We start from the raw sequence: 262,562 nt of genomic DNA on the forward strand, positions 1-262,562 counted from the left end.
TCCCTCCCTCCCTCCCTCCCTCCCTCCCTCCCAGTGCCTATGTCCACTAACACAAAAGATCCCACTGTCTGGCTCTGAGGTTCCAAGCCCTGTTACACCTTTTCCTTCTCTTGGATGGCAAAGAGGATGGGTCTCTCTCCTCTAGAGCTGAGGACTTCCAAGTCTATCCTACCTATCTTTAGCCTCAAGTAGAACACCACCAACCCCAACCCCAACATGTTGCTATTGAAGAAGCACACTGTGCTTGCTCCAGGACTTCCAGAGCTTCCTGGCAGTGTGTCCTGGTGGCTGCTCACCCTTCTCCTGTAGGAAGCTACACCTGATGTGTAGCCTAGGTTTCTCTTTGAGTGATGCAGTTCCTTACTTATTGTGCTCTTGTGGGCATGGAGAACAGACCTTCAGAATCACAGAATCATGAAGGCTGGAGAAGGTCTCTAAAATCAAGTCCAATCCCAACCCTTCCCCACCATGCCCACTAACCATGTCCCTTAGTGCCACATCTCCATGTTCCTTGAAAACCTTCAGGCATGACGACTCCACCACTTCCCTAAAGCCTGTTCCAATGCATTACCACTCTTTCTGAGGAGATATGGTGAGAGTACCCTGTGACTTTCCTTGGTGCATGGCAAATAACAGAATTGTAGAGGTTGGAAGAGACCTCTGGAGATGATCCATGCCAACCTCCTACTAAAGCTGGTTCCCTACAGCAGGTTGTGGTGTTAGGGCTTAGTGCTGAGGTGAGCACAAGGGCAGCACCAGCTCCATCGTTACTGCGCTGCAGGTCAACCGATCCATAACTCATGCACAGCATTTCTTACAGCAGAGAAGTACAAGCCGAAGAATTCAGTTGGCCAGATTGGAATTGTCTTTTTGTCCTTTTGGAAAAATAACAGCATAGCAATTCTTTTACTTTGCCCTCTCCCGTGCTGTACCGGTAGCTGCACTGAAGCTGATTGATTAGTTTAATAACAAGCAGTTGATATGCAGCCATAAAATTATGCACTTTTACTCATCAGCCTGATTGAATTCCTCTGCTGACTGTACTGGAACAGCATGGCAGAGCTATAATAATGAGGGAAGGAGCCAAGGGAAAAGGCAGTGCGCTGCTGTTATTGTTGTTGTTGTAGAGCTGGGGAAGAAAGTGACTCCAGGGAGGAGCTTTTCCAAAATAAATACCAAAATACAGAGGGAAAATGTTAAGATGTAATTAGCCCTGGTATAAATGACACTAAATGCCAACTGGGACTGCAACTGCTCTGACATCCACCTGGTCTATGTTAGGGATGCAGGAGGTTGGAGCACAGTGGTGCTGGCCCCACTGAACCCACTGAATAGGGTGAGAGAGGCCGGGCCCTTTGCAAGGCAACCCAATCTGATGGGAAGAAATGGGAGTTTATGGCCTATTCTGGCCATGAAGGATGACATGATGGAGGTGGGTAAAACGTGCATGGGAAGCATTTGTCCCTGCCAACCCCATGCAAATGGCATATGTGGGGAGAAGACAGCGTGAACTGAAGGATCAGCAGGGGCAGGCTTGGGCTGATGGAAAGCCACGCCGCCCCATCTGTGCATGGAGACTGGCATTTAAAACTTCCCAATAAAACATTTCCCAGTGCTGCTCAGCACTCCGGCATGGCACGCTCGGTTGATGGGCTCACTGTCCTGCACACATTTATTTATACGACTAATTGGTCTGTGAATAGGTCGTCTGCTTCTTGTGCCTCTGCTGCTGTCATTGCTGCGAAATCTTTTAATTGAACCACTCACTGGCTGCATCCCCAGCATGAGAGCTGTGCACAGGGAAGCTGGCTGCCTTGGGGCCATATCCAGCCTCCATCAGAGGACCCAATCCACAATTATCAGGTTCTTCCCTTTGGAGCAGATGTCCCTGAAGGACAAAGTGGGAAAAAGGGAGGGAACAAGTGATGTTTGGCAATTATTATCTCCCAGAAGAATGTTAGGCAGATGCTTGCACAGCTTTTCTTGCCTTTCTCCCTGATTGCACCACATCCATATCATTCCTGGAAGCAATGCTTCTTATTTACTCCAGTGGGCTTTGCGTCACACCAAGCATTTCTTGTATGATGCTGCTGGAGGTTACATACAGCTGATATACCCAAAGGTGCTGCTTCTCCAGCCACCCTCTAGTTATTATGGATGCCCTTGTCTGTGGTCCTTGGGTGGGCTTTCACCCTGGGTCCCCCTATGCCTATGGTGCATGTCCAAGATATTTGGCTTCATTTTGGAGATGTCTCATGTTATCTCCATGGGTTCTTCTTCCGTCTCTTCCTAGGGAAGTGAAGAGAAGGGAAGGGAAGGGAAGGGAAGGGAAGGGAAGGGAAGGGAAGGGAAGGGAAGGGAACAGGACTTAGGAAAAATATTTACTTGTACTTTTTTAAAGACTTTTTATGGGAGGAAAGTGCAGCGAAGCAAAGCACAGGTTTCAGACGTGCTGCCTGTGTTTTCTCTCTGCAGAGGCAGCTCTCCGGCTGTGCACTGCAGGACAGTCACCGCCTGTGTTTGCTTCCAGCTCTGTGACCTCCTGCTCTCTCCAAATGTCACTGCAGCGCCGAGCCCAGCTCCCCCCGCAGCCCCTTCCGGGCAGGGACACGCTGAGCACCCACAGACTGGAAAGCCTCCAGCTTCCCCAGCTGCACTGGATCAGAGCTGGGTCTTTCCTGGGCTTTGTTTCGCCGCTGCCCTTTAGCTATCACTGCTAAACCCACAATAAGACAAATATTTACCCAGCACTGAGAGCTGTCGATAGGTAAATCGCCCTGCACGTCTCACACAGCATGGGCAGAGGTGCGTGGGCTGCAGCCAGGAAAATCCCCAACTCCTCTGACCAATTGCAGTACATGAAAGCTACCGATTACTCCCCCCAGGGAGCTCATCTTCTGATTTAGAGCTCAACTTGGCATGCGGGCAGCCTTGCTTTGTAAATATAAGGATTTATCTACCTAAACTTCAAACCAGGAGCAGCTCATGGAAGCTGGGACCTGCTTGTCCCCTCCTCCAGTAGAATGAACCAGATGGGTCACCTCAAGGTGCCTCCACAAACTGCCAAGGTGGCACGCAGGGTTTGGTGTGGGGAAAGGTACGCTGCTGCCCTTCCAGTGCATCCTAATCATTTGTCACCATCTCTGTTAAAATGGTTTTTTTTTTTTCATTCATAATCTGTTTTTTTTTTTCATTCAGATTTGCCCAAACCCCAGCTTTCCAACCCACTGCTATCATATATTTCTCCCCTAGATCAGGCAGCCCCTCATCCCCTCCCCTCAGAGGCAATTCTATGCTGTAATCAAGTCCACTCCCAATGTTAGCTGGCATTTCTCAGCCCTCTCCCTCTGATGCATCAGTTCCAGCTCCCAGTTATCTCTGTGACTCCCCATCCCCAACCATCCAGCCTCATTTTACCTCAGATTTCTCCATTCACACCCCACGTACAAGTAGCCCTACTTCTCTCACAGACTGAGCCCTCCACCTCCAAGACAAAAACTCTCCTTTCACACGAGTTCATGGGCTGCTCTTTGTGCTGATCACTCTATTTTTTCACACCATCATAGCTCTCCCCACGACCAGATGGGACTGTCCTTTCTTGGAACACCACCATCTAGTCAACACCTGTCTGAAGGCAACCATTAATTTTTCATGCAGCATTGAATTCATCCATACCCACCGCACTGATCTCCTAAACGGAGCGATTTCATTTTCAATGCATGATATTTCGTGCTCGAAAATTACCAGCTGTGTATTCAGGAGCACTAATGCTATTCTGCTACTACAGTGCAGGTTCCTCAGATTGAAAGCTCTGTCAGCCAAAGTGTTTTAATTTCTGCATATTAAAGACCGGAGCTCTTTTCCACTTGAATTCAATGGCTCATAGTGGATCCCCACCACTACCCACCCTTGGGTAATGTTAGCTCGGAGATGTGAAGGCATGAAAGATTCTCTGGCTCTGAGTTATCAATAAATCTTAAATGGAATGTGGGTTTTTTTTTTTTTTTTAATTAATTAATAGGTGTTCTTTGCTCCCTTTTCTCCTTTCTTTCTTTCTCAACTCACAGCCCTATGCTGTAGCTCTGCACTGGTGCAAATTCCTCATTTCTCACTCCCAGCTCCCCGCAGCACCATATAAGCTACTGAAAAAGCTCTCCTCCTTCTTTGTCACATCAATTCAATCTGCTCCTGTCACACAAGATCTGCTTTTGTTTCGCACTTGCTTTGCTTTACTCCTGCCCGTTTTGTTATCAGTTTGTTACCTTTCTGCTCGAATTTTACAACCTGCAGCCAAAGAGAAACCCAAAAACCTTCCTAACCAGGAGCTTTTGTTATCTGCCCATCTTTGTCTTCCACAAAACCTGAGCACATCACAGAGGAGACAGATCAACCCACTATTTTTTTTTTTCCATCTCTCAGAATAATTTCCCATCCACAACCCCTGCCAATTTATTGCCTCCTCAAACTCGTGGGGTTTCCGAAGCCTTTGCTGACCTGCGTAACTCCATGTGATGCTCCATCTGTTGTTGACTTCTATGTGTTTACTTGCTAAAGAGAAATCTGAAAAAAGATGACTTTGAGGTCTGGCCAACGTCACTGTCATTCCTCAAAAACAAGGCCTGCTATGGATAGAGCTCTGACACTGATCTGCTCCAGCCTGCTCTGATTCAACCCTGGGGATGCTGTGCAGTTTAAGATATGGGGAGCATGGGTCACTATGGTAGAAGCTGCTCTCCATGACAGCCCATAACCCCCCGGTCACAGCTTGGACCAGTCCCTGTGAACCTGCTTTAATGAGGATCAGACCTCAGTATTTTATCTTCACCAACATTCTGCATTCAGATGTAGACTGGACTGAAGGCGTGTCCCGGTTTGTACATAATTCCCTCTCTGTTCTGTCTCCATATAGGCATACAAGATGCCAACACTGGAACCGGACCTCCAGGTCAAGTATATTTATACATATGTGTATATGTGCATGGTTGGTGAGGTGTATTAAAAACAGTTCCTTTCAGAAATAGCATCATTTTTCCTGGCGGAGGAGAACAGCTTTTCTTATTTTCTGTGCCACTCATATTTTTGGTCTTAGCAAGGCAAAATGCCAGGGAATGACTGTGTTTACCTAAGAGCAGCTAAAAGAGCTGCATAGCAATCAAGGTATCAAGTGGGTTGGGCTGAAAATAGATCAGCTTGGAAGGATTTTGGTCAGAAATGTTCAGCAAGGGACTAGATGGCTGTGAGCACTGGTAACAACCTACAGAGACTTTCATTTTGGGGGAATATATCTCCACCTTGCCCAAACGAATTGCTGCAATGCTTTTGGACAGCATCTGTGGTCTGTCTTGCTGACTCATTGCATCATTTCCCTGTCAGTGAGGAGTGAATTGTGCTCTTCCATTTTCTGAGGTTTAGCTTTCTAGTTGAGGAGCATGCCTTGCACCAATGGTGAGCAAGCTTCATGCTTCTTCAGGAGGAAGAGGCCCTGAACCTTACTGTGAAATGAGAATCATTGCTGGGAGCAAGATATCTGGGGAATGGGAAACATCTTTCTGCAAAAATCTATTTTGAAATGTGTTCGTGGCCCCACTGAGACAACACTGTGTCCTTTACCTCAGTCCTTCTGGAGTAATCGCCCTTGTTTAATCCCTTGTAGCTCTCACTAAGAAGTCCCCCAACTCTTCTCAAGACCAGGTTGCATGGGGCACTGGGCATCTTGATGTAGTGGGTGTCAGCTGTGTCCATGGCACTGGGATTGGAGCTGGGTGGGATTAGAAGGTACCCTGCCAACCCAAGCCATTCAATATTCAATAATTCAATTATTCTGTGATTCTATGATGAGTTTTTGTCTTTGCCTTCCTTGATGAGCAGACAGGCTCTGCCCTGTGCCAAGCCTAACTGACCCATGTGATTATTTGCCAGTGGCTTCACATATCCCACCTTATACACTACCTTGTGCCAGCTTTCCTCTCTGGGCATTCTGTAGCACTATTGTGGCCCAGGGTCTGGCATGTCTCTTGGCACTCTGACAGTCACGACAGATTACAAGAGAAGAAAGTGTTCAGCTGGTCCAGGAAAACTTTCAGCCTGCAAAAAGAAAACATGAACACGGTGCTGTCTTCTAAGGTGTGGGTATGACACAGGTCTGGTCCCAAGCCCTGGGCTCAGGTCCAGGCAGTATGAACAACATCTCCACGTCTTTGCAGTACTGATCTCTGCGTCATAAAATCCAGGTCCTCTGATGGTCGGGGCATTCTAGCACTGTACAACTCGAATGCAATGCCACTGGCCATGCAATTCTTCTTAAAGATCTTGCAAACACTATATGAGGATCAGCATCTCGTCAGCTGACTTCTGCCCATCAGAGAGACCCACCAACAGCCACAAGTTCATGACATCTCTAAGTGAGTCCTGAGGGGCTGGTTCTTCATCCTTGGGCAGCCACGGGCTGCAGTTCTGTGGAAAACAAGTAGCAAATATATGATATATGACCTTCCATCATCAATCTGATGGTCCTTCCCAGCTGCAGGGGGGGGGAAGCGTGATGGGGTTTACCTGCCCAGAAGCAACTACAGACAGGGTTGTGTTCTCTTTCTCGATTCCTTCAGTTGGAAGGGAATGTGAAAGGAAATGTCAAGTTTGGCATGGAAACTATGCTTAGGTTTTTAGTTTATAACTGAATATTACAGATCTATGTATTGTGATGGTTGGACTAGATGATCTCGGTGGGTTTTTCCAACCTTAATGACTCTATGATAACGTCCTTTCTCTTCTCTTTCTGTGCTTGGCTATCAGAAAAGGAGGAGGTTGGAGGATTACATCCTTAGCCGTGGCACAGCTATATTGCAGTCTGGGAAAGACCTCAAGTCCCACCTACAAGGCAGGAGATCTGCATTAGTGTGGATGGATTTCAGCTGTAGGATGACTTTTAGGCCACCCCAGATGCCACCAGGCATTCAGGCTGCTCAGGCATTCAGAATGACTGCTTAAGGGATGACAATTTTGGAAACTGAGGCAGAAGCTTAGAAGACATGGTGTAACTCCTGCAGGAAGTTGGTTAGTTGCGTGGATCAGCTGATGCACCTCTGGTTATTAAATCAGTAATTTGACCTTAAGTCTAAGCCTATAGGTGCAACCACAGAACACTTCTAAATAGAGGTTATTCATTACATACACATTCTCAGTTTTGGCTTTGGAATGGACAAAAGTCATGAAACTGGAGATATAGTAGTGCTGTTTCAGCGATAAAGGTATCTGCCAAGATCACACTCCCTGTGTGTTCATAGCACCCAAATTTCACCTCCAGATGGACTATATGGACAGGCTGCTCAGCATTTTGGGTGAAGTTATTGCATGCACCACATTGACTGTGATAAGCAGACACAGCTGCAGTCCAGCCCACTGGCTGCAGAGATGCTGTAAGGATGCTTCATTTTAGCCTGCAGGGGGGACACAAATGCACTTGCTTAGGGCCCAAGAGCTTGATCCTGCTCACCAGCAAGGTTCCCAGGTGCCCAATAATCCCTGCATAAATAAGGACACGTCTACCCATCAACCCGTTCCATACTTGTTTGCATTTCAATGTGCATTTAAAAAACAAAACCATGACTGGATAACACTCTCCCAGAGACCACTTTATTTCATATCAACTCAGACTAATGCCACGTTCAGAACTCCTCTGCAAATCTAGGAGAATTATTTGCAGGGCTACTGAAATTCAAAGAAAAGCTTCAGTCAAGGACTCCTTGGGTTTTCCAGGCATAACTTGTGTAGTTACAATAGGAATCATTTTATTTCACAGGAAATAATTACCTATCCTTGGAGGTGGTCAAGCCCCTGGGCTGAAGGTACTGGGAGGTATCCCTGCCCATGCAGGGAGCTGGAACTGGATGGTCTCTGTGGTTTCTTCCAACCCAAGCCAATCTATGACAATGGACACAAGAGAATCCATACATGGACTGTTGGTTGTACATCTAGGGAAGGTCAGGACACATAGGAGAACCAACTGTTCTTCCAAGCACCAGTCCTATGGCTTCCCGAGCAGCAAGGAGATCAGTTAGTGCTCCCAGTAGCTCACTCCCTTTATAATCTCAGACTGGTAACACTTTTTTAGGAGGGTTTCAGTAGGCCTCTACATCCCTTTGCCTTCTCAGCTCCACACACTTCGCGACAGGTACCTTGCTATCTCCAGCCAAGGAAAGTGCTGATGCACCACAAATGTGTAATTTCTCTGGCATTTGGGTGACCCAGGTCTCCTCCAGCATCTCTGCAGGTCGGATGCACGTAGCAGCCATGCTCCAGCGTGGACATAACAACCACGATGCTGGGAGGCCCTGGCAATAAAGGTAAGTTTGGTGACTTCAGCTGTTTGGACAAAGCATGTGTGTGCATGTGTATGTGTTGGAAGGTTCATGAGTTGCTTCATTAACAGACCCTGTCCCTGGTACATCAGGCTTCACGCCGTGTGTTCTGCTTCCACACAGAGCAGTTCATCCATCTGGACAAGAGCAGGGTTGGCTACAAAGCCAAGCTGCAGGAGGGAGCAAGCAGTAATCTTCAACCCAAACCATTGCTGCTGTCGGATGAATCCCTAACCTGTGCTCCCAGCTGGCCAGCTGGAGCTTGCAAGGCTAATTTTATGTCTCTGGCTTCAGGTTACAGCCTGGCACCTTAAAATAAATCAGCACTGAGTTTGAGTTAACTTAAAAAAAACCCTGGGTGGTAGGTTAGGGATGGAGAAGAAAATAAATAGTGGAAAACTTAAGTGAGCGGAGAAGGAGACAGCACCTGTGCTGCTGTCAACCCAAGCATGACTCTGGCACTGGGAAGCAGCAAGGATAAAGAGCCCTTGGGCAAAGGGGCAGCTGAGAAGAGGATGGGAGCCGTGAGCAAAGCACCGTGCTGCTCTGGGTGCAAACTGTGCTCTGCAGAAGCCAATTTGAACAGTAGTTTCTCTTGTTACCACTGTTTCTTGTTACATTTGTTCCTCTTCTTTCTTGTTTTCCCTCTGCCAAAGGAGCAGTCACCCTGAAAACTAGGAATTATTGTGGGGAGGATTATTTAGGAAATAATCCCTTTTTTTCAAAATGGGAAATTGAAAGAAAAAAAAGACAATCAGGTATTTTCTGTGCTCAGGAACAGTGAGAGCAGAAAGAGGGGAGAAATCCTTGCAGGAAAGAAAAGCTTTCTCCTCGCTCTGCTGTCTGCTGCAGCAGAAGCAAACGGATGAAATGAGAAATAAGGAAAAGTGAGTTGTGAGCACTGGGTCTGAAGGCTGACTGCTGCTCATCTGCTCCCTCGGAGCAGGCAGTCTCACAGGACAGCTTCAGGTAGCATCTGACCACGTCTCCCAGCTCATCTGCGTGTGGGTTCGGGGTGTGCTGGAGCTCAGCTAAACCTGCCAGCCATTTGGAGCTGGATTCCCTGCTCACACGCTGAGGAGAGCTCGGCTGGTTGGACCGAGAATTGCAAAGCTGCTTTCTAGGAAAGAAGCTTTGCACAACAGAAGGGAAAATAGGTCGTCGTCAAGGTTTAGGGCATCTGCAGAAGAAAGTAAACAAGTGGGTGAGATGGGAGGACAGCTCGGTTGTGATCCCTGGCAAACCTTTCCATATGCACAAGGGAGGAATCGCTGCCCCGTGACACCCACAGGTGCTCTTTGGGGTACAGCTTGCACCTATGCATGGTGCACTTAGAGCAGATGCACCCCCTGGCATCACTGCTGATGTGAGCAGGAGGTTATAGGATGGTGCTGAGCAATTTGCTGGGGGGAGCAGAAGGCTCCAGGTCCACGGGTTTTACTGTGTGGGGGTTTTGGTGTCACAGTCTCTGGTTGTGCCCCAAAGGGACCCTGTGCAGACTGCAACCAGGGCACCCCAGCAGCCTCTTCCCACCACCTCTTCCTCACCACAGCCCTACAAAAATCTCCAAACCAAGATAACAAATAACAACCACCAACCCACTGCAAAAACACAAGTCCCTCAAAACACTCTCAGCAAAACCCCTCGGGGGAGCTCAGCTCCCCTCTGTGTGCTTCCCAACTCCGTTACCATTCTACCGACCCCAGCATGGGGTTGGGGCTGGGGGAGGAAGGTGGGTGAACAAGGTCGTGGGCTCGTGCACCGCCAAAGAACGCTCTGTGCTCATGGTCTGCAGGGCAGCAGGGGCTCCTCTCCCACCCCACACATCTGCCAGCCGCCTGGCCCTGCCGCCAGCCGCCCCAGTACATCTTGTTTGTGTTTTTCCGCGAGCACACTCCCAGCGGGTTATGTCAGAGGTGAGGAATGCAGGGCCACCCTGTGTCATGAGATCAGACTTACATTTTTAGGCTGAAGGCTTTTTACCGTATTTTCTGGGAAGCAGCGCGTCCACGGGGCCCCGGAGGGGTGGGAGAGTTCGTTCGCCTCCATCCCTTCTTCCCAGCCCTCGGACGGGAGGAGCGGATGGGGCCCGTCTGCTGGAACAAGCTCTCCCTCTGTTCCTTGCAAGGAAAGGCAGTGAATTAAGGGGAATGAAAAGGCAGCAGTGAAAGGCTGCCGGGCACCGCGCCAAGCACTCTGCAAAAGCTGGCGGGGAGAAGCGGCAGCGAGCAGTGAGCTGGAGGGACCAGCACTGCAAATTGCTCCATGGGGGGAACTCATCTGAGCTCCAGTGGCCACGAAACAGCATCCTTCTGGGGGCTGAAAGCACGAGGAAGAGGCATGAACCCACACAGGGCATCGGGGAGGTAGCCCAGGAGCTCCTTACGTGGAGGGTCTGACCAAAACCACTGCACGCATTCACGATTCCCCATTGCTGGTCGTGCAGCCTCACACCTAACCTTTCTAACTTCTTGCCTGTGCTGTGCAGAAGTCCTTCTGCTAAAGGAGACCTCGTGCAAAACCCAGGGCACCGCTGCTTATGGCTTGCACTGCTTCCAAGAGGAGGGGAGATGGTTGGGTCTCAGTGCCATCACATGGAGAATCCACTGAGGTGGGCAGGAGGGCTGTGGCAGTGCTGAGCCTACCTTGATGCTGGGAAAGGCTCTCTTGTTAGCTCTGTTTGTTGCAGGGGAGTTTGATAGATGACCTTTAAGGGTCCCTTCCAACTCAAACAATTCTATGATTTTTTTCTTCCCATTCTCCTGAAACAGTTGCAGTTGTAGACATTTCGAGATGGAAAAGACAAAAAGCAAAGAGAAACACTTCCACCGATCATATCCAAAATGAACACCACTGTTATTTTTGTTGTTCTTCCTTGTTGTTGTTATGTTTTGACTTATGGAGGGTTTTGACATGGTGCTGTTTTGTACTGTGTCAAAAGGAAAACAAACCCTGAAATACCAAATTCTTTCACACAATGGCCTTTCCTTTCTCTACGCGTCCCTGTGAGAAGGGCCTCTTGCAGCTCTCCTCTCTTCCCAGAACAAGAGAACAAATACCAGGAAATCTGGAGAGATGAACTGCATGGAGCTGGCTGCGGTGCAGAAGCGTGGAGCAGCCCCATCTTTCCCATAGCTCCACTGCTGGCTGGTCCCCATCTGGAGGCCAGGTAAACCTCCAGCCAGCAAGGATGCTCCCTCTGCCACTGGCAGTTTCCTGCTGAGGCCCTCAGACTCCTTCTCCGCTTGGTAGGAGTTCACATCGTCTCTCATCCTGGTTCCTCTGTTATCTACCAACCTGTTTGCTGTGCCATCTCACCCCAGGGAAGGTTCAGATTGGATATTATGAGCAGTTTCTTTTCAGAAGGAGTGGTGATGCAGTGGCACAGGCTGCCCAGGGAGGTGGTGGTGTTTACCTGGAGGTTTATAGAGCCATGGAGATGTGGCACTGAGGGATGTGGTCAGTGGGCATGGTGGGGGTGGACTAATGGTTGGACTTGGGAATCTTAGAGGTCTTTTCCAAGCTTAATGATGCTGTGATTCTGTAATTCCACATATGATCCCCAACTCTTTCAGTCATTCTATCATAGCCCCAGGAGCCTCATTAGGAAATTCCCTCTTTCATGACACAACCTAGGAAAGGGCTGATAGCTGGCTCATAGAAATTAGAAGAGAGAGGCCATTGATAATATGGGATCCTTGGGAAAAAATGAGGCTTGTTTAGTCGTTTATGATGCCATTTTGTCACTCTCTTTGTCTGCCTTGCCTTTCATGAAGTTGTGCTTTGGTAAGATTCCTGTTTTATCATTTAGAGTTGACGAAGCAGAAGTCTTGCGATGATCTGCGATTGGGTTTCAGTTTTCCTGGCCCTACATACTGAACCAGAGCCTAACGACTGCCATATAAGGGCTGGAGGAGGGGTTGAGAGTCTACCTTGGTTGTCCCAGAAGACTCCTTTTCTATAAATGACATGAAGAAAACAACTTGGCTTTTAGATATCTTTTAGAGGCCCAGTATGCTTTGAGGAGAAGAAATAATCACTAACAATGATAATATATCTTTACATTTGATATAAGTTCAGTTCAACTGTGGTGAACTCGTACGCTTTTGTTTCTTAAATTTGGGAGAAACAGACTGACATCACTCACCAGCCGTTCACTGTTCTAGCAGAGAACAGTAACTAAGGGAGGCCAAAGTCTGTATCTGTTACTCTGCCCCAGATGGTGACTTGACCTCCCAGGCGGGCAGTGGTGACCCTTAATGGCTGGGAACTTGAGGCTTATGCTCCACCCCTACCCATGGCCACCAGGGCTGACCTAGAAACTTGGAGAAGCATGTGGTGATGGATAATCTCTTTGAAAGACGCTGGAGGATATGTTGGCATCAGTGGAGAGCCCTACCACAGAGAAGTCTCCTGAGAACTGTGTTAAGACAGGTTCATCACTCCAAGAACATGGCCAGAGTTTTCCTATAACACTGCTGCATCCAGGACCACCAGGTATCCCACAGTCAAATGAACAAGTCAAACTCATAATTCATCCTCCCTGGTTCCCATGGGGCAGCAAGAGTGCCCTAGGAGTTCTTGGTGACTTTGGTTCTCCTCCACTGTGGTTCACTTCTCTAGTCCTCCTTGTTCTTACACCCTGCATGGCAAAACAGAAAAGATCTCAGTGCAGAAGCAATAGTCAGCACAGTGCTCCATCTTCCCTTACTCTTCCCCTGCGGTCTGACAGCTGGATAGCAGGAATCAGAAGGTGCTTGGGAGATGCTGAAGGGTGTTAGAGAATTGTTGCACAAGCCACTGCATAGAAAAGGTGTGGGAAGGGCTTTGGGCAGCAAAAGCATGATGATTTAATCAACTTCTGCAGGATTTTTGCCAGGCATATCCTGTCCAGCTTGCATTGCACTGGCTGGCAATGAGGCGAGTCAGTGGCAGCCAACTTCCAATGACCACGACTAGCTTCCTTTCAGCCTCAGTAGCTGATTCATGTTTTGGTCTTCTGCCCCACCCAGTCTAGAGTGAGTTCAGCACGTCTTCCTAAGCATCGCTTTCCTGCCTCAAGGCTCTCCCTCCTCTGCTGACCTTCCCACATTCACAGCTCAACCCTCTGCCACCAGTCCTCTCTGTTCTCCTGGACTGGACACCACGTAAGGCAGGAGCCAACAGCTTGTTGGCTTTGACTCACCATGATCTAGGAAAAAGGCTGGCCTATCCTGATGGCTATGCTTCCTCTTGCACCATCTGCTGTTCAGCACAGCCATCCCCAGCCCAAAGAATCCGTGTTTATCTCCATCACCCTGTCTCTTGGCAAAAGGCCACTCCTGTGGTCACTGTTCCTATATGGCACTGCTGAAGATGGCATCCGGGAAATGGAGCTGTGGAAATTGAGCACTGGCAATGGGCTGGCATCCTGGCAGTGGCTTTTTGCATTCCCTGAGACTTTTGCTGGGGCAGTGGCTCAGAAAACATCAACCTGCATAAAGCTCAAGTTTTGGTCTCAGTGATGTACCTGCCTATAGTCTGAGATAGGAATCAAAACCTGATGGTTTCCTGTGGGACCTGGACTCCTCAGTGGTGTGAGCATGTGTGGTCTGCTTCCTTAAATAACCATCACATGGGTTTTCTCTCTGACAGAAGAGCAGCTCACAGGTGCAGTCTGAGGCTGAGAAATGGAAAATCAAAAGAGATGCCTTGATGTGATCTCTTACTGTCTTGTAGAGAAAAGAAGAGGTGAAGTCTGGCTCCCCTGTTCTGCCAGGCTGTTCAGATGTTCCATCAGTACAATTTTTCTCCTCTATTCCTGTGGGTCAGGAATAGATGAGATATTACTGCAGCTTAAAGACAGGAGATGGGTAATGCCTGAAGGACTGGGAGACATCCTCTGGGACAATGAGGATCTGCTTGCATAGCAAAAGACCCAGAAGAAGTGGGGCTGTGTCCATGTAAAATAACAGAAAACAAAAGCTTTTCTTTCTCCCTAAATAAGTCAGTTCTGTGTTTCCTTTGTGGTTCGCTTTTAAAAGCTTGCTGAATTTAAGGAGGATGTGGTCACACACATTGGAAGCTCCAGATGCTAAAACATAAAAACACAAATCTGCATTAAACTCACATTTCTGATGAGTTAAATCTCATGTGCTTTCACTCTATTTTTCTTGCAGGCTGCCATAGCTATCATGTCTCTGGGAGAGCATTTGCCCACCACATCAGATAATCCTTCTTTCATTCCTCTGACAGGATCCAGTTTTCTATTATTTACTGATGTCACTGTAGCCTAGGAGAGAAATCAACACAGTAATGAATTATGGACTATGCTGGTAGGACATTTCACTCTGTTTGTTTGATTTGAGTGTGAACAAACACCAGATAATTAAAGATGAGTTCAAGCTACAACACTCACTTCTGTCTCCTGAATTGCCCTGCGTGGTGAGGAGTGTCTGGATTGAGTGCTTCATGTGCATAATTACAAAGGTGAGATCCTTAACAAAACCTGCAAGTTGAGAAAGCATAGGCAGCCACTGTTGAACTCTTCTTCAATACACCCAAACTACAGCATTCCATGTTCTGCTTGACATAGTCAAGATGCGAGTGAACTTTTGAGTGCCCTCCGAGTTTATAGCTCGTATTGTTGGTTACAAAGCTGAGAGAATTAAATATGTTGACTTTGGGTCTGAAGGACTCCTTACTCGGGTGTTTGAGCTTTAGCTCATCATTTTGAACTCCTGGCCATCACACTGGTGAATGCTTGTTTTGCTGTCGGATGAAGATCACAGCTGGCAGCCAAAGATTTGACCTGGGGAGTGAAGCCCATTACTGTGTGACTCACAAGGTAAAATCAACAAGAGCCTTATAAACACAGCCCAACTCAACTGCTTGTAAAGTGCCACTATGACAGCAGCAGCATGGAGCAGTATTCTTACCACTTGGGAGGAAAGAAGGCTTTCCTCCCAGGAAACCTTTTAGGGTGTGACATTAAACAAGCACTTGTTCCTAGAAGCTGCAGATTTGGCTTAAAGAACACTGGAACTGAGCTATGGCAATTGTTATTCAACACCTGAATTGCACTGGTGCCTGTGACTCCTCTCACAGTGTATGTATCAAGTGCTGCTGCATGGCACACATCATGGTCTGTGTGGACAACTCAGTCTCCAGGGAAGTGTCGAGCAACTGAGCAACTCCCCTGGCATTGATGAAACCCATAGGAAAGCCACTTGAGGTGGGGAGAAGCGTTTTTCTTGCTGGTTGGTTCACATTTTATGTGCAGCTGTAAAATTTAAAAGGTCATTTAGTATGCAGTCAGCAGATGGAGTAAGGCATTTTTTGCATCCGAACCGTAGCAGGCTGTATCCAGCAACTGATCATTAGCTGCGATGGGCACATGGGGACACTCCAACCTCATACAGGGACACTGCAGTCCTTTGGGGAACTTGGAAATCCTGGTGGCTGCTAGGTCCCCACCAACTTTGGTCCTACACATGGGGTGAAGGCACTGAATGGCAGTCGATGTCCTGTCCCACCAGAGTCCGGATGGAAAATATGGATTTCCTTTAAATGCTCAAGAGAGGGAGTGGACTCTCAGATACAGCTGTCCTTGTAAAACAGGGAGAGTGAGGACTGTCAGGACTCAAGCTTTCCACGTATACACTCACCCTGGTAGTCTGAGCACCAAATCAGACATTGCCCACCCTGTGCTTGTGGTAGGCTTGTCCTTCCTTGGACACAAAGGGAATTACAGAATCACAGAACCATAGTATAGAATATGGACCCACGAGGATCATCGAGTCCAACTCCTTGTTCCCCACAGCACCACCCAAAATCCAAACCCGAAAGCGTTTTCAAATGCTCCTTGAATGCTTGGTCTCCTTTTCTCTGGGCTGAACAAACCAAGGGATCTCAACCACCCCTCATACACCTTGCTCTCCAGACCATTCTCCATTTTTGCAGCTCTCCTTTGGAGCCTCTCTAGTAGTTTCATGTCCTTAATATTATATTGTGGTGCCCCAAACTGCTTGCTGTACTCAAGGTGAGGCCACACCAGCACAGAGTACAGCAGGAATGCAAAGTAAAAAAGACCCTCTGCGTGCCGTCTCAGAGGCTCCCATCATGGATCAAGAGGATAATACTGAAACAAGACTCCATAACCCACACCATCTTCTACTTCCACATACACTTCAGTGCAGACCCCTGTCTCCTATTTGGGCCAGCCCCAGTATGTCATCTCCTGCTGCTCCTCCGAAATGAAGAAGGATGCTCCCACTGGAGGATGCTTTCAAGCCCAAGGGCACTTCCAGACCCAAGCTTCAAGGCTGGGAACAAGCTGCCTGGCATTGTGCATAGAGGCAGAAGAAAACACAACTATTGAGGCATGAGGTGCTCAACTAAGACACAGCAATCATTGCCTCAGGCTTGTTTGGCTGATGTACATCCATTGGGTTGTAAGGAGGAAGATATAAGAGCATGACCAGTGCTGAAATTCCATCGTTTTCTGAGTGCTACATGGGGGCAAGCTCAAAGAAAAGGCTTCCTGGAGGACAGTCTTGAAGAACAGAGGCTCCTCTCCAGATTCCAAAGGCTGCTTTGCAATTTGGAAACCTGAAGATTCAAAAGCTGCAAACAGCTGGAAGGTAACTAACTCAACGAGGGCAAAATACAGCATGTGGTCTGTGTTTCTCTTGGCTTCACTTCTCCAGTCCCTATGTTCACTATTGCCCAGGGGCACTGCTCTTGCAGGAACGCACCTGGAAGGACACTTTGCCTTCTTTGGCTGAAGGCATTTGTCTTAACTAAAGCGTTTCAATTAAAAGTCAAGACTGAATCACTGCAAAGTGCTGGAGACAAGAGTCATTAATACTGGAATGCAAGTTTTAAATTATTTTTAATGTGCTCTGCAAGGCATCCATAAAATGTCCTTAATCAATATGCATTTGAATTCCCTGAACCAGAATTGAAATTCACGGCAGCAGAAGGGTTGGGAACCAACCAGCACTGCTGTCTGAGCTCTTGCACAGGCAAACCTGTCAGACCTCGGTGCCAGCTGTCAGGCAGATGTGACCATATGGATGACAGTTTCTTTGGTGGTCCGTGCCAATGTGAACTGCTGGTCTCACTCCCTGGAGAACGGGTACATCATTGACGTGGGGGGTCTCTGATGGAGATGGCAAACAGCCTTTTGCTTGAGCACCTCAGCCAGCAGCAAGTATTCAGTGGCACAATTGGTAATTTAAACATAATATGAGCATACCCTAGCAAGGAGAGCCCAGATGATGATGAGGGCTTAAGGTGAGGAGGGATGAAAGCAAAGAGGGGAGTGCAGGGGTCTAAATGGTTTGAAACTAAGCAGTTTAAGCTCTTGGCTGGATCAAGGCCAGTGGTGCATAAATTTCTGGCAAGGAGCAACCTCTAGGAAGAACCAAACCCTAGAGGAAGCTCAGGGTGAGGTTTGTGCTTCCTATTTCAGTCTAAAAAAAAACACACATCCCAGGAGGGGGTGAGTTTCAGCAACACCGGGTGTTGCAGACCCAATCCATTACTTCCAGGATGGGGGTGATGAAAGCAAAGCAGGAGGTTGCCCTACATTGCATCCCTCCCTGCAGGCAGCACTTGGGGACCGCAACTGGACAGGCACAGCCCTGGGGCAGAGCAGTATCACCTTCCAACAGTTCAGGAGGGATCATGAAGAGGAGCAGAGCAGCTTTACACTCAGAAATGAAAGCAATGCCTGGGAATGGGCTTACTTATCCCATGATTATTTGCACGCTCTGAACTGTGAGTTTGGACAGAACCAGTTATTTTTCTCCCCAGATTTGGCTTGGAAGGAAGCAGTAGTGGGGGCTGCACCCTAGAAGCAGGCTGGATGCAGACACCTTGCTTTGGAAGCAAAAAAAATAGACTTTAAAAGCCAGGTCAAGCACATGCATGCCTCAGGCCCTGCATAGTTTGCTGGAAGCCTAAAAATCCCCCAGTGCTGGGAAATCATTGTGAATCCTCACATGCATGTTGCTGTGGCTTGGCTTGTGTTTGGAGAGATGTATCTGGATGATTTTGTTGCCTTAAGGACTGAAATGAACTAAGGGAAGGCAACCATCCCTGGGACTGAGTGGGAGAAAAAGAGAAAGGAAGGGAAAAAAAAAAAAAAAAGGAAGAGAAAAAAAGAGGGGGAAGGGGAAAAAAGAAAGGAGAAAAAAGGGGGGAATTAGAAGGGGGGGGGGGTGGGACAAAAGAAAAAAAGGAAAATATGAACGAAGAAAAAAAGGGAAAAAGTATGAAAGAAGAAAAAAGGGGGGAAAAAGAGAAGAAAAAGGAAAAAGGAAAGAAAAAGAAAAAGGGAAGAAGGAAAATGGAGAAAAAAGAGAAAGGAGAAAAGAAGTGAAAAAATAACACGGGAAAAAAAAAAAGAAAGAAAAAAAAAGGAAAAAGGGAAAAGGGGGGAAAATGACAAATGTGAAAAGGCAAAAAAGAAAAAAAAACAAACAGAAAAAAGAAAACAGAACGCAGGAGCGGGGGCGGGAGGGGAAGGCGGGGATCCGTCCCGGAGCTCAGCGCCGTCCCCGCGCGTTGCGAAACCGCCGAGGCCCCGCTGCCCCCGGCTGCGCCGCACCCCGGCCCCGCAGGAATGCCGGAGAGCGGGGCCCGGGCCGGGGGCGGGCGGGGCGGCGGCAGGCAGCGAGCGGCCGCTGCCATCTAGCGTCAGCCGGCAGCTTGTGCGCCGAGTTTGTACTTGTTTATACGTAGATATGTACGCGTTGTTCCCTAAACGCAGTCCTCCGAGGTTTTCTCCCTTCCCTTCCGTTTGGTGGTCTCGCACACAGCCGCCGAGCCTCGTGGGGATGGTAAAAGGACGGCGGGGAGGGGACATCACCAGCTTTTGGGTCTGACTTCATCTCCGCGTTATCCCCCAGCCCCTTCTGGGGTGCTGAGAGCACTGTGTTTCTGCAGGCTGGGAGAAGTCAGGGCATAGAAAGCATTTGCCGTCTATTCATCCTCTTTGCCTCTTCCTGCAAATCCCTCATATGATAAATCATAGAATCACACAACAGCTTCGGCTGGAAGAGACCTTTAAAGCCCAACTCCACGAGCCTTCCGGCACGGCAGGAGCTCTCCAGCCCTCTGAGCATCCCCCTGCCCTCTGAGCATCCCCCTGCCCTCTGAGCATCCCCATGCCCTCCCCTGGACGCGCTCCCACAGCTCCAATCCCTCCCCCAGCATCACTCCATGCGGGGCCCCACGAAGCAGTCACAGAATCACAGAACAGAATATTTATACAGTCCCCTCCCTGTCCCCGCTGCCGCCCCTCTGCTGATGCAGCCCAGGTTGCTGTCGGCCTCCCGGGCTGCAGGCTCAGGCTGCTGGCTCGCGTGCAGCTTTGCATCCGTAAGGACCCCAAGTCCTTCTCCACAGGGCTGCTCTCAGGAAGTTCTTCTCCCAGCCTCACTAGGTTCACTTGCCCACATTCCAGGTCCCTGTGGATAACATCCCTTCTTTCTGTTGTGCTTATGATGTTGGCCCACGATGTCAGAGGCGGGTATTGGTGGGATGGCAGTGAAAACTGAACCTTCCCATCAATATCCCATTAGATCCGTGCGGCAGACGGCAGCATGACAAAATGGAAGCGCGTATGAAGCAAAGGGGTGGGAATAAATTCCTCTGTGCAGACAAAAAAAATGGCACACGTGGACGTTCACCATAATTGCCGAGCATTTATGGAGACCCAGCAGCGGATGTGAGCACAGCGAGGTGCTGCATTTCAGCAGTGGTGACAGCGATGGTCACACCTTCTGGTGCACGTATGCCCTCTTGTTCATCGCTCTCAAAAACACAGAGTGAACTACGATTGAAAAATAGCGTTTTGCATCTGAGAACTTGCTCTATCGACCGGAGTTACTGCGCTCCTCCCATCTATTGTCACTGCCGTAGAAATAAATAGGAGGCATTACTTCCGGAGCGACTTATGTGCTTTATACTCAACCCGAGATCAATCCCCCTTCCCTCAGTGTTGCCCAGGGCTGCCGTTATGCTGAGCCCCGCACAACGGCCGACCTCCACACCTTCCTCCCCCCGCTGCCATTCCGCGCTTCCCCGCGCTCCGCAGAGCGCAATCGCAACACGCCCCCAACTATGGCCCCTCTCTGCTGCGTGCGCGCATGCGCGCTTTGCGAGCGTCCATACGCCTTACCTGTGTGTTAAGGCGCCCCCTGGCGGCTGGCGCGGCGCCGTGCCGAATCTGCCGCCGCGTTGGTGGTGGTGGCGGCGGTGACGGCCGCCGCCCGTGCGGAAAGTGCGTCGTGGAGGCGGGGGCCGGCTTTACGCAGCGCGGGGATTTCATCATGCGGGGGGGGGGCAGGGCGGCTCGCCGCGCCTCTCCATGCCGCTGCTGCCGCCCCGTAGCTCTCTGCCCGCCCTACTGCGCCTCCTCAGCCGCCTCGCCGGCCCGCTCTGCCGCCAGTCCGCTCCGCCTTCCGCTCCTCTCCCGGCCGCGACCCTCATGGACGGCCCGCAAGCCGAGGCGCTGCTCGCGCCGCTGCGGCAGGCGGTGCGGCATCAGGTAACAGAACGTGAGCGGCGATCCGCTGCGAGGGACGGGCGGAGGGCAGAGCTGGGCGCGAGCCTCCGTCTGGGAGCGGCACCGTGCGGTCCCGTTGTGTCTCTGGGCCTCCGAGCAGGGTTTGCCGGGCTGCGTGCCGTGCCCCAGCACTGCGGAGCTTTGCCTCTCCGTTAAGGGTCGCGGGATGACTTCCCGTTCGAGCTGAGGTTGTGTTGGAGGTCAGTCGTGTCCTTTATCACTGCGTGCTCGCCCGATAAGAAGTCACTCGTTTGAGCATTCTGGTATCTGTTTCGTATGGGTGTTATTAACAGGCGTCTTTATTAACAAGGAGGTTGTGGATGCCCCATCTCTGCAGGCATCCACGGCCGGGCTGGATGTGGCTCTGGGCAGCCTGGTCTGCTGGTTGGCAACCCTGCATACAGCCCAAGTTGAGCACTGTGGTCCTTTTCAACCCAGGCCATTCCATGATTCTGTGTTGATTCTATGATCTTTGTTACCTTTAGCTCCATCATCACCCAAGAAGGATTTGCTTTTCATTTCATAGCTGAACCTTGGTGCCCTTGCAGTGTGAGTGGCTGTACAGCCTGCACACAAGGAATTTCCCCTTCCTCCCTGCTCTAGCAATACTGCATGTGGGTTCTCCATCAGCATCTGAATCCACTGTCTTTATGCTTAGCTGCTCACGTATCTACGTGTGTGTCCCATATGCTGGGAGATTTCTGCACGTGTTTCCCCATTAAATGGATTTACGGCCTTCTAATTATACCAGCGCTTCAGTGAGTTCTTGTTATGAATCACTGTGCAGCATAATGCCTTGGTAGGGAACTCCTTGTCAATAAAACAGTGACCCCTGGAGCCCTCCAATGTGTGGATGCTGCCATTGGGGCTGTTTAGCATCGATGTCCCCTCATTGTCTGCCGGTGGGATTGGAGCAGAGCGCCTTGCGGTGCCAAGGAGAGATGTGGGGGTAAACATGCCTAGCTTGGACCAGGACTATTGTCGCTAATGGCTTACAGTAGTGATTCACTGAGATGTTTGTGCATAGCGAAAGAAGGATTGGGGTAGCTGGAACATGATGGTGCAGCAGACCCTGTCTGCCAGCCCTCAGAGGAGTGGAGGAGCGGCTTAATTAAGCCTCAGGGACTCACAGCCTATGGAGAGGGAAGTGAGCAGCGTATCTTCCTGCAGCAGCGCCTGATGCAATAAGCTGCCGTGATCCAGGGGTGGATCCCTCTCTGCTCTATTGGTCTATGGGACAAAGCTGCAGAAAAATTTGCCACATCGAATGCTGCTGTGCACTCCTCCTCTGGGCTGGGCTCAGGCTCGTAGCTTTAATTAGATCGAGTTCTGTCAGCAAACATAATTGCTTGCTTCAGTGGTGCTGTTTTTTTTTTTCTTTCCCCTTGCATATGTCTGAATACTCTCTTACTCAGACATCAGGACAAAGAGTTGCTCTCTGCTGCTTCTAGATGCTCTGCATTGAACGGAGTGATAGCTCTGTTGAGTCAGCAGTAGCTGCCTTGCTGCTGCCTTGATGTTTTTACCACTGCCGACCCCTCAGCTCGACAAAGGCAGGTTGAACTTATTACTTTAAAGGGGAAAAAAAAATTCAGATCCCTCCCTCTGCCACGTTACCCAGGAATGGCAGTGAGTGAAACTTTCACATTTTGATAGAAGTAGTTAACAGGAAAGAAACTGCAGCTTTCTTATGTTCTTTTAGCTGACAGGGCTAAAGGAGCCCAGCAGCTTTCTTATTTATCTGTCATATGTTTGTTAACTTTAATGCTTTCTTTAGAGTCTTCCTGCTTCTGTGCTTCTATGCTCAGGGGCATGATTTAGCAGAGGGCTGTTAGGGTAACATGGTTAGCTTGTGGTTGTGGACTTGATAATCTTTAAGGACTTTCCCAACCCCAGTGATTTTATGGTTCTATTAATAACATCAGTCTTTAATCTTCCTGCTCTTTGAAGCACTTGAACTTTCTTAAATCTGATTTCTGAATGATAGTTGCGCATTCTCTTCTCTTTGGGTGATCAGTGCCTGTGGCATTAACTAATGAAAAAAGCTGGTATTGTGGAAGTGTGATTTTTTTTACTCTTTTTTTTTTTTTGTAATGGAGATGTGCAAGGCATGAGGAAAGTGCTCAACTTGGAGCATCTTAGAAGATGCTCCTTCAGATACTGATACTTCAGGTACTGATGTCTCTGTGCTTTTTCCTCCTGATGCTTTTTCTTTGTCCTCAGTAATTCAGCATAGACTTTGGTTTTGACTGAAGAAGTGTGTCTGGAAAGGAAGACTCTTAATTAATTCTGTGTTCTGTGAGATGTTATTCTAAAAAGCTGTGTGCTTATTGGCCAGTTTTGACCAGGTTTAGCAGAGGAAGAGTCTGAAGTGCTCATAAACTTAGAAGAAAAACAAAAGGGGTAGAAAGTAGGGAAGCCTTATTAGTAAGAGAGAGCCCAGAGCCTACACTGAGCACCTGAGGATCAAGTTTGTGCATCCTCAAAGACAGAAATTAGGATTTGTGGACGTATTTGTACAGTGGTGCATGGAGGAGTGTATTTGCATGCTAAGATTTAACAGGGTTGTGGGGAGGAGGAGGCAGCGTTGATTTGGCTAAGGATGCCCAGTTTTGTGAGCTCTCCAGTGCGTTTGAAACAGTTGAAGCAGACCTTTTGAGACTGAAGTGGGGAGTGAGGAGGCAGCACAAACCTTCCCTTTGGGTTGCCAGGAGAGCTGAAATACCTGGAGTTCTTGTCAGTGGTGTTTGAAGAAAGGATCACAATCTTCTCTTTTGTCACCTTCTAGGGAGAACTGGTAAGGAAGCTGAAGGAAGAGAAAGCTCCCCAGGTGGATATAGACAGAGCTGTAGCAGAGCTCAAAGCTCGGAAGAGGGTCCTAGAAGCAAAGGTGAGTCTGGAAGTTAAATGTGAGTTCTGCATTTCTGTCAGAAAAGCCCTGGAATCTCTGCTTAATACATTTTTACAGCACTGATGCTGACAGAACAATCATAGCCTGCTAGAGCATTCACTTCTGAAATAGCTGACATAGGTGGATCTTTCTGACCAGTGACAGTTTCATTTGTTGCCTGTGAGCATCAAACCTCAATATGTGAGTGAATGAGTTTGTTGTTAATGGTCGAAGTTGAAGTTAGGTGTGTGTGTGTCACCAGCCCTCATTGACTATTTAGATCTTTTCTGTGCACAGTGAGAGGAAACACTGTTCATTGAGTTTCCTTTCCACACTCCTCGTGTGGCATTTGAATTCCCAAACTGATGTTCAACATACTTGCTTAGAAATCATATCCTTTACTACAGTTTAAACAGTTTTTTGGTGATGTCACATAACTTAGGGCTTTCTTCATCCTTTGAGAGCAGGATGCCATGAAATTGTGCCCCCTTCTTAAATATGCTTATGCCCTGAAAAGTCTTTCTGCAGATGAAACAATAGAACTTCAAGTTCATTTTGTCTCTAGATCAGTAAACATATAAAAGCACAACTCTGTTCCTCAGCCATGAGGAACCTGACACAGAGAATGGTGAGTTAGGATAGGAAACTCAGTGGCCCTTTGAGCCCCACCTTTTGGTGGAGAACAGCCTGTAGGATGCAGCATAGAGGTGTGTTTGGCAGTTACACAATTTGTGTGGGCTGTATCCCTGTCAGTGCAAGAGTGGCCTTGTAAACACTCCTTGGGAATGCAGCACCTACATATAGGTGTTTTCTCTTGACAGTGTTTTCAGCAATGCACCTCAGTTGCTTACAACTTCTGCAGAAGGCAGTAGTGTGAATGCTTGTTTGCTTTAGCAGCTGCTGCTGCAGCTTACAAGCTCTGTAGTTCCTCTGTAGTTCTGCTCTCTTTAAACAGCAGAAACTGAATGTGAAGGATTAAAAAGAGCAGAGTAGTCGAGTGTTACAGATTGTTTGGCTTTATGTCCCCAGGCCATATCTTTTCTAAAGTCTGTAGATGATTATGCTCCTCCATTGGGTCTTTCACCCCCTTTCATCCAGATCAGGTGAACAGTTGCTGAGCTGTTGATTCAGGATCATAACAGTTGTTTCTTCATTGGTTGTACAGAAAGGTGCAGGCTTAGCTGCCTGAAAGTTAGACTGTATGAGTCCACCTCAAGTATCTAAAATGCTGTTTTCAGACAGTGACAGTGTTTGTCACTGAGTGCTTGAATCTCAGCATGGCCATCCTGCTCGGGAAAATGAGCAGGTGCCTTTGCTTCAAAATGTTCCTTACAGACTTTTGATTCATAATGGTAAATGGAGAGGATTTTTCCTTCTGTCAGTAATGGGAAATGTTAACTGTTTTCAGTTTGTTTGAATTACAGGAGTTGGCCTTACAGCCCAAAGATGACATCGTGGACAGAGTTAAAATGGAAGACACTCTGAAAAGGAGGTTTTTCTATGATCAAGCCTTTTCTATTTATGGAGGTACAGATTTAAAGACGTTTAAGTTGTGGTTCCTTCAGGCTGATGTTCTGGTCTCTGTAGCTGTGTGAAATGCTGGACTCTTGGGGTGTTCTCTTAATGCAACCTTAGGTTTCTTTTGTTTCCACGTTGGTTGTAAACTTTCTCCTCGAGTCTGTTAGCTTTTCCAGAAGTCTCCCTCTCCCTAAATGCAGATGAGTGGAAGTTTTAAGCATTACAGAGTAGAAGGCAGTTGCCTTGCAGAGGGGGAGGGTGTTTAGGATTTAAGGGAAGTGATCAGCTTGTTTCCTCATAACCATTTATCTGATTTTATTTTTTTTTGCAAGATAATGCCCAAAACTAACTTGAACTTTAGAACATGTTACTATAATGAACTTTATTAGGCAAGTGAACTACTGTGGCTGTTAAACCTCTTCACATAGCTGATTTGAGGCAGCTCAGTGTCAGCGCAGTGTCTGTGTGGTTAAATCCTCTTCCACCTAAGAAAGTAAAATAAATATTTTCCTCTAGTTGGTTTTATTTTTGTGCTTAAGCTGGTGATGAACAGAGACATGTCTTACTACTAAAGTAGTTTATTGCCTTGAAACGTGCTTGATTCCTCTCTTTTGTATTCAGATACCTTCTGCAGTTGGATAATATTTTGTGGGAACAATCTATTGATGAGGGGAGTGAAGCTCTTAGAGTTGTCGATTGCACATACCAACAGCTGTTTCATCTGTCATTATCTGATGCCCTGGTGCAATCTGCAGCTGAACTGTGCTGAATAGTGTAGAGTATTCCCTCCAAGTGCTTGGCAGTTCACTTCCATCGTGGTTCTCCATGTAAAAGTGCTCTGCAATGAGCCATATTCCTTATTCTGCTAGCACAGAACAGTTCATGCTCAGCAAATTACCTCAGGATTAAACTTGCTGGTGGGAATGCTGAGAATGGAAGAGTTTCCCTCCAGATATTGTAAGTTCGTACCATCTTGCACCTAACACACTTGTCCCCTTTTCTTCTTTGCAGGTGTCAGTGGCCTGTATGACTTTGGGCCTGTTGGATGTGCTTTGAAGAACAACATCATCCAGGCATGGAGACAGCACTTTATACAGGAGGAGCAAATCCTGGAGATAGACTGTACCATGCTCACACCAGAGCCAGTTTTGAAGTAAATATGAATCTTTCTTTCTACAGCATGTCATTTCTGGTCATGGTTGCTTTTTACAGTCTGCTGTAAAATTACCCATAGGGATCTTGAGGCTGGGTCACCCAATTCCACATCCTTTTGTAATGCCAAATAATTACAGACCAGTGCACAGATCGGGGTGAGAAGCTGTTGTTACATAAATGTGGGAGAGCAGTGTGACTGAACTATGTAAGAATCATGTCTTAATGTCTCCTGGCTGTCCCATTAGGTATAAAATTGTCATTATCCCTTCTTCTAACAGGTCAAGAAGACAAGAAAAAGGATTTAAATGGCCTGCCCAAAACTGGGATGCTGAAGTCATGGTTTAGAGCAGTGGCCCAATTGTTTTGCCATCCTTCCCTTGGTGGAGGGGTGGCAGCATGCAGTGCATTAACTGAGCTCTGAATGCAGATAACTTTTCTGTAGCCCAGGAATTGGAAGCCCTCTTTTTATCCATGCCTGGGTGTAGGGACAATCCTGAAGAGTAAGAATCTAGACCATTTCACCTCTGTGTCTTTCTGCTAGGATTGCCAGCAGGTTGCTAAATATGTCAGGTGCTTTTGGAATGATTCTGAGCTGAGTCAAGAGCATTGCTTTCTGTGGGTCGCACACAAATGTCGCACCGTACCCAGGGCTGTCCACTAGCAGCTTACATGTTCCTTTTCTGTATCATCTGTTCTAGGACTTCTGGCCATGTAGACAAGTTTGCTGACTTTATGGTGAAAGATGTGAAAAATGGAGAATGTTTTCGTGCTGATCATCTCTTAAAAGGTTTGTTTTTCTTACAAGGCCAGCGAGTTTGGGCATTTCTTGTAGTGGTACAAGCATAGGAAAGATGTCTTTCTCAAGGAAAGCCAGTTGGTGTATCTGGTCTTTCACAATTGTGATCATAGATCATTAATCATTACTTGCTTTTCCTTATCAGAGTTCTCTGTCTAAATGTTGTGTTTGTGTTTTAAAGGAAATGCAGGATCTCCAGCAAACACAGCCAAAATACTTTTCTCAAATGAGATTGGGAATTCTTGACTTCATTTTGTCTACTTTTGTGTTTCAGGGAGAATGCTCTGCTTATAAAGAGGAGCACAGTCTAACCCTACTGTACCAAGTCAGCGTGTGCATCTTATTGCATTGGATAAAATCAGCTTTGCTGCTTTGGCATCAGGCATTAGTTTGAATTTCAGATCTTCATAGAATGAGAATAAGGAGGAAGGGGCTTGGGTTTATAGAAATGAGTATCAGAAAGAAATAAGAGAAGGCCCTGTTTTCTCTAGTGTAGATCCTCAGCTGTAGATCATCATTGCCCTGACAGGAGTGGAATTAGCCTGATAGACCCCAGCAAGTCAACTGGTGGTGGATGTGTACTTATGCTGGAGGATCCTCCTGATTTGTCTGCCTTTAGCTTGGGGTCAGTTGTAGGGTTGCAATATAAACTCAATGTGGGATTTTCTTGCTCACAGCTCACCTGCAAAAGCTTATGTCTGACAAGAAGTGCACAGCAGAGAAAAAGGCAGAAATGGAAAATGTTCTGACACAGGTAGGTGCCTGCATGAGGAGGAGATGAATGCTTCAGGGATGTGTGTGCCTAAGGGAACTGCAGTGCACAGAAGTAATCTGTTGTGTTTCCCTAAGGATGCATAAAACTCTGCACCTCAGAGATGCATGTAGGTTTGTCTGTGTTCCGAAATACTGGAAACTTCCTGGCTAATTCCATCTCCTTTTTTTGTTTGGATAGTTACTGCTGTTGTGGCTGTCTTTTGAATGCTGTATTGGTAGGGCTGAAGCTCTATCCTTGGAGGTTGTCTGCTTTGCTGCATTCCACCTGCTGTAAAAAGCCTGTTTCTTCTGAGTCCCCCTTTGCCTTTGTCAAAACCTCACTGCGGGACTGTGATGCAAAAGAGCAGTCAGATGAGTTTTGGCAGGGTGCAGAACCACTTAGCACTGAATTGGGATGTTTTAAATTTGCTTTGACTTTGAAGCACTTCAGATTTGTTTCTCTTCTCCCACTACCCTGCAAAGATTTTCCTATCTTTTATTTTTTTTGTCTGGTGAGAAGAGTTGTTGCTCCAGTCTGACATTCCTGAGTAGCTGTGCAGGCATTTGCCTTTAGTTCTTGTTTCTTTGGGTGTTTATTTTTTTGATGTTTGTTCTGACGACTTCTAGGGTAAATGCTTTGAGAGCAGATGTTTCCTTCAAGAAGGAGCAACCCTTTCTTGTGCGCTGCATCACTGAACAGCAGCCCTTAGCTCTTTCACACTGCAGCTTTGAACCTTTGCAATCCGTTGGAGGAATCCCTCTATTAATAAACTCTTTCTTTTTCTCCTATTTTGAGGCTTCTGTAGTACATGAAGTAAGAGAAGTAAGGAAATGAATGCAGGGAAAGCACTGCAGAAGTTTCAGCTTTCTTCTCCCTTGCTGCTGTATTTTTTTTCCTTCCCAACATGCTGTTCCCAATGTTCTAGCTTCATCTGAATAGTTTCAGCTACTGGTGGGTGGTGATGCAGTCCCAGTGACTTTTCTTCTGATTTGCACCCACTCACATGCATAATACCTCCATTTCTATGTATCTGAGTTGTGGACTGACATTGCTAAAATGGGTTTGCAGATGTCCAGGGTATACTTCTTTCATTGGTTCAGACTTCAGCTTGCTTGACTATTCTAGGCATGTGCTTCAGAGCTGTGGATCATGCTCAGTAGCAGGTAAAGGGGATATAATTATCTATTATATGTGTCATTATCTATTATCTTATTTACTAATTAAAATAATTCTCTTATGTTTTGATATTAGTTGGACAACTATGGCCAGCAAGAGCTTGCAGATCTCTTTGTGAACTACAACGTGAAGTCACCTATCACTGGGAATGACCTTTCCCCTCCTGTTTCTTTCAATCTGATGTTCAAGACCTCCATTGGGCCCGGAGGAAACATGCCTGGGTTGGTACTAATCTCATGCTGCTCACTCTTCTTCATAGATGATGTGGAATTAACATTGAGGTCACAGCAGGACTGAAGTATGCAGTTTTCTCTTGAGTAACCTTCCCCTGTCTTTGAGTCCCAGCCTTCTATGGCAGTTTATCATTCCTCTTGGCAAAAAGAAGAAGGAGCTGCTGCAAAGTCACAGAAGTACTGGAAGCAGCCAGGCTGTATGGATCACAGCTGTGCCCTTGCTGGTTGGCACTGTCATTTCCAAGAAGTCAGTTAATGTTGGGTCCCCATTTGACAGTGATCTCTTGGCTATAGAGAAGCTGTTGCAGTGTGGACTTCTGACAGGATAAATTTACTTAATGGAGTGGTTCATTGGTAACATCATCTACTAGATATTTGTACTCAGTGTGATAATGCAGAGGCTTTTGTCTTCAGTTGGGAACCAGCTGCAAAACTGAAATTCCTGTTGAAAAGTGGAGAATGCTGTAGTTAGGGTTGCCCTGAGATAGGTTTCGTGATAGATGTCACGCTTTCCATGACTACATGAAGTAGTCTATGTATGAGATGTTCTCTGTGGGAATGTCTCACATTACTGTTGGGATTCAAAGGGCCTTTACCCTAAAACCTCTTCAGTTTGGGAAATAGCAGAGGTGCATTCATGGTTTGCCTGCCAAATCCACATTTGTAAGCAGTCTGGCACAGCCTAGGCTCATGTAGGGCTGGCAGGGGGGGTGCAGTCCGTCTGACCTCTATGGCTGTACTGGCCACTTGGTTTCCTCACAGCCTATTGCTTCAGTGTTTTGTGTCAAGGTTTCTATTAACCATTGTTATTTTTCTAACTACTTTCCCCACACATTTGTCTCCCTGATTTTCTCCTTTCAGCTATCTGAGGCCAGAAACAGCACAGGGAATATTCCTCAACTTCAAACGTCTTCTCGAGTTCAACCAAGGCAAGCTCCCTTTTGCTGCTGCTCAGATTGGAAACTCCTTCAGAAATGAGATCTCGCCCCGATCCGGCCTTATCAGAGTGAGGTACTGCAGATTTCCTCTTCCAGCAGCAGGGTGCCTTGGAGTGGGTGGCACCTCCCTTTTGTTTCATTGTTTGTACTGTGGCTTTCACTTCAGAAGGTTCCTGATAATGTGCCTAGTGAGTCTTAGGGTTCCTGGGCAAAGAACCCGTTCACCTGAGGTTTTAACAATAGAGTTCTGTCTAGGATCTGTGAAATAGCTGTTCCATTAGAAACACCTCGATTAAACTCAGTTTTATCACAAAAACTTAGTGGTCACCGTAAAGAAATCATATTAAAAGTAGTTGTGTTCTTTACAGGATGTACAGTTTAGTTTAATCATATCACACTGTTTATTTTCAGACTGAAATCTGGAATCAAAATGTGATTGACCTTGCAGCAGTGTTTGCTAGTCTCAATTCTGCAGATTCTGCAATTCTGAAGCTTATTACAGAGAGGAAGTGAGGAGATTACCTGACTCAAGACCTGTCTTTGTGTCCCAGCATCAGTCCAGCAGGGAGAGCTCAGGATTATTCCTGAGAATTATTTTTGAAGCTTTCTATCTCAGGGTGAAAGTGATTACTGCACTTCTTTAAGGGTAATCACTGCATCTTAACTGAATTATTCTGAGCAGATGTCTCCTCTATCTAATTGGGAATGAGAACTTTGATGTACTGTTAGTGGGATTCTGCTGTACACACAGGCAGCGTGTGTTGTAAACTCAGTAACTGATTAATATGATCTCTGAATGTCACTGAATGTCATTGACAGGCAGTGGCATCATTAGCACTAAGGGAGTGCTTTAGAATTTTCTCAGACCTCCTGTTCTCTCCTGCACATCTGGGAATGAGCAACTTCTGTCATGGAAATACATTTTCAGTCAGGTATAAATCACATGCTTGTGGCACGTTTATAGGAGCCACGTTTATAGGAGGTTATTATGCTATCCTAGGGTATTGCACTCTGATGCTTGTGATTTAAAGTTAATGATTACACAGAGGTTGTTGTTAGCAAAAACCTTAAAAAAAAAAAACCAAGCTAATTCAGTGTGATTTCAGTCAAGAAGGCTAAGAATCAGTGTGTGAGCATAGGTGTATTAAAGGCAAGTTCCTCAAACAGAATAGGTTGTACACCATTGCTGAATGTAGCAGTATAATTATTTTCAAGACATCATCACCTAACCTGGCTCCTATAGGCACCTCTCACATGAGTTAAGGTTGCTGAACTAGACAGTGGATTACTTTTCATTGACCCTATGCAATAGTCTGAAAGAACTGCAGACAGTTTTGGGAAGGATTTCCAAAGGTGGTGTTCTTTGGTTTGAATCACAGTGGTGATAAACGTGGACTAGATATTTCTAAATGACATTGTGGGATGTTTTATTGGGAATTTGGGGATTAAAGGAAAGCCAATGTCCAGGCTGGTTCCAGTCTTTCAATTGCCTTGGCTATGAATTTATTTTTATTTTTAAACCCCTGACTTTCTTGTGAGGCGCAAAAACAGAGTCATTTATTAGGAGGGTTGTGGCAGAAGTACCAAATACTTAATGTAAATGGTTGATGTCTCCATTAGGGAATTCACCATGGCAGAAATTGAGCACTTTGTGGATCCCAGTGAGAAAAATCATCCCAAGTTTCAGAGTGTGGCAGATCTCAACATCCTCCTGTATTCTTCCAAGGCCCAGCTCAGCGGGCAGTCTGCCCATTTAATGCGGCTGGGAGATGCTGTTCAACAGGTAACATTCCTTCTGTGAGCATGTAGAGCCTGCTCTTAAGACTAGTGCTCTGGAGGCTGAATTACAAACTGTGTGTTGATGCCAGTTGGGGTTTGCTCCCAGATTTAAGGCTCGGATCTCTCAGGTGCATCAGTGTGAATCAGATCTGATCATGGACTCACGTAGAGTCATTGAACAGCTTGGGTTGCAGGGGACCTTAAAGACCATCCAGTTGCAACCCCTTGCAGTGGGCAGGGATAACTTCCACCTGTATCACGTTGCTCAAAGCCTCCATCCAAGGGGCTAGAACATCTCCAGGGATGGGCTAACGGTGATAAAAGGCTGCAGGTAGTGCTAGGATAGTGGGATCTATCCCTTAGCTATTTGGAGTGAAGCAGTAAGGAGTGCTAATATTTGCCAAAAGATCAACAGTGACTGGGAATCTAATACTCAGTTGCTGACCCCCAGTGGTATTTGGCTTGCGTGTTGGGGCTTCACTGCATTGTTCTCCACACATGCAAACAATCAATGAATGGGCTTATAAAACAAAAGCCCTAAACCACAAAAAAGCCTTTTGTATTGAGACTGTAAACTGTAGAGAAGAGCTGTTGTGGAGCCCTGAACCCTGACTGGAATTCACGTGCAGTGTTGTAACACCAGTGAGTATAGTGAGGTCTCTTCAAGTAGGTGATCGTCATGGAGAATTAATAATGAGTCCTAGAGTGATAACAAATCAATGTTTTCCATCAGATGGAGCTCCTGGCAGTATTATTAGTTGAATTTGAAGAGATGTAATAGTGAGTTTCAGACAGTTTGTAGTACTTTGTCCCAGGCAGCTACAAGAACTTCTGTCTGTAACATTCTTACCACGTTATGGTAAATCCTGGCTTTACTTCCCTGGGAGTTAACATCTGTGTGTGTTGTTTTTGTTTTTTCTTTTCTTCCTGCTTTGGATTCTTTCAGGGCGTGATCAATAACTCCGTTCTTGGTTACTTCATTGGTAGAATCTACCTCTTCCTTACAAAGGTTGGTGTATCCCCTGACAAGCTGCGCTTCCGACAGCACATGGAGAATGAGATGGCTCACTATGCCTGTGACTGCTGGGATGCAGAGTCCAAAACATCGTATGTAAGTGAAAGATTGAAACAGCAAATTCTGCCTGTTAGTTCTGTTGTTGCTGTAGGAAGGTGGAAAGTCTGTTTCTGTCCAGCCCCATGTTATTCACACAGTTAGCACAGTATAATCTGAGTCACAAAGGACTTCAGGGAATAAGCCAGCTCCTTTCATGCCTCTGAGCTGTTTGTGCTCATTTGTAGGTCCATTCTTCAGACTCCTTTGCTGGAGACTGAAGTCACCTGTGGATTTTGTACCGATTGAATTTCATTCTGCAATGAGGTGAAACCAAGTCCTGGTGCTTTCCAAAAAAAAATGCAACCCCCTGTAAGAGTGGTGGCCAAGGATTTGTTTCCATGGAGGCGTTACTCCAGGATTGATTCCTTCCTGCTAGAAATGTTCCTTCCTTTCCCACTTGCAAGGCGTGAGAAATTAGTTTATACCTGCCAGCTCAGCCAGCTGGGGCTGAGTGAAAGATTTCCAAAGAGCACTTACCTTCCAGTTGAGTCACCAAGAGCTCTTCAGTTCAGGCCTCTTTGAGTGCTTTGTTTTTCTTTTATCTTGTCAATTGGATTTTGAAGAATGCCATATTTTTGTTGTTGTAGGTGAACCAGCAGTGAGCAGTTAGGGAGCAGGCTTAAATTCACTTTAAATTCTTTTGGAAAGTCTTTGGATCTTTCAGTAAGTGTAAGCCAAAGTGTATCACTTGAATAGTAATTAAACAGTATCTATAATGGGCAGTGAAATAATTCATCTCTTCTAAAGCACATCACCTATGTTTCTGACTTTGGAAGAGAAGAATTTATCTCAATATTTGCTTCTTCATATCTGGTGAAGTGTATGTTTTTCAGTTAGCCTTTCCAAAGAGTTTACAATATGTGCAGATTTTTGGAAGGTGCCTAGAAAACTCCAAGTGCTTTTATTCTAATAAAGAGCTGAAAGATGGAAAGGATTCTGCTGAGGTCTGTGGGGTTAGTCTGTGACACTGCAGTGACCATTATGTGAGTGGACCCCATGCACAGCCTCTGTCAGAATAGCCAAACTGGGGGTCATGTCTTCGTGTGCCTGTAGTGTCTGAGTGGAAGGACTGTATACTCTGGCCCCAGCCCCGAGCTGTTAGCACAGCACTGTGCTCTGCCAAGTCATGAGGAAAACCTGGCCTTGAACACAGACACTGCTTAGATAACTGATCATTTCCTCTGGAAACAAACGGAACCATTCTAATGAAGGAGCAACTAGTGAGCGATGGCTGCTTGTTGTAATAGAGCTAACTATGTAGAAAAAAGCAGTCATGGGAGAAAGGAGGGCTTAAGGGAAAACAAACATAAATTTGACAGTTAAGTGGACAGAGAAGTGTGTTAGTGAAAGCTTTCACTTCTGTTTTTTCAGGGTTGGATTGAGATTGTAGGCTGCGCTGATCGTTCCTGCTATGACCTCTCCTGCCATGCTCGTGCCACCAAAGTTCCTCTTATAGCTGAGAAGCTTCTCAAAGAACCTATATCCTTTCAGAATAAACCAGATTCTCTTGTAAAATTTGACAGTGGGGCGTCCTAGAGAATATGCAACTCTTCTTAAAGTTAAATCTGTTAATTTATCAGGGAGCAGATTTAACAGTTAGGGGTCAGCAGAGCTTTGGGAAATAACCTGCAAAGAATTGAGTGTGTGGGTGATGTCACTTGTGGGCAGAAGGGGATTTACTGTTCTGCTTGGCTTTTTTCCTTAACTACATCATACAAAACAGTCAACATTGTTCAGTTTGAGGCAAACAAGGGAGCCATTGGCAAAGCTTACAAGAAGGACGCGAAGGTGGTGATGGAATACCTTTCCATGTGTGATGAGTGCTACGTCACTGAGATGGAGCAGCTGCTGAACGACAAAGGGTGAGCTGGCTGTGTGTGTGTGTGTGTGTGTGTGTCCTACCCTTCTCTGACACTTCTGATGTGGGTTCCCAAATTGCTGTTTGATGAATTGGAGCCTCCTGAAGCCAGCTTTCTCGTGACAATAGGCTAGCTAGGTCACTTGAAATGTTTTAGTGCTGTTCCTTCCACCACGTCACTGTGGGTCATCCATCAGTGTATATCTGATGTATGCACACAGTTTTGTATTCCTGGTATTCAAATATCTGTTTATTTATATGGGAATGAGCTTCTGATTGCAATGGAGTTAACCCATAAAGAGGCACAGCTCAGTGAAATGGGTGTTCACCATCTTCCCTACTGTGATTTCAGAACTGAGCAGGGCTGGCAGATAGTTTTAAAATCAAACAAATCAAACAGTTCTGAGAGAAATGGGACTAAAGATTTAGTTAAAGGAAGAACAGAGCTGGTGTTCCCCAGCATTTAGTGATACACTAGCACTTGCTATGGTCTTTTATGCATCGAGGCACCAATTTGTGTATCTTTCCTCAACCTGTCTGCGTGCATTCCTCATGCACACAAGGAATTTAAAATATAAGAGATCTCAACAGTTGTCAAATGGACTGAAGCAGGCCAGCAGCTGTGTATGTGAAGGGTAAAATAAGAAAAAAGGCATAACTTTTTATAAGTATGCATTCGACAGGATGTACAGTCTGCAGCAAGTGCCTGTTTTTTTTGTGCCTTTGTTTTTTTTCCTTTGGTGTTTATTCTTCATTCTGAGATGCTTCCATTTCCTAATTGAGTTTGCCTCAGGCTCTTAACCACAACTAAGTTCACTGTGATTATAGAAATGGTTGCTTTTAATTTCTATGTTGTAATTTTTGTTATTAACTTGAATTTATTTGAATGGTGATGCCACACGTTTCTTCAATCTCTGGGATTTGCTCTGGCTTCTATGGTCTTCCTCTCAAAGTAAAGTGATGCAATTATGGAAATATAACCTGTTTAGTTCTTGCTGTAGCTCTTGAATGACTTTTTTTTTTTCCTTTGCAGGGAATTTACTGTTGAAACCGAAGGGAAAACTTTTACATTAACAAAGGACATGGTTACTGTGAAGAGATTTCAGAAAACGTTACATGGTAAATGTTTTGTAGTTTGATCAACAGATGTAAGAGGCAGATCAGGATATGCTTTGAATGTGGAGCTGATCAGTTGCAGGGTCCTGGTGGTGTTTGTTCCATGGCACAGGAAAAACCTCAAATGTTATTCTCTTGAAATTTGTTTAAAGCAGCTGGGAAAGCTTCACTCAGCAGTGGGATTTCACCCACAGGCCTGTTGTCTGGTCCTGTTCAGTAACCTGTTTCATAGACTTCATGCTGTATATTATATTCCTGCTGCTTTATCTGCATATTTAGGGGTTTGTAAGGGGGTGTTGGAACCAATTGCTGTAGTGATGGAGGAGCTGGGGAGGGTGCACCAACTTTGGGAGCCTCAATCTCCAAGTCCATTTCAAGTGTAACAGATGGGTTGTGGCAGTCAGGTGTTGGGGCTGTGGGCACAGTTCTCTGCTTACAGCTCCAGTTTTCACTCTGTTGCCTGCAGCCAGAAGTCTTCTGGCACCTGCCAGCTCACCAAGCTGACCAGGCTCACGATGAGTCCAGTCATATCCTCTGGCAGCTGAAAATCATACCTGTTTTGATCAGGCTGCATCTCCACAGGGCTTTGATATGGGAAATGGGGTTAGAAGGTGAATTAACAAAATATATGTGGATTTATTTCCCCAAACAAGTCTTGTCTTTCTAGCCAGCTCTGTAAGCACCTCACCTGAGGGCATTTGGGAAGTCTTTGGCATTGCTGGGGTCTGAGGGAGGTGTTTCCCCAGTTTGTAGTGTAACTAATGGCTCACCTTGCCTTTGGTTGGGAGCGTGATATGTGCTCCTAGGAAAGAGCAGAGCTCGTAGCACCTACAAGCTGTATTTGGTCTTGCAGCTGGGCCACTGAGATGTTAAGGTGCCTTTCAGTCTGCAAGTGCTGATGCTGTGCCAAGTCTTACCTCATTGTAACTTCAGAGAAGTTGCCTGCTGAACTCCCTCCTTACTTGGGAGAGTAGGGGGAAGAAGCCTCTCTAAGTGATGTGTGGCAAAGGCTGGAGAGAATTACAGATGTATCATGAAGTAGTACATCATGTCTCCTGAGAATTTTTGCAAGCATTAAATAGTTGATCTTCGTCCTTTCTCCCCTGTTGTCCCATGGACACATTGGAGAATAGGGAGTAGAACAGCAATGCAGCAGGCAGCTGAAAAACTCAGGAATGCAGAGGAAATCTTTATTGGAATTTGAGCTGGGTCTGAAACTCCATGCTTCTCTGCTCAGCCTGCTGGATACTGAAGTGGTGTTGGTAGGTGAAGCTGAAGTGGACCAGGGCTGGAGTACTACCCTGCCATCACTCAGGCTGTTTAATTGTTAGCATGTTCCCTGGCACTGTGTGAGGACATCTCCCAGTAAACAGTTTGGAGAAGACTTTGCCCCTCGGAGTGCGAAAGTTTTCATCCGCATGGATGTGCGTTGTGCTGTGCTGTTCATTCTTAGGGCCAGGGAAGGGAAGCAGACTTGTTATTTACAGCCTAAATGCATTCTATATGTGAATCAAGTCCAGATTTTTTCTCCAGCTGTGTGTATTTAGAGCGGGAATGTTTAACCTTTCTTTTTTCCATGTGCTCCACTACGTGTAATCAGAACTTCAGAGCAGAAAGGCAGCTTCAGTGAACACTTTTTTGGGGGGGGAATAAATTCTTTAATGGTGATGTCCATTTTATTTTTGTGTTCCAGTGGAAGAAATCGTCCCAAATGTAATTGAACCCTCATTTGGTATCGGGAGAATCATGTACACAGTATTTGAGCACACATTCCGCATTCGGGAAGGAGACGAGCAGAGAACGGTGAGCTTTCCTGTGTTTGGGCCTCAGCCTAAAAACACCTGCAGGCATTCACCTCTCCCTACCATGCAGGGGAAGGGCTAAAACAAGGCTGCATTAATACACAGTGGAGATGAGGAAAACCCAAGCAGGCTGTTGAATTCTTGGTTTTGCCAGTGTAGGTGTCATTTATACACGTGCACTGGGAGCACTTGGGTTGTGTGTATGAGGCTCTTAGCATATTGCTGGCAAGAGGGAAGGAAATTCTTTCTTGCTTCAAACTTGGCTGGCAGGGTCCCATCACTTAGAGAAAACACCTCTTCAGTATTTTATTTCCTCTTTTTTGCTGCTTTTCCTTGAATCACACTTCTCTGCAGCAACATAGACAATAGACTGGCCGTTTCCTCACTCCTTCCTGAGATGCAACCTGTAATTTTGGGCACCCCAGAATAACTGCATTCCTTTGTGTCTCTGATGTGCTCTGATGTGTGTGCAGAAACAAGATTCAGGAGTTCAGAATTGGGACACAGCTGACTTTCAGTCAGAAAAACTGCTCATGACATCTAGGATATTGGACTGTGACTTCTCTCCCTTTTAAGTTGCAACTTGCTTTCTGAAGAGCCTGGGCTGCTCTCTGTAATTATGTTGTGTCTGCATTCCTCCCTTTAAGGGCCTGTTGACTGTAAGAGCCAGGAAGGGACTTTTTGGTTCTTTTGGCTCTTTCTTGTTTCTAGGGGTGCCTAAGGAGGATTATGAAAACCTTTGAGCTGCATATATTCCCTGTGCATGCTAAGTTTCTATGGGAATTAAACAGATTGAGATGGATGCTGTGAGAACTCTTCCCATTAGACTGTACAGAAGATGAAATCTCCTGGAGAGAATCCTCTTACCCTTCATTTTCCTATAATTCAGATGAGAATCACTTCCTCCAGAGAGGATTCTGGTAGATTTCTCTTTGGATGAGAGGTAACATTAGCTGTTAGGAGGGAAGGGGGGAGTGGAGGACAGCTGGAGGAAGTCAGTCTTTCTCTAGCAGTGTGAGGTGTTAGTGCTGAAACCCTGAATGCTAATGGCTTACAAAAAGACAGCTACTCAGAATCCCCCTGCCCCTAAGCTCACTCAGAGCTTATTCTCTCCTCTTAAGAACCTACTCTAACTGTTAAACTTGTATTTATTTGTGCTTTTTCTTTTTTCTCCCCTTAGTTCTTCAGCTTCCCAGCTGTTGTAGCACCATTCAAGTGCTCCGTTCTTCCTCTCAGCCAGAATCAGGAATTCATGCCTTTTGTCAAGGAATTATGTAAGTGAAAAACAGCACTGTGGGCCCAGTGGTGATGTGCACTGGGGAGAGAGTTTTATTCCTTGGTGCTGGAGAGGAAAAAGTAGCATTGGGTTCATGTAGGTCTCACACGTGCAAAGGGAAAGCCATTAAACTAAAGCTTTTTATTAGCTTTGAACATCTATGAGTCTTTTCAGACTAGCCTCAAAAATAGTTGACTCTTTGGCTTTCCCTGTGTTGGTTTACAGTGCATAAGCCCAATTACTTTGTTTTCTGTCAAAATTTCCATTTGTACTGTCTAAAAGTAAATACATGAAGGATAGAAACACAGGCTACCTATCAGGCAGTGTGGTTTCTGCTGTCTGCATCAGACTTTGCTCTGGACCTTGCCTCCCCATGCCAAGCCTGCCCCTGCACACACGTTAGGCTGGCTCATTCTTGTGTTAAAGCAAAGCTGTGGGACTGCAATGACAGCTTGGAGTCAGTGACCTTCCTGTTGGTATTGCACTTTGGGTGAGGGTTGAGTGGTGCAGCGTGAGCAGCAGTGTACTTGTGGAGTGGGTTTGAACTTGGAGTCTTGGCAGGGACTGGAACATTGATTGTCCTGTCCAAATCAAAATGAGGACCTGTGGTATTGCTTGAGACTGGGGACACACAGTGCCTCATTTCAGGTAGTGCCGTGAGGGTGTAGGGAGCCTCTGCTACAGACATGTTGCTTGCTGAGTATGCAACGAGTCCTGGTGATTTATTTCCACCTTCTCTGCTTGTTGCAGCTGAAGCACTCACCAGGAATGGCATTTCTCACAAGGTGGATGATTCCTCCGGCTCCATCGGCCGACGCTACGCCAGGACTGATGAGGTTGGCGTGGCCTTTGGGATCACAATTGACTTCGACACCGTAAACCGAACGCCTCACACCGCCACGCTGAGAGACCGCGACTCGATGCGCCAGATCCGAGCTGAGGTAAAGGGCAGGCAGATGGGTTTTGCTGCAGCCAGATTGGTTTCTTACAGGGGAAGGGAGATGTTTCTGATCCACCAGTATCTCTGGTCTGCAAGGGAGTTGTCGCCAGTTCTCACAAGGAAGAGATTCAAACAGAAAATGCTGGCCTTGCTTCTGAAGTCAGGAGAGGCTTTCATTTTCCTAGGATGCAGCGTTGGTGTTCTTAGAAAGCTGTGCTTCAGCCTGATTACACTGCTTTTTAGCTTGCTTTTTTTCTGAAAACCCTGGCTTGGTTTTCAGGGCACTTCTGAATCCAAAAGCACCAAAGGCAAAAGAATTGTGCCTGCTGCATCCTGGCTGACAGAGCCCAGTTCAAGCACAGTTCTTCAAAGCTTGCTTCCCGCTGGTCTTTTCAGCAGCAGTCAAGCTGGTGAAATATTGCCCTAAAGGCATGCCTGCCTTAAGCAAACTCTGCTAAGATGGTTGAAATGCAGAGACTGCAATGGCAAATCTCCTTATAGCAGTCTCATTGCCTGTGAGCAAAACGTCTTCTGTGCCCCTTCTGCGTTCTTGGTAGGAGCCAGGCAGAGTTTGGCTCCTATAGCAGCAGGAGGCAGTGCTGAGCTCCCAGGCTGAGCTCTTCCAGCTCAGATCAGTGTAACAGGCCTAGTGAGCTCCTCAGAGCACCCCTCTGCCTCTGTATCCCCTGCATAACCCTTGCTGTCACATAGCACTGTCATCACCAATTTTCTGCCAATTTTCTGGTTTCTGTAGCTGACTCTTCCCAATATTGCCAGTGCACAGTGAGGAGCAATGACAAGGCAACCAGCAACTCCATTTGTTCTGGTCGTAGAGCAAATTGTGGCCTGGCAAATCCTTGGCTTACAGCATCTTCTGGATATGTGTATTGTTTTCTTTCCCTTACAAAGCTGTAACATAGAGTTAGGAGGGATTAATCTTGCTGTGGCCCACAACAGTGACAATTTCTTTCTCCTCATGTGTTACCCTGAGAAACTGAGCAGTCTGCTGAGATGACACAGTCTGTGATTTAAGTCGTCCTATTAGCTAATGCAGCTGCTGTGTTTTTTTCTTTTTGAATTACCCACATTCCCCAAATATCCAGCAGAACAAATAGATTCTGATAGGTTCATGTTCCATTTGTGTTTGTGATTTGTCTACAGGTCTCTGAACTTCCTGCCATAATTCGTGACCTGGCGAACGGTTATCTAACTTGGGCTGACGTGGAAGCCAAGTATCCACAGTTTGAGGGACAAGAGACTGGCAAAAAGGACACAATAGAGGAATAAAGAAAAGGAACTGAAATAATACCCCGTCACATGTCCACTTTTTACTGTTCATGTTAATATGAAATAAACTTATCGTGTATTATTCAAAGCTGCATTGTTTGTGCACACAGGGACTATTTGTTTTATTTCTTTTCCCCTCAATCGCTGCCTGAACTGAACTTTAAAGGTAACTGCAGTTGGAATAAAAGGTGTTATGAATAAAAAGGCCGTTATATATGTCTGCTTCTCTGTGTTTGTGCAGCCTTGTGCTTTCTTCAGGAATGACTTGTGGTTGGTTTATTTGCTCCTCATGCTGATTGTGGATGTCAGAGGATTATTACAGTCTCTCAAGACCGTACCCCCCTGTCATCAGCTCACATCACTTTGGATGCCCATGCAAGATGCTGCATGCTGTCTGGCCTCGTTCATGAAGGGATATTGAAGGTATCAGTCCTCATCACTTTTTGGTGCTTCTTGCAGCTATAGGAGATGTATATACCCCATAAGAGATGGGGTTTTGTGCTTTTTTTTCTGTTGCAGGTGTTCAATGATATTCTGCAGAATTAGGAGCATTTGCCTGCAGGTCAGCAAAAGGAGTGGGAAATCCAGTTCTTGTTCTTGCTTGGCACAGGTTTGCTTGATTGAGGGATTGAGGGAATTGAGGGATTGAGGGGGGCTGAGATGGCTGGGGCTGTTCAGCCTGGAGAAGAGAAGGCTGTGAGGTGACCTGATAATAGCCTTTCTGTATGTAAAGGGGGGAAACGAGAAAGAAGGGGACAGACTTTAGCAGGGTTTGTGGTGATAGGATTAGGGTTAGGTTTCAGACTGAAAGAAGGGAGATGTAGGATATAAGAAAAGAAGTCTTGTACAGGTAGGTTGGTGAGGCATTGAAACAGGTTGACCAGAGATGTGGTGGAAGCCCTGTCCCTGCAGACATTCAAGACCAGGCTGGACCAGGCTATGAGCAACCTGATGGAGCTGTGTGAGTCTGTTCATTGCAGAGGAGATAAATCAGATGACCTTGAAAGATGCCCTTCCATCTCTTAAGGATTCTGTAGTTGTGTGAATGTGGAGAGCTAGCAGGATCACTTTTTTCCATTCAATGCCTTCTGGCAATAAAGGGTGAAACCAAGGATTGCTCCAAGCAGGTGAGATGAGAGACCTGTACCCCACTTCCCATGGGCAGTAGAGGACTTGCAACCCATATGCCTCCCTGTAGATGGAGATGGCACTTCTGTGGATAGCACTAATCCGTCTGTGACCCACACCATTTAAGAGATACCAACACCTACTTGTATTTTGGTCTCTGATCATTTGTTTGTATTATTTGTAAGCCTACTTTATGTATGCTCCAGCCCATGGAAAGGGCTCTCATATTACTGTAGCACGGATTTCTGTCCTTTGGGCAGAAAACCTCTTCAGACAGTAGGGAAGGTTCCAAAGCTTCTAAAAGAATTACACTGGCACAAAGCAAATTTGGTGTTTCAATGGGAAGCGTAACTGCAGGTTGCAGTTCACCTGCCTGCCCTTGCTTCTAGCAGCTGAACATGAGAACCAATCCAAGTCTTGATGTGAAAAAAGGCATCTGCTGCTGAAGCAGCAGGACCAGGGCACTGCAGAGGGAGTGCTGCTTCCCAGCTGCTGGGGGCTGCACCCACCTGCCAGCAGGTGCCATGTAACTGCTTTGGAGGAGACACAACAAGCTCCGAAGCCTTCAGCCAGCAGCACCCACCTCCCAGAAGAGGGTGCTGTCAGGCAGAGAATGGCAAGCACCAGGAAGGTGTTGAGCTGCTGGAACTGCGGGGTTGTTGGTTAACTCTCGAGCGGCCATTGCTCTGCAGCCCTGCTCCTCCAGCACAGCACTGCTCTGGTGCTCTTTGCTAATGCGGTGGTTGAAAATGCTGCCTAGACCCAGGTATGGATGCAAGAAGAAAGCCTTAGGAATGTGGTGTGTCGTGGTTTATTTTTAGGGGAGCACATGGTGGGGGTATGAGTGAAGTTGGCACCACTTCTATCCCCATCATCTCACGGAGTGGAGGGGTTCTGCCTGATTAAAGGCAATTAATTTACAACACGGATTGCACGAGCCTCCTGGGCAGCCCCTGTAATCAGCAAAGTCTCGGGCATGAGATGTGCCTTAGTTTTTAGGCAGGAATTATGAAGGGGGATCGTAGAAGTGTCTGTTTTACTCTTCTGTGGATGGGACACTGGGGAGGGGAGTGCAGCCCACACCTTGCAAAAATCCCCCTCCAGCTCGAGCAAGCTGCAGGGGAACGGCTCATCCTGACAGAGACAGATCCTACAGCTGTACTTTGCCAATTCAGCTTAAACCTTTCTGATTCCTATCTTGGCTGTGACCTGTGGTTCACCTCCTGCACCAGATAGGCAGAGTTAAGTATTTATGAGTGGGCACTGCTGAATCTCAATCTAACTCCGCATGGCTCTGCTGCCCTCATTTCCATTTTCCTATCTGAGCCGATCAGGTAACGCTCTGCTTTCTGCTGTAATCTGCAGCTATCTCCCTTGCTAGGGGGTGGGAGAACACTGCTCATTCATTTCATGAAGCTGCAGGAGACAGAGCTCTGACAAAGCCGGCTGCTCCTCTTTAAGCTGTAATTTCATAGGATCACAGCATCATTACGGTTGGAAAAGACCTTTAAGATCCCCAAGCCCAACACAGCCCACCCCCACTGTGTCCCCAAGTGTCACATCTCCACATCCCTTGAACATGTCTGGGGACTGTGACCCCTCCACCTCAGTCAATGTACAGATGAGCAGGAGCCGCGTCCCCCCTCTGCCATCTGGAGCCCCTCAGTAATTTTCCAAATCCCACAGCCCCATCTGTAAAAATACAGTGGTGAAAAGAAAAACCCGCAATTGATTCTTCTGCCTCGTGTGGGAAATCAGATATGAAATAATAAATATATATGATATCCTTCAGGCAAAATCCTGCTAGCCACTAATGCCTGCAGATTAATTGTACTAATCCAGCATGATCAAGGGGAGATGGTTGGCTACTTGGCACTATTTTGGTCTCTTGCTTATGAAATTCCATCTACTTGTTTGAAAGAAGTCTTTACATAACCGTAATCGCTCAGATAAGGACTAAACTGTCCCAAAACATTTTATCTTCTGCACAGATGCTGCCTATGAATTTTGACATGATTAAATAACACAGCAACATAATATTTTGTTCTGAATAACAAACATCCTTCTGTAGGAGGGAAGGAGTGAGAGCGGACCAGGTTTAGGAGCAAAAAGAAATGGGGATTGATGGCAGTGATGGCTGAATGATCTGGCAGTTCAGTTACCATTTCACGGACAGAAACCTCAGTCTGTACTGAGGGACCTACTGTGGGATGAGGTTGTTGGTGCCCTGCTCCCAGGGGTACTCCTGCCCCAGGCTCCCACTTATTTGGTCATCCCATTGGGTTACGCTGTTTGTTCATCCCATTGGGTCATCCAACTGAGTCATCCCATTTGTCCAACCATTGGGCCATCCCATTTGTCCAACCATTGGGCCATCCCATTGGGCTATCCCATTTCTTCATCCCATTTGGTCATTCCATTGAATCGCCCCATTTGAGATGGAGTTGAACAGTGCTGAGCCATGGCTCTGTTTAACCCAGGTTTTCATTAGAAAAACAGGAGCAGATTGTCTGTAAATACAGAGGAAATACAGAAAAAATAAAATAAAATCAAAGGGAATGAGGTGACTAATAGCTGGAGGATCCTACATGGCAAAACTCTGCTGGTGTGTGGTTTTAAAAGGAAGGACAGTTACGAAAATGTCGTTATTTTGCTTTCTGAAAGGAGCCTAGTGTAGAGCAGTAAATAACACTGGATCATACATAATGTTTCTGTGAGTATCCACAACCACTCCTAGTTCTTTCACCTCCCACACAGTCAGCTTCTGCCTAGCAATACTTAAGAACAAAGTCTCATCCTAGAGTGGACATCTAAATAGTGCAGATAAATCCCTTTCTGTTTCTCTCCTTTGATTTTATTTACATAACCACCTGATTTACACAGCCTGGATCATCCATCTCAAGTGTGCTATAGACACCTGAATTCAGGGGATATACAGGCAGCCCCTGCAGCACACCTGCAAGCACTGGGATAATAGATAACATAAATAGTTCAAAATAGATACAGCTCCCGTATGTTTTGTGGTCTTACTTGATACTGGGAACATCTGCAGGTGAGATTAAGAATTCATCTACACTCACAACAACCAGACTTGAATATTAGGTTGGACATTAGGAACAAGTTCTTCTCAGAAAGAGTGGTTGGGCATCAGCACAGGCTGCCCAGAGAGGTGCTGGGGTCCCCATCCCTGGAGGTGCTCCAGAACTGTGGAGATGTGGCACTGAGGGATGTGGTCAGTGGGCATGGTGGGGTGGGTTGGGGTTGGACTGGGGGATCTCAGTGGTCTTTTCCAACCTTCATGATTCTATGAGCTCTCCTGGAGCCACAGCTCAACTGCTGTGTTCCAGTGCCACGGTCTGTTACTCATTGCTCATAAAGCCCCAGTTGGAAAAGCGGTCACCTCACCAGGGCAGTTCTGCCCTGGGATGTACATTGCCTCTTCCAGACCATCTCCATCTCCAATTTGTTGATATGCAATGGGATTATTAGCAAGACGTAATGTGAGTTAGAAAAAGGTCCATTCTTTCTTGCTGTTACTTCATTCTAGAGAGAAAATCCCTAAATAAGGGACACAACCAGGCTTTGGGGCTGAGCACAGCCACCACCTCCCTGCCTCATAGCTTGCAGAAATAGGGCAGAGCTGTGCAAAAACTTCTGAAGCAAGAACATCTTGCACAAAAACAAACCACCACCAACAACAAATGCAACAAAAGGAAAAACAAGCTTAAAAGGATACAAAGCTTTCAGGAAACAGCAGTCTCCCACTATGTCTGTTTTCCAGTGAATGATTTAATTCCTTGCCTTTCATGTACTAGTTTAGCATGCTATGATCATGGTCTGTTATCAGTCCTTGTATTTAGGGGTAATGAATTTACTGCCAGTGCAACAGAAATGCAAGATTAAAGGAGTTAAAATGTTGCAAGAAACCCTTCAAAATCAAACAGAAACCCAACAAAATCAATTTTCTACTAGGAAAGAGAAAAAAAATCACATACACACACGAAAAAAGAACAAAATGAAAATGGTTCTTAATTCTGTGCAGCTATCCATTATGCTCATCCAACAACCATGTGGGTTCTGCAGGCGGCTGGCCCAATTTCTGCAAGGTAAGAGCACACAGAACCTTCTTTCAGCCTGTGCCATCGTAGCATCACAGCACTTTGCCACATTAATGGTAGGATGCTAAGTTGGTGGGCAGGACAGAGAGCCACGGGGGCTGTGCTGGGGATGGCGTGCAGGGCACAAGCTGAATCCAGCAGCCAAAAGCACGAAGGAAAGGAGGAGTGGAGGGTGCTGCTCTCATCTACTTCGTGTTTCTGCAACAAGCTCTATAGTTGCTTCCAGGATGCAGAAGCAGCTGGGCACCGACTGATCACTGAGCAAACCCTTTCTTCTCCCACAAAACCACTCTCAGCAGCAAGTGGGCTGATCCCCCTCCCCATGCTTTGCTTAGCAAACAGACCAAAGAAAAGAGCTGCAAAGATGCCCAGTCCATGGCAGGGGTTGGGATTTGGTGGGCTTTAAGGTCCCTTCCAACCCAACCATTCTATGACTCTGCGATTTGCTGAGGAATTAAGCAGCAGAGTACTACTCCAGCTCCAGTTCTCTGTCCTCTGCCACACATGATGAAGGGGTCTCCATCTCCACCCAGTGAGTCCAAGAAAATTGTCGTCTTGATGTGCTGTAAGTCTTATTGCAAGCCCCCAGCTCCTGTAGAGATCATGCCAGTGGATTAGGCTATGGGCAGGACCAACAGTGATAATGGTGCAAAACTCACAGTAGGAGCTGTTTTCTGCCAGGCTGGGTCACACTGCAGGCCTTGGAGCTTTTGGAGGCTGCTGGATGTGCTCTAATTCAGGGTGATAGAAAACCTAAGCCATGTCTGCAAAACAGCTGGTGACATTCTTGGGCACCTGAGCACAACTTTCTCAACACTCATGTTTATACCTGAAACTCTTCACTCAAGCAGATCTGGGGCCAGGGATGAATCATAGAACATAGAATGGCCAGGGTTGGAAGGGACCTCGAGGATCACGAAGCTCCAATCTCCCTGCCACAGACAGGGCTACCAACCTCCCCATTTAATACCAGACCACGCTACCCAGGACCCCATCCAATCTGGCCTTGGACACCTCCAGGGAGAATGAAATTCAGCTGAGTGGATGCAAGTCAGGTTGGTGCCCTCAGGGCTGGAGAACTGCCCATGGCTTCTTTGAATTACACATTCAGATGTAGCGAGGTTGCTTTATTTTAATTATTGCTATTAAAATAACAGTACTGTAAAAAAGGAGTTCAACATGTGCTATGGCTGCATGCTTTATGTTCTGCATGTTCTCTGCTGCTGAGTGTGTGCTTGTTGATGCCATTTGGGCAACAACAAAGCAAGGTCTCCTGACATTGTTATTCAGATGAGGTGATCCCACAGCTATTTCAAAGCATGAGGTAGGGAATCAGAAGAGGATGTGGGTGTGCATCTGATGTAGGTTGCTGGTGGGATTTTGCACGGATCCAAAGCTTTGCCTTGGTTTCCTCATACCTAAAATTGGGCTGAAATGCTGAACTTCGTTACTTCTGGCACTTACAGGGTGCCAAAGATGGAGAAAATAGTTCTCCAGAGATGTTCTTTTGGAAGAAGTGCCGTAGCTCATGGGTTCTATCAGCTGAACTATCAACTATCAGCTAAAGCATCATGTCATCCTCTTTGCCCTAGCCTCTGCTTCATAGCGTTTGCAAGTTTTGTCAGTTTAAATGGTGATATATGTACATATATATATATATATATATATCTATATATATCTATCTTTTGAAGGAGAGAGTGTTTTACTCCCTTTTTCTCTCCTGATGGCTACTGTGATTGCAACCAACCATAGGAATATAACAGGCTTGATCTTATACACTGCCTAGTCACGCTGTTGCACTCTTAGGAACATGCATGTTGCTATGTCCATCAGAAGCACTTTTCCCCATATTCATCCATCCTTTTTAAATCAATTACTTAGGTGTATAATCAATGGATATCAAGATGTTACAATCACAAAATAAACAAGAGAGTTAGGCAAAGTGGACCACCATAACAAAAGAGAATAAATGGAAGGCTTACCCTTATGCTGGGCTCACCACAAAACACCAGAAGGAGGGATCTCCAGGTGAGACCCTTCCTTACTTGTAGCCAGCTCTTAAATAGGTCTAGGAGAGGTGCAACCAAGCTCCACCCCTTCCGGCAGCACAGGTGAATTGCCTTCAGCTGTGCTCCTCTGGCTGACTCATGGCTCGCCTCAGGTGATCAATCAGAGGTTCAGGCCGTGACTCAGCAGCTCCCATACATTAGGAAATCTCAGGATCCCTTTATTTAAGGCAGACATGGATGAGTACGTGGCTCCAGATGGGCGCTGGCTATGGGCAGTTCAGTTTGGTAACGTGGCCCCATATGGCAGTACCTGGCTGCACCGCTCTGCACCTGGATGGGATGAGAGGTGGCCAAGCTGCTGATGGGATGTAAATATTATAGAATCACAGAATCATTAAGGTTGGAAAAGACCACTAAGATCATATAGTCCAACCATCAACCCGTCACCACCGTGCCCACTGACCATATCCTCATGGAGCCTGTTTGCTCTGTGAACAGAGAAGGGATTTGTGGAAATGTGTGATGCTGAATGTCCTGTTGCTCACCTAGTTTTCACTCTGGTCCTTTTCCTCTCCTTCATCCCTGTTAGTGGGGACACCAGGCTTCCCTACAGCCTGAGATTCTTGAGGAAGTTCTCACGGGAACCGTCACGTCCTCAAAAGACAAGTAAACATCCCAGGATACTTATATCCAAGCAGATGTTTGCTCTGGTGCCAAAGACCCTCTCATTCCCACCACATCACAACATGCTGAGCACCAATAGGCTCTATGCGTCCCGTCAAAGCACGAAATACACACTCTCATGGAAGTGCTCTCCATCTCAGTCTGTCTCCATCTCTCTTCCAGGCAGGCTGGAGTCAAGGAGATACTGAGATGATACACACAGATAGTCAGTGAGTCACTGTAAAGTTCAAAAAGTTCTTAAATTGCTCCTAAAAACCACATTAGAAATGTACACGGATACAAAAATTGTAGCAAGTGTCTCAAGACAAGATTTCCTGTCCCACTGTGCAACACCAGAATAGTTCTTTTTATCAGAGCTTGGATCTCTCTCCATTAACACAACTGTGATCTCATTCTTCCAGCTTCAGCCTGGCCATGATGGCAAAATCAGAGCTTGTGAGGATCCTGTTCACGTGATGACTGAGACTGCTCAGTGGATAAGCACTCGCATGTGTGGCTTTCTGCATAAAATCTGTGCAGTGGAGAATGAGGCAATGATTTTAAGCAGTTTAGTATCATGATCTCTTTTAATGAGTTCAAGGAGAAAAGGATGAAGGTTATTTTGCTACCTAGATGGGAAAGGATTTGGCATTGTCCAATCCCCAGATAAATCCATTCTCCCTCAAAGAGCTTTAATTATTCCATGGTCCTGACCCAAGCACCTAACATGACAATTAGCAGCAGACAGTAGACCTGGCAATCCAAACTGTCTGTGAGCCATCTCTTTGAAAGGATCCTTTGGGGAATCTATCATGTCATGTCCCTACGGTGGGCAGATCCTGGTGGCACCCAAGGAAGTCTTTGCTTCCAGCACTGTGCATCCATAAGTGGGACACTAAGGATGGAGTTTGGATCACGATGAAAATAACCATATTTAAGGCATAAAATGTGCAGATAACTTAGAGCACTTCACACAGTTCCACACCTACATCTGGATCGCTGGCTGGAGCCCCAGATCTCCACATGGGGGTCTGAGCTCCCAGCTGGTTGGTGGAAGGATGGTCAGTATGGTCAGCATATTCATCTTCATCAATCATTTCCATCTGGCTATCACTTTTCCATCTCTTGCCCTGGCAGTTTTGCCTGTTGCATTGTGGATAGTGGTTCTCTCGATGATAGCTGATGAAATGAAAACCACAAACAGAAAACAGGTTCACTTTGTTTGCCTTTGTTCTTTACTTACTTACTTTATTGAGAAGATAATACAAACTATCAGCCCCGATTTTCCCCAGAAGTTGGAACACTGGCTATGGTGAATGGTGCAAGATCCAGGGATGTCCAGGAAGGCTACTGACATTGACTCACTTCTTTCTGTATGTCAAACAACTGGCAAACCTCCCACACCACTTCTTCTTGCTGGCAAAATCTTTACAGCATCATGCTAGACTAATAGAAAGGAAATAAATTAATTCATCTGGTGATTACTCACTGAAGAGCTCTGCTCTCCCTCTGCCCCTCAGCAGGCCCAATAGAAGCAGATTTGCTTTTCTAGCTGGCTTAGCCACATTCTTCCTGAGGAGCATAGTTTCCCAGCCCTGCACTGGAGGGTGCACCTACCCACCATAAGGCCCAGAACCATTGCCATAACAAGGGTGACCTCAGATACCCCTAAAGAACCCCGAAATCATTTTCTCTGCTATATCTGCCTTTTCTGCCCAGAAATGAACCTTCACCAAGCCAGAAGTAATTGAGGGAAAACTTGTCTACAGTTGATGATGACATGAAAGTTACTCTGTGCTTTTGGAATTTGGCAGCTGTACTCAGTGTTGGCCTTGAGTCACCACAGCATAGTGATGTCCAAGCAGTTGGGGAAGGCAAAGCTCAAACATTATTTGTCCTGTTCACTTTGCAACATCTGTGCCTCCATTTCCCTGCCTGGAGGCAGTTGCTCCAGAATAGTCAGTGCAGACGAAGAACAGTTTGGGTCTGAAGTGTCACAGCAAGTAGTTTCCCAAAGTTATGCTGATGACTTTCAGTGCCTTCAAGAGGATGCCATGTGCAATACACCCTGGGAGAAGGAGGAAGTCTGTACTTTAGGAATGGGTAATGGACTTCTCTACCTGCACAAAACCAGAGGCAGAGATACTACCTCACCATGGAACATTTTTCTATTCCCTTGGACTCTACATATTACAGCAAACAACAAACCCTAACAAGTGTTTTCAATCTGCCAGCACTCATGTGGCCAGGTACCAGGGCTGCAAAGATATCTTGGGGAGCGGCTCATGGGACTGTGGGCTCACTCTGCTTTTCCACTTCATCAAGGACTTTCCAGACACCAAGAACACTCTGGTGAGGGAATCATAGAATTATCTGAATTGGAAGGGATCTTTAAAGGTCATCTAGTCCAACTCCCCTGCAATGAACAGGGACACCTACAGCTAGGTCAGGGTGCTCAAAGCCTCCAACAAAAATCATTGGCAGTGAGCAATAAAGCCTCTTGAACTGTCCACACTTTTGAGTAGCTGCACAGTTCCCATTATATCAGGGAAAGGTAGGGAAAGCATCCCAACAGGAAAATATTTTCCAGTTTTCTAGCCCATAAAGTCTGAAGATCTGTTCAACTATTCCTGCTACTTGGTTTGAACTCCCCAAACACTGCCCTGAAAAGTCAACATCCTACCATAAGCTTTACAGTGACAGTCAGGGAAGCAGGCAGATGAGAAGCAGCTTTCTCTCAGAAGCACTGTGATATAACAGAAATAAATCCCTCCCAGCAATTCTGGCCACACATTGCCCACACAAAACATCATTGGCCTCCACCGTTTTGGCAGGCTTTAGAGGCACAAGCATCCCATTACCAAGGATGCCAGGGGCTCATCCCTTCACCTCTGAGTGCTCTGAAGAGTTGTGTTCTCCAGCCCCATCCCATAGCTGTAAGCACAGATGTAAGCTGAAGGTTGACTCAGAAAGCAGCAGGATGGGACCAGTTTCTATCCATGCTTTGCCCCCTCCAACCTCACCCACCCCACAAACATCAGTTTGCTTCCGTCCCTGTTTCTCAAAGATTTTTCCTTCAGGAATGGGAACCAGATCCTCTCAGCTCTCCTCTTCACTCATCGCAGGGTCATCTGCTCAGTGGGGTGAGACCCACCACCAGGCCTTGTGTCCTCCCCACGTTTCACATTGGAGCCAGCTCCTTCCCGCGCATGGATTTTCTGGTGCCTCCTCAGATACTTCTTCAGCCGGTAGCGTTTCCCGCAGACCCCACACTTGTAGGCCCCACCTCGGGAGTGGAGCAGCTGATGTTTAATGAGGTGACGCTTCTGGGGGAAGCATTTCCCACACTTGGTGCATTTGCAAGGCCCCATGCGGACGTGGATCGTTTGATGCTGGAAGAGATTGGCCTTCTGGTTGAAGGTCTTCTCGCACTCAGGGCACTGGTAGGGCTCCTCCTTGGTGTGAATCCTCTGATGTCGAACCAGGTTGGAGCGCTGGGTGAAGCTCTTCCCACACTCGGTGCATTTGAAAGGCTCGCTCATGTGGGCTCGCTGGTGCCGGACCAGTTTGCGGCTCATGCGGAAGCTCTCCCCGCACTCGCTGCACTTGTACGGCCCCTCGCTCGTGTGGATCTTCTGGTGTCTGGTCAGGTTTGATTTCTGATTGAAACTCTTGCCACACTCAGGACAGGAAAATATCCGTTCACCTTTGGAAGCTTGTTTTGTTGAGGGTTCTTTCTTGGATGTGGATTTCTCTGGCGTCCCCTCTTTGGTGGGCTGACTGCATTTCTTCTGCTTCCTCCGTGGGCTCTGTCTCTCCTGGTGGTCATCCTCCACACCAGTTCGTTCTTCAATCTGGATCCTTTGGGTGGCACTTGGGTTTGGCTTCTGACCACAGTGGATCTCACTGTCAGTGCTTTTCTGTGGTTCTTCCTTCACATGGAGCACCCTGTTACCAGCTACGGGACCTTTTTGGTCATGGTGCCCATCAGAATTCCTTTCCTTTTTAACCTGTCTTCCCTGTAAAGCCATCAATGAGAGTTCTGGATCGAAGAGCTTTCCACAGTCCAGGTTTTCTTGTGGTTCTTCCTTGATGTGAAGTTTCTGGCAGGCTATTGCAGTGATGTTTTCTGTGTCGCAGGCGGGTGGTCCTGGTTCCTCTTTCGTTTGGATTTTCCCATGAGGGCTTTTTGGATCACATGGGATTTTAGGTCCTTCATTAAACACACACTCCAACACATTCTCTTCTGACTTAAAGGCAGTTTCCTCTTTAATCTGTATGACCTGGAGAGGCACATCTTCAATGTGTCCCTTGAGTGGCTTTTCCTTAGCATGGTTCCTCTGGTGGACGTTGAAATACCGCTTGGTGCTCAAGCTCTTCCCACACTCGGTGCAAATGAAAGGCCCTCCACGAAGGTGAATCTTCTGGTGGGCCAACAGCATGGCACTCTGCCCAAAGCATCTGCTGCACTCAGGGCACTGGAAGGGCTTCTCCCTCTTATGGGTCTCCTTGTGGGCCGTGAGCGTTCCCTTCTTCACAAAGCTCTTCCCGCACTCGCTGCAGGCGAACGGCCTCTTCTCCGTGTGCGTCCGCATGTGGATGTTGAAGTAGATCTTTGTGCTCAGCCTCTTGCCACAGTGGGCACAGAGGTAGGGCCCACCCTTAGTGTGTGTCTTCCTGTGGGCCGCCAGGCATATCTCCAGGCGGAAGGAACGCCCGCACTCCCCGCAGCAGAAGGACCGCTCCCCGGTGTGGATGCTCTGGTGGGTCCTCAGGTGGCCCCTGGTGGTGAAACGCCGGCCACACTCCCCGCAAGCGAAGAGCTCCTCCGCCGTGTGGACGCACTGGTGTCTCTTCAGGTTGCCCTTCTTGCTGAAGGACTTGCCACACTCCTGGCACAGGTGTGCCTTCACCACGTGCTTCACCACGGCCTTCATGGCAACGGTGCTCCGAGTGATGGGGCTGCCAAAAGGCCACGATGTTACGGGGACGGACTGCCAGGGAGGATACAAAAACCATCAGGACGTACACACTGAGGTGTACTTTGATGGACGTGCTTTGTTCCCCATAAGGAAAAGGCTGACGAGGTGTGTGTGGTCTTCCTCATTTCTCAGCCTCCTTTGGCTCAGCTGCAGAAGCAATGTTTGTAACTTCATCTCCTGTCCTCTCTGATCTCTTGCGGGAGCTTCTTCGCATTCCCGGAGATTGCCAGACTGAAAAAATAAAGGGAAAATTAAGGCATTGTTTCTTCTCCACCAGCTTTGTTCAGTACATAAACACAATGGGTCACACCTCAGCTGCTCCATGGGAGACAGAACTCAGGACATTTGAAGCCACAAGATTCCAACAAAGAGATCAGGAACAAGCTGATTTCCCCTGGCAATGCAAGGATTTATGCACTCACTGCTAGAATGATGCTGAGATTTCAGCTCTATTGCTGCACCAGTGTCTTACTATCAGAATAGTTCTCCATTCTTTTACCAAGATTTAGAAGTAAATGCATTAATAATGTAATGCAGTTTGCATTATTGCAATGCAATTGTTGCAATTTCTCCCCCAAGCCCCTAAGAAAACAAAACTTGGCACTGCTTGCAGAATAAACTTTGCTGTTTTGTGCTGGCAGACCTCCATGCACAGGGGAAATGGGGTCAGTGTACATCTGGAGAAGTGGGATGCAGAAAGCTGAAGTGACTTTGTCCCCTTCAGAGAAGGGTCAGTATGCTGCAGGGTCTGGATCCTATGTGTTGCCATTAGACAAAAGGAAGGGCCAACAGATGTGAGCAGCATCTCCTCTCAAGACTGTGAATTCCAGCTGGGAAAAGATCAAGAAAGACGGAGGGGAGGAACATTATTGCTGGAGGTGACTGCCAACAAAGCCATATGGCTGGCCAAGCTTACACTGGAGGTGCTGCTGCCAAACCTACCAGTTATGGGGTGGCTGCCAACATGGACATGGGTTGCCAGTGGGACCTCCCCTGGAGCTCTGGGAGGCTGTGACTGGGAAGATGAGTCCCTGGGGAGATGGCCACCAAGGCACAAGGGATGCAGGCATGTGCCATGGATCAGGAGATTCAATGGGAGATTGGGCGCATGGACATCCCAACACAATGGTGGTGAGGAGATTGTAACTGTATGCTCCTCAAAGGAAAGGCTCAGAGAGGTAAATGAAGAGGGACAGCTATTTCAGAGGGCAGTTATAATGAGAAAAGTTATTTCAAATGTAGTCCCCTTCAGCAAACCCAGGATCCCCTCTGATGTCTGGAGATCCACCTCTGAAGCACAATGATGCTCCTGTCCAGGCAGAACTAGACAGACTGGGACAGAAGAACTGGTGGAAAAAGTAAAATATATGTAAAAAGCAACAACCTACAAGCTTTTCTAGGGTGAGAAGAGACAAAACATGCAGACTTGGAGCAGGACACAGGTAGAGATTGCCAGTGGGGGGTGGAAGCTCCCAAGGAACCAGAACCCTCCTGGGTGGGGAGCTGATATCTGACCCTACAACAGATTTTAATCCAGCAGACAAAGCCTCAGCATTGGCCAGGCTGCTAAGAGGGCTCAGAAAAGTTCCAAAGCACGCTGTTACCCAGAAAGGCCATTCACCCCCTGGGCAGGCAGCAGAGTCAGCCCCTGACCACCAATAGTTAGGAAATCTGCAGCAGCACTTCGCTGGGTTTTGTTACCCCTGGATTTTGGCAAAAAGCAACACATCCCGATTGGTGTTAAAGTAAAAATCCCTGCCTGCTTTCTTTCTTTTTATTTCCAAGCATCCAGATCCTGCCAATCCAAAGCCCGCCTTTCCTTCCAGCTCAGCAACCAAGGACAGCATCCCAGCGAGAGGCAATTTGCCTTTTCCTCAGCCTACCCGGACACATGGAGATGGGGCTGTCAGAAAAGCACCTTACCTGGATGAGCTGTCAGTCTGGGGCTGGCATCATCCCTCTGCCTGGGGGCAACCAAGGCACAGCGTACTGCTGCCTCCCCGCATCCGCAGCCCGAACGACCGAAAGGAAGTCTGCAGGCAGAGCAGCGAGAGCTGCCGGAGGAAGGGTGAACTGAACAAAGGCAGAGAGCAAAAGGCCGAGGGGATGGGGTGCCAACGGGTGGGATTCCCAAGTGTGAGTCTCACTGCTGGCTGCAGCACTGGGGGGGAAGGAGGAAAGCTGAGGGTTGGAGCTCCGCACTGCCTGCTGGGGGTTGTAGTTCTTGGGGATTGTAGTTCTTGCCCTTTTGCGGTCAGGATGCGGCTGCTTTGGAATGAAGGCATTTGCTTTGTATGAGGGAGGATGTATTTATCCAGTGGTTCTCTGTCCACAGCAGCTGGCAGCCCCCAGAATGGAAGCAGAAAGGCTCGTGCCTTGCAAGCAGCACAGCAGCCCTTGTGTTGCTCAATGAAGGCACAAAGATTGTGCAGGTTGTGCAAGGTGAACGCTGAGGCAGTGCAATCACTGCAGTGTCACCAGACAGGCTCCTGTGAGCGATATATTCTTAACTTCTAGATATAAGTTTACAATAATGGTGGTGGTGGGCTGACAGTTGGAATAGATGATCTTAAAGGTGTTTTCCAACCTTGACGATTCTATGATTCTATGATTCTATAATACTTAACGTGACAACAAATCAATATTTTGGTGGGTTGTTTGGAATCTCCCTGGGAATTAGCAATTGCTTCTCCTGCCCTGACATTTGGACTAGGACCTAAATGATTCTATGATTTAGCAGAGTGATGAGCACCACTTGGGTGAGGCTGAGGCTCAGCAAGACCTCAGAGAAATCACTCAGACCCTCCTGAATCTTCCTGGTAGAGAGGTTTCGAGACTCAGCAGAAAGCTCTGTCTTAAGGGTGGCACAAGGCTGCAAACATCCTATTCTCCTGCTCTTTGATTTAGGGAAACTGAAGCAGGGGAGGGTGAGATGCCTGCTCAGCTCACACAGTTTTGTGTTGCAAGGTCCCTGGAGTTCAGAAGCTGTCTATACCTCATATGTGTCTTGGTTAAAGCCTGCTCATGTGTTTTCTACCCCACCACAAACCACCAACATCAAGCTTGCCTTACTCAAGTCTTCTGTTTTGATGCATGAGGTTGTACCACAGAAGGTCCTAAGCAGGACAGACCAAGATGTAAAGCCACAGGTGTGTTGCAGCAAGATCCCTCATGTGCAGGACTGCTTTGGCAACATTCCCCTTTTCCCATCCTTCCCATTATCACAATACATTCACCCTAACCTCACCTTGCACTCTCTGGATGGTGCCAATCATCAGCTCCACCAACAACCTCACCCTGGCGTGCCCTAGCTTTTGTGCTATCAAAAATGGACTCAGAGACCCTCATATTCATTCCTAAAAGTGCTTCATGGCTGAAGTCACTGGGGTATGTTTAGGATCCAAAAATGCCTCTTTCTACTCCCAGTTTGGAAGTGGTGACCTCTTAGTCTGAATGAAATCTCTGCTACTCCACAGTGACCCATTTTGGAGGTGAAGCTGTACAGTTGGCTGCAGTGACTGCCTCTGCAACATGCCACTAGATGCCAGTGGAAGCTTTTCCCAGCCTGCTCCTGCCCAGGGGAATCTCACACTTCTGACAATTTGATTTGTTTCATTGTATTTTCCAGAAGCTAACTCTTCACTTTTGATTTAATAAGGCCTCCTTGCATTTGGGAATTTGGGTAGTTACATGTAAATACTATGTGTGTGCTTTCTGTATCTTCTCCCTCTCTCTTTTTCACTCTCTATATCTCCCTCTGTTTATTAAATGTATATAGATATAGCTACTATTTAGATAGGAACTCTTTCTCAATGTCTCCACAGACAAGGATTTCACCCTCGTGCTCCTTCCCTCATCCCCCTTCCTATCAAACACCCAACTCCCCAGACTCTTCACCTGCCAGCTCCTCTAGGCCATCATGGCCAATAACCTAACATGGACAGTAGAAACACAGAATCATAGAGTCATTAAGGTTGGAAAAGACCACTAAGATCATTGAATCAGTTTACCCATCACCACCATGCCCCCTAACCCGTATCCCTCGGTGCCACATCAATCCTTTATACATACAGGTGTTGGCATGGCGTGTCCAAGCCCTGTCCTGTGCTGGGAGATGTTCCCAGTAACCAGCTTGTGCAGTTTGGCATTTAGCAGGAAGATGGATGGATGGATGGATGGATGGATGGATGGATGGATGGATGGATGGATGGGTGGATGACTGGTAGATGCTATAATACCAGAATGCTATCTGCTGCTGGAACAAGACGTTAGGCTTGGTGGAGGAAAGGTCCAACCCAGTCTGGCAATTCACGTGTTGTTTTTTCAGACAAATCCAACTCTGTGTTTGACCAACCAGCTGTATCCAATGAGGCTGCACACGAGAAGTGAGAACTAAATATAAGACGAGCTGTCACATGCTCCAGTGGCTGATTAATTTTACAGTGAAATAAAAATGGAATTTGGCAAAGTAAAGGAGAAGGGGAAGAAAAATGAAATCTTTGCCCTGCTTTACAATGGAAATATTGCTGCAGGTTTTATTAAAGATGCCACAGTTAATCACATCAGGAGGCTGAAAGGAGTGAGGTTGCTGTGCTGGGTACACACAAAGCAGGAGAGCTGGACAATGCAGCGAGGGGAGATAAGGGAGGCAGGAACCCAAACTATTATTTGTTCAGACCATGATTGTTCCTGAGATTAGCGAACACGTTAGGTGCTAGCTGAGGCTCAGGACACCATAGATTGTTATTAATTTAGGAAACAGCTCTCATAATAAGGCAAATGTGACAAAGGAGAATAAAATTTTTCCCCCACTCTACCTTCTCTAATTGCTTTTGAGCATCTGATTAAGAAGAAAAGCTCTTTTGTTTTCAGCAGCTTCACTCAGGTGCTCTTACAGCTTCACTGTGCAGCCCAAGCTCACCTCTTCCCATCCTGATGCCATGAGAATCATGACAGAGTCTGTGGCTGCTTCTGTATCTGCCACGCTCAGATGATAAGGGCCTGAAATGAAAAAGTGACTTGAGCACAATAAGTGCCAGAACTGATTTCAACCCATCCAGCTCACCATTACCTGTCCATGTCTGTCTTGTGAGTACAAGCATGTCTGGGGCTGGAAGTGGGCTCTCAGTGTCTTGGTCTGGCTGTCTGGAGTTGCTCAGCACGATGGCACCAGCATGGACAGCGGTGGACTTCTTATATGTGGGCATGGTGAGAGGGATCCAATACCTCCAGATGTCCAACACGAGGAGCAAGGAGCTGGGGCTCTACAAGGACTTTGGGACCTGGCCACCCTTAATCCCTCGAGTCACATTCCCTTCACCCTGGCTACAACGTCCCTTTCTCAAAACAACATGTCCACCATCTTCTTTCAATGGCTGTTTGCTGTCATCTCTCCGAGCCTTCTGTTCCTCAGGCTCACTCTTCCTCAGTTGAAGAAGGGCAGGGACTTCATATATAAAGTCTACAAAACTAGATGATCTACAAGACAAGGGTAATAGAGACATTTTTAGGGAGTGGAAATACTCAAGTTCAAAGTGTTTTTAACTACAGAGCAGAAGGACAACGGGCTGGTGAAGGAGAGAACTCAAGCAAGACCACACATCAGCTTATCTGACTTCCTCAAATGCCTAGAGAATAGCAAACAAATTTGCCTATTCTAAGCACTGTGAAGTGCCAGTGGAATTGAAGTCTTTTGCATTGTTCTCCAAAGACTCATTCAAGGACGCTACATCCCTGGAGGCAATCAAGGCCAGGCTGAATGGATGGAGCCCTGGGCAGCCTGGCCTGGTGGCTGGCAATCCTGACCACAGCAGAGGGGATGGAACTAGATGATCTTTAAGGTCCTTTCCAACTCAAGCCATTCTATGATATTATTCATGTTTAGAGTGTGGTCCAAACTAGCAAAAAAACAGTCAAAAAAACCCAGTGGATTCAAGCCATGCTGTCTTAAAAACCAGTCTTAAAAACCTAGGAAGAAATGAGGTCTCTATAGAACATACAGTAGGATGCAGAGGAAGGCCAGTGTACAAAGAAAAATGTTTGGGAGCCTTTCTGCTCAAGGACACGTAGGACCTCCACATCTGGGGTATTTTAGAGGTGTGGCAGATGTGGCACTAAGGAATGGGAAATGGTAGTCAGGTTGTTGGTTGGACTTGTTGATCCTGAAGGTCTTTTCCAACCTAATTGATTCTCTGATTCTAATGTACAGATGCTCCTAGAGATTCAGGCACCAGAGGCATTGTTTTCTCTTCTGAGAGAAGAGAAACCCAGAGCTTTAGGCCCCACTGGGTGCCTATGGTGAGAGACCCATCAACAAAACTTTTTGACATTTAATTATGGATACTTATCATCCTGCCCAGGTTTCATGATAAAATGCCTACATAGTCACGGTGCAGCATCTTCCAGTCTGAGCTTACGGTGTCACAATGATTTGTTGGGAGCTGACTCAAGGGAGAAAAGATTTTTGACATTTCGTACTTTATTGTCTTCCTTTCTTACTCTTCTTTTGGAGGTGGAGAAAAAGCTGGAAACACACACTCACATGTTTGGTTTTTCTTTTCTCTTTTCTTTGAAATATCCTTTATATGAAGCAAAACCTTGAACAAGCACTGGTTCTCAAAATTGACAAAATAATGACATCCAACTGTGATTCTTTGCGAGCACATAATGGATGTGAAAACAGTATGAGTAGCATTGCTCTTTGGACATGTGATTTCTTTCTCTGTGCCATTAATTTGAAGCTCCTAGACTTAGCTCATTTGCTGGCATTGTTTTAGGGTAAGAGACCTGCTTCTCTGAGACAGTAAATATAAAGATATTTCTTCCACCTCAAAGCAAACAAGCCATGTTCTATAGCAGTGTTCCATCTGAGCACATGGTTGCTGTTTGGCTGTATCTTGTATCACTGGAAATCTGACACGACTGATGTGAGATGAGACTTCAGAGCAAGATTTGTTTTTATAATCATAGAATCGTAGGACTGTGTGAGTTGGAAGGGATCCTTAAGGGCCATCTGCTCCAACCCCACTGCAATGAACAGGGACACCTACAGCTCCATCAGGTGCTCAGAGCCCTGTTCAGCCTGATCTGTCTCCAAGGATGGAGATGTCTCCATGAATGGGGAAATGCAGACTTACTTTGAGTGTGTGCATATAAGACCATGGGCTGTCCTTGTTGTTATCCAACTCTCACCATGAAAACTTACTATATGGAAACATATCCAAAAGTGAAGCTCTGATTAATAGCCTGTCTCTAGAAAGACACCCAGTCTTGATTGGGTTCAACAGACAGTTCATTCCTTACTTAAAGGTATTTGACAGAGTCACAGAATGGTTGAGGTTGAAAGGGACCTCAGTTCTTCTCATACTTGAGCAAACCTGCTGGACTGTGTTCAGAAAGCTTTGAATATCCCCAATTTCCAGGATTATAAGTAAAATAAAAAGAAGTTTTTGTTGCATTCAAGAGTTGTCTCAGCTTTAAAAGCACCTGAGAATGGATGCTCTTAAGCCATGGTGAGAAGGCATGCTCTCAGGCCATGCTGTTCCGACCTCCACAGAGGACTTGTACATCTCCTTAACCAATACTAATTGCGCATTAATAAGTCCCAGTTAGTGCTAATCCAAGCACTCTGTGGACTGGGCTGAGTTAGCAACTTGTGCCACAGAACTGAAAAATGTGAGGACTCTCAACACAAGCACAATTAATTTGATGGAAGTAAACCCCCTGTTGATCCTCAAGAGCTCCATGGTACGGGGGGAGGCTGTCTGTCCCTCCCTGACAGTGTGGGGGAACTGCTGTGATTACATAAATTTGGGCCATGCCCATGGAGACATCAGGAAACTGGTGGATGGCTCCCTGTTGAAAGGAGCAGATGGTGCTTATTTGCAGGATAAGAACCACAAAAGGCACCTTTGAAGCACCAGAGCTTTGTTGTTCTGCTATTGAAGTCGATGAGAACTTTAATACTGTCTTCAGCTGGAGTGGAGCTGGGCTCTTGTCACAGATCTTGAAGCACATACTTAAGCAGAATATATTCTCTGATCTTCCAGTCCCTCAAATCTACTGCAGGGATGCCTCTGACAGGGGAATGAGAACTGAAGGTTTTTGCCACTTCGTCCAGTTTCACTGGTGGGAACGCGAAGGCTTAGGGGAGGGAAGTAATTTCTCTCCACACTGTTGAAACATGAATGCAGTGGTAGATATTGAAGCCACGTTTGCACCCACTTTTCTAGGTATGTATATGAAGAAGGACTTTTATGTAATCACAGAATCATAGGGGTTGGAAGGGAACTCTGGAGATCATCAGGTCCAACCCCCTGCCAAAGCCATTCCCTACAGTACACCGCACAGAAAAGCATCCAGGCAGGTTCTGAATCTCCCTGGGCTGTCTAACACCTGCTTAAAAACTCCCAGTGATGGAGAAACAATTTTCCTCCCCAGGCAACCCATTGCAGTGCTTCTTCCAGTAGGAAGCTTTCACAGTGCCCCTAACACAACCTCACCTGGCTGTGGGGAGGAGGCTCCTTTCATAACGAATCCCTTCTATCTGATCCTCTGGTGTTATTTACCATGCAGTGCTGCCCTTTTTCTGTGGTTGTTCCTGACCCAGCTAGGCTGTTGAAGATAAGTGGGCTGAGATATCTCCTAGAGAGCATCCTTTTTCCCTCTACTGACCAAATAGGGAACCTGGGCATCTGGCTTAGGTTAGACACATAAGGCTGTTTAAGGCAGGCCACCAGAGGGAGGTGGGATGAAGTCTGCAAAGGGTCTTGCTTACATCTGTGAGGTTGATGTAGGAAAATAGAGTAGCCTTTGCTCAGTGGATAAACCATGAACGTGTAATGTCTTTGGAGATGTTCATGTCTCAGCAGCTCCAACTTTTGCTCAAGTACAAGTCTCCAAAGGCTCTATTTCATATTTCTTTTCTTTGTGTGAAATCTGAAATGCCCTGAGGCCATTCAAATGGCAGTGAACACCCATGTTTAGATTCCTAATTTGAAACTCTGGTGTGAGTACACATGATGTGGTGCACACATATGGGGCAATTGCTTTTGTGTGCTTCCAATGTCCTCACGGCAAAGAAATTTCACTTGTGCTGTAAGTCTCTGTTGAATTCTTCCAATGGAAAAATATTATTTGGACCTTCTTACAATCAGGAACTCTCAAGAGAACTTTCTGCTCACTGCTGGAGGTACAGAGAGAATTTTTTCCTGGGGAAATTGTTGAATGAACCATGTGAAGGCATTGGATTTAGAAACAATCCAACAAGCTGTTGTTTTGGGTAACTTGTAGACTTCCACCTATCAGGAATGAAGGTACTTGTTATGAATTAGAATTTCTCTGTACATTTATGCTGATGGGGAGGTGTCAGCTGCTCCTTAGAACTGCTTGTTGAAAATACAAAGCCCAAATTAAATCTGTCTGAACTGTGCCTCATGTCCCATTGACTAAATTGACTCGATCTCTACTGGCTTCAGATCTGACGGTGACTAGCTCAGATGGAGACAGCTCCTTCCCACGTGCTCTTGACCAAATATTCCTCCCTCCATCTTCTTCAGCCATTGTGCACCTGACATTTGGCACAGAAGGCCCACATCTCTGCTTATTTGTTTTCAACTTATATTTAACTATGTTTTTAGCAACTGCCTTCTGTTTCTTGATTTAATCCACAGTAATTGCAGGATTGTGGGAGGAGAGCATGATCTTGCCAGCTCTGCTCTTCCTGCATTGTCTTGGACTGCATTCATGTACAAACACAGTGCAACAAAAGCCACGTCCAGTGGTGATGAATGCTTTTGTGAGCTGTCAGGGGGAGAAAAAGGGAAATTAGTTGGATGAAAATTCATGGGATGCACAACACTAGCCTTCTCAGAGGAGCTATTCCAGTTACTGGTGATGATCAAGAAAAGCAAAGTTTTAACCCACTCTCTTTGTGGTCTGCAAAGAGAGGCTGTGTTAAGGCTGGCTGCTAAGCTTTGAGAGTTCATGAGCCAAGCTTCAAAAGGGTGATGATTACTGCCAACATGCTCAACATAAAATTTGTCATTAGGAATAACTGCTTCACAATTAGCCTCAGCTAGCCCATACACTTGTATTTCCTGTAACACTAAGTGGGGTAATGCATTGTAAGACAACTGATAACTGGTTCTGGAGAAAGCTGGCTCCATCAGATGCGGCTGGGTTATCTGGAACAGATTAATGCAGCATGGTGCTCTACTCTAGTGAGCAAAGCCTGGGCAGCCCGAGCTGATGGCACATCCTCCCCGAGCTCATACCTAAGAACTACAGAGATTTCCCTGGAAACCTCCAAGGAAATTTCTAATTGCAGGTGAGATCGTTTCTGCAGAGAGGATGACTCTTAAGGAAAAACATGCCAAACTCCTGTAGCCTCCCTTTGTAAAGCTTGGGCAGTGAGAGAGCAAAGGCCTATTTAAGGAAACATTTGCCCATAGTAACTTCAAAAGAAGAAGAGGGGAGCTCCTGGAAGATTCAGGTTGTGCCCTTGCACTGGCTTTAGCATACTGGGTATCAGTTATCAGGTCTCCTGCCAGTGTCCTGCTTCAGGGACCTCTAGGACCCCTGGAGCCAGCTGCTTCAGCTGTGCCAGCTCTTCTAGACTGATGCCAAGAAGGTTGTGGTGCTGCAGTTTCCTTCTCAGGAGGGCGCTGCCACTGTCTGCCACACGGACAGAGAGCATTTCTTTACCTGAAGCTTTGTCTGTCTGTCAGAGGGGAAAAAGAGCCAAGAAACAGGTGAAAACCTGGCTATTGGTCTAGTAGAGAACTGCTGTACTGATCCAGAGCCATACACCAGGATACATTTGGATGTCACTGACCTGTGAGTGCCTTTTGGTCAAAAGCAAATCTAACATCTACAATCCCTGGAGCTGGGAGCATCATAGCCAGCAATATGTTCCATGCTGCAAGGAAGAAGGTATCACCAGGATATTTTTCCATGCTCGCCAGTGATTTAAGAAGATTGATGTGTTAGCTCCCAGTGATGCATTAGCTCCTATCCCTGCAGTTATTCAAGGCCAGGTTGGATGGATTCCTGGGCAGCCTGATCTGGTGCCTGATTTGGTGGCTGGCAACCAGCCCATGGCAGGGGGGTTGGAACTGGATCATCTTTGAGGTCCCTTCCAACCCAAGACATTCTACGATTATCAGTGGATGAGCACATGTTGAGACCAAGTCCTCACAAAGCATTTCATGGCAAATACAACAGGGTGCTCCAGATTCAGCAGCTGCGGTCTCTGAATTATGCACTGATGCTCTTCACTCCTTATTCATCAATGCAGGAAGGGATATTGTCTGATCTGTGTGGACAGCACAGTGTAGGCACCAGGAATCCATTATTTTCTTTGTCACTCACTGGAGATTAGCATTAATTGATGGTCATTAACTGAGAATGCTTCTAATCAGTCAGGATTTTATCAAGTTATATACCCAACCTTTCCAGAAATTGAAGGCATCCTGTCTGACTTGCAATTGAAATTGAACAAAACAGAGAAAGACACAGCCTTCAACCTCTCCCCCCAAACACCCAGGAATACATTATTAGCCACTCCTTTTCTTAGCCATCCATTTGCTCTTGTGGGCTCAGTCTCAAGGGATTAAGATTAGAAGACATTATGTAGCATGGAATTTTGCTAGGTATCTGTTTCTTACAAGAAAAGATTCAGAAAAAAAAAAAAAAGACTTATGAAGTGTTATTATAGAACTATCTATTGAAAGGGAAAGTTAAGATAATTCATGTAGGAAGACGGCAAAACATTAACCAACTTGTTTTAGGGACAGTCCCCATGCTTTGCCTTACAAGAGCATTTACATTTCAAGGAACGGATCACGGAAGACATTTCAGTGTGACTTAGGTGCTTAATTTAGTAGAAGTGGGCAGGGTTTCAGACACACTTTGCCTGTGAACCCCCGATGAGTTGTGACTTATCATGGATCTATGGGGATCCCGATGGATTCATGTCTCTGGAAGATTCTGCTGGCAGTGACTTCTCTGCGGAATGGAGAAGGACCTGAGTGTGTGCCAAACTCACCCAGTTGGGCCAATTGGCATGTGGGGATGGTGACACTTCAGGTATATGCCTAGATAGTGCTTTAGTGGTCTTTTCCAACCTTAATGATTCTATGATCCGATAATTCTAAAAGATATCAGGATAAGAATGAAACCTTTACCCAGAACACATATAAATCCCTTTGTAAGTGACTCCTTCCAAATGTTTCTGAGGCACAACTAATCTGGGCTGAAAGCAGACCTCAAGAAAAAGACACGTGCTCCACAAATGCCCTCTTACCTCAGTGGTACTGTGTAGGAAGGGCAGACATGCCGTGTAATGCTCAGACACATACTACAGAGCCCAAAGTTAGATGAGACAACTTCTTATCGGTGCTTGATAATGAAAAAAACCTTTTTCTATGCTGCTGGACTGCTCTCCTATACCAGAGGAACCAGCAACTGGGTTGGTTCACCAAACCCTTTATGAGTGATGGCTCACTGCTATGTGAGAAATGATTGGGTCTGCAGGAATGCAAAACGCAAAGCATTTGATTTTGACAGGGTGCTGTTCTGTGGGCTTTCTTTCCTTGCTCTGTTCTTTTTATTCTTACGTTAATCTGTGACAATAATAACAGCCTAAGAGAGGGAGGGGAAAAAAAAATTGTTAGCATAAAACCAGAAAAAGCTTCTTTGGAAAACAGCGGTGCATCGTTTGACATATTTTTGCATACAAATGAGATTCATTGCTATAGAATTAACCCACATGTGGGATCTGTGGTTTTAGGCAAAGTAAGGCTTTAATAAAAAACAGATATTATAAAGTGATGATGAGGGCATGAACTGGAATTGCTTGGGGATATTGTTTATCCTTTAAAGAATCTGTGAGCTCAGATGGCATGCTTCTGAGCCTTTCTAGCATGTTTTTATTACTTGTAGTGCTACAGCATTTAGTTTCTGGAGACCTCAGCAAGAGAGAGTTGGTCCTGTCACAGGAAGAACAGCTCAGATGGCAAGGAGGGAAGCAAATCAACAGAGAAGGGCTCACCAATGTAATAGTGAGAACTGCAAAAGCCAGGAGGGGACCTCCAGCCCCTGCCTGGTGGGCTCTTTTCCCTCTTACGTTGCCACTTTACAGCAGGGAGTTTGCATTTCTTGAAGTCAGTGAATGCCAAGACACTTTCCAAATCCATACATTTTGGATCAGTGAAGTGCTTTTTAAAAGGAACTTCAGCAGGTGCCCACATGCTCACAGGTTCATAGAGTTGCAGGAGAGGAGACAAAGCACGGTACAGTCACGGGCTGCATGCATTTTCAGCCCAGCTCAGTCATCTCCCAAACACTCGAGATAACATCATTTCTAAAGCATCTTTTGAATGAGGCCCCTTTTTCCATTAACTTCACCTTGTGCAGGCATCTGACTCTTGTTTGAGGCATCTTGTCCACTGATAAGCAGAGGGTACATACACAGTTCTTCAGTGACATGGGCAAAATGTTCCCAAGCATGTCATTTTATCTCAGGAAATGGCACCCGTGTGCTTCTTTTTTTTTCTTCTCCTCCTCCACCCCTCCCAGCATCCTGCCTTTGAAATCACACTGTCTTCCCAGCTCCCCTGGGCTTCCAGGCAGCTGGCCTGTCAGAAGAGGAAAGCTTAATTGCTTTGACCTTGACAAAAGTAAAAATGCACAGGAAGAAATGGAAAAACAAGGAGGCAAGCTCTTCAGTCATTAATTTCAACAGTAGTTAAAATGAACCAGTTATCATGATTACATTTAATGAGAGTTTGTTAGTTATTTTTTTAATAATAAAATAATTTCACTCAATGAAAGCCTAAAAGAATGCTTTTAAAGATGGCAGAGCAGAGAATCGTTATTTTCCTTCCCAAACAATAAGACTTCATGTGTAAAATTCTTACTGGTATGAGGTCAATTGTTTTACATCACTGCAAGCATCATTTTATGATTAAATGCTTTGTGTTTAAAAGATACAGCTTAATTGAAAAATATGTATGTATCAGGTTCCTAACTTCAGTTTCTCCTGAGAGAAAAATCTTCCACATCTCTATGAAGGGGATGGTTGTGTTAGTTTCAATTCCTACTGCACCAGAATAAGACTCCCTAGGGAAGAAATTTCAAACTCTCTTTTCTGCATTCAAAATTCAAATCAAAGTGTTTTACTCAATGGCTCCATCCTTTACCTAGTAAGTTCTCAGAAAAGATTTCCCTTCTACAGACCTTGAACTAAGGAAGCCAAGAAGGGCTGTGTCATCCTGGCACACAGCCTCTGTTAGGGGCCAGGTCAAGCACTGTGCCTGGCTGGTAAACCTGATCTCTCCCATGAGGTGACCAGGGATTACTTGGAGTTGATGCTTCCATTTACATTTAATGACAAAGCTCAAGCTCACTGCTGGAATCAAAGCAAAAGATTCTACTGTGCAGCTCGGATTCTAAGACTTTTTCTAAAACAATGTCCTTAACCAGAGCAGAGCCTTCTTACCTTGATGCAGCCTGTCCGCAGGCATGGGGTTGACAGAATGTTTTTGTTTTTGTTGGGACCCAGCCCAGCTTGGCTCTGCATACCCAGACATTTGCTTTCTCAAGAACTATCTATGTCTCCTGAAGTAGTCAGGAAAGAAAATACACAGTTTGAATTGAGGTGCTCAAGGCCAGGCTGGATGGGGCTTTGAGAAACCTGGTCTACTGGGAGGTATTGGAACTTGTTGATCACACAGGTCCCTTCCAAACCAAACCACTCTATGATTCTATGATTGATGATCTGGCATTACTGGAAATAGAGAGGGATGCACTGCTGTCCTGTGTCACTCACAAATAGCTGTGCTTAATTGACCTGTGCTTGCTGCAAACTCCAGGGAGCTGTAACATGAAGATTTGCAGAATATTTTTTCCTGATTTCCTCCCTCTGATGCATTTCTTGCTGGTGTTGTTTCTACTTATAAGATTCACAGGAGGTGTGACCAAAAATTATCCTAAAGTTCTTCACCATTTCTACAGGGAATATTTCTATTGCAGTAATTCAGTGTTTACTAGCACACTCTCAAAGGTTTGCTTCAGTCTGTTATTATCTGAACAATGTATTTCCATACAGGTTTAATTGTGACAGCAGGAGAGCAATCGCAGAGCTGACACGTCTTGTCTTCTCATCAAACCTGGGGAATTTTGGTCACAGCTTGTCTTTCCCTTTCCTCCTCTGGAGCTATGAAGTTTTCAGGGCTGTTCCTCCGCCTTCCAAATTACACCAGATTTCCTCTCCCAAGGAAGAGGAGAGGCCCCAGAGAAGAAGGCATCTGTGTTTACCTGCCCATACAAGGTCCAGTGACATCTCCTTGGCAGGCAAGCAGAAGACCAAGGGTAACATTTAATCCCTAATGCAATTCTTCAATTAATCACTCAATCTGCAATTAGACTAAAACAGGCTTATCAGCTACCTGGGTCAGGCCTTTCATTTCTACTTCCATCCACCAGTCATTATCTCAGTCAGATAGAGGGAGTGATAGGGCTTATACTGTAGTGAAGGTAACTCATTTCTGTATGGTAATTAGAGGTATCAGCATTAAAAATGCAGTTGTACTTCCTCTCACAAGCTTATTGTTTTGAGTGACTCAATTTGAGTGAGTCCAATACAACCTAATGCGCTTATTAGTCTTCATGATAATTTTTCAGAGCTGTGACTGTGCATGAAACTATTCCATCTATGAAGTGTCCCATCTGCCACTTACTCTGTGTTTATCTGTGATGCAAAAGCATGTGAGAAGAATGCACATGGCACTGGGAGTTGGACTAGATGACCTTTGAAAATGATTCTGTGATTCTATGGTAACTGCAGGACGGAAGAGGGTCGTAAGGGGTATTATGGTTTTGTGTATTCACACTGGACCTTCAAAGGATGCTGGTGTCAAACCTGTGCTGTGCTAAGCATCACAGAGGAAAACTGTTACATAGGGGAGTTCAGCTGGTGCACACCTCTCTGTGTTGGGAGGACGTGCTCTGAAGGAGAAGAGAGGAGGTCAAGGATACACCTCACCCAGGCTGCTTTCACATCAGCATAAGGCATTGATCCCTGGTGTCAAAGGGCAGGTGATTCAGAGAGGCCAGAAGATCCTGCATTTGATTGTAGAATATCTCATCCAAGATGAGGGGTGTGATGAAGTGTTCACTGTTGCTAGTTTATATGGGTTGGCCAGTGAAGGTTTGGCTCTCTGGTTTTCATATTCCTACATGTGCACACAGATAGTCTATTGCACATGTTCTGAATATACAACGTTGTGTATGCTGAACATTTATATCACATGTACTCAGTACAGCCAAATGTCAGCACAGCTCTGGCATGAGAGCCCATGGGTACCACAATTGGCACTGGCAGAGAAGGTGAGCACCTTGTCAGCAATATCACTTTCCAGCTTTGTGCCATGGACTTCTCTGAGTCATGTAGTATTCATGATGAGTCTCTTGCTCTCTGAAATGCTTTTTGCAAACGTGGGAAATTTTGGTCATAGAATCATCGAATTGTTTTATTTAGAAGGGACCTTTAAAGGTCATCTGGTCCTACTGCCCTGCAATGAACAGTGACAGCCACAGCTGGATCAGGTTGCTCCTGAACAGTGACAGCGTTAGCCTCATTCCTGCTTTTGGCATAAGAAGCTCAGATACAGAATCATAGAATCCTTAAGGTTGGAAAAGACCACTAAGATCCTCTAGTCCAACCTCCAACTTATCCCCACCATGCCCACTCAAGGAATCACAGAATCATTAGAATTAGGAAAAACCTTGAGGTCATGAAGTCCACCCACAGAGCTGTACGATCACTACTTAAAGACCCTATAGACATACATTTTCTTTGTCTTTTCTCCTTCGCTGACTTCAACACTAACTGAAGATCCTCTAAGGTAGCTGCTGAATCTAAGAGCTTCTGGGAGACTTTCCAGTGACACAAAGTTCAGTCTAAAAATGTTGGTCTGTTTTTACTGAGCTATTTCACCCACTATTTCACCTGCAGTGAACCTCCCCCAGTGTGAAGAAGGCTCTTCCTTTCAGTCCTTAGGTGCTAGGAGTGGTGAGTTTCCCAGCCCTGTGCTGGCTCAGAGATAAGAAGCCAGGGGCATCAAACTCTACATGGGACTGATGAGGCCAACAGGAATGCCAGGTTCCCTCATCACTTGCAGACACCAAATCCAATCCACCAACCCAAATTTTGTTTGTTCGCTGGTCTAAGTTCCTTTTGGCTTCCTTATGAGTCACTGCTAACCCCAGATAAAAATAAACATGAAATATTTTGCCTTCTCCCTCTCCGTCCAGCAAATCACACTCATACACATATGTACACCCCACCCTGGCAAGCATCCTGCATTTCTTATGAACTTAGGAAAACAAGGAAACCCTGTTTTTCTGCCAGATTTAGCCACTGATTATGTTCCGCATGACTTCTCAAAATCGCTTTATTTTGAAGGCCAAATAGCAGGCTGCAGAAAGGAACAGCCTGTGTACCCAACAGCTTGTCTGCTTTCTTGAGATGCACCAATTAGATTAACAAAAGATAACAAAAGATTCTACTCACCACCCTTCTCTTGCTACAAACTTTAACCACAATTTCTGTGCTAAAAGAGGTTCAGGGAACCCTTTGCATCATCTTAAGGCCAGGTGAGGGTTTGTGGGAACCTTAATGCTATCCAGGCAATGTGGCTTACATTACTTAGCACAGCACAAGCTTAAAAGATTTGTTGATGAGGAAAATCTGTTTCTTTATATCCTTACTGACTGTAGAGCACCAGTAGTTCCTGGCTTTGTGCTGAAGGAGAAGAGAAAGGACAGAGTGAGGAGATGCATGGCTTGGCTTTGAGTGATTTTGCTTAGGAACATCTTGGTCGATTGATCCTGAGAATCAGCTCTGAACCTGCTGCTGGATCAGGTTTGTGTAATGCAATGGGTATAGGAGAAGAAAAGCAGAGGCAAGTGGGAGCAGAAGCAGGTGGGATATTATTTGGTTTATTCCCTGTCATGGTGAGTACTGGTCCATTTGCACGGACAGGGTTTGCTCCTGGGCAGTCTGATCTAGTGGCTGGCAACCCTGCCCATGGTAAGGGCGTGATCTTTGAGGTCCATTCCAACCCAAGCCATTCTATAAAAGCAAATAAAACACATGGGTTACTCTGTCACCAGAGCAACTCCAAGTCACTTCTTCAGAACATTTTAGTACTGCCTGTGGAGTCAGCGTGGATCTCACACTCCTTCAGCCAAGCTCTGACAGTGTAAGGATGTGCCCTCTAGGTCTTGCACAAATGTGACACCAGAGAACGTCTTGGATAAGAGCCAGCTTTGTCAATGAGTCAGAAATGTGCTGGCATCCTTGGAGGTAAGTCACATGTTCTTCCTTCCCTCCTTGTCCTCTCCAGTGTCAGTTGCCTTCCTTGCATGATACAGACGACTCAAAGAAATTGCAAGGTCAGACATGGACTTTTCATCAGCTTCCCTTCCTTTCCCTAAATGCCATTGCTCTGCTCAAGGCACTCTACATGAAAAAGTCATGGAATCACAGAATCACTAACGCCGGAAAAGTTCAAATCCAACACGAACCCACCTCCACCACACCCACTGACCGTGTCCCTGAGTGCCACATCTACACTTTTATCCAAAACCTCCAGGAGAAGACAGACAGAATTCTCCTTTGGTCTGGAGTTACTCAACAGTACTGCTGCTGGAACAGTGCAATGGGTGAGAAAGTAATATCTGGGCAGATTATCAGCTGAATTGAGATGGGTAGGAGTGAAGCAGCACTCTGCTACCAGCACACTGAGGGGTATAGAAATGCTTCTTCATCACAGCTGACTACTCAAGCAATCATTTCATTTTAGAAGAGAAGCTGCCAGTATTTTGATCTGAAAAAAAAAAAAAAAAATTGGAGACAGTAAAAAACAGCATAAGATTCTGTACCTCTTCTGAGATGGTTTTACATTTTTAATGGAAAAATTGGCTTCTAATAGGACAAGGCATGGAAAAGCTTCTGCAGGGATAATGCACTGCACAGCTCGTATAATTCTCTGTTGATATCTGTTTTGAGTCAGGATGTAGGGAGTTCAGTTTTTGGCACCCACTTGAGCTCTCTGCAATGCAGTGAGAAAGAGCTGAAGGAATTTTTGGAGGCTGAGAACCCACTGAGCAGCTCCGACAGAATGGTGGGAATTGACCCAAAGGGACATGGCAGCACTTGTGGGCTCCTTCTTGGGAAAGCTTCAGAGAAGTGATTTACAATGTGTTTTGACATCACAGACTCCATGGAGAGCTCCTCAGGAAGCCTTAGAGGATGTGATAGAAGGAAATAGTCCACACTACAAAGGGGAAAAGATGGAGCCAGCATGACCTGCTAAGGGTCTTAGGTTAATTGAGGAAAGCTTGCAAACACAGGGGGAGATGCCAGGGCTCAGGGGTCCTGTAGGAGAGGCACTCAGCAGAGACACTGCAGCCATGTTGGAATAGCTCAGAGACAGCACACGGGGCTGGGGAGCAATGGCTGCCCCTCCCCATGACCCCATCAGTCCGGTGCAGACCTCACAGCACACTAAATCCTTCACCACCTACAAAGATTACAGGCTTGGTGATAAGGGAACAAGATGGTCTTCCCAAAGCTTTGGTGGTGTGAACCTACCCTGGGCAGGACTGGGATTCTCTCAGCTTTGTCACTTTCTTATAGCAGGATACAGACTCCCAGGAGATACAAGGAAAGGATCAGAAGGAGATTCTCCTTCTGATATAACTTCATCATTTGGGAATGGAACCAGGCTGATCTTGGAATCCAGGCTTGCCTTGCTTTGCTTTGTGTCCTTCACAGGGCCAGTAAGTGGCTCCTGAGGGCAAGGGGTCAAGGCTGTGACAGCTGAAGCTGGGAAAAGGATCCTTATGGCGAATGCCCTACTGTCACAGAGACATTTCTGATGGGACAGAGACACACTCAAGAATGCATGCTTTCTGTACCTAGCTGTAATTTGTGTTTAGCAATTTGTGGTTTTCACTTGGTGCTTAACAGTTTAATGAGTTTAATGCATTCATTTGCGTCCTTTAACCTTGATTCCTTTTAGAGGTTGTCAGACTAATTTATGTTCCATCCTGATGGTTCAGTTCAGCAGCAGACACCTAAGTGGGAAAGGGTCCATTTGTCAGTGGTGTAAACCAGAAAGGAGCCAGCCAGACGGTCCCTGTGCAACCCCTGTTGTCCCTTGGTGGTGACACATCAAACAGAACTCCATCCTAAGCATTGACATCTTCCTTTCTTGCTCTCCTGGTGTGTATGTGCTTCCCTTGGGCTTGGCTTCTGGGCATTTCTGGAGAAGCTGAGTGTGAACAGGTGTGAATATTCCTGCAAGGGGAATCCTCACCCATTTTGCTTTGCTGCTTTCAGGAAACAGCCACGTTCTTGTCGTGACTTCACAGTCAGGCTGGCTGGTGCCAAAATCAGGGCTGTTCAAAGTACTGAACAAGAACACGATGACTCCATTAGCTCATTGCCTGGTCTGTGCTTTCTGCACTGCACCTATTCATGTAGAAGGATGGCCAACATTTAGTTATGTGGGGTATTTTTAATACAGATATCAGAACAGTTTGCTCAATTAGTTAAAGCTAACTGAGAGTTACTCAAATGCCACTTTACTTTTGGGCTACCGATATTTCTGTTCTCCAAAAATGCACTGCAGTTTGGGCAGAGATGGATCACTGTGAGCCGGGGGGTGAGTTGGCTGATCTTGTACAACCCTCGTTAGAGCCACTTACGAAGCCAAAATACTGCCAGCAAACTGTTGGGATCATCCTACAAACTATAGGATTATTTGATATCAGGACTTGTGGGCGTGCATAACCGCATTAAGTTACATTTAGATCATGGAATCACAGAAGCATGGAATCATTAAGGTTGCTCCTCTGAGATCTTCCAGTCCATCCCCTCCATGCCCACTGACCACAGTGCCACATTCCCACAGTTCTGGAACGCCTCCAGGGACGGTGACCTCACCACCATCATGGACAGCCTGTGCCACTGCACCACCACTATTTCTGAGAAGGAATTTCTCTCAATATCCAACCTGATCACTTTATAAAGTCTTCTATAACACTAAATTCTGGGCTTCTGATTCCTCTTCCACATGGAAAATATTTTCAAATCTTGGCCACTGTGCTGCTGGTGGTGTCAGAAGTTGCAATTATAGCATCACAGTCTCATTAAGGTTGGAAAAGACCACTAAGATCACCTGATCCAGCCATTGACCCATCACCACCAAGCCCACTAACCCAGTGCTAACACAGACCCATAGGTCTCCTCATGCTAGGTGTTGGTAGCAAATAGCTTGTTTCAGCTGTGACATGTCTGGGAGCAGTGTGGGAGGATGGGATAGGCTCATGGTGTGGGTTTTCTTCTCCCTGTGGAACGCAAGGATTAGGCTGGTATCTTCCATCTAGCATAGATCCTAGAATAGACTCCAGCATGACAACTCCCCAGCTCCTCCATCCGCAGATGGCTGCAGACAGAAAGGCTGTCTAAGTCTGGCATTAAGGAAGCCTCTCTTGCTTTGACTCAGCTAAAAATTTTATATTAAATCCAGAGTGGCAATTTAAACATGGATCAAAGCATTATGACAGCTGCCAGCCTTTGAGACAAGGTTTTCATTGGAAAAAGTAGTGGAAGGAACGCAGCTCATGTGTTATCGGTGGATAATGGATTTTAAATTGCACATACCTTGAAAGGTTGGGATTTTTGCTGAGAGCTCTTGATGTTTTTCTACAGATTACAGTATGTTTCTGCTCCAGGAAAAATGGGTTTTCAGAACTGGTTTCAAGGCTGCACCAATGCTTTGTTAAATTGAAAATGTTTAGCAAGACCTTGAACAGACAAAAAAAGCCTATTTCCCCCCCACCCTCTACTTGTAGTCCTAAGTCAACAAAGCATTTAGACACAATGAAATTGCTGCTACTTACAGTTTTACAGCATGCCAGTTTTACATTATCCTATGTTGCTGCTGTGGTCACAGGCTTGCTCCCTGTGAGTGCCTTGAATCCTCAGCTGTGTGGAGCAGGTCTTGTGTGGGTTGTGTGCAACCACATCAAAAGCCAGACCAGTGTGATTTATCATCCTCATAAATGCCTATAGAGGAGCCAGTCCTCCTCAGCTCCCTTCACTTCCAGCAGGGAGAAAAAGACATAGCAGATGCCTAAAAATTGATTTCAGATGCCCATGTTCAGATGAGGTAACACATGCTCTGGACTCCTGATTGCCCAGACACAGGGAAATTAACTCATAAGAGATGCTTCGACACAGTGAAGTGCCATGAGCTGGTGTGACAGTGTACATCCTCACAGGATGAGCAGAATATCCAACAACAAACCTGGCTGTGATGGTTGAATCACCATCTATGGGTGCTGTGCTTATGATTTTAACCCAACCTATTTACTGACCAGCAGTGGTGCTAAACATAAAAATGAAGGCATGATGGAAGTCTCCTTTATTTTCATGGGGTAGCTTGTTTGGAATTCCCTGCCAAGATGATTTTCTATTTTTACTGCAGTCCATGGGATGGGAAACGGAAATGCTGTGCCCATGGTGCTATCCCAACGCTGAAGGGGCAAGAATTTTTGGCAAGAAGAGGAAACTATGTTTACAGAAAAGAACAGCACTCCTGCTGTCAGCTTTTGTAAAGGTGGAATGGGAAAGAGGCAGTAAATGATGAGTGGTTGGTTGGTTTTTTTTTTAGTTTCTGGGCTTTTCTTTTTTCAGCTGGAGGTTGTTTTGTCCCCACTCCTCAAGAACAGATTTATTATTTTACTTTACTTTTGCTGCGTGCTTTTGTGTGCGCAAGTAAATTCTCATTCAAGAATACAGCTGATAGCACAAAATAAATATTTCAGTGTCCCACTTCACAAAATAAATTTGTAGTGACAGACTGATTGAGGGAATGGTTTTCTCAAGAGGGATGACAACCTCATCAGTCGTTTTCTACTCTCACTTCTGCCACCCTTCGTCAAGTGCAGCTCTGTGGAAAACTGTAGGTGTGATTCATCATTACTGTACATATTGTACTAATGTAAAAATGAGATGATACATCAATTAGGTGATCCTAGTGGGCCTAAACAGGTTCAGAATATGGGCTGTTTCTGTGTTGAGGAATAAAGGATGAATTATTTGACTGCTCAATGAGAATCTTTTTATTTTTAATAGAGAAGTCAATGTCGTAGTTCATGGAGCCCCAGACACCTGAGGCAGGATCTGTAAGAGGATGAGTGCTGGAACAGGTTGCCCAAGGAGGCTGTGGATGCCCCATCCCTGCAGGCATTCAAGGCCAGGCTGGATGTGGCTCTGGGCAGCCTGGTCTGCTGGTTGGCGACCCTGCACATAGCAGGAGGATTGAAACTAGATGAGCATTGTGGTCCTTTTCAACCCAGGCCATTCTACAATTCCATGATTCTATGAGTGATCTGAGGCCACAGACTGCCCATTATTTTCCCCTGCATTGATTGAGCAGCTCAAAGGTAGATTTCCACATCATGGACATTTCACGTGACATGAGATGAATCTTTCTATCCAACAGCTCTGACATATGTAGGACAGTGATTGCTTAGAAACTGGACATGCTCTGTAGTGTTGTACACATGGACTTGGAATAGCATAGGGTGGTGAGGTGCTGGCACGGCTGCCCAGAGGGGCTGTGGTATGGGCGCCCCATCCCTGGATGTGCTCAAGACTGAAATGGATGGGGCCCTTGGCAGCCTGATCTACTGGGGGCAACCAGACCCATGGCAGGGATTGGAGCCCAATGATCTCTAGGGTCCCTTCCAACCCAAGCCATTCTATGATTCTATGATTCTGTGATTCCATGATGCTATGATCTTGAGTGCTGTGCAAGCTAAAAAGCCTGGACTTTCCCTGTAGAACTGTGAGTAGAACTGTAGAACTGTAAGTACCCACTGTGTTGATATCCACACGTGAGAAGTCTACGTGACCATTGCGGAGAATGGAGATTAAGGCAAAATCAAGTTCAGTGAATACAGGTGCTCAGAGGAGTGCCAGTCTGGATGTTGAGCTTGCTTGTCTGAACCAGAGGGAGATGATAAAAGATCTGATCATGACCTAGAGAAGAAATCAAAGAGAAAGCTTTGTGATCATATATGGCTCTCCAGCAAAGTAGATGTGAGCACAGGCAGAACTGAAGCTGGATCAGTTCAAACTAGACTAACACAGCAGTACGATGATGATAATTATGACAGTGCCATTATTTGCAGTAGTTAGAAACAATGTGGCAAATGCAGGTGAGATTAAGAATTCATCTGCACTCACCCTACAGCAATCAGACTTGGATATTTGGTTGGATATTAGGAATTATTTATTCTCAGTATGAGAGGTGATGCAGTGGCACAGGCTGCCCAGTGAGGTGGTGGGGTCACCATCTGTGGGGGTGTTCCAGAACCATGGAGATGTGGCACTGAGGGATGTGGTCAGTGGGCATAGTGGGGGTGGGTTGGGTTGGACTTGGGGATCTCAGAGGTCTTTTTCCAACCTTAATGACTCTGTGATTCTAAGAGTTTTATCATGGGGACAAGAGAGTCCTGGGTCCTTTCTGGTTGATAGCTGGGTGCTCCTTGAAGGCTCCCAGCTGGCAAGATGGCACAGACATGAGTCAGTTAAACTCACTGATGTTTCCACAGGGCTACAGACATTTGGCAGCAAGAGATGGGGAAAAATATTCATATCTGAGAAGGAAAAGGTTTTTTTAAATTTCCACGTCTGACCATCAAATACTGCTGCCTGTGCATTTACTAATTCGTATAAAAACTTGAATTTCAATTTTCTTTCAATTTTCTGCTGAGCACTAATTGAACCAACTAATTATTCTTTACTTAGAGTGAATTTGTGCTGGCAAAACACGATGTAATTACTCTTGATCCAGGCAGTGTTTGCATTATCTAATAAACCCAACAGAGAAGACCGCAGCCAAATCCTGCACTGGGCAAATTGTGAAGCCCTGCTTTGTTTACCTTCTTGCACATGATAGATGCACAGAAGTTCAGTGAAAACCACGGTCAGATGGAGATTGTCATGGCCAGTGTTTGAGATGGAAAGAGAGGGGAAGGCAGAGAGCTGGGGGTGGGGGATGCATGCACAGTTCGTTGGCTTCTGAAAGTCAGAGAGTCCTTAGGACGCAGCACTAGATCCAAACACACTATAGCTTAGTCACGCATATCTGACTGGAGTCAGTCTTTACTTATCCTCAGATGAGATCTGACGTCTAAACTTTTCTACGCAAGCAGAATCCGATATTCATTTATTCTTGCAGCCTCTACTGACCCTACAGACTGGTCTGACTTGCTCTAATACAGCTTCTAGGCTGAGGGCATCTACAGTCAGGTGCATCCCCAGTGTCTCTGGGGAGAAAGATTGCTCAGGTAGAGGTTTCTGCAGTTTAGTTGGGACGTAAGCAATTTTATTTTTTCATCCATGAGGCAAAGTGTTGAAATGCATTACCCAGGAAAAATGATGTGCATGGACTCTGCAAGTATCAGTAATCAAGTATTCATCAATAACACAAGAGATGTAATGCAGAAAGAGTATTATGTGTGCGAAGCCTCCATGAAAGTCAATAAAATATTATATTATGTTCACTGTACTTGCTGCACAGTCTGGAATTTAAATGTAGAGAATAGCAGATAATGAACATAACAGGAGGGTCAGATGTGAGGGTTGTTGCCTCCCAGTGGAAGTGCTTTCATGTTCACTTTGTTCTTCACTCTGAACTGTGAATGAGGGAATGTAATGATGCTGCTACCGAAATATTATTTGGTGGCTCCTGGGGAACAAGCACAACAGGGCAGAGACTGTCCTACATATGGGCTTCAGGCTCCTAGCAGGGAAACACAGTGAGCAGGAACGATGGGCAATAGGTAGGTGCAGGAACACTGTGGAGGACATATCTGGGAGAACATGTGAGACCTGTGGGATCTGGTCCAGCGCACCCATGTTGCTGATAATGTCAGTGGAAGTTGTGTGCAGGCTCCTGGACCCCCAAACCAGAGGGCAGCCAGGTCCCACCTGCAGCTGCTGAGCCCCTGAAGGTGATATGCTGTCGTACTGCTGGAGAAGAGGCATTCTCTTGTCTCCATCTTTGGAAATATGCCCTTCTAACTTATCTACTAAAGTAAGAAGTGGTATTTTTCATTTCTTGTTAATAACTTGGTGGTAGAAAATCTGGTGATGGTGGACTCCAGAGAGTGTCTTTTTCTGTTAGAACTGCAACCCCTTCACAGGGGTGAGAGCCCAGCATGCAACACCTGCCTGTATAACAGAAAACATGATGGTGTCACACTGTACGTTTCTTCATTACTTTGCCCCCTTCCCTGACACTGCTGTCTCATCAGATGAAGCCCAAGCCAGCACCAAGCCCACATCTGAGTTTGCATGTACTGGTCTCTTTGTGCTGCACTGTCCTGGATTAGTTGTCACAGCACGATGAGAAATAACTCTGCTGGCATTCCCTCTCCTTTCCCCAGTGCCATCCAAAGCTGTGATAAAATAACAAAATGAATAAAAGTCTTCATTTAGGACTTGACAAAGGGAGGAAAATTGGATGACTAATTCAGGGTAATCAAAGCATTTCAACTGCAGATGAAGAGCAGAAGGTACAAGAGAGCCTAAATAAATACAACATGGTTTTCTTTGGCTTGACACAAAATGATAGTGTCACATAGCACTCCTGATACAGAAAAGCCCTAAACAAGTGATTCACCTACAGGTATCTACTGCCTTTGGAGACCCACTCAGCCTCTGGTTTCCCACACTGTCAGCCCTGTGGATGTTTCAGATGCCATAGGCCACCTCAGGTGCCCTTGGCAGCTAAGTGTAGGCAAGTCAACCAGCTTCTGAGATGTAGATTGAGAGACTTATCTTTGTACATGCAGGTGTCTACAAGTCAGCCTCCAAACTCCTTGTATGGCCAGCAGGAATATCACCTCTGAATGGCCAACACCAGTATAGGGTCACCCAATGGCCAACAGCAGTATAGGGCACCCAATGGCCAACACCCACACGTGGACAGTACAAGTCTTTCACATGCTTCTGGAGAGAGATGTGATCTGGACCAAGAGTGGGATATATGGGATTCTCAAGGGGTACACAGACACTGCCTTTCCAACAAACTGCCTGTAAACAGTAAGTTGAGACAGTTTGATTGGGTTGTTATTCTGTATGGGAATAACCAATAAATAACACCATTCAAAATGGTGCTGATGAATCACTGACAGAGGAAAAACGTGTGATCCTTTCTTGCTGAAGCATGTTTCGGGAGCTTTGATGTATCTGTTTTTTAACTGCCTTTGACTGCACAAACTTTTGGTGTTATGCTGCAGATGGGACTGCTTGTAATCATTTCCCAAGGAGCCTGTCCTGTATGAATCATAAATGTCTTGTGGCTAGGAGCTAATATAATTTCAGAACGTGTGGGAAGGGCTGATTTATTGAAGGAGTCGCTTGATGAGGTTGAGGTCTGCAGAAGCTTGAGGCTTTCCTTTCAGTCCTTTGGAGTAAAGTGGGGGGAAGGGGGTGGCAGATTGAATCTGTTTCATTTCACATCTCTGCCTATGTGGATTCAGCAGGAGGGAAACTACAACCTTCCTGGAAGATCTTTGAAGTTGGAAACTTTGATAAAATGCAACATTTGCAACATTTTGTCTTTACTGCTTCGCAAGCAGCTTCCCAATATTTGTCAGTGCTGACAAAAGCAAAAATGCTTTGACAACCTCTATACACTGAGAGGGGGAAATGAATGAGGATGAGCAAGCAAGCTGCTGTTAACGAGGTGAAGTCTCGCCTGGAGGACAGCATGCTTGTGGAGATGTACTGCTAGTCAAGGATATGAAGCACTGAGCATGGAAAACATGCAAGGAGAATAATCTCAAAGGTTCTACAATGACAAAATACAAACCTGAATCACAACCTTCAAGCAACTTCATTGGTTATAGCATTAGACGTTTGTTGTCCCATGCTACTCATCCCAGGCAATGAACTTCCCTTGCACATAAGGAGCTGCCCATGACCAACACAAGAACATCACTTCCTATTCCAGCTCCAGGACTACTTTCCATGGAGTTTCCTATGCCTTCTGACCATTCAGCATTTGCCACGTACTCAAGCTAGCTAACAAAATCCAGGAGAAAAAAGTCTCGGATGCATTAAGAGTGTGCTGGGTGCCGTCTGGTAGGAGGGAGGAGGAGGAGCTCTGTAAAAAGCTAAACGTTATGCTTCTCTAGTGAAATTTGAATGCAAGACAAATAAAACCACACTGTATAGTACATGAAGAAGGAGAAATGATGTGACCAAAGCTTACTGACATTTTCCAGTGGTGCCAATATCTCTAACAAAAGACACTGTCATATGAGAGAGCTGTATAAGCCAGGCATCTGTCTGTATGTCCAAAGATGATGTGGCTTTTGGGTTCTGAAATAAATCTGTGTTTTCATAGAACCATAAAGGTTGGAAAAGACCTCTAAGACCTCTAGTCCAGCCCCAACCCACCCCCCCCCATGCCCACTTACCATGTCCATCAGTGCCACATCTACCCTCTTTTTGGAGAATGTTTTGTCACATGCTGGTTGGGCAGGAGACATAAGAGTCATGGTCACTGCAGTGCTACGCATCTCCTCTGTAGGCTGCTGACCTCCTGAAAGGAAAGCCACCACGAAGCCTCCTGTTGGGAGCAGGCAGTGCATGGCAGTCAGACTGACTGAACAACTGGTTAAACAGTTTTCATCTCTGATGTCTAAGGCAGAAAGGAAAGACCAGTTAGAATTTCCCATTTTCACAGGTCCATTTTACAAGGTGTGGGTGCAAGGATTAAGTCTGTAGACATTCATGTAAACAGAAGAAAGCACCAGATAATGAATTTCCTTCTTATTTCACATAAGTAGCTTTGAAAATCCTTTCTCTCTCCCTCTCTAAATCTTGGTCAAATTTAGAATTTTTTTTTTTAATTATTATTATTATTTTTTTTTTTTTAAATGAAAAGCCAGTGTTTATATTGACCTGTGAAATGCAGTGCTTAGTCACCAGGAAATGCATTTTGAACCACCCATTTCCCTTCAGCTTTGTGAATAGCCTCAGCTCCTGTGAAATTCTCTTTCGGGAATGAGACACGAATTTGCTAACTATTGGGAAAATGTCAAGTTGTTCTGGTTCAGCCACAAACTGATCTGGGGGATGGATCTAGATATATAATTGGTATCGCCCGCACATACCAGCTCCTGCAAAACAAAAACACTGCCTACAGAAAAATCTGAAGATAGAAAATTAAAAAAAAAAAAAAAAGCAAGTGAAAACAGGGTTTTTTTGTATTTTCATATACACCACTTTATAATCAATGGATATTAAGATGTTATAATCACAGAAAGAACAAGAGAGTGAGGCAAAGTAGACTAAGATAATAAGAGAGAATAAATGGAAGGCTTACCCATATGCTAGGCTCACCTACAAAAAACACCAGAAGAGGGGATCTCCAGACAAGATCCTTCCTCACTGGTAGCCAGCTCTTCAATAGGTCCAGGAGGGGTGCAGCCAGGCTCCACCCCTTCCGGCAGCACAGGTGAATTGCCTTCAGCTGTGCTTCTCTGGCTGACTCATGGCTCGCCTCAGGTGATCCATCAGAGGTTCAGGCCGTGACTCAGCAGTTCCCATACAACCACCATCAAAGAAATCTAAAATGACTTTGGGAAAAAGTACAGCGCTGCTCCTGTCCCTTGCTGTTTTCCCAAGCTGTAAGACTATGGGTTCAAAAGCTCAATTCATATCTTCAAAGCTCTCAGTGGGTCAGATAGAACTGATCAAAACAGAAAAGCAGTAAATCTTTGGCTGCAGTTAGTTATTTCTGTCCATGCAATGGAGCTTTGGAGCTTTCTGCCATACAGACGGCTCGGCACTCGGCTTCACGGCTGGGTTTGTCCAAAGGGACACAGCCATGTCCAGCACTGCATGCTGAGCTCCAGCAGAGCCTTTCTGTCCAGTTCATGGGACATTTCTACTTGTTGCTGAAAGATATGCACGCACCAAAGGACTGACCTTAGGAATTCTACGCTTCTACAGTACTAAATCTGATAGGTGCTCAGCTCCACCAGAAATCAATGAGAATTGATCAGGCATCTCAGCCTACGCAGAGATGTCTGAAAGTCCCATTAGGTGTCCATCTGCATGCCTAGATCCCAACACCGGTTGCTAGCTTGAAAAATTATTTATTTTCACATTATTTATGAGCAACAGTGTGTTCATCAACCGCTCCTAGCAGGGCTTGTTGTTAGCACAATGGACAAAACTCATATTTCTGCTGCCTGTGATGAGTCACCGCTCTGACCCAGAGCTGTGTGCCAGGTTTCAGATGTGCACTGAACTGTACAATTATTATATTTTTTGTATTTTGGTTTTGCACTTTGAAAAAGAGCCCATGCTGCCTTAGGTGCTGGATGTTTTACGGACATCCACCAAGGGAGGTCTGTGCCCCAGAGAACTTCTAAGTGCTCAGCTGGACAAATGGAGGAAGAAGCCAATAAAGGAAAAAAAGAAAAGAATCTTCCTTGGAGTGACACCAAAAGTCTGCAGAAGTGGAGGAGAGAGTGCACAGGGGTCCTATTCCCAATTTAGCACTTACTTGCTTTCTGAGAGTTTCTTGCTCTGTGAGTCATCCTCTAGCCACAAGACATCTTCTTAAGTAAGCAACAGGATTATAAAAATGTGTGCTTCTATATATACATGCAAACAAACTGAGGGCCAAGAAAAGGCATCATTAGCTATTCAGAGTGAACTCTAACCTTCCCTCGAGTGTTGCTATTGTGGCAACACAGTACAGGATGAGTAGTTGGTGGAGTTGTGGTTTGTTTGTTTGTTTTCATCTCCCAGAATGACGTATAATCTATCTTTTAACTGAGGAGAGGCTCTTCATGACCTGATGGCTTATCTGAAATGCATGCACACACTGATAATGGAGAAATTCCCAGCCTGGATAGCAGGCAAGGAGAAGAGAATGGCAGGGATGCCCATAACCGTGAAATCACAGCAATCTCATAAACAATTCTGGAGCCAGGCAGCACTCAGGGTGCCCCAGGGGTCCTCACTGGCTTGGTTGTGTGCTGCTGCTGAGTCGGCTAAAATGCTGCTTTCCTTGTGCTAGGGAGAAACAACCCCTGCTTCAGACCCTGAAGAGGATTAGCTAGTGATTCAGTACGGTGGATAAGGCTGTGAAGCAGTGAGTCCTGTAGCTGACCAGTGAGTGAATTCCTGAGCTGTAAGCCAGCAGTCAATGTGTATGGCCAAGGTCAAGCTGAGTCAACCCCTAAATCACAAGCAAGACATCTGAAGGATGTTCAGAAGTTTCCACCATCTACATGTGCTCTCAGGCTGGATGTGGCTGGTGAGCACTGGGATGAGCCAGGTTAGCTGTGCTCCCTGCTCAGCCTGGATCAGGCAGCTCATTAGCAGCCATGCCAAGAAAACACTACTGGATTCTGAGCAAAGCATCCCTGCAGGGTGTTGTTGCTGTTTCATATGACCTTGCCAGCAGCTTTATAATTTGCCAGTTTTCTCCCCCAGAAGACGAAATCACTCATTTGGCACACGCTGATACCCAGAGTGCAATTAATGGCTTCAGCCTCTGACATGGCCCTGTGCAGCCTGGGAGCACTGAGGAGAGATGTGTCAGAAGGGTCAGATGTTCATTTCACAGCCTTGGAGACAGCGGAGCACTGATACCTTTAATGGAAGCTGGCCTGCTCGTTAGCATCTGGGGAACTCATTAAAGTTTTATAAGTTCTTTTTTAAAGCTCTGGCTTCTCATAGTTGAAGGTCACTACAGCAGTGCTCTGTGGCAATTATACTAATCGGAAGCATTTTCCTCCTGCTACATTAATTAGCATGTGGAGAAATGTAAGAAACTGATGTAAACCTCAACGCAATAATAACTCCAATGTGCATGTTTTTTGTTTTAACCACGTATTTTGTTACCAGTCCACCATTTGTAGGTGTGCTTTGTTTTCCACAAGTTTCTCCAGAGATGCCAGCTATCTTCCAACTGTTCTGCATTAGATGAGAAAAGGAATGAAATGAACTAATCCATGAAAATCTGAAGGATTTCAGTGAAGTCTTCAGTGAAGAAGTTTGTGAACCTACAACAACCTTTTTGCATGGGTAAATGCCACTTTCTGGGTGGGCAGCTCAGAGGACTGCGATCTCCAAAGTATTGGCTGCTCTCCACGAGCTAAAAGGAAAGTCCATGGGGATTGTTTGATGAAGCAAACTTCTGTTTGCAGAACAGAACATGTGAGGCAGCATAGGGTTGTCCCAAACCTCCTCTTCTCATATCTGCTACTATTTGGATGCTGGGAGTGCTGAAGAAGTTTAACTTCTCTATATGCTGAAGAGGAGCCTTGGCACTGCTGCTGCTCAGAGCCCGTTCCCCATTCTGGGAAGACTTCTCTAGAGGACATCACCTATTTGCTGTGTTCACCCTTGAGATCTTCTCCAAGGGACACTGACTATTTGCTTGAGACCTCAACATCTTCACCTGAGCAAACAGAGTCACTCTGCAGAAAGCAGTGGTTCCTTCTTTCTTCCTCTGGTTCTTAAGCCACATTGACCTTGGTGCCCTGGAAGTACATCCTTCAATCTCCCTGCCCAGGCAGGTGGTGGAGTCACCAACCCTGGCGATGTCCAAGAGGCATCCGGATGAGGTGCTACAAGACGTGGTTTAGTAGCTTAGTGGGTAGTAATGGTGACAGGGGGATGGCTGGACTAGATGATCTTGTAGGCCCTTTCCAACTTTGTGATTCTGTGATTTCCCAGTGTACAGACATGGTCTCAGAGAATGGTTCCATGCCTCTTTCTTTTTCTCATCATCCAACAGAGTGCCCCCAGGCTTGCTGTGTCTTTCAAAATGGCAGATCTTCATTTTCTTCTTTTTTGGCATTTTGACCTTTGAAAACCACTCTGCTGTGATCTGGTGGCTAGCACAGTCCTTACGTGCTCCCGTGGAATGGCTTGTATCAGTGCTTAACGACCATCTGTTCCAGGTGCAGAGGGTTTTTACTGGTATCTCCTGGGGGCTGGAGCTCAGTCTGGAAGCAAAAGACGTCAGAGAAGGACACCATGTGCCATGCACTTCAAATGGCGTTTGCCATCTGACACAAATCTCCTCAGTATCAAACACAGTCCCTAAGCTGATAGCCTCGCATCCATGGAACCGCAGTGCAGCATTGCTGACTCCCAGAGGCCACAGTCAGGAGGACACAGGATGTCCTTTCCACTGCGAGCTGGAAAGGGGGGGTGAAAAGGCTGAAATAGCATCAGAAGAAGCAATTAGTCCAGATCCAAAGTAAGCTTACACTTGTTCTCACATGGCATTTAGCATGTGTATTATCTGCAACACTCAGCGCTGCAAGCTTTTTCCTGGAAGAGCTCTTAGGAATTCTGTTTCAAGTGCTTCAGTTCACGGATGCTCGTTTCCATAATAACTCAGTAAAACCAAGAAACCTTCTTTTCTTCCTGAACAATATGCTGTAAATCTGATGTAACTTTTCTGCTTTTGTTCATATACACAGACATACATTCACCCACCTGCAAACAGATGTGCAGGTACCGACGCATACACTGGTATGCAAAGACACACAAACAGTTTGTCACTCCATCATATCCGCAGCCATTTTCCTGGCACACTGAGAGTTCTCCTGCTGATCCAGAAGGCACATCTGAATCATCCCAAATCCACGCGTTGAGTGATTATTTTGTTGAAGGGAGATAGGAGAATGAAAGGTATTGCAGTATCAGGGAGAGAGTCTTGCCTAAAGCACATGAGACCTGATTCATCTTTGCACCCTTCCCAAGAGAAAGCAATGGAAGAAGCTTCTTTTGAAGACAGAGCATGAGCAAATTTCCAAGCTCCCCTGATGTGTACCTGAAAGAAATACAGCAGCTACAGCATGCTCATGTTCACTCCCTTGTTAACAGTAGTACAGCTTGAGAATAATTCAGGGAATGATGTTTAGAGATGGAGATGAAGCACCCTCACTGGGCAGCCATCCCACTGCTTGAAGGTGTCTCCATCTACGTGCTGATGTTAAATGCTTGGTGAGTATTTACTGTGAGTGAAAATAAGGCATCCTGGAAACAGCCCTGAGAAGATTGGTATGAGATTGGTACCCTAAGTAATTTAGCACTGATGCACTGCAGTGGTTTTACTGTAAGGTTGTGAAAGCTGAGGGGCTATTGATAGAGACATTATTTCACTTCTTCAGGTGCCAGACGTCTGGGTTTGGTCTGGACAATATGGATTTGGAGTTAGCTGTATTGATTACTGCACTCCTGCTAAAGTTTGGGCTGTTCAGCTCACAGAGTGTAAGACTTATTTCTTTAGCCACACCATGCAACTAGAAAGAAGCATGACTAAGAACATCTTGGTTCAGATCTGGCAATTCTTCAGTTGCAGTTCTGTCCCTGGACTCCCCAGATATTATCCTGAAACTGGATTTCTTTATCTTGGATACAAGAACAATCTCAAGTCTACAGTTAGTCAGGGCTCATTTTTTTTTTCCCAGATTAAAGAAAATGATGCCTGGTTTTATTGAAACCAACCCAGAGTAGTGTTTATTATTGAAAATATACAGTATTTCTGAACATCACATAAAAAGCCTAGTAGATACAACTGCTCTAGTTCAAAATGCTGAGTAGATAATCTTTGTGCAGCATAGAGCACTATCTTCAGAATGCAAACATCCTCTTCTCATGGTTGATTGTTTTTTACAGTGCTTCCCTTTTCTATTTTTTAAACCCAGAAATCATGTCCTGCTGCCCTTCCCCAGCCCAATCCTCTTAGCTAAAACCGAACACTTCCCAAAGGCTACTTACATTGTGTGGAAAACACAGGGGTGAGAGGGTTAAAGATACTTTATAGAGCTATCAAGAGATACTGCCGTCCTTTTCAACATCTTATGCATGAACAGGGCATGGTTCTTGCAAGGCAAAACACCCCATGTGTAACAGTCCAGCAATGCCCTGGACAACTCCCAGTCTATCAAAGGGAGAAACAGGGAAGGTAGATAAATTCGGATTCTTCACAGCATTTCTCAGATACTCTTTTTCTCGCAAAGAAGAAACTTCTACAAAGAACCAACAATGAGATGGGCTATCTACACACGAAATCTGTTGAAATCACTGGGATCCAATGTACAGGGTAGAGATGGGCAGAGTGTCAAAAATAGTTTTGTTCACCACACTATGGGAGGGAAAAACAAAGAAAAAAAAAAACAGAGAATGAATTTATTGTTCCTGCCACTGTGCTGTTTTAGACTGTGCCGTGGACTTCCTCAAGGTGCAGTCAGTGTTAAATCTCTTCTTTGAATCTGCTTTGCCGCCCCTTCCTCCAGGAGGCTTTTGCCTGGTTGTCTTAAAGCAGCATCATGAACGCGGGAAATGAGAGTCCACAAAAATATGACGGGCACCTCGTTGCCGAAAAAGCGCAGTGCAGAGTAAAGGAAGAGAGTCTGAAGAAAGGGGTTTGGGGAGACTGAAGAAAGAACCCTGAAGGCCACCAGGTGGTGCAGACATGTGCAGGGTGTATCACACAGCTGCGGTCTGTTTGATGCTATGGAAGCTGATCCGTGTTGGGGACGTGGGGATGGACATGGCACGTGCCACACGCACTCGGAGCGAGTGATGGTCCTGCCAGCGGTGCCATCTTTTCCTGGCAGCAGAACGGACCTGGTGAAAAAAGAAAAAGGAAAGCACGTGAACGCACGGAACAAACGGGTGTCCTCAGTGAAGGGACACCATACAGCACCGAGAAACATGATGACAGCTGTTGAGCCACTGGAACACAGGGCTTGATTCAGATTACTACATGTGTGCATCCAGTTCAGTCAGTACTCTCCTGAGCACTGCGCTCAGAGGAAAGTGGGTTTCTCAGACCTCACCTCTCATATCTGATGTCTCAAATGTGCCAGAGCATTTCAAATGGCAATACGTATCTAAGCTTAAGACAGTTAAATCAAGCCCTCAGAATGGATGGTCCTGATGGTTGTCTTACAGAGACCTGTCACAGGCAGTTGTCTCTGCTTTCCTTGTATATGATGGAGAATCCCAGACCATCTAAGTGAACACTGGCATCTACGGTGCAGACATACCTGAGCCTGTGGGCTCCCAGTACAGTCAATGGAAGCATCATCCTCCAGCAGATACTTACAACAGGCTAGATGAATCCTAAGTGTGTATTTTTTTGCATAGACCATAGAGGGAGCCCAGGGCCTCTAGCTGGAATACGCATGTATATAAGCAAGAGACAGATAGCAGGAATCCTAAAACACAATGGGTGAAAAGGCTGGAAATGCTCCTAACGCCAAATGTAACTTTTTTTCTGCCAAAACACTGACAGTCAAGACTCAAAGTTAGAGCCTGAAATAAAGTAATTAGACCAATTTCTGGATATTCCTCTTGATCTCTATTACTATAGGATCTCCTATTGAACTTACTGTTGAGTCTCAATTCAGTTCCCTAACCTAAGCAGCCAGGTAAGTCTTCAAAATTACAGTAGGTATTATACCTCAGCTATCAACCCCCAATTCTCTTCCTGACCAAGAGAGAACCACTCAATATGTCAAAAGTCCTGACTCATCTTCTCCTAAAGCAGATCTTCTCCAACCCTGGTGATTCTATGATTCTGTGATTCCTGTTTCTTTTGAAGCTTGTATCCTGTCTTCCGGTGCTGTGTGAAGCCTATTTGAAACATGAGGAACTCACACTCACCAGACCCATCTCAGACCAGCTCCAACGGGCTGTCTGTAATGGATGCTCAAATGAGTGGATGAGCTCCAGTAGAAGGGAATTCCTCACCCAAACCTGACACTGTGAGTATGAAGTGTCTCAGATGAACAGGAATGATGGATGACCCGATGGTTAAAACATACAGTCTATAAGCATGGCACAGGAAGGGAGGAACTGCACTCCATTTCTCAGCTGATTTCAATCCTATCATTTCCTGGTAGGCTTTCAGAGAATTGTACCTAAGTGCTTGTAGCACTTAGGAACACCGACCCCTCATCCCCAGCTTTGCTTGTGTATCACAGAATCATAGAATATCTCCAGTTGGAAGTGACCCATGAGGATGAAATACACCCCATTTTTTGGATGGCAAGTATCAGTCTGGAAAACAGTTTTGCAATTGCACCCTTAGATGTCTTGTCAAGGGAATCCTGAAGCTGGAAATGTGAATTTTCTACCAGAGTCCTTCTAGAAGGTGCAGATTGGGCAAAAAGGACCTGAGGATCTCTTTCTTTGGTTATTTTCTTGGTTCTGTGTGAGCTGTGCTGCTTACTCTGTTCTACCTGGAGTGGCAATGGGGTACTTCTTTCTGCTTCTGGATTTAAGGGTATGTAGTACATACCATAGGGGCCCTAATACATCATGAACATGCCAGGGGGATGCGTATCATCTGAAAGCTTCATACATAGTCCTGGTCTTGGCCAATTATTTATGCCTTCAATGCAATCAATGCAGAAAGAAAGATGTTCCCCCAAAGGAGGTGATTTAGATAGGGGGAATTAAATTAGTTCAACTTGTTCCACTGAGTGCAAAACTATCTCAGCTAGATGTTGGGCACCTAAGGCAAATGCTATTAGTAATATATAAAGTGTCACAGGGTAACTAATGTCTTGAAAGTGTCCTATGAAGAACGTCTGCAGAGCGATGGTGGCTACTGAATGCTCATTTCTCCTCATATAACACTGAGGTTTTGTTAGAAAAGGTTTTTTTCCCATTCTGTAAGTGTGAAATTCACCCCTTTACAGAGAGCCTGGGACCCACTTAACTCCTTCCAGGTGGTCCTCTGGGAGCATTTCATGGGGCCAAGGAAAGGAGGAGCGACTTCATGCGCTTTTGTGTTTCTGAGCAACTTGTGTGAACAGGTACTTACTCAGCCAGTGAAGCCAGATTAGATTTATCATTTGAGCTTCAAACCAATCAAGTCATAAAGAGACACCTGGAGATAAAGATGTGAGTCTAAACAAGCAGTTGTCTGAATGCCGTTTATGACACGGTTTGCTTATGAGCTTTGAGATAGGATAAAGAGTAGTAACAAAAGTGCTGTCTTGTGCAGTTGGAGCCATTCCTAATGGTCTGGGCATATGAAAATACACTCTGCACTTACAAGGCTGAGTGAAAGTTATTTTTTAATGGGAGAATAAGTCACTGCAATTAGGATGTGAACAAAGCAGAAGCAGAAATGGTTAAGCTTGAATTTATCTCTTAACTGAACTCAGACACAAAAAGATTGCTTAACTTCAAGTCAGAAAAGAAGAGAAAGGGCTGTGACTGCTCTAATAACATTTATTTTTAAAAAGGAAAAAAAATCTATTATACAGGGAGAGAAGTAGAGCATAAAAACATAAAGCAAAGTAGCATCTTCAAAGCCAGCAGTTAACTGTGAGAGGAACTACTCCAATTCATTAAGCATTTGTAAAGTCAGTACCAAATCCCAGAGTCAGCACTAGCTCCTCTATGACCCAAAATTAACAGCATTAGCTAGCAGCAGTCAAAAGAAGTACGTAGGTTATCATCAGTGCTTAAAGCCTATCAAGCAGCCTCGTAAATAAAATTATAAGCTTCATCCCTGTGCACCTTTAGTTGCTTGACGTGGCAAAGTTTCTCCGTGCTGTTTAGCAAACAGCTCAGCTCTGTCTGACTCTGTCATTTTTTTCCAAATAGCTGCTCCCTACTACTTTAAACTCTGCATTTTGCCTATTATGAACAATAACAGTTCCCAAATGTGTGTTCAAATCAGATTTACCATCATTCTTCTGCCTACGGAGTGTGGGCACTGTTCTCCTTGGGCTTGTTTTTGGACAGTGAAGAGAAGGAATTTGGGTGATGGGGATACAGATGTCAGAGGGTGGTGATGGCTGGATTGCAAAACTGAGGAGCTTTCAAACCTTGAGATCACATATGAAAACCACTAAAATTCACATCTGGTCTGAAAAAATTGTCAAAAAAATTTCTCAATGAAGAAGCCGTGACAGCATATAATCCCCTTGGGGTATGGAGGGGATGTAGTCAAAACGGTCTGCAAAACTCAAAGGAAACGTGGTAATAAAGCCTGTAGTTTTGCATAAAAAGGTGCAGATAGGTCCCTCAAATAGCCAACATCACACTGCTATTTTATGTACCAAAGTTTCTCTTTCTCCCTCAAAATTACCCATTTTAAGTGGTTTCCAGCTGTATTTTTCTTTTTTCCAAGAATCTTTAGCAGCATTCCTGTACATTCTAGTAACAGGGTCATACTTCTACAGCACCTGCCAGACTAAGACACTGAAGTTAATTTCCAGAGATCACAACAGTGTGATTCCCTTTTAATGTATACAACAGCTCAAGAAGACATCAAAGTTCTGACTAGCTGAAAAGATTTGTTGCACGTTTCGTGCAGGAGGTAAATGCTGCTCCCTTTTTCTGAGCCTGCTAAAAAGCAGAACCAGACACCTGAGGGGAAGGCCATGAACGCTATCAACCCAAGGCACAGCTATGTGCTTTTGTCATGGAGTGCTCTCTGACAGCAGATAAAGGAAAATAAGGTTTGGAAGGATCTTTAGATGAGTTCCTATTCTTCTATGCTTTGGCTCATTCTTCTCTGCTTTGTAGGACATCAGTCTGAGGAGACCTAATGGAGTCACAGGTGGTTTTCTGTCAAGGTGAATTTCTTCCAGAACACAATTGGGTGAGGAGATGGATACAAGGAGGAGACTGTAGTAAACTGTGGCCTTATGGTCCCAAAGGGAAGGCTTTATTCTTTCACTTGACTTTATATTGACCAGTCATCCTCGGGGACATTTAGCAGTAGTGCTCATATATATTAGTAGTACTAATTGCTGGGCCCCTTTGCTGAAAAAGCAATAATTGTGGAAGATGGAATTAAATTTTAGCCCTCAAAGTCCAGCCCTATATTCATATTTATTCAGTGCTTTAAAGGAATGTTTAATGCATGTCTTTGGGTTGGGAATGATTAATGTGAAGGCTGCTTAGATTGATGGGCTAACCATTTAGGTCATGATTCATAGCTGGCTATTATAATGAATAGCCTCCCAAGATGATCAGATCAAAGTAAGCCACTTTGAGCTTAATAGATTTTGAGAGACAGATGGTGCCTGGGTAAAGGGCCAATATATAAAAGAAATAAATAAACATATTTATCCTCGACTTGCATCTAGTTGTGAGAATAATTTACGGTGCCATATAATGAAGTAACTTCTACTCCTCTTTAGGAATAATTGCTTTCTTTCTTAAATGTTAATTTATAGTAGATCCTTGGTTTTGACCTGATAATACTAGAATTTGCTTGAGCTGAGAATTCACTCTTTGCAGGATGATTTCTGACACAGCCCTTGCTAGTTCTGCATCCTACCAGGAATGGCTGGAGATAAAGGACAACCACCTTATTACAGATATAGGATTAATGAATTGTAGAACAATTAAGTTTAGAAGGGACCTCAGAAGGCTTCAGGTTTAACACTATGATCAAAGCAAGACCAGCACAGAATTTATGTCCAGATTAAAAATTTTCTCAAGGCCTTATCCAATCATTTTGAATATATCCAAAGGTAAACGTCACAACATACCTCTTGACCTCTCTTCAAGTGCTTACCCATCCTCAGTAAGATCTTTTCCCACAATGTTTGATCAGGATTTGCCTCATTTCTGTCATTCAGTTTGATAGTGGGGACTTCTGTGTCTATCCATTCATCAAGCACTATCACTTCATAAACGAGGGTCATTTTCACATGTCACCACATCCATTCCTAAGCATCTTGCTATGGTACAGTGTTATTATCTCCTATTATGGTTGTGAGGTTTTCCAAGGATCACAGAACTTTCTCAAGAGTCAACTCCGATGGTCATTGAAAATTACATGGAGCATTCAGCAACTATTAGATATTCTCTGGAGGCAAGGATCCTTCCCCATTAATGATCTTGTTTCCACCACGCTTTTGATGAGGTAAGAGGACTGGAGTAGGGCCTATCGTGAAGTTCTCATTCTTCTGAAGGGTTACCAGAGGCTGACCAGAAATACTTCATTTCATTTTGGGAGGAAGGTGAAGCATCTGAGATCTGATCTCCTGCTTTTCAGACTGCAACCAACAGCAGCTGCAAGACCAAGGCTAACAGATTCCTACAGGCAGATATATTCGGAATACGAAATATAATAATTGAACTCTTTTACCTCTCTTTTCTCTCTCAGGAAAAGATCATTGCTGGAAAGGAGGTCTGGATACCACAGTGGAAAGAAAGCTAGAGGGAAGACCCATTTTCTTTAAAGATATTTTATCAGGAATCAATTAATAAGCTAATAGAAATGCTGCCTGTGAGCAGAAGCTACTAAAAAGCCTGGAGACAAAAGTACAAAGAACCCCCAGATGAGCAGTAAGCCTAGAGATGAACAGTGATTAAATTGCTACAGAGCATCGCTATGGCTTCCCCAGTGCTCCCCTATGCAAAGCCCATGGGCTATGAAGCCCAATTAAACTGTCCTCATTGATTAGTTGTTAGGCCTCCTAAGTGAGCTTCTTCTGGGAATGAAGTTATAACAAATATTTTTCCTGGATTTCATGTAGTGAAAAGCAAGCAACTCTAAGGATCCTCCACATATGTCTAGAACCTTCACCAAGCCTTCTTCCAATTTCAGATCTGGCTGTGACCTCGATAGGTAGTGATGTTTTCTTTCAACATTCACTCCTGAAGATTACTGTCAGAAAAATAAGAGGTGCCCTGTGAGATTCTTCCCAAGCTACACATCCCTCTAAAAAACTTCAGTTAAACACACACTATCAGTTACTGGATGAATTCACTGCAGAGGCTAAAGACACGATGTAGTGAGTTTTATAAATCTGTACGCTCATCTGTACTTACATGAAGATGAAATAACATGAAAGCACAACACTGCTTATACACTATTATATTGTTACAAGCAAAAGGATCTAGATAGAATAAATTTCAACTCAAAAATCCTAAATATTTTTCAGTGAAGTGCAGTAAGAATCGTCCAGTGTTCTGCAAAGGTGTATTCCATTCAGTACAGCTTCATGCCAACAACACCGCCTTATGTAAAGCTGAATTCAGCACTGAGATCATCAGTTTCACAGTTTGTTTTTCTCTTCAGTGATTCCACTGCAGAACTGTCAGACCAAAGCACTGCAAAATCAAGGCCAGGACCTTTTATGGTGAAGTCTTGTATTAAATATGTACCATCTTCAGTTGGACTGCTGGAGATGCCTTCTCCAACTGGAAATTAGAATTATTCAACTAATACATCTTGTGTCATGTCTCTGATCTGGGGCAAATGAGCACACAAGGAGAAACAAATTTCTGCTCTATATCATAAGGACAAGTCGGTTTAAATCTGGGGAGGCTACAAGATGTTACACAGCAAAAACTCCTTCCTGCTTTTTCTTTTGCCAAATGTAACAGGTACAACACTGACACCAAAAAAAAGACAGAAACTTTGGTGTCATCTGTGATCCATATTGTGAGTGCTACTGCTGATGGTTGCTAGCTCTACTATAGACAGTTACTAGCATCAGTGTCAAATATGAAATGGCAGAGATGCAGCTGAGATCACAGCATTATTAAAGCTTTAAATTAATGTATTTTCTATCCTTTTGCTTGTGTCATAATTAAGAGTAGGACAGGCATTGCATGGACTGAATAACCTGTTGAAGACTATTACGTGCATTCAAAGCACCCAAGTCTGCCATAACTGGAGAACTTGAAGTATTTATAAACTTCTGAGATAGCAAATCATCAGCCCATCTATCACACAGACAGGAATACTAGGTTGATTGAAGAGATGATAATTCGTCAGGGCTTCGGTGATATTTATAAAGATTTCGTGCAGTTCTACAAGGAGGAAATTTATGAAAGTTCTGCAATCATAATTCCATACGGATATTTATGCAGATTCACTTCTCCAACAAAAGTCTTCGTAGCATGGCACTCATCATGTTATGCAGTTAACTATTCAATGAGCCAAATCTGCTGTGGATTTTACTTATGGTGCTGGGAGATGGAGTGGCATTCCCTTCATCACCGCTCCTACTGGGGATGACTGTCAGAGGGCAACTGAAGTCAGGAGAATGCAAATGGTATTTTGGTGCTTCTTTTCCAATGCGATGCCACTAGCATGGACTAAGCAATACAGACACTGCATATCTGACTGAGCAATAAGTCAATATGGCATTCACTGCTGAGATATGGAAGTTAACAAGAAGGAGAAGCTCTTTTACTATGCTAACCACCAAGGCCCTCATCTGTGCCTTTGGCTGGCAATTCGAAGGCCTTTCCCTTCGCAAGGAGGTAAGACACAGCATAATGGCAAAGTTTTGCAACGGGATGTGATGTGGCCTTCAGAATGCGATGAGAGAAACATCATCTGTTCTTGGAATGCTTTATGAGTGCGTGGAGATCTGGGGAGGATAGGCACTATCACCAGGGAGAGGTTTTATAACAAAGCACTATAAGATACGATCTTTTTCTGGGCAGAGGCACTGAAAACTCAAAAGTCTCTGAAATGTAACTGAATTTTCTACTTGTTCCTAAGCTTCGCAGATCTGAAGCTAGAACTGAGCGTGTAACTCCACCCTTTCAAATCCTTATGAATTTAAAATCATACCCATAGTACCATAAGATGAGTCCACATTTCTTTTACTCTTTTGAAAGAGAAAATGCTGCAATATTTAGGAACTTAGCCTTAAGTTCTATCTCAAAAAAGCAGATATAATGGTTTAGCCAGTCAACCTGAATTTGCACAAGAGATGTAAACATGGATACAGGGAAGGTTTAGCTCACAACTTCAGCTGTTTGTAGGTGTCTGCACGGGAGCTAAATATCTAGGCAAGCATTAGAGTGAGTAGAGAGCTAGTCCATACTGTCAGTGAAGTCTAGAATTGCTTAAGTGAGCAAATCTATTGTAGACTATGCTGATGAGAAAGAGATTATACTGACCAGTTTGAAGTAGTTGCACAGAAACCCCATTGTATCCCCTTTGGTTTCCCACTGCCCACCCAGAAGATGTGGATTTCTTACAGGTCCTAAATCCCATCTGGTAGGGCCACAGGAATGACTCAAATACTTGACAGCCTCTCAAGTGACACTAGATACCCATTTCTGGGAAAATGAATCAAGACTCACATCACTCTCATTGGGTATCTTAACCTTGAAGTGACTACCAAAGAAGTGAAAAATGTAAATTGCAATGGTAGTGTGATATAACTGGGAAAATCACTGGTACAGAAATCCTTCCAGATCTGCTAGGTTGCTATCAAGGCATAGAGGAGAAACATAAATAATTCATACTGCCTTGTCTGATTATGTCTGAACTTCCTAACGTTGGAAGAGATGGGAAGTGGGCTCATGATCTTAGACAGTGATCTTCCAGATCTTCCAGAGAACTTTAACTGGACAAAGAAGATGTGTTAATGCAGATAAATCAGATGCAGGCATTGCAACCACAGAAAAAAATGTAATTTTCTGAGACTTTAGGGTGTAAGTCGAACATTAATAGGTATTAGTGAAACATTCCTTACATGAATATTAGTCCCCAAAACTAATCCAAAGTAGCACAGTGACCTTGTTCCCAACCCTTCTACAACAGGGATTGTTCATTCAGAGAGAACCTCACAGAAAAGCTCACTCACCTCAGGATGGCATCCCTTTATAAAAAATGGGTCACCCTTAGCATAGTCCTTAACAAGAGCCCAGATGAGAAGTAAGGCTTATTTATGCCCAGAAATCGTATTTGGAATTACTGAGAAAATGGAAAGAAGTCTTAAAATGAGGAAAAAAATATATAATCTGGGAATATTTCTTCTCCTCTGCCCTTGCCTCCCAGTTGGAGCAGAATGGGTTAAAGCTTTCTGAACAAAGGACACTGACTAAGAGAGCTGGGAAATTCAGATGCACGTTAACAGAAACTTCTCCAAGAACAGACTGATGGGGCTGCAGCCCCATGTGAAAACATCCCGTGTTGCACAAGCAAGCACTGAAGTAGGTTCCACCTCCTGAGAACTAATGGCACTGACAGCAGAGGACACTACTTACCTCACCGTTCAAGAAGCAGTAAAATACTGACACAAAGAAACCCTGGAAAGAACAGAAAACAGTCAATTATTCGGTATTTGAACACGCAGAACTGGGGGCTGTGTTTTATCCTGGCATCATCCTGAGCATAAACACAACCTTGCTGATGTCTTAATGATCCTCTTACAGCCAGACAAAATCTTTGCCCTACAATTTCATGAGATTCCAGGTGTCTTGCAGCAAGCTCTTAAAACACGAGAGCTACAACCCAGACACTGGTAGAGCAAATTATCCATCCAGTTGTGTTAAAGCCTCTCTCCAGCTTCCAGCTGTCTCCCCCAAAATGGCAGAGTGGCAGAGCCCTTCACAGGTCCTGGGTCATGCCTGCCAACTCAGTGCAGATGTCTTACATACCACACTGGGTGTCAAATGGCCTCAGATGCTCTTGTGGGGGCAAGTGCATCACTGGATTGCTTACATTCAAGTGAGCTGCAGTGCTCTGAGGAATCAATTGACTGCACCTCTCTAATGACTGCAAAGATTGTAATGACTGTAATATAGAATTAGGTGACAACATGATGACATTTTCATTTTTAAACCCATGAGCAGAGTCCCATTTATTCTGTTTTCAGCAATGGTCTGCAATTATTGCCACCATAAAGGAGATATTCACCATGCATCCTTTCTTATGTATGCCTTTGTAATGCTAACAATAAGACAAGCAGTGTAGCAGTTTTTGAGTAATAGAGTTAATTTTAGGGAATGAAAAACGTGAGTTGATTCACTGTAAAGGTCTGAAGTCCTTTTGTTTGTTGATTAAAACTGTCACTTTCCTTTTTGACTTTCAATTTTTGGTAGGATGCTCTGTGCTTCAAAGCTAAACATGCAGTCAGTAAATACAGTAATCCAAATCTTCTGGTTTCCAGAGCCTTAGATTTGGCTTGACAGCCTGTGTACTGTACATTTGAATTGATATTCTGGGCATCAGAGTGTTTGCTCCTGTAGATATCATAAGTAAAATATTAATAACAGCAATAATTCCACTCCTGCTGAAGAGAATCTTCAAGCAGAAACAAGGTTATAGAACACACCTAAGCAGAGGTAAATGGCTGAACATAACTTAATGATCTCAGCCACCTTGCCTTTTTCATGGTATTTTTTTTACCAGATTCAGAAAGCTGGGACAATTACCTTCCACTGTGTTTTACATGCTGGCAGAAATCCTCTAAAATTCAGTGGAAGGAGGAAATAGAGTACAGCTACTCATAGAGCTGGTTAGTCTGGTGCTGCAGGAGAGCTGGAGTGGGAGCTGGGTAATATGGAAGACATCGTTAATGTCTTAATCAAGTATCCCCAGCAGGCAGGAGCTGTTTTCCTTTGTTTTGGAAACATCTAGTTTAAATCTCAGCTCAATCTGTGAAGAGAGAGAGGCAGTTTGGAAGCATGACTCATCATCCTCTCTGAGGCAGTTCGTGATGGGATGAAACATTATCTCTGTGCTGATTTTAGATGGGGCTGTAGCTATAGAGTGAACACAGTGCTGATAAGGGAGGTGAATGAATCCCTCTGGAACACACCTGGGAGATCTCCACTCCATGAGGTATGCTGTATACATCTATTAAGTAAGCATAAATAACAAAGCTGAGTTCTTTTCAACTGTAATCGTTTGCCATGTAGTTAATTGCTGTAAGATTCGTGGTTGAAAAGCACTAAGGATCCTTTTAGCAGTAGCCAATACCCAAATATAAAATTGTCCTCCTACCTGAAAAGACTGCAGAAATGAATTGAAGTAGATGAAGACAATTTGGGAAATGTCATCTTCACCAGGGTTGACGAAGAAAAGCATGTATGTGATGCCTAGCAGAGGCAGAAGAACTAAAGTTGCTTTGACTGCCTTCCTGTTGGGAGAAAATAACCACCAGTGAACACAGGAGAGAACCATGCTTGTTACCTGACATTATACCACTCTGTAACGACACAGACCAAAAAAATCCAGTCCTTAAATGGGGAGAGGGCACAAGACACAGAGCAGTTCAGAGGGAAGTACCTACATTAGCTGGAGGGGGAACTTAGGTGCCTGCTTAAGTTATCAGCACCTCTACCTGTTGAACATGGGGTAGCTGAGAAGAAACAGAAGGATGTCCTAAGACACGGCTACTCAGATCTGTCCAATATGTACAGTCACAAGAGAAAAGAACCATTTTCAGATAGGCATTCACATGTAAAATTCTGCCCAGTGTTTAACACAGGTGTTCGGAGTTGGGGCACACAAGTACTCCCAGTAGGAAGCTCCATTTTCCACCAGAAAGAGCTGTGATGCAGTGGCCACAGGCTGCCCAGGGAGGTGGTGGAGTCACCATCCCTGGAGGTGTCGTAGAGCCATGGAGATGTGGTACTGAGGGATGTGGGCAGTGGGCACGGTGGGATGGGCTGCTATTGGACTTGGTGCTCTTAGTGGTCTTTTCCAACTTTCAGGATTCTGTGGCTCTCAGAGCATGCTGCTAGGGCATTTTCTAAGGGCAGCAGCAGAGGTCTCTATTTGCATAATGGCCAAAGAACTTGAGCATTTGCCCAGGAGGACAGCCAAGCTTTGGACACTTCTTGGCCTCCATCTACAGGAACAGGCCTGAGGTTCAAGACCTTATTGTGGGATGCAAGGTGAAGGCTCCTGGAGCCCTCAGGCAAAGGGCAACACAAGTTCAGCACAAAGGACTGGATTGAGTTTAGCAGGGAGAAGGGAAAAACCATCAGCCTTCACTTTGAAACCAGGAGTGAGCATGTGAATTGTTTCTGACCAGTGCTGGATGACCTGAAGAAGTGTTCTGGGAAAGCCTTTGTCTTTCAATCCTCTTCATCCCCTGAACAAACTGAAATCTTTTTTACACCCTTCTTTCTACTTCCTCCAGGCAGTTTCTGTCCTATCTCCATGACAATTAGGCTGAAGCCAAGTGAGTGAGCCCTTATACCTCAGGAGGATAACTGATAAATCCTGCACCTGGCCAGGACTGCCAAGCAAGACCTGCCTTATGCCCACCTTTTGATTCTGTCTGGAGTGTAAATGCTCCCTCTGCAGCATCTGTACCCTCAACACAGTGGTTTAGGGCCATCTTACAATAACAAATGTATGGTGCACATTGAAGCATAAGTTATTATTAATAGAATTATCAGAGGCTAATCTTTCTTTTTGGGGCTATAACAGTGCCTTGGGATGCTACGAGCAGAACAACCTCATTCTGTAGAATACTTTGCAAGCACAGACAACACATTTTGCTAAGTCTCTGCAGATCTCTTACAGATAGTAAGACTGTAAGAGATGGATAAAGACAGGTAGGCAAGCAGGGGAGCACAAAAACACTACCAATATCATGAGACAGCAGTGGTCTTAACAAACTACCTGCCACACTGCCACACTACTTATTACTTGCTTAACAAATGTTAAGCAAGGCTTGCTCCAGGTTCCAGGAATCCAAAAGGTTCCTATTTCGGCTGTGAAATAGAAGATTCACCAACAGAGCTTGTAGTGGGGATATCATCTGTTCAAGGACAAAGGCAGTTACTTTAGATTGCCTCCAAATCTAATATCTCTAATCCCTGCCAACTGCAGCAGGGAGTACAATATAATGAGATTTGAATTGGTGCTGGGTAGGGCTTTTTTTTTGGTGTACTTTTTTTTTTAAACGCTAACTTCAGGTTCATGGCATCAGCTTTGAGCACGAAAAAAGGATTTTTTTTTCCCCCTTTCATTTCACAGAATCACAGAATCACCTGGGTTGGAAGGGACCCCAAGGATCATGTAGTTCCAACCCCCCTGCCTAGCAGGGCCACCAAACATACACATTCAGATCAGGTTGCCCAGGACCCCGTCCAACCTGGCCTTAAACACGTCCAAGGACGGGGCATCCACAACCTCCCGTTCCAGGGCCTAACCACTCTCCTAGTAAAGAACTTCCCCCTAACATCCAACCTAAATCTTCCCTCCTTCAACTTAAAACCATTTCCCCTAGTCCTGCTGTTATCAGCCCTTTTGAAGAGTTTACTCCCCTCCTGGGTGTAGGTTCCCTTCAGGTATTGATAGGCTGCAATGAGGTCACCCCGCAGCCTTCTCTTCTCCATGCTGAACAAGCCCAACTCCCTCAGCCTGTCCTCGTAGGGGAGGTGCTCCAGCCCCCTGATCATCTTTTTCTCGTGAAATGCACAAAGAAGAATGTGAGCAAAGGAATCAGAGCACTGCATTAATTTCACATTTGTCCCCAGGCCCCAGACAGGAGTGAAAGAAAGCAACCAGGTAGAAAAACAAAATTCCATTACTGCAGAACTGCCTCTGAAGTCCAGAGCAGGCTGATTTGAGGACATCAGAATTCAAGCCTCAGTTTGATGCACTGAGATTTTGTCTAGAAATGATGTTATGGACAATATTACCCCACAAAAACGGTGCTATTTCTCAGAGTGATAACCTGTCTGTCCATAAATGATCCAAAACACTGGCCCATTTGGCAAGGCACTACAAATGGCAATAGAGGAAAGGCACTCAGCGTCTCCTTATTTCTAAGAATTTTCTTTTGGGACTGCTGGGGTCTGATCTAAGTTCACAGCACTGCCAGAGGGGCCAGGCTGCCTTCCTTCTGCTGTGTTGGGCTACACATCCCCATCCTTCTCTTTCTGACACACTGTTTGGGAGGTGGCATGGTCAGCCAGCCCCAGGAACTGCTCTGCCTAAGAAGGAATCCCATAAACTGGTAGTTGATGGTTGGTGCCCTGATGCAGCCCACTGAGTGGTTACACTAATGCTGGTGCCAGCTGAAAGAAAGAGCACTAACAGCCTTCTGTCCCACACTCAGCACTAAAAAATATAATTAAACTCTACTGCATGTGCACAGTAATCAGCAGTAATACTGCTATTGATTACAGATATGATATGAATGCTTCGCAGGCTCTGTTAGAATCTTATTATGAATGTAGATCTTAATATGCACACACATGTAATTTACTGGGAAGTCTTGATACTGCATTGTTCTGCATCTACAAAGCTGGAGCCTGGGATAGAAATCTAGAAGGGACTGAACACTTTTCCACTGATCCACCACATTAACTAAATAAATGGTCTAACCCTCACTGTCATGACGTATTTCTATAATAAATATACTTGTGGGGTGAGAAGGACACCCTCTGAGATCACAGTGGCATCTGCAAAGACAAACATGGGACGAGGACAGGATGGGCAAGGCAGTTCTTTGCTACCACACAAGGAGCAAGAAGCACCAGCTGACTTACCTGTACTGTATTGTTTCTGAAGTGGTTGAAGCTCTCAGCTTTGTCATTAAAATTCTAACTATGTTAAACAGAAATACAAAATTGATCTGGAAAAGAAGGAAGAGAGAGGAAAAAGTAAGATCAGTGAGTCAAACAGAGTCTTAAAGGATAAGATACACCTTAAAAGGCACACTTTGCAGTTCCAATCTGATCAAACCCAGCCACCTGGCTTTATCACCGACTGCAGCAGTTACCAGAAATACCAGATAATGCAGCAAATACCCAACAGTTATTAATCCCTTCAAAAGAGGAATGAACAAAATGGATGGTCCCAGCAAGCAGCTTTATTTCCACACCCCTTTACTCCTTCCGTGGGGCCGCGAGGAGGTGATGGTGGGCTTTGTTTGGCTCTTTGCACTGACTCTGGCTCAGCTCACCCAGGCTCCCTGCATGGTGTATTTGGCAGTTCTGTGGTGTGCTGACATGGCAGGCTGTAATGGCTGGGTAGGACACCCCACACCCAAAGTACAAGACTGCAGTGCAGAAATCCAAATATAAGCTAGTCACACCAGACTCCCATTAGATTCAATGGAGTCTACTCATTGCACTCTACAAGAGACATTTAAAACAGAGCAGATGAATCCCACTTACAAATATGTGGTGGGTTTTTTTTTTTTGCACTGTCTCTAAAGGTGAGACGATGGATTTATCATTTCCCTTTTTAATCTGCTGAGGCGGGTGATGATTATTTCCATTACAACATCACTGCTGAGAATTGAGATTTGCTCTAATTGCTGTTTTTGCATCTGCTAGCGAGTTTCTTACACAAGTTTCCTCCCAGTGTAAACAGGAAAGAGAAAAAAAAAAAATCTGAAAAGAAGATTCTGAATTGTAGACTGTGATATGCAGAAGAATTTGGCACCTAGAAACAAGTTGTGTGTTGCTTCCAGCACAAAGTAGGAAAGCCTGCAACATCCTGATTTGTCTCAAATTTGTTGGCGATGCACTGTGACAGGGCTGCAGGACAATTATCTCTGGATTGCTGAGGTCACAACCTAAGCTTGTGAGAAAAGATGTTTATCAACATATTTCTCTCTCATTTCCTGAGTCTTGGCATTCTGTAGTCTGTGAACAGAGCGATTCGACTGACTTCCAACTATTTATGGGCACTGCAGCAGAGGTGCTAATATAAAGGTGTTCTCAAAATATGCTCTTTATTTTCCCCAATGAAATGTGATATATTTCCATGATTACAATATCTTGGTATCCATCAAAGCATTCCCTGTGGTTTACAGTAGTATTATTTATAACAAATGGTGCAGTAAGCACTCAATGGGAGACTGGCAGTGTTGGGAATTTTGTACGTTAAATGCTTGTTAAGTGAGAGACCAAAACGTTGCTCTAAGACCACAATATTGCTCTAAGAGCCATGTGACATTTTAAGAAATGTTTTTCTTAGCAGAGCAGGGCCATAGGGAGTCCAAGAAATAAATAAAACAGTGCAGTTTGTGTACGTGTTCTTACTAGAGTTGTCTTTGTTGCATTTCAGAAATTGAAGTCGACTGTTTCTCACTTCAGTCATCAGAGACAGATGCCTCAAATCACTGGTTTGATGTGGATCTTAAACTCTTCACATTTGTGACTGCATCATCCTTCAGTAACAGAAACATTTGGACTCTACTGAGGGGCAGGAGATGGGGGTCTTCACCCACAGAAAGAAAACCTTTGCCTCTGAAATTAAACTACCAAGTATTGTGGTTCTTCATCAGCTCAGAGTCAGGTTTGGGTCACTTCTATCAAGTCATTGATCAAAAACTTGCCACTTTTGCAGTCATAATGGAAGGTGGCGGATGGAATTATAGGCTCTTGGCAAGGGTAAGTTTCAAATATGAAGACCAATCACATGGGATTAACATGATGAAATGGACTAGAGAAAGCATTTCAAGTTACAAGAGTTCTAGTTTGACGTGATATCAGGGAACAGAAATTAAATTGCCATAGGCTGCCTCAGAAAGATTAGGATTTTTGATCTTCTTTGAAATTAAATTGTGTTGTGTGATTCGTCAGTCCAGAAGGAGAACTGTGAGCAGAAAATTTTGAGGGTTAATTTCACCAGGGATAATCATGCTATATAAATCAATTTTTCATTCCCTCACTCTTTTCCCTAAGCTTCCCCATTTGAGGGCTGTTGAAAGAAACCAGTGCTGACATTCAGAAAAGATGTATTAATACTTCTCACCTAGACTTTCATGTGTGCTTGCCCTGATGCCTGGCGTCAGCTGGCTTGCTTATCTGGCTGGCAGCATTAATGCTGACTGCCAATGGAGGCCACGTCAGGTACAGAACTCAGCCACCAGGCATAAATGATGGCACTGTCCAACGTAGGTGCTTAGGTGTGGGCTACAGGTGGCACAAACACACGTTGACAGCAACAGGAATGCAGATACATCAGTGCTCAGTGTAAAAGGTTGCCCAGGTGTCAGAGGAAGGTCTGCTAGGGCCTTTTTAACATTTACTGGCAGAGAGGAACAGTGAGGCCTGAACAGGTTTTGGGAAGAAATAGTGTTTGGGCTTGAAAGAGTCACCCACACAAAGTCATCCATCCAAATTGATATTTCACATCATTTAGGGGCATCCCACCTGAGTCTGGCTGGATTGAACGTGGCTGTACCTCCTGAGGGTCTGTGACACTATGCTATATGAAAGCCTCTAAAATGTTCAGCGGTGCCAACACCAAGGCTTCCTTTTTGCCTCCACTTGGATTTCATTGGGAGGTCTTTAAGAGCTGGAACAGGACAACATCAGAGTTCAGCAAGCATAAAACTGCAGGACAAAAGATGCAAGTGGGTAACACTGAAATACTTTTTTTTCAGGTTTTGCCTACCAGAAGCACACTCGATTGTGTTCCATTTTAACAACTGCTATTAAAAGACCATTACAGCAGGACATGTGGCTCATTTGCACCTATTAGTAGCACTCAGAGGTCCAATGTGAAGATAGATTTTCAACACGTAATCAGATGGATTTTACGATCCATTTGTCTGCGGTGGATCTCATACCACAGCTCACAGGGATGAAGTTAATTCGTAGTTTGAGTTCATTCTGGAGAGAAGACAATCTGAGAACCAAACAGGGAACAGAGTGCTGCACGTAGCTCAGAGTGGAAATCTTTGAAAGGAAAATGGAGCTGTTTTCTCAGCTGGAGCAGAACCACACTTTCTAGAGACTACCTGAATGAGTCTGATTTAGAAGCATGGAACATCAAGTCTCTGGTGTTTATTCCGTGTACATTTATGTATATACACAGTAGCATCTCAAAGCAGAAAAGAGCTTACCACTGCAAAGTGAGTTTTCCTAGAGAAAAGCCTCTGTACTGCATCCAACTAAGTACACAATTATCTGTTAAGGACTTTTTTTTGTTATTACTGCATTTCTGTATTAACACATGAATTTCTCTCCGAACTGGGCAGCTCTAGCAAAGCGCACACATCAATTCTGTTAATGGAGGCTGATGAATGGATATTTAAGAGAAGCAGTGATGACAGCCAGAGCATCCTTTTTATTCATCTTTAATCTGATTTGATATTCTTATTCAGTTCTGCTTATATAACACATTTTCTGCTTCATAATGGAAAACAGAATTAAGGATTTTTCCCTTGATATGCACTGGCAGATAAAATCAATCCAAAGGCAAGATCCGGAATATAGCATAAAAGAACTTATTTCTTATTCTCTCACTGTTATTTGTGGTGTGCTAAGAATATCCTTATTGCTGGAATAAGACCCTCTCCAGTTACAGCTGGGAAAGAAGTAGCTTTCATTACTTGCCAGGACTTTGGAGGTTTCTTGTTTCCTTTCCCGAACTGGGATGAAAATCCCGAGCTCAAGAATAGTTTTATAAGTCAGTGATCCAGAAAGCACTTGGATCACCTGTTTTGGCAGAGATCGATTTTAATCTGAATTTTTAAACCTGGAAGGCCTTTTGAACCAACATAAACTTTACAGCGAGAGATTTTGGTTATTAAAAACGTACAAAAAAACTGAATTTCCTTCCACTCAAATTCCATTTGAGTGGAAATTCAGCTCCTTCAGAGAGATGAAATAGCCAAAGTATTCCAAGCAGCATAAAAGAGTACAAAGGCTTCTTTGCAGTTTTCATTAAAATCAAGAACTTAAATGCAAAGTCGTTATGCTCTTCTTCCCTTTTGAGAGCTTAATGGGCAGCTAGCGTTTATTTTCCTCATTTCTGTTGGGCTTCTTATGTTATGCTTTGCAGAAAGCTTGTATTTCTACGCTTCCCAGAATGCTTGCTCCTCCTCCTCACTCCCAGGGAACGTAAATAATAATCTACTTAGCCTTTGCGTTTTTGTGCAATGTGGTAAAATCCCCTCCAGGATTAAGTAACCCAAATTGGCAGCAAAGCAGTCATCTTAGCTGTCATCCTGACCTCAAAGGAAAACTCTGCCAGTTCATGCCTCTTTTTAATTGTTCTGTCACACTGTCCTGACATGATTTTCAGAGAGGCTTCTTATTACTGGAGTTCCCCTACTGGAGGTCGTGGTCACTATAATGTCTTCTTTTGGCACGCAGCAAAGTGATAGAAAATGGATTCTGATCAGAGATGTGACTAAGAGGAGCAAGACATGATACAGTGGATAGTTAGGAACAGGGAGTCAATGGATGAGTCTCCCTATTATAGCAGTGAAAGACCAATGCTTTGGGCATGCACAACAGGACTGCATGCATCTTGAAGATAGAATGGGATAGAATGGAGTTTTGGTGGGGAAAAGAGAAGGTGGTCGATGAATGGCTAGTTCCCTACCTAATGTCTCGTGTTACACATGAGCACACAGAGCCCTGTCTTCATCCATGCTTTGACCTAACATCAAATCCAACTCCAGCTGCAGTCAGAATGACACCAGCTACTGCTAGAGCCCTGCATCACACATGAGATGCCCAGTGCCTTTTTACCAATCTTATAGCCCCCATCTGTGATCCTCACCCTACTCTTCCAGGACACCTGCCTGCCCTGAAATATGTCATATTCAAAATGTTTTGTTAAAGAAAAACACTGTAGGACTCTTACAAGTCAAGACACCCACCATGAGATCTCTAAGTCACGTAACTCAACAAAGCTTCTCTCCAGCTGTTTCATTTGGCAAGCCAGGAATACACTGAATGTTGTAACACCAGGAAATAAATATAGTAGTAAAAACAACAATGGCACACAAACAAACAAACAAAAAAAATCAATAGGAAAACTGAAGTCATCAGCTTTTTAGAAAAAGCAAAAATGAAATGAATACAGATGCATTAATAGATGCAGTGTTTCTTTATAGTAAGTGTTAATTCCATCCTGACCTGACTGGAACCATATCATAGAATCACAGAATGGCCTGGGTTGAAAAGGACCACGATGCTCACCCAGTTCCAACCCCCTGCTATGTGCAGGGTCACCAACCAGCAGCCCAGGCTGCCCAGAGCCACATCCAGCCTGGCCTTGAATGCCTGCAGGGATGGGGCATCCACAGCCTCCTTGGGCAACCTGTGCCAGTGCCTCACCACTTTCTCAGTGAAAAACTTCCTCCTAGTATCTAACCTAAGCCTCCCCTGTTTGAGTTTAAAACCATTCTCTCTTGTCCTACCTCTATTAATGATAGCCCCTCAACAACCAAATCACCCCCTATCACATTAGAGATGACCAAAACGATATGAATGACAGCCTAAAACACTGGCATATTGCTGTGAATGTTCACCTGGCAGTTCAGGCCGCAGAGGCTCAAGGTGTTATCTGAACAGACTCAAGAGAGTCTTTCTTCAAAGGGTAACCATCCAACACAGATGATGAAATCTGACTTCCCAGCTTGAAAGGATGCTGAATACAAGGAGACACCTGACAGGATGAATTTCAGATAGATTTTTCTGGGCAACTGCTTCTGGTCAAGTTTCTCAGCTGTAGAACATGTCTCACAAACAGAATTAGAAATTATAGGAAGAGACAGTGTGAGAGTGGATGCAGTATTGTACGCATTGATTTTTGTTCCTGAGGGCACTACTGACTCTAGAGCTGCAGAGCTTAAACATCAGGAAGAGAGAAACAGCAGTAATGACAGAATGAGTGATAAATTCAATCAAATCAAATTAGCATTTTATCTCCATCCTAAGGGTGTCCTTATGGGTATGTTAGCTATGAGCGCATGCTTGCAAACCAGTGAAAATGATGACAAATGTCTTGTAAGAGAAACTCAGATATGTCACAAGTTTGCAAGGCATGAACCACAATCATCTTAGCATTGGAAGAACTAGAAATTTGTAGAGAGGAGGAAATTAAAAAAAAAAAAAACTCATTAGGAAAACTAATCAACAATCCAGGGGCTGAGAAAAGCCATACACTAGTCAATAAGAAGAAGGGAAAAAGAAAGACAGATCAGTAATAATAAAAAGAGAAGAAAAATTCTCAGTCTCAGAACACGATGTTGAATTACAAGCAGGAGTGAGAAAAGTCAATGGAAAGTAATAAAATATTCAGAGAAGCAATTATATTAGTAATAAAGACATTTGTGAAGAACCAGGAGATGCTTTTCAGAGAAAGAAAACATGAAGTGCATATAGATGCATATACAGGTGCAGGGCTTCTGCAATTAAAGTGATAAACTGAGACACAGGATGGGAAAAAACATTGAGTCAAATCAAACAGCTATTATAAACTGTTGTATTGAAATATCCTTGCACCAGTGGGAAATATCCTCTCAAGTAAGTTGTTTAAATTGTTGCTATTCCTTTACATCTATTGGAAGATGGGTCGTGTATGCCATGTACTTGATTATCCTAGCTTAGATAAATCAGTGGTAATATACAATGATTTGGTAATTGGTGGTAATTACAGTCGTTAAAGGGGAGGAATGACCTGGTTTGTGAAGTCCTCTGAAAGAGTGAGCATGGGGACATGGGAGATCCTACTGGTAGTCAGGTTCTGGAAGGAACTCAGTATTTCTCCAAAGGCTCCTTTAGAAATCTGGCTAAGTTTGGATGGAGTAGCATCACATAAAAAGTACAAGAATGAAAATGCAGGAAGGTATAATCTGTTTTCTCAATGGAGAGAGGCCAGCAGTGGATTTATGCTATTCAGCGTAGACCTACAAAAGGGAATGAGGAACAGGCTGACAGGATATTAAGCTACTCAGCATAGCAAAAACAAAAGCTGATTGCAAAGAGTTGTACAGGGACTCACACTATTAAGTGAATCGTGACACACGAAACCACATGACATAAAGTTAAATGCAATGGGGAAGTAAAGCAATCAACTTTATACAAAGAATTATGAGCTCTGGGTATTTTAATTAAAGAAAGAAATAAGCTAATTCCCTGAAAATCTCATCTCAGTTCCCTGTAGCACTCAAGAAAAGAAACAAAACTTGTTTGGAATTAGAAAGAAAATAAAACAGAGACAATGCTGCTACAAAAATCCATTGGCGAGGTTGAGTACTGTGGCAAACTTTGATCACACCCCCAAAAATCACAGCATGGCTGGGGTTGGATGGGACCTAAAGTCCACCCAGTCCCATCAGACCAAGTTACCCACAGCCCATCCAGCCTTGCCTGTGTTACCTCCAGGGACAGGCGCCCACAGCTCTCTGGGCACCAATGCCAGTGCCTCACCAACTTCATAGGAGCAAATTTCTTCCTAATGCCCAATCTAAATCTCCCATCTGTTAGTTTTAAACCCTTCCCCCTTGTCCTATCACTACACCCCCTGACAAAGCTTGCTTTCCTGTAGGCTCCTTTAAGTACTGCAAGGCTGCTATAAGGTATCTGCAGAGCCTTCTCTTCTTCAGGTTGAATAGCCCCAGCCTTCTCAGCATGAATGCTAAATCATTGCTAATTAGCACATCACAAAAACCACGTGTCAGCTGTTTCCTGGTCAAGATCTTTCTAAGGGTGAGCCCATTTTCTTAAGGGGCATTTCATTCTTCTACAGCATCCAGGGATCTCAAAGCACATCATAAAGGAAGAGAAACGTCTTTAGGTTTGCTTTATGGCTGGAGAATCTGAGACCTAGAGCAGCAATGTCACTTCATAAAGACCAAATGGCTGTTCAAGTTGAACGTAACGTTTGAAAAAATCCTAAACATTTGAAATGCCTGTTTGAAAAACTGAAAATGTAACAGGCTTAGCTCTGAGAAACATCACAGTGTGGTTCACATCTGGGGTCAGTGCACAACAACTATTAATGAGAAAAAAATTCAGCTCAGTTAGCCATCCCTGGAGCCTGTTTGCTGAGGTTCTTCCTCCAGTCTTGCCGTGTTTTCATGATTCACCAACTCTTCGACAGGAATTACATTTAAAATTGCATGTAAGTAATGCATTTTTCTTAATAAATTCATGCTGACATTCAATTCCCTGGCATGCATTCCCAGCCCTTTGCCCCTTCTTCACTTTGTGACAGGGATGTACGATGAAAACTTGGTTATGCCATTCTGAGGAAAGATATCATAGTAATAACACTAAAAAATAACAATTAAAAAAACATCCACTATTTTGAACAGAAAATAACCAACCGTGTCATTTTCCAGTGTTATCAGAAATTGAATCTGAGCAATCGGTGCACTGAATGGCTCAGTCTCTCCTGGGATGCGTTGAAGCCAATGTGCAGTCAGGAATTAAACAATGGAGAATGACTAAGGACATTTTCTACTTCGCAATCTTTGTCACAGGTTCCTAGGATCAGAATTCATATCCAGCCTCCTTTGTCTCTGAAACTGTTTTAATGCAGGTCAATGTGGAAGTTTCTTCTAAAGAAATCCATCGAACAAATGCCTTCTGCATTGTTCAAAGTCCTCATACACTGAGACATAACAAAGTAATATGGTTTAACGATGAACTTCAGGACAGTCAGCATGATCAAAAAGGCTTTATTCTCAGCCAATCTAAATTTTCCCCAGTAATGATCAGATCTGTTCCTTGGTGTTATGCTTCCTTGGACTGCAGCAGTCCAGAGCATAGAGACAAACGAGAGATCAAAACCAGCGGAAATAACATTTGACAGATGAAATCCCATCTTCTGAAGAGGCTCAGAATCTTTAAAAGTACTTTTCATCCCTCTGGAACTGAGAATATTTATCCACTCCAGTCATATTGTGCTGAAGGACATGATTTGGTGGGAAATATTGGTGGTAGGTGGACGGTTGGTCTGGATGATCTCGGAGGTCTTTTCCAACCTTAGTGATCCTATGATACTGTATTGCCATGGGCTGGTATAATGATCCCTCTTGAAGAATACGATTCTGGTTTTGCCTAACAAGTGACCAGAACTCAGCTGAGCTGTACACCGGGCATTTGGCTCTCAACTAACCAAGAAATACAATTATCTGCATTAGTTAAAGCTTCCTTCTCTGTGTGTGAAACCAATTTTAATGGCCACAGGCTGAGTGCTTGCATATGGACATATAACTTAATGGACTTTTAAGACTGAGCCCTCATTTGGAAATAACATTGATTTCTTCTAGTAGCATTTATATCTCCTTATCTTCCAGCTCTAGGATGGCTCTCTCTCAGAATTAATCCTGGATGTTCTTTTGTAAAACATGAAGCTCAGCCTACCCAACAATTCTAATTCTTCATTAGATCAAATCCAACTTGTAGCTGTAATGAGGTCAGGGGCAGAGCTGTGTTGTTTTTAAAATCTTTGTGCCCTGCATTTCTAATGGCCACTTTTCAGTTACAGGAAGAGAAAAGCAGGCAGCTGGATGCAGTACTGGCTTTGCTCCCATATATGATAAGGCAGAGGAAGAGGTAACATGTTTGTGTTACCATGGTTCATGGCAGACACTAAATTTCAGTGGTTTCATTTCAGTACTTCTCACAGCATCCTTGAAAGTGTGAGTAACTCCAATGACACTAAGTAGGCTGCGTCCAAAGCAGGATGGTCAGCAGAGTGAGGGAGGGGATCCTGCCCCTCTGCTCTGTGCTGTGAGAGCTCACCTAGAGCACTGCAACCAGATGTGGAGTCCTCAGTACAGGAGAGATGTGGACCTGTTGCAGTGTGCCCAGAGAAGGGCCACAAAAATGATCCCAGGGATGGAAAACCTCCCTACAAGGATAGGCTGAGAGAGCTGGGGCTGTGCAGCCTGGAGAAGGGAAGGCTCCAGGGAGACCTGAGAGCGACCTGTCAGTATTGAAAGGGGGGATGTGAGAAAGTGGACAGACTCTTCAGCAGGGTCTGTTGCGATAGGACAAAGGAAAATGGTTTCAAGGTAAAAGAGGGGTGATTTGGATTGCACATAAGGAAGAAGTTTATCACAGCAAGGGTGGTGAGGAACACAGGTTGCCCATAGAGGTGGTGGTGCCCCATCCCTGCAGACACTCAAGGTCAGGCTGGATGGGGCTCTGAGCACCTGATGGAGCAGTGGGTGTGCTTGTTCATTGCAGAGGAGTTGGACTACATGACCTTTAAAGGACTCTTCCAGTTCAAAAGATTCTGTGATTCTAAGTGATACTTGAATCATTATGTACAGTTTAACTTGCATAACAAGCACAACATGAGCCTGTCAGCTTGCTTTAACACATTGTAAAGCCACTCATCCTTAATTACAAACACAAGACTTAACAGTTATTTAAAGAAAAGCCAAAAACCACAACACATTTTGGTAATCAGGGCTGTACTGTAACACAAGTTTTCAGATTCACCTTTCAGAACACATTTGCAGAGAGCTCCTTCCCCCACTCTGCAGTGCTTTCTGATGGGAGGAAGCATGAGGAAAACAAAGAAAGGGCTTTACCCTGCTGCTCCCCGCCCCACTGTACAATTACTGTTGATGGCTTATTAGTGCTTTAACTAGAACTCAAGTGCTAACTAGAACTCAATGTGGAATGGTTTAATAGGTCAGGTTGGTCAGTTGGTTGGTCACTAGCTCGCTAGCTATGGGGAGTGCTCAGGATTTGGTTTGGTTATCAGTTTGGATTAAAAGGTTTTAAGGGCCGCTCTAAATTACAGGCAGAGCAAATGGTCTGTATAGACAGAGCCTTCAACTGTTCTTTCATTTGTCATTCCTCTCTGGTGCCATTATGCAGAAAGGGCTATTTGGTGATGAAAAAGTTATTCTTATGATTCTGATCTACCTATGGTAGCCACCAGCAGTGACATGCAAGGATTTTACAGATCTCGTGGATTTCTAGAGAGACACAAAGGATCTATGGTAGATTCACAGTTCAGACTCCTAGGCCACGATGTAAAAATGAAATGTTTTGAATACTGCAGGACTGCTAACTTGCATTATTTAAATAGGATTTGCATGCGAGTTGGTCTCTGTATCAGTGAGTTCACTTACAATTATATTGCGCGTCACCCCAAATATATTTCTCACTGTAAAGAATTTTTACATAAAAGCAGACCTTTTTTCTTTCCAGCTACATACAGTGTGATCTATTTGCCTCATCTTAACAGTTAATTCAGCAATTAACTTTCCTACATCCAGGTTAGGAAACAATTAGATTAGTAGCTGGCATCCTAGGCAACAGAGAAGTTCATGCAGAATCACATGAAAAGCACAGACCTGACAAGGTGAGAACTCAAGGCTTAGCTTTGAAAAAGCCTTTTAGCCTTGAAAAAGCTCTGAGGCATTTATACCTACTCCATGGAGGCTGGAGCAGCATTAAGGACAGTTACAACCCTTTTTGGTGCCCTAAGTGAAAGGGAATCCATTGAGCCTGGAAACTTTGCCAGGACATCTGTCTTCTTCCCAGTTGGCTCTTACTGTGGTAAGAAGATTGGCTTTTCTCCATATTGTCCTTTCTAATAATGTTGATCTTGCCCATCCACACAAAGTACGTCCTGGGAAAGCACCTGTGTTTTTATGTTGAAGGTCCAGAACAGTTTCTGAGTAAACTTCCTAACTTCTCTGCCTGCTGTTGGTTGGCACAGGGGACAAAGCACTGGCTACACAGACAAACAGCCTTTAATTGTGTGCAGTTGTGAGAAGGAAAGTTAAAGTATGAAGGCCTACAGATAAATACACTGCAATAATGGGGATAGAGGAGATGCAGATGACTGCACAAGGAAATGCAATTCCTTACCACAATTGCTACTTTTCTTTAATCAGTGTGCAGGATGGAAGTGATCTAGTTCTCAAGAGCCTCAAGTGGAGAACAGATGTTATCGCATGCTTACTGTTTTTGAATGTGCTTCCTTGCTACATCTCAAAAGATTTTACAAAGGAATGCAAGCAGCATTACAAAGGAGGAGAGAAGAACCCCTAAGGTCAAGGAAACAACCAAAAACAGATGGCAGCAATTTTTGACGTGCAGTGTTAGCTACCAAGGTGAAGGCGCTTCACCTTGTTTGTGTCTTATTGTATTTGAAAGTACAAGTGGAACTTCACAGGTGCTTGTGAAATATCCCTCAATGGGACATGGCAGTGTCCTTCCACCCACATAAATCCTTACCAGAAGAACAAGAATCACTGGCCCTTGATATATGTAGTCGATATATTTCCCTGGTTCTTTTCCAAACCAGCATCTGTAAGAAACAAAACAAATGAGAAAACTGTTTATAAAAGGAATGAAGGTAGATTGTAATATCAAGGACACAGTGGAGATACGTTATATTCTAACTTCTTTAATTATGTATATAATCATCAGTGATGGAGTTTTCTGTTACAAGGCCTTCTTTTGTTTTGGACACAGATCTGAGCTCCACTTTCCCACGCCATCAGAAAATTAATGTTCCAACTATTGTTTTGATCACTGTCTATATAACTGTTTCCAAGAAAAGTGAGAAACTGCTATCAGAGGACACAAAAGATGTAACCTTCTGGGTTTGACAGGGATGAAAGAGATTATTTTTAAGGAAGAAGTCTGTTACTTGTTGCAATGCCCACACACCCTTCAAAGAAAGCTATTATGTCAAATGTGTCTCAAGTTGCAAGGAAATAATGTCTAAATAAGGTATTGGATGAATATGCATTTCATCCAGCTGGCTTTGAACCAGGCTGGTGAACACCAAATTCAGCACTTAATACAAAGAAAATAAAGCTAGCAAACACCTGATCCAACATTACTAAAAGGGAACAAACTTGGGTTAAATGAAACCACAAGTAAACCACAGGAACAAAGTTCAGGCACAGACTCAATGATTTACAGCATTACATTGTCCTTGGTGTAGTTCTGTTGCAGTCCAGACAACAGCCAACTCCCAGACAATTCAAGGGAACAAATTTGGAGTTGTTATGATCTAGAGAATCTCCCCAGCAGTCCACAGGCTACTCAGACCATGTTGTTTGAACTGGTCCCACTAGTGACTTCAGGCTCATCTGATTTAGTACTACAGACACGGCCACAACGTCTGGATACTGGTTCCACCAAGCAGGGACAACTTTGCTGCCATGATGCCATAACGCCTTAAGGCTTATGTTATTGCAGCTCCAAATCTTGTCCCTTAGGAAGTAGGTTTTGGACTCCAAGTGTACAAGGGCTCTTTCTCTTTGTGAACGTTACACTAATCTGCAAAAATGATGTCTTCTCTGCATTAGTCTTGTCACTAAATATAAGGCTGGTGGGGCTGGAGACATGAAAACAAGGGCAGTTACTGAGCCAAGAGGACCATAATATGGATGCAGATCTGCACTTTTACAAACATGAAAGATGTATTACTTGTTGCTTCCACAGTTTGCAGTCTATAAGACTCACAAGTCAATAAAAAAAGCAAAGAGGCAGCTCAAATGGAAACAATTTCACTCAGACAGTGCCCCAAAGCCTATCTTTCTCCAAAAGGCATTGCTTGCTAAAACAGAAGGAACTGTTTGCTCACTGCAAAATGCTCTTATCAACGTGAACCCACAGAAACGTTGAGATACGCAGTAGGTTTCTAGGAACACAATTCAGTACCACAAAACTGGCTGCTTTTCTGTAATATTTTAAGGTTCAAATGAATGATGGGCTTTGAATATTTTATAGGTATAAAACACATCTGTTATTCCCTGGTTCACTGACTGCAAATTAGTGTAAATTGATAATTTTGCAACTAATCTCCCAAAATCTGGCAGTAAGAACGAGACTTGGAATAAAGTATTTTCTGCAGCCAATTTCTCTTCCAAGAAGAATCCCCAAGGCAGCTTTAATAGAATGAAACTTTTTTTTTTTTTTTTTTTTTTTTTTTTGGATTAGAGAGATGGAAAGAAATGAAAAAAAAATGAAGCCTAAGATATGCCAAGGCAGGAAACGCAACTCTCCAGAACTTGGATTTGAGAGATGTTTTTGAAGGGCATTTTGAGGCAACTACTACAGATTGCCTGAAAATTGTAGAACCGAAAGCTAATAAGGAGTTTCTAGGAAGCTGGCTATTCTAGCAGAAGAATTCAAATGGGACAAATAAGAGACTGAGACATGGAGCAGGACTCTGTGGGCTAGAAGAAATCCAAAGAAAATCTGGAAGGGCGCTGGTAGAGCACAAAAAGAGGTTACAGAGCAAAGGCTGCTCACTGCTCTCTGGAATTCAAGTATTGCTTAACTGCAAGATCATACTGAAGAGATAATACTAACATTTACTGTCTGAAGCTCAGTATGAGACCAAAGTTGTATTGAAATAACAATGTATATATAAACACATCCACAAAATTTGAGGGAATCAGGTTGTTGCCAAAGTAGGCTAATACAACACAGGCAAGCTTGACTTTCCAGATTCCTTTTGTAGTCAGTAGAGAAAAAAAGATATAGAAAGCTTTTCTAGGATGGTATTCATCTTGTTATGCTATAATTAGGCTAAATTTTTAGTTTGCAATATAAACATTTCTAATCTGCCCATTAAATCAGTGGAGTGAGGACAGAGGATAGGTAAGTGCTGGTGACACTACATATATCTACATCTATTTCGCTGTACTTCATACCTTCAGTCTAACTTACCAGACTGAGGCCTTAGCTGATGTGTTGCAGACTGTCTGTCATCTTAACTCTTGCTCCAAATCCAACATAAGCCCTTATTCTTACAGTAAAACCTGCACTACACGTTTCTTTAAAACCAAAAAGAGAAATCTAAAACACTGACAATCACACGGTGCATCAGACTTTTAATCCCAGCTGTGTGAAATTACATATGTAAAGCCATTTTCTTTTTTCTTTTTTGTCTCTGCAAGAATAAACAAACACTCCCTCAATACTGAAGAGCAATTGTGCATTATTTTAATCTTTCAAGCTACTATGAGTTGCATAACATGAACCCCAGTTCAGGATCCCAAAAACTCACATTACAGTTTAAATGAAATATCATGTGCTTGAGAAGATGACTGAATATTTATGACAGCTGACAGGCTCTTTTGATTGACCAATATCAAAGTTTGAGGAAAAAATCCCAACGCAGATGCCTGTTTATCTCCCTTATTTTTCAATTTCATGCACTTACTGTTTTCAGGTGGAAGAGAGAGAACCAGAAATGCAAGAACTCCAGCCATCAGACTACTATTGGCATGCTGAACTGAATTCTGCACACCCTTTAGCACTCAACTGTAGTTTTCAGCAATGTTTCGAGCAGGACTCTCATTGAAGGAGATTAACCTGACTGTAAATCATACACAAAGCTATCAAATGAGAACACAGGGGTTTGGTGAAGGAGATTTGGGAAACTATCGATACTCTAGGAGATGGCTCAGATAGCGCTCCGAAATTTGAGATTGTTTGGGTTTACATGAAGGGGATCTGACCTTTTCTCTTTCCAAACAGTCTAATTTCTAAATTCTTAGTTCAGCCTGTAGGAATTTCCTAATTTATTTAGACAGCCACATAAACACAAATGTTAACGTCACTTACTGCTCGTTTTCATAATACAGTTTGCCAATGGCCCACGCAATGATGATTGGGCAAGGAATACCTACAACAACAAACCAAATCCATTATTTAATCGCAGTCCATTTATGTGTTGATGATACAGATACAGAAAGAGGTTTGTAATGAGCATAGGAAGTCTTGCTTAATGCACTGGTAGACTAAATGCAAGCGGTCCTATCTTGGTACATGTGAGACACTGCAGTTGCTGTGACTTCTTTATGTATTAAAGAATGGTATCAACAAGAAAAGAAATTCAGTACTAGTAAGAAAAGTTAATGAAATTATTAACAACATAAATACATATTATTATTTTTCTGTAAACGTTACCGGAACATTTTGGTTCATTCACAGGTAATTCTGGTCCCATTTCATTTTCCTCCAATTTATACGGTTTTCTATAAGGTTTTATAGAGAGTATTTGGAGATGGGTATTGCTTGAATGTTTATTTCCCAGGCTGCAAGAAGACTGTAAATTTAGTTGAATTTGAATTTCAGCATCTTCAACAAATTTGAGTTGTGCCCTGAACTTGTGAAACGGGTTGAAGAGAGTCTCTTGTTTTCCTGCCAGGTTAGAATTCATTCTTTTTTGCTCTTTTCTAAAGGATCCAGCTACTCTTAACCATATGTATTTTGTTGAAGAAGTGCTTGGGAAGTTCCCATCTCCATTTCCCCCTTTCCCTGTAACCTGTCTCGCTGCTCTTGTTCTCATCACTTTAATGCTCAGCACCATACAACACCATTTTAAATCCACGAGGCACTTACACCATCCAATGAAGAGAAAGACCCATTTCCGCAGCTTATCCGTGGAGTAGGTCATCACTATAGCAGTATGTAAGTAGCAGCCTTCCACAAACATCCAGAAGAAGTTGGTCACCACAAAATAATTGTAGACAGTGGTAATACACCGACACCAGGGCTGGAAAGGAGACAGGAAATAACATCTTGAAATAATGGTAAGACCATTTCAAAGACACCATTTCTCGCTCATCTCTTAAAATCAATGGCAGAAGTCATTCAAAGAGTGCACGTTTATGCCTGGGACTTGGAACTGTGGTATCTTAGCTGCAGTTGGGAGCTCACAGCTGTATCTGTCACTTTCTGCTGAGGGTTGGCTTTGCCCACAACATGCATGAGTCTCTGCACCAAGCATGCATGGAAGCTAACACGCCAGGAGACGTGCCTTCCTGAGCATTCTGCAAGCAGCCATGTGGAAAGAAAACAAGAGGAGGCAGCCACTTGACTACAGGGGATCTTCCACAGTGGCACAGCCTTAGCCTGGGACCATTTCCAAGGACAGCTTGTGAGCGTGAGCATCTCTTAGGCAGTACTACTTATCTGCTGAGCAATCTGAAGAAAATTTAAGATAAAGTTAACATTGCAGTCCCGTTTCACTTCCACTGAAGGAGCAATACTGATATTTTGGGGAAAAAAAAGGATATTTTTCTTTTAAGCTATGTGTTTATCAACTATTTCATCCCGTCTATTCCTGCCATTTGTGTCTTTGCAGCACTGCCATTTGTTTAAGTTGCAGTACTGCACATGGCAGCCTTGAATTTCGTCTATAACATCACAGTACTTTTTGGTCAGGCTCAACGTAGGCAGCTCCTATGGTTGTGTGCAGGGAGAGCACAGCTGTGCAACAGGCAATTATCCACAGAGAGGCAGATGGTAACAACCCAACAATCATTCATTAAGAAGCTGCTGATGGTGATTTCCATAGCTCTACACACAGAAGTCTGGGAAAATTCCTTCCTGGCCAAGCATGCATTCGGTGTATTCCCTGAAGCATGACATTAATTACCTATGTTAGCTGGTAGCACATGTCATTTTCGGTCTCACCATTCTCCAGCCTTTTAATTAACTCTACTGAAGAATTCGAAACTTTTGACCCTCAGTTAATTTCATTTTGGACCTCATCTGCTTGGGTACTGATGATCTCTATGCATTCAACAGAGCAACAGACGCACTTTCAAACCCAGCAGAGTTCTGTGGACTAAAAACTCATTGGGCAAGAAACACAGACACAAAATGATATTGCGTCGACAAGTGGCGATCACTTCTGTTTTACTGAGCTTCAACAAACAGAAAGAAAAAATCCTTTTGGATTTGTTATGGCCTTTCATGTCTGTGTAATTTCATCAAGAGTTGAAATGTAGTTTGCCCTGATCCTTTCAATGGGACTTAAAAACAAAACCACTCAGCAGAAGATGAACTTCCTTTATTCACAGAATCACAGGATGATCCAAGTTGGAAGGGACCTCAAGGATCATGAATTTCCAACACTCTGCCATATGCAGGGCCACCAACCTCCACATTTAATACCAGACCAGGCTGCCCAGGGCCCCATCCAACCTGGCATTGAACACCTCCAGGGATGGGGCATCCACAGCCTCTCTGGGCAGCTGTCCCAGCACCTCACCATTCTCTCTGTGAAGAACTTCCCCCTGACATCCAACCTACATCTTCCCTCCCTCAACTTAAAACCATTTCCCCTTGTTTTGCTCTTATCTGCCCTTTCCAAGTTTAGTGTAAGCGAACTAGATATTTTTTTCTCTCTCTGTTCAGCCTAAATGAAGTAGAATGAGAAGGAACCCCTCCTCTCTATTTCTGGCTACTACCAAGCACTTCGGTTTCATTCCTGATTGACTCCCAAACTACTAAGACCATTTTTCCTAAAGCACTCAGTCTCATATTTGCTTTTGCTGTCTAAGAAGGTATAAACATGAATTAAATCCTTCCCTGTGACCTCAATCTCATGTAAACTCTCCCATGTGACACTGACACTTGTTCTGCCCTTTCCCTCGGCTGTAAAACTTACACAGCCTTTCTTCTTTTCGAACGAACTTACAGCTAATTGCACTTCAGCCTGCTGCTCCTCTGTCAGAACTGAGTGGCATTGCACCGTGGGTTGTGAACGAGCAGGGACACCTACAGACCCACACACACGAAGGCTGTCAGATCTCCCTCTGCACCGTTTCCATAGGAAACCAGAACAAAATGAATTTTAATGACTCCACGCAATTCCTATCGGAATCGTGCATTTGATATTATCAAATAATAAACCCAATTAGCAGAACTCATTAATTTATGCCATTTCATTTATTTGCCAGAGGACACTCGGTCCTCCCATGTATCCACCATTTCAGCACTTCCCCTTCTTGATTTATTAGCATCAGCACGACAATTTCATGCAAAATGTTTTCATGTTGAGTCCTCTACGTTTCTGTAATGTATGATTTAGTCTCCTCTGATTAACCTCAAAGAGATAACGTGATGAGCTGCCATAAATTATGCTGCTCCCATTGGTTTTGGAGGCATTGTTTTGTCGCTGACTTCCATCACAATAAGAGCATGGCCACTAAGTTTGTATAAAGCACTCCCCCAAAAAAGCCTGTGGTATTTTGTGGAGAAAAGGTGAGCAATGGTAAACTGAGCCATGTGAGGATCTGCTTTGTCTTCATTGGTTTATATTTTCCTGGGCATTTTGTGGTGCCATTTTAAAACACAGTTGAGTCTCTAAGCGCAATGGATTACTCCAAAATAATTGTAAAAATCTGCATTAATATTTCAGTATTATCCAGAAAGCAAACCACACAGCACAGAACTATCAGCAGTAAAGCTCATATCCAACCATCTTTCATAGCCTGAAAATGACAGAAACACAAAGCAAAGATGGAACTAATGAAAGCTCCATCTTCTTAAAGGAGTATCTACTTGAACAGAAATACAGTTATGCATAGATAAGACAAAAAAACTTAGAATCTTGGGCTTCATTTTTATCGTGGTACTGAAGACTTTGCTGTTCACTCTTCCAAACTGTGGGATCACAAAATCACAGAATCACAGAATGGCCTGGGTTGAAAAGGACCACGATGCTCATCCAGTTCCAACCCCCTGCTGTGTGCAGGGTCACCAACCAGCAGCCCAGGCTGCCCAGAGCCACATCCAGCCTGGCCTTGAATGCCTGCAGGGATGGGGCATCCACAGCCTCCTTGGGCAACCTGTGCCAGTGCCTCACCACCCTCTGGGGGAAAAACATCCTCCTAATACTTAACCCAAACCTCCCCTGGCTCAGTTTAAAACCATTCTCCCTTGTCCTATCACTATCCACCCTCATAAACAGTTGTACCTCCTCTTGTTTATATCTCCCTTCAAATACTGGAAGGCCACAAATCTGACATTTGAAAAGTTAACCGAGGATGATTAAGTGCTCAGCTGACTTCAAACAAACGGATATCTGAGCTCCTGAAGTGGTTTTCAATTTCTGCAGAAACATCTCCTCCAGGAGCACACATTGCTTGCTATCAGTGAAGGATCCAGCTTTTTCTTTATGGGCAGTTCTGCACTTTAGGAAAGCAAGTGTGCTTTCCAAAACAAATCTATGAAGGGTGTGCTCATGTATGTATCCGTAACACAATGGTAAGTTGTTTATTGTGGAGGTAGCCATCAGGAAACAGTCCTAAAAGCAGAATGTTCCACTAGAAGAACACTACTGAGAACAGCACAAAGCCTGTAAAAGGGATCTATCAAAAAGAATGATTCCCCAAGGAAATGCGGAATTATTTCCCAAGAAAACTGAGAACAAGTATTTTTCTTTATGAGAGAACGCTTTTAATCCATTTCAAAATCTACTTTATAATATTTTATTTTTAATAATTTAAACATATTCCTTCTCTGAAAGAGCGGTCAAGCACTGGAATGGGCTGCCCAGGGAGGTGGTGGAGTCACTGACCTTGGAGGTGTTCAAGGAACGTTTGGATTTTGTGTTGAAGGACGTGGTTTAGTGAGATCTATTGGTGATAGGTGGATGGTTGGACTGGATGATCTTGAAGGTCTTTTCCAACCTTGGTGATTCTGTGAAAATCCTCATGTTATTGGGGCTTCTGGGTAAGGCAAGGCATTGCAGTACTAACAGAGGGACTGCTCCCATGTCCTCAGTCAAACCAGAAGCATCAGTTGGGAGTTCCATGAGTGAACAAGAAATAAGAGAAATGCGAGCGTGGTGACGCCTTGCTTTTATCAAGAGTGCTCAGTGGCGTGCACAGAAGATGCCCCACTTCTTGCCCCTCTCCTATTTTTTACTGTGTTGATCTGCCCTGTCCCTTGGAGTGGCTGTTACCCTCAATCATAAGAAAGCTGACTTAGGAAGCAGCAACCTCTTCTTTGCTATTAAGTTGGCTGTGCTAGTTTCCCACTAGTTAAGTGAGCTCATCTCCAAGGATTCAGCCTTCCCCAAGGGACCAAGAAAAGGAGCAGAGCTAGAGCCAAGCAGCAGGAGCTGGAGCAAAGAGTTTGCATCCCTGGAGGAATGAGTCCCTGGATGCAGCCCATCTCACACAACCTCATAGTGAAGATGGGATTAGCAGAAAAATGGAACCACAAAGATATAAAGGGGCAAAACCGTTCTGTTTCAGGTCTGATTTCTTGTATTTGCTGCAGAGCCCCTCAGGCTCCAGACAGAAAGGTGCCTGCTGTCATCAGACAAAGTAGCTGACTGAAAGCCTGAACAGCCAAAGCAATTATTTCTGTTCCTGTTTGTGGAGGTGTTGTCCTCTGGAATGAATGTTTTTTGCACAGAAATGCAATCACTGCAAGATGCTGTGACAAGAATATTTGAGAACCACAATACTGTGTCTCAAAGCAAAAGTATTTGGGAAATCTCAGTGGACAATGAAGATTAGGGAGATTTTTAGAGCTGGATTATGACTATAAAAATTTTGACATTCAGCAATGAGCAAATAAATGGAAATTTAGAAAATCTAAGTTGTTTTTTTTTTTTTCCTTGAAAGGACATGAAAAATGCTCTGAGTGTGTGCCCTTTGGTATATTTCTATCAGCTGAATGAATTCAGCGCCTCAGCTCACCCCCAAACTGTGTGCCACACCACCTCCAAGCACTTACTTCGTTGCTTTCATGTATGTTGTGATCTATCATTTGCAGCAGAAACCACATCACGTTTCTCAGGATGAACGTGGTGATCAGATTCCAGTGGATAATATTCCGAAGGCATCTGATACTCCTAAACGGGGAAATAGATTTAAATCATTATATATAGTGAATATATAGACATATACATAAAGTAAGTTGTATACAAGTATATAAAATACACAAGCTAATTCTGTTCACCTGCCAAGTTCCTCGTAATCTATTCCCACCCATAACCTTCTTACTCCATGAGAAAGGAGGTTCTTCTTTGCCATGCTCAGCAATGATGGACTGCGAGGATGTCTGTAGCACATCCTCACTAACAAATTACTGGGCCAGGCCCAGGTAACTGGTAGAGCTGTGCCAAAGCCAAAAATTGGACTTTGCAGTGTAGTCACAATGAATATAAATGGTGTGAATACAAAACAGCAGCAGATGGATGGTAAAACATGTGGTGCTTGCTATATGCCTTTCTTCCAGGAACCAAGTTATCAGAACCATTTTCATAGGGGTTCAAATAGCCAGCGTGCTTCCTGGGATCATCAGGGTAGGATTCTCCATTTGGCATATCAGCCTCCCTGCTTGTAACATGAGACATATGCAGAAAGTGCTGTGAGAAGGCACAATCCAGTAGCCCACATAGCCACTGCCTCAGGTCTTTTGTACGACAAGCAAGCCAGCCTCCTGCAGAACAAACATTTTGCTATCAGAAAACCCTACTGCATTTTTCCAAGGACCTGATTAGTCAACCTGAGGGCCAGAAGCAATTCTGTTTGTGTTCTTCAGCCTCACAACCCTCTCAAAGACTTCTCAGCAATCCAGCAAAAAGCAAATGGAAAACCTCCCACATATGACATACTGCAACGTACAACGATGCTCCGAGGTATAACCCTACAAACCAGTGTTAGAACAGCTTCTGAGTTTAACAACTCAGGCTGTAAAATCAGTGTTTTGTTTTCAGAGCCCCAGTGACTGGAGTCAATATTGAAAAGAAAAAAAAAGAAAAAAGAAGTCCAGCTACTGACATCCATTCACTTTTATGTAGGGTACAGAGCAAAAAGTGTTGCTCTCAGCTCACCTGTGCTAGCAGGGGACCTGGCAGACATGTCTCAGTTCTTTGAAAACTTTTCTTCCAGCCAAAGGCCAGCATTCATGGGTAGGCTTTCAAAGCAACCATGCAACCAACATCCACTGCCTTTCGTGTTGAACCCCAAGAGCCTATTTGGCTTCAGACTGACTTTGAAACATGCCACTGGGGTTCGTTCTTTGTTGACCATTCTGCACACAAATGTCCTGCAGCTTCTGTTCTCCTACATGTTTTAATCACTTCTGTCAGGTTAAGGATTAGCTGATTAAGGAAGGAGTGTGAAATACTACTTCTGGGGGTGGGGAAAGAAGCAGGGGACTAAAATTGAGGAAATTCAGGTCAAACGACAGAGGTGCTCTCATGAAACTAATTGCTTTTGAGAACTCTAGCAGCAAAACAGATTCAGTGCACAATGCCTCTGCTGAGATGTAGTTTCATCATCCCATATGCTAGGAGATCACTATGTCTGTCTGGAAGAAACCTGATTCCCACTAGGCATACAGCACAACATTGGACTGGAGAAGAAAACAGGATTAAACTGTTTCAGATCTTTTGGTTAAGTTCTTAGAAAGAGCTTTCCTGACAGCAGGATCCCAGTCATCAAAATCACTTTCTTTTCTGTGCCTAGGAATACAAAGACAACCCTAGCATACACTGTCCTCACAGCCTTTGCCCTCAGTACTGCCTCTTGGTTCACACTGCTGTCTTCTTTGCCCATCTCTCTGCACTCAGCACTGGCTTTTGTTTGGGCTGGTAGATGCTTAGGACAGAAACTGACTTTTAGTGATGTCTGCTCAGCAACAAGAGCAAGAGTGTAGGGTCTGTGTTGGGACCTCCCAAGTTATGCAGGGGATGATGAAGATCAAAATTACTTGTTTAAAAACAAAAACCAACACAATTACAATGTGATGAGGGAAGATATGGTCCTGGTGTGAAATTAAGTGAAGTATAAGTACAACCAACACCTGGAATTTACCAATATGAGGCTTCAAACTTTGTCAAATAATGCTTTGGACATGGAACGTGGACAGCTGGCTCCCACAACCCACTGCCTTTAGCAAATGACACCTTTTAGGAATCAGCACCCATGTAATGCAGTCTCATTCCCTTCTGACACTCTGTTGGCACAGCTGGTAAGCTGTGCTTTGACCAACTAAAAAGACTGACGTCTTAGAGCTGATGGAGCAGGGTAGGACGATCTGCTGCTCCTCCCCAGTCACATTCCAACCCACTTCCCTGCCTTGGCACAGGTGAGAGGCAGGAATTGCTTTTGTGATGGCTGGGGCACTGCTCTGCCAGGGTAAATAGTTGGGATTTGAATGTACAACACTACTCTCAGGCTGAGACATGTACCATGGAATCATAAAACAGCTCAGGTCAGAAAGGACCTCAAAGATCATCCCTGCCAAGGGGTGCCAAGTCTGAATGTGCTGCAGAGCTTCTCAGTGGTTCAGACGGTGAGGATACCCCAGACATGGAATAGTTACCATTTTTCCTCTTTTGGTTTCTGTGTTTCTGTCTCCTAACCAGTACTAGCACAAAAATCACAGTGTCCATAATGCAATTCACAGCCAAGGGTAGGAAAAGCACGAGAGAAGCATGTCAGATTCAGGCTGGGCAGGGAGACACAGCAGAGTAGTGCAGTGTGTGGAGGCTGCAATGCACAGCAGTGAGAACTGTGGCTAAGCCAACTGGTACATAAGGGAAAAGCTCCTGCCAGACACCTAAACAAGTTTCTTTCGTGTACAGGAACTGCTGGTGAATATCAGCATGGTTATTTACTGTGGATAAAGCACTGTGAGGGATACTGGCTGAGACAACGGTCCCCAGAGCCTACCCATAAATTTTATTTGTGTACCTAAGAGGTGGACAGAGGATGAAGGATGTGCAACACAACAAAGAGGAGACTTGAAGTGCATCTGCTGTTTGGTAGAGGGACAAAGCCGGCCTGCTCATAATAATCTCAGAGCCTGATGAAGAAACTCATAATTCTCAGAGTCATTTGTTCTCCCCAGGTATCTTCTTGGCCTTTGGTAGGTAGAAGCAAGCTGAAACTTACACACCTTAATTTGCTTTGAAATACTGCTGCTATTCATAAAAATGACCTGTCCTGAAGTCACAAACAGTCTTCTGTGGCAATGGGTTCCACAGCTCCTTTCTCCATGATTAATTATTACTGGCTTCACTTTATGGAATGAGAAAGCAAACAAGTCAGTGTTCCAGGAACAGCGATAACTGCCTTCACGGGCAGCCCTGAAAAGGAACTCACATCATTACTGTGAGTAGGGGGAGCTGGAATGTGTGCTGTATGACAAGTTAGTGAATTGAACTCTTGTAAAGTCAGGTGAATGGCATGAATGCATTTCCTTGCAATTCAGAAGTTCTGAATTGAGGTGTTATTCTTACCTCAGCAGGGAGATGTTGCAATCTGGAGTGTGGCAGTGACAGTATAAAGAAAATGATATTTTCCTGATACTGGGAAGCCAAATAGTCATGAAAGGGAAGAAATGGGTGACTGAAATGATGCTTCAGATACAACTGAAGCACTTCTAGGAAGAAATTGTGAATTACAGAGCCATTTTAAGTCCCTCAGCCTAAAATACTGGATGACAGAAGGTTTCATCTTCATCTACGTGTCAGGTATCACTGTTTCTGTCATTTCTGCCTATTTGCAGCCCTTGCTGCCCATGGAGGTGTGCAGCCTTACTTCCAAGACCAGCAGCAGTAGATGCCATCCCAGTGAGCACAGAATCATGGAATGGTTTGGGCTGGAAAGGACCTTAAAGATTATCCAGTTCCAACCCTCTGCCATGGGTTGGTTGCTTCAAAGCAGCTCAGGCTGCCCAGGGCCCCATCCAACCTGCCTTTAAGTACCTCCAGGGATGAAGCATCCACAGCATCTCTAGGCAGGCACATCCCAGAGGAGACACCATGCACTGAGGCTATGGATTTTCACTAAAAATCCTTCTCCTATATTTTCTGGATCCTTCTCAGACAAAATGTGCTGGTCGAGACCTTGGCTGGGCTCTTCTCCTTACTCTTCCCTGGTGCATGGGTCCCAGGGTAGTAGGAAAGAGAAATGTTGGAGCAATTCAGCCAGAACAGATTCAAGGACTTAGGCCAAAACATAAAGACATTGGAGCTTCCATATTCAGTCAGACGAAAGAGCCATGGAGGCTGAGGCTGTCAGCAAAAGGCAACGCTCCTGAAGTAGCACAGTTCACACAGCAATTTCACTTTTGGCTGTGCCTGAAAGCAGAGTTTGGGCCTGATGTATCCCCCTGAAATACAGCATGCAAGCAGTGCCAGAAAAGATGCATAGGTTACACCGAGCAAATGAGCAGGCAGAAAGAAAAGGGCTTCCTGGAAAGGAGAGAAAGATGATGAGTTTTCCAACTTGCAGGGAGGACACCACTTCCTACATACACGGGTACTTGACTAGCAGCAGGTCTCTGTGCTGAACAGAGCCAGACAAGGTGATCTAGGAGCACGCATCTCCCACTGCACGCACACACGGAGCCCCATAAAAGCATGAGCTTCAGCCCTATATATATATAGTAGAAACTTAGATGCAAAGAAGCAATTAAGAAGCAATTAAGGTGAAAGCAAACGTAATTCTCATTGGCCCTCCTAGCTAGTAATCAAAAGCCAGGTGTATGGTGGGAAATTGCACATAATGACCTCTTTATTTGATTTGAGAACAGATCGTGTTTCAAGCTCAAATGTCATTTTCTGACTTAATACCATACCCCTGGCATCCTGAATCGCTTGCTGTGCTGGATATCATAACTAGGCTTCCATAGCAGGAACAAGCTGCAAATGAAAAGCAAGGAAAACTCTCCTGCAGTTGGCTGCAACCTGTGTCAGAAGTGGGCAGGGTTTCTGATTGCTCATAGAGAAAAGCACACTCCGCTAATTATCTCAGTCAAATGATCTTAATTGCATGATGTGGTGTAGAAAGCAAAGAATTAGAAAATTCATTCTCTGGACTGGGAAATGCTGACAGCTGAAAAGGCAGGAAACTTATCCATTGTTCCCATACAGGTGATCTCCCTGATTCAGAAATGGAGGTCTACCAAATGCCTTATGGAACTGCACTGATAAAACTCTGATGTAGCCTTTCTGTTGATTCATGCTTTTTCTTCTCACTCTATCCATACAGTGCTATTTTTTTCCTTCAGGATGTTCAGAGCTACAATTGTCTGATTCTGTGATCTGTGATTCTGTGATTCAAAGCACGATACAAATAATTAACGTTAGCAATCATCACCATGTGCCGGCATGGTTGAAAGCTGGCTGAATTAGCAGAATCATCTGCACTGAAATGCAAATGATAACTTTATTAAAGAAGCTTGGGCACCTTCTACTACTTAACATATTATTCTATTAATAATGATGTCCAATTAAATGCCATCCTGAAGTCTGTCTGAAAACAGCTGGCATGAAAAATTTGCAAACGCTTGGCTGGAGTCCTTCCCACTCCATGAGTGCTGAACAAGGAGGAAGGAAAACCATGGGCAATACTAAAAAAAAAAGTCTTTTTCCCCTTCAGTCTTTTTGAGGGCAGGCAAAGCTTGTAGACAATCCATAAATGGCACGGAGCAGGAGGAATACCTAACTGCACAGCTATTTCCCAGGCTGTCTGGGAATACAGGGGTCTGTCACAGCCTATTTGTTTTCATCCACATGGAGCCCTTCCCTGAGGACCTCATGGTTTCCCCTGTGTGCTCATGTATATATTCTAGTATTCCTGCTGCTTACAGATGGAAAATGCAGCTGGAGAGGCTGTCAGGGAAAATGAGTTTCTTGGTGGCAGTTGCCTAGGGTAATATAAATATTCCCACATGAAACATGAGGGGCAGTTGCAAGGGAAGAAAGCCATGAAGCCTTATTTTGAAGGCAGCGATTAGGGTTAGCACCAGCTTCCACCAGTGCTTAGGATGGGCACAGACACTAAAAGGAACCCACTATGGAATTATCTGTGCTTCACTGAGCTTTTTCCAAACCCTATTTCTGCTTAAACACAGTGCTCAGGGGATTCTGCTGGTAAGTCAAAAAGCAACTGATGTTTCTAGTGCTGGAAGGCTGCAGCCAAAGTACCCATGAGCAAGCTGAGAATGAACAGGATGGGTAACTATAGGGCACTACCACAGCCTGTGCAGAAGCTTCCTTGCAGGCCAAGATTTTTGTCTCCTAACACACACTACCTTAAGATCAGCAGATGCTCATTAGCTAGCCACAGCCCTCTGAGGATGACACCTCAGCAGATACACAAAAGAAGCAACTCTAAGGTGCTGATGCTGCTGTTCACAATCTCCTTGGCCTCATTTCCTTCAAAATATGGTGTGGATTGCTTCATTATTGCCCAGGGAAGTGGTGGAGTCACCACAGTAGAACTGTGGAGATAAGGCACCTGAAGGACACGGTCAGTGGGCACGGTCAACAGTTAGGTCAACAGTTGAACTGCAAGATTTAAGAGGTCTTTTCCAACCTTAATGACTCTGAGATTCTATGATTATTTTAGAGTATCTGGCAAGGGAAGACAACATAAGATCATTCATAACTTGCTGTTTCCAAACGCTCATTCCTGTGGTTGGCCTACGTTTGCTGGCTTTGTGGTGCTCAGTGCCTGTGGAATCACTAAATATCCTGAGTTGGACGGGTCTCCAAAGGATGTAGAAATGTTTCTCAGCCTGGGCACCTTCAGAGGAAGCTGCTGCTTCCATAACACACAAAAGCAGCCTACACACCAGAAGGAGCATTCATTCCCTACTTAGGGGTGGCACATCTATTGACAAAATAATGCATCATAGAAGATTTTTTATTAGACAGAGAAGGTGAGTAGGTGCTGAACACCTGCAGTAGAGGTTTTGTGGGACATAGATGTGTGCTTCCTTGGGTGAAAATGGAAATCAAACCTTTCAGTGGTTAAACACCTGCAGGTGCATTTTTGGTGAGTAGCTCTGACCATCCAGGCTTTAATACATTCTGATTCACTTGCCCAGAAATGATACAGCGTATGTTCCTTTTGGAAGAAAATGGCACTCTTGAGCATTATTCATGTCTAACAAAGAAAAAAAGAAACAAACAAGCAAGCAAACCTGCAAAGACCAAACTTTGCTCTCTTTATTCCTCTGAAATGTTGGAAAAGTTGCAAGATTTGCCCCACTGTTCCCAAAACCATTCCGTCATCATTAATAGGAGAACACAGCACAGACAAGTTTTAGCTCATCATTCAACACAGTCTTGCACAGGGCATTTACATGGCCAGGATTTGAACAGGTCTGTGCCCATCTCCACAGACACTGTCTTGTGGCTAAAATCTTGGCGATAGCAGATACACTTCTGGGAGCACACTGCAAGCTCAGGATGGAAAGTGGCCTCTAAACTCCAGGCAACCAGTGAGTTAAAGACCTTCATAAATTCCTGAAACTCTAGTTTAACTGCAAGTTCATTTTTTCCTCCATCACCTTGCTCCTGAACCTCTTTGCTCTCTCTAGGTTGGAAATCATCCAGTAATATCCACTCATAAGTCTATCCATAGAGTGCCTATGCTCATGTCCTCTTGCTGTCTTGTACATGATTGTACATAGCTGTCCTCTTTCTGATGTTTATCCTCAGCAATCATTCTTTGCCAGACTTCACATTGTTAGTCTATAGTATTATTATTTCAGGTACAGCTTATGAAACTTCCCACATCTTGAGAATGCAGCTCTCTGGGGACACTTTTAATTGCTCGTATTATTCTAGGACTTCAGGAGAGCTCTGCTCCTTTGTGATTCATTTAGGCTGTCTACAAATGCCTAAGAAAGAAGTGGTACAGATACAAGATGAGCAGGGAGTGATTAAGAGCAGTGGGAAGCAAAGACATTGGCCTAGGGCTAATCAGTAGGAAATGACCTTCTGTCTTTTATCTCAGTCTCTGAGACAAGATACTTCAGATCACAGAATCATAGAATAATAGAATGTTTTGGTTGGAAGGGACCTCAAGGATCATCAGGTTCCAACCCCCCTGCCACAGATGGTTTCAAGCAGCACAGCACTTGATGTTTCGTACTCACAGAAGACCATCTGAATGCATACGTGCTCATCTACAGAGCTCCATCATTTTCATGCCTGTCTCCCTTTGAGAACTTTCACACTTCAACACATGGTTGGACAGAGTGCTATCTTCAAATCCACAGCCATTACCACCCACCAAACACATACTCTTCGATCACCAGTATTTATTACAAGGTTTGAAAAATGCCCTGGACCTGAATCAGCATTAAAAGCTTTGATATTCTAAGTAGCAAATAGAGCAGACTGAACAAGGGTAGGTGGAAAGCCTGAAACTGGAGGGCAAAACAGAGCACTAATGTGACTTTTAGTTGATGCCTTATCCTGGGACTTGCTATTTTTCCCTTGCTCCATGACAGCAGGACTGCACCTTAGGTCTGGAGCCTACTCTGCTCTAATCACACTGGATACCTCATGACTTTTCAGTAGGAATTGCAGAGCTCACCTACCCAGATGATACATCATCAAGGCTCTGACAGCCCTCAGATCACTCTGCTCCACGAAATCACAGAATCATAGAATCATTAAGATTAGAAAAGACCTCTAAGATCATCTTGCCCAAGCGCTCACCTACCACTATTGCCCACTGACCACATCCTTCAGTGCCACATTTCCACAGCTCTTGAACCACCTCCAGGGACAGTGACTCCACCACCTCCCTGAGTAGCCTAAGCAATGCCTCACAATTCTCTCTGTGAAGAATTTTTTTCCAAATATCCAACCTGAACCTATCCTAGGCACAACTCAAAGCCATTCCCTTTCACCCTATCACAAGTGATGTGAGAAAATCACAGAATCACAGAATCACCCGGGTTGGAAGGGACCTCAAGGATCATGTAGTTCCAACCCCCCTGCCTGGCAGGGCCACCAAACATACACATTCAGATCAGGTTGCCCAGGACCCCGTCCAACCTGGCCTTAAACACGTCCAAGGACGGGGCATCCACAACCTCCCTGGGCAGCCCGTTCCAGGGCCTAACCACTCTCCTAGTAAAGAACTTCCCCCTAACATCCAACCTAAATCTTCCCTCCTTCAACTTGGATCCATAAAAGAGAAAAGAGACCAACTCCCATCTCCCATCCTCTCAGAGAGCTGTAGAGAGCAACAAGGTCTCTCCTGAGCCTCCTCCGGAATAAACAACCCCAGTTCCCTCAACTGCTCCCCATAAGATTTGTGCTCCAGACCTTTCCCAAACTGCACTGCCCTTCTTTGGATAAGCTCTAGGACCTGTACCACTCTCACCAACCGTGTGCAAGAGTGAAGAACAAGAGACAGTTGAAAGAAACGTGGAACAAGAGAAGATAGAAGACAACAGATCTTCTACTCCTAAGCCCTGGGAGCTGATTAGAATTAAAAAAGAAAGGTGAACATGTTGCTGAAAGAAAAAAAGTAATAATTCAATCTGTCAGGAGAAAAAAAAATGTGAGGTTTCAGTAACCTAGCTGTTATTCCAGAAAGAAAGGGCACACTGCTTTGCAAAATAAAAATTCAGATGTCTTAAAGTGGGAATATAAAGCGGTAAATTAGGAAGAACAGGAAAGCGAAGTTTCCCTCATCACTTCATTTTACTTTCATTACTACCATGCTAGCAGAAAAAGTTGCTGTGCCAATGTTGGCGGCTTTTATTTTTATAGAGCTGCCTTTATCCTGCAACCTGTGCAGGAGGACCTGTCATTTTCAATCTTCAATCTTCCTCTAAGTGCCATCCTTCTTTATTGGATTCAAAACGCAGCAGTGGCTTCGACATTTCCCAGAACAAACACACATCTTCCTGTAGTTGGTGCTTCTGCTTCAGACACCAATGCACAAATAAAACATTTGGAAATCAAATCCAGCCAGTTCACTGCTGGCAATTGCCATCATTCTGTTTGATAACAAGAGAGGAGTTTTACAAGGAACTCATCCTCCACCTCGGAGAGGGATAAAACAGCATGCTAACAAGGAAAAAGGCAAGAGAAAGCAATTTGGGTTTCTGCATTCTCAGCAACAGCAAAACAATCTATTAGCGAAAGGAAGCATTTCAATCCTTCTTTTCTTTCTCCCTCTTTAGCTTGGTTGCTATCAACTTTAGCAGAGCTCCTCCTATGGAAAACTTCTGCTTTAGTAGGGTGAGAATGTGGTTATGTGGGAAGGGGAGCCCCATGTGAGCAGGAACTGCCTGTGTGCACCTGCGGGATGAATTAAACCTTTACTATCAATGAGGAGAACAGATAACCCAGGAGGCTCACGGCAGTGCACATACATTTAACAACGCCCTCTGAAGTGCACTGAGCGAATCTCTCCAGGTCCTGTGCTGAGGATCAGCACAGCTCTGCAGCACACCTGCCTTTAGGCACAAATGCCTCATATTCCATTCTCAGCATATTTCTTCTTGCAGGTTTTGTTGCTCCGTGTAACAGCATGGCCGTTAGACTTTTAAGAGCACCTACATTTAGACCCTGAGGAAACATCCGTGACCTAGATCTTTAGAAGAAATTTCAGTGAATCATTCAGTCATAATAAACTCCTCTCTCACGAGCTGGGCTTCACTTTTTGGTATTTATGTGCTGAATGAAATGCTTACTTGCATATTTTTTATTACAGTGCCCAGGAAGAAGGCTTGTGACAGAGCTGTATTAAAAAAGTTAGAATAGGTCTTCCCAGTTGAAGGGAGTCCTTGGCTGAGCCCTCCTTCCTTCCCAGCTGCTTTGGGGGCTCCTAATAACACAAAACAGATGGCAGTTGATTTCATTGCTTGCTTTTATGTCTGAGCTTTCTGCCCTTCAAAACATCTTTCAGTGTAAAATCCCCTGGGGTTTAGGACAGAACACTGCTAGTGTAGCTGTGAATGGAGGTCAGAAAGTGGCATAAGGAACTGAAGATGGAACTGGGGAAGAGATGAGCCAAGACCCATTTGGAAGAAGGACTACATCCAGCTCTGTCCCCTTCCCCCTTCAGCAGAACTGAGGACCACACCTCACTCAATGCAGCAGGTTGGGCTGGAGCAGCAACAGTGATGGAGCCACTCACCTCCAGAAGCACAGCACCCCTCTCATTGTAACCAAAGCAACATCCCTTGCCACTCCAGCCATAGACTAAACCTGCTCTTGAAACCTCCAATGTGAGAGATCTCCCAGCCCTTCCAGCAGTTCTTTCCCAACGCAGCAGCTGTTCTCCTGTCTATCATTTGAAACAGGGTTGTCTTTGGGTCTCCATGTGCATTAACAAAGCAAAGGGCAAATCAAGCAGATGATGAGTGAGAAGCCTAAAACTGTGCAGTTGTAGAATTTGAGCCTTCCTGGAGGTGTACTCCATCTTTACCCTCAGCAAGCACAAGGAAGTAAGGTAGATGGCAGAGTGGGTCAGGGATAAGGAAATGATAAATTTCCACTATGGAAATTCCAATATAAGAAATTATCAGACCTTGCCCTGAAGGTCTTCTAGTGTGTTGGTTTTCTTTAAGGCAGGAATTATCTACATTCCTGCTGTGCTGAGAGACATGCTTTGGAGGGAACTACTGGTGACAGGTGGATGGTTGGACTGGATGATCTTGTAGGTCTTTTCCAACCATGGTGATTCTAAGATTCTCTCATATCACCCAAACAGTAGATGCCTTCTAATGGCCCAACTAAAGCAGGAAAAAAAAAAGCCCCAGATAACAAGACTCAATTATCAGAATGGATTTGCTCCTGGGACACTTCTAGAGGTAAGGGTGATGAAGATATACACAGCCTAGAAAACGTGTAGGGGAAAGCAGTAATGCAGTCTGGACCGCCTTTACTGGAGCATCTTTTGTCTCATCTCTGCAGAGACTGAGAAAGCTCACGCTGGCTAACACAGGTTGGAAAGTTATATCAGAGCAATGGGTTTTTCTTTTGCACGGTGCAGTGGAAATGTAAAGAGACTGAATATCTTAATTCACAGCATGTATAGGGAGCTACTGAATTGCTGCAGTCCTTTTTCAGGCTGCAAAATTTAAATCGTAAAATCAGAATTTAAATACCAGCAAAACAGCTTAAAAGAGATCAGCGAGGCGACTTCCAATAGAAGCTGGATACGTTGATCCCGGATCATCTCATTGTTTCTGCATTTATTTAGTTAAGCATTCATAAAAGATTCAGCAACAAAGCAGAGAATATCGTTGCAATTAATAATCCCGTGTGAATTAATTCAGGGCTCCAAGCACGATGGGAATTAGCACTATCTGCTCAGTGAAAAGGTTGAAGTGGAAGTTTAAACTGATGCATCAGAAATGTTCCCAGAGAATGTTTAAAGCTTTACTTTTTTTCTTCCCACGAGCACAGTTTATTCTGCTTATACACACTGGGGTGAAAGGAGATTCTTGCTGTTAACAAGGCCATCCCTCCACTTAGCACTGCTTAAGGGAAAGACTCAGTGTAAGCCTTTGGAGGGATGCTCCAGCCTAGGAAAGCAGCAGTGTTTTCACTTTGGTCACTGTCTATCAGCATATCACAGTCCTGGATGGGGTCTGATTGCACATTCCTAGACAAGGCCACACTAATAACATGGAAATATCCTTCAACCAGGTCACTCCCACTTGACCAGGAGAAGGGAAGCATTTCTACATGGCTGCAGTGACTGCATTCCTTGTTTCATGAGCACTTGCAGAGATAAAAGTCCTAAAAAGATGCTCCCCTTGTTACTTAAGCAAAATTCCAAGTTCTTTAATGGAAGAAAAATTGAAATTAACCCAAATCAAAATTGAAAGCTTTAATTTCATCTCCCTGGGTCTAGATCTTGGCATTGTCTGCCAGGCAACACGAAATGCCTCATGTTATCATGCAGTGCCTTAGAAAACTTGCCCCCCAAATTTGCGACTCGACACTCAAATCCCAGCTTCCCTTAATGAAGCACTCCACGCTCAGTGAATTTTTTGCTGCATCAATAAATCACATAGAGCCCTCTTCCTGAATACCAATAAGCTTCAGGTCTTAAGCATGGCAGCCATCATCACAGCTCATCCAGTGCAGCAACCATTGAAGACGCATACAGGCTCCGGAGCAGAAAAGCCACAACCTTTCAAGATGATACACAAACTGGACAGTGTGATTAGAGGGCTTGAGTAACCCGGTAACACCCAACCAAGTTAGAAGCATGCAAAGAGATTACTCACCTCAAGCACAAGAAAAGCATAAAGGCAACTATAAGGGCCCCTACTGATATACAGTGCCCCAGGTAGTTTATGATGAGGGCAATCTTGTAATGGTGTGCATACTTCCTCTGGAGGTAAAGAGATAACATGATTAAATCAGCATGACCCTCTGAGCACTGACATTAAGGAACAGTTAATCAGTTTAGGAAACAGTAATTACTTTTCTCGACATTCAAATGATATAACAGCCTCAGGGCTGATGCCTACGTAGAAGCCAAACATGCTGCCCAGGCACAAAGTACACGCTTGGTTTCATTTCTGTTTGGGATTTATCCAGAGTTTCTTACAAATCTCAGCAGAAAAGTCACTTTTCCCTCGTTTTCCTCAATTTCCTTGAGACCTTTTATTTTCATCATCATGTAAAACTGCAAAACTTTGTATTTTTGGGGAAACAAAGCTACCAAAGACACAGGCAATGATCTTCTCACAGCTGCAAAACATCAGTATGTTGTAGAAGGTTCCTATGTTGGAGCCTACACAGTCATGAGGAGGCAGGTTATGCTACTTTCCCTCACACACGGCCTGATTTTCACATGGAAATGAATGGGTATGATGGGTGTGATTGTCATATAGAATGAATCGGTGAATCAGAAGAAGCCCTTTCCATATGAGCTGATTTTTCTCTGAGGAGCCTTCCTGCCAACTATGAGCCTTATCTTTCTCTGAGGGCAGAACAAGTGATATGGACTGACAGAGTGATGGTGGGGTCCTCTCAGGTCTGAGAAGATGAAACAGAGCTCTTGGTTTTAGCAGGGTCCAACTATAAGATGAAATTTCTGTATTAGAGTCTGTTTCTTAGGACGCTGAGGGCTTTGTTGGTAGGTTCTTGATCCTGCAGATTGAGAAATAAGTACAGAGTGCTCCCACCTAAATCAGGGAACGATGCAATGTGGCCAAAATTTGACCTTGAAGTAAATGGAACGTCTTGTTTCTTTCCAGGCTAAGCAAACTTTTCCCCCATATGGGATGTCCTCCTTCCTCAGAAAAGAAAGACCTAGAATCTAAATTTCCTCCCTTTTGATAAAGATACTGAACTAAAATCCTGCAAATAGCATCAATTTTCTAATTTAGGTCGAGCCTACTTTGTTTCATTTTTTCTAGCAATTTCCCTTCCCATTTTATTCCAGTCAGAGGAATTTGTCAGTGAATGGAAGTTTGGATGAAACTACAACCAACAGCTGTAGTTAATCTGCACCATTGTTCTATGGAGATAGCATCTCCCAGTGCTCTGCCAGAGAGCAAGCCCTCTTGGAACCATTTCCACGATGAAACCTGCCTGTATCTTCAGCACATGGAGTAATGTGCTGTTTCTGGACTGAACTCAACCACGTAAGGTATTTTCAAGTCTATTATAAAATGCCCTAAAATAAACTTCCCCAGCACAGCCCATTTTCTGAATAGCCTAGAGGAGGAAAGTGAAAATCCAACAATAACCCAAAACCTGAATTCCACATGAAGCTTTAAGTCAGCAGGTCACCTAATGGAGGAAAACACACTCTAACTGATGTGTCTGCCTGAAAAGCAATGCTGTGCTATTCAGTTCATGCTCTGGCAAAGTGGCTTGCTTAATTTTTTCCTGACTAATTGCTCATGTAGTGTTAGAAGTTTTCTAGAAGACGGCAGTGCTCCTCCCAGACCAAGCATCTGCTGTGTGATACTGACCCTTCCAGTTGCTCCTTTGGCTCCTAACCTCTATCTCAACTTTACTTCAGTTTTAAGAAGGCATGGTTCAAAACACACAAAAAAAATTGACTGGAAAAAAAAAACCCAGCAAATAATTAAGGTCCTCTTTGATACGTGCATGGTGAAGGAAAACCAGGCCTGAATTTATTTATTTTCCCTTTGCTGACACAACCAAGGTTTCCTGAAGGCAAATTTGAATATCATAGAAACAAGAAGTGACTCTGTGCCTATGAAAAAAGAAGCTGACAGGGTTGCAAGATCACTTCCCACCAGCCTACATGCAATCTGCATCTCTGGTAGAAGTGGAGACAACACCTCTAGGGTTGAAAAAACACGTGCCCAGAATGAGCCACGTTGGTCAAAGATGAGTTAATGTAAATACTTGCATAACTGTTCTGTCTTGAAGGCTGATGCATTTAAAATGCTGAGAAACTTCTACTGCTACACAATGTTCCTCTGCTTCCAGGAAGCTAGTGCACTACACTGAAATGCAGATTAATCCTATTTGTGGTTTAGAAGGAGAGTCATTATGTTAGAAAGGAAATAGAAAAGGGGATGGCAAGGACACTGCTGGCGGTGGGCATGTCACTGGAGCTCTCTTCCACTCCATACCCCATGTCTGACAATCACACTGTGTCAGAGAGTGCTATCTGCCACGTAAAATGAGGAAGTGCAGCTTTATTCTTTTACCTTGTATCAACTCCTCAAGTTTAAGGCACTCTGGGCTTCCCAGAGTGAAGGAGTCATTCTATTCTCAGGACTTTTACCTTTGCTAGGGTATCCCTGCCCAAGGAGGCTGTGGATGCCCCATCCCTGCAGGCATTCAAGGCCAGGTTGGATGTGGCTCTGGGCAGCCTGGGCTGCTGGTTGGTGACCCTGCACACAGCAGGGGGTTGAAATTAGATGAGCATTGTGCTCCTTTTCAACCCAGGCCATTCCATGATTCTATGATTGTGAAAAAAGTTCCACATCAGTCATTTCAGATTCCTTTCTGTTGTTAGGATGACCTCCTTACCAGTCCAGGGATGAGTGACCAGTTTGAAGACACCATATCTCCTCTTTCAAGACTTTTGGAAGCAGACTCATAGAATGACTGACGTTGGAAAGGAGTTCTAGAGGCCATGTGATGCAATCTGCCCAAGCAGGTTGCCCAGAGCCACCTAGAGCAGGTTGCCCAGGACCTTGGCCAAACTAGGAGTGTAATTGTTACATGAGATGCTGCTCTAACACAAACTGGCATTCTTTGGCTTCTACTATCATAGAATGGCCTGGGTTGAAAAGGACCACAATGCTCATCCAGTTCCAACCCCATGCTATGTGCCGGGTCACCAACCAGCAGCCCAGGCTGCCCAGAGCCACATCCAGCCTGGCCTACTACTTCTGCTTTCTCCTAATACAGCTCTCCTTCTTCCTCCCATCTTCCCTGATGTCCAAAATAAGGGAGCCATCTCATCCTGTTGGACTGCTGGCAAGTTCAGTGGCCAAGCAAAGCCTTGGGCTCCCAGCAGTCAGGGAAAGCGCAGTGCAAGGACAGTTCAGTTCTTTCTGCAAAACAGTTGGAACAGCAATGAGTCACTCCTCAAGGAGGCCTCTTTATTGCTCCCTTGGCTTCATAGGAGAGCTAGACAACTCGTTGGACCGAACGTGTAACTTCTGGATAATTAAAGATCAGCTGAGATGAATCATAACTCAACACCAAACAAGTGAATAGAAAGCCAGGCAAACTTTCACTGCTGTCAGACTGAGGGGAAGAGGCAGCTGCCTCTGAGCTCACTGTTTTCCTGTTTGTGGCCAGCTGGAAGCTGGGTGGCTGTGCCTAACACGACTGTGGTCCTCAGCAGGATACGTTAACTTAGGTCCAGCACGATGCTGATTCAGCGACACTTCTTCAAGCCTCCTCAAAAGAGCAGCAGAGCCAACTTCATAGCCAGCTGCCAAAGGCCACATAAACAAACCCATAGTTCTTGATTTATAGCTCCTTATGAAGGCTGAGGCAGACTTTTTGCTGCTTGAGACTGTCATTTATCTTCTAACAAGAGCAGATTTGTACTAGATGCAGCAAGGATCTCTGACACAGGAGACTGCAAGCTAAGTAGAAACTTCCCATTTATTACACACTGTGCCAAACAATCAGCTTCTGTACCTGATTTGGGTACCTGGAGAAGGTGTTAATTGATCATTCAGTGGGTGGAATTTGGTCTGATACTGAGACATGTACATTAGGATATCTGTGAAAACCTGAACCAACAGCTGAAGCAAGGGCTGGAAACAGCTGTGGCACAAACACAGGCATCCCTTGAGGTGCATGCAGGAGACTTTGTGCTTCCTTGACAGTCCTAGCAACAAACCAACCTCAAATTGCTGAAGGACACGGTTATCCCAGAAGACCTGTGTCACAACAGCCAGATGTATGGAGATACACTGGGGCATCTTAAACCACACTGCCTAACTACACAGGGGAAGCTAAATCCAGCCCATCTAGGAGCAAAACAGCCCCAGAGCATGATTTTATCAGCTATGGCCACAGGTTAAGCACTCATGTATGAATGCAGTACATCAGTGAATGTGTGCTTCAGGATCTTATGCCTCTTGAAACTGACCTAAAGCTGAAAAGAACTGCAGTTTTCTGTGGTATGGCCCCACGATTCCATATAGCATGAAGCATTTGACACTGGGCTGATCCTGAGAACGCCTGTCCCCATGTATCATGTATTGATAGCTGCATCTGAAGTCCAGCTACATCCTTCCTTAGAACTCTGGTAAGGGCTCAGGCTTGAGACAAAACACGTGGGGCTACAGCCTGAAGATACGTGGCATCTGCTGGGATCAGACAACAAACAACAGGCTCATGTCTGTGCCCAAATCTCACCTTTAACCAAAACTGAGGATTATGGAAATCCATATGGATTTTGTTGTCTTTATTTGTTTTGAGGTCACAAAGCAACTCAAGTATTCATCTGCAATGCTGAGCATTATGCAGAGATTTAGAAAATATTCCCAAATATTAAAAATTGTAAAGCCTGTCACCAATCTTTAAAGGTCTAGTAAATGAATGTTTAAGCTTTTGCAAACAGGGGTGGAGGGAACATCTGCACTTTCCTCTGTTTAAGGAACATGCTACTTCAGAATCCTTAAACTATCACCATAGCTGCAAAGTTTTTAAAAGCAAAAACAGAGCTAATGTCAGCTCAGGTTTCCTGTATGAGCTAACCACCAAAAACATGCTTAGCCTTTGCCTGGCTCTTTACCCCATTCTCTAAGTCAGCACTGCATGCCTCACTCCACCCCCCAGTGCTGCTCACTGATAAGAGACTCAACTCACAGCACTGAAAATCCTCCTGAGTCGGAGCTACCATGGGCTGCTATCCCCCTCCATCCCAGACACCTCTTCCCTCCCTAACCGTGTGCCTTGTCCCCAAAGTTCCTGCAATACTGCAATATGATGGTTCAGGGAACTGAGCCAGCTGGAAAAGCACAAAGCAAGTAAGGGTTTTCAATTTCAATGGAAGGTAACTGTAAGGATAGGCTGAACTGGAGCAGTCCCAAATTGGTTCAGCTTGAGATGCCATGGTGCCTTCTCCACTATGCCAGACAACCTTGAATGCTTATCAGTCCCGAAGGAGAACAGTTATCTTCTAGTGCATTCTTCTGACTTTCCTGAAGCCTCTAGCTTTTTTAGGGGATGGATTCCACCTCGCCAGTGAATGAGTGGGTACTCCTCAGCACCTGCTGTGTAGCTACCTGCTTTCTCATTCATTTGAGAAAGCCCACATTTAGCAACATGGATCTTATGGGTCAAGTGTCAAGGCACATTATGACTGTTCTGGGTGCAGACAGTCCTGAGACTGAAATCTGGATTAGTTCTGCAAGCAGCTTGCAGTAGGCAAGACCTTGTCTTCATCCTCCGTTGGAACCTGGCGTGGCACAACTCTAATGACAGAAGAGTGCAAAGAAGCCCAAAACATAACGAGGTCTGAGCTGCTGGGCTTGGCCACCCTTGGCAAAGAGACAGGACAAAGCCTAAGTGTGCCTGTGTGCCCCGCCACAGAATCAAAAGAAGAAGGGAAAGAGAACATGGCACGGAAGGATGAAAGGTTTAAGCTGTGTGAGGATGAATGCCTGTGATGTGTCCAAAAGAAGGTGACATCCGACAAAAAAAAAGGGCTTTGCATAAGCTTGCAGCTTTTCTGAAGGAGCTTTACCCCTGTATGTTAATTTGATTCTGTAAACTCCTATGTAATGTCAGGCTGGCTCAGTCTTTTACAGACAGCTGGGACTTGAGTTTGCTTTTTATGTATTTTTCTTTTGCCTTTCCTTTACATATTTGCCTTAGGGAAAATGGCATTGAGATCTGGAAAGGCCAGTTGTTGATGAGACTTCAGAACTGGCATATAGGGAGTGGAATCAGCTGATGAAAGCTTACATTTCACTCCCAATGAAGCTTTTGGTATTATTGCTCTTATTAATAACATTTACTGTAGCAGCTGTAGGCTCTCAACAAAGCTAAGAAGGATCTGCATAAACATACAATGTCAGAGACAGAATCTAGTAAAGCATCCTTTGTTTTTTAACAAAAATTTGAGTAGGAAATGTGGAGACTGGATTAATAGTTTGACTGAACTCACAGGGAGGATTCACTGCAGAGACAGAAATGGAATCCAGCTCAGAAATCCCAAATTAGTATGTTAACCTTAAGCTTGGCTTTGCATTCATATACGCTGAGAAACGACACCGAGAAGAACAAAGGAAAGGAAAAATACACACCTTGTCATCCAGAATAGGCTCACACTGAGAGTAGTTTATCTTGGAAGCCCACGTCCCATTGCCCAGGCATTCTCTGTAAGCATTTCCTGGTAGGGACCAAAATAAAAGAGAAATGAACACTCTGTGCTGGAGTTCAGTCTAACACATTCGTGTAATCAAGAAGAGATTAACAGTACAGATCATTCACAGCGCAAATCAGCATATCCCAACCTCTGTGGGGTCTGAGGACGAGGACAGCCTGCCAAAAGGAGGGAAGAAGAGAAATAAGGGATGTAAATACATCTTAGAGACCATCAGTTTATCAAGATATTTATTGGGAACTGTTTCTGTAAGAAAATGGGTTTGGAAGACAGCAAATGTATGGAAAAGAGATTTCAAGAGAAAACGTGTCTGTAACAGGTGTATTCAAACACAGGCAGAAAGGTTTAGGTTTTAAGTGTTCCAACTAGGAAAATACAATGCATGTAGTAAACGTTGCTCCACTCTCACCATACTTATCTCAGTGCAATCTCAATACTGGATATTGGTTTTCTAGAGTCTTCCAATGCATCAGCATCACTGATAAATTCTGCAAGGAAGACAACCACACCTCCCAACCATGGGACAGGCAGGTGCTGTGGAGGTCTCACATGAACAGACCTTAGAAATGGGTAGGATGCATTCACCCATACTCTATGAAAAAGAAAACCCTTCTGATCTCTCTCCAAGGCGCCATTTCTCCCAAGACATGAGCGAAAATCAGCAATTACTTCACTGAAGATCAGAGATTTCGTGTCCAGTTGCAATGTCACCCTGAGGAGCTCCGGGAACTGTCTGCATTGGAAGTGGGGAAAGGGGTTCAACATCTGCTAAGAACTCCTCAAAACTCAGGGAGGTACCCGTGCAGTATAAAATACCTTCTCCCAGACACTAAAAGCACAGAGAGACCCATGAAACAGACTTTTCCATGCTTATTTTCAGCCGTCTTAAAAACAAGAAAGTTGAAGTAAAACAGGAAATTCAGATCCCCAAAGGATACATATAACTTCCTAATGAACTCTTCATGATGTTCTTTCTGCCCTTTATCCGATTTCTTGCTGGGACTTTGCCATGGTCAATCATTATAATTCAACACTCAGCCATCAGGAAAATAAGATGTCAAGTGAAAGCATCAGACTGAATGCTCCTGAAAGTGCTGTTGGCAATAGCCACTGAAAAAAGCCACTGAGAAGACTTGAAAAGGTGCTTTTTGCTATAGAGAGGGGAAGTCCACATGGAAAGCAATGAGGAACAACTATTCACCTACATGCTCCAGGTTACGCCGTATCTATTCAGACCACTGAACTTCATGCAGTTCTTTTCTACTTGCACAGTTTCTTCTTGGAGTGACATGGCCAAATGGAATGGCTGCTAACATTTGGATCAACTAAGAAAACTTGTGCTAAAGGTAAAGTCCTCCGTTTCCATTTCTGTCAGCTATTACTGGCAAATTCATGCAGTTCCTGCTCCTTCTTACAGTAAAATCAGGTACAGACTGCCATTTTCTGTGCAGTTTTACATGCAATTTTCACCCGAGAAAGAAGCAGGTGATTAGGCTTCTTTCCTCACTGATGTTTATTACTATTCAACATACCAGGCTAATATGCCTCAAGACATCTTTTACCCTCTTCTCTGAGAGCAGATCTCAGTGGCATTCAAGAAGCCAGATCCAAGGCACAGTGCTGAAAGTCCCTCACTTTGGCTGCTCCTTTTGGCCAATGATGCAGCCCTCTGTGCAGAATGGTTGCAGATTTTGAGTCTCTGTACCAAACACCTGACTCTCCAAGACAGACAGCGGGAAGCTCTGGTGCTTAATCTGATCCTGAATCCCACTTTCAGGATATCGTTCCATAAGAAATCCAGGTGAGGAAGGGCATATTTGAATCAGTGTTACTTATCCACCCAAAAAAGGAAAACCACTCTTCTTCTAATTTCCCCCCAGATGAGAAAATTGGCAGCAAACAGGAATAGCCTGAAGTTGGGTGAAGGATGGGGGAAGTGTCAAAACCAGGGGAAGAAGAACCATTTGACTCGTGGCTCCTTTCGGTTGATAACAAATGTTGGGCTTTCCTTCCCCATCCCCACAAACTCCTTCCACTCCTCAGTGCTATTTCCATTTTACAGGTATGAAAACAGAAGCAAAACACGTGCACAACTTCCTGAAAGTAACCTGGCAGGACTGCAACAGAGTTAGAAACCATCACAAACTGTGCCTTCTCCTGCATCAGTCCACGGTGCCTCTGTCTCCTGCACTGCACCTCCCCTGCCCATTACAACCTGCTTTATAGAAGGATAAATGACTTTCCACAGAACAGGATGGCCACCTGAAAATCCTCCCAGCAAGTAAATGAGCAATCTCACCACCTGAGAAATAATCCTGTCCAACGAGGCTCCCATGGCCTGCAGTGAATCACTGGAGGCACCCAGCTATTCCTCTGGGTTCACGCTAGCTGGCTGTGACATTAAACATCCCCTGAAGGTTCTTTCGATCTTCTCTTTCTTACTGTCAGATATTCAAAGAGGCTCTTGTCCTGTCCTTTTTCATCTGGATTGACAAGGTTAGTAAATGCAAAAAGGTCCCATTGCAGGTCACAAAGCTCTGTTTTCACATGAAACCTCACTAATAAAATGGATGGGAGTTCTATGGTCAGTCTGGGATTCGTAGTCAAATCTGACTTCTGCATGGGCCCTGTCACTATCACCAGAGAGTAGTGCTGCCCCTGTGCTTCTCCATCATGAACAGTCATCTTAATTCTTTCCACAGTGACCACAGGTTGTTTCGTAGACCCCTACTTACTGTCAAAAGTGGAATAGAAAAGGTGAGATAACACAGACTGGACTCAACGACAAACTGAGTCATCGGGACATGAGGAGTTGCAGCAATGATCAAAACACCAAAGACAGCAATAGAAGGCAGATGTGCCTCAGCTCTGGAGTATGTAATGAAAGAGAAGAGAGAAACCACTGGTGATTTCACAAAAAGAACTTTATGATCTCTCTGGCTATTAAGCAGAAGAATATTCCTCCACACCTGTTTTTCCAGTGAGAGCTGGTTTTAATGTGCTTCTTGCTGTAACAATTATTGCACTTTGCTTTCAAGCTCTGCGTACAGGAGACTGGATGGAGTCCAGTTGTTCTTAATCACGCTCATGAAAAAGGAGAAAAAGGAAGATAAAATGGAAGAACTCCATTGTAGGAGCACACAATGAGTGGTCATGAAGGGAATAGATACACAATCTTTCTAGGGCAACAATAGCTAATGATAGTTACAGCACTATTTCTTTCTAGTGAAACAAATGGCAATTTTCATTTCCTTAGACAAATGGGATGCTGAGGAACCCAGTCTATTTTCATTTCTCTTGCCTCACTGACTTTTTTCGAAGGATCACATACATAAAATTAATAAAGAGGTTTTTGGTGGCTGCAACTTCTGGCTATTTGTGCCCTGTGTGTACTTGCACACGTGTAATACAACCAGACAAGCAGATTTAATCTTTGTGCAAGCAAAAAAATGAGCAGCAGATGAGGCATGATGACACAGGCAGCAGGCAGCCATTATACACACAACTTCTGACACACGACCTGACATTAATTCCTCTGCCCTCATCTATGGCCTCTTCCTTGACTTTGAAAATATTGATTTCCTTTTACTGCAGATTATTAGCAACATTTCTGGCTCTTGATTGCTTCCATTTAATCATCACTCCAAGGGACAGGAAAGGAGGTAAAAGGGGATTCCCTGAATAGCAAGAAATACTCAGTAGTGCTCAGCCCTTCACTCAGGTTGCTAGCTTCCAAAAAACATACTTCACCCCCTCCAGCCCAGCCACTAGAAAACACATTTTCATATTCTTAGGAATGATTCAGTCATACAGACCACGGTCATATTCCAACAATAAAGCCAATGACAGCTTTGGAACTATTCCCAGAGTCAACTGCAGCAATTGCAGCCCTTCAGACAGCACTGCTGAATATTCCACTGCTGCTCCTGCTTGGTGGCTGCTGCTTTGACAGCAGGATGCCAAGCCTTGAGTCTACACCAGTACACCAGTATTACACCAGTGAAATACACCAGTATTTCAGCTCCAGCTGTCTAAAATAGTTTTGAAACCTTTATTTACCTGCATACACAAAGACAGAGGAAACAAAAGCCACTGCAGCATGGTGAGGACACTGCAGATAGCAGCACGGTGCCAAATCTCCCTCACTTCAGGTTTTTGGAGAAGCTTGCCCAGCTCAGTCTATTTTTTACCATTCTTTTCTGAATGAAGTTAGAAAAAAGCTATCAAATAACTACAGGAATGTTTCACTTACATACATACATACAAGCTCACGCATGCACTACGATAATAAACTTGATCTGCTCTTAGTGGAGAATAACTGAGAAATTCCAAGACGGAGATCAAAGGTTCCTTAAGTGGGGAAGAAAAACACAGTGTCACTTAATTTGGTCTGAACACAGAGCATGATAATTACAATTCTATCAGTGTGGGGAGGAAATAAGATCGTTAAGAAACCCCAGGCTGTCTGTTGTTTACAAAAAGGAGATCAACTTGGATTTGAGCAAAGTATCCCCAAACAGCCCATAAGTCAGTAAGGGATAATGACAGAATCATAGAATTGCTCAGGTTGGAAAAGACCCTCAAGATCATCAAGTCCAACCTCCACCTAATCATACTATCCTAACTCTAACAACCCGTAATGATACGGATCTGACAAGGAAGGTCTTGAGAGACCTTGTAGAAGCTTGTAGACTTTATTCGTTTATTCATAACGCAAATAGAACTTGATCATGCTGGATGGGGCTCTGAGCACCTGATGGAGCTGTAGGTGTCCCTGTTCCTTGCAGGGGAGTTGGACCAGATGGCCTTTACAGATCCTTTCCAACACAAACAATTCTGTGATTTTGTGATTCTGATTTTGAAGGATTCCTCACATTCAAGATAGTTGGTCTTAGATAAGAGGGGGAGACATCAAAACTGTTTTCAGCTTTGCTTATCACCCTTTCAGCATCCCTGCCAATCCATGCCCCGATGAGCCTGGGGGAAGTCTAGAAAAATAAAGTGTGACTTGTTGCCACCTAAATTCATGCAAAATAAATTCCTCCCCAGCAAAGAACACTTTATTAACAGAACTGCCAGAGATTCCTCTAAAAGATTCCTCAGCCTTCTGCTTAATGAGGAAATGGTTCAGCAACATTCAATATTTGTCGTCCCAATTGTGATTTCCATACTTTTCTAATACATTCTGGACTTAGGATCTCAAATTAGAGACTTTGGGTCATGGTGATAAATGATGGTTTTCAGTGTATCTGCTTCAAAACTGCAAGTCTTCACATAAACATTTTACCATATCAGTACCATTTTACCATCAGTACCATATCAGCAACCATTACCATCAGGCAATAAAAGCACATGCACACAGAGTAGCCATGAAAGCTGTACCACAGGACACTACTATGCTCTGGAACAACTTAAAAACACAGCTTAGTATCAGTGGTTTACATCAGCTTCAGAGTTAAAACCTTGACTTTAATTTCATTCCCAAAAGCAGATGATGTGGCATTTCCGAATGGAATTTACAAAGAGGGGTATTAGATGTGTGTGGTATTTACTTTTCTTTGCTTTATCACCTGTTTTGAAGAAAATAAAATCTCTTGTGTATCAAAAATCCAATCTGTATGGATTGGCCTGGCGGCAGGTTTGTATTTAGTCAGTAAAACTCCATTAAAAGCATGAAATAAACACGAGATGAATGGAGGGGAAATATAACTGGATGCAATCTTCAGCAGGCAGTTAACCACATCCTTGCAGTCATTAGCAGGTGAAAGACAAGAAGCACTGCATGCAAGCACTGCTGGAATGGAGCTCATCTTTGATGACTGGGGCTAAGCTGATTTTTAAGAAGAGTTTCATCGTATCATAGAATCACATCACAGCTGTGATTTATCACCTTGCTGTGTCTCACGTAGATGACTTTGACACGGTACATATTTCCAGTCATCATTAAAACTAGAAATCTGCCTTCTCCAGCTATTTACACCTTCTGTCCTGGATCCCACGCGCCCAAAAAGAATGAGACAAGTTCATCTGCTACTGGATCAAAGGAATAAACAGGCAAATGAATAAATAAATAAAGCATGGTTTGTTAAGTTCTGAGCTGCGCACAGCTAGGGGTACCAGAGGGCTGGCTGAGCGCTGAGGCCCTCAACCAGACAATCAGAATCCCCACTCAACAAAGTCTCTATAAAGAACACTTTTGAAAGAGGAGAGCTGTGGCATCCTCAGAGAAGCACAGATGCAACAAATGACTGGAAAGCACAGCAGGTCGTGGTGTCCATCTCCCTGCTGATAGGATTTGTTCAGCCCAGATGAAAAAGAATGTGCCCCAAGAATTTCTAGTAATGGCTCTGTAAAACTCTGTCAGAGAGTCTGCTAAACCTCTCTACTGGGATTTTATTTTATTTTTGCTATTATCTCAGTGGGAAAAGTCTATTAAAACAATTATAAAACTTTTTTTTGTCTCCTGAAAAATGACTCAAGAACAATAATAATAATTATAAAAAAATCCCATAACATTCCATCCTCAAACATTACAGAATCACGGAACGGTTTGGGTTGGAAGGAACCTTTAAGATCCTTCAGTTCCAACCCCCTGCTATAGGCAGGGATGTCTCCCTCTAGACCAGGTTGCTCACAGCCCCATCCACTGCACCCACATTACAACACAGGGAACTTCAGCTTTGTTCCTTCCACCACTGGCCTTCAGGAGGAACTTAAATCCAAGTCAGTGAACTTGTTCCTTTTAGAATCTCCTGATCATTGGGATTTGCCAACTTCTCCCAGTGTTTCCTCCAGTATTTAAAACCAAATGGTTGTATTTTGGGTACTCCAAAGTGACAGCCACTAGGCTTTGGTCAAAAAAGAAAAAAGTTCTATTTCACTTTTAGAGTTTCCATCTCCAAATAATTTTTATTCAATTTAAAGGGTGTTTCATAGAAGACATTTACTTGGTATCAAGCAGAACTTTTTCTTGGGTGCTTATCCACTGTGATAAACAATAAAAACAAAGTTCTTGATAGGGGAGACCTCACTGTGGCCTTCCAGTGCTTGAAGGGAGCATATAAACAGGAGGAGGTATGACTGTTTGTGAGGGTGGATAGTGATAGTGACAAGGGAGAATGGTTTTAAACTGAGACAGGGGAGGTTTAGTTTGGATATTAGGAGGAAGTTTTTCATTCAGAGGGTGGTGAGGCACTGGCACAGGTTGCCCAAGGAGGCTGTGGATGCCCCATCCCTGCAGGCATTCAAGGCCAGGCTGGATGTGGCTCTGGGCAGCCTGGGCTGCTGGTTGGTGACCCTGCACACAGCAGGGGGTTGAAAATAGATGAGCATTGTGCTCCTTTGCAACCCAGGCCATTGTATGACTCTATGACAGAAGCTCCTCACAATGACTGCTCAGATTTCATAGGATCCAATGCGACAGAAAACAAAGCTGTGTTGTATAAAGGATATGTCACCAAATGTGTATGCTATTCTTAGCCCTTTCTCAAAGTCCCAGAAAAACAGCAAGCCTCTAAAGATAGGGACTGAATCACGAGCAATGAATTAGTTATTCATGTGCCATCCTTCCCACCTGAGACCTGTGATGGGCTTCTTCTGAATGCTGCAGTGACAAGCTGGAGCCAGGTAGGCTTCACTGAGCATCAGTCTGCTGCTTGCTATTTCTAGAAACCAGAAGTGACAGTGGTAGCACTTGGATTTGAGTAGAGTAATTGTAACAGCACTCAGCTGTGCGTGAGAGTGAAAAGAAAAACATCTCTGCATACTTCATCTGTGTGTGAAGGAGACATTCAGACAAAAATAAGGACAAGAAAGAAGAGTTATCAAACCCATGCTTATTGTTCTGTACGCCAGCAAACCCCATCCTGAGAGCCAGCCTTTCGTACAAAGGGGTTTTTGTAGAAATCACGCTGTCATTTTGGGTTGGGTTTCTTCTTTTTTGACATTGATATTGAATGTTTATGCACTTACAGGTGGGGGTTGGAAGGCAGACAAACAGTACTTCAGGCAAGGAATGTTCCCCTAGTAAAACATTTCTGACCTCAGCTTTATCAGCCCACCAGTCTGATGTTTCTCCAGGCTTGAAAGCACATCAGAACCACTGCTCAGCTTTCTATTGTTTTCCTTTGCCAGAAATTCTAAAATGCTTTACAAGAAACTCAAGCAGCCTAATGATGCTCACTTTCTGTATTGATTTCCTATCTGCTACAGAGCTCAAGCGATTCACCCAGGTCATACAACGTGTCAAAAAGCAAAGTCAGGAAAGGAACTTTTAAGGAGTTTAGAAATCCTCCAGACTTCTTCACTTCAGAAAACAAATCTCCAGATTTCCAGCCCGAGGCCCATTAGACACACTGATAAAGTTTACAGTCTAAAGAACATCGTCTCAGTTCAGAGCTTCTGATGCTGATGGACCTCTGCTCTGCTCGCTCTTGTCCTAGGCTGGGGCTGCCTGCCTGCAAATACATCCTTATCAACACATTAAGACAGATCCCACAGAATAAACTGTGCAAAGCACTCAGAAACGTGGCACTATATGTCTTTGATCCATGAAATTCCCATGAATGTGAAATAATGGAAAATAAAGTATACATTCTTTCTGACTTTCCAATTCCCTTCCAATCAATGCCACGCAGCTCTTCTCAGGAAACATAAACGTGTCTTTTCACTTCTTTGACTCATCCAAAGCTAACAAAACCTGTACAATAAAACACATCTCCAGTACAACATACATTCTGCCTCTTGACATCTTTATTTGGAACCGTTTCAGGACTGAGGTGTGAATGGTGTCAAACCAGTTGTCCAAAGCAATCTCTCCTTTGAAGCACGACTCAGGAACTATCCTGGAAACTGCTTTGTCATTCTCTGCTTACAACACCTATTAATTGCTCAGCCAAATAATCATTATTCATTTCCTTGCAGAGGTTGCCCATCTGCAAGGGGAGCTCATCATGCACATGCTGCTAGATGGACATCGAGTTCTATCCAAGACATCCCATGGTGTCCAAGGCACAGACATCAAGGTTCCTTATGGACTTCTTGCCTTCAGTCAAGGACATCGCAGACAGAACTGTAATCTTATGTTTAAGCAAGCAAGCTGATCCCCAGGGACTGCAGTCACCACAGTGGAGGCAGAGACTCAGCAGACCAGTGGCTGTTCACTTTGTGTAGCTGTCCTGAACAGACCTGCCATTAGATGTGGAACAACCACTCCTACGCCTCTTCTAAACGCTTCTCACACTTGAAATCTGGATGATTTAGTTGTTCTAAGGAAGGCTATCATCCAAGTAGCGCTCATCGGGGTCACACACAAATTAGTACAAATATGTGGGAAGATCCACGTATAGGGATACACAGAAAACGTGAGAAGGCTTCATCTGAGAAAAAGTTCTCACTGTTGGTCAGTCCAACAGGCCACTGGTTCTCCCCCATTCTGTGGTGGGTGTGAGTCACTGCAAAGCAACAAACTGGGAGGAAGGATGTCACTACCAGGGCTGAAGCCCAGCTTGTTTCTCAGCTTGATCAACTTGAAGAGCACAGAGCTATGAAGCTCCCTGCCTGACCCCCTTCTGGGATGCTATCATGGCTGATAATAATATTTGAACTTCATAATAATTGCCTCGTAGCTGAAATTCAGAATTCAATTAGTCACTTGCCGTAATTACTGAACGCACTGAGAAATGGCAGTGACAACAAGAGGAGGTGTAACTGTGCTTTATTACCCACAGGTAAAGCACAGTGGAATTGAGAAGTGTTATGATCTGAACAGCACAGCAGTGGGAAAGAGGGGAAAGCAGCCTGAAAGTGGACTTGTCCTCAGCCAGGAGACAACGTGTGCCAGGATCTGCAACACCTGACTACCACACCATCAGCATTTGGGTTTTGCCTGTCAGGAATATCTACCTGAACAGCTGTACAGCTTTGCAGGGATTTTTATTGTTAGCAGCCTATTCATAGAATCACAGAATGCCCTGGGTTGCAAAGGGCCATAATGCTCATCCAGTTCCAACCCCCTGCTGTGTGCAGGGTCACCAACCAGCAGCCCAGGCTGCCCAGAGCCACATCCAGCCTGGCCTTGAATGCCTGCAGGGATGGGGCATCCACAGCCTCCCTGGGGAACCTGTACCAGTGTGTATTCCAGCGTTTCAATGTATTCATTTCAGACTGTTGTCTGGATCATAATCTACTATTTTATAAGAATCATCTCCTCTTAGAAAATTCCAGTCTTTCAGATTGATCAGACAGATCCTGTTGCACTCACACGTGGGGTGGTGTAGCACGGACAGGCAGTGAAGCTCCATCCCACTGATCTCTCACTCCTTCTCCTCAGTGCAGGCATGGCACAGATGTTCATTTGCCAAATTCGTGCCTACCAGCTTTCCTAACTAATCATGATACAAGAGCTTAAAAAATCCAGGTGCTTCCAGGTAAGAATGGGCAAGTTCTCCCAATCTCTGCGAAGACAAGTTGATTCTCAATAGTACAAAATCCCCCCTAATCCCACCGTCCCGCAGGTTGAGCTGAACACTCAGCAAGACCAAGGGCTTGAATTTTGATTGCAGAGATGACTGCTGATGTGACAGGATATAAATAGTGCCTTTAAGCTGGTGCAGACCAGGTTTGTTGGAAATAAGAAGGCAAAGTCCCTGCAGACAGAGGGAAATACAACAGTAATTCTAAGTCTTGAAGTCCAATTACACCTAATAATAGCACTATGCTTTCTGTTGATTGTTTTTCCCTATAAATGCCTTCTTTTCTCCCACTGGGGAGCAGGATAAGGAAGGTTTAACAAATGCATGAAAACACTTGGCAGGAGAAAAGCAACACCCACCTCAGATCTTTCTTCTTTCTTTTCAAAGAGGAACGGAGAAACATTTGTTAAAGAAATTGTGTTAAAGAGCTCAAGCTCCAGTTTTGCCTCTCTGTCTACCAGCTTCTCCCTGATCACCCCTGAATCTAGTTCCAAAAGGTTCATTGAATAACAAACCAAGCACAGCACTGCTACAGGGAACACTGCACCAGAGATGTGCTACCTGGTAAGAGGAGAGGCAGGCACCAGCTGACTTTAAAAATGCACTATGTGCTATGTTGCTAACACACCTAATTGTTAGATCCTGCATTTGAATGCCCGACTTCTAAACTACCCAGGGCTCCCCTTCCTATGCCTTGGATCATTGCTTCCATAGCTGTAAACACTGACACATTTGCATGTTTTCCCCACAGTGTAGCACGAAACATGAATCACATTCCTATCCCATCCTCTAGGACAACATGTATAAAAACTTTAAGTGGAAATATAATTTCTGTAAGGTTCCTGATTCATCTAACATACATTAGTACTGGAGAGGTATCACAGAATTACTCAATTTGCAAGTGATAGCACAAATGCAGTGATAAAGCATGAGATCTGTTCTAAGAGGGGATTGCAAAAGACCACATTGTTTTGTGGGGGTTGTTTTCATGGACGCAACCCCTTCTGACTCAGAAAAGGGGGATCCAAGATGAGTGTTTGGCATTCTGAGTGCAAGATGGGGCTGTCTGCAGTGCTCTCTTCCTCTGCTGGTGCAGCTCCCCAAGGCATCTCCTTGCTCCCACCCTAACAAACGTTGTGCTTACATGAAATGCCCACATGCACAATTTGCTGAGCGACCACATGTGGGCCAGGAAGGCCATGATTAATCTGTAACAGGCTCAGGCAGGTGGGAAAAGAGGCTGTTCCCCTGACATAACCTTATTAACACAATGCATCCGTCATCTAGAAAACCTGCTGTTATGTGGGAAGGTGCTTTCCTATCAGCTGATAATAATTATCTCTTTGGGGGTTTGAAATGGCATGGGAGGGAGAAGGGAGATTTAAAAATCTCTTCTAATTTTGTAGTGTACAGTGGGTTCTGTCAGCACATGCTGTGACAGCCTAAGAAAAGCATTTCAGCAGCTTCGTTTCTTGGCTGTGCTTTCTGATGGGTCTTAAAAGCCTGAGCTCATTTTGACTAGGAGTGATTGGTAGGCAATCTCCGACACATCTCACTTTAGTTGGCTGGAGCTTCACCAAAGATTGATAATCGTGGCGTGGCAGGTTTCCATGTTGCCACACCAGACCCACATATATGTGATTTTATGGCTGTCTGTAACACAATTCCATAAAACCCTGCTGTGAGAAGGGTCAGGGTTTCAAAGCAGGCTGTGAGACATCCTGATAGTGATTCTCAGCCCCGAGAAGTGCCTCCTGTTGGCAGCCAGCCCCACGAAGGTCTGTCCTTTCTATGGAGAAGTCATTGTATTGGAGCTGGATGATCTTTGAGGTCCCTTGTAACTTAAGCCAATTTATGATTCACAAGGGTCAAGGTAATACAAAATCATCTGGGCAGCAGTTTGATCCAAAAATTTTGATTGTCATGGGGTCTGTTCTGCCTTTTGACCCCCTGTAGATCCAGACCTACAAGGAAATGGATGGAAATTCCAAATCATTTCTTACAGACACAAAACACTGCAAACTGTGCAAACAGGAGGGTGGATACTATAAGCGTGTTCAACATCTCAAGCCTGTCTGTGCTGGTTTCTAAGCCATCACACCCATGTCCCAGAACACTAAAGCTTCTCTTCCATTTCTGAGATTGCTCAGGATCTTGTTCCTCTTTCCAAGAGGGAAAGGTGACTATGTTAAGGAAAACTTGCCTCTGCATATCATAGAGTTCTATCATAGAATGGCTTGGGTTGAAAAGGACCACAGTGCTCATCCAGTTCCAACCCCCTGCTGTATGCAGGGTCACCAACCAGCAGACCAGGCTGCCCAGAGCCACATCCAGCCTGGCCTCAAATGCCTGCAGGGATCCACAACCTCCTTGGGCAACCTGTGCCAGTGCATCACAACCTTCTGAGTGAAAAACTTCCTCCTATCACACCCATGCCTTCCTTCCCCCCAGGCTGACTGTATAAAGCCTTCTCTTTAGCTCTAGAACTGAGGCTTTCAAAACACAGATTTGTCTCACCAGCCACAGGTTTATGCACCGCCTTCCCAAAGGACAGCTTAAGCACCAAGGAAGCACTGGGAAAGGAAAGGAGGAGGTGAGGAAAGCAAGGCAGGCATCTCAGCACAGCACTACCCATATGCAAATAGCAAATCCAGCAAGGACATCAGCCGAGAACGTAGGGTGGGAGAAAATGCTCTACGTGTTCAGAGTAGAAAGAAAGTTTTGAGGATGCACGATCATATTTCAAGTGTAATACATATAACTGCACAAAGAGACCATAAGGCAGGAAGTCATGGAAAGCTCCTATCATTCAGCAGCTGATTTGATTGCTCTTTAATCAACTGCAGATTTCCTGTCATGTTGACATGGGAGAGAGACACGAAGACTGCTTGCTTACAGTGAGAATGCAAGAAGAGGATTTTTAGAACATGCAAAGCAAAACAAAAATAACAAAAAAGTGACTTTAAAAAGATTTATGATTTCCTTGCAAAGAGAACAAGAAGATCTATATATGTCAGAAAGCGCTAACCCATCTAGGAGAAACGTTTAGTGCTCACCATGTGCTTCCATTTACTCCACATTCTCCCATTTCTACACTTACTGCTTTCCTTGGTAAAAGATTTTTCTCTTCTGAAAAGTACAACATCATTGAGTGCACACAAATTAAATTTCCTTCATTGAGATAGATTTATTCCCAGTGCCCTTTCCACTTCAACTGTGGAATTGCTCCCAGAGAGCAAATGGAGTGTGCACTATTTAAACACCGGGTATTCAAATGAGGACTGTTTAATTCATATTCTGGTCCTGAACCACAAAATCTTAACACCCAAGCTTGCCAAAACAACTGCACTGGAGAAAAGACAAAATGCAGGAATGGACAAACTGCATCACATTTCAAAGGATGCAAAGAGCACGAAGAGGTGTCTTCAATGTTTTTTTTAATGCTTTTCTGATCAACACAACTTGGATTTCACTTCCCAAATAACACTGAGCTAATACTGCCTTATATATTTAATGTGGGAAAGGTGATGTCAGAGTTTTTTCTTCTTTGATAGGCCACCCAGAGAGGTTGTGGATGCCCCATCCCTGGAGGTGTCCAAGGCCAGGTTGGATGGGGCTCTGGGCAGCCTGATCTGGTATTGGATATGGAGGTTGGTGACCCTGCCTGCAGCAGGGGGCTTGGAGATTCATGATCCTTCAAGTCCCTTCCAACCCAAGCCATTCTTGCTTAGTTTACGTTTAAAGAGCATTGAATTATGTTTTAAGGCTGCACAGCCTTCATGTTCACATTACAACCAGGCTACAAAACGCAATGTTTGGTTGAAAAAAGCAGGCTAGTTGTGACAGTTTAAACCTACTTCCAATTAAATGTCAACAGGACAAAAATCTGCAGTACAATATAAGAGCACTGAAATGAGCACCCAAATCCTGAAGCCTCCTCTGTCAGAAAAATAAGCATTCACTTTCACAGTTTCCTCTGGAAATGCTCATTTTGGCCCGGCGCCTCAGGAGCCCAAGGAAGTGCTGTTCTATTAAAGCTTAACATTATTTGTTTTTGTTTTTACTCCAAGACTTTTCTCTTCACAAACTGCAGTGGGGTGACCCAGTCTTGCCTGCAACTGCTCTGCCCTCTCCCTTCTACACACCTCCTGGAAGGCACTGAGTGGTGCACTCTCCTCCCCTGAAGGCATATCGCTCAGTATGCAGGTCAGACCTTGCCTCTAGACAAGACAGAAGGAATAAAGACATGAAAGTACATGCTGAGTTTTTGTTTTTTAAGTAACTTTGTTTTTTAAGTAACAGAATGCTGTATAAAGATCCATAGCAATAAGTTCTGATTGGGTGTTGAAAACAGCTGTTCTAAGACAGGCTTCCATCGCATCCATCCAATGGAGCCCACCTACATTCCCAATGATGACCTCAGAGAGCACACCAAGGAGAAACTGCTCTTACAGCTCCTGCACTCAAAGAAAATCTCACAGCTGAACCCCTTCACCTGCTGTAATGTGCAAGGAGAGCTTTGCTGCATAGCATTTCCCCAAATGAAACTTCAGTGAATAAAAGACTACCCTGCTGTCAGTTACACAATTACAGTATCCTGGGATAGCTCCCAATTAAGGTTTTTTGTAAGAATTTATCACCAATAATGCTGGTTCTTCTCAGTGTCTGATCTTAATTAAATCATAAACTCATCATAGAACGGCCTGGGTTGAAAAGGACCACAATGCTCATCCAGTTGCAACCCCTGCTGTGTGTGGGGTCACCAACCAGCAGACCAGGCTGCCCAGAGCCACATCCAGCCTGGCCTTGAATGCCTGCAGGGATGGGGCATCCATTGTGTACAACAATATATTGTGTACAATAAGATACACTGTCTAAGTTTCTTCTCGCCATCATATGTGAAATTCAGCTAATCACCCTAATTAGCTGTTACATGATTGTACATCCAGAATACGACAGGAAGAAGCATTCAGCTTCAGAGAATTACTCAGGAATTAGTTCTGTCTACCAGAAAAGCAGAGGTCATTATCTCTGTTTAAACAGATCTACAATGCAGAGTGCATACACCAATTACCTCAAGTGCCTCTGTTACTGTAGCATTGGAAATCATTTACAAAAGCCATTCACAACATGCTTCCAGTTGCAGAGAATACTGTGTGATTACATGTGACAGCAACCAGTTCACACATCCTCCTTCCAATCCGTCCATCCTCTTTCTATTTACTAATGGAAACATTTTTCCCATGGATGAGCCACAGTCACTGACCTCAGAATTAAAACACTGAGATCACAGAATCCCACAGCATTTGGGGTTGATGGCCTTGCAGTAACTGCGAGGGAAGCAGATTGGCAAATGCTGCTTCAATGGAAACTGAAGTTGTTAAAGGTGAGTTGAGTGGAGAGAAGCTGGCCAAGGAAAGCCTGGAGCTACGAGCTGATAGCAGCAGGTGGGGAAAATTGAGGGAGGTTCAGCTTTGGAGCAAAGTCAGAGAAAGCAGAAACACACATTCAGCTTTTGTGCGCAGCTTTCAGGACCACATTAAATAGGACATGATTTCAGAAACTCCAGGAAAGCATCTATATATACCTATATATATATAGGTATATATAGATATATATATATATATATATAGGTATATATATATATATATATAGTATATAGTATATATATAAAAGTACTTGCAGTGAATGAAGATAATTGCTTCGGATCAGTGAGTTTATTTCAATGAAAACAAAGACCCATTTTGATATCCTTTGAACTAAGACAACCACCCTAGAACTTAAAGTAAAAATAACAAGGCAGTGCAGCCTGGTGTCTATTTTAGGAAAGGATTTGTGCCTCAGGCAAAGAGAGTATCTCCATAGGACTTCACTAAGCTGCTAAGAGACAAAAATGGTTTTCAGGCAGCACACTGAATGAATTCTGATGGTTTTTTGAGACTGAAAAACAGCACATTTAGCAACAGGCCAGGTGTTGAATTTAAAGCACTTACAACTCACTTAAAATTCAGGCACAGATCTCCAGTGCTGACCAAAACAGCTCCATGACAATTATGAATGCTACCACAAAGCAATGGGAATGCAAACAACTGAACTGGGCAGTGAGAGCACAGATCCAGGTGTTGACATGTGTCTTTTTGTCCCTGCTGGGTTTGAGCACCAGAAATTGGAGATGGAGCTGTTACACATTTGATGCTGTTGGCACTGAGGCTACGGGTGCAACAGCCAACAGCTGAAATCACACCTCTGGACTGCAAAGCAGACCGTGGTTCTTGGGAGAATAAAACAATCTCATTCCATGTTCATGGCAGGTTATACCACTAAGAAACGAGCTAGCTTGGGTGAAGTGCATGGAGATTCTGACCTACAACTACTACTGAGGACAGGAAGGTGATTGTCCCTCCCCACTCTGCCCTCCTGAGGCCCCATCTGCAGTACTGTGTCCAAGTCTGGGGCTCCCAATACAAGACAACAATACAATACAACAGGGAACTGTTGGAGAGGGTCCAGACAAAGGCCACAAAGATGATCAGAGGGCTGGAGCACCTCCCCTACAAAGACGGGCTGAGGGAGGTGAGAAGGCTGCAGGGTGACCTCACTGCAGCCTTTCGGTATCTAAAGGGAGCCTACAAACAGGAGGGGAATCAACTCTTTGAAAGGGTTGATAACTGCAGGACAAGGGGAAATGGTTTTAAGGTGAGGGAGGGGAGATTTAGGATGGATGTCTGGGGAAATTCTTTACAGAGAGAGTGGTGAGGTGCTGGAACAGCTGCCCAGAGAGGCTGTGGATGCCCCATCCATCCCTGGAGGTGTTCAAGGCCAGGTTGGATGGGGCCCTGGGCAGCCTGGTCTGGTATTAAATGTGGAGGTTGGTGGCCCTGCGTGTGGCAGGGGGTTGGAGATTCATGATCCTTGAGGTCCCTTCCAACCCTGGCCATTCTAAGATTCTATGATTTTGAAAAACAGTCAGAATGAGTTTTTTTTGTGTTTATACCATATCTTCTGGTCTGCTAAAGCCCTTCTAGAGCCTCCTAATAGTTGCCATTTTCCATTATTTGTCTGGAGCCAACCAAAGACCCAATCCCAAGGCACTACAGAAGCACGAGAAGAATGAAGGTAATCATCAACAACCTTATCCATACAGGAAGGAAGACAAAAATTACTGCAAACAACACCATGACAACAAAGCACACAGCACAGCAATTTGCTTGCCTAGCCTTGCAAAAAAATGAAATCAGCTCTTCAAAAACTGCAGAGGGTCAGTTACATTTTCATACATTCATTCATAAGATCTGTTTAAGCAGCCAGAATATTGCTGGTACTGCAGCTGAAAGCTACTTACCCACAAATAAGATTTTTAATGCATTAGCATTGCTTCCAAATGGACAGAGAATTGTTTCAAGGTGTTTGTTGTTATCAATGATCTGACTCTTATTTGGCCACTTTATGCAAGTTTCTCCCTTGTAGTCAAAAGCAGGCTGATGCAAATGGTTTCTACACAGCACTCCTCCTTCATTACAAAATTATGTGTATGATACACAACCAAATTGCATAATCTATGTAATTAGCTCATCCCAGTCATTGCTGCTGATGGAAATAGCTGTGAAGGTTGAACAGTTGGGGAAGTTAATGACATTTGTTCATAAATAAGGACTGTAGAGTAAAACTGAGCAGCTCTGCTTGTGTTTCATCCCAGAGCACGTGTTGCTGAGATGACCACTGAATTAGAGCACCCAAAGGATACCAATTTAAAGCCAACACCTGCTGTGCAGCAAACACACAGTGCAGCAAACCAGAAGATGACTTGTGAACTGATTAATGTCCACGAGCTGGGCTTTGGGATGGACAGAGACCATTGGTATAATGCCAAATGGTATTACTGGTGTAATCCCAGTGACAGAGCAAAGCCCCAAGGACAACCCTCCCCCTTCCCTATTCTCTTTATGCTCCTCCTCTGCTGGAAAACTCAACTGCATTTGTGGGTCTCCCACATCTAATAGGCAATAAGCTTCCAGAAAGTCAACATACCCTCTGCTTTGGTTTTAGCATGAAAAGGCAGTGCACAGCCTCATCAAAGTTTGCTTTCTTTTAGCATATTGTCTTTGTCTTGATTCTACAATGTCTCCACCATCGCCTGATAGCTTGAATTCCTCTTCATTTGGTGCTGAATGATGTATCTGAAATGCATTTTCAGAAAAAAAAGTTCTTTGCAGAACTGAGCTCAGTTTACAGAAATTGAAGACAATCTCCTCTGATAAAGCAAGACAGTTCAGTAATTTATCTTCAGTGGATCGAGGACAAAACCCACTGGATAGTTTATTTGACAACAGAATATGTATTACAATAGCAAATGTAGCCTAGGAAACAAACAACTCTGCATTGCAGAGAAGAGCACCAAGTAGCAGAAGAATTATGATTTTGATAACTAAGCATTCCCTTTGGCACGCAGAAAAACTGCAGGTGCTGGAGACAAGCAGATCTGCACCAAAACAAGATAAAGGGCGATAGATGAACTCCAAAAGTAGATGGTCAAATACAGAAACATATCGGCAACTGCAAGGATCACTGGCACAGATTAAAATATTAAGCTCACGGATACTGTGAGTATGTTAATCACAAATGTTCAGTTTCCCCAGATAGCCACGCAGAAGGGTGCTTCCCATTCACTTCACGTTTTCTTGTTGAAAATAGAAGATTCTATTACTGAAAAAGAGCCCTGGAGAGAATAATATTACAATATTGGATTCTGACAGCCTACTTAGCACCCTGCACATCTGAAAGCCGTGGTATTAAAACTCTTACAAAGGACTGTGAAACACCGGTTCTGTCCTCAAAACTGTCCTTCTTGAACAGAGAAATTAATGGCACTGAGGAATAAAGGTGACATTTTATCAGACAACTTCTTGCACTCTAAACCAAAAACTCACAACAGAGGTCTTTCCAAGAGCTGTAAGGTTACAGACATCTTGATTTATTGGAGGCTCTTTACAAAAGGTAAGACCAAAGGGCAGGAGAGCAAGGCCTCATGCCTGAGGGTATGGAATGGGTCTCATTTTCTGTCTGCTTTGACAGTCAGAGGTGAAACCTGCCTACTACCACCCCTTTCAAACTGGCACAACCACAAATGCTCTCTATTGACCGCAGCTGTGCACCACAACAACCCCACGTTAGTGGTGTCCTGGGCACACAAGGCAAGCCATGGCCAGGTCTTTGTATTCCCAGTGAAAACTGCTCTTTTGAGGCAATCAGTCCCCATCAGTTCTAACACAGGGCTGTGCTCCTGCTGCCTGCCTGCCCAACAACTCAAAAGCCCATAATGCCAAAGGAGAGGCAGCAACAGATCATTAAGAGAAACAATCTATGGACAGCTGTTTCCATAGGAGCACGGAAACTGAGCAAGCATTTAAGCTAAACACACTAAATACCAAACCAGACAGCATTTCATTTGCAAGACAGATACATTGGCTCATCTATTTTTTTCCACTTTTTCTTGAGTTTTGCTTGCTCAGAGGCTCCAGCAGACACTGCTGTTGGCTACTGCGACCATTATTTCATCCTTGTTGTCATGCAGCATGTATCACACAGTCTATGTATCTGATATTTAACCAACAGTTCCCCTCCCTCACTCTCTGCTCCTTGGGATGACTGCTCACATTTTCATTGCTGTCTCACAGTTGGCATGCATGGCACTGAAGCTGTTCTCTATAAATGCCTTCTGTGTCTTCTAACACTTGCCCCATCCCTCCATCAGGGTTCACACAATACATTTTTAGGCAGCACTGAGTCCGAGCCCTTCCTAGCCTGCAGCTGAGGCCATATTTCCATCCAATCCCTAAACACCCACCAAGGAGCTGCTTGCAGCTGCTCTCCTCTTCACTACCTGCCATGCAGTGCTGCCAACCCCTGTGTAAAGTCATTTCTGAATATAAACTTAACCCTTCCAAAGGGTTCTAAAGAAGGGTTCAAACCCTTCTCAAGTTTATTGCAGAAACTGTCCCCTCACCCATTCCCACCGTGGCTCTCAACTCATGCATGAGCTTTCCATCTCCACTTGCTTTCATCTCAACTGATTGCCTCCCTTTTCATTCCCAGCCTGCCAGGATGATTCCCTGCTCTTCCTCTGCCCAATCTTTTCTCTGCTATCCTTTTTAATTAATTACTTTCACTCTTCCTGTACCCTTCTGCAATTCCTTCCCCTTAGAGTAAGGGAAAGAAATCAGCAGTGCAAACAAGTCAGTCCCAATAAGACGAGAGAGCTTTAAATTCTGATAGCCATTGTGTGTGTTTCTAGATGACTTCAGAGAGCCATCCAGGTGTGAAAGGGAATTCTGCATCAAAAATTTACCTCACTGCTTAAATGCAAGCTCCAGGCTCATCCCAGGGACCTCTGGACCCAAGTCACTGGTGCTTTCTGCTGAAAGCCGGAAAGCATGTTTATTCTTCTTACCCCAAGATGGAAGCAGATGTGGATACAAAATTCAGAGTTCAAGATTTTCAGCAAGCATTACACAACACTCAGAACCCAGGCACTTGAAACTTCCAGCACTTAAACTATTCAACTTCACCTCAAGAAAGCTATTTTTATCCAGTCCTTCTACCTTGAGTATCTGCTTTCCAGAAAGAGCCATCAATGAGTCATCAGCAGTACAGGATCAAATCAAAGCAATTAGCCCTGCCTTTTCCAGTTGATTTTCATTAAGGCAACATGGCAACAAGACAAAGGTCAGCGCCCCGTGAGCCTCACTTGATTCCCCAGAAATCATGCAAAGTGTGAACTAAAGCAAACAAGATGGTGTAGAGCAATTACACAGATCAGAAGGTAAAATCTATGGAATCCCAACAGGAAACCGAGCACTCGAAATCACTAGAAACACTTCATTTCCAGAAGAAGTTGGTTAAATCCGTGCAAAGTTTACAAAGTTACTCCTGAACGCAAAGAGTTGGGTGGACAACCAACTTACCAAATGAATTTATTCTCCTGAGTTTTAAGAAAAGGAGTTTTAGCTCGGGTTTACCAGAAGCTAAGTGGAGCTCATCAATTTGTTGATCAACTCATGGCTGATTTCCATACGTTCTGCAGAGCATCAGTGACTTATTTGTATGTCTGCCCCATTAAGGACACATTCAGTGCCTAGTCAAGGTGCTGCAGGAGTGGGGAACCAGGAACGGGGTTTTGGAAGCACATCAAGGTGAGGTAAGCAGGAAGCACGCAGCTTACCTAACCAGCTGAAAAAGTGATGAAAGATAGCAATAAAAAAAAAATCTCTTGAGGACCCATATTTGCAATCAGTTGCTCTACTTCTGCTCATCCACAGAGTGCTGATGTAATTGCAGCAACCCAGTCACGGGTCTGCAGCTGAAAACTAGCAGGGAATCAGCAAAACAAGGATCTCCAGTACCTTACACACACCTGCCGAAAAATCAAACTGCTCTTTATCACATTTCCAGTGACACGAGAACATTTTACATTCTCTCATGACAATGTAAACTGAAGCACGCTGCTGTGATGCCTGCCCTCATCTGCCAGACCTGCCTCTCCAGTGCAGTTCACACATCCATCTATTCCGTCAGCATTCACGGAGTGGATAAAAGAAAGCTTTAAATGGTTCTTGGGAGGGAATAAAACTGCGATTATTGCTGCAGAATTCATTTTGTAGGAGAAAGGAGAGATGAAGGCGTTACAGAAACATCAGGATAAAAAAAAAAGCAAATGCAGGCTAAGAATGGGATAGAGGTGACCTAACTATAAGAGAAAAATCTTTATGATGGTCTTCTAGACCTCTACAAGGACAAAAGAGGAACCTGCAGCACTTACCTGTATTCAGAACGCTACATCCTCTGCTGGAAATGCAGAGCACCATCCTAGATGCATTTGGGTCCAATGCATCCTTTTTGAGGGGGCTCTGAAGCACAGTGCAGATCCAAAAAGATCTTTCTTCTCTCTTTTCCCCTCCCAAACCAAAATAAACCCAATAAAACACAACCCTTCTTATTTTAGTGCTGCAAAAAAGGTTTCCTTAGTCACAACCAACTCTGATGCAGTGCTGTGAGCTGACAGGTGGAAATGTTCATTTTTAGGGAGGCCCAACATGAAGCAGACGTGCTAGCTATGAATTATTTATACACGAAGCTTATTTGAAGTGGGAAATGCAAAAGACCACCCTGGACGGTTGAAATGAACCAAATATGGATCTATGGGATCCTGGCTTTCCTTAGTGCAAAGCTTTGGTAAGGAACTATGAAAGGTTGTGACTCTGCAGAGGACCTGTGAGCTGGCAGCAGTCACCTGGCTCCCTGCAGCCCCACGTCACTCAGAGAACAAGTGCATGAGCTCACAGTTGTCCAGGCGTATCACGATACATAGATGTTGACGTTTCAGGTATTAGTGGCATAACTTGCCAATAATTAACACCCTCAGCACTGAGAAAAAGAGTAAGTAGGAGTTCACATCCGAGCTTAGTTGAGATGGTAACAGTGCACTAAAAAAGTAATTTCCTGTTTTGTCTTTCTCATTTCCAAAGCACACTTTCTGTTTTCCATCCCAATCTCTGCTCCCTGGCTGACTCAGGAAGATAAGGAACTGCATTAATTTATGGGTCACTCTATGGTCAGCATTTTCCAGCTATACAGGGTTTTGGACAGTGCAGGCACATTGGGAAAGATTCTTCTTTCTTCCATTTTCCATTGGCTTTTACAGGTACATCAACCCAAAAGGAAAGACCAAGCAGGCATACTCCCCTTAGTGAGCAATACAGGCAGGCTGGTGATAATTGACAAGGAGTCAGTAGGTTGTGTACTCAACAACTTCTTTGTCTCAGTCTTCACTGGCAACTGCTCTTCACACAGCCCTTGAGCAGAAGGGTGATAAGGTGAGGACTGGAGGAGCAATGTCCTTCCCACTATAAGCAAAAATCAGCTCTAGAGCCAGCTGAGCAACCCAAACATCCGTAAGTCTATGGGTGTTGCTGAGATTCATCCCAGAGTCCTGAGGGATGTAGTCATCAAGCTGCTTTCAATGATGTCTGAAAAGTCATGGTGGTCAGGTGATGATCCTGGTGACTGAATCGTACAATCACAAAATGGCCAGGGTTGGAAGGGACCTCAAGGATCATCAAGCTCCAACTTCTCTGTCACAGGCAGGACCACCAACCTCCCCATTTAATATCAGACCAGGCTGCCCAGGGTCCCATCCAATCTGGCCTTGAACACCTCCAGGGATGGACGGGGCATCCACAGCCTCTCTGGGCACCTCACACTCTCATAGTAAAGAGCTTTCCCCTGATATCCAACCTGTATCTTCCCTCCTTCAACTTAAAACAGTCTCCCCTTGTCCTGATATTATCTACCCTTTCAAAGAGTTGGAAAAAAAAAAAAAAGTTAACTGAAAAAAAAAAAAAAAAAGCAACATTACACTCATTTTTAAGAAGGGTAGAAAGGATGACCCAGGGAACTACCGACCTGCCAGCCTCACCTCTGTGCCAGGAAAGATCATGGAGCAGATCCTCCTGGAAGCTGTGCTAAGGCACAGGGAAGAGAGGGAGGTGATAGGGGATAACCAGCATGGCTTCACCAAGGGCAAATCCTGCCTGAGGAATCTAATGGTCTTCTATGATGGTGTAACTGCATCGACGGACAGGGGAAGAGCCACTGATGTCATCTAGCTGGATGTCTTAGTTTCACCTGCAGTAGAGTTGTTTTCTTCAGGGTGTTTGTTATGATGCTATGCTTTTTATTCTAGGAGTAAAACAATACTGGTAACACACCAATGTTTATAGCTGCTGCTAAGCAGTGCTGTACAGAGCCAAGGTCATTCTCAGAGAAGGGCCCAGGGAGATGGAAGGGAACAGAATTAAGACATCTGACTTAAGCTGGCCAGAGAGGTATTCCATAGCAAATGACATCATGCAGAAGCAGTTTTGAAGGTGGTGGAAGTACATCTCTATGTCTCTTCCACTGCTTGGGGGCAAGCTGAGCATCACTGGTTACATACATTTATGTATGTATATTTGCCATAGTTATTATAGATTCTTTTCCTCTATCTTAGTAAATAATTTTATCTCAACCCATGAGTTCTACCTTGTGTTCTTTCTTTAATTCTTTCCCCTTGCCCACTGGGAAGGGAAGGAGGGAGCGAACGACTGCATGGTGCTTCACCCCCTGCCAGGTGGATTACAACTGGATCTAAGGAAGAAAGTTTATACAGTAAGGGCAGTGAGGCACTGGCACAGGTTGCCCAGAGAGGTGGTGGATGCTCCATAACGTAGGCACTCGAAGTCAGGCTGGATGGGTCTCTGAGCACCTGATGGAGCTGTGGGCGTCCCTGTGCACTGCAGGAAGGTTGGACCAGATGGCCTCTAAAAGTCTCTTCCCATCAAAACAATTCTATCATTCTGTAATTTTCCCAGGGAAAGATTTTTATTTTTAAAATACTGAGACAGTTTTTGTTCTTATTAATTGCTTCAATAGATTGCTTCTTATTTTACAGGTCTCTTTTGGAACAGCATCTGGCCCTCCAGTTTGTTTCCAAGCACTGCAAAACTTTGTCAGCATAATGCAGTCTGAGTTTTATTGATTTTAGGAATTTGTACCAAGAGATTACTGGTTACTAATTCCACAAGTAACATCTGATCAGAATTAAACAGCGCTGAAAAAGGAAAATATCTACTAAAAATCCATCTCCCTCCAATTTCCATGGGATACCATATTTCTCATTGTCTTCCCAAGCTAATAAGAATGGCTACTATAAGCTGACACCAAGTAATAAGCAGTGTTGTGGTCCAAAACTGAGTAAGAGCTTCCTTTCCACAGGACAGCAGACCACAAGCAAAGTCTTGCATGACATTGGCAGTTAGAACTTCGCTGGGACCCAGACACAGCTTAAAACACTGCTCTTCCAAGCCACAGAAATTGCAAACAATCACCACTACATGAAGAGCAAAGATACTTCCATGCCACTGAGGAACAAAGAAGGAAATACAAATAAGCATCTAAATCTAGTTGGTGGATTTGGACTTCCTGAGCTGCAGAACAGCCTTCCCATTGGCAGCAGGCAACTTCAGCAGCCACCAATAGCAACCACATTTCCTATATCTGTTTGTTATTCTTGTTAAGAGGGAGAACCTACAGCATCTGCCAAGCACCTGAGGGTTCTCAGGGGGGAATCCAGCAGTTTCTTGCAGATAGGAGAGACAAAGGGATGCAACAGGTAGCAGCATGGTAATGAGCACAGGATGTGCAACAAGGAAGAATTCCTCTGTCAGCCAAATGCAAGTTGCCTGCTTAAGCTTCTTTCATGGAGGTTCTCCACCTCAAACGGCTGCGCTATGCTTTACACAGCTCTTCTGACAGAACACATCCTTGGGAACAGAGCTTAGCACTTCCCTTCCTTTAGCAGCCCTGGTGAAACCAGCACCAGCCATTCCCTCCATCCTGCAGCCTGCTGCCCAGCAAGTGCTCCCCCAGGCCAAGGACAGCCAGGCTCCTTCTAAGCATCCTCCACCACCTTCTCCTCCTCTGTTTTCTGGTCACTGCTTCCCTTCAGGGAGCCCTCTTTACCACCCAGCAGGATGTGGCAGCTGCTAAAGCATCACTGTTAGTGATTACAGCAGGACAACGTCCAGGACCACTGGTCACCCCAGTTCTCATTACACCATCCATCATTTCACCCTCAAGTATCTCAGTGCAGATGCTTGTGGTCACTTTACCTGCACTTTAAGTGACACCCTGTGGCTGAGAGGAAGAATTACGGGTGACCATTGCTTCAGTGCCATTCCAATGACACTCCCTGGAAGCCAGAGTCACATCCTGGCTACACTCTTCCCAGCAAGCTCTCAGACCTCACCCTCAAACAGCACAGCTAGGTGGAAGATGTCATGATGGAGAATAACCAAAGAAATCCCACAGCCACGTGAGGGTCCCCACACTGATCTAACTGGGTGGGATTTTTTCCCCTCTCAGATGAGCTTTGTATCCCACTGTAATGCATTTGGTTCTTCCCTTTCCAACATTCTCATGAGCTGTTGTCTCCTCCATTCCTCCCCCTTACCCAGAAGGGCACGATTGTGCAAGCATTATCTGATTCCCAATGAGTGGGAATCATCTGTTTGCCAGCTGTAAGTAGCTGTTTAGACAACAGCTTGCTCAGGCAAGCAACAGAGAGGTGCAGTAGGCATCTTAGAGAAGAAACATCCAAAAACCCAGTCTTTGCCATGGGGCTCAGGCTCTCTCATCCCACTGCAACAAGCCACTTCTCCAACCAACCCCAGGAGATGAGTGCTCTGCCCCAAGCTCAAGGTCAGGGCAAAGGAAAGACACTGACTACTGTGCATGGCATAGGTTTGGCCCTTGGCATAGGTTTGGAACTGCAGCAGTAAGCTCTGGGAAATGTGTCAAATCTGCCCCAAAGATCGAGCCTAAGCTTCAGAGCATCCCACGTAGGCAAAAGAGGATTATAGCAAAGCCAGCTCATAGCTCGCTGGTGAAGAACAAAAATACTAATCATTGTTTAATTAGCTGCAGGAAAGGTCCCTCAAATGACTGAAGCAGCATTAGTAATTTTCTTATTTTACTACATGCAATTAACTTCTGTTCTACGCTCAATAAATATCACGCACTTCACAGGATGATAGTAGCAAGAAAGATGAGTTATTTTCATTTCTCCTTTTGTTTCCAATGCTCTATTTCCAACTACAAAAGCAGAGAGATCTTTTACTGCAAATTATGCCTCACAATGGAAAGGAGAAAAAAAAAAGTTGAGGAAAAAATGTAAAGCCTTCCCCATTGTGTGTGCACTGAAATCAAGAGCTTCCCACTGCTTTATTTGTGGAAGAACCCAACCTAAAGTAACAAGAGAAAATGAACGAAGATGGTTGAAATTTTCATCTGGATACAACTCTACTGGAGTCAAGCTGACCTCATCAGCCGCAGACTCAGGCTCCTCAGAGAGAGTTTTATGAGCTTAAAAATATGTTTTATTCCCTCCTCCAGAATTCCAATTCCAGCTTTATTTTCCCTCTGCTGTGTTTTTTTCCCCATTTCTCATCCATCTCCTTCCTTTAACTTTCATGTGTTCTCTTGACTCCCTAACTGGCAAATACTGTCTTGGTCACTCCAGCATGACTGAAGACTTTCTTTTATTACCTTTCTGTGGTGAGTCCATAATTAAAACTGGCTACAAAACATCTTTTCTTGACCCAAATCTCCTCCAGTCGCTAAGGAGTCCAGTGGGGTAAAAGCCTTCCAGGCATCTAAGAAGGTGACAGGGCTCAGTAAGACTTCTGCAAGCCTGAAAACACACATGCATTGCCTAGCAAAAGGAGAAAGCTTTGTATGTGACTTTCGAAACCTCATCTCAGCAATGTGTTTTAAATATGCAAAGAGCCCTTTGGTCCAAATGGCAGCACACCAGCACTGCTCAGCATCTGCTGGCTGCCACTTGGACGCTTCCTCTTGCCTCATCCTTCTCCCCAGCCCACACCTCCACTGCATCCAGCTGTGCCTCTAGGAACTGCCACTCATGCTGACAAGGCACTCTTAATGGACCTTTAATTTCCTTCTCTCCCTGAAGACGAAAAGCCACCATAGCATAAATGGTCTTCATCTGTCACAAAGGGACTTGGCTTGCAAGGACGTAGCCTTCAGAAATCAAACCCTAATAATCACTCAGGAGAAGGTAAGCCACGTGTATGTGATCAACAGAGCTGCTCAGGCTGGTAAAATACACAAGGTAGAACACAATGTGAAAGTGTTAATTGAGCCTCTAGGCTCAATCTAGCCACTTATAGAAATGCATGTTTCTGTAATTACCAGGGTGAATCTTATCCACACAGTTTGAACAAGACTCTAAGACTGATGATTTCCAAGCAAGGCTCCTGTTTTATACATAGGTTAAAACCAGTGCTCTGGTTTTAACGTTGAACAATAATTAATCAGAAAGAAAAGCAGCACAGGTTAGATCTTGTCAAAACAGTGGCTGTTTAAGCTCTGAAAATTAGCTCTTCTGCTCCTTCAAAAATAATCCCTCGAACCCCTTTTAGAAGAGGAGCATGGAAAAGAAAGAGAGCTATTAATTCACTTCTTCACCCTTCCCTCATCACACAAAAGATTATAAGCGATGAGGCAACAAAGAGCTGTGGGATTTTTTCTTTCAGTGTGAAGCAATTCATGCCAACAGATATAGCTGTAACACCCATGCCAGTAGCTCAACCCCTCCCATGTCTGGCCACACAAACAGCAGCCCAGTTGCTAAGTCATCAGCCCTCCAAATGCTTCTCCACAGTGCATCCAGTTACAGGGCCAACAAGGAAAAGGTGGTGAGCACACCCCTGTAACAGACAGTGAGGGACCAGAGCTCCATTAGGTGCTTACGTGCCTATTTCCAGCAGCAGAGTGTTTAGAGAAAATAAGCATGCTTTCTGCAATACCCAAAACATTCATCTGAAGTGCCTGTCTCAAAGAGCTTTCGTGAGACCTTTTATCCCACTCACCACAAAAGTAGCATGACCTCCTAAGGCCAGTTCCCATGTGGGGTTCATTTCAGCTCAACAGACACACAGCACAACACCCACACCTCCACTGCCAGCCCTTAAATGAGGCCTGGGAAGGGGTGAAGCCAGAGTCCACACTTGCTGGTCACTCAGATGCATTGCATGCACCTGAGCTCCCCTGGGCTGGCCCTGCCTACCCACCAGGTGCTCAAATCACTGTTTCAAGCTGTGACTTAGCATTTCCACAGCTCTACCTTAATCTACAGACCAGAGGCTTGCAATGCTTCCACTTCTGGCTTGCCACCACCATCTGCCATGCTGAGCCAGCCTGGGGATCTGTCTCACCACAAAGCCCTTTCCACTGCACTGGCTGCTTTAGCCAAACTCCAAACAGCCATCCATGGCTACCAGAGCCATCTCTTGCTATGTGATGGACACTGGAATTTCCCATTACAAAAGGCAATTTGCAGTGATAGGAAAGAGCTGAAGTAGACATACTTTAGCCTGTGACACGCTCCAAATACTTACAACCACCTCTTCTGTGAGCTGTGAAAAAAGCCTCGTTATGCCCATCTACTGAATTAATCAAGCTTGAGGATACCCTAATAAGTGAATTATTCTGTTTTCTAAAAGAGGAATAAGAGCTTCACGCTGTCAAAGCATAAACACATCTAGAGGGCAGCAATGATACTGTCATCTTTAGCTAAATATAGATCCTGAACAGAGACAAGTGCACAGCCACACACGGCACCAACATTTCCCACTTGTTTTCTACTTTTTCCCTCTAGGTTTAACACAAAAGCTTCGCTGTCAAAAAGCAAAGCTCTAAGTGGATAGCATCGTTTTCAGATGGTTGGCCAGACAACTTTCTCCCTATGCTCACCCATCGCACTACGGAGAAACCAGACGTTAATTTGTCAGCATGACTGTGTTTCTCAAATTAAGAAGGGAAAAAAACCAAAAAGCCCAAGAAGTAACAAAGTGTCAGAGATGAGAAATACTCCCAGACTGACAGACTGTGTTTTATGAATCCAGCTGAAACTTATCTGAGTCACTCAGCAGTTCCCAGGGGACGCATAGAAACACAGGCACACCAGCACATCGCCGCGGGAATTTTTTGCAGTTAGAATGGAAATATTTGATGAAAAGTAAGGCAAACAGGATTATATATATCTTTAATGTGCTATTTCTCACGTGGTATTTTTTGTGCTGGTACACTGCAGGGTGTTGGAGCATTCCACACGCATCTGGTTGCTGAGTTAGAGTGATGTCAAACCGTAGAGTGAAGTCAAAACGTAACAGCTGACAAGATGGATACCAAGAGGTCCATCCAAAGCCTTCCATGAGCTGATGTGTGGTTCCGCCTTGAATTCCATGCACTACATGTATACAAAACTACAATACAAAAACTACAATAAGGCAGAGAAATGGAACTGTGAGTTCCAGGACTCAGGGAGGCTGGTTTGCCACGGAGCAGAGCACTGAGCATGACTGAGCCTGCTGTATGTTCTCCATACAGTTTGGGCACTTGCAAGTCTGGCTTTTCTGGTGTCTGGAATGCAAGATCTTTTATAATGAGGAATTCTATGGGTCTGTGTCCTCAAGCTGATGAGCTGCTTACAGAAAACGTGTTCAAAGTTTGAATCTCTGAGGTCTTAATTTCTTAAAAAGAAATCACCGAAACGGATCCAGAAGTTTTATATGCGTTAGATTGAAAAATAAACTAACAGCCAGGTAAAACACAACTAACACTATGCTACAGCTCCTCAAAGGCAACAGCTTTCAAATACAGGATTCACGACAGTGCAACAAATAGCTGAATCATAAACCAGATCTGGATAAGCCCTTAGAAGAGGAAAGGCAATCCACTGTGGTTTTTCTATACTTGCCTGAATTGTCTCTCAGAACCAACTTGGTACAATGTTACAAACAACCAAATCTCCCTCTGCCTCACCGAAATGCAAAACAGAATGGGACAAGCCACATTCCTTGTCCAAGGCAGAAATCTCACGCCACTCCAAGCCATCCCCTGACCAAGTCTTGACTTTGCAGCTGGGTTATTCACCTCTGAAATCTGCAAGCTTCATGTCCCCGTTTTGTTTTAATCAGTTCTCTGTGTTTATTTTCTTACCAGCACACATAGTTCAGGCTTTGAGGACACTGAGTCCTTCTACAAATGGACAGCTAGCCATCCCACTAATATGGTGAAACCATGCAAGTATAAAGAATCAGATCATAGAATCATAGAACCATTAAGGTTAGCAAAGACCTCCAGGACCATCCAGTCCAACCACCCACCTATCACCAATATTTCCCACTAAACCATGTCTCCCAGTACAACATCTAAATGTTTCTTGAACACTGGGCCTCCCCAAATTATAGGCATATTCTCCATGTACTAACAGTCTATTCTTTCAAACCACAAAAGAAGTCGTACCTCTCTGTTCAATCTGAGCTTGATGCCCCACTGCTTTTCCAAGCTGTAACCACCAAGGACTGTTCCCAGCGAGCTGCTGACTGTACAAATTGACTCAGACCTCAGGATAGCCCTTCTGCTCCTCTTCTGTGACACAACTTGGAAGAGCTGCCCAAATGGAGGAGTATAAGATCCTTGCAAGCTAGAGTGTAGCTTAGTTCTCTATTGCAAGCTCTACACACTGCTGCACCTGGGCACCAGCACAGCACGCACTGTGAGCCCAACCTGCAGACATGCATTTTCTTATCACAAATACTCACATTTTATACTGAAAGAGAAAAATGTCCGTTTTCCCAGGCTGTGACAAAGAAATTATTACTGCCATTCAAAAGAAGAAACACCCAAAACAACCAACCACACAAAAAAACCAACCTCATCAGTATTTCTGCAATTTAAATTAACATGCCACTGCTTTAAGAATGTATTTGAGGAGATGTATGCCACTGTAAGATGAGAATTAGCCATCAATGGAGAGACCAGAGAAGAACCTTACATCAGCACGGCAATGAACTACTGAAGGCATTAACACAGTTCATCAAAATACACTGGGGTATTTAAGATTTTTTTAATCCACGCACAGGAAAAACATTTAAATTCTCTCCAGTGTATTTATGACATAAATAAGAAATCAGCAGGGTTTTTTGTTTTTTTTTTTCCCCTTTATTCTTTCTTTTTGGAGGAACAAAAATAATCCAGTGGAAATACTGACATCCTCTGCCAAAGAAATGGAAACAGAAAAAAAATACTCCTACTTCTTCCGAGCACCTTTGCTCTGCTTGCTCTTTCAGGGTACATTCTGATATGCTCGCTCTTGTTCAATCTGTCCTTAATTCTCAGAATGGGGTTTTTTTTTGTCTCAACCGAGACTGGAAATGTTTGCCATATTTACCATAATCACAGAGAGCATAACCCAGCCCCTTCCCATCTATCTTACTGCAAAGCACACAGGTCAGAGAACACAGGACGTGGGACGATCCCGCAGCCGTAACTCTCTTACTTTGCTTAAAGGCAATAATGATGGATCCCTAAGAACACATCTGGAAAGATGCTTTCTTTTGCACAGCACATGCACAGAACTTTTGTTTAGTTGTCTGACCCGGGGAAAGAGGAAAGTCACTTTCAACAAGTTAAAAAATAAGGTGTGAGATGAGAGGGTCATTGCTAGCGCCATGAAAGCAACACTGCCTGAACATCAGATTAACACCTGAGCAACAGTTAGGAGTGGAACACAGAATGAAATGCTCCCAGCTAAAGGCGCCCGGAGTAGCTGGAAAATGAAGTGAGAAACAAGTAGGAGAGACGTATTTGGAAGTAATGCATGAAAACCTCTTAATGAAAGGTCCAAACAATATTGACAGATAAGGGAAAGGAAATGAGTGCCTGGGTCCGACAGCCTGAATAATGCATTCTCAGTGAGTCATCGCGACTGTTTACCCCTAAGACTGAAGCATCAGTTCCAAGAGATTATAAGGAGCCCCCGTATTCCCCTGCTCTGACTTTCATCTGCCTTGTAGCACCCTCTCCCCTTTCTCTTGCAGCACTGATGCAGCCACCCCAGACTTAAAAGAGGACGTGAAGTTACTGAACAGATCCCAGAGCCTTCTGCTCATCAGACAGACCTTCCAGCCCTGTTTGTCCCCATTCACAGAAACAGTCTCTCCAAGGGGAAGCCCTTTCAAAATACAGTTGTTTGGACTTAACACCTTGCAAGCCAGAGGATCTTTAGTTACCCAAACGGCTGAAGCACTGCAACATTACTACAGGCATATAGCCATACATATCTGCATATAAACACACTGACAGCCAGCACAATACATCCTCCTTGAATTGATGGGGGCATTTTTACCCAGTCTGCCCAAACACGATTAACCAAAAAAGAATCAGCGTCCAAAAGTCAGAAGTTCTGAGAAATCTGCATCATTCCAGGCAGGAATTTTGAGCATACAGGCTGGAATGTGGAGGAAATGTTAATTCCCAGGGAAACACGCATTTCTTTTTTTCTTTTTTTTTTTTTTTTCATGGGAGAAGTAATTTGGATGTCCCCAGGTGATTTCTCAACATCAGATGTGCCAGAGAAGGAAAGGAGTTTGCACTTACTTGTGGTGTTGTATTTGATCCCATTGAAGAACTCCGGGCAGGGTCTCTCCACCAGTTTCCCCGCCGAGGCTCTGGGCCAGCAGGTCCCGATCTGATCCGTGGTGGCATTACAGTACAGACCTTCAGAGTGAGAAAAAGAGACAGAAAGGGAGAAAGGAGCAGCTGAGAAAGCACACAAAAGCAACACACTGCATCACAAAGCAAACCCAATCGTCGAGCTTTTCGGAGCCCTGCGCTAGGTAATGTTTCCTACCATGAAAGCCCAGGAAAGAGATAGAGAAACTCTCTAAAACAGTCTCTTGTAGATCCAGGAGGCTGCAGTTGACATCAAATTCTTCTAAGATGAACTGAGAGATGGTCACGTCCATTATTCCCCCGCGGGGCTGTAGGGCTGGGTCAGCCTCCTTTCCCCCTTATTCTGCTTTTTTTGTTGTTCCCTCTCCTTTTTGCCTTTTCGGACACGCCAAGCTGCGGACACCCAGCGATCCCTTGCAGCGTGCTGGCAACTTGGCTGAGACTCTCCGTCTGTCTGCGAGGCTCAGTGCTCCGAGCTTTTCTCGGCTTTAAACCAGCAGCTCAGGAACCAATGGGATGACGCTGAGCGCGGAGTGAGGGGTTTGCGTCTCCCAGCCTGGTTCCCTGCTCTCGCAGCTCCCCGGTGCCGCCTCGCATCGCCGGGCTGCGGTAACGCTCCGCTCCGTCCCACCCCTCGCACACCGGTGGTTATTGGGAGCATCAGAGATGGACGCTTCTGCGAATCGGAGCCAGGGGGAAAAGGAAAAGCCATCACAAGCAATAAAACCGCATTTCTTTTCTTTTTTTTTTTTTTTTTAATTGGGAAAGCCAAGGCGACTGCTGCCTTTTGGTGCGGTGTGCGGAGCTGAGGATGAGCAGAGATGCTTGGATAGGGAGTGGAAAAAAGGGACCCGGCCCAGCAGATGGGGTGCTGGGTATGCCCGGAGAAAGAGGCAGAAATAATAAAATGGGGTGCTTTGGTGGAAGGGGGAATCAGAACAAAGGGGCCTGGAGTATTAAAACAGAGATCTCAGTGAGGGAAAAGCAGGGCAGGTGGACTGGGGGGACAGTGGGCTGGGGCAGGGCACTGTGAGTGGGGCACAGGATGAGGAATGGACTTTTAGTGGACTCGAGGGAGCTGGGGTTGTTCACTGTGGTCAAGAGGGGGCTCAGGGGAGACCTCATCACTCCCTACAACTCCTGAAAGGAGGCTGTGGCGAGGTGGGGATCAACCTCTGCTCCCAGGTAACAGCAATAGGATGAGAGTTGATGGCCTTAAGCTGCATAAGGAGAAGATCAGGTTGGATATTAGGAAATGCTTCTTCTCAGAAAGAGTGGTGCTGCAGTGGCACAGCTGCCCAGGGAGGTGGTGGAGTCACCGTCCCTGGAGGTGTTGCAAAGCCATGGAGATGTGGCACTGAGGGATGTGGTTGGGGCATGGTGGGATGGGCTGGGGTTGGACGTGGAGATGAGAGGTCTTCTCCAGCCTTAATGATTCTGTGATTCTGTTTCTCTGATTAAGGGGACAAAGAAGTAAAGAAAGAACACTGGTTTCCAGTGGCTGGAGAGAGCAAGCAGTTTGGAAAGGGTGAGCGCTCAGACTGAGCCAGAAGCAGGGGGAAGAGATATGGGCAAGGAAACCACGGTGCAGGGAGGGAGGGGTGCCAAGGGCTTGAGAACCTGAGGGCATTGTGGAGAGATCTGGGGAAGGGAGAGGTGAGAGTAAGCTCAGAGGTTTGGCTGGAGATGCTCAGAAAGCTGGATCTTTTGGGGAAATGAGAGCTCAGTGGGAACCGGGCAGCCTGGGACATGGTAGGGAGTGGCTTTGACCTAGCCAGGCTTTTTTGGCTTCTGATACTAGGATATGAGGAAGCCTTTAAGAAAAAAAAAGCATGGATTTGCTGAGGAGGATCATCTGGGACCATGGACTCAGAAGAACCTTAGGAAGCAAATAGAAATCTGGCTCTTAATGGGGAAAAGCAAAATAAGTGCATGCCATAGCAGCAGAAATTAATGCAGAAACTGAAGATGAGGACAACAAAGAAATTTTGACAGAAAAAAGGGATCCAGCAATGGACTTCTGTTTGTTTACAGTCTGCATTCACAGCTTTAGAGCAGACATGGTGCTTAAACTGATTTCTAAGCAATGGTACAGAATTTCTGGTAACATCCATCTCCCACTCTGCAATGGCCTGGATCTTCCTGGTGATCATCCTTAAGATTGAAAGGCTTCATTCTTCACTCTTCAAGGACAGAAAGAGGAACGTTATCCAAAGAAAGGAAAAAAGTACACTTGGGCTAGAAAGACAAATAAATTGCCAACATGCACTGATGAGAGAACTAGCCAGAAAACGATCTTGCCATCTGGGAAACTGGAGATTTTTGATCATTTTCATAGATGGCAATGCAAGAGGGGGAGAGAGTTTTGGAATGAGTATTTTTCGCTTTAAATATGCAAAACCAACAAATGCCCCAACTACCCATGCAGCACGATGCTCTGAAACAAATGAACGAAGCTCTGTCCAGAGCTACGATCTCCTTCCCAAAGGAATGTTCCTAAAACTGCAGTCCCTTCTGAGAAATCTGCTTTTTGACACATTCACCTTCATCAGCACTTCCAGACCTCCTCATCCCGCGCATCACTAGGCCCAAAAAGCAGGAGAGAAAATGTATTCAGCATCATTCACACACCACCACAAACATACTGGTTGTCTCAGAGCAGGGCTTGTGGAGAAAACTCTATTTTGGGAACTCTGGAGTGAGAGGTGCTCCAAACCTCTGAGCAACTCACAGGGATCTGTCCCTCAAAGACCTTTTCCTGTTGCTTCTGTGCAGGGCAGAGTCACAGAGCCTGGGCAACAGCCACCATCCCTCACCTGCTGCCTGCACCTCATGCTTCTCACTGCTTGCACAGCACCTTCTGCACCGGCAGCAACATCTTGGCTGAAGGATTGGGGCAGCAGAGCTTGATGAGCTTTTGGAGGAATTAATCATTTTCTGAATTACCAAAAGAATGACAGTTTCAAAAGCTGAGCTACTTATACATTTGGTAAACCCTTCACTTTTCTGAATATCGCTCTGTATTTTCCAGCAAAAATACGTGAAGATTCTTCAAGTGGTTCCAATATTACAAAGGCTGAGCTGCCTTTAATTTCAAAACCATTCTTTATGGCACTTAACACCCCTACAAAAAAGCACTGAATTAAACTAAATATATTTTCCACAGTGAAGAAAATGGTTTCTTCATTTAAGTCAGAAGAGCTAGAGAATCGATCCAAAATGATTCTCCCTTCCATCTTCTCAATCCAGCTACTTGTAGAAAATCAGAAGCAGTACATCAGGTAATGCTACTGTATTACATATACTGAACAACAACAAAAGCCCTCAAAAATAAAGATGGATGTAATGAAAAAAAATGTCTTGGAGTAAATCTGGGTGGGGAAAATAGCTTCTTGTTTCTTGGTCCGCAAATTAGCCCCTTTGTTGAATGATCTCTCTGCATTTCTACCTTGGCCTCTTCATGAACAGCTCCTTTTGAAAACTCTCCTCATGTACAATTAAGTACTGAGCCACAGTTTCCCTCTGGCTGGATCTGGTCAAATCATAGAATCATAGAATGGCCTGGGTTGAAAAGGACCACGATGCTCATCCAGTTCCAACCCCCTGCTGGGTGCAGGTCACCAACCAGCAGCCCAGGCTGCCCAGAGCCACATCCAGCCTGGCCTTGAATGCCTGCAGGGATGGGGCATCCACGGCCTCCTTGGGCAACCTGTGCCAGTGGAGACTGGAAAGTGACCGACAGCACTTCTGGAAAAGGAATCAGCTCTGCTTAAGAGTGAGACCTACACTGTCTGGCTACAGAAGTCTTTGTATGCCAGCTCTTGCACTACTTCACATACTTCAGTTTCTCACTCCCCAGCCAACCCACATGCAGTAGGGTTGCATGGCTGCTGTATCACCCACCTCCCTACCCACTGATGCTATGAGCTCCTTCCCATCTATGAAAGCTTTCCTGTGCAACAGCCTCTTCCACTGTGCAGCACAATGACTGGCACAAGAAATTCACGTTGCCCATCGAGGCACCTCGTTACGCCACTGCTTTCCCTGACCTAGTTCAATAGACCTGCACATGAAAAGCCATGAACACTTTACGATGGTTATCACATTCTCAGTGATAAGGCTCAGGCGAATCTCAAAGGTTTCCCTACCGTGGTTTTGATGGAAAAACAGCAGGCAGAGAGAAAGATGAAAGAGAAGAAGGAGGATGAAATACATTTCTTATTTGGGGAACTGAACTATTTAAATCCTGAGAGGCCAACTGAGAGGCAGAACTACAGCTGATGGCAGAAATGCAGGATCATCAACTAATTCCTCACCACTCGGCTGTTGTAATTGGGAGTTTAGTGCCTACCTTTGCATTTGCCTACCTCTATGCTTTTTTTAATATAAGGCAGAAGGGTTTCAAATGGCACAAGAAGTGTCTGCTCACCTCTTCCTTTTCTATTTGAAAAATAGCCCAAGAATCCTTATTAAGCGATGACATTTCAGCATGCAATCCTAAAATTAGTGGGACTACTCAGTTGGGCAAGGAATACAAGATCACACACTTTAACGAAGCTACTGATTTATCAGAGGGGCTTCTGGATCATAAAATTTCTCAACATGCACTGTAAAACGGATCCAACCACAATATCAAATGCAGCAACAACGTGGCCATAACCTGGTAAAGTCCTATGCTGTACTTTGGCTTCTCACCATGAACTGCACGCTGTTTGAGGACAGACTCCTAAAGAAACCATTTCCACTTGGTTGTGGATGCTCCATCTCTGGAGGTGTTCAAGGCCAGGCTGGATGGGGCCCTGGCAGCCTCGTCTAGTATTAAATGTGGAGATTGGTGGCTCTGCCTGCAGCAGAGGGCTTGGAACTTGATGATCATTGAGGTCACTTCCAACCCAGGCCACTCTGTGATTCTGTGATGCTGTGATTCCCCTGTAGAGTACAGCTCTTCTAATCAAAACCTGGTCCTTGCTGCATGTACTTGAGATGAACACAAAATGAGCACAGCTGCAAGTTATCGCATGCTAAGGGGAGGATCAGCCATACAACTGAAAGCCTTCATTTCAGTTGATGGACTCATTTGTTAGAAACAGGGGACAGCCTTTTTTTTTTTGCTGGGAATATGATTGTAGTGAAGAAAGACAAAATTAAAAAATGCAGGTTTGTGATGATGAATCTCTCCATATTCACTGAAGTTGGAAAATATTTACTGTGGGTGTAAAAAGATTCTAACAGCATAAATAATAAATGACTTCTAGCTACACATTAATGTATTTCCTCCAGCACATTAATACACTTGTCATTCTCTACAGCTACAAAACCTGTACAAGTGAATCATGTTACGAGACACTGCAGGGAGATTATAAGAACACACAAAAGAACCAACCTTGACATGCTCATGTAGTGCCAGTGTTATTTTTTTAAGTGAGCCGCTTCAGGTGAATGTGCAGAACACCATACATTGCACAAGAGCACAGACACATTCATTTCACAATAGCTGTGATTTTATGCAAGGTCAAATTCAGGGTCAGTGTTTCACAGATAAGAACACAAAGGACCCATTTTATATCCAAGGGCTGCTCCAGAAGTAATGCCTCCTATTTTATTACATTGGCCCGCGATGTCAGAGGTGGATGTTGGTGGGATGGCAGTAGAGGTTGAACCTTCCCACCAATATTTCATTGCAACATTTTGTTGCTGTGAGACAGATGGCAGCAGAGGGGCAGCCTGACTGAATGGTGTCTGACATGGATGTGCGTATGAAGCAAAGAGATGGAACTGAATTCCTCCATCCAGAAAAAATGGCACCCACTGACATTTGTTGATGCTTGCAGAATATTTATGAAGACCAAGCAGTGGATGTGAGCACAGAGAGGCAGTGGCAGGTGCATTTCAGCAGTGATGCAATCCCAGCAGCTGTGAAACACTGGCTCACCTCCACTTTGTGTCTGTTGTAGTTTCCACAGAAATAAATAGGAGGCATTACTTTCAGAGCAGCCTATGTTTGTGTGTGTGTGTATGTGTATTATATATATCTATATATTTAAGCCTTTCAATGGCCTTGTCCTCTGTTTGCAGTGTAGGTATGTAAAATAAAATAAAAATGGGGTTAGGTCATATCTTATTAGTCCCACTTTCTTTAGGTCAAGTACAATGGGATCACTGCCACGCAAGCATGGATTAAGGGGTCTTGCCTTGCGCTTTTCCTTTCAATACATTCAGCAGTAAGATTTCTTGTGGCATAATTCAGGCTGTGCCAGTCAAGCTTTTGCTGCCCCTGCCTCCCACTCTGTTTTAGCGTGATGTTTTTCAGTGCATGCTAGGAAGATCTGAGCAGTCATCCTGTAAGTCTCAAGTCGAAAGGAAGAACAGAAAGAAGAAGTGGAGAATAATAAAATTCTCTGAAGTCAATCTCAAATTTCCTCTGAAAACATGCAGACACTATGCATGATAACTGACTTGGAAACACTCTGTTCCTCTAAGTGCCCAGAAGTACCTTAGCACTGTCCAAGTCAGCAAGGAACAACAACAGCAAATTTGCTTTTAGGCCATTAGGTCTCTTGCTGTGTACCTCTACTCAGGTTACTTAACATGAGGCTGAACAAAAATTGGACCTCACACAAAAGGGAGGATGCCCACCATCAGCACATCCCCAGGGAGACTCACTGTTATTGCTTAGGCTTTAACATATGTGAAGAATTTGTGGGCCTTTCCCCCATAAACGTGGGAAAGAAAACACAAACAAAGGGCAGATGAGGTAGCCTTGAGAGCAAATGAAGCTTTCCTGCCAATGTTTTGGTCCTCATTGAGCTGTCAAGCCTACAGCATCCTCTCAGAGATAGAGTGTCCTCTTTATAGCTCACAGAAGCTGGAGCTCGGCCTCTCTATCAGTTTTGATTGGAATTAGCCAGAGTGTCCATGAGGAGAATGACAAAGAGCAATCCAAATACGTCTCTTCCCGAAGAAGCCATGTTTAAAAACAGGCTATAAAACATAAACTAAGTTGCCAGGCAGGATATTGCCTGAAAGCCACAAGAAGAGTCTCATCTGACCTACTAAAAATACTAGGCTGTGGAAAGGAGAAGAATATTAATCTGCGTTTTAGGAATAAAGAAATCAAAAGCCTGGATTAGGTTATTGGGGTTGCTAAGAGCTTTCTACATATATTGACTAATACATCTTGCACATGTGGAAAGAATCTTACAGTCCCCAGCGAGACTTTCCAGTTGACCAGAAACCTGTATTGGCTCCTTTTGTCTTCCCCGAAGTCTGAAACTAAATCTAATTTTCAATTGGTTCTGCTGGGAAGCAAAAAAGCAGTGGGTGATCTGCAGGCAGCCTTGGAAGTTCATCGTGCTTCTGTCTTCTGTGCAGAGCTAGTGGTATTTCATAGCTTCACAAAGGTTGACTGGCATTTGAAGACTTTGTAACTGCTAAACATTCAGTATTTCAGAGGCACTGTTACATAGAAATTCCTTATTATTCTCCTGTTAGTATTTTGATATCCTAAAAAACATTAGGACTTTCCTCCAATGGTCGATCCATGAACACGTGAGGAGAGAGTCTCCACCCTCTCAAACACTACAGATGTAGAAAAGAAAGGAGGAAAATCAAACAAAACAGCACAGTACAGCAGTTTGTCCAAAGTCACACGAAGGTTAGCAGAAAAGGAAGGACAAAAACTCTGGAATGGTTTCATGTCACATCTCTTTGGTTTCTCCAGTACAAATATCTCCAGAGGAGCCAAATAGCCCAGGTTTCCTTTGCAGCCAGTGGAAAGAAATAGAATTTTTTTTTGTAATGAAATTCACCTGATCTATTGTTGTCATCTACTTTAGGATGAGATTGATTTTGCCCTCAGCTCCATCCAATGCCCTGCGATCCTCACTGCCTGAAAGGGAATATATAGCAACTAGGGCTGATGTAAATGTCTACATTTAGTCCAGTGAGTCCCATTCCAGATGCCTAGAACACAGGCCAAAATGCTGCCAAGCCAATTCCCAATGCCCCACAGCACCTACCCTCATTGAGTTCGGGCTTATTATCTAATGGGAGATCAGACCAACACAATTTGAACAAAACACATCATGAATAACGAGGAAAAAGTGTCCTGCTACGACACTACTGTCACAGTGCCAGCAACATGCACGTATGTCTTACAGATGTCATGGTCTCATATTGAATATAATTATGTGTAAAAAGAAATGCACACACCACGAACACTGTAAAATAGATTTGTATCAAGCTGGTTATTGCAAGAGTTTGAGGACAGCCAGCAAGCAGCAGAGAAAATGCCTAGGAATTAATCAGAAGAAATGATGAGTGGTCATGTCCATTTCAGAAAGTGAGACAGTTCTTAGAAGCATCATTCTGTCACAGACAGCTAGGAAGGATCCAGTCACACCAGGTAGAAGGTGGGATGATGAGGCATGAAAAGTGGATTACAGCAATAGCATTAAGGTCATGTTAACTGAGGAGGAGGAACCTCCTCATTTGTGATTTGAGAAGCACTCCTGAGCTGCTGCTGTATGAGGCTGCAGCCCCAGAAGAACGGAATGGATCAAAGAACATTTTCTGTGTCTGTAGCATTAGTTTGTGCCTGTCTGCAATCTGTGACTCTTGCTAACTATATAATTTCAGATACCTTCTGGGATAACAAATCCATCTACTTTGCTGCAGATCTTTCACTAGCGTGGACTTGCCATCCTTTACCCTTTCTATGAACACAGATAGTAATTTTGATTCTGTACCACAGCATAACTCAGGCCTTGCATCGGCATGAGCGGGATAACTGAGAGGTCCATGACAGCAGAAGGATCCATCTCACTTAGTTTCAGCCATCTGAAATGTGGGTGTCTAGACAAGGCAGTGTATCTTGGCTCCTCAGCTGGGAGTTGGCTACTTTCACAGTCTTTATTTCATACAGAGCTCTTCCATTCCAATATACCACATACCTGATACAGACATTGGAGCTGTAGATATATGGCAGATGTTAAGCATAACTTGAAGAGGACAAATCACATAGTGCAGTACAGAGCACGCCAAAGCAGAAACAAAAATGGCTACACTACCCTTACACGATAAATCATATTAACTATTGCTCATAGAGATGGTTCAATGGTGGGGAATTCCAGTGAAGCACACACGTAACGGCCATTGACTTCAGGAATTAAGGAGGCATTTCAGTGCCTCATAAAATGGATGTAATTTGTTGATCTAGGGCTTAAATGCTGCTTTAATTGAAATGTACATGTAGGTGTTCAACTCTGACGTTTTCCATTAGGCTTTATTTGCCTTGTATAAAGCTTACAGAAGCTTTCTATTCTGAAGCATAAGTTTAGAGCCACTTGTAAACCAACCGAGTCTGTTTTGCAGGTCAGAACTTACGTAGAAAGAATTAACCTTGGAACAGGGTTGAAAGCCAAATAAATAATGTTTTTCTGTTCTTCTTAAGTATTTAGACAGAAAGCTCAGACTATAGCTGGTTATATTGGCACTGGGTTCTTATCAAAGCCAAGGATCCCCAAGGATTCAATGTGAAACTGCTGAAGACTGAAAGAAGGGCTATCATTAAAACAGATGCATTCTAGAATAGATGTAAAATACAAGGAACTGTCATCAAATGAAATAACTGAAATTGTGATAGTTGTCTTAATAACAGGTGCAGAAAAAATTAATTCTGGGAAGTGTGACATTTCTGATCTACGTGACAGCACAACTGTGTTTCTCTCCCCATGATGCCTTAATTTGTTTTGTATTTGGTAAACTGCATGCCTCAACCCAATGAATATTAAAGAAGGATATGGGGAAAACAAAGAACATTATGATTAAATATTTTGTCATTCATGTGCTTTCGCACTGCATTACAAACAGAGTATAACTTGTATTACTTCTCTCATGGACTCATTCATTCTCCTCGTTTACCTTCCAGAACCTCCTTCCTCCAACCAGAAGAGTCACTCCTGATGGTGCTAAGTGGCAATTATCAGAGGCAGATGTCAAACTATGTGGACTGATATCTGGAAAAGAACTTCTTTCAGCAGCTTTCTTCCAGCTAATAAAACCATCGGAACCATCACTTATAGCAACATCGCATGCAAGAAGCACCTGATCACCTGATCATCTCAACTTTGCCTTTGGGAGGCTATTTAATGAAGAAATAATTATGATTTGATTTTTTCTTTGCAAAGAGATTTTTTTTTCTGCAGCTACTGCAACGTCAGTACTAAGAATTACTTCAGTGAGGACCGAGTTCTCTTCATTTTCATTTCCTGTACAAAGTTATTAAATATAAAACCTATTAGTTCATCCCTGAAGTATTTTCCCCTTTATGCAAACAAGCTCTCCTAGACAGGAATGATGAATGAGTAAATACATACCATTACACTCAGGGACGGACAGAGCACGGGTCAAGTGCTATGGAATTCTTCTGGATCAAAGGCACCAATGTAAGCAGGAAATAAGTCACCCCTAACAGAAGTGGAAGTCACTACCTTTTAAATATGTAGCACATATTTCCCTCCCTAGCTCCTAGCCTTGTCTGGCTCGCTGCCTTAGCAATGCTGATTTCTTTTGCTTGGCCACTGGAGGGCTCTCCTAATTCTCCATTACTGCAAAAGCCACGTTTGATTGAACTTTAACAACGTTAAAAAGGAAAACCTGTTCATAGTTACCTGGATATAAAAACACAAAACAAAAACAGGAGAGTTCATCAGTTCACATGAAGATCTGCATGTGGACAAAGTGCACTGCACTTCCCCTTCTTCGGCAGCAAAAAATGTCACTACAGTGAGAGAGATGAATTTTGCTGGACGGAGAATTTCATTTTACGCACAAGATTATCAACCACAGAAGCGATGATGGGTTTGAGATGGACAGCAGCCTCATCAGCCAGTCCTTCCCATACCACATCCTTCCACTCTGAAATCACTGCACCAATCAATTCATTTTTCAACCAAATGTGCTTTCAGACCTTTGTCATCTGATTTCCAATCTATTTCCCCATCTTGAGACCCATCACCCTGGCTGATCTGATATTTTTCCCGATGGAAACAGTGATGGATCCTTCATCTCATCCTTCTCACATAAACACTCATCCCATGGAAAGAGATCAAGAAAGGCTTTCATTCCCCTGCTAAATCCACACTGTCGTGAGAACCTGCAGACTATTGCCAATTGAGCATTTCTAACAAAGTGTTGCTTTTTTTCCTTCCCTATTCTTTTTTCTTTTTTAATCCAAAGGACTGAGTTAGTTAAACCTAAATGATCATAGGGAAACAGAAGAATTTGTTAAATCTTTTGCTAAGAAAGTGTTTCCAATGCCAAAACACCAGGCAGGCAGTTTTGTCCATCCCAGAGTAATTATTGGGGATGGACACAGCCTTGAGATGAGGGCAAACCAGTGGTATAGCCCTGCTTCATTCTGTTTTACCCTATTGTAACTCACAGCTCAACCAAACTCTTACATATACTCTGAGTTAAAATCCCTCTCCTCTTTTCCATTCCCCACTAAATGGAAATCCTGTTAATGTGCAGAGAGCACAGCAGCTTTCACAGGCCTCACAGGAAGTTGTGCACTTACAGAAAGGCACCCTATACATATGTATATACAAATATACACGTATATATAAATATAAATATATCATGTAGATACAAATTTGTAGCTATATATATGATATATACATATAAAACCTCTCTGTTGAATTTCCTAGCTGCAGGACTACTTGTGCTCTCTTCTCCTATTCACCCAAACACTCTGCATGTGACATGAGTAAAAAAGGCCAGAATCTGAAGGAGTGTGTCCTGAGAGATCAAGAACCTTTCATCCATCTCTTACACATCTGTGGAGGAATGTACATTTTGACATTTTTTCTGCCATTGCTTCTCTGAGTTGCTTTGGATGTATTCAGCTGTAAGGGATAAGCCGCTCAGCCTAACACATGTGGTAGAAAACGTTTTATTTCCCTTCACTCAGAAGAAATGGCTTTGAATAAACAGTTCTTTGACGAATTTTATCAAGACATTCTAACACAGATAGGAAAACTACCCATAATGTGAGAAAATTGGTATTCTTGGCATGTATGAATCTGCTTCAGTCTTTGAACACACGACCAGCTAGAGTTGGGATAAAGTTTGCCAGGTGACAGACCATGCAGGCAGGAGAATAAAGATGCAATATCTGGAACGGGAGTTTGTATCAGTTTCAAAGGCTTTTCCAAAATCTGCAGTTTCCTGAACAAAGAGGCGGATGAACTTATCCCAAATGCCAGTATGAAATCAGGAATGTATCTCTGTTAATCATTTCCCTGTGCTTGGACCTGCAGTGAGTGCTGTGCAAACACAGGCTACAAGCTCAGGGTGAGAACACTCCGACCAAGCAGATGTGTAGATTCTGCCTGCAAGCTGAAATACTCAATGAAAGAAACAGGAGCATCTGGGCCTGGTTCATCACATTGCAAAGTGTATGTTTCAACCAGATGGATGTGTAAATGCACCTGTCATTGCCTATATAGAATCACAGAATGGCCTGGGTTGAAAAGGAGCACAATGCTCATCCAGCTCCAACCCCCTGCTGTGTGCAGGTCATCAACCAGCAGCCCAGGCTGCCCAGAGCCACATCCAGCCTGGCCTTGAATGCCTGCAGGGATGGGGCATCCACAGCCTCCTTGGGCAACCTGTGCCAGTGCCTCACCACCCTCTGAGGGAAAAACTTCTGTTGTGTCTGACAATCTCAGTTCTCTACACTAAGCATAGCTGAAGTTAGGTAAGAAGTGTCCTTTGTCCACCCCAAGCAGGAGCACAGGTTACTCCTCCAGTACAGACCACTAGGGTTAAAATTCCAGTCCCTACTGAACTCAGTAGGAGAGCATTCCTCCACCAGAAAGCCAGGGTGTCACCTGAAATAAATGCTTCTGAGACAGAGATAGGAGGAGATCAGCCCATTTCACCCTCTTACACGTAAACACCTAAGAGCCTCCCACCATAAAACTCCTCAGAAAAAGAAGCAATCTGCACTTCTTAGAGGAAAATACTGCTCCTCTCCAGAAGATCTGTACGAGACTGTATGCATTATATTCTATGCATTGTGTTCTATACAACTGTTTGCTGGAGGCAAAATCTGCATAAAATAGAAGGGACCAAGTCCATAAAAGAATTAATTGATGGATGCTGCTCACACCGATTCTCCTCTGAGTTACAGAGGATGCACTTGTTCCAGTTTAAAAGTCTGTGGAGCAGCTGCAAGGGGCAGAGAAATCTCCAGGCTCCCTCAAAGCAGAGAGGGATCCGTCTGTGGAACTCTTCTGAATGATTTCTGTCACCCTAAAGGAGATCCTTAAATTGGGTCAGACAAATTGCCTTCTAAAAGTCACTCTTAACCATTAACTATAAAGGATACCTGGGCTGGCATGCTCCATGGGACACGTCTGCACTATAAATCTTTAAAGCTGGGGACAGGGATGCAACCTGTAGGGATAATGAAAGAAAAATAAAGCTTTGGAAATATTTCCCACAAAAAGCACTCAGAAACATCCAGCCTATGCAAAAGGCTGGGCTTGGGATTTGCTGCTGACTCCGATTCTATTTGTGTGGAAAGCACCTTTCAACTGTCAATACAGCCCATCAGTTTGGGAGTGGTGCAATTTTAAGGGCATTGGGGAAGGGGTGCAAACCTCATTTAAGCTTGTGCTTCCCAGTTTAAATACAAAGGGAATGTAGCAGGCTACTGTATACTAGTCTATGAGAAACTACCAGCCTCATTGTCTGAGGAATAAAGAACATTTCTCTTCTGAACATGTTCATATCTACCCAGTGTTGATCTCTTTTGGCTCCTAGATACTATCATAATTTGAAAATGAGTAATAACAGTAGTTTCTCTTGTGCCTCTGAATTTCTAATTGGGTCCCCAGTCAGGCTGTGGATGCCCCATCTCTGAAGGCATTCAGGGCAGGTTGGATGGGATCCTGGGCAGCCTGATGTAGTGGTTGGCAACCCTGCCCACGGTGGGGGGCTTGGAACTAGGTGATCAATGTTCTCTCCAACCTAAGCCATTCTATGACTCTATGACTACTGGCCTAGAGAGCTAGAACTTATATATACTGGGTGTACATGGATTTGCAAAGAACAAGGAATAAAAAATCAGGATTTCCAAGCCAGCTGCAGCAACGCAACTGGATGTTCTCAGTTTCATAATGAGTCACAACTGCCCGTTTCTCTACCGATAAAAAAAAGGGATTTTGTAATGATTTCGGAGAAGCTTATCTGCATTTTAATGACCATTACAACTCTCAGAAGCTACAAGTATGAATAGCACTGCCCTTGAGACCTCAAGAGAAAACGAACGTTTCTCAACTACATAATCTCCACTACAGAGTGCTGATGATAAAAAATGGTATCTTTTCAGGATTAAAGTACATTTCTTCATCATGAATCATTGAAAATGATCTTCAGTGCTACACAAACTGTGGAAGCAGGACAGAAGCCCACAGCAATGGAGAAAAACGTTGAATCACTTTTAGAGCTGCTTTTACCACTCTTCCTAATTAATCCCCGCAGTTTTTCAGAACAGCGTTTTCCTTGGATAATTACTACTCAGTTTCTGAAAGAAACACCGAAATGCATGGTCCAAAGGTTAAAAAAAGATTTGTATGATACCTTAATAGCAAAGAACTGATTGTACCAGCAAGTGGCTAGAATTCATCTCACCTCATTTCAGGCATCCACACTGGAGGGTGAGTTTTCTCCTGCATACCTTACAGTGTAGAAATGTCTCAGACAAGTCCCACTTGTTTTCTGACTAGGCATACATTAAAGAAATTGCTTTGAAAGAGGTTTGTTCCATTCCTGGATCAAATGCAATTCTTTTAATAAATGGATTTTCTGAAATTTTCAAAGCAAGGGTGTTCGTTTTTTTAACTTGTCAAAAGAAAACATTTAGATTGATATAAACATAGATTTTTTTTTTCCCCTGTGGCACCAATTGTTGAAAATTAAACACATTTCTAAGGTCAGTCAATATCTGCCTGATTTAGAGATAAAACTGAAGGAAAACATTCACCCTGTTCTCCTTGCCATTGGGAGTCAGCAGACTTCATCTCCAGGATGTCTCTAGAATAGAACTGCTGAGCTCTAGAGGGAGTTCCACCACTTCCAATGCTCAACAGATGCAAAGCCCATCAAATTATTACTGGTCCTTTCATGGTTTGCTGTTCACTCCATCCATTTCATATTCTCACTGGACTCGGTTGTCAACAGGTGAGTCAATGACTGCAAAAGAGATGTGGTCAATCAAGACAAGGTGAGCACAGTTTGAGAAGTCTCCACCTTTTCTGAGAGCTGACAGCAAGACCATCGACTTGAATGAAGAGCAAATCGTCTAAATCAGTTTCAGAGGGTAAGAGGAGAGGGGAAAGGCCTTGTTTAAAAGCGACCTGTAACAGCAAGTATGTATCTGACTGTATCCTAAATAAAAATCCTGCTGCTCCTCTTCCAGGCTGACGTTCTGGTGTGTTTTGTTTGTTCAGGGAAAAAAAAGCCAGTTAAGTAAGCTCTGTTTTCCTTTATGTACACTTGAAAGATGCTTCTAAAATCTTTTCAATGTCTCAGAAAGAAAAAAGTCTTCCTAAAGTTAAATTTGCTTTATTCTCATTTAGACATCTAGTAGCAAACAGCAGCATTAACAGAGTGGATTTTTTTCTCTTAGATTTGCTTTTGCGTATGGGGAATTTTATGCTATCACTGCTTTCAGCATTGATGTTGGACATTCTTAAGCAATGGGAACGGATAACACTCTGACACTAATTGTGTTATATTGTACTTGTGATCCTTGTGGGATCATACGACTCTATGATTTAGTGTTTGGGAACCCTTTGGTACATTGGAGGAACTGAAAGAAGAGCACTGAATGCTCACACTGCCAGCATTTACTTTACATGGCTTTTCTGCAACTGTGTGTTATTATTTTTAATCTGAGTCACATTTAAAAACTGATTTGTTGGTAAGATTGTGTTTCAGTGCTTCTTGGTACTTTTCAGGAGAATCTGTTTTTAAACACTCTGCCATGAAATCAATTACTGAGAATATCCAGAAAGACTGGATGTTGTGTTGATGGACATGGTTTAGTGGGAGCTCTTGGTAACAGGTGAACGGTTGGACTGGATGATCTTTTAGGTCTTTTCCAACCTCGGTGATTCTATGATTCTAATATTGCTTTCTCAGATCTTCCGAATGTTTCAGATTGAAACTGTGACCTTAGCATAGCATCCTGTGAGAAGAAATAGAAATTTTTATTAAAAACACTTGATATGATATATAAAGCAGAATTAAAGGATCCATATATGGATGTTTTTGCCATTAGGTTTTTTTTTAGTTTTTCAATTGGGAAATCTGATCAAAACAAAGTATTCCCATGTGCTGCAACACTGAAAACAAAAAGTAACTGCAAATGCTGACGGTAAGCTAAGACACTCAGCAACAGATTCAAGCCTCCTGAAACCTCAGGAAGAGTTAAAATGTGCTCCAAAATCTGCAATGCAGACCAAAACTTAAGTATGCTTTGCTTGTTTCATCTGTAGCCTGTGGAACTGCAGAAAAACTAATAGACAGCACATAATACTGCACGCATTTTTTTTTTTTCAATTGTGTTTTCTCAAATAAAAGGGATGCATGTCTTTTGTTTTCTTATGGATGTTGACGAAATTGTAACACAAAAATAGAAGGCGTAATCATTTCCACTGTGTATGTGTGTGCTGATGCCCCTCAGCACTCTGCATTCCTGCTGAAAATGTTCCCATAACTCTTCAAGTTAGGGAAACATTAGCCAAAAGTTTGACAACATAGATGGCTATTCTCATTTTAATTATTTTATGAAAAAAAATCATTGCTTGTCCTATAAAGTACATGTACTGAGCTACTTTCTGCTCAGAGATTTGTGTCTTTCATAGTAAAGGAAGATATTTTGTAGCAGCCCGAAAAACCATGTCTTTCCTGCTAATACCAGTTTTACACTGGGTTCTGAGATGGCTTCCTAAGAAATTAAGTACAAAAAGAAGAGCAATCAATCAAAACAGCATGGGAGAACACCAGCCTCATTTCTGAGCCAATAAGGCAGTCTCTCCCAAGGAAAAATAATATGCAGTATATATGGTGCTTGCCAAGTTCACCCGGTGGCTACTGGAGGAAAGGCAATTAGAGCATCTGAGATTTATCATTCTTCAAATGACCATATATATACAGATATTATCATATCGTAAAAGCAAAGCAAATTGGTCGAATAGGACACCATCCATCTTTGGCAGGGACTGTGGTTTTAGCTTGCTAGTTCACATTTGAAAGATTTGATACTCAGTGGAGCATGGCTGCACACGGAGGGAGGATTAACTTAAAGATTTCATCCCCATGTTCACAGTGATGAACTCACAAGAAGTGTCCTCGCGCAGATTAACAGTGAAACTGCAGATGTATTTCCCTTTCAATTATTAACTATTTCCCCTTTACTTACACAGAAGGCAGAAAGTAACAGTCCTCCACGTGTTGCTAAATCACCTCAGGGATGCTTTCAAAGGAAGAAGGTTCTTAGGAGTATGATTAATTTCCTGTAACCCCAGATACTGCAAAGTAGACATATGCAGCCACGTGGGCCTTAGGCTGTCTCTATAATCAACGAAGAACCCAGGCTTGTTAAAAGACCAGCACAGCCCTACTGGTCCTGACTGAAGCTCCAGCTGCTGCAGCATCCCATCTCCAACAGCAGCCCTAAGTGGGTGCTTAGGAAGAGCAGGAGATGCATAAGCACTCTCCCATCCATCGTACTAATCTCAAGGGATTTTCTGAACAGGATGAGCTTTCTCTGGTACAGGAAACCTCTGTGCATTTCAGTGTTAGCTAGGAAGATACTGGCTCCTGAATGCTTGGCCTTACGTACAAGAGGCATCTGCACAAGACAGTTTAAAGAGAGAGCCTTGCAATGCAAACATTCCCTGCACTGCTCGTGGCAGGGTGTTAGGAAGGACAAACAAACCCACAGACAGGCTAGCAACTTCATTACCACACTATTTAGAGTGATGGAATTCAATTCCTGCAGCGCATTAATGGAGATGAGATACCACACAGCATTTACACCTTTGGGAATCTGTTTCTCATTTGTTTCCTCTGTTAGCCATGGGTACGTGTACTTTAAGTATCTGAATCCACAAACCATCTTTCTGTCTAACATTTACGCACCAGAGTAATATCACTCAGCAGGGTGCATCTCCAATGCCTGAGTCTTCTTGCATGAGTAAAGATATACACAGGGCAAAGCGGTTGAACAGTTCAGGTCTTAGAGGCTTACATAAATTCTGTTAACATTTTCCATTATCTTTTTCTTACGGAGCCAGCTTGCACACTTTGACAGCTTAATGAGTAAGATGAATGTCTGGAGGGGAAAAAAAAACCCAAAAACTTGCACAGTTTTTATTTTGTAATGGAATAAGAAAGCCAAACGATTTAAAGCTGGAGCTTTACAGGTCAGCTTTGCATTTTGCCTAGCTTTAGTCATTAGCTATTTTTTCATATGTGGAATAATGCAATAAGATGCCCCGATCGCAGGGTTGGAGGCCAAGGCAAATCAATTCCATGCTTAACAGATTTTATTCAGAAAAGGCCAAACAAGTTGATGCAGCAGAGAGCTAAACAAGGAAGGATGAGCTGTCAGATGCACCTTTACACTAGGTGATGAATGCAAGCTGAATCTCTAATCCATTTTCTGTATTCACTTTCTAATCCACAGTAGGCCATGAAAAAATCAGTAAGTATGAAGCATCATATCACAGAATTATAGAATGGCCTGGGTTGAAAAGGAGCACAATGCTCATCCAGTTCCAACCCCCTGCTATGTGGGTTGAACCACAACCAGCAGCCCAGGCTGCCCAGAGCCACATCCAGCCTGGCCTTGAATGCCTGCAGGGATGGGGCATCCACAGCCTCCTTGAGCAACCTGTTCCGTGTGACACCACACTTCCTCAGTCCAGCCACTGTATTGTCAAACAGCATTTCTGAGCACATCTCTCAATATAATGATGGCAGACAGCAGAAGGTCCCCTTGTTTTTAAGCTTTTGGTAGATACTGGTAGATAAGGCAGCGCCAGCAGGTACAGGTTCGTACACATGGGCCTAAGTCACATAGGAATTATGATTAAACCTTCACACAGAAATGGATGGAGCTTTGTCTCACCTCAATCTGTCTCTACGGTGGCCCTGACTGTGCCTCGGGAACACTTCTTCACAAGCAGTATGGAAACACCAATTTCCCAAAAGCAGGGAGAAAAAAGGCAAGACAGCCACTGGATGCCAACAAGAACACATTCGGAAGCCCATTCCTAAACTACAGAGCCAATACCAGAGTCTTGATCATTCTATAGAAATCAGAAACCAAAAAAAAATAATGATTTCCTATCGTAGACCACCTCTACCATTTCCTAATAATAATTACCACGTTACACTTTATGTTTTAGAAATCTCATGAACCACCCATCTCCCCAAACAGTGCAGTTTGTGGTAGCACTGTTGCTCTGTGGCTTTGCTCTGTGGAATGGCCACAGTATTATTTCCCTTCTTGGAGGGCTCATCAATTCACAAACCCTTCAGAAATGTGAACTGAAAGGACAGCAGGTGTTCCCATTTAAGACCAGATTCAACGTGAACAGAAAAAGCACTACATCTGTTCAGTAAATCTCTACAAAATGAGAAGCTCTGCAAAGTGTATTTTTATCTGCCAAATGTAAGAAAATATCTAATTTAGAAACTGCACTCGGCAAATGGTAGTTATTGTATCAAACGTGTAAATCTGAAGATTTAAGCCTGGTTGATGAAGCATGGTGTTGTAGCAGTCACTACCAAGCATTTGCTCAGAACATGTCACACAGCAGTGACAGATCCAGGATTCAGATATGCCAAATAATACATCTCAGTGGCACGTCCCCACTGTAACACGTTTCTGCTTATGGGCTCTGCCTGTGCTGTTTGCATTTTGCCCTGTTCCTTTTCCATTTCCTTACCCTTCACTGCTGCATCTCAGGCTGGCAGCATGGAACCTCCATGCCAACGCCATCAGACTGATTGACGTCAGTGCTTCTACTCCTCACTGGGATCATGGGATCTGCCCTGACTTCATGCCATCAGCAGCCCTATTCTACAGTCAGACCCACACACCCAGCACCTCTGTCACTCCATGCAGTTGTGCTACAGATGGTTTTTTCTTAGCCAGTTCAGTGCTGATGCCGTTAAGAGACTTTGCTGATGAAGGTGTTTGGAGGTTGCTGCCTTCCTGCATAATGCAAAGTCCAAGGAAAGTGATTACTGACAGTAAGGTTGTTGATAGTTCATTCTAAACCACTTCTAGTGTAGTTGGTCCCTCTTCTAAGTCAAGGCTATTTCACTGAGTAGTGTACAGAGGTTTTGCACAAGTGCCCATATATGGGGTCAAGGCACTGGAGCAAGTTCTTATTAAAACACATTTTCACATTCAGAATCAGAGCAAAAGTCAGATCACAAACTATAGGGACTCTTTTTAAAAGTGCAGGAACAAAGGAAAAACAAAACCCCAATCTCTCTGTGTTGCTGCCACCACTGTGATGGCTGAGAGCTTCACAGCCTCATTTCAGGCTGACAGCTTCACTGCCCAAGGAGGCTGTGGATGCCCCATCCCTGCAGGCATTCAAGGCCAGGCTGGATGTGGCTCTGGGCAGCCTGTCTGCTGTTTGGAGACCCTGCACATAGCAGGGGGTTGAAACTAGATGAGCATCGTGGTCCTTTGCAACCCAGGCCATTCTATGATTCTGTGATTCTATGATTTCTACAGCCCAGAGATTTTTTTTTTGCAGTGAATTTTGGAAGAACTGGTCAGTCTTTGGATATCAGGGGCAAGTGTGGGAAACTTCACTCGCACGTGTTTTCACATCTCACCCATAAAAATGTTGCCTAAAACAAGACTTCATTTATTTCTTCATTTATTTTAACAGCAAATAATCCTTGCTGGTGGGACACAGACCTTGCTGGGATGTTTGCACAGTCCCTTAATACCTAAGAGTTTCTGCACAACCTCAGCCTTGAACTGACCCAGATTCGAGAAATGTAGCATTTTAAATTATAAGGACCAGCGACAACAATATGAATTGTGCAATACTGCACACTGCACTCAGCTTTATTTTGGGAAGTCCAAACAAGCAGCACTGGACTAAATGCCTGGTATGTCATACGAGGCAGTGAGAAAGTAAACCACCATCATCGCCTCTATTTAAACAGTGCCACTGCAACATCTGAAAATAGGAAGTGCTAGGAAGTTCACTCGTGTCCTCAGTTTAAGGTCTGCTCGAGCAAACGCTGTTGTTCAAGGTTAACTTTATGCCCATGAGCAGTAACTGAGTTGTGTGGATGTGACAAAAGCAGGTTCTTGAGGGCCCAATGGACAGACCATGCTCCAGCCAACAGGCTGAAGCACCAGGAGCACAAAGCAGACTTTAAAATAAATAGCTGATCCAAGTATCATCACGGATGGAAGGGCTCACTAATGCAGCCTGCTGGGAAAATCTGAAGGGAAACTGTGAGAACTGCTGCCATGCCATAACTGTGGAGGGATATTTAAAGATGCAATCAGGCCAAACTTTCTGTTTCCAAGAAACTGAGTAGGGCAGTGCACAGAAATAAATAACCCCTAGAGCAATGAGTGTCTCACCTACGCCATTTTGGATAGGAAGCCAGTTATAGAATATGTTTGTCTGTCATGAAACTTCCATTTGCTAAAAGAACGATTGATTGAAACTGACTTCTAAAAATAACAATAGTCAGCCAAGCAAAATCTGCAGCATATGAGCATTCATGACAGTTTTCTTCGGTAGCCATCATCTTGTTAGAGAGTATTTCATATGCGTTTCGAGCTACAAATCTGGATTTAACTCCCATTTTGCAGGCCACATGATGTATGTCAGACCTCAGTGAAATTCCCACGTGGAAATGCCTACATAAGGTGCCTAGATGGAGTGGAACCTCTAGTTCAACTCATCTAGCTCACCCAGTACAGTGAGAGTCAATGGAGATCTAAGGAAGGACTCGGATGACCACACGTAGGCACCCAGTGCCACCAGATCCCTGAGACATTCCTCCAGCCAGCAGCAGCTGTTCCAGAGGACACAGGTCTCTTGTGGGTTCTGTGCCATATCTGCCAGCCCCACAGGTCTCAGGTGCTCTAAAGCATCTCAGAGGGCACCAGGACACTAAATCCAATCCCAGTGACAATAATGGGAGATCAGACACTTAATTTACATGTAAACACGAATACCCAAGTTGACAAATCTGTGAGTTGAGCCCCATCCCTGAGTCCAGGATAGCCCTGATGAGAGCATGCTGGCTCCTAACCACGTGCACTTTCAGTTATTACCTTTTGCTCTCAAACTCCCAAGCTCACTATCCTTCCAACAAGCTTTGAGCTTGCCTTAAGAGAAGGCCTGTGTTGCTCTCATTCTGGAAAGGAAAGAATCTGGATGACAAAGAAAGTCTTCTAGACACAAACGAGAGAACCCTTTCAAGTTACAGCAGCACAGATAAAACCTCCATAAATAAAACCTAGAAAACTCAGATTTTGTTCAAACAAAGTTCCGAGAAGACAGAAATTATGTAAAAATGAAACGATTCACCATGTCTGCAAAGTCCATTTTCTCACAAATAGTTACAAAAATTTGTTTATAGATGTTTGCACTTGTGACAAGTTCACTGAAGCATATCCATCTAGGGACATAATCAAGGAACTAAAAGCATTTAATGAATCATCAGCTTCAGAGTGGGAGAAACACTGTGCTTAGTATCAAGTGTTCGTACCTTTTCTGACCAAAAAGGGTGGGAAATCAATTTCTGAAGATACACTTGACGATTTTTCATGTTTAAAATAAAGCTTTACAATTATGTATTTTTTTTTCTTGTACGTGAATATTTCAAATTAAAGTTAAGAGAAATACAGTGCCTGTAACAGAGGTTAAGTATTTAATTGGTTCTCCAAGTAAAGCCTTCAAATTTTCATTTCAACAAGAAAGCCACATTTTAGGATGCTGTTTCCCACTTCATATGGTTTTGTCCCCACTCTACACAAACGTACACATCCATGTACTCTCCCCAGTACTTTTACTAACTGGACATGGAACTAGATCCATGATACTTCAGTGGTATTCAAAAGTCAGAAACAACCCGTCTGAAATAGTGCTTGCTTATGTCACAAGTTTGATGAGGTTCACTGTGGGACCTTTAAGATGTTCAAGAAAGAATAAGAACGCAGCTTTTAGGATCTTTCCTGTTTTGCCTTATTTGAAGCACTGGAGAAGCCCCAAGCGTGACTCACTGTGCCAGCAATAGAACGAATGATAGAAATCTCCAAATGGAGTCAGATTAGTTGATGCTTGACCAGCAACACTGAGAAGACGTGTTGGACTCCAACACTGGACACATCTCTTTCATACTCTGAGAGGATCCCTCTGCTAGGGCTTCCTCGAAGACTTAAGAAGACAACACCAAAGCAGTATAGTACAGATTTTGTACACATGGAATCCTACACTACTTAAGGGATTTATGCCCTCTCTGTGGGACACCACTCTTTCACCATAGCATGAAGTGACCAGAATAGGGTCAAGGAACCATGCCTAAACTGAGGAGGATCCAGTGAAACAAGAGCACGGCATCATTTTGTTCTCTCAGTGAATCCCAGGACTTCATGAAATGGAATGCATGACACATCTAATCTAGTGTCTCCCATTTAGTGGATTGTATGAATAGCTTTAAATACCATAAATGCAAATTACAATCTTCAGTGTGAGTAAAGGAAAAGAGAGAAAACAGAAAATGTAATTCCTATATTAACACAGCAATTACAGTGGCACTGGCCATTCACCTTCTTTCAAGCCTTCAGTTTTGGAAAGAAAATCCTGTTTTCAGATTAATAAGGTCTTAAAGATTGCATCCAAACAAGTTAATGGACCAAAAAGTGGAACAACAAGACTTTCACAGAGATCAAAAGTGAGTAGGAAGAGATGGAACACAGGACTTGTAGTCTGTAGTGGAAATATGTAAGATGGGAAAATGAAAGGAAGCACGACAAAACCCACTGAAAAAAACCAACATAACAAACCCCACATTACTATGAACAGAGGGCTCACCTCCTCTGAATAAAAATTCAAGCTCTAACTCATTGTGGGTATCAGACAATATATAGAGATTTACAGTCAACTGGACATCTTGGAGATCAGTGTAATTGCAGCCACAGCATATGAAGAGATTACAACACCAGGAACATCTTCAGCTGAACCACTGTAGAATAATCAACCAGTATCTCTTTCATATGAAAGAGAAGTGAGAATAAAACAAAATTCCTCTTCAGGTCCACAAATACACACGCAGTCCCATCAAGCTCAGAAGCTGCACCCAAGCAATCATGAAGGCATTATTCAGGAATTTTTCAAGGAAACAAAACCCAATAGAGTGAGTGAGTTATATTGCATTTCACCTCCTCAATTGCTTGGTTTAAATCACTTCAGACTGAATTTACAAAGTCGTTCACTCAGCAATTTGTTGCACTTGCACATAAATGAAAATCTCAAAGCCATTCTACTCCATCTGTCTGGAAGGGGGAGGAAATTAACATATTGGACTAATTAACAGCACCCTCTGAAAAAGAGACAAGGAATATATCCAATTACAAAACCTGCATGTTTCTGTTCTAGCAGCTATAAATAAAGATCGTTCAATATGGCTCTCCTTGGGTTATTTATATTTTTTTTGGTGGATTTATTTTCCTCTGTCACAGATTATATCTGCACTGTGTCAAAGACTGTGAGCCAGAGAAAAGACTCAGACATACAGACAACGGTTCTGGTCTGATCCTGCACATCTGTAGCGCTGGGCAGAGGACACCAAAGTTCACTGTGATAGATCCTTGCTTTCATAAGGGTCCAAACTTCAAGATGCACACAGTAACCTAATTCTGGGTATCAAAATACAGAGTTATTCATAGGAGCTTTTATTCTTTTATCCCTTTAAGGGAAAAAACAAAAACAAGCAACCATTTCACAAGCGTAATACCTCTGTCTCCTTTTAGATCTTCCTTTAGGATGCAGTAATGCCCTGCAATTTTGACAAGAACTTCACTGATGAGAAAGAGGAGATCTCTGTGCTGTAGACCTCCATTTTTAAAGGGAAGACTCATGGCTGAAAAGCACAGACCTTTCTGAAGACCCTGCAATTGTCACGTAAGACAAGAATCATAGAATCACAGAATCACAGAATCACCCGGGTTGGAAGGGACCCCAAGGATCATGTAGTTCCAACACCCCTGCCTAGCAGGGCCACCAAACATAGACATTCAGATCAGGTTGCCCAGGACCCCGTCCAACCTGGCCTTAAACACGTCCAAGGACGGGGCATCCACAACCTCCCGTTCCAGGGCCTAACCACTCTCCTCGTAAAGAACTTCCCCCTAACATCCAACCTAAATCTTCCCTCCTTCAACTTAAAACCATTTCCCCTAGTCCTGCTGTTATCAGCCCTTTTGAAGAGTTTACTCCCCTCCTGGGTGTAGGTTCCCTTCAGGTATTGATAGGCTGCCATGAGGTCACCCCGCAGCCTTCTCTTCTCCAGGCTGAACAAGCCCAACTCCCTCAGCCTGTCCTCATAGGGGAGGTGCTCCAGCCCCCTGATCATCTTAGTCGCCCTCCTCTGGACCCTTTCCAAAATATCTATGTCTTTCTTGTACTGAGGGCTCCACACCTGGACACAGTACTTGTGGTGTCGAGAAGCACCACCTTGGTGCTCCACCACACTGATCACACCAAGAAAAACGTACACTAGTATGTCTCACAGCTGTGCTTGAACCTAGGCCTATGTCCAACCTGCCTGAAAACGAAGCAGCTTAGGGGTTTGCTACTTGTATAAGCCCACGCTCAAAGAAGATGGCAGACTCATAGGGTTTTGAAGCACACTGCAGGCATCACAGGAAGGTATATTCAATAAACACCCCATGAAGTTATGTTGGGTTGTCTCTACATAACAATCGAGTCTCATTAAATCTAGGATAGTGCTTTACTTCTTTGATCGGTGATACCTTACAATCATAGAGTGATGTAAGAGACTTCTGTGGGTTCTCTCTACCTTGTTTATCTTGAAATCCTATTATAATAGTTGCATTCATAGATGCAAATAACCCAGAAAATTAAATTTTTGCCAACAATTGAGAAGTGAAATGTTTGCCAACTTTTAAGGCAGTCTGCTGTAAAATTTAGTTCTTTGCAGCAGAAGCCATGGAAAAGAAAGCATATACTATGAATTAGTTGAGAGTTTTACAGTAGTATTTACAAAAATACTCAGAAGTCAAAGAACACCTGAAAGAAAGGTCCAAAGTTATGGAAGCTTTCACAAAACCTCATTTATCACTCCTTTGTTTCCAGGCACAAAATGGTCATTAAAAGTTATACAAGTGAATATGCCACAAGGCAGTTGCTCCCTGGAATACAAAGGCACGAGTTACAGAGCTGAGGCTGGATTCATAATACAGGTCAATGCACCCATTTATATGCAGATGAAGAGGCAGTTAAGGCAACACAACTTTCAGACTTCGGTCTGATCAGAATATTTAGATCAGTTTATTGTCCTTAAGTCAAACACAACTGATCTGATATAGCGTATGGAAAGAATTTTTCTTCCTTGAACCTCATTTGCTTTGTCATTTCTCTAGGCTGGAGAACTGCATGATTAATAACAAGACAGTTTAAGTTCCTCCCTCTATGAGAATTTAGTGTGAGGAAAGCATAGTGCAAAGCAGCAAAAAACCCTACATCTGCCCCCAGCAGAATCACTCATTGCACCATGCACCCTCAGTCCTCCTGCAGAGGAGGGACTGACTTTCAGTGTGCCTCTCCTCCTCCAAAGCAAAGCCAGATTCAGTTTCACATCTCTTAATCAACCACTTTTGTGTTGATGCATTTTAGCCAAGAATCAAACACACGAATCACTGCTTTGCTCTGTTTTAAAAGTGGAATAAGGAAAGCCTTAAATCCTCCTCATATCCTTCTCAGTCCCTCCTCCTGCCTGCATTCACCTTCTGAAGAATCTGTGATGTTCCATTTTCCCTTCGTCCCAGTGCTGTCTCCGTCTTCTATCAGAAAAGACTTATCTCCTAACATGAAAAGAGTCAGGCTTTGAAGATTTATGATCAGGAAACAGAAATTGTAAAGTTAAAATGTTAAACATGCTTTGATTTGAAGGACTGATGTCTTTCACAGAAAATAATCCATCGGCCTGACTGAAATGGTCCAAGGTTCATCTCTAGCTTAGATAAGCTGTCAGTCAGGTCAGAGAACCTGTGAATGCCATACAAGGACAGGATTTGGCTACTGTGGCCACCTTTGCCTGCCCAGGCTGGCTATTCCACGCGGCACCTGGAGAACTGCAGACAGCCTGTGACACTGAATCCAGACCAGTCCAGATACAGGTGCTGTGGAAGTACAGCCCCTCAATGATCTTATTGGTGTCGACTCAACAGATTAAATTACCAAAAATAAAAAAGCTTTTGTTGTTCCTTCACTTGAAGCTCTTTCCAGGTGTGCAAAATTCAAAGTTTTCTCTCCACCTCACATCGCTGTATGTTGCTGCCAATGAAATTTCAAGGCTGGAAGCACTATGTTTATCTCAGCAGGGAAAGATGTTCCTGGAGCAAGGACACTTTGAAAACAGATCCTACAGTAACAAGAAGCCACTGAGAAACAGAGAAATAAATACCTGTGACATTGGTGCGGGCTGACAAAGCTTCACAGTACTTTTCCAGCAGAACAGACAAGGGCAGGTTCACAGAAGATTCACAGTGGAGAACTATCTGGATGAACAGACAGAAGCAGCACAAAACAAACAGTAAAGCAGCAGCAAAGGGCAGAATTTCTTCATCATGACTACAAAACCCCCCAGCATTTCACAGCAGTTCCCATTCACAATCAGCTTGGGTACAAACAGTCCCTTATGACAGAGAAACTTATGGTTATATCTGCCTTGGTTTGTGACAGCAGGTTTCATTCGTCTGCCTACAGGCAGACATCTACAAATGAACCACATACACTGGATCTTTTCTTGTGCCAGCTACTCAATGGCTTTACCAAAGCCCAGGGCACAGTTCAGCTCTCCTAACAGTATATGCCTACAATGGAGTAGATGAATCAAATCCCATTTAAGTCTACGGGTTAAATTTTTAGCAGCTACACTTAAATGCCTACCTGACTGCTAAAAATCATTACATAGCCAAGAAGGAGAGGCAGGAATTACCAAAGGGCAAGGGTGAGGTGCTGGAACAGCTGCCCAGAAAGGCTGTGGATGCCCCAGCCCTGGAGGTGTTCAAGGCCAGGTTGGATGGGGACCTGGGCAGCCTGGTCTGGTATTAAATGGGGAGGTTGGTGGCCCTGCCTGCAGCAGGGGGGGTTGGAGCTTGATGATCCTTCAGGTCCCTTCCAACTGAAGCCATTCTATGACTCTATGATAAAAGACTTGAAATAAGTGCTTCCACTGCCTGCATGGGGAAAGGTGGCATCCCTGTGATGTGATCCATTGCTCGGAGGGCAAGAGTAAAAGTAGCATCATCAACGTGGCACTTAAGGAAGCTGCAGGTTCAAGATAGGACAATAGCACCAAATAGATTTTAGGAAATGTACACGGAGAGATGAAACCAAGAAATATGTTGTCATTTTCAAGCTTGAAAATTAAAATTATTGAAGTACCCTCTGAAGACAAAGGACAAAAGACAATAGAATTATACATCTCAAGTGCAGCTGAATTGGGAGCAAGAGAAGCTCTTGAAAAGCCCTTGATGAAAGGCAGCACTAAAAGTGCTGAGAAAATTCAGGAGTCACACATCAATGACAGAAACTTCCATTTCCACACTGTGAAACAAAATCTTCCTGACTTCTTCTGAAGGGATGTGAAGCCCTGACAACAGACAAAATGCCTTTGCTTTTCTACTTATGCAGAATGACTAACATAACACAGGGAAACAGCCACAATCTTTGAATGCTGACACTATATTTCAGTGCTTTCAGATGCATTAAGTGACTGCAGAGCCCTTTTTATATCACCCAATTCCCTGCTGCTCAATAAGAAGTGGAATGAATGACCACGACAATAGAATTCATCAGCAGTGTTGGTCTGGAAAGAACTTTTCTTTGTACAGTACCACTTCTATGCCTTTCTCACCACTTCCACATCTTTCTCACTTCGCTGTTATTTTACATAAGAGGAGGTCTTGGAAAACAAACAAAAATCCTTTCTCAAATTTTATTCTTTTTGAACCAATATGATGATCTCCAGCAGGAAGATTTGAACCTCAGCTTCCCATAGCAAAGCCTTGCAGCCTGGTGGTCAGGACGAGGAGATGTGGAAAGGCCAGGGCTGCCATCCTGAAGGGACAGCACTCCAAGCCAACCTGCCTGAAAGCAGACTCTGTTATGGTTGTGTCAGAACCAGCCACGTGAGCTGACATAGCAGACGTAATTCGTCCCTCCTATCTCTCCACCCTTCCGCCTCCTCTCAGGCCAAAGCACTTGGCTCAGTTCAAAGAAGAAACTTGAGACATCTCCATGCACTGTAAATACACTGCATGTTCAGCTGTCCGCTTCCTAAGATGACGGGAAAGAACAGACAGAGGTCGAGTTTAGCACAGCATGTGTAGGAACGAAAAAGGTTAAATGTCACATTTGCTTTAGGGTCAACTTGGGTTCGTTTGGCTAGAGGGAAAAGCACCTTCTGCTTCTTATGTTGCTTTTGCTTTCATTTTCTCTCCATTAACCACAGCGAACTGCTTTTGTCTGTATGATATTTTTCAAAAACTGTATTTAAAGCAGGCAAACCCTAACAATTAATATTTAAAAATATTTGTAAAGTATACAACAATAATAAAGAACAGCAAAATAAGGTGTTGCCTCTTGATTCCTACTAGAAGACTACTTTACTCACACAGCATTTCTCCTAAGACAGCCAAGTCCTCTTCCCATTGAGTCAGTTCGGTGTTATCTTGCATATTAACCTGAAATGTCTACCTTAATTTCTACTGAGGACATCAACAAACAAACGAAAGCAATGCATAAGACAGAAATTAAAGTGAAATGGAGTCTCTTAGTGTCTCAGCAGGGAGGCCAACTATTGGTCTGCAGACCTGTTCTGACTGCAGAACAACGTACAGTCAGTGTCCTGCCTCTCCTGTGCTTATCTTCTTGGATCTTTTCCCTTGGCCATGATCAGTGTTAATTAATTTGTTACAGGTCTTTATCTCATGTCACTCACACTGGAGAGGTTGGTTTCTTCTCTCAAACACAAAGAAATGGTCACTGTAACACAAACGAGTCCAAATGGGTATGAATGGGATCCAAAACTGTCAGTACAGGCATGAGATCGCCAGAGAGATGGAATGGACAGCATCTTGAAATTTAACTATATCATAATAAGAAGCAGCAGAGGATGAAGTCAGCATGACTGGAAAGTGCAAAGAGCTGAAGTGGGAGAGGATGCCACACAACAGTGCAACATTTGCTGTCAAGATAAGGGAGGGATGCTCGGGAGGCAGTGAATGCCAAACATGGACAGATGCATACACTCTGCTCTTCCATTCTCATATAAGAACTCCCAGATGCTGTATTTCAGTTGTCTAATAGCAGCCAACTTTTTCGAGAAAGCTGTTAGGGATGTGTGCTGCAGATATATACATTCAACAACATTAATCCCTACTAAATCACAGAATCTCAGAATGGCCAGGGCTGGAAGGGACCTCAAGGATCAGGAATCTCCAACCCCCTGCCACATGCAGGGCCACCAACCTCCTCATTTAATACCAGGCTGCCCAGAGCCCCATCCAACCTGGCCTTGAACACCTCTAGGGACTGGGATCCACAACCTCTCTGAGCAGCTGTTCCAGCACCTCACCACTCTCACAGTAAAGAAATCATCTTTAGACACCAAATAGAAAAGGATAGGTAAAAGCATTCTTCATGGCTAGAGAAGACATGAATCTGACATGTCCTTTTGGACACACTGAGCAAGATGAAGCAGCCTTCCAATACCAGTTTTGCAGTTATCAACCACAAAACATACACTTGGTCCACAGCTGTCAGGATTTAGATCCATCTTCTATCTCCACTGCCACATAAAGTTTCAGGCTAACATAGGAATCTATTTACCCCGTAAAGACTCATCCCGAGTACAGATCTGCGGTGACAGATTAGTCATTAGGCAACTCAAATTAATTAGGTTGAGAAATCCTTCTGGCTCGAAGGCAACCTGAAGCTCTCCAAATGCACCATTTCTACAATGAGATCAAGTATTCACCTGAATGTAAGCCACAGCAATTTTTAGAGCTGTGTAACAGAATTGGGAAGGAGCATTTCAGAGCAGCAGCCCAATTAAATGCCAGAAATGTTTGCCTGTACCCACAGAAGCTCAGTTTAGGGAATCAGATGCATCTAACTTTGCCTTGAAAATACAATTAGTGGAAAGCTTAACACAGCAAATTCAAAGCAAATCCCACTCCTCAACAAAACCCATACCTTGTTCAAATACAGCTAGGGAGCTTCCAGGGCATATGGGCATCAGTAAAGATTTACAGGGCCTCCTGCCATCACCAGTGTTTGCCAATGAAAACAGATGCTTTGAAGACAGCCTGGGAGAGGAGGGGATGGCACTTTCCTGTAGTAAAGATGGTTACTTTCCTGTCCTGCAGTTCCTTTGCACCCAAGACGTATGCAAGAGAGATGGTAACTCAAAGACAGTGCCAGAAGGCCATCACAGTGGAAATATTTTGCTTGCTGAAGAACCAAAAAAAATTCAGTCCTATGCTTAAGATATCTTAGGCCTTTCCCAATTCTGTTGCTTAGCTTTGCTTAACGCAGCAGCATTTGGTTGTATGCAGTCATTTGGCTCTGCTTCACCAAAAAAATAATTTCCATTCGTGACAGAAGGTCTAAATAGAAGTTTTCACAAGAATCTGCAACCTGAAGCCTAAGCCAGCTAAGGTTACAGTAGAAGGACAGATTGCAAGCACACTTCAAGGAAAAGCCTCCTTTTCGAGTCATCCTTCAGCTCTTTCACCCCCCTGTCACTACCTGCCTCTAAATTAATCCCAGTGGCTACACAAAACTGTGCTGCCAGCTACTGATCCTCAGATGAGCTGGGAGATGCTGCTCTATGATCTTAGTGCCCAGCAGGTATTCTGCAGTTCTTCCAGAAAGTCTGGAGAAGCAGAATGTGCATCTGCAAGGAACGGGAAATGTGACCTCGGTTCAGTAAATTGGCCACACACACATTTAGTTCTGAGCATGAAATGAAATTCAGAAATAAATTAAAAAGCCTCGAGCATCTGCTACACTGAGACAACAACTAAACAGCACTGCTGTCTTCCAAACTTGACGTTACACCTTCATTAAGCATCTGCCTATGTGCTCTGCTGATGAAGGGTGATGGGGGGACATCACTCACTGCATGCACTGTGTGCCTTCTGAGTCACAGCATGCAAAGGGAAACTGTCCAAAGCCACCCATCAGCTGGGTTTGTCTGACCAAATCTCTCCCAAAACAACAAGATATTAAAAAGGATTAAAACAATGTTTGAATCATGGGCCACATCTGTCTTCAAATAAAACTGTAGAAAGGACAGGTTTTTAGTTTCATTACACTTGAAGAGTTTTGCTCCTCATTGCCCATAACCGTGGATATTCTGTTCAGTATCTGGAAGGGCAGCAAGCCTTTCACAGCTCTGGCTTCACATCAGCCCTTATGCTAAGACTTTACACTAGGACCACGACTAATTCCTTCCTTCATGAATATTTGTGGAATTGGCTTGCTGGGGGATTGTTACTCTATGAAGGGTCTCTCACATTCACTGTGGTCTTTATTGTAGATCTCCCAGCAGAGAAGACAAGAGGCAAGAAGAGGAAAGATCCTCACTCCTGACTTGGAGCTCACCTACTCAAAGTCCTGTCTCCCAGCCATCATTCTGGCCTTCCTCCCTGCTCTGAAAGAAACAAATGACAACAGAAGGTGCAGCCTGGCTCCCAGACGTCCTCGCTCCCAAGACAAGGAAATTGCAGGAGCAGCACAGCAGCTCCAGGGCCTGCAACAGAGAAAGCTGAACAGTTGTGCCTATGATGTCCACATTACAAAGCTCTGCCAGGGCTGCTGGCTCACACACCATCCCTCTGCTCCTGCTGGCATGAAACTCCTGAAACCCAAGCTATGGCTGGGCTGTGGGAGCCTGCTACTGCCACTCAAAGGGAATTGATACTTCAGTCCATGCACTGAGATGCCTGCTAGCAGAGCCTGGCTGCCAGCCCTGCAGACAGACTGTTCAGGTTCATCAACACGCTTCCTTTAATTCACTTTCACCTCCTTCCCTCCTTCCTCCCACAACTTCCCACTGGAAAAGGCACCCCTGGGAGATGACAGAACCCCCAGAGCTAAGGCAGCACCCAGACATCAGCATCACAAAGCCTCCAATGTCCCAGGGACTTGAGTAACAGCAAGAGAAATTATCCCAAAGCTCTCACGGGCAGGTGGATCCCTTCCAGTCCTCTGGCTACTTCAGCTACTATTACCAGGGCAAGGCTTTAGCATTGTAGCGAGGACAGCTAATGTACTTTAATCTCCACTGGCATTACTCACTATTTACTTTCCCGGCATACACATCCCAAAGTGGATAATTATTCATCCAGTATTATGTAAAAACTTTGCAGAACTTCAATTCCTTTCACTTTCTTACAGCTCTGTTGAAGAAATATTTTTCATCTCTTGACAAACCTAAGGGATTTCCTTTCCTTATTTAGAGAAAACATGCCACCTTTCCGTACAAACACACGCCATTTATTTGCTTGTTCCCAGAGGTCGGCTTCCAAGTCCTCCACCCATCCAGATCCACAGTAGAGCTGTGGGTTTGAGTCTTGTCAGAACAAGGTGTGCATGGGCAGCACGTCCCCAGCCTTGCCCAGCTACGAGGTACTCGTGAACTGGAGGTCAGGACAGGATGTCACAGCCTGTCTCTGCCAAGTAGCTTTCTCAGAATGCTGCTGTCACTACACAGCCCTTCCCAAACGGCCTTTGTTGGGATGCTGCAGGCAAGCAGGCCTGCGAGAGCTGATCTAAACGATCTTACACTGGGAACTGATCAGTGCTTCCAAAAGCAGGACGTGCTGTATGTCAGAGACCATTGCAGTGAGCACCTAACACTCATCCCCACTGCTCTGCAACAAGGAGTGCAGTTCTCCTACGCTGGGATGCGGTCGATGGAATTCAAGCAGCCATTGATCTGAAGGACAGCTCTCGCAGGCTGACTCTCAGTGCTAAACGCCTAGTTCCTACTTGTCTTCCCTTGGAATAAAGGCTACAGCAGAGTTTACCAAACTCTTCAGAGAAAAAAAAGTTAAACGCTTAAAGCTCTGCGCCGAACGCTTTCCAGCTCAAACCAAATATAGCCATTTTCATAGCTATTCAGATACAAAGAAAAGGATTAGCTGGGGGGAAAAAGTAATTCCATACAAAGAAACAGGTTGATAAAGCAAAGCAGCAGCGAGTGTTTAGTTGTCAAGGCTGGCTGTTAGGAATAGAAAGCTGAGGAGGCAAAGAGGATGCTTCTGCAAGGCCTTGGCACATAGCACTGCATATCTGGAGAGGGGGCAAGGAGGTGCCACGGGGCCACTGCAGAGCTCCAGCCTCACATCTGAGAATTTACGTTCGCACTTCACGTGGGAACAGTCAACACCTGAGATCACAAGTGGTACAGGGCAAAAGAAAGATGTTTACAGGATTGAGATTTGTAGAGGAAGATGTGAATTACTGAAGTGTCATGTACTGGATACAGTTTTACACTGAAGCGAAGCAGCTTTCTGCAAAGCCTCCTTCTATGTCTCGTGCTGCAAACCTGAAAGCACCATAAGCTAAACATGATCAAATTCAGCAGTGGTTAGTGTGCTTCTACCACCTGCATTTACTCATGTCCCCCACAAGATTAAAAAAGAAAAAGCAGGTTCATTTTTCAAAAATCCATAGCTATATATATATATTTTTCTAATAGCAATGTTTTTTTTTTAATACCTTTTTTAATAACTTAATGAGTGAAACAAAAATAAAAGGAAACACAGAGACGTTCCTTTATAAGCTGGATTACCCACTGCTCTGGTGCTTTCATTGTGAATCTCTCAGCTCATCCCATCACCAGCAGGATCCCACAGTAATCTCCAGCAGAAAGAAAGCTGATCGCTGAGCTCAAAGCAATGAAGAGTTTGCTTAGAGGAAAATGCCTCCCTCGGGCACTCAGTGAGAGCTCTGAGCAATGGGAGTAAAGCACACACCGTCGGAGCTAATAAATCAAACAGTGCAAAGGTCTGTTTTAAGCACTTAATCATTTACACTGTTAAATTTTTAGAATGGTTCCTGGCCACATTTTTTGCCCCAAGCAATCTAGCAGTATCTCAAACAGTTCCCGGGAATGACCTGTGAGTTAGGCTGCTCCGCAGACTGATCTCAATACGCAGTTTGGGCACAGTTTCCCCATTTTAGAGGCTAAAGGAGTTTAGGAGTATGGGCACAAGCCACGCTTAGGCACCCAGCCTGAAGACTGAATGGCTGTCCTGGCAATCTTAATGTACCAGCAGAGGTAACAACCTTGAAACTCAAGAAGTGTGGACCTGATGGTCCTTGCTTTGCCCTGTCCTTCTTCATCAGCTTCAGCAGGCGGGTACAGCTGAGCTCTGGTTTGCAAAATGAAGACACAGAATTAGAAGACCTGATGGTTACACCTCTGCTGCTCCTGGCAGAACAGTAATACAAGCAGATGTCTTACATGAATGAAAGCTAAAGTCTGCTTTCCCTCAAGCTAAGGGCAAGTATCACAGAATCACAGAATAGCCAGGGTTGGATGGCATCCCAAGGATCATGAATCTCCAACCCCCTGCCACATGCAGGGCCACCAACCTCCACATTCAATACCAGACCAGGCTGCCCAGGGCCCCATCCAACCTGGCCTTGAACACCTCCAGGGATGGAGCATCCACAGCCTCCCTGGGCACCTCACCACTCTAAGTATGAGAATCACTGAAACATTTCATGGCAAAACTACCACCAACCATCTTCAGCCATTCCCTCCGTGCCCCCTCCTCTAAACCACATGAGCTCAGCAAGGGCTCTATGTCAGAATGCCAAAAGAATCATTCGCTTTTGCTTCGTGGTTTGCTTGTTTGTTTGTTTTCACATCCAAGTACTTGCATTTTCCACTGTATCATATGTACAGAAAGCCTTCAAGTGAACATAAATCTCAGAGCCTGAGCAAGTCCTTCTCCCCGACCAGCCCTGTGAAATCTGACAGCCCATTTGCACCAGCATTTTCACGTGGCAGATCCAATTCCGTGCTAGAAAGCTGCCTTGTTTCATACCTACAGTCCCCATAAAACACAGTGCTCAGCTGCTGTGAAGACTTCAGCTTCCTTCAGTACTTAATCCCATGCCTTTGCCCAAATCCACCTAAGTGAATGGGGCCATTGACTTCCTGTCAGCTCTGAAAGGTTCTCAAGTTAAACAGGGACTTACAAGCCTAAGAAGGCTCCATCCCAACAAGCTCCTCCATCTATATACTGAGTATACCCAAAGTAAGCATTCATCTCTGAATAAACACCTCTTACAGACCCTTGGCATTGTGATGTGACTCCTAATGGGTTGGGTTTTTTTCCTTTCTTTCAGGGCAACTAAAGAAACAAGTCAGCCACCCAAATTTACACAAACAATTCCAATGCAAAGCTACAGGAAACTGAAGAAAAAAGCCGTGCCCATAGATTAGATCTGCAGGGGAAACACAGGGCGTTTTTTATTCAGCAGCAAAGAATGAGTCTGGCAGCACTGGGCACCTTGGTACTTCTGATAACCTCATGGCAAGGAGTCCTCCTGTCCGTGTGGGAACTGAAGTATTGTTCTGGACCGATGGAAATAAATAAGGGAAAGCACAGCTAGGAGGACGAAAGCCAGAAATCTGCTGCTTTTATGTTATGGGAGCAGCCGTCATGAATTAGGAAGCAGATCAATGTCTCCTGCACACCTCACGCACGGACAGCCAAACCGGGCAGCGTGGGTTGGAAATGTTGGTTTTTTAGGTTGAACCCAAACCGGCCGACCTCATCCCATGGATGGAGAAAGATCAGAAGGAAGGATCTCCCTGATGTTCTACTCAAGAGAAAGCTGGAGCAAACGCTTGGGCAGATGCATGGATCGAGCGACCGCGTTGAGAAGGCGATGGGAGCGGAGCACGTGTTGAGAGCAAGCACGGCACGGCAAGCCGCCGAGCTGCGGCACGAAACTCCTTCACGGACACGGGGAAAGCGAGGAGAGCCACGGCACGGCCCGGGAGCTCAGCGGGGACCCGGGGCTCGGCGGCCGCGGGGACACCGGCGCGTTCCGGCGTTGAGGGGCCGGGCGGGAGCCGCGGAGCCGCGGCGCTGACCGCGCGGGCTCCCGGCGGGGCGCGGGGCGCCTCCCGCTCTCCCTCCCGCCCCGCTTCCCCACCCCCTCCCCGGCCGGGGCACTTACGGGCAGGAGAAGGAGCGCGGCGGTGGCCGCCGCCGGAAGGCTGCGCTGCGGTGCCCGTCCCGCCATGGGGCCGGCGGGGGCTGCGGGGGGCTGCCCGGGCTGCGGGGGGGGCTGCCCGGGGCCGGCGCTGCCCGCTCAGCCGCGCTGCCCCTGCGCTGGCATCTCTGCCGCACCCCCCCTCCGCCCCGCTGCCGCCCCTCACCGCCGCCCCGCAGCCGGCCCCGGTGCCGCCGGCGCGTCCCAGGGCAAACCCCCGGAGGGAGGGAGGGAGCCTGGCGGGGGAGCCGAGCCCGCCCTCCGCCTGCAGCACCGCGGGGATGGAGGCTGCCGAACCCCCAGCGGAGCGCGACCCCCACAACTCGGGGATCTCCGTCCGCCTTTGCAGTGGGGGTAAAAGGGGTCACCCCTCGCTCTCAGCCGGCTCCTGTAGTGACCTCACTGCGCGCAGCCCTGCTGAAGCAGTGTGGTCATCCCTTCCCCAAGCGCCGAGTGCGGTGTTGAGCCCTTTCCGCGAGCACAAGGTGCGAGGAGGTTGCCTTCAATGCGAGCCTCCAGAAATGATGGCGATCTCCTTCAAGTTCCCGTCTGCTGGGGATTCCGCTGCCCCGAATTCTCCAGGAGCAATGCAGCTCCCCATGGCCAGGCTGCAGGCACAACTGGTGTCCCTCTCCAAAACTGAGACTTCTCACAACTAGCTGAAATACAACTAGCTGTTGTAGCGAAGTAGAGTCGGCCTTTTTCCCAGATAACAACGACAGGACAGGAGGTGATGGTCTCGTGTTGTGCCAGGGGAGGTTCAGGTTGGATATTAAGAAATGCTTGTTCTCCAAAAGAGTGGTGATGCACTGGCACAGGATTCCCAGGGATGCGTTAGAATCACCATCCCTGGAGGCGTCCAAGAACCTTAGAGATGAGGCAGTGAAGGACGTGGCAGTGGGCATGGCGCTGTTAGGTAAAACAGTTGGACCAGAAGATCTCTGAGGTCTTTTCCATCCTTAATCACAGAATCACAGAACCACAGAATGGTCTGGGTTGCAAAGGACCACGATGCTCATCCAGTTCCAACCCCCTGCTGTGTGCAGGTCACCAACCAGCAGCCCAGGCTGCTCAGAGCCACATCCAGCCTGGCCTTGAATGCCTGCATGGATGGGGCATCCACAGCCTCCTTGGGCAACCTGTGCCAGTGCCTCACCACCCTATGTGAAAAACTTCCTCCTAATATCCAACCTAAACCTCCCATCTTAGTTTAAAACCATCCCCCTTGCCCTGTCACTATCCACCCTTGTAAACAGTCTTTCCCCCTCCTGTTTGATTCTGTGATACTAAGTGTGCTGCATACACCCTCACCGTCATCCTGGAGCAATGGGCACTAGGTGCACCCCCTTATCCTCATGCCATACACTCACTAGCACACTTGCCCATGGGGTATCTGGCCTTCTGCTGTCTTGCTCTAGGATGGTTGTTAGTTATAAGGGAACTAAAGTCTTATCAATTTGGATGCCAGACCCTGTGGGGGCCCAAAAGCTCCCGTGTCTGACAGATACCAATAACACACTGCCTTCAGCATCCAGCTAGGGCCATCCTTACAATGGATGCATCTGTGGTATTGTCAGACTGCAGATATCAGGCCAAGGTCTGGGCTTCCCGGTGAATCAATGTCCTGCCCACAGATGCAGCTGGGACTGTCCCCAAAAGCCCAGCCATGCCCTGAGTCACAGCTGTGGAGCAGAAGTAGATATCACCTCCTTCTTTCCCAGCCCAGCTGCTGGATTTCCACTGAGAGGAAAGTCATCTATTGCCTGTCACCCCCAATGAGCGAAGCTTACCCTGGGCACCTTGTGGTCTCCTTTCAGGAAGGCAGTGCCTCCACCTCCTATCTGTGACATTGTCTTTCTACCACTCTCCTTTGTTGCTGTTGCTTTTTGTGTGTGTGTGTCCAGTTAAAACTGACTGGCATAAAGGTCATGGTAGCACAGAAGAAAAGAGAAAAGAGTCCCTTTTGCACAACAAGTTCCCAGGGTTTGCATGAGTTGCTTTTGCACATCAAATTCCCAGGGTTTGCATGAGCTTAGCAAGGCTCACTTGGGGTGAGAAGTGCCTGGACATCTTTCTCTGGGGTGTTGTATTATTTTGCCTTTTGTCATTTGATCACAAAAGGCATAAAGCAACAGCTTCTCAGCCTCTCCAGAACACCTACAAGGAGGTTTAAGTACCTAAACCCATGCAGAGGTTGAGCTTAATACAATGTGAATATCACAGCAAGGTGATAGATAGACTCTATAGACTTGTAGGCCTGGGGAAAAAAGTGAAAAAAACCCACTTTATTTTCTCTTTTCTTTCAATTATTCAATAGTCTGAATGCATCTAAATATTTAAGCTTTCCTACTTTCTCCTCTCTTGTCATTGTGCTCCACCATTTGTTTCCTTTCATTATTAAAAGAAAACAAAGCCGTAACTCAGTGTTGCATGCTTCCAATTAATATGAATGCTTTCATGAAAATGCAAAAGGAGGAATAAATCCAGCAGAAGTTTTTATTGCATTTAAACATCCACCTCCAGGACTGGAAACTCACACGCAGTGGGATGGCATGAATTCATGAGAACTGGTGAAAGAAGCCTGAAGCTGCAAGTGCGTAGACATAGGTCAGTTCCCTTGAAACCAGAGAGGTTTTCCATCACACTCCGTGGCTTTCTGTTATGATTTATCTCTGTTTATTACACTGTGCAGAATCAGAAGCTCATAATATTAACGCTGTATTGGAATGGTACAAAACAACCCCGAACTATGACTATCTAAGGATTAAACTGATCATTCCTTCTGTCATGATTCTAGGGCTTTTCCACTTATGGATGACTGCAAAATCCAGCCAGAGCTTTCTGTTGACTGGGTTGCTTGCTTAGAAGGTCAATCCCCTTCAGATTCCCTCATATTTCTTAAGGGCTGAGCTCGTGTTGCAAGCTTCTCCTTCAGTCATGGTGCTTCTGGCTGCTCGTCTCACAGTCATCTCCTTTTATAAAACTTGTGGGGACCTTCATCATACTGTTTGACTTTGTGTGTAAGATTGGTGAAAGATTTAAAATGCAGACAGAGACATATGTATAGATACAGATAGATACACATAGCATAAACAGATGTTTAATACGAGATACAAGCCTTGTTCTTTCAGAGAGCAGATGAAGACCCGTGAGGCCAACAAGCAGAGATGTAGGAATGCAGGACAACATGACAGTTCTGATCAGTTGGATGGAGAGAGTCTCCATATAGGATCATGGCGTGGATCCAATTGCTTAGCTCTTGCTCAAATGGCTTTCAGAGATTACTTTCAGTCATGACCATACAAGGGTGACTCCTTTTTCCTTATCTGGGGATTTGAGTTTTCTGTTGTTGTTTCTTTGTCATTGTGTTGCTTTTCTGGTTTCTTGTTTTGTTCTTTTTCCTTTTCAAAGCTCAAGACCTGAAAGGATTTAAACAGATCTTAAACCCTAAACCTGCAAACGTTCTTACTGCGTCCCAGTGGGGAAAAAATACAGAATCCTTCCTCGCTGATGGAAGGACATGGCCAGCTCTGGGTGTAACACCTCAGTCAAGAAGGTTCTTGCCACATCTGGAACTCGGAGAAGTTTCCACAATAAAGCCAGGTGGTTTGACAGGCAGTTGTAGTAACAGAGACACAGTATGTAAGCATCCAAAGGGTGGAGCTGGACTGAAATATTAGAACACCTCTCAGAAGGATGAAACACAGTAAAAGGAAAGGGAACCAGTAAGAAATATCAAATATGTCTCTCCAGGAGACATCCAGAGCTCTCTTCTGTGTGTTCCCAGCAGAGCTATGGAAAGGAGTGACTTTACTGGACTGCTCATCTGCAAAGTGGAACACCATCAATATTCAACTATTGTCCTAAGATCAGTTTATATGGACTGAGCTCCAGTTGCTGCATCTGTCCTGTAAGTGTTCTGAAAGACACGTTCTGTATCTTCTCTTGAAGCTGAACCTGGACTGAAAAGTCCTGAGATCAGAACAAGGTAAGTAAGTGATGAACACAGGCATATGGTTGCTTGCAGGGTGGTGCTTGCACTTTATGGTAGACTTTCACTGGGTGAAAACAGCCACACAGCCTGGGCTAACAACTGTAATCTCAATCTCTACATACGCCCTCTCTACACAAGGCAAAATGTAGGTTTCACTCCTATTTTCAGCATCCAAATGTTGTAAACTTCTGTGGAAGGTAGACTGACTGGGTTCCCACTTGGGATCTCAAGTAGGGTTTAAATATCTTGTGCAATGTCTGAGTGGATCCAGATTGTAGTACGTATCAGAGGTGTTTTATTCATCTCTTAAACTAATAAACTCTTTCCAGAGATGCTGTGGTAGCTCATAGCATCTTCAAGGTCTCTGAAAGTGTTGTGCTGATGTGTCCCTTTTTGGCTGCATCGTTTTTGAAGAGCCAGGTGCGTTGGTGTGGGTATGCTGGATCTGAGGAAAGTCAGGCTAGGAAGGGGAATGGGAGGAGTCCCATGCTTCTTGCAGAGTGAGTGAATGCCACAGAGAAAAGAGCACATGATGACATTTGAAGCCAGCATAACGTCCGCTGGGGAAGAAAGCTAGCTGGAGGGATCTTATTAATAATAAATGTAATGGTTTCCTGAAATAATGATGGGTCAGAGTTGGTAACAAGCACAGCTTGGGATAATAGAAATCACCCTGACAGTATAGAGGCACATAGTTTCTTCCTCCTCAGTGCCTCCAGTTACACTTGAATGAAGAATGTAAGTGGGATGGAGGAGAAAATAATTATATTTAAAGAAAGTTCCATTGTTTGAAGTGGTTCCTAATAGTGAAATCTCTGGAGTGTTATATAAACCTTAAGAGTGGGGACTGAGGAGGAAGATTAGGTGGAAGCATCCCCCCGTTGGGCATAAAATACATTTTTTCTTTCTTTACTGTGGAACTCATGTAGACACCATATTCTCATGGAGCAGCACAGGGCTTTTCCTTGAGATACATGCCCAGCTCGGGGTTTTGTACATGCTGCTGCCAAGGCAATGCAATCAGCTCTTGGCTTCTCTGGACCTCCACAAACCTCAGAGAGCAGCAAGCCTTTCTTTTTGAAGTAGCTTCTGTTCTGAATTGAGAGTCAGACAGTGGATTAAGTCCTGCAGCTTAAATAAGTTACCTTGTACAGGACTCCTCACAGACTGGGAGGAATAGGCACAGGTGTCACCGTAGTTCAATGCTGAGCTTATATCTTGGTGGAGAGCTGGTGAATCCAGTGAAACCTCAAGAGCTACTTTGATGCCCAACACAGGTAATCTCTCTGGGGCTCACCCTGTACATTCCACTGCCTGTATGAAGTAGGTCTCCCTTAACCAGAGTGTGGCAGCCAAGCTGAGTGGACACATCTAAATACAATGTGCTTTAACATTTGCACAGAATCCTGCCCTGCATGCCAGCTGAACCACGTTTCCACAAGTTTGCACGTTCGCAGCCCATCACGAGTCTCAGGCAAGTTGAGGTGCTGTGGGTTGAGTGCATGCACGTGCCAGGTGACTGCAGCCAGCACTTGGCAATTCAATAAGACCTTCACTAATTTCCCCACATTTAAGCCTGTCATTTCTGACAAGCTTCATCTTTGCCTTTGAAAGCCTCGTTGCTGAAGTGCAGTTTCAGCAGATGATCTTAGGAGAGGATTCTCCTCTTGAGTAGGCTGCTCTGAATTTAACCACAGAATCATAGAATGGCCTGGGTTGAAAAGGAACACAATGATCCTCTAGTTTCAACGCCTTGCTATGTTCAGGGTTGCCAACCACCAGACCAGGCTGCCCAGAGCCACATCCAGCCTGGCCTTGCGATTGTGGGATCTCAGTTATTTCAACAACTGAGTTGTGCTTGCTTAGCTTTTGTAGTGACACATTTGAACATCACTTCTTGTTTTCTTTTTCCCCCAGGAGCAAGCTCACAGCATAGCGAACAAACAAGAAATGTTCATGGTATTTCTTCATGTAATTGCCTGACACTGTCAGCTGTAGCGGAGGAGCCTCTTAAATTTGCCTCAGCAGTTGGCAGGTAAATGGGTTAGAAACAGTTTTACAAACATCCACTTGTCAGTCACAGCAATAATGCCATGAGGATTTCAGTGAAGTAATAGTGGAGTTACACACCGGAGAACCAGGCTTACAGAGTGGAAGAATGCATGAAGTGGGGATTTGCACATCCTGTTGCCCAGAATTCAGCTGCCAACATAAATGATCTCTCTTCATCTCTGTAGCCCAATAGCGTTGTGTCATTCTCAAAGAAAAGCATCAGCTTTTCCCAAGAATAACAGTCATCTATTCTGGATCATGCTTGCTGCATTTTTCCATCCTGGGTGCCTAAAGTTAGCCACTTGAAACTATATTTGGCATGTAAGCAACATGCATATGTGTATAAGTACCAGCTTCCCTTCAACAAGACAAGGATCCTTGCAAACTAAGTTAGAATTCAATATTTCTTGAAGTTAGGACTCTCAAACTGGCCATATAGTTATAAAACTTATCCTGAAGTTACTGAGCGTGACTGTAGAGTTTGCTTTGGCAGCATTTGCATTGTATACAAATTGCTTGCAAAAATCTTACTGACAAGAAGCAATAGTCAAGCAAATGACTTGTCTTTTGTTAGGAAAGAAAGAGAAGAAACTTGAACATACTATGTTCTTCCTTTTACTAATCTTTGTGCAGTCACCTCAGTTTTGCTAGCTATTAGAGTCATTAGCAGCACAATACTCCATTTGGCAAGCAACAGGGCTGGAAAATATGCTGATAAATAGCTATAAATGTGAGTGAACAGGTTGCATACTAAGCAGATGATCTTGTTAGTATTTCAGTCTCTGCATGAGGCGTTCACGACATGTCCAGTATAGAACAAACTGCCATCTTAGGTAGGACGGGGCTGAATAAAATTATCTATGAATATCATTATCAGCAAGTACCTACAGATGGTCTGATGTACTCAGGCTCCCTTTATAATCACTGGACTTCTCATCAGGACAGTTGGAAAAGGCCAGCTTCATTCACATCACCCTAAACTGAGTGTCTACACTCAGTCTGTTGACTCACAGCCCTGCTCTGTTTCTTCCCTTGGCTACGAGAGGAGCTGAGAGCAAGGAGTTCAGATGGGAATAGCTGCACTGCAGACATCGAGTTAGATGGGATGAATCCCATCCAATCTTTCCTGAAAAAAAAACCCACCCTATATGGCAGTTTGTATTCCTTGCTACATACTTGGCTGTTCTGCAACTGTATTACGACAGTTTGCAGTGAATGAAGATATGGCCCAATATGCTTGAATCTTACAGGCTTAAAGAGCATAAGAGCACATCTGATTTTTGATGCCCATCTTGTTCACAGCATTTTTGACAGTAGTTCCCTATGATGAACATCTGACTCGCAGAGTATGAATCAAATGTGTGCTTTATTTTATGGGAGAGCCCTCCCAGGAAGGAAAGCTGTAGGACCTTTTAGTCATTTCATTAATCTGCTCCTACGTATTTCAGCAATCAGCTGAAGCAGTTCCAAACGTGATGGTTTGGGGTATGAAATTTTACAGAGCAACGCTTAATACAGTCAGGTTCTAATTAAAATAGATGGCTAGAGGGTTTACTGTGACTTGGGCTTCGCTTTCTGCAGCCCTTTGAAGAGCAGTCATAATTCCTTTCCGTGGGGGTTTTTTGTGTTAGACGTCATTAGCTCCAACTGTCTCCATTTTCATTAATAGGCCATTCTGGGGGCCTTACAATGACTTATTTTGCCAAGAAATTATGGCTTACTTATGCTACTTTAAGTCAGGATAGTTCAGCCTTTTCCAGGCTGGATGCCTGTATTGAAATCTCCCACCTGAAGGGTCAGATGAAGCTGGCAGTGGATCCTCCAAAGTTGAAGGATGACTTCTGAGTTATGATAACAGAATAGGTTTGCATCATTTAGTGCTCATTTACCAAAGAACTGGTAATAAAGATTCATTTTCTTTGTTCAGTAATCAGGTTCCCTGGGTATTGGCTGTTTGTCAATAAATGCTGCATTACACACTGCGATATAAAAAGGAAAGGCAAAGATTGTTGCTAGGACTAAGGCAATTTACACTACAATGAAAACAGAGGTGGAGAGACTGAACTAAGGCGTATGCAATTGAATTGCTTAAGGATGTGTGATTTTTCAAATGTATTTATCCTCTTTTTATAAGGGGAAAGCAAGCAAGACACTTTTTCCCGGATAAGATGATGAGTGCAATTGATTGAATCTTGAGCTTCTTCCCAGAAAAAAAAATAACAAGTTCTAGGCTGTGAAAGACTGAATCTTTATGTATAAAATCGTTCAACTCATCTTAGACTCTGAGAGCAGAGACAGAAGGCAATTGGCCGACTGAACAAAGGCTTCATTCATTCCCACTTGAAATCTTTGGAACAGCTGGATAAGGCATGTCAGGATTGACAAAATAATATTCTCCAAGTACCTACAGCTGTCAATAATACTGGCTGAATGGTAGGCAGACCCTGCAGACTTTTCTCTCAATCCACATGAAAAAAACCATAAAAAACCCAACAGAATGCAGGTAGAATGTTACCTGCAAACAGCACTTCTGCCTGTGCATCCCTGGTAGGTGCAATGGTAAAAATGCGGCTGGACTGCAAAATCACACTGCTCTTATTATGCCTGAATTAAAGTTAAGACAGGAGTTGAAGTACTACACAGCAGTTCTAAGCTGTGGAGTGCCCTATTCAACTCCAAAACATTCTGTAAGAATGAAAAACCTAGAAATGACCCTCTCTGGAGATAGAAAGCAAGCAGCAGAAATAAATGAAGCCATCGTTTCCTAGCATGCTGGTGCATTTCTTCTGATCCACGTTGGAAAGAGTTCCAGTGTATTCAGCACTATTTATTAAAAAAGGACTTGGAGATGCTATCAGTGCTTCGGGTGATTTACCTATTTTAAAAAACAAGCTTGGGGATTTTCAGGCTCTCACTGAATCCCTGAGCCTGATTTTGAAGTCAGCCCAGTCTGAGCAGCTGTTAGACTGGAGATCTTCAGGAGGGTCTTCCAACTCAAGTTTGTCTATCATTCTGTATTTCACTGCCATTTAATTTTCCTCTGAGAACAGCCTTTGTAGAACTCCTGAGGAGGAAAAGGTGAAGATTAGTACTGGCAGATTGTGGATGTTTTCAGTTTATGCTCTCTTTATGTGATTTATGCTAGAAGTCAGATGTTGCACAGCCACGTTTCACATCCTGATGCTCCAGGAACCTGGACTTGCTTTCCATGCACTTCCTTGCTGAGGATGTTAGCAACCAAATGGAACCAGCAGAAAGCTGAGTTAACAGTCTGATCTGACATAGGAGTCAAATGTTGGAGAAGACAAACATGAAGCAGAGGGCCACGGAGCCAAAAAAGACAGACAAAAATACTTTTATTGAAAGAAAGGAAAAAGCACTTGTTGTACAGGAAGTTTCCCATAGCTGAGTGCTTGCTTAAAAGGATGCATCCCCTTTTCTTGGCACAGGATCATACTTGCTATTCAAATATCTTCCACAGCTGAGGGAAAAATAAACAACAAACAGCCTTTCTCTTGACCTCTCTATCCAGAGTAATCACGTTCATCTACTTAGAGCAACAGTCAGGATTAAAACAAATGCACCAGGCTTTGCTCTAGTTGAGAAAGCAGAATAAGACTCGAGGTTATGGAAGTAAAGCCTAAAAATAATAAAAAGCAAACTTAAATGCACTTGTTAAGTGCCTCTTTTTCACCTTCCACTGAAGTGCCCTGTGGAATAGGAAGGCCATTTCAGCAGTACCTCTCCCCTTTGGTGATTCAGGGCATGTTTTTGAAAACGTCCTCTCAGTGATATAGGAAACCACCCCAGTATCCAATATCCTGACTCTTGAATTCAGGCAAACGAAACAAAAGAGTAACAAGGGAAGAAAGGCAGCCTCTGTTTTCTGGGTTGAGCAAGACCTTGGGAGCCAGGAATTCAAATCTCTCATGTTCCACTGCTGGCATATTGTGTTTCATATCAAGTCTTTATTTCTCTGTTTTCCCTACCTGTAAAGGTTGAGCGGTGGGGTCACCATCCCAGGAGGTGTTCCAGAATCCTGGAGATGGAGCACTGAGGGACGTGGTGCTCACTGGACATGCTGGGGGTGGGTTGGGCCTGGGGATCTCAGCGGTCCTTTGCAACCTTTATGATGCTGTGAAATGCTTGTGTGCCTGGGTGGCAGGCAGATAGCTCTCCTCTGCTGACATCTGTCTCAACAGCGTTATCGCTTCGTGCTGAAATCACAGGATGCTGGTTTCCTTCTATCCTGTGGACAGCACTATGCAACAAGAAATGTCCTGGGGACAGCAGCTTGCTTTTGCCTTTCTGCCTCAGAACTTTGACATTTCCTGTATTCTTACAGGCAATGTGTTACAATAACCAGTCTGAGTCAGGACCGCTGGCATAGGGCCACTGGGATTAATATAACCAAGTAATCCAATCTTAATGAGGTTTAAAAAGGAGCTTGACAGTAGTTCAGAAGCACTTATTAGATGTATGGCTTGTCTGTAATCACTGAAGCATGCAAAGAATGTTGTTAATAGGTCTGCAGTCAGGTGAATAGGTCTGCGGTGTTTGCATTCATTTCATGTAGCAACAGGCAGTGGTGTCAAAAGTAAGTGGAAACTTCAATGACAAACACGTTGATAAACTTTCCAAGAGCTTGAGGAAACACAGCTATGGAAAATGGATAAGGATGAATGTGTTGAGCAAACATTTGTATCCTTCAAGCACATCTGCTCTACCGAGCCCGCTTTCACAAGCTTCAATACCTGGACGTAAGTTCATTCCAGAATGAGCTCTGGTAGGACATTCCTCCCTCCTCACCTGGGAGTATATGTGGCCACGAAGAAAAATAAACCACAATCCACGGGAAGTGCAGGTGCCACTGATTCCTGTCTATGTGTGTGTGAGCACTGCGGTTTAAATGAGGAGTTGCCTCCTTGAAATTGCAGTGTTGCAAAAGCACCCTGGTCTGTATGGCTGCGTGAGGATGGCTGTGCCTGGTTGAAGCAGAGGACTTTCCCACTGTGCTTCAGGGGCTGCGTGACTACCATAGAAATGGGACAAGCAGACAGTACATCCCTGGAGTACTTACCCATTCTCAGGCAATTTCTGTCCTATTATTAAGCATCCTATTTTAGGAGGAAGTTTTTCTCTCAGAGGGTGGTGAGGCACTGGCACAGGTTGCCCAAGGAGGCTGTGGATGCCCCATCCCTGCAGGCATTCAAGGCCAGGCTGGATGTGGATCTGGGCAGCCTGGTCTGCTGGTTGGTGACCCTGCACATAGGAGAGGGGTTGAAACTGGATGAGCACTGTGGTCCTTTTCAACCCAGGCCATTCTATGATTCTATGATTCTATGTCATGCACTCTGTGTCAAGGAATTTCATAGGTTTACACAGTCCAAAGAATCATTTTCTGCCATTAGTTTTAAAACAGACCTGTGCTAGTTTTGTTTTAGTTTTTGACTTGGAAGGAAAAAGATCCCTTTACCAGATCTTTCAGACAGTGTAGGATTTGCAATAGAGTCCATTGTAAAATCACAGGATATCACTGGGAAATGGAAGTAGAATAATAAGACAGGAACTGCTCACAAATATCTGCTTTTTTTGCTATTTTTTTTTCCTTCAAATTGCTGTGCTCGTTTGTAGCCTGCTGGCTTACAATATCTCCTGTCCTTCTCTTACTGCTCATGGTTAAGATCAGTAGTTCTCCTGGTCTCAGAGTTGAGCATATGATGACTTCCAGGTCCATGCTCCTTAGTGAAAGAGTTGCAATGGCAACTTGTGTCTTTGTAGATTTAACCTGGTCTAAATTCTGAGCCAGATCTTGCCATCTGTGTGTGCAAAAGGCCGTAGTGCTCACTGCTCTGCATGGGGTCTCTCCTTAAAAGCTGAGGCCCAGTCCATTTGTTTTCAAGAAGTAAACGCCTCTCAGTAAGCGTGCTTTTCACTTAGCAGTACATTCAGTCTGCTGAGCTCCTGAGCAGCTATTTAAGTCTTGAGACTTAACAGATTAGTAGGGGAATGCTTATTAAAAGTCAAGATATTAAGTCTCACATTAAGGGTTTTTTACATAGGCTGTGTTCTCATGGTTCTCAAGAGGCATCGGGTCACCTGCTCCACGAAGCACCACTATTTGCTTATGCAATTCATTAAGGCAGAATGCAAAATGCAGTGATGTGTCTGCTTCCACATGCTTCCTCCAGATCCCAGCAGAACTATTATAACTCCTTTCAGCGTCCCACACCTTCTGCCTTTGCTTTAAGAACTGCACATCATCTGAAACAACCCATCAGAAACATTCCTGGGGAATGATTTCCCGCTGGGAAATGTCAATCTGTCAAAAGAAAAAAGGCATCATGGAAATACGTCAGGTTTGATAAAGCACTGTATTGAAATATCAGAGAAGAACATCCACACAAACACTCGCTGCTTACTCTCTCAGGAGCAGCAGGTTTTGTTTTCCATTCTAAAACAAAGGTTTTTGTTTTACTTTACGTCCCACGAAACAAAAGGCAGAAATCGTAATGAAAAACTTTGACTCCCCCCAGACAAACAGCATTTGGTGTTACTGTTAACTTCGTTTCATGGGTAAATCTGTTTTTCTGTTATCCACTTTAAATTGATTTTTTTCCCACTTGTCAGAATTTCAAGTGAACATGAAAATCTATTTCTTTCTCCAATTTTAATTAAGCTCCGTGTTTCCCAAATGCTTAATCAGAAGTGGAATGGTTAAAGTCCTTCAAGAACTCTTAAATTGAGTAGAAACTCGTACTATGTAATTACAGTAGAAATATAGGTACAGAAAGAAGGAAATGAAATGAAAGAAAAATAGAGTAAATGAGGATGACAGCCTTTCTCCATAAATTGCCTTTGGGTTCACATCTTAGAATCGTAGAATCACCAAGGTTGGAAAAGACCTACAGGATCATGCAGTCACACCACCCAGCTGTCACCAGTAGTTCTCACTAAATCATGTCCCTCATTCCTCCCAATCCTTTCCCACTTGAGTGTCTCCAGGGACATTCTAAGGACAGGGAATGACAAATCAGATTCTCTTCCCTACTTGAACTGGGAAAAATGTTGTGTATTTCCCCCATCATTATAACCTTTCAGAAAGGGAAAGGAAAATGTAGAAAATACAGAAATACGTATTATTAAACACAGAATGTTGGAATATGTATGGATAGAATGGACAAATTGAAAGGGGGGGGAAAAAAGTTATTAAGGGCTTTTAAATAGAAAGACACACCAAGTGACCTTGGGAATGTGGCTGATTCCATGGAAATCTTCAGGTCACAAACACCTCAATCTTAGCAGGTGTGGCCTGCTTTCAAGGCCCCAGTGCAAAAAGAAGCATAAACTAAGGTTGATTCTTGCTAGGATGGACCTCTGTGCAATTGTGCATCTTCTGAGACTAGTTCTTTTTTTATATCTGGGTCTGCCATTCTGGACTCCTAGAGTTACGTGTGCTCTCTTTTCTGTGGGAAGCTGTGGATGACAGTCATGGAAACTCATTTTGCCACAGGTCACACGCCTCTCAGAAAGGAGCTATGATGGGTCAATTAGCAAGGCTAATTTATCTGAGTGGAACATCTTACTGACACAACTATACTGTTTCCATGTCCAGAATTAGCTTGGTTGGGACTGGACTGAATATCAGCATGTTGCAGAACATAGATTTTTCCCATGGGATTTATCCATAATCTATCTGCTTTCATGACAGATGCTGTCAGATATAATAATATGTCATTGCTCTCCGTGTACAATCAAGAGCACCAGCAATACTGTGCAGATTCTCTGTCATTCCACCTTCCCAAATTCAGGATAGATTTAAGGCTACAGTGTTTTCTGGCTTAGTTGTTTTGTTTTGTGATGGTGAAGGAAGTTTTGGGAGAATTTCAGAACGGGAAGGATATTCTCCAGAACTGAGATGTTGAAATCTTTCCTGAAGAAATAAAAAAGAGTTCCTTGAATTTCTTGAGCAGCTTTCCCCATAGCCACATATCAGCAGTGCACAGGAGTTTGTTCCCATGCCTTGTTTTGAGAGCCATTGGATTGTTGGAGCCATTGGGATACAAATATCCACGTTTTGTGCTTGCTGGTGTACAGGTAATGAGGAGTGAGTCCCCAGATCGTAGCCTAAAGGTGGCAAATGCATGGATTACAGAAGCCTATCAGGAGAAGGACATGGCAATCCTCAGCAACAGTCAGGAAGTCTGGTCCGTTCTCTTGGCCTCTTCTTTCATGCAACCAGTGATAGGACGAGAGGGTTTGGCCTCAAGCTGTACCAGGGGAGATTCAGGTTGGACATTTGGAAATACTTCTCCAACAGAGTGGTCAGGCACTGGAATGGGCTGCCCAAGGAGGTGTGGAGTCACCAACCCTGGAAGGGTCCAAAGAACATCTGGATGTTGAGTTGAGGGACATGGTTTAAAGGGATCCATTGCTGATAGGCGGACGGTTGGACTGGATGATATTATCCAGCCTTAGTGATTCTATGATTCTATGATCCAAGACTTGGAAGTCAAAGTGGAAAGCTTGGTATCACCTGGACAAATAAAGACTGTTATGCTTTTGAGGGAGGCAGATTTTGTTTAACTTTTTGGTTCTAGCATCACATTGTATTTCTCAGGCCTCACCCTGTCTCCTGCCCTTCAGACAAGAGCAAACGGAATGCACTGAAGGTATTTCAGTGTGTTACTAGTAAGAGTAGTTGTTTTTGTGCAAGAAAATCGTATGTGGTTATTAGACTAGATTTAGTGCCTCATTAGCCAGGCTAATGGCACTGCTTTTTCTAATGGCTTCCTGAGATATTGAGGGAAGAATGGTATCTATCTTTAGGTGATGCTGGAGTGGAGGCCTTGGAAGAGAGAAAACATTGCAGCAGATGAATTAATCGATGGAGATGCAACACAAAGCTTGAGCCCTTTGCTCTCGCCACACAGGTTTGTGAGCAGTGCTCTGCTTTCTAGTCTGTATGTCATCCCACTCACCACTTAATGCACTCGTCAGACAGAGGATGTCTCCCCCATGTAGAGCTCACGTGATCTAATTCTGAGTACTCGGCTGATTTACAAGGAGATGGATGCTGCAGTAGAGTCCTCGATAAAGACCCTGAAAGGATGCTTTGTATTGTTTAGCTGTGGCCTGATGTCGAAGTAGAAAAGTGGTGCTCCCAAAACTGATTGTGATTGCTTTCTCTGGATCTGCCTCATTCTGGGACACAGTCTCTCCTGTGAGGTCTCATCATGCTGGGTTATCACTCTTGGTTCCTGGCTCTCTGTGCCTCAGGAAGCAGCTGGTCTGCTCTGCTCCCTGACAAAGGCGTTTTATAGCTCGTGCTGTTGCCTGACAGCTGCCTACTACGAAGTGGAACAGGACCAACTTTTCACAAAGCCTCCCAAACCCCCACCAGGAGGTGAGCGATTTTTCGTTATGAGATGTGGCTGTAAGAAGGTGCACCTGAAAAGCTTTTGGGAGATATTCTTGAAACATAAAGTAGATGAAATAGCAACAGGGTTTACCTTTGTTTTCTTGTCTCACTCCAATTGCCCTAGGGACCTGGTTTGTGGTTTGGCTCACAATGAGTTAAAGCAGCCCAGTGAAGCTGCAAACCACCTGGTAAGAAGATGGAAGTGCTTCCAACCTCCCCTCACTGTGAGGGAGCATGAAGAAGCTCTGCTGCTGCAGGCAGTGCCACACAGAGCTGTGATTTTTGCTTAGATGTAGCTGAGATATGGCTATCACTTCTGAAACAGTGGTCGCAGGGAGGATACTGAATACCCAGCAGGTAAAGAATCAACTCCAAAGAAAAGATAGATGGCCTTATTGGCTTCCTTGGTTTCTCCTTCCACTGCACATCATAAATCAAGTTTTGCTCTCATTGCTAAAGAGCCTTTCTTTTAATTTAAACAAGAAAAATCTACCAGGTCTTAACTACTAAGACTGCAATTGCTAAGATGTGATGTAAAGTTACCCAAGAGCTATTAGCAGCCAGGTAAGGCAGTACTGTGCTTCAGCACACCCTCACCTCACCTGATCCTTGGGCTGTTTTCTATAAAGTGCACAAAACAGCGATGATTTTAATCTGGGATATTGATGCATGGACTTGATGCCACTCTTCTGTCTTTTCTGCTTTCTTGGGTTGTGTCCACACGGCTGTCTCTCCGTTTCAAACATACAGAAGTACAGTAATTCACACAATCTTCCTGCTCGCTCAGTTAACACACACATGTTTGCTTCCTACTCAAAGCTGCAACACAGGCTCATCTGTTTCATAAGACAGAACTCCTTTAAAAATAGCAGCCTGTGTCTGGGAACAGTGCCTGCCTTCCCCTGCCATAGGATACTCATGAACATTGCATTTCCCTATTGTGTTAACATGAGGCTTTTGACTCTGGAGATGCAGTCAGACTTTAAATTCTTCACTGAGATCCCAGCAGCAGCACAACCCTCACGGTGAGTGCTTTAGTCTTTTATTTTTAGAAAGGCTGCTTTGAAGATTCTGTGCTTGTCCTCCTGTGCCCAAGAGTAATACAAGATAAACTGTGCTAAGTAAAGGGAGCTGCAGATCCCAAAGCAGTTTGTGCCACATCCAATCCAGGCGTCCCAACCCAGCCCTTCTTTGCGCATGTCTAAGACAGATTTTACCATTGCTGTTGATTTTTCTATGGGTGTCTCACTACTCAGGCAGACAGCACCACGAAATGCAACTTTCTGAAAATGAGGTCATTGAAACTGGAGATCACTTGGATAGAAGATTTGGGGGAAGTGGAAGGATTGGATATGCGTGATTCTTGTAATCGTGTGCTTGCTCAAAAGCCATTTCTCCAACATGTTAGCATGGACTAAAACAGAGATTGTGTGTGATGGTCTCCAGGGAGTGCTAAACAAGGCTGTTGGCTTTTTGGGCATCATACAGGGGGTAAGCAAGCAAGCAAGCAAGCAGCTCTCTGCCACTCGTGGTGCTTTTTGTTTTGGGATCCTTGTGGTCATGGTTTCAAAACTGCATTGCATCAGTACAATGGAGTCCAAGCAAGAAGCAATATCCATAAGTTAAATGCATTCCCTGGCCCTGGGCAGCAACCAGCAGAGAACACTCTACATTGTATTAAACTTGGCCTTGGAGAGAGGGGGCCTCATCCAAAAAATCTGTTGGGAACAGATGCTGGTGTGTGTTGACTCCTGTCCCATCCAGGAAATGCTTCTTGGCTCAGGCTGGAGATGTGACCAGCAGCACTCCCTGTTGACAGGAAAGATGCTTGTACTCTAGCAACAGCTCCTGGCATGCTTTAACTTCTCAGTGTAGGTGAAGCTAAAGGGGGTGAGGATGTGGCACTGAAGGTCGGACCTCTTCTGTTAACTCCACCAGGTGGTTTTCATCTGTCCATGAGAAAAAAGACCAAATTCAATTGATGAATACTTTGAGAAACTGAAGCAGAGCAAAGAACAAGTAGGACATTCAGGCATGCAGCTCTGCCCTGGGCACTGCTTAGGCAGTACAACCCAGCCTCTGTGCAGTGCTTGGGATGGAAACAATGAGAAATCTTGAATGTGGATCCCCACGCTCCCCAACTTCAATATTTAATGTAAATAGCAGAAACACTCCATCCAAATACCAAGAAAGTATTTCTCTGTGTCCCTTCATTGTGAGATATTCAAACATCTACCCCTAGGGACCCTCTGGGCTCAGAAACCAATTTTTATGTCAGTGATTAAGTAGAAGAAAGTGTTGGAATCAAGAAGACAAAGTGTTTCTGATGTATTCCTCTTTTCATCATTCATCTTGTCACTCCAGGCCCACAAGCATTGAATTGTGACCAGTGCCCAAATCAGCATACGGAGTTTGAAGAATCTCAGTGTCCCAAAATTTGTCCCAACCCTGGATCCGTGTCTTTCTCACAACATCACGCATTCTGCCAGTACCCTGATCATTTTAACTCAATAGTCTTCCCAGTTATATGGCTTAAGATCCCACCTTTCTAGTTGTTTTTTTTTTTGTATTTTCATAATCATCCTTCAACTTGATTAAGGCAGATTAAATCTGCATGTATGTTAATGCTTGCTAAACCACAGATCTTACTGTCAGTTCAGAAAGCTCGGTTTGGAAGTCCAGTGGAGCCTGACACTTTCACAAGACACTTCATGCAAGATTCTTGGAAAGGTGCTCCTCTATCCAGTGGATTATTGAATTAATTGACAGTAGTAATGCCTTTGCTGTGTATAGATGGAAAAAGGAAAGCCAAACAGCTCACTGACTTGGAGCCGAGACAGTCCCCTGAGGATATTAATGTCACCAGTCCAAAAAGGGATTAGATAGCCCAATAAAAATAGAAACGAAGTCAATTCCTTGTTTAAAAAGACAAAGAAGGTCAACCATAACTTGATCAGGGCAGTTCAGAGAAAGACAGCACAAAGTGAATTGAAACACAGTCATCAAGAATTAACAAATAACCCTAAGTGAGTGATTTATTCTCCTGTTTCTGTCTGTAGTTTGCCCTTGCCCAGCAGTTACCACTCCTTTATTGTCCTCCCACCCTGAAATTCCTATCGAAACACTCCAGGACATAACCCATGCCTTCTAGCTTGGCCACAAGCAGTATGTGCCAGAATGCAACATCTGACATCAAGAAATCATCTTCTGTGGAAAGACTGCAGCAGGCTTTTGTGTCCTCCTTGGAAGAAAATAAATCTTCAGATGAGTTATCCTTGTTTACAAATCTGAAAGGAGCAATTAGCAGTAAATATTCTCTTCTGGGTAATAATATTTTATGCTTCTAAGAACTAGGCTTAATTGAAGAACAAGCATTTGCTTTATCCTCCAAGCCATTGGAGCCTGCAGAGGGAGGAGGAGGTTTCTGTGTGATGCATTTTGTCTGTTCTTGTGTAAGGTCAGCTGTGCTTGCTTGGCTAATCCCAATCACAAATTTATAGGTTTGTTGTTGTTGTTGGGACCGTTTTGCAATATTCATTAAAAATGAACAATTCCAGTCTCTCTTGCAGTTGGTAGCACTGCTGTGGACTGTGTTAGGTACGTCAGGCACCTAGAGGTAGCTCCTCTCCCCACTACAGCACTGATCACAGAGGGGCATAGGGATGTGAGCACAGTGTTGGGACTAATGAGGTGCCCACAGCAGATGCTGTAGCATCCAGAGGGCACCCAGCAGCAACCAGGGACTCCATAGAATTCATAGCTTCATAGAATCATTTAGAGTCATAGAATGGCTTGGGTTGGAAGGGACCTCAGTGATCATCAGGTTCCAATCCTCCAGCCCCACGGCAGGGCTGACAGCCACTGGGCCAAGCACTGGATCACAATGCCCAGGGTCCCATCCAACCTGGCCTCAAACACCTCCAGGATCAGAGATCCACAGCCTCTCTGCTGAGCTGTGTTGGCTGAGGGCTTTGAAACTGCAGTGAAGGGATTTAAAACATCAGTGGCTGCAAATTGTTGACAGCAGGCAGAGGATTTTGCTCCGCTTTGCCACCCTCCTCCTGCCCCACACGTTTTTGTGGAGTGGAAACGTGTGCTTCTGGCACTCACCTGAACAGCAGCAGCAGCTCCTGCTGTTCTTTTCCTTGCAGACAGGAGCAATATGCAATTTGCAGAGCTGGCAGTTTGGGTCTTTACTGCAAAGACCAAAGTGACTGGTAATCAGACCTGAGCATTATTCAAGCATTATTACTGCAGTGAATCTCCTGACAAAATTCCCCCCCAGGATTTTTCAGGTACTGACAAGGCCCTACAGCCGTGGTATGAGCAGCAGCTAGTTCATGTGTAACTGCCTGTGGCAATCTGCAGCTGCCTGCTCCCTGAGAGACTCTGGATATTGTCCGTATGCATTTACAAACCAGGATGCTGTTTTCTGTGGATTGAGCTTTTCTAAGAAGGACTGGGAGAAGAGCTGTCACTTCTGAAGCACTGCAAGCCTGTTTGGACCCACACATACCCACCCCATGCTCTGCCCTGGGCAGTGCTACATAACAGCCATCTATTTTTTTTTCTGCTGGCTGTTTTGTCATTGTGGCTGAGTTAATTTAAACACAAAGTGGGAGAATGCAGGCAGGTGGCATCTGGAGGACAGTGAATGGATTGAAGAGCAAGGAATGACTATTCTCAAGTGCTCTTGGATGGTACTGATTGATTAAAGGTTAAATCTTACACTCAGCACCAGCATCCATCTGTGATACAGGAGGACAAGGGCAATTCTCTGACCTGAATCTGACAGCAGATAGATTGGAATTGGAGTCCTAAAGCTCCTGGAATGAACAGTGAACTGTTGCCCCTATGGTCAGACCTTTTCTTGATCAAACATTAGAGCCCTGTTGAACTGCTGGCGTTGGGGGTATTGGAGGCGCAGAGGGGTGAGAGGGGTGATGCTGGACCACTGGGCACTGCTGAAAGGTTCTGTTTGAAGGGATATATCTTGTACTTCTATCTAGGGGCTCTTAATGGTGTCAAACTACCGTGTTCCTGCTAGTGCTCTGGGGCAGGGATTCTCTGAACTCCCTTCTGTAATCCAGTGCTGATGTCTGCAAAGAAGGCTTGAAACAAAGCCCCTCTATCAGTTCATCCTGCCATCCTGCAAACCCGTTCAGCAGGGGCAGAGCTGGGTAGGCCCCATGGAACCTCCCAGGCTCGCGTTGAGCAGGAGTGGCTTTGGGGATCTGTAGGTTCTCCAGCTCTATCGGAGTTGTTTTTCCCTCTGTGCATCATCTTAAAAGCTGGATGTGGGAGACAGCTGGCTCAAATTCCACACCCTCCCACAACTGAATTTTGATGCTTCGGTGTCAACAGTTGGCAAGTCCAAACTGCAGCAAGGATAGTGAGAAACAGTGAGAAAGTTGAGCCCGTCATGCTGAGAAAGGCTTCATTCCCCTGCTGGAGTGATGTGTAAACGAATAGCTAGAAATATTTTATTCCAGGCCACATAAAGCTGTGGATGTGACTGCAATATAAATAAAATTTTTCAGGCAATACCAAAGGGTGGGACATTTGCTAATCTGAACCTTTAAATACCAACAGCACAGCAGACTGGGTATATAAACTTCATATTCCTGGTCATTCAAACTACAAATATTCAAGAGATATTCAGCAAATATTTGCTCCTGATTTCAAATAAACTTTGGTTTATCCTGGTATTCCATGTTTGTTCTGTGCAACAAACACAAAGAGAAATTATTTATGTGGCAGATCACATCTGTGAGTGATTCTTGGTCTGTCCTTTACGAGCCATTTGTTTTGTTGGTTTGAACAGAGGGGTTTGAAGCTGAGGATGTTTTGGGTCGTTTCTCTGCATTTCGGTTCCTTGCATAGGGAGGGAACAGTGATGCTAGAATTGCTTTTCTACAGAGAATAATCATCTTTACACATTTCAAATATGCTCTGCAATCACACTCAATGACCAGCCTAAATTAGTCAGCAGTGTCCTGGTTTGTTTGAACTACATTCATGGGATCCATCTTTTTGCAAGAGTGAAGGACACGTGCTGAGTGTGCTCTCCTTGTCCCCACCTTGGATGTATGGAGCTGCAATTCAAAGAGCCTGGATTTGGTGGCAGAGCACAGGCCTAGGGATTGAAAGGCAAATGACCTTCTGTCACATTCAGGCATTCAGATGACAAGCCTGTGTGCTGTTGTCTTTCCTTGCAGTCAAACACCACTTTATATATTCCCAGAAAATGGCAGGAAGTCTCCAACCACTGCGAATTCCTGAAAAGCTCTAAAATATCCCATAAATAACAGTGATCCTGTACTGGCAGACGTGTCTAAATTCTGACATTCAGCTCATCTTTCACTGGTGAGATGTGCCCTACGAGTACTGTGCAGTGCGCTTTGCTCAAACAGAACGTTGTGCACTCTCAGCTCACACCTTGAAGAGCGCTGTGCTGTATAGCTGTACATATAAACCAAACATGGAATGGTAACTCGATAATGAAAGCACTCAGGCTGTCCTCCCAGCCATCACAGGGTATCAATTCTTAGCACAGACAGTGTATAATAAATAGATGCATGAAATCTTTCACCTCTTCCTTCCCAGGACAATTAAGATGATTTTAGAAGTGACACTAGGTAGGAATCACCAGACAAGATAGTGATGACCACAGTGCCACAGTTGTGCTTTTGCCAAGATTCACTGTGATAACAGGAAGAAATAGGTGTTTTCTGAGTATTATTTCTCTTACCTTTAGCAGGCTTTAAATCATGGCAGATAAGGGACCGCAGTACACCTCCAATCTGACCTCCTGCTTTAAGCAGGACTGTCAGGAAGAATAGGTTAACTCAGGTGTGGTTTTGTCTTGGATAGTGAGGTGAGGATGGAGACACAACTTCTCTGAGCAACCTATTCTAATGTTTTCCTTGTTAATGAAAATGTCACTGTCAGTGTCCAGCCTGAACCTTGGAAGCTGCAAGTTGCAGTGGTTGTCTTTTGTTATCTTTTCTGTCAATGCTGAGAGCAGTTTGACCCCCTTATCATTGTATCTCTCCTTTAGAATCAGCTCTCCTTCTCTTTCTCTGCTGCCACTGATGGCATCTCAAGGTCTCTCCATGCCCCCCCCCCCCCCATCAAGGAAGCCTGTCAGACTGTGGTGCTGCTGAAGAGGGTGATGCTGTGCAGGCAGCAAACTTGCACATCATGTTGACATTAGCAAATCTCATTACGCAGTACTCCACCTCCAGTTGTGCTATGTGGTGAACTGCAGCACATGAAAAGAAGAATAGAGGCATTTCTTAAACATCTTATGCTGGCATCTTAGCTGCAATGGTAGGTTCACTTCATGCTTGTCTTCTCTGCTAAGTATGAAGCTTGGCAGAGAGAATGCAACAAAAAGAATTTTTGCATAAGTTGTAAGGGCCTCTGATTCAAGTTCTTTACTGTGAGAGTAGTGAAGTGCTGGGACAGCTGCCCGGAGAGGCTGTGGATGCCCCAGCCCTGGAGGTGTTCAAGGCCAGGTTGGATGGGGCCCTGGGCAGCCTGGAGTGATATTACATGTGGAGGTTGGTGGCCCTGCCTGTGGCAGGGGGGTTGGAGATTGATGATCCTTGAAGTCCCTTCCAACCCTGGCCATTATGAGATTCTTTGATCCTGTGATTCTGATCAACCGTTTCAAATCTTTCAGCTGGATCTGGCGTTGGTGTTCAGACACAGAGATCCCTTTTGCTCCCAGCTCCTCTCACCTGGAATGACCACAGACATTCAGTGAGTAGCTCTCAGGCCTCACAGTCACAGACCAAGCATGACCTGCCACCTGGTTAGTAAGCTTATGAGATGACACCATGATCCAGATGCTCCTACTCCTTCCTTCCGCTGAGTCACTGAGCAGAACCAGACCTTCTGCAAATGCACTGAAGCATTCTACTCTGCTATTCACAGCTGCCATCTGACTCAGCATGCAGATTAGAGGCTTGTTTGCCAGGTTAAATGGCAGCAGTGACATTCTTCTTCCTTGGATGGCCATGACTTTGATGTTAATCAGTTCTGCGTAATGCCGCCACAGCTCCATCTGAATGCTGACATTTCTATGCAGTCTTTAAGGTAACCAGTTTTATACTTGTTGAGGCTTCTCTCCCTCAAGACCCGAGTGTTACTTTGCTCTGAGCAGAATCTGCAGGTTTTCTGATCATGGAATTATAGAATAATCTAGGCTGGAGAAAACCTTCGAGGTCATCAGGTCCAACTGTCCACCTGCCCTACTGCATCCCATCACTTAGCCATGTCCCTTATCACCATTTCAGTACATGTCTTAAATACCTCCAGCAATGGGGACTCCACCACTTTCCTGGACAGCGTGTTCCAATGCCCAACTACCCTTTCTGTAAAGAAATTCTTCCTAACATCCAAACTAAACCTCTTCTGGCACAACTTGAGACCCTTCCTCATGTGCTATCACTTGTCACTTGAGAAAAGAGAACAGCACCCTCCTCAATGCAACTGCCTTTCAGGTAATTGTAGAGATTGATAAGGTCTCCTTTGAGTCTCTTCTCTAGATTACATAACCCCAGTTCCCTCAGTCCATTCTCATAATTCTTGCTTTCTGGTCCTTTTACCAGCTTTGTTGTTCTTTGTGAACTCTTGAGTGACTCAATATCATTCTTCACAGAATCACAGAATCACAGAATGGCCAGGGTTGGAAGGGACCTCATGGATCATGAAGCTCCAACCCCCTGCCACATGCAGGGCCACCAACCTCCACATTTAATACCAGACCAGGCTGCCCAGAGCCCCATCCAACCTGGCCTTGAACACCTCCAGGGATGAGGCATCCACAAACTCTCTAGGCATCCTGTTCCAGCACCTCACCACTCTCTCTGTAAAGAATTTCCCCTTGACATCCAACCTAAATCTCCCCTCCCTCGACTTAAAACCATTTCCCTTGTCCTGCTGTTATCTGCCCTTTCCAAGAGTTGATTCCCCTCCTGTTTGTAGGCTCCCTTTAGGTACTGAAAGGCTGCCATGAGGTCACCCCACAGCCTTCTTTTCTCCATGCTGAACAAGCCCAGCTCCCTCAGCCTGTCCTCATAGGGGAGGTGCTCCAGTCCCCTGATCATCTTCGTGGCCTCTTCTGGACCCTCTCCAGCAGCTCCTTGTCCTTCTTGTACTGGGGGCTCCAGACCTGGACACAGTACTGCAGATCCCCACAAGAGCAGAGTAGAGGGGGACAATCACCTCCCTGTCCCTGCTGGCCACCCCTCTTGTAGTTCTTGTAGTGAGGGGCCCAAAGCTAAGCACAATATTTGAGATGCATTCCCACCAGCACCACTTAAAAGGGAAAATCACCTCCCCAGTCATTCAGGGTGGTGAAAACTCCCTCTGTCCTGCACTGGTTAGGAACACCTTTGATAGCTTCGTTGTACCCAGAGAGCTGCAGCAAATGTCCTGACAGTCACTGGGCTTCATCCATTGGCAACCTGTATCTATGCTGGAAGTACAGCCTTCATCTTTGGGTGAAACAACGCTACTTTTTGCCACCTCCCATCCAGCACAGCTGGAACAGTGAGGTTAATAACTCTCATTATCACTCTCTTGTAAGGCCAGTTATTGCCACGAGCTGCCTGACATGCAAACACAGGTGTATTTATTCTCTCAGTTCCACATACAGCGTGGAAAATGATTATCACATGCAGACACAGATGAAGGAATAGAAGATAGCATTTTCCAGTGCGCCCAAGTGATTTTCAGAATTCATGTGGTTTATCCAGGATATTAATAGAAAATATCTCAAAGCTGCTGGCTAAGACCGCAGCTCAACCTTGTTCTTCTGTGTCCAATAGCAGGGATACCCCAGTTACAGGGGTAACCACTATCTAGATGGACAGCACACCATAGCATGGTGTTGGGGTGTGAAGTTGTTGACGTGTCATGAATAGGTGGATGTGTCTTTGCCCTCTTGGAGTTTGTTTTTATACTCTCCAGGTATTGAGTCCAGGCCTGTAGCCCCCGACACTAGAAAGACCCTTGTTTGGAGAGCAACAAAAACCAGCTCTCAGACTTCAGCATACTCTGGTACCCTTCACAGCATCTGCAGCACATTTAGGTCCCTGCATCAGATTGTTCAGGGGATGTAACAGCCTACTAGTGCTTTCTCTTACAAAATAAAAAGGTCAAATAGACACTAGGAAATTCATCTGTCCTTCACTTCCAGCCTCTGAAATCCATGTTGACAGGTCCATCCAAAAAGTTCAAATTAATTTCTTTTTTTAGTGCTCTTAGCTTGGCCAAATGGGATCAAAAAGCCAAAATTTTGTCTTCTTATACCATTTTTCTGCTTATAATTTTAAATTAAAACTGTGTGGAAATGGTTTTAAATAATTCAGTACACTCTTCTGCCCTTTGCATTCACCTTAGGCTATACCTGCAGCAGTGTCAGAGGTGCCCAAGTTAGTGAAGAAATGGTAATTCAGGTTCCAGAAGCAGTCCTTCTACTGGATCCCTGTTTCACATGGTTCCCAGCAGGTACAAAATGCCAAGGGGAGTTCCCCAAGTTTGAGCACCACGTGCCCATTCCGTGCACGGTTTTGTTTTGATTACCAGAGTTCAAAAACAGTTAAAAATATTGACCTTGCCCTTCAGTTTGACAAAGCCCTGTTTGTATGAGAAGCTTGTCATTGTGAAGATGAGTCGGGTGTGCTGAGCAGGGACAGGAACAAACCTTTCATGAGAGACCACGGTCAAACTTTAAATTGAAGCTTACGAGATTGAAGCCATTTCCACTGGGTTAATCAAAATGCCAGACCTTTTACAGAAAGCACCTTGGTACTGTTGTTATCTCTGCACGATTCCTCCTGCAATTGGAAATAACCTTTATGGAAAGTCATGGCAGGTGCGAGAAATAACACAACCAGACCTCCAGGCTCTACCCTGTTCTTGCAGCAATGTCCCAGCCACAGTTGTGTACTCCAACTATTTTTAATTTCCTTGTACTTGCACCATCTGTACTGTACCTTCCCACAAGAAATTCTATCTACATGTGTTGGGATTGGTTTCTATCTCAGATGAGAGGACACCTACTATACTTTTCAGTCTTCTGATGGATTTGTCCATCCTCCTCTCCAGATTTACTCTATCAACATGAAGCCTAATGTGTTTGAAGATGATCTGATTCCATCTGCCGATCACATCTACCTAGCTGCAGTCCCTGCTGTTCTGGTTTGCAGGATTTATGTCCCAAGGGCACCTGCCAGGAACAAGGAGGCAATATGCTGTTAGATTCCCAAAATACCTTTTGCTGATAAATTAAGTTACTCAGTAATTGCCCTCACTGAAATTTCCACAAAGAAAGCCACGCAGACAGTTGATAGTTCTTGTGTTGTTTTCTGTCCTTTTCTTTTTTTTCTTGCTGTGCTGCTACAAAGTCACAGATAATTCCCATTCAAATCAGGTTTTCCAACCCAGCAAATATTTGATTTCCAACACTGTGCTCAGGAATACCAAACAGAATTCCCTAACACCAGCTACTTTCACTCTGCAGTCTTCCACGCTGGTATTTCTGTGCAAAGTGTGTTCCATATGTATCAGCAAAAGCTGGGAAGGACAATTTCTCTGATCATGAGGAAAGTTTTTTTTTTCTTCTAAGCTCCACAGGTGAGAAAAGATGGCCGTTGGCTGTTGGGTGTGTTTCCTGTCAGCATCACTGCAGGTGTTCCAGAACAGTGGAGATGTGGCACTGAGGGATGAGGTCAGTGGGCTTGGTGGGCTGGGTTGGGGTTGGTCTTTTCCAACCTTCATGATCCTGATTTCTATTTCCATGCATTCTATGGTTTCAGAGGACATCTGAGCAATGCTAGGCGACCTGCTAATGTAACACCATGGTGCGATGGGAGGATGGGGGAGAACCTCATCCTTTGGTAAGTACTGCAGGAACAGAACAGTGGAGGTTACTGAGCATTAAACACTTGAAAACTAATCTGACGTGTAGTTCTGTGTGGCACAGTGATGCTGCTCACTTGGAAAGCCAGGTGTGCAAGGTGAGATCATTGCTTTCTCTGTGGTGATTAGTAGGGAAATAAAGCACCTTTGTCATTAAGGGTCAATTTGCTGAAGAGGGATACGCGTCCTTACCAACATTTCAGGCCAGCATGAAAGCATTTCAGCAAATATTTATCAGCTGGCTTCTGACTTGAGAGCTTTGTGTCTCCTCTGAATTACTGATACTGTCACCTGGGCAGAAATAAGAAGCCAGAATCTTTTGTCCCTTCAGCTTACTGCCTTGTGAGACCATCTACAAAGTGCACTTAAAGCTGAACTTCAGTGACAGAAGGAAGGAAAGAAAACTGCTCTTGCTTTTTGCCTTTGCATCCTGGCTGGGCTTCAAACGTTACATGGTGGTTTAGAGACCAGGACACCTGGTTGATTTTTAGCTCCCCTCTATTCCAGAAGCCATCACCAGCATTCACAATTTCCTGCTATCCCTCTATCATGAGCCCAGCCCAGACCTCACCGATTCCACCAGCTAGCTTGAAAACCATCTGACTCATAGCCCCTAAATACTTATTTGTAGTCTTAAACAAATTCCTCTTAAACCTCTGAACCTGCAGCAGATTCTCCCACAGTATTAAAAGCAAAACCTGAGGATAAAAAGCGCATTACAGTGAAGACTTGCTTCCTGGAGTCTGGCATTCCTCTCTGCGTGCCCATTCCCCCTTCAGAAGGATGAAGGGAGGTGAGGGGGGGATGGGAGCCTTCCTCAAGAGCAAGGGTGTGTGAAGCAAAGGTTTGTCACTGAGTCCCTCAGTGCAGAAAAATGGCACCCACTGACATTCACCAATGCTTGCTGAGCATTAATGGAGACCAAACAGTGGACGTGAGCACACTGAGGGGTGGTGGTGCATTTCAGCTCAGTGGTGACAGGACATGAAAGACAGGCCACGTTATGGATGGCCATATTTATGAGCACAGCCTGCGGGCTCTTAGAATCATAGGAATATTAAGATTGGAAAAGACCTCTGAGATCCTCCAGTCCAGCTGTCAACCCAGTCCCACCATGCCCACTGACCGTGTCCCTCAGTGCCACATCTCCATTTTTCTTCAGCACCTCCAGGAACAGTGACTCTGGTGACCATGTTGAAAAACGCTTCATAGCTGAGAATTTGCTCTGCCAAATAGCACTGTTGTGCTCTTTGTAGCTGTTATAGTTTCCATGGCAATTAATATGAGGCATTACTTTTGGAGCTACCTACACGCATCCCTAGAGACTTTTGCAGCCTGGTATGAAGGCATTTTAGCAGCACACGGAGTGCTTACAGCAGCAACAATTGCTTGTGCATTTGTACACGTCAGGGCTGAGCTCGAGGTTCTTGCTGAGCACAAGGCTGAACTAATTTATTATGATTCTGAATTGGAAATAACGGCAGGAAACAGCAAGGGCCTTTCAGGAAAGCTCCTATTTGTTCTGAGATCTCAAAGGTCACTGCAGGATTAGTAGATGGCTGATGTAGAATTGATTTCAAATATATGGAGGGGAGAAGAGAACCATTTGTCCTTAAAGCTAACCCATTGTCACCCGGTTTAGCAGAGACCTGGGTGAAGAACATGAAGATCTGCAGTATGGGCACAGCTCGTTCTGCTCTCTCTTCTCTGTTTGGTTTGTATTCAATTACATTCTCCCGTATTTATCCATTTCATCTCTTCTGTGGTACAACAACCCTCATTTTTTTTGTCTCAGACCTTCGTTCTCTCTCTCTGCCAGTTGGTGAGTTTCATCCAAACTTCATTTGTTCCAGCAGCATCGATTTTCTCACCCAGCAGTCCTATGGGGCATTCCAAGGAGGGCACCGTGGGCTACAAAACAACACGCAGACCTTTGTGCCCAAGAGAGACATCTCAGAGATATCTTTTGCATCTAGATATTTTTTTCACCCGTAGCTCTGGCTGTTTCATTTGATGAGAGAGATAGATTAGAGATATCACAGTGACAGATGGATACTGTGGGTCTATCCCAGTGGAATGACCTAGGTTGGAAAGGACCTCTGGAGCTCTCCAGTCTGACCTCGCACTGAAAGCAGGGTTTGGAAGCTCAGCCAGGCTGCCCAGAACGTTGTCTGGCTGAGTTCTGACTATCTCCAAGGACAGAGATCTTCATGTTTCAGGCCAGATCAGCGGTGGTTTCCAGTTGGCTCCATTTGTCCCCAGCAGCTGTCTGATACTCCTGGCTTACAGGCCAGGAATTTATCAACGTCTTGTTTGAATTAGACAATAAAAACATTGGCCACTCAAGTGTAGACAAACCTGTATCTCAGAACTGAAACTATTCACACACTCTGAATGTTTTATTGAGCTTCTGCTGCACACTGTTCACCGTAGGTCTCCAAGCACTGAACAGATGCATATGCTATAAATGCAGATAGCTGCCTAGCCATCCATGGCTTTACTTGGAAAGTGCTTCCATTTTATTTCCCTTTTTCATAGCAGAGCTCGTAAGAAAGAAAGACAGAAGCCACCTGCAGAAGCTGCCTTGATCCTGAGATGACCCATCTATCAGTTTTGACTCTGAGTGCTCTCCCAACCTCCAGGTGTCATTTGCCATACAAAAGGTGCATAACCACCATAACTAGCATCATAGAGCACTCAAAGAAGTGCAAAGATACTGTTGAATCAAAGCCTAAAATAATGGCTTGAAACTACACCTTCAATAATTTGCCTACACTGCTCTATTAAAGAAATAGATTCTGCCTTGCTGTATGGAATTTGGAGGTTAGCCATAGCCAGCTAAGGTTAATTTATTGTGAGAAACTGAAGAATATGTCAGAATAGCTCAGTAATGCACTGTGAAATAATAACTTGTTTAAAAAAAAAGAAAGGCCAGTCCACAGCAACAGTAAATTCCTTATTTAAAAGACTCATACACAGACAACAGAGAGCATTAACTTTCAGGAATGAAATTAGGCAGAGACAGACAGATAAATATCTGCCTAATTCCTTCTTAAATTGTGCCTGCCTCCAAGTCTCAAAACAATCCTCAAAAATGTCAAATGGATGCTCAGAGTTCAGAAACAGTGATTTTACTTTTAGATGAATGGCTGTCGGGAGTCATTTCAAGTTTGTCCTTTACAGCTCTCCTTAGATCAGTCAACCAGCAGCAAACACTTTTCGGAGGGTAAGGATGATCCAGCTGCTGGGAAATAATCCAGTGCTACCCGATATCACCAGTGTGGTATTCCTGAATGGACTGCAACTGCTGGATGGGGAATGGCAGCAGAATAGAAAGCACCGGTTGACAAGGTAGCTCTAGGAAATGGTCATGGGGTCATAGAGTCATAGAGTGGCCTGGGTTGAAAAGGACCACAATGACCATCTAGTTTTAGCCCCCCTGCTATGTGCAGGGTTGCCAATCACCAGACCAGGCTGCCCGGAGCCATTGTCCAAAAGGAGGCCATCAGGAGATGGACGTTGGAGGATGTAACACTAGAAAAGAAAATCAAGAAAAGGGTGGTTATTCCAGCACATGAAACAGATTACCAGAAGCAAGAATCGTCTCATAGCTGTACTCACATCCCACAGAGATCCTTCCAGTAGCTGGCTTCAGATAGCTAGAAGCTCTACAGAAACACACACACATGCAGGGTCCGTTTGCAGACCCCCAGAGCTCACGGTCTCTGCAGTGACTGGATTGATGCTCTCATCCCTACAGTAGCAACTTGTCAGCCTCTGCTCTGTCCAGTATGGGCCAGGACTATGGTCACACCAATATCTGACTCCTGAGCTTGATGTTCACTAGTGATCACACTTTGACACACACCCACAGAACGCCTGCACACCGATGGAGTACACGACTCCAGTCCCCATACTCAGGGCTTGTAGACACACTCCTGCAGAACGGGGAGCCCCTCACCGAGGGCAGTGGACAGAAATGGGTTTTAACAAGGCAAGACAGCCTACACCAATCTGGACAAGCATGGCCTGCCCCGTTTATCTCTTCATCCTTCTATTTTCCCATCCTTATTCCTCCCCAAAGTACCCGTACCCCTTCTTTCTTGTATTTTGCCCCCTGACTGTGGGGCTGAGGCTGTGCTGGGCCTTCTTTCCACTGACGTTTTTGGGCTCCACGTCCCTCTGCACGCCTTGTGCTCCCCCAGGTGTGAGGGATGAACTGGCACTCACAGAACTGAATGGGTCTCGTTGGAAGCGATGAGCTCCCCATCTGTCCCCCATCACTTAAAATTACAGCCCAGGCTTTTCAGATCCGTGAGGTTTCTCAACATTGCAGTTTCTCTGTGTTTTTCTCTCGTTTTATCGACTTGCCAGAGAAGCACATTAAGCCCAGTTCATTTTCACATATGGATTTGTACTCTTGAAGTACCTTTCTTGCAGATGTCTCTGTGTGAATTACCTGAAAGCGGCTACAAATTAAACCAAACCAAAACAACAAAATAAAGACAACCAATTAAAAAGAACAAAACCCGTGGCAGCAAAAATCCCTGAAACTCTCAGAACTGCTGTCAGACACAACTGCCCTTTCCATGTATTCTCCCTGGCCTGAAGACAAACCCTACAGAGGTATTAAATTGCTTTCTTTCACGTTGTCCTCCGCATTTCCAGAAAGCTTCAACTTTGGCTGAGGCTTTGCGTTGTTTTGCTCTTCAGCACGCCTGTATTTGTAGACTTCCCCACTATATGTGTGGATTTCCCCACTGACTAATTACCTGGTGACCCATTTTTAAAAGCTCAGCCTGCGCAAGATAGCTTATAGCATTTCAAGTGTGAAAGAGAAGCAGCCAGATAAGCATCCGTTGAGCTAAATCCTCCTTAGATACTTTCTGCCTCTGAGCCTCAACGCGATTCTAAAGTAAAGCAGGCAGGAATCAGCAGAGCAGGGAATGAAAAACAGTTCTATTTTTAAATGGATAATTGAAATGAGCCACCTCAGGTGGTTTTAAGTGGTTTAATGAAGGTTGATGCACAACCCTTCCCTGTGCTGCTTACACACAGCAGAGTCCCACCAGCTTCCCCAGTGACAAACACAGCTTAAGCTCCGCTTTGAGTGTGAATCAAGCAGCTGGACCTTTATAGAAGGTTATAAACACAAATAAATTGTTTGCTTGGATCCCTGTGATTCTGCTTAAGCTTTTAAACCTTTCCTAGAATCAATCAGAGAGCTGTTTGAGTTGGAAGGAGCCCTTAAAAGTCATCCAGTCCCACTCCCCTGTAGTAAACAGGGACACCTACAGCTCCATCAGGTGCCCAGAGCCCTCCCCAGTCTGCTTCTTTCCTCGCTTGGTTCCTGCTGAATCCTTCACAGCAATTGAGGCTCAGCTTCCAGCACCAATCACAAGTCCTTATGGCAATTCAAGGGATGTCAGAGCAGAGTGAGGCATGAGGAGGGACGAGAAGGATACATCTTTCTTTTCTGTTAGCCTGCTTGCTGGTGGACAAGAATCCCACCTGTTTTAAACTAGAACATCCTACAGGACTGGAGGGGCCAATAGGGCCCTTACGGTGGATGTCCAGCAGTGTTGCCCAGGCAAACTGTGTGGCAGAGTTGCCTGTCCCTATGCAGAGCCACTCACTGCCAGTTTGCAGCAGGTCAAGGTGCTGACACCGTGTTCTGCTTTTGCTCTTTTCAAGACTGGATTAAAAATAGCAGCTCATTCCCCCATAAAATGCAACCAAGAACTAAATGCCTCTGGTTCCAGAGGGTGTAAACATCCAGGATTTACTGTGCTTGCATTACGTAGCCTGCAGATCTCCAGCGCCTTTGATTTGCCCTCCACCCTGAACTCTCTCACTGTGCTGTCCACCCTGCACCGGGCTAATGCAAATGTGGTTTGAATTTATGACCTCTGAAAGAACCAGGCCAGCCTGACCCAGCCTTGAAACCCATCTGGGCTCTGCTCAAAGCTCCACTCCTGACCTGCTGTGCAAGCTTGACAGATCTCTCAGCTTTATTTGGCACCTTCCCCTTATCAGCCCTGGCTGGATTGGCTATGATTACAAGCTCTGCAGGCACAAGTCATCCCTTTCTGGGTTTCAGCATCCCATGCGGCCATGCCCCCTTGTAGGTAGCTCAACCAAATCCTCCAGTGCACCAAATAAATTTTCTAGACTGGCAGCATAACGCTGCAGATGTTCTCCTTGGGCTGAGGAACTCATGCATTTATCCTTGGGTCGTTTCTCTTTTGGAGATGGTGAAGAAGTAAAAGGCCATTTGGGGTTTCCTCAGACGTAGAGGAGGATCTCAAAGGGATGCTGGGCTTTTTTCCTAGCATGCTCTCGTAGACAAATACAAGGGCTGTGCATTTTCCATGCAACTGATGCCCTCAAATGTTTTGATATCTTTCCATAACACAGCAGGGACTGAACTCCTCCACATTCTCACCTGGCTTTATTCTTGGTTTCTTGAGGAAATAGACTTCGAGTAGCCAAGTGGATTAGGATCATCAAGAGAGTCTGAAGGAGTTATGCACTCACTTATTTTGCAGTGTTATTGGCTCTTTTGATGCTAGGGAAGTGACTTAACCAAGTTTGAGAGACCTTGTTTTGAAGGTGAGAGCTGGCACTATCACACGAGAGGCCACCAACCTCCCCTCCGAGGCTGAGCCCTTTAGCTTTCATTGCCTACACTGCTGAGTTTAATTAAAACCTGACTTAAGGTTCAGTGATTCATGAGGCTTGTCTCCTTCAATTAGCAACTCGTGAAAGCTGAGCACAAAGCCTGAGAGAGCTCGCAAAGCAGCAAGGAGTGCAGACTGAGAAATACCACTGCTTCCCTTCCAGCAGATACAACAGAGCCAAAGATGAATTATCACATACAAATAATAAGACAATACAAAACAGCAGATCTTATCAAGTATTCACATATTTACAGCCCCACTGAGCTGCAAATGGATGCTAGCTGAAGGCGAGGTGCTCTTCTATAAAACACCAAGCCTGCTCTTTCTATCCTTTAGCAAAGCTCTGTATTTATGTTCCTGTTTTGCCCTTCTCTTTGTTACAACATCATTAGCATTTTCTTTACCACTCTGTGTTACAGTCACCACTGCACACTCAAGATTTATGGGATCACAGTGCGTGAGTCTGCGCTTGTGTATGCAGATGCATATTGCTGTGATGGATTCAGGATATTTATAACTTTATTATTCTATAACCATTAAAATCAGACACACATTCTTCACTCCTTAATTTGCACGAGTACTTGAAATCATGCATTCTTTATTACGATTTATCTCCAGATCGTAGGACATTGGCTGATCACCAAGCTGCTTGCACCATGTAAATCACCACAACCTATACCTGGAGACACAGCTTTTAAAGCAAGCCTTAGCCTCACTGCTGGAGCACGGTGACTCAGCCAAGCTAACGTGTTTGTTGAGAGGAACAGAGTCGTCTGCAGCCTGCTGCAGTCAAAGGAAACTCTCTGAAGTCCAAAGTTCTTTGCGCCCGCTGGAGGGAGGTTCCCTGCCACCATGCAGGCATCTCCAAACAGGAAATCTCTGCAAGGCAGTGCTCAAAGAGAGCTCAAATCCTGTCCTGTATAGCTGCTAGGAATTAATTGGTGTATTCTAAATCTCTGAATCCTCTGACTGCCAACAATCTTCTTGCCCCACGGGTCTGGGCTTGAAGTCACAGGATTGCAAAAGGTGAATTTCAGCTTTTAAGATTGAACTGTTTTGATGCTGGCACATGCCTTACACTTGGTGCAGGAGTTCCATTCCAGCTGCCCCCCTGGAATTCCCTTGTCTTTAGCCTCGATCCTGTCCCTGATTTCTTTCTGCACACCTCCTATCTTTCATCTTCAGGACACGTCAACCCAAGAAGACAATAAAAACAAGAAAACAATCATTGAAAAGCATATCATATTCCAGAGCTCATATGAGTGGACACCCAACTGCAGAAATAACTCTGTGCTATGCGAATCCAGTTTAGGATTATGGCTTTGTGATAAGGGATCACAGGTATTTGCAAGTTTAGTGCCTGCATTTGTCTTGCTCCTGTACTTTGCATTTAAACCATGCAGCGCTGGGAACTCAGAGAGAGATGAGAAAAGGGGAGAAATCCCTCTGTGTGTTCATAGTTCTTTATACATTCAAACTGATTTTGAAGGCCTCCTTCATGGAATGATAAGCTGCCAGGCTTTCCCAGTGCTCACAGTCTCTGAGCTCAGCCTGCAAGCAAGTTCCCAGGCATTATGAAACAGAAAGAAATTGCACTGACTTCAAAACTCCAGAATGACTTTGAAAAAGCTCCAAGGTCCTCCACAAGGATCCTTTTGCTGCCCCAAGTTATTCCTCATGGGGACAGAGCTGCGTCGTCCCGATTGCTTCTTTTTTAGAGGGAGTTGAAACATAGCAGTTCTGTTAGCAGAACTTACAGGCTGTAATGTGGACATTAACAGAGCTACCCGAATAGATCCTCTATTGCTGATCGTATCCAACTGGCAATCAGAAATTGAGGCAACTTTGCACTTCAAGGATGAGGTCCTGGAGCTCTAAAAAAAAATCCAAGCAGATTAGCAGCATGCTGTATAAGTGGGGCTGTTCACTGCACATTGCTCGTCATTCTTTATTTTAGAAAAAAATAGTTAAAATGTCATATCTGTAAATGAAAGCAGAGGAGTACTTTTCCATTTGATGAGCACGTTGGTGCAGGAAAACAGTTGCAATAGAACACAGGCAGGCCAGGAACAAAGGAAGGTTCAAGGAGGTGCAGTGATAACAGAGATATCTGCGGTGCTGCAGTTACTGCAGTCTGTTTTAAGCAGATGGAGCAAATTTGAGGCTGGAGTAGTGGGGATGTGGTCATGTTGGCTGACACCTGCTCACACAGGAACAGCCCTGGATCCGAATGTGTTCTTGGGTTGGCCTGGGTCCTGAAGCCCAAACTGCTCAGTTCCCTCCATCTCTCCTCGCCCATATGCACAAAGCAGCCGTGGCAGAACCTGCTCCCTGACCTCTGTGCTCACCTTGGTGCCAAGAGCTTTGCTGCAGTTGGATGGAAGCAGAATATCTCTGTGCTTGGTATCTGGGATGGCTCTTCCACTAGCATGACTAACGCAATGCTGAGGCTCTCAAATGCTAATCTCAGTCATTCAACTTGCAGGGTGCTATCTGAGCAAGAACCTGAAATTGCTCATTTAGGTGCACAATTAAACTGTCAGTCATGGAAGATGATTCAGAGGGAAGAAAATGCTAACAGGTAAACTGCATCCGATTGGGTGCCAGGTGCCCTGCAGAGCAGCTTGTCAGAGCAAGGGATCAGAGAGTCAGAAGCTGGAAGGGTCCCTTAAAGGCCATCTGATCCAATCGTCCTGCAATGAACAGGGGCACCCACAGGTCCATCAGTGCTCACAGCCCCGTCCAAACTGGCCCTGGGTTTCTCCAGGGATGCATCCCAACAGGTCCGCATCTCCCCTGTACTGAGGACTCCACATCTGGACGCAGTGCTCCAGCTGAGGTCTCCCATTGCCACACAGAGGGGCACATCCCCTCCACAGCCCTGCTGGCCACAATACAGAGAGATCCATCATGCAGCAAGGCACGGCTGTGGGACTCAATTCCTTCCTGTTTTCCCAGGAAAATGTTTCATATTCCACCTTCTCTGTTTCCCCCACCATCTCATTTGGATCTTTGATGTATGACATCCTTTCTGATGATTGATTTGAGCTATTCTTGCTTTATCAAATTAAAGAAGAAAGAAAATACAACCAACGCCCCTTGGAGAAGATTCAAAGAAACTTCCTCTAGAAACACGAGAAAAATAGGTGCATTAACTCACTAAAGTGAGACATAAGACATGCTGACTATAAAAGGATTAGGTTCTGTTTAGAGAACTGTTTCATTTTCTGAACATAGAAAGTGAGATATCTCCCAAAAGTTAGCATGTTAACTAACTAAATTAGTCCAATTAATCTTTTTTTTTTTTTTTAACTTGTCTTAGCCTTTTTGTATTTGGGTGTTTATTTTTACCTACCCAGAGGCACCAGCTCTGCCAGGAGAAAACAAACAAGCAGATCTGGTTCACTGCAGCTGAAGTCAGAGTTCCCATGGATGATTGCGAGGCCCTCCAACAAAATAGTTCTGGGAGATCCAAAATCCCTTCAACCTCAAATCAAACAGGCTATGGGGCATTGTGCAAAGAGGGACTTCTCCTCCTATTATTCAGTTCATTGCATGGCAACACGCGCACAGATTCAAATTTAAAAAGGATCAGGCAAACAGGAACACGACTGTCATCCATTGAGAAAGGCTCTGAACCAGAGAGGGGTGAACCTGATGCATCTGTGCTCAGTGTCAGGCAGATGGTGATTGCCAACACCAGTGTGAAGGAGCCCAAGGTTGGGATGCTCCATGTGGGAGGCCAGGCCTTCCTCCTCCCCTGAGCGGCAGGACGATAAGCACTGATGCCTCCTCCCAGCATTCAGAGAGAACAGATTGGGAGTCAGTATGGACAACAGCACCCCATTTTGGGGAGGAGGGAACGAGAGAGTTTAGCTGAAGGATGAAAGCCATGCCACAGCAGTCTGAGTCAGATGGGAAGTGGTCAGAGACCTTCCCACCACCGAGCTCAGGGGATGGATCTCTGTAATGACCACAATGGAGCCCGCATTTCACACCGTGGCAATGGATCGTCAAGCAGTGCACCTCCCTTTAAGCACCTGCTGAAGAAAGTTTTGATCTTTTCAGCACGTTTTCCACCCAAGATGGGAGGTGGAGTGGAGCTGGATGTTGCCGTGTGGCAGGAGATCAGCTCATGACCTTCGCATCTGTTTGATAGTTTCAATTTCTTCCTTTTTCTTTCTCATTTGGAATGGTTCCTCCATTACCTTGCAAATTGTTTCAGAATAACTGGCTAATATGTATTTTCTAGAAATCCTGTAGGTCTCATTTGTTTAAAAGTCAGGCAGGCATTTAAGAATCTGAGCTCCACTGAATTTCAAAAAGGTAAGGGACTGCTGAACTACTTCAGTGCTTGGGTTTGAAGGCTGCTTTGTCGCTTTAATTCCACCTCTTCCATTCTTGGAGTTGTATCACAGCCAAGCCCAGTTACAGAAGCAATGAGGAATTACTCTGTACAAATAATTGGGCTGCATGTGTTCAGATTTTTGTGCTTTTCAAAAAGTACAGGTTGATTACTAACATCAAAGTATTACAATAATGAACAAGCATAGCAGGAAATACAAAAATCACAGCTTGAGCACAAAGAACCCGTAAACAGCCAACTATAGCAATACTTAAACAATATAATACCAGAACACAACTGCATTTTGACCTTCATCACGTACCACTGAATGGAAAAGGAAAGGTTGCTGTGTTTGTGTGTTAAATTTCACTTCCCACTGATGGAGGAAATCGAAATGCCAGCCAATAACTCAATAGGTCGTACTTCCAGAGAGATGTTTTAATAGAATGAAGCTTTCATTTTCAAAGGGGAAGGAACTTGAGCTGTAAGAATGCCATCTGCATTAGCTCTTATTGACTGATGAACAAGCTGTTGGCTGCCGCTGTTGCACTGCACACCGTAAGAATGACATGGTACTCAATGTTTAGGTTATTTGAATTGCTGCATTTGGCTCACTAAGAATCAGACAGATACTCTGTAATGACAATCAGACAGGTTAGATACAGGCAGAGCCAGCAGTGATTCTGTGAAGACCCATGCTATGGTTAAGACTCGGAATTAATTGAGGATATGGACAAGCACAGAGCATAGAATCTTAGAATCACCAAGGTTAGAAAAGACCTCCAAGATCACACAGTCCAACCATCCACCTACCAGCAATGTCTCCCCACTAAACCATGACCCTCAGTACAAAATCTCAGCAGCCATAAAGGATGAGCTCTCCCCATTACCACAGTGACCATCATCTGCCGACGTTGTGCGTGCCTACTTGTGCCTCTGCTCCTTTCCTCTGTGGCCAACTCACGTGAGATGGGAAAAGCTACATGAAACGTCCTCACAAGGTATATCTGTCTTTCTCCAGTTGGCCACAGAGAGTCTGGACAGGTAATTCAGATCACAGACCTGAAATTATGGGATGTTAGTCCAGTTTATATCCACAATATCCTGCTGTAAATTATAATCACTTCTACCGTTGCAGTTCAGCCTTTCTTGGTGATGCTGTGGCTGGAATCTGTAGTAAAAATATGCAGCTCCCCCAGTGCTACCTGATGGATTAAATGTGGTACTGCAAAAAACAGAGGTGTGCCCCAGAGTGTGGAAGTTTCAGCTGTGGGGATGAGTGCAGAGAGACAGGGATTTATTCATTTTTATTTTTTTCCCACCCCGGTGAACTGGAAAGGAAATGGAGAGGAAGATGGAATCTTTTGAGCTCATTTTGAGACATTTTTCTTAAACCAAAATTAGATGTTCCGTGAATTTGAGGGGATTAACGCAATTATTTTTTATGGTCAATCTTCAATTCGAAATGCCATTCTCCAAATGAAATACCAGAATGTTTCCTTAAGCAAATCTAATTGGAGCACTTTGCCTGTCATGTTTTTCTGTATTTTTCAAGCCAAAACTCTTTGCTTAATTTGACCCAGACCTGTCGATTTGTCCCCCTAAATGTTCTTCTCCAATAAATTTACCACGTAGGTCACTGAAATATTTCAAGTCCTAAAGGCACAGGTCTCTTTCCCAACGTTTGCAATAATTATGGTTTGTAGAGTGGACAGCAAAAGCACTGCAAATATTGTGGATGAAGACATAAATCAGCTGTAATTTCAGAGAAGCTGATGGCTTGAGATACCCACAGTGTCTCTGCATTAATGCTCAGCATCCGCTGATGAATGCTAACACACCAGCAAGGCGCTGTATCTCTGCATTTCTCCAGCTATAAAGTGGAAGCAGACCTTTCTGCTCCTGCACTTAGTTCTCTTGAGGGCTGTAAAATTGCAATCTATCTCCAGACTAAACCCACTCTCTGAAAAGTGATCTCTTATTCGCTTCTTTATGTGAGGTGTTAATACTTCTTACTAGCTGTCACCTTCGCTGCGCCGAGCAATCAATAATTACGGCTCTCTTTACACCTTCAACAATAAGCACCTATAATGAATGGCAGCTACAAAGGTTGCTATTGCTCCAGTGCTCCCTATAGAATTGTTTCTAAATGCTGTCATTCCATCTGCTCTCTCTCCTGTATGGTAGAGGAGCGTTTCTGTGGCTGACGGTGACGCGCTGGAGTCCAAGTGATGGCTTTCTTGTTATTGATGAGAATGTTTGTGGAGAAGGAAAATGCATTTCAAATCCTTCTTGAAATACTTCAGTGCACACCAGCACAGGCAACAGGGAAGCTGCCCCAGTGCTTTTGTGAAGGAGAATAGAAATGGTGTCCAAATGGGATGATTGCCCACGGAGGTTTCCCTAGTTAATATTGGTGATTTGCTCAGAATCAGGTGCTTCTCACTTTACATTCTAGTTTTTTTATTCCTACTGGTTTCTTATTCAGGTCCCAGAAAGACCTTCAGCCACCTGTCCCACACGGCCTGGTGTAGGGTTTGGCTACCCAAAAGCACACAGTGGTTCTTCCAAACTGTATGGGAAGAGCTTGTGCATTCACATAAAAACATCACGTCACTGTTTTTCATGTCAGATGGAGCTGATTCTAAATTAAACTTCTAAGAATTTCTATGCAGAAGGAGGGGAAGAAGAAAGCTTGCCTTTGTCATCAGAGAATAGCACAGATACAGCTGTCTATTTTATCTCTAGTGATGGTGATGCTGCATTGAAATTCACCTGCTTTTCTGTGGGTCTCGAGCTTGCAGACATGGAGTGCTTGCATCTCTCTTCGAAGACAATAAAATAATCAGAACTCATGTGTTAGAGCCAGTGAGTGGGGCAAGAAAGGTGTTCTTTTTCTCCTTTCTGTACCACACAGCAAGCACTGAGCACTGATGGAGGTCAGGACGTCCCTCCTGTGTTACACATGGCTGGAGGTGACAGCTGCTCCCCATCCGGTGTGGGTACTCTGTGCTGTGGCACCTGACAGAGGCAGGCTGCAGGCTCAGAGCAGCAATCAGAGGGGCTTTTTACTGCCTCCTGCAATTTTGGGCTACAGGAGTTACCCAACCCTTGGCTTCCCACACAAGGCAATGGTGGTCCCGTGCATCCTCTTCACCTTCCTTTGAGTGGCCCAAAGTACCACTCTGCTCTTCCTCTGAGACACAAAGAGGCTCCTGAAGATTAAAATGCTTTATAATTCAATTAATGTGAAAGCAACTCTTCTCTATAGAGAAATGCTCGTGCTGTTTCCCCAGTGAAACAGAGGCACAGTCACGTGTGAGACATGACTACAGCTACGTGCTTTAGCTAGGGAGTCAGCAAGCACTGAAATATCCTTGCTGCGTGGCACAGACACCTTCCACCACTGAAGGTGGAGCCATTCCCCACTCACACTTGGTTGCAAGATGAGGTGGCACTGCTTTTTTTTTAAATGCATCTTCTATATAATTGCTCTCCAGGCTGAACCATGTCTGAGGACCTGATGGAGCTGTGGCTGTCCCTGTTCATTGTGGCAGAATTGGGCCAGATGGCTTTGAGGTCCCTCCCAACTCTAAGGATTCTATGATTCTGTGCAGGTCTACTTGCAGGGAGACAGACCTTAGTCACGAGAAAGACACAGTGGAAGAAAGAAAATGCTTTGCAGACAAGCCCTACCTAAAGCAGTAAATGAAGTCATAAAGCCTTACAGAGAATGACACAATGAAGGAAATTGGCTTTTTCTCCATCAGTCATGAAACGATAAGGACATGAGGACAATTTCAGTTAACACATCAGAAGGCAAAATGACACTGAGGAGTGGCAGGAAGAGGATCACAAGAGCTCCTCAAAGAGCTCTTTCACCTGAGTCGCCGGTCTGATACTTGTCTTTTCAAACTGCATTGACATGGATGCAGTAAGTGCCTGTAGAGATGTACCAGTAGAGGAATGGATGGTGGGGACATAACCAACATGATGTGACTACATGAGAACTGGGGGTCAGCCAAGCCTCCATCAGAAGGAATTTGGTAAGAGCCAAAGCTCTTGGTATTGCTTTCTTGTAACATCTGAAAGCCCTCTGTTCAGAAGCACCTGCCACTCTCAAGTGTGGTTGCAATAAAATGAGATGGGGTAAAAAAAAATGTACAAGACATATTTTGCTCACAATGCTAAAGTTGAATACATTTGCACTTACAGAATTAAGCATTTCTCATTTCTCGCCTAAGTTTCAGCATATTTTCTGCAGGGAATTTATGGCTGTGAGATTGCCTTAGTTGAGAATTACTGGAAGTGAAAAGTAACGCTCCCTATCCAGCTAGGGCTATGAATAATGTGTGCATGTGCTCTCACATATACCCGTGTGTGCTGCTGTCAATTTTGGGCACTTAAAGATTTATGAAGTGTAAAATGCAATCTCCAAATGGTGGCAATTCTCACTGAGAATAAAATTCAAGAGTGAAAACTGTACGTGAATGGCGAAGAACTGGAAGATCTTCATCATGAAAAAGAAGTCCTTCACCTCTCAGCCTATGTTTTGCATTTAGAACCTTCTCACTTGTAGGGTCCTTGCAAGACACCTCCTTTTTCCCAATACGAATGGAGGACACGCACAATCACAACACTCATGTCAAGGAAGATTTCTAAAGCCACAGAATAAGATTTATTTATTATTATTAATAAGATTTATTTATTATTGTTTTACACCTCTGGTACCCAGCAACCATCCATAACCTCATAATCCTTCTGGGGACAAAAGCGGTTCTCCATGCTTCATCCTGTGTGTTGTGAATGGCTTTACTGCCACAACTCTGGTTATTAATTTAAATGCTGTTTAACCCCAAATGGATCAAAATGAATATAGCAAAGGAGTGATGATCACTGGAAGTAGGCAAGCAAACCAGATGGAAAACTTTTCTGGATGGATAAAGTGCAGCATAGGGCGAGCCATGTAGCCAATCTGTTGGCATCTGAGCCAGCTCAGTCCATGGCTCTTACACAGACCTGGACAAATCAGTTCATGTCTGAGTGTATTCCCTATTTAGCTGCATCTATCCACCCGCAGTGCTACAGGTTGGTGCTTCCATGACGTAGGGCAGAATCTTGCTGATGGTTCATCATATACTTCAGGCACAGGCCTTGGCCAATACGCTACCGGAATATGAGCAGATAAACAACAGAAAGGGGTTTGTTTCTCCTTAATAGAAAGGGGTTTGTTTCTCCTTAATAGAAAGGGTTTGTTTCTCCTTTAGGAGCTGCCCGTCTGTGTCAGTGTGCAGCACTGTAGCACGACTCAGTCTGCAGAGTCTGGATGCCATGAGAATCAGATGGGGAATACCAGGGATGTTATGCAGGGAGAAAGCAGTCTGGGCTCAAACCAAGTTACACACCTCAGCTATTCTTGTCTCTTTAAACCAACAGATTGCAAGTCTCTTGTCACACAAGCTTTCAACTCTCCTCTGGGAGGAAACCAAGAGATGTAAGCAGCATTTGGCAAGGACATTAATTAATGAAGAACAGCGCAATTAAAATATTTAACTGTAAAGCATAATGTGAACTTCTGAGCATAGGTGCAGTAAACCACAGTTCTCTTTAAAATACATGTACTTTCTGATAAACAGATTATCCTTTTCCTTTAAAGATCAATCCAAATATATCTTGCATGTAGCAGGGAGCTCATGTTCTCAAAACCCAAATCCTGCAATATCATGGATTTTCCTCCTAGCCAACGTTGTTAACTCAGTGCTATCAAACTATGATAATGACTTCTAAAACAGGAGGATGTTAAATGCTAATAGCCAATACGTGGCCCAATGGGCCGTGGCTTCCTAACATAGCTGCAGCCTCCAAGGACAGTAAATGATGAGCAGATAGCAGAATTTCTCACAGGGTTTCTATCACCTGGCCTCTAAGTTCTCTCCATCAGTGATGTTTTGTGATCTGGCTAAATATTTTTGGTTTGTAGTAAAACCATCACTCTCAGAACATCAGCATAACTCGGTGCAGTTAAGTGGATGTCATGGTTCTATGTTTTTGTTTTTGTTTTTTTGTTTCTGGGTTTCAGTATTCCACATCAAAACATCATGTAGTGTACGGGGCATTAAAGTATCACTGCCCCAATCCCAGCTACCTATCCCTGTACATTACAGCAGTCACGGGATCTGGCCCTTCCGGGTGGGGGGGGCGCTCTCTTGCTGCCTTGCAGTGGGTGCTGGAGGGTGCTTTCCTAGCCGTTCCAAGCTTTTCAGGTTTGACTCGGTCCCGGGAACTCTCTCTCTCTCTCATCTTGTCTGATTTATTAATCTCAGTTGCAATTAAATTGTATATATTGTGTTATTTTGTATTCCAATATTATAGTAAAATAAGTTTTCCTCCATAGATTGCTGCCGCTGCTCTTTTCCTCCCTTCCTTCCTTCCCATTTTTGTGGGACTGGGGTGGGGGGGGAGGGCAGAGGCCTGTCGCCCCTGTCACGGACATAGATTGATCTGGTCAACTCCGTGACAG

General features: G+C 44.5%; 3 protein-coding genes across 8 annotated transcripts; 1 reads left to right on the top strand and 2 right to left on the bottom strand.

Annotated features, from left to right (window-relative positions):
* The first annotated feature begins 20,733 nt into the window (after positions 1 to 20,733).
* On the top strand, positions 20,734 to 41,633 carry GARS1 (glycyl-tRNA synthetase 1). Its single transcript, XM_042889109.1, has 17 exons — positions 20,734 to 20,895; positions 23,702 to 23,803; positions 25,228 to 25,330; positions 26,333 to 26,474; positions 27,175 to 27,263; positions 27,950 to 28,026; positions 29,278 to 29,423; positions 30,297 to 30,446; positions 31,994 to 32,156; positions 33,099 to 33,263; positions 34,638 to 34,745; positions 34,983 to 35,128; positions 36,158 to 36,243; positions 37,934 to 38,043; positions 39,223 to 39,316; positions 40,069 to 40,259; positions 41,420 to 41,633. The coding sequence occupies exons 1-17, from the start codon at positions 20,836 to 20,838 to the stop codon at positions 41,543 to 41,545; spliced, it is 2,058 nt and encodes a 685-aa protein (XP_042745043.1). The 5' UTR covers positions 20,734 to 20,835; the 3' UTR covers positions 41,546 to 41,633.
* Positions 41,634 to 52,517: 10,884 nt separating this feature from the next.
* LOC122189780 (zinc finger protein 665-like) lies at positions 52,518 to 54,400 on the bottom strand. Its single transcript, XM_042889156.1, has one exon. The coding sequence runs from the start codon at positions 54,398 to 54,400 to the stop codon at positions 52,580 to 52,582; it is 1,821 nt and encodes a 606-aa protein (XP_042745090.1). The 3' UTR covers positions 52,518 to 52,579.
* Positions 54,401 to 89,074: 34,674 nt separating this feature from the next.
* CRHR2 (corticotropin releasing hormone receptor 2) lies at positions 89,075 to 217,646 on the bottom strand. Of its 6 annotated transcripts, none has more exons than XM_042888587.1 (13): positions 217,581 to 217,646; positions 207,769 to 207,862; positions 179,911 to 180,030; positions 146,301 to 146,386; positions 139,815 to 139,921; positions 126,531 to 126,648; positions 121,392 to 121,545; positions 120,612 to 120,672; positions 117,258 to 117,330; positions 104,838 to 104,923; positions 101,329 to 101,464; positions 99,588 to 99,629; positions 89,075 to 90,215 (listed from the first exon to the last, which is right to left on the bottom strand). In XM_042888587.1, the coding sequence occupies exons 1-13, from the start codon at positions 217,644 to 217,646 to the stop codon at positions 90,075 to 90,077; spliced, it is 1,284 nt and encodes a 427-aa protein (XP_042744521.1). In that variant the 3' UTR covers positions 89,075 to 90,074. The 6 variants fall into 6 exon arrangements, with proteins under 6 accessions (XP_042744521.1, XP_042744523.1, XP_042744525.1 ...); XM_042888589.1 differs by lacking the exon at positions 217,581 to 217,646 and adding an exon at positions 215,173 to 215,327; XM_042888591.1 differs by lacking the exons at positions 179,911 to 180,030; positions 217,581 to 217,646 and adding an exon at positions 215,173 to 215,327.
* Positions 217,647 to 262,562: the final 44,916 nt, after the last annotated feature.

This window comes from Lagopus leucura, unplaced genomic scaffold (genome assembly GCF_019238085.1).
Source record: "Lagopus leucura isolate 7727_CA_CO unplaced genomic scaffold, USGS_WTPT01 Super-Scaffold_100157, whole genome shotgun sequence".
Classification (NCBI taxonomy): Eukaryota; Metazoa; Chordata; class Aves; order Galliformes; family Phasianidae; genus Lagopus; species Lagopus leucura.

What these genes read in the sequence shown, in the direction of transcription:
- CRHR2 (XM_042888587.1), bottom strand. Translation starts at nt 217,646, where the DNA reads ATGGCGGGACGGGCACCGCAGCGCAGCCTTCCGGCGGCGGCCACCGCC. An exon ending in CTGTATTATGAAAACGAGCA is followed by an intron (nt 117,331 to 120,611) that starts GTAAGTGACGTT and finishes TGTTTCTTACAG; the next exon opens with ATGCTGGTTTGGAAAAGAAC. An exon ending in ACTGCTTCTTGAACGGTGAG is followed by an intron (nt 90,216 to 99,587) that starts GTAAGTAGTGTC and finishes TTTTTTCACCAG; the next exon opens with GTCCGTTCTGCTGCCAGGAA.
- LOC122189780 (XM_042889156.1), bottom strand. Translation starts at nt 54,400, where the DNA reads ATGAAGGCCGTGGTGAAGCACGTGGTGAAGGCACACCTGTGCCAGGAG.
- GARS1 (XM_042889109.1), top strand. Translation starts at nt 20,836, where the DNA reads ATGGACGGCCCGCAAGCCGAGGCGCTGCTCGCGCCGCTGCGGCAGGCG. An exon ending in GGCAGGCGGTGCGGCATCAG is followed by an intron (nt 20,896 to 23,701) that starts GTAACAGAACGT and finishes GTCACCTTCTAG; the next exon opens with GGAGAACTGGTAAGGAAGCT. An exon ending in AGCCTTTTCTATTTATGGAG is followed by an intron (nt 25,331 to 26,332) that starts GTACAGATTTAA and finishes TCTTCTTTGCAG; the next exon opens with GTGTCAGTGGCCTGTATGAC.